This window comes from Schistocerca cancellata, chromosome 4, assembly GCF_023864275.1.
Source record: "Schistocerca cancellata isolate TAMUIC-IGC-003103 chromosome 4, iqSchCanc2.1, whole genome shotgun sequence".
In the NCBI taxonomy this organism is placed as follows: domain Eukaryota; kingdom Metazoa; phylum Arthropoda; class Insecta; order Orthoptera; family Acrididae; genus Schistocerca; species Schistocerca cancellata.
Genome location: NC_064629.1, coordinates 863,048,467 through 863,336,824, shown reverse-complemented (window position 1 = coordinate 863,336,824; position 288,358 = coordinate 863,048,467). Strand labels below are relative to the sequence as shown.

The 288,358-nt window shown below is 40.2% G+C and overlaps 1 protein-coding gene across 1 annotated transcript; it reads left to right on the top strand.

Annotated features, from left to right (window-relative positions):
- Positions 1-156,797: 156,797 nt before the first annotated feature.
- On the top strand, positions 156,798-270,877 carry LOC126184995 (protein-serine O-palmitoleoyltransferase porcupine). Its single transcript, XM_049927707.1, has 7 exons — positions 156,798-157,428; positions 167,885-168,140; positions 168,221-168,422; positions 216,795-217,020; positions 233,441-233,547; positions 260,273-260,490; positions 269,995-270,877. The coding sequence occupies exons 2-7, from the start codon at positions 167,909-167,911 to the stop codon at positions 270,426-270,428; spliced, it is 1,419 nt and encodes a 472-aa protein (XP_049783664.1). The 5' UTR covers positions 156,798-157,428; positions 167,885-167,908; the 3' UTR covers positions 270,429-270,877.
- The last annotated feature ends 17,481 nt before the right edge of the window (positions 270,878-288,358 follow it).

The window sequence follows — 288,358 nt, the reverse complement described above, 5'->3', positions numbered from 1 at the left end:
TTGACAGCTTTACCTCAGAACAAGTTTTCTACATGGATGTAATCAATAAACTGCATGTGCATTGTCAGACTGTTATAAATAACATGAGAGAATTCGTATATATCGTTGATGATTAATTTCTCTCTCATGTTTAGTATTAGTTTAACAACACCAAAAGAAACCTTACGAAAATTGTGCACTGTATTATAAGAAATGAAATAAAACTACCCATGATAACCTTACGACGAAAGTCTGTTTTAATAAAACTATCTGTACACAAGCGTGCCTCTATCGGCACGAATTAGTAAAATACTACTCACTTAGATTTCGATTGGATCTGTGTTTAATTGGTATGCTGTGTCATACTCAACAAGTATGCAAATGTAACATTTCATAAATAAAGTTATGTATTCCTAGAAACTAAAAATTTGCTAGTCAGCAGCGGAATGAGGAGTCACCTGTTGTGCAGCATTGTAAGTTTTTCACCATTGCACTATGAGCTGAAAGCATTTTCTTGCGATTTCCTTATCGATGTTTGATCTGACTGCTTGTAGCTCTTTCACAAAAGGGATAAAAACGCTACAGTCTGCGAGACTGGAACCTCAAACCATAACAGACACTTCGTCACAGCTCAACACGTCAAGACACAGCTAGCGAAGAGGTACGTGTTGTGCCTTCCACTTACGAGAGCGATAGCGGCTAGAGCTCGTACACCGCTATTTAAAGGACGAGATTAGTTGCGATTTCCACGTGCAACGGCTTTCCTGGGCTGAAAACAGTAAATTTACAATCTTTTGTTACACCTCAAGCGATAATAAGTCAGATTATTCAATGGAAATGACACCAAATATCAAGTGAACTTTCAGGCTTAATTCCGTGCACACCAGGAAGTAACTCGTCGTTCACAGAGTTGCCAAACATACCTTGCCTTGTTGCCAAATCTCAGTTACAGTACCAGCAGGAAGAAGACGAACCGAGGTGATCCTACAGTGTTCTGGGAAGTGACCATAGCTGGCGTCTCAAAGACGCGGCTGCTACAGCGTGGAATACGTAATGCGTCTGATTCGCATTTCTGTAACTAGGTTTAGGGACTGGAGCGTAATTACTAATAATATTCAGAACTGTCTTCAAACTAAGCATCTTAAATCAGTAACTCTCATATTTTGTTTTCATATGTCTTTCGTAACTGTACTCGAAACTAAGAAATTCATTCACGGACGTTTTCGTGCCTCGCTGATAGTCGAGCACACCAAACAAATAAAAATAAAAAAAGGTTGTGTGCGTGTGTGTGTGTGTGTGTGAGAGAGAGAGAGAGAAAGAGAGGAGAGAGAGAGAGAGAGAGAGAGGGAGAGAGAGAGAGAGAGAGGGAGAGATAAAAGTAAAAAAGAATGAGAGGGTAAAAAATTGTTGTAAAGAAATTGAATACCGCTATGTATAGAAATCTTTCGTTAAAATGCCATGGTCCACATCATTAACAAATGTCGTATTCATGATCTATGGAACAAGTATTTATATAACCTAATGTAATCATATCATATTGCTGTCTAGCCGTGAACAGTCATGGATTACCAAAATTTTCGAAAGTATCAGTAACCAAATCTAAACTTGAAAATAAAAGATGACAGTTTTTGTAATAAACCGGGATTCCTATCAAGACCCTTTCAACCCTGTTAACTAACCACGCAAGATGTCTGATATGCCTTCATTCAGTAGTAACAAAGTGTGTATGCATTTAAAGATGAGTCACATTATGTGAAGTTCTGTGACGGAGATACGAACCCAACACGTAATCGGATTGTTAACTAAGTAAAATCAAATGTTACGTATCGGTTTTTCTTACCAGCTGCTAGGTGTTTGAATCTAAAATAAGGATACAAATTGTTGTGCCTGAGCGACAATCGAACCGCACTCCTATCCTTCTTCTTTATCGTCCACAAATAGAGGTTAAGTATCAATTACTTACTCACCAACAGTAAGATATGTGCGTGTTTGACAAGAAATTGTTGGCAGCAGATGAACAGACATTAAAAATGTACGTTTATTTTTAATAGCAGGCCGGCGTGCACGTGACAGGGCTTGAAATGAAATTATGAATATTTTTGTACTGCATCAGGAATCAGTCAGACCCACATACTTTCCTTTGGAGCACACCTAGAGAAGATCGCAGTCTTGGAAAAAGGAACGAAATGATTGAACTATACTCTTCCGAGAGATTCAGATCCTCGAAAGATGAGATACGAATTCAAATTATAGTCCAGCACCAAGTTTTTCAACGTCTCTAGTTTAATCGAGTACAAGTAAAATAACAGTCCTGTTTCTTTAAATGGCTATCGGTTCATCAAAAAAAAAAAAAAAATTCTAGTGTAAGTAAGTTTACTGGTTTCAGTATTTCTGTTTACCATGACCTCCACCTATGTCATTTCCCAACGTAAAGCTGCTCTGTCCAGTTGGGAATGAAGAAACGTGATGTTTAATGCGGATTCTGGATTATAACGTCTTTCTCTTGAGGTTATCAGAGGTAAAGTAAATCTGTTTGTGCCTCTTAAAAGTAAATGCCTGAACCCACGAATTGCACTTGTGATAGTTCGTCCCACCAGACCATTGTGGCCACATTTTCCAGAAGCATACTTCTGACTCGGAGATTATGCTATTCTCACGTCATCAGGATGTAAAGACTCTTCTAGGCACCATAGCCTCGATGAGAAGCCATTTTGAAATTTTCACTAATTAAGGGACTTTCTTAGTTCGAGAAAATCCACTATGAAGTGTGAAGTTACCGGATAACTCGATTGTTACTGCCATTATTACTATCATTTTCTTCATACCGCTGCTGGAATACAAGCGCTTGTAGATCATTTAAGGCCTTTTCGTCATTATAAAAGTAGTTGCCCAAGAACAGGTTCTTTCCCTGTCTACGGAATTCTTTTCGTGATAATATCAAACATGAGTAATTACTCGTAGATGACATTAAAGCAAAAGTAATTGATGAAGACGTTACTTGATAACAAAAACGCGTTGCCTTTTTTCATTTACTTGCGTCTAGAAATGGCTGTCGAATACTGCCAAACCAAAAGCCAAGGGATCTTACTGCCAGTTTTGCAACTGTGAACTACTTTCCTACATTATAGAAGCGAATATTAAATTTGAACTAATATTGCGAAAATTTTCAACTTGGCTAGCTTAGAATGAAAATCTTTCTGCTTATTGCAAAGGAAACAATAGATTTTCTAAAACATTCTCTGTCATACACAACTTGAAACAGGTCACGTCTACCAAATCGTATGGAAGAACTGACAGTGACGTATATCAGCAGGCAGAATGAGCCCTTGGCCTTTGGTTTGGCAGTATTCGACGGCCATTTCTAGGCGCAAGTAAATGAAGGAACGCAGCGCGTTTTTGTTATTAAGTAACGACTTCATCAATTACTTTAGTTTTTTGTAATATACAAGTAAATGCCGATGTTTGATATTAACACGAAAAGGATTCCGTAGACAGGGAAAGGACCTGTTCTTGGGTAACTACTTCTATAATGACGAAAAGGCCGTAAATGATCTTCAGGCACGTGTCTTATAGCAGCGGTATGAAGAAAATGATAGCAATAATGACATTAATAATCGAATTATCCAGTAACTTCACACTTCATAGTGGATTTTCTCGGACTAAAAAGTTTCCTTAATTAGTGAAACTTTCAAAATGGCTTCACATCGAGGCTATGATGCCTAGAAGAGTCTTTACATCCTGATGACGTGAGAATAGCATAATCTCCGAGTCAGAAGCGTGCTTCTACTTAACCATTTCATAGTCTCGCATTTTTTCACACCATGACTAATTTTGTATGCTAAGCACATCATCCGTTACAGCACACTCCTGGGGCTGGAAAATGTGGCCACAATGGTCTGGTGGGACGAACTATCACAAGTGCAATTCGTGGGTTCAGGCATTTACTTTTAAGAGGCACAAACAGATTTACTTTACCTCTGATAACCTCAAGAGAAAGACGTTATAATCCAGAATCCGCATTAAACATCACGTTTCTTCATTCCCAACTGGACAGAGCAGCTTTACGTTGGGAAATGACATAGGTGGAGGTCATGGTAAACAGAAATACTGTCACCAGTAAACTTACTTACACTAGAATTTTTTTTTTGATGAACCGATAGCCATTTAAAGAAACAGGACTGTTATTTTACTTGTACTCGATTAAACTAGAGACGTTGAAAAATTTGGTGCTGGACTATAATTCGAATTCGTATCTCATCTTTCGAGGATCTGAATCTCTCGGAAGAGTATAGTTCAATCATTTCGTTCCTTTTTCCAAGACTGCGATCTTCTCTAGGTGTGCTCCAAAGGAAAGTATGTGGGTCTGACTGATTCCTGATGCAGTACAAAAATATTCATAATTTCATTTCAACCCCTGTCACGTGCACACCGGCCTGCTAGTAAAAATAAACGTGCATTTTTAATGTCTGTTCATCTGTTGCCAACAATTTCTTGTCAAACACGCACATATCTTACTGTTGGTGAGTAAGTAATTGATACTTAAGCTATATTTGTGGACGATAAAGAAGAACGATAGGAGTGCGGTTCGATTGTCGCTCAGGCACAACAATTTGTATCCTTATTTTAGATTCAAACACCTAGCAGCTGGTAAGAAAAACCGATACGTAACATTTGATTTTACTTAGTTAACAATCCGGTTACGTGTTGGGTTCATATCTCCATCACAGAACTTCACATAATGTGACTCATCTTTAAATGCATACACACTTTGTTACTACTGAATGAAGGCATATCAGACATCTTGCGTGGTTAGTTAACAGGGTTGAAAGGGTCTTGATAGGAGTCCCGGTTTATTACAAAAACTGTCATCTTTTATTTTCAAGTTTAGATTTGGTTACTGATACTTTCGAAAATTTTGGTAATCCATGACTGTTCACGGCTAGACAGCAATATGATATGATTACATTAGGTTATATAAATACTTGTTCCATAGATCATGAATACGACATTTGTTAATGATGTGGACCATGGCATTTTAACGAAAGATTTCTATACATAGCGGTATTCAATTTCTTTACAACAATTTTTTACCCTCTCTCTCATTCATTTTTACTTTTATCTCTCTCTCCCTCTCTCTCTCTCTCTCTCTCTCTCTCTCCTTCTCTCGTTCTCTCTCTATCTTTCTCTCTCTCTCTCCTCTCTCTCTCTCTCTCTCTCTCACACACACACACACACACATTCCTTTTTTATTTTTATTTGTTTGGTGTGCTCGACTATCAGCGAGGCACGAAAACGTCCGTGAATGAATTTCTTAGTTTCGAGTACAGTTACGAAAGGCATATGAAAAGAAAATATGAGAGTTACTGATTTAAGATGCTTAGTTTGAAGACAGTTCTGAATATTATTAGTAATTATGCACCAGTCCTTAAACCTAGTTACAGAAATGCGAATCAGACGCATTACGTATTCCACGCTGTAGCAGCCGCGTCTTTGAGACGCCAGCTATGGTCACTTCCCAGACCACTGTAGGATCACCTCGGATCGTCTCCTTCCTGCTGGTACTGTAACTGAGATTTGGCAACAAGGCAAGGTATGTTTGGCAACTCTGTGAACGGCGAGTTACTTCCTGGTGTGCACGGAATTAAGCCTGAAAGTTCACTTGATATTTGGTGTCATTTCCATTGAATAATCTGACTTATTATCGCTTGAGGTGTAACAAAAGATTGTAAATTTACTGTTTTCAGCCCAGGAAAGCCGTTGCACGTGGAAATCGCAACTAATCTCGTCCTTTAAATAGCGGTGTACGAGCTAGCCGCTATCGCTCTCGTAAGTGGAAGGCACAACACATACCTCTTCGCTAGCTGTGTCTTGACGTGTTGAGCTGTGAAGAAGTGTCCGTTATGGTTTGAGGTTCCAGTCTCGCAGACTGTAGCGTTTTTATTCCTTTTGTGAAAGAGCTACAATTAGTCAGATCAAACATCGATAAGGAAATCGCAAGAAAATGCTTTCAGCTCATAGTGCAATGGTGAAAAACGTACAATGCTGCACAACAAGTGACTCCTCATTCCGCTGCTGACTAGCAAATTTTTAGTTTCTAGGAATACATAACTTTATTAATGAAATGTCACATTTGCATACCTGTTGAGTATGACACAGCATACCAATTAAACACAGACTCAATCGAAATCTAAGTGAGTAGTATTTTACTAATTCGTGCCGATAGAGGCACGCTTGTGTACAGATAGTTTTATTAAAACAGACTTTCGTCGTAAGGTTGTCGTGGGTAGTTTTATTTCATTTCTTATAATACAGTGCACAATTTTCGTAAGGTTTCTTTTGGTGTTGTTAAACCAATACTGAACATGAGAGAGAAATTAATCATCAACGATATATACGAATTCTCTCATGTTATTTATAACAGTCTGACAATGCACATGCAGTTTATTGATTACATCCATGTAGAAAACTTGTTCTGAGGTAAAGCTGTCAACCAAGGTTCAAAATGGCTCTGAGCACTATGGGACTTAACATCTATGGTCATCAGTCCCCTAGAACTTAGAACTACTTAAACCTAACTAACCTAAGGACAGCACACAACACCCAGCCATCACGAGGCAGAGAAAATCCCTGACCCTGCCGGGAATCGAACCCGGGAACCCGGGCGTGGGAAGCGAGTGTCAAACAAGGTTTGAAGAAGAATACCACTACCAGACGACAGCTAATGTAGAAAATACTTTTCTATTCTGGCACGATGCGCTCACCCCATAGATAATACAAAAGTTTCGAGATGCACCTGCTGCCTGACCGTCTATTGAACCTGAAAAGAACAAAATGTAGCAGAAGTTAGCCCTTTTTCCACATGGAGCTATTTTGGATTGAGAAGTGAAGGGAATTATGTTCGAAGTTCCATTAAATTGGTAACTTCAGCAGACAGCAGAATTGCGTTTTAAAAAATGTAGCAGCGAATTTAATAGAACTCGAGACGCCTTATCTACAGTGCGCGACGCTTACCATTACGCTACCACCTATCACATGGGTACAGCAGCTACAGAAGTCAACAACAGTTCCTCCAGAACTTAGGCATTCCACAGTGTTGTGAGATAATGCGTATGGCCGGATCTAGACTTCTGAGAGACAGACAGTTACAGCTTTTCTTTTGCATTGCACGATGTTTTCAACAAACAGATAGCGCAATAGAGTAGCTCAAATGGAAAGGAACAGATCCTATTTAAATTTCTGCATCCTGCACTGTTGGCAGTTCTGTGTAGGTGGCAGTTACGTGATTTTATTTCGGTGATTACAAAATAGAGTCGAATGTATGCACTGGGTAGCCGAGACAGCTAGTTCATGGTGATTCGGTCAACCAAGTAAATGAATGTACTGAACATGCTGCGAACCACTACAGGTCGCATGTATGTCAGGATTTCTCATCTGATGTGCCGCAACGGTGTTATCACAGAAAAATGTGTCACACTGAATAGGATGTGGTGGTCTGTTGGATTAATGATAGGTTGCTATGCTAGTGGTCTGGGTTAGATTCCAACTTCTGACGATGATTTTTAATAGGGAGAGACAGATTCTATACTCTTCTGGCTACGCCAAGTGAAGAAGGAATAATGGCATTGAGGTCTGAAATTCACATTAAACATGATATTCCTTCTCTAACAAGTAGACATTAGGTTGAACCACAATAAAGTCAGGAGTGGCGAAATGTGGGAACCCTATCACCAGTAACTTTTCTTATACTAGTTATTTATTTCTAGCGACGAAACAAACGCTATGTAGGGTCACAGGACACTTATTCCATCTTTTATTTGAGCTTCTGTATGTTGATTAAATTGGTTCTGAACTTGGAATGCAACTCTGACCGCCCTTAACCCGGAATTTGATCCCTTCATGACAATACAGCTCGATTACTATTTGTTGTTTGTTCAAAACTGCAGATTCCTCAACATCTCCACATATTGCGCGTGAATGGGTTCGAATCCTGGCCCGGCACTAAAGTTTTCATTATGTATTATCAAGCTCTGGCATGAGAACACTTATCTGCTGGTGGGTAATAATTTTGATTTTTAATGCATTTTCATTCGCTGTCAACACTAACGAAATCTGAGACACAAAACTATTTGAGAGATGGCTGTAAGTTTAAGGATGTTATTCCGAGCTTCTGGCGGAGAAAAATTCGGTAGCTGAGGTCTCTTTCTGTGTAGTCAACAACGATATGTGTGGGTTCGATTCCCAGTCAGCACTGAACCCTTCGTCATATTATTTCTAGTTCAAACATGCTCACATGTCGCTGCTCGTGTAACAAACCCATATTTAACGTTCGTTTTCTCTAGAATATAACAGTGATAGGTGCCGGGTTGGAGTCCTGGGAAGGAAAACATTAATGTTTCGTCTCGTTATTTCAGGTAAAACAATTAGCTACTGCCGAGAAATTGGAATATGTCACAGTTGATTGTGCTCCGATAACAATCCGATTAGGTTCTGGGTTCGAATCCCTATCCAACACAAAGCTTTACCTCACGGCTTTTCAAGTAAGTAACTTGTGAATAAGCAACATTTAACATCTCTCGTAGTTCGTTAACAGGGACTATAGATGCTCGGTAGGAATTCGCGTCCGTTAAAAATGTTTACGTTATGTAATTTAAAGTTGATATTTGCTAACTGATACTCTCAAAAATCGAGGTATATCACTCTCTGTATGTCTAGTCAGGAATGACTGTTAGTTTCCGTGAGTCACGAAATCTTTGCTTAGTCTGCATGACCTGGGTATGAATCCATAATTATGCAGAACGAGACGGTTCGTCGTGTCATTTGAAGTTCATACATATTCTCACCTACCTGCTCGTGAATAACTTAAACTTTTAATGTAATTTTGTGTTAAATAACAAGTACGATATGTTACTTTGAAGAGGAAATCATGAATACGACGAACTTAACTACGTGCGCTACCTATCTGACGTAATAATGAGACTGGTAACATTTCATGTATGTCATTTATTGCATAAATGTGAGCTCACAAGCCTTAAGGACAGTCTTATCTGTGATAAGCTGTTCCCTGATTTTTCTAGTGTCGTGGTATAACTTTACATCTTGAGTTATTGCGATACAGAGCAGTGTTTTCTAGTGGTGACTTGTTGGAACCATTTTCAATAGTCAAACGACTATACCAAGGAGCTATTAGAGGACCTGCTAGACAGCTGTGTTATGTGGGTTGTATGCGAATCAGGCGAAATACAATTCAGGTCGTTCGGATACTTTTGAGCAGGACTGTACATTTCTGGCTGTCTTGCATGTGTATTAGATGGTATGAGCTGTGAGATGAGGACGGAGATATTAGCTGTTAGTTTTAAATGCGAGCTGATGGCACCTATTTGATTTAGCACTACAGCAAATAAAGAACTATTTGCCGAATTTTGACATTTTTGTAAAAGATGAAACAATCGCCCTCCATCCGAAAATTGTTATAAGATATTTACACGGCATTTAGCTACAGAGTTTTGGTGAAGTGTTTCACACGCGAGTGAAAAAGGAACTAGCCGGCCGGAGTGGCCTGCGGTTCTAGGCGCTACAGTCTGGAGCCGAGCGACCGCTACGGTCGCAGGTTCGACTCCTGCCTCGGGCATGGCTGTGTGTGATGTCCTTAGGTTAGTTAGATTCAATTAGTTCTAAGTTCTAGGCGACTGATGACCTCAGAAGTTAAGTCGCATAGTGCTCAGAGCCATTTGAACCATTTTTTTGAAAAAGGAGCTATATTAGGACAATAGACATGTGTGATAATGAACATGCATCAAGAATCGGCAGTCAGTGAAACAAGGTGGCAGAGTTTGTCGGCGACCGCTCGGCAACGAGAGGCGGCATTTCTACTAGAGTTCCGAATGACCGAGTAAACGAGCACAAAATACAAGATGGGGCGAGCATACCCTAACTGGATAGGCTGCCCGCACTAGTTCTAGTGACTGAGCATAGACGCCGTGACCGAATACGTAGCACGCAACTTCAGACACATTACACGTGTCATTATCCGTGTGAGACTGCAGTCAGTACGGGCTTCTTATTTGTGGTGAGTCTCTCTCTGTAATCATGCAGCGCGAGGAAACCAGCGCAGTAAGACTGAAACCAATGTTTACACATTGAAGAAACGGGTAGATCTAAAGAGCGAAGTATGGAGTACATTTCTGTTCGTTGTAGACGAAAACATTGCATCTACTGGGTACGTATCGTGCATAATCTGCTCCACATTATTTTGTTTCCAGTCGTGAACCACTAATTTATAGAAACACAGTTGCAAGAAACCTCACAAAGATACAGCTCCTTCGGGGATACCGGCATGAATAAAAAAAATAGTATTCCAGCAAAGTGTGTTGCAATGTGTGCTAAAGACATGAGATCTTTTAATGCTGTTTCCGGTGAAGGTTTCAGAGAACTAGGCCAAGAAGCAATACATCCAGGTGAGCATTATGGAGAAGTTAATGTGGCAGATGTCATGCCACATCCCTTTATTATAAGCAGACATGTCAAAAAACAAGCTGATGCAATACGAAACAGCATAATGCCTTCTGTTATTGCGGAAGTTATTAATAAAACATGTGCTGCGACAGTTGATATGTGGACTGATTCGCATAATCAGGTGCACTATTTGTCTCTTATAACATTAGATTAACACAGATTGGTCTCTTGTGAACAACAAAATTCCCGGACGTTAAGAAGACGGGAGTAAATATTAAGAAAGAAATTGAAGAGAGGGTGGCTGATTGGGACATTTCGCCGGACATGTTGCATAGTTTTGTTTTTTTCTCTGACCAGGGTGCCAATGTAATGAAGGCTTTGGAAAAAGTCACGAAAGGATTTCTTGTGCTGCTCATTGTATAAAGACAGCACTTAGCCATACTTTCGATGAAGATAACTATTTGTTAAATCATGCCCCGAACATCGCATCAACAATAAATACTGCAAAATGCATTGGAAAGTACATTAAGAAAAGTGGCCTCGGCTCATCTTTGAAATCATCGTTGAAACAAGAGGTCTGCACAGGCTGGGACAGCTTGTACACTATGCTGGAATCCTTACACCCTCAGTATAACGAAGCCATCTGGAAGTCCTTCAACAGACTACGGACCAAAGTCGCAAGATCGAGGGACAAACTCCTTAAATGGAGCTTCCAACTGCCAAATGCCAACACAACCCTGTGTGAATGCGGTGAATTGCAGACAACGCAGCATCTCTTCAAATGTAACTCATGCCCAACCAGCTGTAGCATGAAGGTCTTAACGTCTGCAGCACCCAATGCTATCAAAGTTGCGGAATTCTGGGTGAACATTGTATAGTTTTCTTTGTATGTATTGTATATATGTTCATTTTAGTGTAACTCTAACACGAATAAAGAAAGAAGTATAACGAAGTTTGCTGACGGAAAAGGACTCCGCTTACAGATTGCAAGGATATGATAATGAGCTTGCAGGAAATATTGCACATTTTCTGAGATCATTTAAAGAGGACACAGATGAATTAAAGGCGAAAAACAACCGACAATCCAGTTAGTTCTTCGTTGGTTTCACAAACTGCAACAAATTTGCAGTGCCAGTGACACTGACTGTCAGGTGAGTAATTACTGCAGATAAAAGCACTGTTTGGCCGGCCGCTGTGACCGAGCAGTTCTAGGCGGTTCAGTCCGGAACCACGCTGCTGCTACAGTCGCAGGTTCGAATCCTGCCTCGGGCATGGATGTATGTGATGTCCTTAGGTTAGCTAGGTTTAAGTTGTTCTAACAAGGGAATGGTCAGACTTGTCGTGTCTAAACCTGTGTTGGTTTTTTTACCACTGTGAGTTAACATTGCAAGAAGTCTGTATGCAGAATTTTAGCTGCTGACATGACCTGGAAGTATGTAAACAATTTTATGAAGTAAGACATTATTGTCGCATGTTTTCCGCGCTTATAACTGCCTCTTGTACAACCCTGACCTCTCTCGCTACGTTATATCAACGCCATCTAGGGACAAGGTGGTGTTAGCTAGTCGCAGCTTTCTTGCCACAGCAGTGAGAGAGCTGATTCCCCCAGTGAAAGCGATCATATGATAACTAAACATTCGTTGACAAATATGGCTGATATGCTATCTACAACATTTTCTCCAAATAGCTATGAAATAGACACAAATAAATATACGGTTTAGAACACGTCCAAATTTTATTTCTTGTAATTACCGAAAAATGCGAAATATTGATACAATGTTCAAAACATAGGTTTTTTGTGCACCAAGAACATTCAAGCAAAGACGACATATGACAGCCCTGCGAATCACAGACGTTGTTAGATATCCGTAGACGAAACTGGGCTGGTGTTAGGAATGAATCAGGCCTAGTATCAGAATATTTCGAGGAGTGCCACGCATATTTAATCAAATTCTGAAAGCGTGGGGAGAAAAATTGATAATGTACTACTGATTGCAGCTTGAGAATATTGTCACTGTGATAGACAGAAAATTGCAGTGATCTGCACACAATAATTTTCTCTGTTAGTTTTCTGTAAAATGCCTTCCACTGACGGAAAAATTCTCTGTCTAAAGGTTGAATTACGTTCGTCGTGCCGGGTGGAATCTGAAGTATCTCTACTTCTTTGTCAGGGTGGGCTCGAAATACAGCTTTTAATGAATCAGACCTTTTATGACCTGACCACGAATCTAGGAGGAGAAGAGATTTGTTCCCGCAGATCGGAAGAAAAGCATGACACAAGAAAAGTGTAACGTTTTCATTTCCCATTTTTCCAGACTTCGATGCGTCTACCACAAGAGTGTTTGCGTAGAACATTGTTCTTTTGACACGTGGTCCAAAACGTCCAGTTTGTTCTTGAAGACACACATATAGTTTAGGAAGCAATGGACCATCCAGACTAATTATGGGCATTATAGTGTATGAATGGGTGAGTGCAGTCGTGGACTGCGCCATCGTCTCAATATGTTTTTCCCCTTTGAATGACAGTGTTCTTTTCGCACACATTTCTTTTTTAAAACCTGACAGATCGGCGTTGTACACGTACGATTCACTAAAAATAGCGATCTTACTTTTTGCATTCGTAAGAAAAGCTTCTATCATTTCGATTTGTGTCACTTCATTTTCCGACCTGTTTCTCTATACAAATTTTGTTATTTTTCTTGCCATAATTTTATGTGATCTTTTGAAGCGACTAATCCAACTTTGAGAAACTTTAAATTCTTTAGCTCCTATCGCGTTGGCAATCTCTAACGCCCAATCACGCAAAGTTGTATCGCTGACACTAAATGACTGTTGTCTGGCATCGGTAAATAGCTCAAAAAGTCGCGCACTTATCTCCGTCGCAATTTCCAGTCGACTCTTACGTCGTCGAGCGACTTGCTTTTTCCATCTATACAATTCAAGTTCAGAACGGACAAAGCGATACTTATTTTGAACAGTACTGACACGTAGGGGTTTCTTACCACTTTCGTTCAACTAATACGTCACCGCTTTTTCTTTGTCTGATAAGGTAATCGTAGTTGCTGGTGTTACTTTCAGAGATAATTGATGATGGTACGTGGCACTATCACTCGAAGATTCTTTATGAGTGCAACTGTCATCGGTGGCTTCGTCGTCTGTAGATTTACAGTCTGCAATATCGAGTGTTTCAGTTGTTTCTAGCCACATGTCTGAGCCATTTACGTGCTCGTCTAGAAGTTTAACAGCCATGTCGCACAACACATAGTCTTCACGCGTGTTTTCTGTTGATTGCTTCATTTGGCGTCTGTGGTATATCTCCATGGAAAGCAGCAAAACATTTACAGGGTTCGCCATCACCTGTGAGGGGAGATTGAATGTTCACCGTAAAGTGGCTTGCGGAGTATAGATGAACATGTACAGAACATCTTTCACATCTCTAACCAGTTTCAGGACGGTATGTTTCGAAATACGAACCAGAAATTAAAAGGACGTGCATGCCACAGAAACGAATATTCGTTTCCCCTTTCCACCAAAACCGTGCAGCGATATTCCTCTTTAGTGAACGCCGCGGTAAGACGGCCGCACTTGCCGCCCATGCGCACAACGCTCGCGACTCGCCATTTCCAGGGGTGGCCAGCCGTCACTGCAAGCGGCAAGCATGAAACACAGCCGTGTTCGTGATTTTTTTTAGGTGACTTCCAGTTCATGTCAGCAGCTACAATTTTGCATACGGACCTTTTGCACAGTTAAATAACAGTGCTAAAAAAAGCAATACATGTTTCGGCATGACAAGTCTGACCATTCCCTTGTAAGTCTAGGGGACCGATGACCGCAAATGTTAAGTCCCATAGTGCTTAGAGCCATTTGAACCATTTTTTTGAAAGCACTGTTTCATTATGATACGTGATAGATTTATAATTAACTAGCGTAATTGATGTGTACTAACAGATATGTATTTTTTAACAGGCGGTGCAAAAGATTAAAAATCGAGCCTTGACTTTCGTTTGTGAGAAGATTGTGATCACTTCCAGACATAAAATAGCTACGTTTATTTGGCCGTCTTTCCGTGATCTTAATATGCTTGTAATAAATGAAAAGCAGGAAATTCTTAGCAATGTGCGACAAATTTGTGCTACTTACGTAGGTATAATCATTAACATAATCGTTTTTGCATAGTTAGTGCATAGTGTATTATAGAGAAACTGGAATGTTATAATTCGTATAATATTTCATTAACGTAAAACACCTAGTTTTTACGGGAACGTTTCGATGATTGCCAGATCAATTCTGTATTACTTGTGTCTTTTGTTTATTATCATAGATCCTTCAAGTACGGTGTCATCACCACCCTGAAAGAGAGATCGTTTCAAGGAATGGAGGAACAACAGATCATCTGCAACAGATGAAGTAGATCTCTACATTTTAATGAACCCCGGAGATGATGATGACATCTTAAAGTGGTGGAGCAGACATGAAAGAGATCTGCCAAGCCTGGCTGCAGTTGCAAGACGTATTTTATGTATCTCAGCAACAAGCGCACCTAGTGAAAGATGGTTTAGTAAAGCCGGAATGTTATTACCAAATCTACACACCCAATTAAATCCGGAACGCGTTAGTGATTTACTGCTGATCAACAATAACTATAACTTTGTTTCTGTTGCAAACAAATGAAAAGTATGAAAGTTACGTCTGTAAATATTTAATGTTCTTTGCATGCTTTCTTTATGAAGATTGTTATCTTCTAGATTACAGGGACAACACTTATTTAATGTTTCTTATTAATGAAAGGAAAAATATATCTTCTGTTTGGAAATGAGACTCGTCTTCTATCCGTGGCTGCAATGAAATATCATTTTACTTTCCAAGTGGTTTATGAATTTGGCAACGGCCTTGCCGCAGTGGATACACTGGTTCCCGTGAGATCACCAAAGTTAAGCACTGTTGGAAGTGGCCGGCACTTGGATGGGTGACCACCATGTGCTGTTGCCATTTTTCGGGGTGCACTCAGCCTCGTGATGCCAATTGAGGAGCTACTCGACCGAACATTAGAGGCTTCAGTCAAGGATACCATCATAACGACTGGGAGAGTGGTGTGCTGACCCCATGCCCCTCCTATCCGCATCCTCCTCTGAGGATGACACGGCGGTCGGATGGTCCTGGTAGGCCACTCGTGGCCTGACGACGGAGCGCTTTGAGAATTTAGCTGTGTCACGTACCTGTTCTTGGAAACGTTAGTTTTGTATTTAAAAGAGAGAGAGGCAGAGATAAATACATTGTGTGTGTGTGAGAGAGAGAGAGAGGCATTGGATTTGTACAGTACAGTGCAGCGAGCCGAGCCGGGGCGAGGCGAGGTGAGACATCAGCGGTGACCGATCATGCTCGGTTATCCGCGTGTCCGGAATCTGGACAAACCGACATGGTGTGAGTACGTGACCGAGCAAAGTCGTGTGGGGCCGGACACGAGCGGCTCGGTCCCTCCGTCGACAGGCGAGCCGTGACCAGTCAAACATTGAGCGTTGCAGCACTCCAATTTCTACAACAGCGAGAACAACTGACGGTATGCGGTAGTAGACGACGTGCTGACAGCTGAAGGTCGCCAGGCGCAGATCTACCACAGTCTAACATAACAGTCGCGACACTCACTGCTGGAAAAGTTTTTACCGTTTGACAGATGGAGCGACACTAGCGCTCCAAGTGGCGAGTAAGATGAACCTCAGACGTGTCGTAAGCCTTTTTTTGTTTTGCATCCATTTCCTACGTAATTTACGAAATATTTGAGTTATTTTCTTTCCTCTAAGGGCTTGCGTAGCATCAGAAGGCATATATGTTTCTAAAAATGATTATAAAATAAGTGCAAGCATGGACAAAAACGGTGAATCGAGTGGCAAGCTACAACACATTCGTGAAGAAACACTTGTGATATTGGATAGAACTGCAGTTTACCACGTTGATAGCAAAAGAATATGAACACACAAATTCACACGTAAGAAACACAGACATGTACCTCTACATGCAAAAGCGATCTACAGCTCATTTATCGTTCTGTAGGCCTACTATGTTTGTCATTGTTGTCGCCTGTTGCCACAAGTACGACCTTCATCTTTACATTGTTCTAAGTGAGACAAGCAACTGCCAAATAGTAGTAGAAATACCAGAATGAGATTTTCACTCTGCAGCAGAGTGTGCGCTGATTTGAAACTTCCTGGCAGATTAAAACTGTGTGCCCGACCGAGTTCGAGTCTCGGTCGGGCACACAGTTTTAATCTGCCAGGAAGTTTCAGTAGTAGAAATATGTTGAAAACATTATAATGAGCTGATTACATTATTAACAACAGAAGTGAATGAAATACGTACCAAACGCTTTTGTAAGACACGAATAATTGCACTTAATCTAACCACTTCATCGTCAAAGCATGTCTGTGTTGACGATTCACACAAATTTGGCACTGATACATGGAGAGTTGAACTGGCTGCTTCTGTGTCATAGGACTGTTTTACAGCTTTAGATGGATTGTCGAGTCTTTGTGGCAGTTTCCTCTTCATCTTCAGTTGAGGTGGCTTATTTGGGATGTCAAACAGTGCGGGTACTGCATTCTACACGAGTTTATTATTGTCTGCGTTCATGAACTGGTTTTGTTCGAAATGCAGCGAACAAAACCTAATATTATTATACAGGTAAACTGGGTCTTTTTTCATAAGGTCTTCTCGTCTGCTACTATCTAACTATTTTCTGCTCCTAAAACGAAACATTAATCATTAATACACATGTAGTTTGCAAGTGAATCCTGATGACACAGTTTAGTAACATGATGGTATATACCTCTCAGGATCCTTAGGAAACGTAAAAAGACAGCTGTGGTGTCTTCTTCCTGTTGTTGCTGCAATTTATTGCGTTACAAACGTTCCAGCTTGTAAAAACCATTGTAGAAATCAAAATAAACAACCACTATTCGCTTTCCCTATCGCGCCGAACTCACAGTTTAAGTTACTGGCCACTTGGGGTGCTGTTGGTGCGGTAGGCAACAAAATCGAGGCGAAGTGTCGTGACTGTTATGTTTGACTGTGGTTCTACTGCAGGGATCAGCATCCGGGGCAGTTGGCGGCCGTGTATGCAGCGGGGGCCCGGAAACTGTACTTGGTTGGAGCAGAGCTTGGCGGACGGATACGCAGTTTCATCTCGGCGTGCAGTCAATCGGACGACACGGAAGATAAGTAGTGTTCTACTTTATTGTCTGTGTGCATGTGCTAAGAAACTGTGCAGAATGGCTGAAAACAATCAGGAAATTGTAGATGATCAACTGTAGGTAGATTTGGGGAGAGTTAAAGCTGAAAATGATTCCATGAGTAGTGGTTTCAGTTTTGAAATGTCACAAGCTAATATGAGTAAGCAGAGATTCAATGTATGCTAATTATGGAACGGATAGTGTGCACAATATATCGGAACCTAGTGTCTCATTTACACCTGGTAATGTTAAAGAAATAAAGCCGGAGCCACTGTCAGCTGCTAGGGAGCAGAAGGACAATGAGTCAGTTATGTTGGTAAATATCTCGCAACATATGGCACAAATAGATGCTAAAGTGTGTAAAATGAGATCAGATATTGATAGTAAGATGAATGGTTTGGGGTCCGAAATTAAAACATCATTGAGTTCTGATATTGACGATAAAATGAATAAAATGGGTAATGACATTGATACAAAAATGTCAAAAATGGGGTCAGGTATAAAAACTTCACTAAGTTCTGAAATAAACGAATTACATACTGAAGTGGTCGAAATATAATCAAAAATGGAAAATAAAATTTCGAATTTGAGGGATTCGTGGAAAAATGACCTGACTTTGTTTGGTAATAATATTAAAAGTGACATTAGTCAGGTCAGGCAAGAATGTGATGCTACAATTGTAACAGTGGAAAGTGAACTAATGTCGCAGATAAGGCAAGTTGCTGAGGATAGTGTTCAGTTAGAGGAAAGAGTAAATTCTGAATTAGATAAAGTTCATGAACAGATTCAGAATGTAAAAAAATGCTGTGAAGACAGTCGCATTGTCTTAGAAAGTAAAATTAAGAAAGGAAATGATGTGTGTGTGAAGGTTGATGTGCAAACGTCTAATAAAATTACTGATTTTGAAACTAACATTAGTCAGTTTAGTACTGAGGTAAATGAGTAACTATGTAACCATGAAGGTAGACTAACAGTGGTTGAGCTAACAACAATAATGTGTGTAGTTCCTAATGGTGTTGTGGAATCTACTGAAATTGCCTGTGTGACACATCACCAATTTTTGAAATTTGACCCAAATAAGAATGTTTATCCAAAAGAGTTTTGGAGTGATTTCCAAGATATGTTGATTAGTGTGGAACGATAAGCAAAAGATTGGTTTCATTACGTCAAATTTAATGGGGGAAGCTAGAATATGGAGGAATTTAGCTTCTGGTAACTGCGATAGTTTAGGGGATTTCAAACAGGCTTTTTTCGAACAATACGGGGGAAAGAGAAAGCAGATGGAAGTTTTAAACAAGTTTTGGTAGGGGGAAAAGTATGACCCAAAGAAAAATAGCATCAAAAGGTTTGTACAAAAGTGAGTGACTACCTTGTTATATTTAAATGCGAAGGTAGAAACAGAGCAGATCATTATGGGCATAGAGAATAAGTTGCTGCTGTATTGGCGGAATATGATCATTTTGGCTCCTCGAGATGATATTGATAGGTTTATCCATCATTTGTAAAGAGTAGAAAACACTTTGAAAGACGAGGAAAATAATAGGAGAGAATATAGGCCTCCCTCGAGAAGCAATGACAATAGGACAGAAGTCAATGTTAATAGAATAGGCGTACAAAGAGGTAATGGTTACCGGGGTAGGTATAGAGGAAGAGGAGGTACTGCTGGAAGTAGGTTCGATAACAGAGGACAGTATTTTGAATGCAATCGGCTGCGAGTCGATGACATAATGGATGAACGTCACCTATCAGGTAATAGAAACGTCAGAGGCAACGATATCGCATGGCAGGGAAACGTGTAGCGGTCTGTGATGACACTAACGTTTGCAGACTGCAACTGTGTAGACTAAACACGCTGGCAACGCCCTTTGTAAAGAAGGCACCTACTAAACAATGTATTGAATGTAATGTCAATTAAATCAGAAGGGCAGAGGAGAGTGACACTGAGAAGCAATTTATTCCTTTAGAAAAGGAAGTAGTATTTCGTGGAAAGGAAAGTTCTCGTAAAGATCGCAGGAACCATGCTAAGAAGGAACTTAATACAGAAAGTAAAGACTCAGGTCAGGAGGTGGGAGTGAATCAGCACTGCGAAACCGATGTGAGACTACCTGTAGACAGTGGAAGTGACACTATTGGAATACAAGAGGGTGTTGTAAATAGACTGTAGCAAGTAATTTCGGAGAGTGAGGATGAAGAGACGGAAGAGGAAGAAGAAGTAAATAATTTAGATAGTTCTGGATAGGGTTGCAGAAACATAGATTACTCTGAAGGGTGAGAAGTTAGAAAAATATTTTGAATTGTCTATAGTGGAATGGATAGTGAAAGCCGCCACTAATAATGAAGTGAAAGGGGGGCCAATTAAGTTAAATGTACTTTCCACAGAAGGGGTAGGCTTTGACAGGCGCTAAGTAGTGCAAGATTTATTGGAAGAGCCTAAGTCTGTAACCAGAAGTTGTGGGGCGGCGGTTGGAATAATAGAATAAATGTTCCTATTATTTATGCTGTTTGCTGTTCTCAACACTGGCTCTATAACTACAATATTGGCAACCAGAAAGTGATTAGCAAAACGTAAAGCCTGTAATTAGAATTCCTAGTGCCCACTTCATCTGAGAAATACGTTTCTAGCTTCAGCTTATAGCTCTGAGGAAATAGGATATTGTCTGGGATTCATAATCAAACACCATTCTCTCAAAAATGTTCACTATATTCTATAAGTCACAGACCAAAAAGAATCCACACAATCCAACTACCAGAGCAGTTCAGAGTCTAATGCGCTGATGCCACTATAACTGTTCAAATTAAATGTTTAAGTGAATGCTCGCCATAATTTGATGATAATGTTCATCAAACGCCACGCTAAATAATGGTAGAATGTCTGTCCTGCGGCGGCACGTGAAAATACGACATACGCAAACTGAAGATAGATCATTAACGTCATCCCAAAATTAACACTTCACTCGAAAACGATTTCATGGTTACGCGTATCCCGAGTAACTTATTACTGCATCCGAGGCTGTTTATATCAACGATACCGACGCGACGCGACTCCCGGCACAGGTGGTGCGCTAATCAGCATCTGGAGAGAACTGGGGCCTTCCTCCTCTCGCGCAGCGTTCTTACACATAAAGCCGCGGTGCGGACGGCTAAGGGAACGCCTGATCAAATCTGCTCTCCCGACTAGCCGCTGGGCTAGTAATGCACCACTTTAAGTCGTCGAATAAATCATTGCTTCCTTTGCTGATGGCCGATGAAGCTTTCAATTTGATGGCGCAATCAGCACACAAGTAAGTAATCATAATAAAAGTCTGATGTGGCTAAGTCAAATATTTTGTGCGAGAGAATTAATTTAATTACACTACACGCATTAGACGAGCTCTGAACTTGCTCTTTGGAGATACGCTATAGCTATAGTTTTATAGTTATTCTGTTGAAACTTCTCACATTTTTATGATTATAGCGGATCTCCCTTCGACTTAAATTTAAACATCCTAGCTTTATTTATTCGCCTACTTAATCTATCTTGCTTCCTTAATTTCTAAGGCAAAAACCAGAAAATCATGAATTTCAACTAAAATTTTAATTTGTGAGATCCAGAATACTGTTTCTTCTAAATTATTATGCAAAAGGAATCTAAATATAAATTTTTAAGTTTCTAGCTCTTTTCTGTTGCGCCAATGATTTTTACAGAAAAACATCAAAATTTGGAAAACGGTTCAAGTTATTGAACTGATATCCAACACATATTGATTTTGTATTACTCCTGACATGCTAGAAACGTTTCAGGTTATTTACTTCATTTTAAAGTATTGCGCAATATTTATGACGTCAGAGCTAGTTACAGCGGACTGGCTGGCACACAATGGAAAGACTGATGTGAATTTTATAAGGCGTGAGTAGGCTGCTTCCCTACATCACCCTCTACTTGACTTGTTTTGAATGTAAATGAAAAAAAATTAATTACAAAAAGGGAAGCAAGATTACAGATTAACCCCCTATGAAAATTAAAATTGAAATGTAGACATATAGAAATATTAAAAGAAAACTTATTACCTACTTCAATTGTTTAAATTGCTGGCATTTTCACTGCCTCTTAAGCAACATTATAACTCAAAATTTAAGCAAAATCAATGAAACACTTTTGCACACATATTGCCTTAGACAGACAAACACATAAAAATATGTAAAATTATGAAAATCTTAAATCCATTAAATTGTCTGTAAATATTTTTACATACACAAATTCAAATAAAATAACACAGTTATTCATGATACATAAACAGATAATTATATCTTAGCAGTCTTTTCTAAACCTGAAACAAAATTTCACAAATCATGACAATTTCATTTTTACACATGTGGTTGTAGCCGCTTTGGCTGGCGTTCTACACTTCCATTCACAAGGGTAGAGGAGGGGAAGTTGCTATGGTGTTCATCCTTCACGTTCACTCTAAATTACATGGGGAAAGGGGAGGGGTCACTGTGAGTTGTGTCCAAGTCACTCCACGCTTTCACGCAGCTACCAGGCTGCCATTATCTGGTGTGTCCTGTTGAACAAACAAAAAGAGTGCCTCAGACTCTGTTCACTTAATATCTAAGGGTGGGTCACAATGAAATGGGGATATATACATTTTATCTTTCAATTTGTTACTGGAACAAAGTTAACAGAACTTTTTCAATTTTACTCTCGCGATTACTTAACTGTCATAAAATCGGTAAACAAATGGCTCAAAACGCCGTTAGTCACATACTAGAGAAAATTTATGCTCATGGCATACAATCATAAATCCTATTTAATCTCAATTTATTATTTCTGGGCAGGAACACTGAACCAATGCTCGGTACATTCCTGACAAATCTGTATTTTATTTACTTAACTGACTCATCTTCGATTACCTTATTCATAGAGATAGTATATCTGATTAGCACTTGTCTTCTCAGCCTCTTTGTACACGTGAGTAACTTGTGGTAATAGTACAGTTCTGAGTGTTCAAAACACACTACGTTTAGTTGACTACTAAATCCACTTATTGGTCCTCTGCTGCTGTGTCAGTTCCACATCTGCAATTATGTACTTACTTCGTCGAAGTGTATTTATGCTGAGCTATAAATAAAGTTTCACGTCTGCCGTTATGTTACTCAATTATGTTGCTAGTGTATGTACTTATTTAACACTCACTCTATTAACATTTAGCGCATAGTATAGCACATTTATTTCATATCTATAGCGTATTGCAGCTGATCAGTTTGCTCACATTGCAATCCATTTCCACTTGATTGGATGCTGAAACCACAGGTAGTCTCTCTCGACCTACCACTAAAGTGCATTAAGTAATTATGGCCGAGCGTAATGCTAAATTCCTTAAACCTATAGGAAACCATGAGCTGCTCTGTCTCATCTAACATAAGTGTACCTATGGTCGCATTCACGCCTCCAACTCATAACCTCAATACATGTAGGTGTGTCACCGCACACCCAACACCAAAATAATGGCCAGCTCCAACCTTATAAATACCTCAGCGACGTGTCTTTCACGTCTCAACCACAAACACTACTCAATTCTATTACACTGCCATTCCTTGCTACACAAGGTGAGTTCATTCTTACAACTTATCTGCTTATTTTTCATAACACTAAGCAATCTCTTTTACTATTAATTAGTTAGCTCTACAGCATACAATAGGTTTCACTGCCATTTCAGATCCTGCTCGTCCACGAATTTGTATATCTTTTTAAATTACTGTTGCTGGACCATTTCCAATAAAACAACAACTTTTTACTTATAATACTACCAGGGTTCTATACATACTTGTTACTCAAAAACCTTTGTATATTAATTACATCATACTTCTCTGTTGTGTACGTCACTGTTAGGTTTGTCACATTAGGTATTTTCTTCACTATTCGGTGGATAGAATGGTTACAGAACTCATGGCTTGATAGCCATGATGGAAAATTTTTGTATTGCACAGAACGAGTCGAAACTTTGGTGGATAGGAAAGATGAAGATAGAGTGAGACCTGAAAAGGAAAGAAGATTTCACCCAGCTGGGACTGCACAGCTGCCACACTGTGTAAAGGCTAAAGAACAACCTTCTCCCTACTGAATTCATTAGTTTGTTATTGGCTTGATAACCATAACGGAAAATTTAATGTGTTGGAAAGAAGAGGTCGAAATTTTAGGTGGATAGAAAAGATGAAGAGGGAGTGAAATCTGAAGTGGGAAAGAAGATCTCACACAGCTGCGACTGCACAGCTGCCACACTGTGTAGAGGGTACAGAACAACCTCATCCCTAGGGAATTCATTGGTTTCAGAAAATTTTCGCATTGGAAAGAAAGGATCGAAATTTTTGTAGATAGGAAAGATGAAGAATGAGTGAGACCTGAAATGGAAAGATGGTCTCACCCAGCTGGGACTGCACAGCTGCCACACTGTGTAGAGGTTACAGAACAACCTCCTCCCTACAGAATTCATTAGCTTAATGCTGGCTTGATAGTCATATGGGAAGATTTTAGTATCTGAGAGTAAGAGCCGAAATTTTGGTGGATAGGAAAGATGAAGAATGAGTGAGACCTGAAAAGGAAAGAAGATCTCACCCAGCTGGGACTGCACAGCTGCCACACGGTGTAGAGGTTACAGAACAACCTCCTTCCTAGAGAATTAATTGGTTTCAGAAAATTTTCGTATTGGAAAGAAGGGGTCAAAATTTTAGGTGGATAGGAAAGCTGAAGAGAGAGTGAGATCTCAAATATGAAAGAAGATCTCACACAGCTGTGACTGCACAGCTGCCACGCTGTGTAGAGGGTTCAGAACAACCTCCTCCCTATAGAATTCATTGGTTTCAGAAAATTTTCGTATTGGAAAGAAGGGTTCAAAATTTTAGGTGGATAGGAAAGCTGAGGAGAGAGTGAGATCTGAAATGTGAAAGAAGATCTCACACAGCTGGGACTGCACAGCTGCCACACTGTGTAGAGGTTACAGAACAACCTCCTCCCTACAGAATTCATTAGCTCAATGCTGGCTTGATAGTCATACCGGAGGATTTTAGTATTTGAGAGTAAGAGCCGAAATTTTGGTGGATAGGAAAGATGAAGGATGAGTGAGACCTGAAAAGGAAAGAAGATCTCACACAGCTGGGACTGCACAGCTTCCCCACTGTGTAGAGGTTACAGAACAACCTCCTCCCTACAGAATTCATTAGCTTAATGCTGGCTTGATATTCATACCGGAAGATTTTAGTATTTGAGAGGAAGAGCCGAAATTTTGGTGGATAGGAAAGATAAAGAATGAGTGAGACCTGAAAAGGAAAGAAGATCTCACACAGCTGGGACTGCACAGCTGCGACACTGTGTAGAGGTTACAGAACAACTCCTCCCTACAGAATTCATTAGCTTAATGCTGGCTTGATAGTCATACCGGAGGATTTTAGTATTTGAGAGTAAGAGCAGAAATTTTGGTGGATAGGAAAGATGAAGAATGAGTGAGACCTGAAAAGGAAAGAAGATCTCACACAGCTGCACTGCACAGCTGCCACACTGTGTGCAGGTTACAGAACAACCTCCTCCCTACAGAATGCATTGGTTTCAGAAAAGTTTCGTATTCGAAAGAAGGGGTCAAAATTTTAGGTGGATAGGAAAGCTGAAGAGAGAGTGAGATCTGAGATCTCACACAGCTGGGACTGCACAGCTGCCGTACTGTGTAGAGGTTACAGAACAACCTCCTCCCTAGAGAATTCATTGGTTTCAGAAAATTTTCGTATTGGAAAGAAAAGGTTGAAATTTTTGTAGATAGGAAAGATGAAGAATGAGTGAGACCTGAAATGGAAAGAAGATCTCATTAGTTTGTTATTGGCTTGATAACCATAACGGAAAATTTAATGTGTTGGAAAGAAGAGGTCGAAATTTTAGGTGGATAGAAAAGATGAAGAGAGAGTGAAATATGAAATGGAAAAGAAGATCTCACACAGCTGGGACTGCACAGCTGCCACACTGTGTAGAGGGTACAGAACAACCTCCTCCATAGGGAATTCATTGGTTTCAGAAAATTTTCGTATTGGAAAGAAAGGGTCGAAATTTTTGTAGATAGGAAAGATGAAGAATGAGTGAGACCTGAAGTGGAAAGAAGATCTCACACAGCTGGGACTGCACAGCTGCCACAATGTGTAGAGGTTACAGAACAACCTCCTCCCTACAGAATTCATTAGCTTAATGCTGGCTTGATAGTCATACCGGAAGATTTTAGAACTTGAGAGTAAGAGCCGAAATTTTGGTGGATAGGAAAGATGAAGAATGAGTGAGACCTGAAAAGGAAAGAAGATCTCACCCAGCTGGGACTGCACAGCTGCCACAGCTGCCACCTCCTCCCTATAGAATTCATTGGTTTCAGAAAATTTTTGTATTGGAAAGAAGGGTTCAAAATTTTAGGTGGATAGGAAAGCTGAAGAGAGAGTGAGATCTGAAATGTGAAAGAAGATCTCACACAGCTGGGACTGCAGAGCTGCCACACTGTGTAGAGGTTACAGAACAACCTCCTCCCTAGGGAGTTCATTGGTTTCAGAAAATTTTCGTATTTGAAAGAAAGGGTCGAAATTTTTGTAGATAGGAAAGATGAAGAATGAGTGAGACCTGAAATGGAAAGAAGATCTCACACAGCTGGGACTGCACAGCTGCCACAATGTGTAGAGGTTACAGAACAACCTTCTCCCTACAGAATTCATTAGCTTAATGCTGGCTTGATAGTCATACTGGAAGATTTTAGTACTTGAGAGTAAGAGCCGAAATTTTGGTGGATAGGAAAGATGAAGAATGAGTGAGACCTGAAAAGGAAAGAAGATCTCACACAGCTGGGACTGCACAGCTGCCACCTCCTCCCTATAGAATTCATTGGTTTCAGAAAATTTTTGTATTGGAAAGAAGGGTTCAAAATTTTAGGTGGATAGGAAAGCTGAAGAGAGAGTGAGATCTGAAATGTGAAAGAAGATCTCACACAGCTGGGACTGCAGAGCTGCCACACTGTGTAGAGGTTACAGAACAACCTCCTCCCTAGGGAGTTCATTGGTTTCAGAAAATTTTCGTATTTGAAAGAAAGGGTCGAAATTTTTGTAGATAGGAAAGATGAAGAATGAGTGGGACCTGAAATGGAAAGAAGATCTCACACAGCTGGGACTGCACAGCTGCCACAATGTGTAGAGGTTACAGAACAACCTCCTGCCTACAGAATTCATTAGCTTAATGCTGGCTTGATAGTCATACCGGAAGTTTTTAGTATTTGAGAGTAAGAGCTGAAATTTTGGTGGATAGGAAAGATGAAGAATGAGTAAGACCTGATAAGGAAGGAAGATCTCACACAGCTGGGACTGCACAGCTGCCACACTGTGCAGAGGTTACAGAACAACCTCCTCCCTACAGAATTCATTCACTACCTATGAACTTCTTTAGGTCGATCACGTTCCTGAGACCTAATAGCTTTTTACTCTTAGGGTACTCTAGCCTATATGCATTGGCATGTGGTTTTCCTACGATCCTGAAAGGTCCTTGGTATACGAACATGAATTTCTTTGTTTCTGCATTTATTTTCTTTGATTTTTCCTCGGTTTTGACAAGGACTAACTGACCTATTTCAAAACTGGTGGTTACAGCTTTTGCATCATGACGCTTCTTCCTTTCCAATGCTCTTTTTCTTTTATTTGCCCTAGCCTTTAACTTCTTCTCGTCTGTGGATAGCTTACTTTTACTAAGATTAACACCTTCGTCCCAATATCTCCTATTTTTCAGAACTCGTATAGGCAGCTCCCAAGTTCTGTCATTAGTTACTACATGTTTATCAATAAAAGGTACCGTAATTACTCCGGTTATCGGCAAGACCAATTTTAACTGGCTTCTTTCAAAGTCAACAACACTCTGATATTTTGACAAGAAATCTATGCCAATTAAAACCTCAATACTGAGATTGTTTATAATTAAGCATCAATGATCAATTAAATTACCATTAATATCAAAGTGCAGTAAAGCTTCTTGCTTTACCGTTTTTGACACCTTGCCAGTGGCACCAATTATTCTTAGTCCTGATACCCTCATTACTGTAAGCTTGTCTTTACCAGGTAATGCATCAAAGAAGGACTGAGATATCGCACTCGCCTCACTTCCACTGTCTAAGAGACAACGTACATTGATACCCAACATATTCACTATTATTAAAGGATGGCTTATTCTAGGTTGTACAGATGGTTCCTCAAACTCATCCAATAGTTCCTTTTGGATTTGTCTCCAACTAAAGTGATCGACATCTGTCTTCATTACATTTAGGTCAAAGTGTGTAGGGGTTTCCTGAACTACATTTTCAGGTGCCTTTTCCAGTCGGTCTATTAATTTCAAATCGAAACACCGCACGACTTCATTACATTTAGTTTGCTGAACATGGCCCAAATTACTGTAGTCTGAGCGATTCTGCTCCTCCAGACCGGGCATAACACTAGTCACAGCTAAACCACTTTCACTATTATCGTCGGGTTCCTTCTCAAGTGACAACTGGTCGCAGCTACTGGGTTCATCGACCCCCAACAGGCTGTCCTCTACATTCTCACTTACCTCCTGTCCTAAATCTATTAGTACGGAATCTTGCACAGGCACTTTAGATAATAGCACATCATCCTCATCGTAAATATAAGCATGAATTTCTTCTGCTTCTTCACCTGACAATTCAGTATTTTGTAGCTCTCCCCTACCGTTACACTGCTGCGCTTTCTCTTTCTCTTCCCACTTAGAAAGCGTCTCCAACTCGGTATCTATCAAATACTGTGAGTGGTTTAATATTTCTGCAGTATCACTGGATGCCACCGACCCATCATCCGAATCCTCAGTTTGAGTATTCTTATCTGTCATACTAATTACAGTAATTACTGGCTTAGGAAAAGCAACCGCCTGGTGAGCGCCAGTATCCTCATAGACGGGAACTAGTTTTCCAGCCTCTGCCTACTACTGTTACCTTTATTTGCATTATAGTTAACTGGCACAGCATTGCTTTCAACACTGTTGTTTACTTGCACATTTTTTTTAGGAACAAAATTACTATCATTTGGATGCCATTGTTGGTTCTGGTAATTATTTCTCCAATTCCTACCTTTCTTAGGATGGCGAACACCTACTGTTCTGATGTTTACATTGCCATTCTGCTCGTTCTTAAAATTACTACTAGTGTTATTAGCATTTCTGTTATTACGTGCTTGCTCCTCATTGGCAGCCACACGCTCTACACGTTCCAAATATTCAATGAAACGATCCAGATTGTCTCTGGGGCAGATATAATTCTAGTTTGACAATACCATGGCAGTTTGGCTTCAAGACCTAGTATTATCATTTCAGGTTTCAGCTTTTCCGCCAAATGTGACAAACGTGAAATCCATGACCTAGCAAACTCTTTAATAGATTCCTTGCCTGCATTGAAGCGTTTTCTACTCCAAAATTCTCTCAACACTTCATTTTGCTTATTGCTAGGCCAATACTCATTAATGAAAGCTGTTTTAAATTCCGCTAATGTTTTACACTTCAACATAACATCAGCTGACCAACGCATGGCGTCACCTGCTAAATGGCTTCTAATAAATGAGATTTTCTCTCGTTCAGACCAAGTTGGTGGAATCACATCTTCAAAATCGTTTCAGAAATCTAGCGGGTGGATATTTTTATCTGGATCGAACTGCAAGAACTGCCGATATCCGATAAATGTTGCGTTTGCAGCTACAACTTGTTGTATACTACCATTACCAGAAGTTACTGAAGCTACTTTACTCTCAATGTTAGCAATGTTAGTACTAATATTTTCTACTCTCATTTCAACATTATCTACTCTTTGCACAATATGAGTAGTATCAGTTTTGATTGCATCTACTTCTGCTTGACATATGTTTACTTTTATATTAACATCTTTAAACCTATCTGAGCACAGGTCAGATTCCGCCTCGATCTTTTCTGTTAACTTGTGCTCCAGCTTCGCATCTTCCATTTGGAAGTCTTTACGAACCTCAGCAACTTCGGATTTTACTGTTTTATACATTTCAGAAAATTGTTAAGTAACCTTTTTCTTAATATCCTCATGATTGTAATCAATTTTGTAATTCAAACTGTCCAGATCCTCTTTCAACTTATTGCAACCAGCCTCGAAGATATTATCCATTACCTCCAATCGTTTATTAAAATTAATTTGGCTGGCCACAATCTCATACTTTAATTCAGCATTACTGCTTTTGACCTCGGTTATTTCAGACTTTAATTCAGCTGTCATTTTAGCATTAGTGGTAGCTATTGCTTGTAATATAACATTTAAATCAATGGCCCCAGTAGCTTTGGGTTGCTCACTAGCTGGTTTTTTATCACACTCAGGTGACGAAAAAATAGCTCCAATACTAGAATCATCAAAACGAAATGAAACATCTGATTGATCAGTCATATCTAACTTATCCTTTTTTAGCTCTACCATCTCTGATGACTGTTTCGTTTTTAACTCATCAGATAAACTGTCATCCAATAAATTAACAATTTCTGATTTCTGCTTTACTACACGAGTCTCTATTATTGAATCATTGCCCCTTTTCACACTACTGTCAGGAGACAATACTTCATATTTCACTTTAACATTACTATTTTCATGCATATTTACACTTGAACCGTTGTCTGGATTTACAGTTCCCTCAACAGACATAGGTTCTGATTTAAGTTTAACCTCAGTTTCTTCTGGCAGTTCCATCGCCGACAGCCTTAGTGCAGGTTAGTAAAAATTTTAACAGCTTTTCACTTAACTTAGTTCCTTCTGCACGACGTATGGCGTTGCCGGCGCGGCGTACCAGGATTCCTGATGCGACGCGGCGCATTGAACTGCAGACGGCACTTCGACGGCTGCTGTGTGTTTACGTAGCCCGCAACTGCAGGCGCGGCTCCGGTTGCTCCAGCTGACGACTGCGGTGAGGCAAAACTGGCTTCTCGCGATGCTGGCAGTGCCGCTAGATTCAGCGCCAGCTCCGTCAATCCAGATGCATTGTTAATCCAATTGCGTCGTCCGCATGCACACATATCACTATCACTGTCCTATTACTCAGCTGTGTGTCGCATTTCACTCCCGAATCCGAATATTTAAAAATCACTTTCACTTTTACTCAGTTTCTTTCCCGGCCGATGCACCATTTGTGGGGCGGCGGGTGGAATAATAGAATAAATGTTCCTATTATTTATGCTGTTTGCCGTTCTCAACACTGGCTCTCTAACTACAATATTAGCAACCAGAAAATGATTAGCAAAACGTAAAGCCTGTAATTAGAATTCCTAGTGCCCACTTCATCTGAGAAATACGTTTCTAGCTTCAGCTTATAGCTCTGAGGAAATAGGATATTGTCTGGGATTCATAATCAAACACCATTCTCTCAAAAATGTTCACTATATTCTATAAGTCACAGACCAAAAAGAATCCACACAATCCAACTACCAGAGCAGTTCAGAGTCTAATGCGCTGATGCCACTATAACTGTTCAAATTAAATGTTTAAGTGAATGCTCGCCATAATTTGATGATAATGTTCATCAAACGCCACGCTAAATAATGGTAGAATGTCTGTCCTGCGGCGGCACGTGAAAATACGACATACGCAAACTGAAGATAGATCATTAACGTCATCCCAAAATTAACACTTCACTCGAAAACGATTTCATGGTTACGCGTATCCCGAGTAACTTATTACTGCATCCGAGGCTGTTTATATCAACGATACCGACGCGACGCGACTCCCGGCACAGGTGGTGCGCTAATCAGCATCTGGAGAGAACTGGGGCCTTCCTCCTCTCGCGCAGCGTTCTTACACATAAAGCCGCGGTGCGGACGGCTAAGGGAACGCCTGATCAAATCTGCTCTCCCGACTAGCCGCTGGGCTAGTAATGCACCACTTTAAGTCGTCGAATAAATCATTGCTTCCTTTGCTGATGGCCGATGAAGCTTTCAATTTGATGGCGCAATCAGCACACAAGTAAGTAATCATAATAAAAGTCTGATGTGGCTAAGTCAAATATTTTGTGCGAGAGAATTAATTTAATTACACTACACGCATTAGACGAGCTCTGAACTTGCTCTTTGGAGATACGCTATAGCTATAGTTTTATAGTTATTCTGTTGAAACTTCTCACATTTTTATGATTATAGCGGATCTCCCTTCGACTTAAATTTAAACATCCTAGCTTTATTTATTCGCCTACTTAATCTATCTTGCTTCCTTAATTTCTAAGGCAAAAACCAGAAAATCATGAATTTCAACTAAAATTTTAATTTGTGAGATCCAGAATACTGTTTCTTCTAAATTATTATGCAAAAGGAATCTAAATATAAATTTTTAAGTTTCTAGCTCTTTTCTGTTGCGCCAATGATTTTTACAGAAAAACATCAAAATTTGGAAAACGGTTCAAGTTATTGAACTGATATCCAACACATATTGATTTTGTATTACTCCTGACATGCTAGAAACGTTTCAGGTTATTTACTTCATTTTAAAGTATTGCGCAATATTTATGACGTCAGAGCTAGTTACAGCGGACTGGCTGGCACACAATGGAAAGACTGATGTGAATTTTATAAGGCGTGAGTAGGCTGCTTCCCTACAAAGTGAATACGTGGGACAACCTATAGTACAAGTACCTGTATTTCAGGAAAAGGTTTCTTGCTTGATAGATACCAGATCAGAAGTTTGCGCAGTGTCACAGAATTTTGTGAATGCTCTTCCAAAAAGTAAACAAATAGTGAGAATGCCTGTGAGTGGTTTAAAAATTGTGCTGGCCACGGGTAAAAGCAAGAAAGTAGTAAAGCAAGAAATATTGTTACCAATAACTATAGGTGGGATACAGATAGAATTGATTTTTTTGATTATCAATGGACTCAGTGTGGAAATGCTAGTAGGTGCCAATTTCTTGAATAAATACCAAGGGTGAGTTAATTTTGGAACCAATGATGCAATGATTAGGGCAACTGGAATACTGGTAACTGTACCGTTCATAGGTAAAACACATAGTGTGAATAATGAAGTAAGTGATACTCCGATCCGATACTGTATGACCACTGAGGTGACTGGAGGTTATAATGAATATGGCGAAAGGAAGGAAATAGATCCTTCTGAGCTAGAGAATGTCAGAATCAGGATCAATAAAAAATTTAAGGAACTAACTGATCTGACGAATGGACAAGGACAAGATCTGAGGCAAATTTTTAATAGGCATTGTAAAGTATTTTCGGACCATCCCGGATTAGTTCGAAACTATGAGTGCTATTTAACTGTGAAAAAGTTTTGCTTTTACCTTTGAATCTGAGAGTCAAGCTTTGAGAAATTTGTAATTAGGATAAATGTGTGTGTTAGGTTAGTATGTAGATACTAAGAATGGACACTAAGACATACTGTATATTGCAGGTACGAATAATGTGACCGAACCAGAAATGGTACTGAGAAAGAACCTGATTGCTGAGACAGAGCTGGATGCTGTATTCCAGTGACAAGCCATGATGTGACCCATATGTAACGGTTAGTGATCCGCACCCATTTGTTTAGTCAGTGAAAGTAGTCAAAACCCCAATTTTGTTTTGGAAAAGATAGACGACCCCTGTACCACCGTAAAAGTTTATGTTTCAGTGAATTTTTAGAATGCTCCATAAGCGATGAAATGGAATATTTGTTTTTGGGTTAAAAATTAGGTACAAAATGAAAAAGTTTCCTCACGAGTGTTTTCTAAATTTAAATTGAAAGAAAATGTTGTAGTATTGGATTGTGGGAGAGAAAAGAATTGAAAATTTTTTTGTATGAGAATTTTCTGTGTGCCATCAAGCCCTAGCCAATGATTATTTGATGTAATTATATATAATGTTATAACATAGTCTGAAATATTTTGTTAATTTGTGAAAGACTTTAGTTCAACATAGAGTTTCGTTAGAACCATTTCAGATTTGACAGTGTCGATATGGATACCGAAATTCTTCCTATTCGCTCTGTACTTTGTAAGAACCATAAATATTCTTAAATTTTAGGTTCTTAGGGGGTGTGTAATGTCGCGAGTCAAACTGCAATAGCATTTTATTGGAGTAAGCTACCTTGCAGTACAGGGTCGTAGCTTTGGAGTCGGTGGCGGTGACAGCTGCTTGTATCTCGGCGTGATTCACTCGCACCTGTCACTAGCACGACCGTGGTAAGAGCTACTCGTGTCAGTACCATCGACAGAATATTCAAACCCTTAAGACTCTAAATAAACTGTACAAAATCTTATTCAATTTCGAAAAAACTTTAATTTAGCCTTTTATTATTAAAAAGAAACAGGTTGCAAGGTCTCAGCTTTCCGGCTGGGATACTTTCAGAGTTAGAGAAAACTAATAAAAATAGCAAAACCCAACACTAATAAGATTGAAGTCAGTTCGGATGCATAACAGTTTGTCCTCTGCTATCAGTTTGAATCATTACTGAAGTTTACAAAATGTTAGGTCAGTATGTTTTAATTTTTATATTTAAATAACATTCACTCTTTTTCGTTTTCATAATAGAGTATTCAGTAAGAATTAATATTCATTTAATAGCTATTTGGTTTGTTGTGTAAATAAATGAGAGTAAATGAGAATGTGTATGTGGGACATATGTAAAGATTCAATATTATCTCCTGTTAAACATTATGTAACTTGGTTATGGGAAGGTGTGCAACAAGCTGTTGCTACGAAAGCTGTAATTCCCCTTACTTGCTGATGACGTGTGTCTAAGTGTGCTTGTTTTCATAAGAAGGCAGCCAGAATAGTTATTTGTAGAGTAATGTTTTTCTAAAGTAATTTCAAGATTAGTTTTCGTTTGGTTTGGTTTGGTTGAACATTTTATTAAGGGGCTCCGGAAAGGCTCAAAATCATGAAAAGTTCAATTTTTACTTTTTTGCGTTTTCTGAATCTGCAGACTACCATTTAATAGATATATAATTTATTCAATTCCGAGGACTACAACTATTTTAAAATTTTTTTTTGAAATGTGTTCTACATGGGCATGACCCACTGTGGCGCTGTTAAACTGCTGTCAAATGGTGTTATTATTAACGTCCGTGTTCATCAGGTACATTTTAGTGACGTGAGATAAAGTATGTGTTGTGGCTAACCTATTTTCAGAGACTTAGCAGCACCTGAACTGTTGAAAAAGTGTATTCACGGAAAAACTCAAAACCCCAATGAAAGTTTAATTAGTGTTATATGGCCGAGAATCCCCAAAACTGTATTTGTTGGAATAGAAACACTTCACTTTGGTGTGTATGATGCTGTTGCGACTTTCAATGATGGCAGCATTGTAAGGTGCAAGGTATTTAGAAATATGGGAATGAAGATAGGTTCTAACATGGTACGAGCAATGCTTGCTTTAGACAAGGAATGCCTTCGGGCTGCAGACAGGGCTGTAAAGAGTCTAGAAATACAAGCAAGTGTAAACAGGAGGAGGAACAAGAGGAAGCTGGAGGAGGAGTTTGCAGAGGATGAAGATAATCCATCCTACGGACCAGGAATGCACTAAAAAGTTAATCCAATCTTTGTCGCTCGATTCCCAAAACTTTTATTTTCTCATACTAATTACATGTTTTCTAAGGATCTTCCAAACATATTTGTTTCAAACTTTCAGTAAATGTTACACAGTACCTTCTGCATAATTTAACACAGCCTTTTTCCAAAAACCTGTATATTTTTGACTATATAAATAAAAAATTGCAAAAACATGTTGTGAATTTTCATTACAATTGAAAAAAAATCATCTTTAATAACTGAACTAAAATTTTATAAAATCCCTGTGTTAAGTTGTAGCCCATATTCCAATAAATACTCTGTAAAAAGTTCAACTTCCTACCTCAAATACTTTGTGAGGAAAGATGTAATTTATAAGCGTTATTTTAACTTTGCAAGTATAGGGCGTTCCAGAGCCCCTTAATATTTGCAGCATAAAATGACGTAAATGCATCTGTAAATGTTGATTGGAGTAAAACAGTTTAGGCGTGAATACGATCTTGAAAGATTGATCTGACTGGCTGTTCATCTGATCAACCAATCAGAGTGAAGACGAGAGTAGTTCAGAGATAAGTCCACTACGTCATGTAACAGGCAAGGGTATTGTCGTTAACGCAATAGTAGATAGTGGGAGTGAGTTGATGGCAATATCAGAGCTGTTACTCAATCGTTGCAATGGTAACAGTGACTTATTCGAACAGAACAAAGATTCAGAAGTGTTAAGGGTCAAACATAAGTGGAAAGACAAAAACTTGGTTGACACTCATCAGCATTATTTGCTGATGAATAACATCCAGTTCTACAGACGCATTGTATGGGAATTCTTGCGGTGGTCATACGGCAATTAGCCATGAAAACAAAAATGTAAATGGATCACAGATGATACAGCAAAAGAATGTAGATATGTTTCAGGTAGTAGCAGATCTCAAGAGGCAGACAGGACGAGCTACAAACATGTAAATGGTCAAATATAGGTACAATAGCACTAATCATTTAAATAATCAAAGTAGATGTAAAAAATAAAAGTATTTGCATATGTACTAATTAGCTAACCCACATATTATCAATCCATGCTCATTCAAGAAGTAAAGGAACCAATAAAAAATAAATTAACTTAAAGTATAAATGATAATTCTTCTGTAAAATACTGGGAAAAAAACATTTAAATATTCATTGTATTATTCGTGTCAATATTCAACTGAAAAACTCATTGTAAATTTAGATAAAGAAACTTGTAAGTAGTAGCATTAAGCAAAAGTCATTGTAAACAAATGAAACCATGTCACTACAAGCATCTAGGGAAGGAAGCCAAGCTGACAACAGAAGCAGAAGGTCGACAGGAGGCTATAGTCTGAGACAATATGACACTGGCGACAAACTGGACACCTAAGTAAAAAATTTACTGACTCACGTTTTACATTAGTGTGGAGACTGAGCCAGGTGTATTTTGAAGAATATTGTCCCACACCTCACCCCAATAGAGAGAGGACAGGAGAAAACCCAGCGATAGTGAGGGACAAAGGACACACACCTCTGAGGAAAGTTATGTGACCCCATTAGCATGGCACAGTAGCGACGACTAACAATAGCAAACCATCAGTAACAGCTCTTTAGAACAACTGCCTGGAAAAATAAACTCATAATATTTCTCTCAATACCAGATGGAGAAGCTAATAACTAAAAACAGATATATAACTTCCGAAATTATCTATTCAGACTTGACCATATCTCATAACAACATTACCTGTAATCCTTCCAAATAATGTTTACTGAATAACATATCCTATCCCTATGCCCAAGAAGTTGCAAGTTCCAAGAAAGAAGACATGAAGACTCAGTAAGTAATGAAGACAAGAAAGAGTCCCAAGATGAGGGCAGAAGACAGCAAGATTCCTTTCTAAATCGTATACCTTAAACCAGTATGAGATTTGGCAGAATCAACAGAGACCAATATTCAACAAAACTGCGGCAGTTATTTCATCCTATCAAACCAAATGCAGTCAAACATCAAACAGAGATTGCATAATGGGGACATCAAAATGCAGCAACTGTTGAGGGGCTACACTCAGCAGTCTCTATGGCAACTACACCAATAAAGGACTATGCCACCTATGTTGTCACATCATGGAATTGCCTTGGATGATCAGCTTGTCATCAGAGCAATGAAACATGGAAATGACCATGTAACGGCATTCGTGATCGAACACTCAGAACTGTAAATGTCGATAATCTTCATCAACATCATGCAGAGTTTACAACTGACTAGCAGCATCAACCACCATTGATCGACAGCAGCATCAGGAAGCAACCCCAGCACAAGGTTTAAAGTGTAGAGTGTATGAAGAAAGAAAGTGATGCATGTGACGAATTCACTGTAAAATTTTAAAGAGTGCATAAGATAATCACTTCAGCAAGGAGTTTAGATGCCTGTAAATATTCAGTCACACCTGTAACACTGAGAATTTGTACCTTATGTGTTTCATTTGTACTCTATAATTCGATTTTAAATAAGAAAGTATATTCATAAATGTACCATGTTTTATATTTTGTATTTCATGTGTAATTTGTAAATGTCCATTCAGTCTAAAGTTGTTGGGTAAGTTGTATATTGTAGATATCTTGGAAACATAGGTTTCAAATGATAAATAATGTCAATGAATAAAGTTTGTGTTAATGTGTATAAAAATCAGCAAAAATATTAACGATTTTACATACATAACGTCACTTAAGTAAATACATGTCTGTTTATGAGGATAAATTGTAATATTGATGTAGCATTTACGTGTTGAGAATAGATAAGAGAACCAAATTCTTCCTTAACTTCACTCATCTTTCACAAGTATCAGTATCATGAATGTTTGAGAATTGAGGAATGCCCGAAGTTATTGTGAAGAGAAAATCTAAAGGGTGGATGAATCATTTTAATAAAACTTAACCACAAGTACTAGAGAGAAAAACGTTGTAAGATTAGTCAAATAACTGCAATAAACAACTGTAAAGGCACATAATAAATATCTAAATATATAATGCCATGTAAAGCAATATGTCTGAAATCAAAAAAATAATCTTGAAACGACATTATCTAGCATAAGACATAAGAGTAGCTGGACAATGATTAAATTAATTGAATTTATAATTTTGTACTGCAATGAGCAATGCCTCAACCATTGATCACAGTAGCACAAAATTAATTCAGAAGAGACAGCATGTGTAATACATCCAGATTTTATGGACCTTACATTAGCTTGATCCATAACGACAGTGCAGTAGATTATGAGATCCTCAGAAAAAATAATTCTAATATATCAACAAATGGCAATTGCAGTAATCTCATGTTCCCAAAACTAACAAAACAATATCTACCAATATATGGACAGGGGCATGCATTAACAAGTTAAAGTGAAACGAAATTTGGAGATGAACTGAGCAGGTGGTTAATGGCATTGGAAAAACCCCACTTAACAAGACAACAGCGAGCTTCGCTGCAGAAAGGGATAAGGCCAGAGCAATACATTATTCCTTTTAATGTAAATACGACTGGGACCGAGAGTAAGTGGCTGCATGGCATTAACAGGGCTAGGCTGCAACCCAGCAAGAAACATAAAGTTTACCTCTAGCAAGACAGTGATTGGCTGAAGCCATACAGGACGACACAGATGCGACACAGTTGTGAGATCCCCATTATATAAAAGCATTTTGAGAACTAAAATTGCTAGATATCTCTCTCACCTTGCAGCAGACCGCACAAGTCTGTGGAAAATAGTGAGGGCGTTGAGAGCTTTGCTTTCTGCAAAGTGTGGACGATACGCTTCACGTATGGTGGCGACAGATATCAGAGAGGTAGTCAATTATTACTGCGGGAATTTTTGCAGGCAAAGAAATTAGAACGCAGGAAAGTTGAGACTGAGTGAATTCAGTCAAGGAATTAGGGAATTAGCATTTCAGATCCAGCACGGAGACAACGCCGTTGCAGATGCCACTTGGTAAAGTACCATCATGCATTAGGCCACAGTAAATGTTGAGTCAAGAGTTTGCTCACTCCATCTTGCGTATGCTATGACCACTGAATATCAAAAGCTTGGATACTAACCCATCCTCACTTGCGTACATGAGAGTTTTTCATTGGTTCAAAAACTAAATATATGCTTCACCAACTCAATACATTGACAAGCTACGATAGCGTAGATGTAAATGAGCTGATGAAGATTTTTAATGATTCTTTACTGTGATAAATATTTTTCATATGTAGAGATAACGATTTTAATAATCGTCAGTTCATTATGTCCAAGAGTTAAATATTTTTTTATTGAGTGTCAAAAGTAATTGCACATGGGTATAACATCAGCCCTGAAGGCACACTTGATAAATTATATGTATAATAAAAATGGGAACAGCTGTTTTGTCTTTCTAGAATAGATCCCAAACTTTCACTTTTATTAATTCATGCAGTCTAGTTAAGTGACAGCAACATTTAAATGATTTTTGGTACAATCCGCACCTAATATTACTTCCCTTACAGGGTCAGGTTCATATTTATTTAAAATATCTGTTTAGCACTCTGGGTTTGAGAAGACAGTTCAGATGTTTTTCCACTTGCACGCTAAGTGGTAAGCTAAGTTTGCACATATTAGTACACTCACTGCATAGACACATAAAGTGTGGACACTTGTAATGCCGGAAATGCATATCCTCCTATTTCCATTTATTGTACTATAATTGTTTTTCCTTATTTTGTTACCTGAAGATATGACATTTCTGTGTCTTTATATATTGTAATTGTTTTACTATTTGTATATATATATATATATATATATATATATATATGCATTTATGTCGATGTATAATTGGTTGGTTTTGCAAATACTATTTGTATTTTTACGCTGGGTCTTGCCTAGGGAAAAATATGCTATCGTACGATTACATCGATAGGTCGTGTGGAGAATCAAAGTGTGTAGGATCTTTGGTAGTGTTAACTCTGCCACTTGGAGCACGGGCAGAGCAGAGTCTGATGTCGCGGACGGGAAGCATTAGCTGGTGCACATCAAGAGCCCATTTCGCCTGGTGACCGTGTCGGGAAGAAGGCGCGCCAACATCCGGCTTCTGCAACAGCGACGGCAGACAATGAGTGACTGTCGCCACCTCCTCGATCGACGACTTCAAACCTTCAGTCAACCAACAAGGAAGACTGGTAGCACTATTCCATTAGCAAAATACAGCAACTTAGCATGAACCTTTGTTGCTCATTGACCCAATTGCATTACCAAGCAGGGTCCCCTCCTTTTCCAAAATGAACTCGAGTGTCGTTGAAATTCAAACGCCAGCATTAAAGTAATATCATTCCATTTCACCACTTTAATTTCAAAGTTCAGTTAAGGTATTCATAGCTGGCTACAATATTTAGATTACACAAGCACAAATTAAGAGTGCGAGTTTTGTTACCATATTTTAGCTTACCTGTGACTGCAGCTCAGCTTGGTATGTACTAAATTTTACTATTGTTAATTGTTCAGAATCATTTAATTCTAGTTCAAAGTTAAATCTCTTATTTCTAAATTGCGTAGATTCAAGTAGCTTTTGAAAGAATTGTTGAGGTAGCCCAAGACTAACCTTACTTTACTGAATTTCGTAGTGCTTCAGAAACAAAGCTCACTATTAATTTCAGTCACTAAATTAACTTTCAATTTTCCGGTTTTATTAATTCTTTTGCTAAATTAAGTCAAAGTGTAGCGAAATTTATTACTTCTGACAAACATTCAGTTTTCATACAGCACGTGTCAACCTTCAGTTGCCACGCTTTTAGTGCTAATTATATGTGCAATAACCTTTCTTTTTCAGTTATTATAGTAGTTGTCAATAGGACTGGCGACCGTAATTTTCTCCAAATCTCAAATATCTGATTAACGCCAGTTAATTGTTAACGTAACGACCGCACATTTACTTTCTTTATTAACTTTACCCCTTTTAAAAATTAATTTCCACCAGTTTCATTTGCATTTTTCCTTTCATTTAGATGTAACCCTTTCCTCCCTCTTTACCGACAGATTAACTTCGATGACGATTGCTTTTCCCAAATTTCCATTAGGTACACGCGGTTTAATTTTTACTGTCATTAAGGTCGATAAGTGAGGGGGAGGTTACACACTGACAAGTGTTAAAGCTGGTTTTTAAAGATGTGGTATGTCTTTTTCATCTGAATACATGTAACATGCATTTGTAATGCATTATGTACTAAATGCAAAGAAAATAAACATTATGTAAAAATGTGTAACATAGCTTCTCTGTAGCATTGTTTTCAAGAAAATCATGTTATGGCCCAGTTGTATTGCATATACATTCGCATTTTGCACGTCAATTTTGCAGAATTAAAGTTCCTTTCAATACCGATACCTCCCTAACTAAGCATTTGCGGACCTATGTTCAGAATTACTTATACTATCACTGTGTAAAATATTGATCTTTCTTCCCAAAACACCATATATACAGGTTGTCTCATTTATCTTGACCACCCTAAATAACTGTTTGTCCAGATGCAAATTACAAAATGTTTCAAGCAAATGTTCTTTAGCCATCAGGGGGACATCAAGCAGCATGACTGCCTTCGTTATAGCTTTGTTTCTTGATATGAACTGTGGTATGACTTTTTTAAATGGCACCCTGTATTTTTTATTTGGTTTTTCATTTCCTCTCCTAAAAACCTATTCAAAAATTTATCACAGTGTACCATTCACCGAAACAAATCGTTATTAATTACATAACACAACACTGACGTTTATGCTCCCAGTGCTTAATGCAGGTGCTCGGGGTAATAGAACACATCCACGTGCTGACGTTGACAGAGGACAAATGTAAACATATGTAGAATGCACACCCATCATTTCGCCACCCATCCTCAGTTGAAGAGTTGTGTGAGTAGAATGTACACCAACGAAGAGAAGGTGCAAATGCTACTCATCTATGTGGAATGTAAGTTAGCAGAACAGTAATTGCAATAGTGTTTTCTTATGTATAGGTACATTTAGTACCGTAGTTTACTCCTTTTAAATACTGTTGTGTAGTGTAGGCGTACAGCAAAGGCTGTCCTTCCGGCATACTGCAACGACATAACTTACCTTTTATTGTTGCTGCTGGAGGTAGGCAAAATGCTACGCAGGCAGCGGAACTGTACAGAGAGAGACATCCTGCAAGAACCCACCTTCGCGACGGATGTTTTCTCGTCTTGTTGCGACGCTTCAGGAAACGGGAAGTTTAAACCCACGGCAACGCAATCGTCGTAGCACTCGCACAGACGAAGCTGCCGAAGTTACTGTTCTCACTTCCGTTGCTATGAATCCAGATGTGAGCACACGACAGCTTGAACACGAGATTGGCATTCCTAAAACCTGTGTTCATCGTACTGTTACACGTCACCGGTTCCAGCCTTGACATGTACAAGAATTGCATGGGAATGATTTCCAGAATCATGTACAGTTGTGTCAGTGGGCACAGTAGCAAATCCTCGCCAACCTGAACTTCTTCTCCAATGTTCTATTTACCGATGAATGTTCCTTCTCAAACAAAGGACAGGTAAATACAAGGAACATGCGTTATTAGTCCAGCGACAACCCACGATGGCTTAGACAGATGGAACATCAGCATCAATTGAGAGTTAATGTCTGGTGTGGGATGCTTGGTACTACAATTATTGGACCTTATTACATCAATGGCAGTCTAAATGGCACAGCGTATGCCAACTTCCTCAGATGAATTCTTCCTCCTCTTCTGGATGAAGTGTCTTAAGAGGCAGAATGCTTATGTGGTATCAACACGATGGATGTCCAGCACATAATGCCTTGCGTGCACGTCGTGTTCTGAACCAAAGGTATCCTGCCAGATGGATTGGTCGAGGAGGAACAGTTACTTGGCATGCCAGGTCTCCTGATTTAAATCCTGTGGACTTTTTTCTTTAGGGGTGCATTAAACACGTTGTCTATCGCAATATTCAAACAACTCAGAGAGCCTGCAGGAATGTATCGTGCTTGCTTGTAATTCTCTTCAACAGGCGACGCTGGAAGCAGTAAATAATTCTTTCATTCAACGAGTGCACCAGTGTATCTGTGTCCACAGTCACCACTTTGAGCAACTTTGAATGTTCTACTCCTGGGCAATGGTACAGGAAAGTCAAAGTCAATTTTGTGTTATGTTTTTACTTGGTTTTCATTTGTTTTCTGACAGCTCCAGCAAGTGGACGAGTTTGTGAGACCGGGCTCAAATTCGATGTTGTGTTTCAGTGAATGGTACACTGTGATAAATTTTTGAATGGGTCTATAGGAGAGGATATGAATTACCGAATAAAAAATACAGGGTGCCATTTAAAAAGGTCATACCGCAGTTCATATCTTTGAAAAAAAAAGCTACAATGAAGGCAATCATGTTGGTTGATGTCCCCCTGATGGCTAAAGGATATTTGTTTGAAACATTTTGTAATTTGCATCTGGACAAACAATTATTTAGGGTGGTCAAGATAAATGTGACACCAATAAGAAATTCTGAGTCAAATGAAAAAAGAAGGAACGTTTATCGATTTTGATCCTCGAGATCATCTACAACAACAACAGTGACAACATGTTACATAAAGGTAGAAATTTTTTAGAAAGAAACTACGTGAAGTTTGGAAGGTAGGAGGTGAGGTAGTGGTGGAACTGAAGCTGTGAGGACGGGTCCTGAGTCGTGGTTGGGTAGTTCAGAAGGTAGAGCACTTGCCTGCGAAGGGCAAAGGTCCCGATTTCGAGTCTCGGTCCGGCACACAGTTTTAATCTGACAGGAAGTTTCAAGAAACTACATGTACACGACACATACTGCAACAATACGAAATCTTTAGTGAAAAAGTAACATTCATCGATTTTGGTCCCTCGAAATCATCAACAATAACCTCAGACTCGTTGGTCGCAACATATTCCATATTCGATGAAAAATATATGTACTACTTACGATGATATTGCTGATGCTGCCACTGCTGTTGCTGCTGCCTCTCAGCCTCTTCAATTACCCGATGGATATATGCTGAAACAATAAGACATGTATTCAATACCAAATTCTTATTGAAAGAAAAGTTACTGTTATTGAATTTGATCCTTCGAAAGCATCAACAAATTCGCTGGTCACACCAGATGGAATATAAAGAGTGGTCCATTGATCGTGACCGGGCCAAATATCTCACGAAATAAGCATCAAACGGAAAAACTACAAAGAACGAAACTTGTCTAGCTTGAAGGGGAAAACCAGATGGCGCTAGGTTGGCCCGCTATATGGCGTTGCCATAGGTCAAACGTATATCAACTGCGTTATTTTAATAGGAACTCCCTTTTTTTATTACATATTCGTGTAGTACGTAAAGAAATACGAATGTTTTAGTTGGACCACTTTTTTCACTTTGTGATAGATGGCGCTGTAATAGTCACAAACATATGGCTCACAATTTTATACGAACAGTTGGTAACAGGTAGGTTTTCTAAATTAAAATACAGAACGTAGGTACGTTTGAACATTTTATTTCGTTTGTTCCAATGTGATGCATGTACCTTTGTGAACTTATCATTTCTGAGAACACATGCTGTTACAGCATGGTTACCTGTAAATACCACATTAATGCAATAAATGCTCAAAATGATGTCCGTCAACCTCAATGCATTTGGCAATACGTGTAACGACATTCCTCCCGACAGCGAGTAGTTCGCCTTCCGTAATGTTCGTACATGCACTGATAATGCGCTGACGCATGTTGTCAGGCGTTGTCGGTGGAACACGATAGCAAATATCCTTCAACTTTCCCCACAGAAAGAAATCAGGGGACATCAGATCCGGTGAACGTGAGGGCCATGGTATGGTGCTTCGACGACCAATCCACCTGTCATGAAATATGCTATTCAATACCGCTTCAACCGCATGCGAGCTATATGCCGGATATCCATCATGTTGGAAGTACATCGCGATTCTGTCACGCGGTGAAACATCTTGTAGTAACGTCGGTAGAACATTACGTAGGAAATCAGCATACATTGCACCATTTTGATTGCCATCGATAAAATGGGGGCTAATTATCCTTCCTCACATAATGCCGCACCATACATTAACCAGACAAGGTCGCTGATGTTCCACTTGTCGCAGCCATCGTGGATTTTCCGTTGCCCAATAGTGCATATTATGCCGGTTCACATTACCTCTGTTGGTGAATGACGCTTCGTCGCTAAATAGAACGCGTGCAAAAAATCTGTCATCGTCCCGTAATTTTTCTTGTGCCCAGTGGCAGAACTGTACACCACGTTCAAAGTCGTCGCCATGTAATTCCTGGTGCATGAAATATGGTACGGGTGCAGTCGATGTTGATGTAGCATTCCCAACACCGACGTTTTTGAGATTCCCGATTCTCGCGCAATTTGTCTGCTACTGATGTGCGGATTAGCCGCGACAGCAGCTAAAACACCTACTTGGGCATCATCGTTTGTTGCAGGTCGTGGTTGACGTTTCACATGTGGCTGAACACTTCCTGTTTCCTTAAATAACGTAACTTTCCGGCGAACGGTCCGGACACTTGGATGATGTCGTCCAGGATACCGAGCAGCATACATAGCACACGCCAGTTGGGCATTTTGTTCACAATAGCCATACATCAACACGATATCGACCTTTTCCGCAATTGGTAAACGGTCCATTTTAAGACGGGTAATGTATCACGAAGCAAATACCGTCCGCACTGGCGTAATGTTACGTGATACCATCTACTTATAAGTTTGTGACTATTACAGCGCCATCTACCACAAAGCGAAAAAAGTGGTCCAACTAAAACATTCATATTTCTTTACGTACTACACGAATATGTAATAAAAATGGGGGTTCCTATTTAAAAAACGCAGTTGATATCCGTTTGACCTATGGCAGCACCATCTAGCGGCCAACCATAGCACCATCTGGTTTCCCCCTTCAAGCTAGACGGGTTTCATTCTGTGTAGTTTTTTCGTTTGATGCTTATTTCTTGAGATATTTGGCCTGGTCACTATCAATGGACCACCCTGTATACTTACAATGCTGCTGGTGCAGCAACTGCTGCCACTATCTCTGCGGCTGCACCACAGGATTCATTTCATCCATACTTTGATGTTGGTTGATATGTGCTGAAACAATAAAAAGAAATGTATTCAGTTCTACGAAATTCTTTAAAAAGTTAGTTACCGATTTGAATCTGCACTTACCAGGTAATTTCCCGTCCTGCTCTAACGGTCTCTACCGTTTGCTGCCGATGGTGCTTGATGCAGCTGAACGTTTCATTTCTTTCACCTAATCTGGTAACACGCACGCGAAAAGGAGCAAACTGACGCACACGAGCGACACCAAGACGACCGACCTCACACTTCGGTGGTTGATGACAGAATGAGGGCGACTGACCCCACAAACAAAGGTTGGGGCCCCTCCACGCCCACACCAACGTGGTGACCAAACCAAAAGTTCTACTGTCACCTCCGTATAACATGTTAGTTTTTGAATCAGGAGTCACAGGATGCGGGCTGTGATGTTATCCATGCGTCTGGGTAAGATTACTCATTAACATGGTCCATCAGGAGATAGAAAGTGGACGAAAGCGATCGAAGAGTAGCGGTTGTAAGGGCAGAGGGAAAAAAGTGGCAAGGCAAGCGCCAAGGGAAAAAAACCTCTGCGACAGTAGGACGGGTAGTAAGGGCAGTAGCGGCTTGCTGTCTGCGACAGTGCATGCAAGGTGTGGTTATGTTAGTGCGAGGTATCGTGCATCGTTACCTTCGTCGTTGCTGGAGCTCGTTGCGGGGCTTGCTGCAGTTGCTGCGTCCCTGCAACAGTACAAGGTCGTTGTACATTAGTGGGCGATCGGTCATAGATCGGCTCACAGACAGTGTAGGGGGTGTGTGTGGTTGGTTTGCGTGTTGTCTACAGTACGGTTTCCCTGCGGTTGCCTGTTTTTCGGTTGGTCGAACATCTGGGGTTACCAGTAATAGCTGTGCTGCTGTGCTGCAGGGGCTCGCCAGTACTGTCGTGTTAGTGTGCTATGGACCATAGATGTTTAGTTCCTAGCCAATAGTGTCTTTGGTCTGTTATGCTTCCATCTATGGTTGTGGTCGTAGTTACCCAGAGAAAGGATAAACGGGTTGCGCGAGTGTCTCGTCTTATTGTACAGTCGTGTGGAGAGTTTTTGGAATACCTGCAAGATGGTATCTATTTTGGGGCCCTTACTTTTTCTTGTGTATATCAATGACCTTTCATCAGTAACATTACCAGATGCCAAGTTTGTTTTGTTTGCCGATGATACAAACATTGCAATAAATAGCAAATCAAGTGTAGTCTTAGAAAGATCAGCCAATAAAATATTTGTGGACATTAATCACTGGTTCCTAGCCAATTCTTTGTCACTAAACTTTGAAAAAACACACTACATGCAGTTCAGAACTTGTAAGGGGTGTCCCAAGAGTATATGTCTAACGTATGATGACAAGAAGATAGAAGAAGTGGACAGTGTTAAATTCTTGGGATTACAGCTTGATAATAAATTCAACTGGGAGGAGCACACCACAGAACTGCTGAAGCGTCTTAACAAATCTCTGTTTGCAATGCGAATTTTGTCAGACATAGGGGATATAAAAATGAAAAAGTTGGCATACTATGCTTACTTTCATTCCATAATGTCATATGGGATTATTTTTTGGGGTAATTCATCAAGCCAAGCTAAAGTTTTCCGGGCACAAAAACGTGCAGTAAGAGTTATATGTGGTGTGAACTCAAGAACATCCTGCAGAAGCCTGTTTAGGGAACTAGGGATACTAACTACTGCTTCCCAATATATTTATTCCTTAATGAAATTTGTCATTAAAAATATATCACTTTTTCAAACCAACAGCTCAATTCATGGAATCAATACTAGAAATAAGAATAATCTTCACAAGGATTTAAAGTCACTTAGTCTTGTACAAAAAGGTGTGCATTATTCAGGAACACACATTTTCAATAACTTGCCAGCAGCCATAAAAAGCTTAACAACCAATGAAATTCAGTTTAAGAGAAGCCTAAAGGATTTATTGGTGGCCAACTCCTTCTACTCCATTGATGAATTTCTTAGTAAAACCAACTGATTTGTATATAAGTACAACATAACTTCTGCACAATTTCAGTGCAGTAATGTGTTTATTGAAAATTTGTGTGTGTGTGTAAGTACATCTACATCTACATCTACATCTATACTCCGCGAGCCACCTTACGGTGTGTGGCGGAGGGTACTTATTGTACCACTATCTGATCCCCCCTTCCCTGTTCCATTCACGAATTGTGCGTGGGAAGAACGACTGCTTGTAAGTCTCCGTATTTGCTCTAATTTCTCGGATCTTTTCGTTGTGATCATTACGCGAGATATATGTGGGTGGTAGTAATATGTTGCCCATCTCTTCCCGGAATGTGCTCTCTCGTAATTTCGATAATAAACCTCTCCGTATTGCGTAACGCCTTTCTTGAAGTGTCCGCCACTGGAGCTTGTTCAGCATCTCCGTAACGCTCTCGCGCTGACTAAATGTCCCCATGACGAATCGCGCTGCTTTTCGCTGGATCATGTCTATCTCTTCTATTAATCCAACCTGGTAAGGGTCCCATACTGATGAGCAATACTCAAGAATCGGACGAACAAGCGTTTTGTAAGCTACTTCTTCCGTCGATGAGTCACATTTCCTTAGAATCTTCCTATGAATCTCAACCTGGCGCCTGCTTTTCCCACTATTTGTTTTATGTGATCATTCCACTTCAGATCGCTCCGGATAGTAACTCCTAAGTATTTTACGGTCGTTACCGCTTCTAATGATTTACCACCTATGGCATAATCGTACTGGAATGGATTTCTGCCCCTATGTATGCGCATTATATTACATTTATCTACGTTTAGGGAAAGCTGCCAGCTGTCGCACCATGCATTAATCCTCTGCAGGTCTTCCTGGAGTACGTACGAGTCTTCTGATGTTGCTACTTTCTTGTAGACAACCGTGTCATCTGCAAATAGCCTCACGGAGCTACCGATGTTGTCAACTAAGTCATTTATGTATATTGTAAACAATAAAGGTCCTATCACGCTTCCTTGCGGTACTCCCGAAATTACCTCTACATCTGCAGATTTTGAACCGTTAAGAATGACATGTTGTGTTCTTTCTTCTAGGAAATCCTGAATCCAATCACAAACCTGGTCCGATATTCCGTAAGCTCGTATTTTTTTCACTAAACGTAAGTGCGGAACCGTATCAAATGCCTTCCTGAAGTCCAGGAATACGGCATCAATCTGCTCGCCAGTGTCTACGGCACTGTGAATTTCTTGGGCAAATAGGGCGAGCTGAGTTTCACATGATCTCTGTTTGCGGAATCCATGTTGGTTATGATGAAGGAGATTTGTATTATCTAAGAACGTCATAATACGAGAACACAAAACATGTTCCATAAGTATAATCTAACTTCTGCACCATTTCAGTGCAGTAATGTGTTCATTGTAAATAAGTATTACAGTAGTTGTATTACATGTTTATTACCTTATAAATAAATAAAAAACTTTTTTATTTTAAATTCAGTGCATTAGTATTTGTAAAATGACTCTTAGTGTCCATTAAAAAATGACGATCATTCCACTTGAGACCTGTGGAATGGTACATTAGCTTACTTGTTTAGTTGTAAATATTTGTCGTGTATTGTTGTTTTTCTGACATGTTCCACATCCTGGAGGACCTCCTCACTATGGGTCAATTGGAATAAAAGTAAATCTAATGTAATCTAATCTATTCCCGGTGAAGGTCCGCGATGCGTGTGTAGCGCGGAGCGTTGCTTATGATTTTGAGTACTTTGTTCTGTATGAGCTGCAGACGGCGTAGGCGAGTGGGCACAGCATATCCCCAGACAGCGGCTGCGTTCGTCATCAGGGGTCGAATAAGTGACACCCAGTCATCTGACCAAGTTCGAAGTCCTTGAGTTCCGCGGAGAGTCCTATTCTGCTCTCACGATGTCTAAGGACTACTGAGACAGCTGGTATGGAGTACCTGGCAGTAGGTGGCAGCACAATGCACCTAATATGAAAAACGTATGTTTTTGGGGGTGTCTGGATTCTTTTGATCACATAGTGTAGAGACGGATCACAAGCTCAGTCGGGGAGAATGGAGAAGGAAAGCGGCCGTGACCTTTCGATGGAACCGTCCCGGCATTTATTTTAAGCTGTTTTAGGGAAATTATGGAAGACCTTAATCAGCATGGTCGGACACGGGTTTGAACCGTCGTCCTCCCGACTGCGAGTCCATTTTACTGACCACTGCGCTACCTCGCTCGGTACTGATTTCAAAGACATGATTATGTTTAATGGTATGAAAACACATTGCTAATTTCGCTGCTGTTACTAATTGTCCTGTTTGAATGAATTTGAAACAAAGTAATTGCCCATTTCTTTATGTGCTTCCAGAGTGCATGTTTGATTTCCACTTTACGTCAGCTAAATGATCCTTAATATCTACTCTTCACCCAATCAGCAAAAAATATCATAACACTTAATATTCGCGAAAACGAAGTTGATACTAGGCGCGGTGGCTGATGGGAGAGAATGTAAACGGGAAATTCCTTTACGGTCGCTCCCATCAGCCACCGCAAGGAATGTCAACTTTGTTTGCGCTTATAGTACAAATTACACATTGTACTTCATAGTCATACCTTCCTCGTTTTATGAAGAACCATTCATCTGAATATTTTTCTTCGAATGATAACTTCCTCTTCGGCATTTTGAGTACAATTGAAGCAATCAAACACCTAATTAACATTTTAACCGTGATATGACTCAGAGAAACAGAGAATCACGCTGCTGTAAAGCTTAAACTTAAAGCGACTTAACGGACACTCATCTTGGAGCATCAATCTGGCATCGCTCGCCGCGCCGGGTAGCCGTGCGTTCTGGGGCGTCTTTCTCCACGGTTCCCCCTAGGGACCGATGACCTCAGAACTTTGGTCCCACAGGAACTTACCACAAAATTGGCATCGCGCATATGAGTCACAGTGCTTAAAGCAGGGCTCATCCCTTTTAAATACGCCAGGTAGAAAATAAAATATATATATCACATAGTAATGGTTCAAGTTGTGCAGTAACCAAAAGCGTTCACATGGTTTTATATAAATATTCGAGAGCACATTACATACATTTCTTGATTTCACCCGCTCAAACACATTGTAAGCAGTAACATTCTCTTTTCTCAGCGAATTCGTAGTGCTCAATGCTAACTGTCCATGATGATACTCCAGGCGGGTGTAAAATAAATGTGCGCAACGGAAAATAATAAACGCTAAAATGAAGATTTGGCCCTGTCTGACTACCCCCTGAAGCAAATCTTAGGATCTCTTAATTCTATAAATTACAATCTAAACATAAATGAATGATGAAAGCAACTAATCCTACTAAATGATAAACGTTGTTCCTGCTTATATATTTATTGTAGATTAAAAAAAATTATATTACAAAGTTTACATTTCCTAAGTAAAATTACTGATCAATTGTTCAACTCTGCCCCTTATTATGACTGCGTAGTCTAATATCAATAACGCAGAATGACTGACATCATCTACGTACCAAACACTAGAAGACACTACTTTCAAAGATGATCTACGGTGGTGTGGAACCTCAGTGGAAATAAACTAACGTGATCACAGCTGTTTAGCTTTTATAGCCCTAACAAGCCGAAGCAATTTGGGATATCACCCTATATACTGAGTCCGGTGCGTCGAAGTGATGGTTCTCGTACTCGTCTGCAGTGATGGAAGAACTCCAGTCACAACTAAATTCTTTCAAACGCTAGGACGGCAGAAGGCGGTCCTCTGACTAATATACTCTAATATTGTCTTCTCCTCTCTGTGTTCTACAGATGAGAAACGCGAACTCCCAGCCACAAGCAAAGAGTTCAGATAAAGTCTCAACGTAAGTATAGGCAGAGGAAGTGCTCTCAATTACTGAATGCTGCGTACTCAACGACGACTTCCAATCCGGAGGTGAAGTCATGAATCGTATAGTTTCGCAACAGTACAGTGCCTAACTGTTCTAACTATAAACTATCCTGAGAGCAAAAACAGCAAGTCTGTCTGTACCAACAAAGCTAATATCGAGCGACCATCACGCACGTGCGCTCACAACGGAAGACCTCTCGTCTCCACCACTGACTTCCCAGCAAGCCTCGGCTCCCCACCATCGTAATTCCGAAAACGAATCGTATTCCCGAAACCACGGAATATTCTCCCTCTCTAAAGATTCTTCCGAACGCCGACCAACCATATTTTAGTCTTTTGTCGTCCAGCGCGGCAAGTTTGCGAGGAAAAACCTATGCTCATACAATGGTACGCTTCTGAGTAAAAATCCGTGGGAATAACCCAGCCTGTGTAGTTTCCGAGATGCCGCTTCTTCGTTCCTCTCACCTGCGTCCAAGATTTTCAGCGTTCGGAAGTATTATCCGGTTATCCTTCCGGAACTACTACAATAGCGGCCGATAGCGGCCGGTCGCCCCTGTGTTGTGTCTTCGCGCTCAGGTGTCATGACGTCCGTCTAGCTATGTTTAAGCAGGACCAACACCTGTGCAGGCCTTCCACCCAGAGCTTGAGTTCTGCCTGCTGTTTCATTTCCACTGGCGTTCCAACCTCTACTAGCATAGGGAATCATTCATTACGCCATTCTGATAATAAAGACACTCCGTCACCTTTCATGCAATAAGCGTTAACAATTATTTACAAGGCGTACATGATAAGGTCAATCTCCTTTAAATATTCATATATACGATGTACAGCCTATCACATGATACCTAATTGTGTTTGTAGAGCACGGCAAAGTATGTGGATGAGTGCTTGTAAGGTGCGAAATTATAATCACCTTACACCTGTTGTAACAGATTGAGGAAATAAGAGCTGTAGAATATTTTTTCTAATGTGTGGCTACAGGTCTGTTCTTGAATAAGTTGAGTTGTGCAGTCAGTCTCCTCCTTTAATAGCGATAACTAAAGCATGACCACACTTTGCGCAATACACTCACTACCACTCCTCAAATTCACTATCAGAATTATTACCTTATTCACAAACATCTTGCACGCACTTGAAGCTGAATAACTGAATTAGAATGGATTCATAGTGATTATTCTGTTACAGACAGCTGCTGCGAGGAAAGAGACAAATAGAAGTCTGCTGTACGCTTGTAATAAAGCATTCTTTACATTCAAGCCTATAGTAGGTTTCTACATAACATGGTATCCCTTTTTGAAAGTTCAGCTTCCACACACACGTTATAGGATCTTACCAGGTCTGTATCATTCAGTCGCCGTTACTCGCACATGTAGCAAACAAAATTTTTGTATGACACTTTAACAGGCTCTTTTATTTTTTTGTAATTAACTCAATTTTGCCAGCTGCAACAACAGATCCGTTTCGCCGTGATACTTCTCCTGCTCCAAAGTGTTAAGCAGGTGCGGTGCTTAGCAATTGGAACTTAAAAATGTGCTCCGCCACAACCACAACAGTTTTGAAGTTTCTCCACCCACCTGCTCAGCCCCTGAAAATTAACTCCGAATAGATGTATTCTAGTATATATTGCATTCGCAATGATTTCTTAGTCAGGCGAAATTTATGTGATCTGGATGGTGGTAGGAAGGTCTACGGTAGCTATACATGGAATGCACTGACGCAAACCCTGACTTGGCAGTCTGAATCTGTAAAGAAGACGCCACTGTGTGTTGGCTGGATTTGCAAGTATCGAAAACACTAAAACGTGTCGTGGAAGTGGTGAAATCGATAAAATAAACAAAGATGCTAGGGCTTTCTTAAATAGTAATTTCATCCTTTATTCATCTACAAATATGCGATGACGGGAGGATTTTTGCTACTGGCAATGTGAAAACGACATCCAGCTGATGCCAGTATGGACGTATCATAATTTTTTATTCACCTATAATTGACAGTGAGAAATGTTATGCTGCTGCTTGAACGTAAAGGTACTGTGGCTTATGTACCAAAATATCACCAGACGTTTGTGGGAAGTAATCAAGCTACTATTCACGTAAAAAGAAATTACGTAGTCGTCTAGTCGTAAGGGAAGGATAGATTTGTCGTGGCGAATTGTGATTTCAACGCATTGAAGAGTGCATCCGAGCATAACGGGTGATAGATTCATTTCGTAAACAGTTTCACAATATAGCAGTGCAAGGGTTCAACTGGACCTGCTATAGTTTACAAACGGGTCGGACGATACACGGAACGTCCCCTCATCGGCACCCCTAAGCATATCCTCGCGCTTTCCTTGTTGCCCTATCAACAGTGATGTTGATTACAGTATACCAACCTGTATTGGTGATGTCTTTCCAACCCTTTCGTCCGCGGACGCCTGTGCTTTATATCACTTGTTTGAGAGAGTCTTGGCAGGATACTGCATCTTCCGGAAGCACAGACTGGAAAACTTTTACTTTAAATAATTTCCTACAAGTGAAGAGAATCGAGACATGTAGCTGGTGTGAGTGTGGGCATACCATAATTTTTTGGTGTGCTGTACACTTATTAACGATAATTGCACTGCTTGTCGGAAATGTGTATATCCTGCAGTGTAAAGTTGCTGTGGTTTATGTTCCGGCATGTCCAGAGAAAATGACTGTATGTTCTATCGTGAAGGAGGTAGAGATTCAGCACATCGATAACCGTAAGGGTATGAGCGAGATTTTATGGCCGGCCTCCGTGACCGAGCAGTTCTAGGCGCTTCAGTCCGGAACCGTGCGACTGCTACGGTCGCAGGTTCGAATCCTGCCTCGGGCATGGATGTGTGTGATGTCCTTAGGTTGGTTAGGTTTAATTACACTACTGGCCATCAAAATTGCTACACCACGTTGACTTGCTACAGACGCGAAATTTAACCGACAGGAAGAAAATGCTGTGATATGCAAATGATTAGCTTTTCAGAGCATTCACACAATGCTGGTGCCGGTGGCGACACCTACAACGTGCTGATATGAGGAAAGTTTCCAACCGATTTCTCATACACGAACAACAGTTGACCGGCGTTGCCTGGTGAAACGTTGTTGTGCTGCCGCGTGTAAGGAGGAGAAATGCGTACCATCACGTTTCCGACTTTGATAAACATCGGGTTGTAGCCTATCGCGATTGCGGTTTATCATATCGCGACATTGCTGCTCGCGATGGTCGAGATCCAATGGCTGTTAGCATAATATGGACTCGGTGGGTTCAGGAGGGTAATACGGAACGCCGTGCTGGATCCCAATGGCCTCGTATCACTAGCAGTCGAGATCACAGGCATCTTATCCGCTTGGCTGTAACGGATCGTACAGCCACGTCTCGATCCCTGAGTCAACAGATGGGGCGTTTGCAAGACAACAACCGTCTGCAGGAACAGCTCGACGACGTTTGCAGCAGCATGGACTATCAGCTTGGAGACCATGGCTGCGGCTACCCTTGACGCTGCATCACAGACAGGAGCGCCTGCTATAGTGTACTCAACGACGAACCTGGGTGCACGAATGGCAGAACGTCATTTTTGGGATGAATCCAGGTTCTGTTTACAGCTTCATGATGGTCGCATCCGTGTTTGACGACATCGCGGTGAACGCACATTGGAAGCGAGTATTCGTCGTCGCCATACTGGCGTATCACCTGGCGTGATGGCATGGGGTGCCATTGGTTACAGGTCTCGGTCACATCTTGTTCGCATTGACGGCACTTTTAACAGTGGGCGTTACATTTCAGATGTATTACGACCCTTGGCCCCACCCTTTATTCGATCCCTGCGAAACCCTACATTTCAGCAGGATAATGCACGACCATATTTTACAGGTTCTGTACGGGCCTTTCTGGATACAGTAAATATTCGACTGCTGCCCTGGCCAGCATATTCTGCAGATCTATCACCAATTGAAAACGTCTGGTCAATGGTGGCTGAGCAACTTGCTCATCACAATACGCCAGTCACTACTCTTGATGAACTGTGGTATTATGTTGAAGCTGCATGGGCAGCTGTACCTGTAAACGCCATCGAAGCTCTGTTTGACTCAATGCCCAGGCGTATCAAGGCCGTTATTACTGCCAGTGGTGGTTGTTCTTGCGTGAAAATGTAATCACATGTCAGTTCTAGTATAATATATGTGTCCAATGAATACCCGTTTATCATCTACATTTCTTCTTGGTGTAGCAATTTTAATGGCCAGTAGTGTAGATCTAAGTCTAGAGTACTGATGACCTCAGATGTCAAATCCCATTGTGCTCAGAGCCATTTGAACCTTTTTTTTTTTGGAGATTTTATGTGGAATATTATGTGTGCTATAGATATTGATATTCGTTCCAGAAACACAGCTGTAAAGAGGAGACATTTCCAGTACATCGGTCGGCGTGAGACTGCTGCGCCAGTCGTAACATTTAATTGTATTTACACCGATAAATATAGGGTGAGTCACCCAACATTACCGCTGGATATATTTCGTAAACCACATCAAATACTGACGAATCGATTCCACAGACCGAACGTGAGGAGAGGGGCTAGTGTAGTTGGTTATACAAACCATAAAAAACTGCACGGAAGTATGTTTTTTAACACAAACCTTCGATTTTTTAAATGGAACACCGTTAGTTTTGTTAACACATCTGAACATATAAACAAATACGTAATCAGTGCCGTTTGTTGCATTGTAAAATGTTAATTACATCCGGAGATATTGTAACCTAAAGTTGACGCTTGAGTACCACTCCTCCGCTGTTCGGTCGTGTGTATCGGAGAGCACCGAATTCCGTAGGGATCCAAAGGGAACGGTGATGGGCCTTAGGTACAGAAGAGACTGGAACAGCACATTACGTCCACATGCTAACACCTTTTTATTGGTCTTTTTCTCTGACCTCTACGGTCGCAGGTTCGAATCCTGCCTCAGACATGGATGTGTGTGATGTCCTTATGTTAGTTAGGTTTAAGTAGTTCTAAGTTCTAGGGGACTGATGACCTCAAAACTTAAGTCATATAGTGCTCAGAGCCATTTCAACCATTTGAACCTAACCTCCACAGGCTTAGAATTCTGTTCATAATTTCTCATGAACAATCTAAAAATAGCGATGCAGAGAAAGTCAACTACATAAGGTTAAAATTAAATACAGGGTGGAAATCAGATTGATCAAATGGAAAGGAATGATGAATACATCAACAGCTCTCAAAACGAAGTAAAGATGTCTGATATGTTGTCAATATGGAACTGAGTGGAAGTAAGACTACAAACAATACTTTATCTTAAGTTTTTTACATTCCATATGATTTCAATAGTTTTTTGGTCAATGCTTGTGAGTTCATTAATAATGTTGCAAAACTAAAGTTGATAATATTCAGAACTGAAATAGTGTTGACAACTTTTTGAAACATTTTGAACTCATTGTACTTGTCTTTAAATGCAAAGTAAATGGCCACAAAAGTACCAAAGTTAAGAAACTCAAAAATCAGAGGGCACTTATGGTCTCTTCAAATTTGAAAAAAAGCTATATTATAGCACACCATTTATGTTGAATGATTCACTGGATATTTAGAGGTGTCCATTACCTTCCATCCTTAAACATTATAGTTTTTAAACTCTAATAAAGAATCACGACAACTCACATCCAAATAATTGTCTTCAAATCTCTGTTGTATCCATCGTTTCAAAAGTACTAGAGTACTGCACGCAGCTCCAAGTCTGTGAGCATCTATCAACAAATACCATCCTCAGGGGCTCGCAGGATGATTTCAGGGTTGGTGTGTCAGTGGAGAAAGCAGTTGAAGATATTGTTTTATTTGTGCTACACTCATTTAAATCATAGTTATCTGTTAATGTTGTGCTAGTGGATGTCGTGTTGGCGCACTCATATATACCGCTATCAGAATTCATGTTCAGCACTGCCAGAGAGAACGCAAAATAAAGAGTGTCTGCTTCGCTCGCTGGCAGCACCACTCTCAGACGAATGGTCCAGGCAGCAAGCGGCCACCATGGTGGAGAAGGTTCCACTTACAGACTAGGACAGTTCTGTGATTTTGTATGAGGAACGTAGCATGTTATCAGGTTCTACCTGGATTAATATCCTTCTGCTAATGTTCTCAATGGTTTGTTTAATTGTGGTGCTCTCCTCATTGTTGTTGTATTTCTTGTGTACTGTTGGTGTGAACGAAGAACTGTAGATACTACATATCTCAGGAACGCATCTGAATGGGTCAGCCACATGATTCTGATTAAAATAGGCAAAAAAAATTCTCTTTGCTCAGCTCATAACTGAGTGAGAGAAAATAAATACTACAGTTTAGTGATAGAACTAATGTTCTGCATATCAAGTGGGGCATGCCATGAAGTTCTGTGTTTGGATTTTTACTATTCGTAATCTATGTACATGACATGTCAAGTATTATGTTGCATAAGTCCACACTGCATGCCGATATCACCACATTTGTACACCTGAAGAAGAATTAGCAGCATTAAAGCATCAAAATAAAAATCAGGCAAGAGCAATCACTACATGGTTTGGAATCAATCAACTATATGTTAATCATGAAAAACTGTAAATATTCTCTTCAATTTATATAGAAAGTATGACAATGATTGTGCTTCTGCTGAGTTTCTCATGGTTCATCTTGACTTAAAGTGAACTTCAAAAAGTCTTATGGAATATCAGTGTAAAAAGTTGGTATGGATTACGTATTTCTTAACCCTTTGGCTAGTGTAGCCTTGTATACACGTCCTGCTACACCACTGCCCAGATGTGTGTATATGTGCGCCGCTTGCAATTTCCTACATTGCTATGGAAGTCTGAATGCGTCCTGAGCCGCCGACTTCTCACTGTTGCGGTAGAGTTACTTCTGTATCTCAGTGAATAAAGAAGTTTCGACTATTTATCATACAACATACATGCCTCATTGTGTACTATCACTTGCATGAAACCTCGTTTCAGTATCTTGACTCGTTTATGAGATATGACTATTTTAGTGACCATGTGTTTGCGATGTGCAAGGACGTGAGTGGTCGGGTCGTGCGTGACTGTCCTTCAGATATGAGACCCAACAATTCGAGAACGGCAATGTTTTACTTCATTTTATGCAGTACACTAACTATATGGCAGTCCTTTAGCAAGTAAATATATTAGGCTGTAAGATGTGCATAAATCAATTTTTTTCACTTGATAAATTTCTTAAAAATGGATGATAAGTATTTCAAAGCAGCTGACAAGTACTAACGGGCGGAACTGGGAGCATCACGCCCAACCATTTGTCGGACATAAAATCCAGTAACTCTCAATTTTAAATAAAATTTCGGTATCTTATCTATATTTAATTCACTTCAGTGTATGAGCTAACATCAACCATACGCAAAATTCACGCATTAGGTTTTTACCTCTGTGAACTCTTTAAATTTCCTGGATTGTTTTACTTAATTTGAGGCAGCGCATTAAGTATGATGGATAACGAAAATAATTGAGTTCTTTATCGAATTAGATATCAGACTGTAAAATGTGCAAAAAAATCAAAGTTTTTCACATGACAGTTTTCGAAAAATTGGATGATAAGTATTTCATATTGAGCAGGGCACCGTCTTGCAGCGCAGACAAAAGCTTTCGGCGAGCAGTACAGCTATAACAGAAGCCGTCTCTGCACGGAACGCAAAGAGCACGTTTGCAGCAGCGAGAGGGTTAAGTAAACCCCCATCCTGTGTTAGTGATAACGTTAGTGGCAATGTTTAATGTCCACTATGCCTTTTTCTACAACCAGTTCACATATGGAGTTCTATTATAGGGCAATTCCTCTTGGTAAGGAAAAAACTAAGTGGTAGAGAAAGGCATTCAGATTAATTTGTGGTGCCAAAAGTAAAGTGTCTTGTAGACTATCTAAATCATTCAACACACAAATGGAAACCAGAAGAACCATAAATTGTGACAGTCTGTTAATCGAAATGCTGCACCTAAAACAGCAGACTGACATCCCAGCTGCCAGACTTTAAAAAAATCCAAGCCAGTTACAAACACTTGAGTTTACAGTTACAGGTATTTAATAAATTGTGAGCACAGGCACTGGGTGAGATACTAAGTGTGTTCAGAAACACCACTAGAAACAGGCTTATACAAAGGAGATTTTAATCAATAAAAGAATTTAAAATGTGTCTCCAAAATGATATTGAATATATATAATATTGTTTCATTTTATTGTGTATGTACGTTTGTCGTGTATTGTTTCACAAACATGTTATATTGTGGTGGTAATTTGTTTATTTCTTCAGACAGGCATCATCTCATAATGATATAGGAGTTTTCATTATAATGCAAAGAAGACGAGTAGTTCCAGTATACGTATGAAGACAGGACAGGTGGTTGGCCGTGGCCTTGCTGAAGCAACCATTCTGTCTCAAATCATTTAGGAAAAAAACCAGGATGGCTGCTCTGAGTGAACGCCATCCTCCAAAATATGAAGTCAGTGCCTTAGCAACAGCACAGGTTCTTTCGGTTGGTACCCTGTTATACAATGTTCTTTTTATCAAACACAATTTACACCAAATATGTTATAATATAAAATGTAGTTTTGCAATGCACCACTATGGATGTCTGCTGGTGATTTCTAGGCTATGAACTATATCTTCTTCATAATACATGCATTGTGTTCATTTTAATCGAAGACACTGAAATATCTCGAAAATTAAACATCGGATCAAAAAATGTTATAATTCCAATTTATTTATCTCAGAGAGGGACATCAGTGATATCACACTCGACCCGCCCCCCTCCATGCGTCGGTGACGGGGGATAACTTTGAAATCTTCAAAAGGAACCCTCGTTTTTTATTGGAGACTACGATTCTACAGCAAAATCTACGTATATTTTAACTGAAGCATTTGCTTCGTTTCGCCACAGATGGTGCTGTAACCGGAGGAATAGACATGGGTACACAATCATAGTTTGTGACTGCTGCTCAATGGCCCTTGAATATGCAACAGGATGTGTGACCCCATCTCCATGGTGTGAAAGTAGGAGAGACCAGTATTTGATAACTTCTGATTGTAAATCCCATTTGCAAAATATCGAACAGGGGACTACTAAGAATGCTCTGCGGTTGAGGCTTGATGCCATCTCGAAATATCTTCACAGAAAGAAATCCGGAGAGTCAAATCTGGCGACCTAATGGGTCAGTTAGTAGGCTCACCACTGCCGATTCACCTACCAATATAAACATGGTCTAATCCCTCCATGCTTCAATTGCTAATCCATTGGGCAAAATGTCATGCTGAAACCACATATGTTGTTAAATGTCCAGGCCAAAATCCTGCAGTAGTACCAGTAGTTCCTGTTCCAAAAACGTTAGATATTTGCGTACCTTCAACATGCCATCGATAAGATGTGGACCAATGAGTTTGTTCCCCATGATGCCACACCATATGTTCACCAGCCAAGGAAGTTGATGGTCAACTTTCAATAATCAGTGAGGATTGTCTAGAGTCCAGTAATGCATCTTATGCCAGTTAACATTACAACAGATTGTGAATGTAGACTCATCAGTAAATAGTACCTCTGCTAAGAATGTGGTGGCCTTTTGCATTTGTTGACATGCCCATTCACAAAACACTACTCAGTTATGGAAATTGGCACCATGAAGTTCTTGCTGCAGTGACACATGGTGTGGATGATACTTATAACGATGCAGTATTGTGACGGACATACCTGTATCACAGTGTAATTGATTAACGCTTATCTGTGGGTTGTGTTGCACTGCCGCTAGTACAGCTGTTTCATAACTTTTCATGCTACATGTTTGCTTTGTTTCTGTTTGGCAGTCTGTATGCTGCCATCAGACACAAAGACGTTCAAAACCTGGTAAAAGAGTGAACAAGAGCGAGCTTTCTCTGGAAAATGCTCGGCATACAAGACAACAGCAGCCTAATCCATTCTGCTCCATTCTCTGTGAATCAGGATCATTTCAGTTTTTCTTCTGTGGCTGCAACATTTATTGTCCACTTGCACGTCTGTTCTACAACTTATAGGTAAGTGTGAAGGCCATAAACACTGCGCAAGTATTGTAATGTTTAAAGCCACTACCTGCTCTACGTTTGCAGGATCGTGAGCCTGGTCACAATGTACACTGATTGATCTGCCTGTTATGACATGTCGTAGTTCACTACATGGCCATGATGGAGTGTCAAGTTGTCCTCTGTTTAAAATGTTGGAGGAATACAATTTTACAAATGGGGTTTCCAATTAGAAGTTATGAAATACTGATCTGTCCTATCCTAGCAGAATGGAGGTGGAATCCAAGTGCCATTGGATATTCAAGGGTCATGGAGTCCCTTGTCATAAATTACGATTGTGTACCCATTTCTATTCCTCTGATTACAGCACCATCTATGGCGAAACGAAGAAAGTGCTTCATACAAAACGTATGTAGATTTCGCTGTAGAAAATTAATCTGTAATAAAAAACAGGTTCTTTCAAAGTTGCAAGTCGTGGGGTGCCGCGTCGAGTTTGCTATAGCTGAATGTTCCCCTCTGAGGCAAACAAATTCGAACTATAACTTTTTTTGATCGGATTTGTAGTTTTAGAAATATTTCATCATTTTCAGTTAAAATGAACACCTGTATTTTTTTTCATGTATGGGTGTGAGGACACGAAGTAACGCTCAACTGAATCTATCAATATCAAATTTTGGCTTTGATCCATGACATAATGCTGTGGCATGAATTGTACTTCATGTGGAAACAGGAAAAGAACAAAATACTAACAATTTTTTCTTACTTCTAAAATGTAGTCTGTGATGACAGACTAATTTCTAACACAGCCCAAGGTATACATTAGGTCTCATGCTGACAATTTGTTTGAGTCAGTCAAGCCAGCGAATGTGAATACTATATCTTAATCGTGGTGGCATTCTGATCTGCAGCATACCCCAATGCCTATGTTAGCCTGAAAGGTGAGAGTTTAGTTGCGAGTTGGGGAAGCACTATTGACCAGTATTTATATTTGATAAAAATGATGACCGTATATTATTAAAGCATGTTAACAGAGAGGTAATTTTTATGGTTATGTGACCGCATATTGACCATTGATCAGAATTATGATACACATTTTCCGAAAATGAACTATCCCTAAGTGTCTCTGAGCTGCGAGGAAATGAACGCAATGACAGCATACCTATCAGTTTTCAGATTAAGCTGATAACCTGCATAATACATGCTACAAATCAGCCTGTCATTCAGCTAATAATTCGTAGCCACATTCAGTGTCTTCAGACCACTACCTTTCAGTCCAGCCTGTAACGGCATTACAGATCAGTCTGTCACTACATTCAAGATTTATCAAATTCGAGTGTTGTATCTCAACACATTTCAGTTATACATAGCTGAAGTTCCATGCAGCACTCTATAGAGTATTTACGAAGCCAAGATTACAATATGGATTACAAAGCTTTGGCCAACAGGTAGGTGACAACGCTTTTGTCTGAATTGCGAATGTCTTCCTTAAGATGTCTTGACCGATAGCCAGTCAGCATCCTTTCAGACACAGATATTGATGTGTAGCCTTCCAGGATTTATCTTCATCACTCAGTACAGAATCTATGCTGATGATTTCAATTTGTGATTTTTACAGCACTTCATACATTTAGTGTCTGGAAAAGGACATTCAGTATTTCTATTACAATGAAAAATACACAATTTGTAAAAGTATTTGTATATATTTACTTATTTTGTACAATAACTTATGACATAATCTTGAAGAATGATCTGAGGGATCTGTGAAAATACTCATTGATCATTAATAAATTTCGATTGCTACTTATACTGGCAGTTAAGAAATGCTTACCATTAATATAATTTTAACCATGTAAACTTCACATTAGTAGATGAAAATGACAATAACAAATAATGCACCAGTCAGTGCAGATATTGTTTCAACCATGTGTACCAACGAACCAATCAACTCACGTGGAATTAGATGGCCTCCACAGCAGTGGCTGTGGGCAGAAATGAACAACGAAATAATTAAAGTAATTGATTATAGAAGTAAAAGGAAAGATGAAACAATTAAAGTAAAAGATGAAAGAATTTACGTAAAAGATGTAATAATTAAATCAATAGATGTTGGAATTCAAAATTGGATGGCAATATTTGATACTTATTTAAAAACTAATTGATTGTTAAACTAAACAGTAAACTAGTTCTTTATAAAATTACTATATCTATGTTTATCCAACTGTTGTATGAATTATCAAAACCTAACCATTACAACATAAACTTGATTACCTTTCTTTCTCAAAACTTTTTCTAGTATGTATACATCTGGATTTTCGTTTTTTGTACTTGTTCAAAAAAAATTCCTTTTATATCCTTTAATTTATATGTAATTGGATTAGAATAAACAACATCTTCAATTTCAAATATTTATGTTCACCAATTAGCTGTATATCCCTTTTCAAAAAGACCTTTAACTTTACTAATGCTAACTTTGTCACCTTTTCTAAATTTAGAATTTTCATTAGATATAATGTTAATTATTTGTAAATTTTTTTCACTAACATCTATTGGTTTCATTTTTTTGTAGAATGTTTTGTGTAATTGCATTCATCAACTAGATTTTAATTAAATTGTAACCATTTGTAATTTCCTTGTAAAGCAAATTTCTTCCACATTTTTTCTTTAAGTGTTCTGTTAAATCGTTCTATTATTAAATCTATGTTAAATCGTTGACTAATTATTAATTATTTATTTCTTCTTTAATTCTTGAAAATCTTTGTTATAAAATTCTTAGCCATTATCTTATTTGTAAATTATCTGGCTTTCGAAATATTAAAATTTTTTGAATAGCATAAACTATCTTTTAGCTGTTTTATCTTAAATAGGAACAGCAAAACCATATAAGAAAAACATCAATTAGTGTTAATAAATATTTATAAACTTTGCTTATTTTTGAAATTCCTCTTAAATTACTTGAATCCATTTCAACTTGATCAGCTTGCCATAAATCATGTGTACCAGAAGAAACAGTATTTCTTCTTTTAAAATTATTTCTAATAGGCTTCTGTAATCCATTAATTATATTTCCATTAATATTACTTAAACCTTGCTTTCTTTAGGTATACAAATTCTACAAATTTTTTCATGCTATGTCTTCTATTTGTAGTTGTTATTCTATGTGGATTATGTGTTTCTGTAAATTTTTTACGTTTCAAACAGTAAATGTCATCGTCATTAAGAACTAAATGTGAATTATGATTATTCATTTATATAGATAAAAATTTATTAAATTTTTAGTTATTTCACCACATACAATTATATTTACATCTACAGAATCAGTTGTAATGGAATCTTTAATGTTACAGTTATAAAATTTGATATGTGTAACATTAGTGATTGATTATTATTATTTATCGGTAACACTTACTGTTATATCAAAATCAACAAAGTTTAAATCTCTATTTATGTTATTACCAACAACAATAATCCTCTTAAGTATGAGATCTTATTCAAAATTCTACATTGTTCACCTCCAATTATAAAAGGAAATTCAATTATTTGTTTATCATATACATTATCTTTAAGATCACTTAACTTATTTAACTATAGAGTTATATCTGTTTTTGAGAAATAATCAGAAAAAGCTTTTTCTGGTTCCTTTTTGGTAAAATAATTATTGAACTGTGTTAAAATGCTTGTGTATTCAGGTTTTGTAACATATTTCTTTTCTAAGTAATGTTTAGTAACTACATCTTTTGCATTAATTAGATCATTTAAATTAGCTAAAAATGTATAAAGATTTTTATATAGTTTAGAAATTTATTATGGTTTTTTATATACTTATTAATGCATAAAATAATTTATAGAGTAAAAAATTTATATAGTTATAAATGATTAAACATTTTTATATGGTTAAAAATGTATGAATATGTTTATATAGTTAAAAATTTTATAAAGATTTTTTTATATAGTCAAAATGGAAAAAGTTTTTTGTATAGTCTAAAAATGTATAAGGATTTTTATATAGTTTAAAAATTTATAAAGATTTTTATAATTCCTAACCATTTTCATCAACATTAATTCCCATACGTAATTTTTTTTTGCCATACATTATTCCTCTGGCAGCTGTTCCTGCACCTTTTTCACTAAATGAAGCATCATTAACATACATTCTTTCTTTTGCAGCTAACTGAATTTCATTATCAGCTATATGTATTTTTCCTAAATCTTTAGCATCTCTGTAAGCAATATCATGTTCGGGACCTTTGCCTTTCGCGGGCAAGTGCTCTACCATCTGAGCTACCGAAGCACGACTCACGCCCGGTACTCACAGCTTTACTTCTGCCAGTACCTCGTCTCCTACCTTCCAAACTTTACAGAAGCTCTCCTGCGAACCTTGCAGAACTAGCACTCCTGAAAGAAAGGATATTGCGGAGACATGGCTTAGCCACAGCCTGGGGGATGTTTCCAGAATGAGATTTTCACTCTGCAGCGGAGTGTGCGCTGATATGAAACTTCCTGGCAGATTAAAACTGTGTGCCCGACCGAGACTCGAACTCGGGACCTTTGCCTTTCGCGGGCAAATGCTCTACCATCCCCCAGGCTGTGGCTAAGCCATGTCTCCGCAATATCCTTTCTTTCAGGAGTGCTAGTTCTGCAAGGTTCACAGGAGAGCTTCTGTAAAGTTTGGAAGGTAGGAGACAAGGTACTGGCAGAAGTAAAGCTGTGAGTACCGGGCGTGAGTCGTCCTTCTTTAGCTCAGATGGTAGAGCACTTGCCCGCGAGAGGCAAAGGTCCCGAGTTCGAGTCTCGGTCGGGCACACAGTTTTAATCTGCCAGGAAGTTTCATATCAGCGCACACTCCGCTGCAGAGTGAAAATCTCATTCTGGAAACATCCCCCAGGCTGTGGCTAAGCCATGTCTCCGCAATATCCTTTCTTTCAGGAGTGCTAGTTCTGCAAGGTTCGCAGGAGAGCTTCTGTAAAGTTTGGAAGGTAGGAGACGAGGTACTGGCAGAAGTAAAGCTGTGAGTACCGGGCGTGAGTCGTGCTTCGGTAGCTGAGATGGTAGAGCACTTGCCAGCGAAAGGCAAAGGTCCCGAGTTCGAGTCTCGGTCGGGCACACAGTTTTAATCTGCCAGGAAGTTTCATATCAGCACACACTCCGCTGCAGAGTGAAAATCTCATTCTGGAATATCATGTTGTTTACAAGCTTCATCTAATGGATTTATACCTTTATCACCTTTAGCTAATCTTTCTCCTAATTTTGTACCTGGTCCACAACAAATTTTTAACCTGGAAATGCATTTCAAATGTTAAATTGTTAAATAAAGTATCTACTAATCCTTTTCCAAATGTATCACTTTACAAAATGAATGACGAAGATTATTCATAAACCTAATTAAATATGCAATTATTTTTGGATTATCAATTATAAAGTCAGTAAATTTATTTGTTATCATTTGTGCAATACTAACTTTTTCACTAAGGTAATTCTTATTTCAAGCTAGTTCTTCACCATAAATTCCTGTAATCTATCAGTTAATTGTCTAACATAATTCAACCAAATATATCTAATTTATTTATCTGTATATTTTTAAACTAAACCATCACCTATTTTTTGTTTTTCAGCTGATCTAGAATCTGAAAAATCATCTATAGTTTGTCTTCTTAAATTTGGAAAATTATCATCAACAATTGGTTTTATTAAATATTTATACTTAGTACCTCTACTTGATATTATTTTATTTGGATTCTTATAAGAATATAATGCTCCCGAATTTAATAGTATATCTGCATAATTTGATAAATCTTCACAAATAAACTTTTCATTTAAATCGTCTATAGTAATTTGTTTTTCACTTAAAATTCGTATTAATCGATCTATACCTTGATATGTTTTTTTACCAATTGTTAATTTATCGCCATTGAATTCTACATATAAATTACCAACATATTTAAACATAAAACTGGCTTTAAACCAAATACTTTATCTACACAATGATTAATACTCTTTAACATTCTTTCACTAACATTTATCTCTTTAGTTTCATTTATGTTTTTAGATTCTTCTTCTAGTTGGTATTTATTTAATAAATCTTTAATTTGTGTTTGACTTGATATATAATCATATTTTCTAGTAATATCATCAGACCAATCTTTTAATGGTTTAATTGGTGTTATATTTCCAAAATCTACTTTAAGATGATTATATGGAATCATTTGTTTTTGAAGTTCCCTATTTTCTTCAATTGATTTTAAATCATTATCACCTAAACCTTCAATACTTTGTTTTACTTTTTCAATAGCATCAATAACAGGCTGATCTTCCTTTTTATATTCCTCACTTTCTGTTCTTGGTTGCTTTTTCCATAGCTTAAATTGTTCTTTTAGTTCTTCAAATTGAACTTTTTTGGATACTTTGCAAATATTTATTAATGAAGAAAAAACATTAATTACGTTTATCTTTACATTTAATATTTAACGTTTATGTTTATATTTATATTTATGTTTAATTGTTATATTTATATTAATGTTTAATCGTTATGACAATTTTTATGTTTAATGTTAAAGATAATGTTAACTTTAAAGTTAATGTTGATGTTAAAGTTAATGTTAAAGTTAATGTTTTTGCTTAGTGTTAAAGTCAAAGTTAATGTTAAAGTTAATGTATTTGTTTAATGTTAAATTTAATATTAATGTTTAATGTTTTGGTTTAATGTTAAAGTTAATGTAGTTGTTAATGTTAATGTTAAAGTTAATGTTTAATGGTTTTGTTTAATGTTTATGTTGTTAAGAAATGTTGTATTTTATTTGTAAACTTACCTTCATTTGGTTTTCTAGACATATCTATTGTTAAAAAACTTAATTCGTCATTCCACCATTTAATACACTGTTCTTTAAAGTTACCAAACCTTAAATCTCCACCAAGAAACTCATGGTAAATATGATTTAAATTTCTATCATCTTATCTAATATATTTAAAAAATTTAAATTGCCTCTAAGTGTTTTGGTATTTTTCAAGAAGATTGATCTAAGTAAAAGCAATCAATACCTTTGTGTCTACCTCTAATAAAATAATTTCTAACGATATCTTGATTTTCTAGAAAAAAGCCATCAAATACAACTAAATTATCTTCACATTCATCTAATGGAATAATTTCTTCATAATTTTCAATAATACTATCTATTTGTTTATTAATTTTATCTTCTATTTTTTTGCATTGTTTTATAAATTCTTGAAAGTTTTTTGTCATAAACTGTTTGAATAAATATACAAATGTTTAATTTTATTCCAGTTTAACCATCTTGTAGCTAAAATATAATTATCATCCACTAATATTGTTTTACCACAACCACTTGTTCCAATTATTGCCCATCTTGTAGAATTTGGTAGAAGTTTACCATGTATGTTTTTTATCTTATTTTCTGGAATTCTTATTTTGGGTGCCCAATCTGTTTTGTTCATTTATTAATAGTTTTTTCATTTATTAATAATATTTCAGTAGTAAATGAGTAGATTACTTTAACTTAGTGATAAATCTTCTATTGTTAGAAATCGATTAACTGTTCCAATACGTGATAATTATAGTAATGTTTCATTAGTTGGTTTTTATTCAACATTTTAACACCAAATATCGCAACAAAAATTAGTAAACATTATTGTTAGAGAGAAACATTAGAAATTCCTGTACGTCAATATAGTTTGAAAAATTTTAAAAAGTTATACATTTGAAAAAACCCAATATACACATTAAAACAGATGAAATTTTAAACAGAATTCTTATTGAAAGTGATGTAAAATTGTATAGGGATATAGCAGATAGTATTGGAAGTTTACTTGGTTTTTGTAATCAAGCTGTTGAAGCTAATGAACAAGTTATAGCTACAGATGTTACTAAAATAATTCCTTTTGAATTAATCAATATAAATTTAAATCTTGCTGATGAATGTATGTAAAACATAATGATCATTTTCACAAAGAAACTAATGTTATTGCCTCATTTAAATTATAATTCAGACTTTGGTGGACCAATAATTCATGAACCAAATTATCCTATTAATGTTCCTATTTTTAATACAATTCAAGATTTAGAAGTTACTATAACTGATTAAAATGGTAAGACACAAGGAAACTGTTGACAAGGAAGTGTTGCAAGGGAAAGTAGATCATTTGAGGGGCAGTAATCGAATGGCTATGGAGAATTTGTCGTTGAGGTTCAGTGATTTATTTTGTGCGAATGGAAGGTTACCAGCAATCCTGCTGATGCAACATCACATACCGACAGGAAATAGTGCTCCAATTTATAGGAAGCCATATCATATAGCAAAGCCGCTGCAACCATTGGTAGAAGATTTTATTAAACAACAACTACAGGGTGGGATCACAGAACCGAGTGATACTCCCTGGAGTGCAAATATTGCCATAGTGCCAAAAAAGTAGGAGGACAGGACACGGAAACACAGATCATGGTAATCTTGGATAATTTGGGTCAGTGTCCATTCTTTACAACTATGGAACTCAGGAGTGGATATCATCAATTGGAAGTGGCGCCTGAAGATAGGCCGAAAACAGCATTTACCGTCCCACCAGGACATTTCCATTACAGATGCATGCCATTTTGACTACAGAACACACCAGGAACTTTTCGGTGGTTGTTAGATGGAGTACTGAGAAGGTTAATGCCAAAAACTTGTTTAGTCTATCTCAATGACATACGAGGGTAATCCCAAAAGTAAGGTCTCCTATTTTTTTATAAGTACATAGGCCTGTTTCGTTCTACAATGCTTTACATCAGTTTACAGCTTGAACATTTAGCTATTTTTCGACATAATCACCATTTCTGTCGATGCATTTTTATAGATGCTGTGGCAGTTTTTGTATGCCCATGTCATACTGAAACATCCCCTTAGAAAAATTTATAAATGACAGTGCTGGAAAACCTCTACGTTATTTGATTTTCAAACAGCTGAGTAAAACTGAACATACTCCGACATTTCTCTCTTTACTTATTCTGATCAACACTAAACTGACACACAATGCTTTTTAGGGCAATGCAATCTGACTTTCAAAAATCCCTACGAAAGAATGGCCCTGACTAACAATACCCTATTCGTTTCATGAATCACTTACCTCACAAAAATCTTCATTACTCAAACTACTGCAATACAGTGAGCGCCAATACTGCCAGCTAAATAAAAGATTCTAACTACTGATGGCACTAACTACTGATAGGCATAGTTAGCAAACAGAAGAGTTTGATGGAGAACAAACAATGTATTTACCTTAATGGTGTTCAAAAGTCATCATATATATATATATATATATATATATATATATATATATATATATATATATATCAATTCATGACATCCATCTTACAAATTTCCTTTTTCTGAAGGACGCACGTCCATATCGTCCGCTCTCAAAATTCTGCCATCTCTCTCCCCACATCCACCACTCCTGACGGCTCACCTCCAACTACCCAACGCTATGTGCTGTTCACATCCAGCTGCCCAACACTACACAAGCGAATATTCCAACAATGAATCCAACCAGCCACAGACTGCCCACAGTGCAGTCAGTGATTTTCATACAGAGCACTACGTGGCGTTACCAACATAAAAACCTAAATAGCCTACTTACAATACCAGTTCGCAGCCATGCTGTTCAGAAAGATATGAAATTCGTCTTTCACCTCGTCGTCGGAGCTGAATCACTGGGACCACAATTGACGCCAACAGGTACTGTGAGACTCTGAAAAAACTCAAACGACCATGTCAGAACCGGAGAAGAGAAATGTTGAGCAAGGGCATACACATTCTCCACGACAACGCTCGCCTACACAGCGCTTGGCAAACCGTTGCTCTCCTGCAACAGTTTCGTGGAACATAATCACCCACCCAATAGTCCTGACTTGGCGCCCAGTGACTATCACCTGTTTCCTAGGTTAAAAGAACATTTGGCCGGAAAGTGATTCAGCTCTGACGACGAGGTGAAAGAAGAGGTTCATAGCTTTCTGAACAGCATGGCAGCGAGCTGGAGTGACATGGCCATACAATAACTGCCACAGCGTCTACAAAAATGCATAGACAGAAATGGTGATTTCGACGAGAAATAGCTAAATGTTCAAGCTGCAAATTGATGTAAACCATTGTAGAAATAAACATGTCTATGTACTTATAAAAAATAGGAGACCTTACTTTTGGGATTACCTTCGTAAATGTCTATTCAGAGGATTTACCAGAACATTTGAGACGTCTGGAGAATGTCTTAAGTAGACTCAGATCGGCACGTTTGACGTTAAGTGTGAGCGAGTGCCATTTTGTACATCTCAAGTAAATTACCTGGGGCACGTGGTTAGCGAGCGTGGCGAACAGAGCGATCCTCATCTTATAGACGTAGTTCAAAATTACCCGATACCACAAACAACTAAGCAGGTACAGTCGTTCTTTGTGCTTACTCTGGTTGCTCATAAAAAAAAGAGGTAGCGTAATAAAAAGGCAGTATTTGGTGCATCCTATACTAAGTGATCGGCTCGTACATGGCCAATTCGTAACGTTGTATCCTGCATTAAGAATCTATGGAGAAAAATTCTTTGACTATTTGAGAATGTCAATAAATTATTTTGACGAGCTACATCAATTAGTCAGGGAAGATATTTCAAGTTCTGAAACACACGTGAGATGAAGCATGTCATCGAAAGAAAAACCTCGTAATAACTTTGAGGTCAGATATGTATTTACTGCTGTTCATCAATACCAGCATATACATTGTTAACAAAAGTAGAAGAATGGGAGCTAGAGCTATATTGGGATGCAGGAGATGGTGATAATGGTACTATGACTGTAGAAGCTGATTCACATGTAGTAAAATATCCCTGTCTGTTTCAATATTGTTGATTATGCCAGTATGCTGTGGTAGGGATAATCTGCTGAGAATTCTTGAGAAGAGAGGGTGGTGAAACTTGCCCTCTTTGTATCACCTGGAGCAATTCAATTTTGTTTGCTAAGTGCCTATTTTCTGTTATCTTCTTAAGTTCATTGCATAATGACAATCAAAGAAGTTCATTATCATCTTGTTTCAAAAACTGTTTTCTTGTAGTCCTTTCTCCAAATTTTTTCTTGGCTGGATATTTTTTGTATTAATTCACTGATTCGGTCTTCTGTCGTAATCTGCGTATTCTTTCACTTCGTGTCACGCAGCTGACAGCAGCGTTGCCACTTCGCGGGGCCCGCCGATGCACTCGGACACTTGCGCTGGGCATTGGGTGGCTGGATATGTTTTTTATTTGCGTCTTTCGTTTAAACTCTATTCCATCGATATCACTAACAAACAGGATGCTTCGAATTAAGAAAAATAACAGAATACATGTGAAGAATCTTGATTTAATTAATTTGCAGAAATTTTTTTATATCAATGTCATGTTAGCAGAACAATAGTTAAGGGGGGGGGGGGGGACTGCGCGAGTGGGTGACATGGAGCAGAATAGCAGGATTAGTGCAGAACAATAGGTTAATTTGCATAATTTTTATGTAACACGCTTTAGAATAGTTTAAGGTGATGGGTGGCAAAGGAGAATGCGCCAGAAATGGTGTTCAAAAGCATGTGAAATTCGAAAAGTGTACCAGAAAATGGTGGGAGGACATAACAAATTACTTAATTTGGTATCAAAGGTGGTAAAATAATTTAAGGAAATGGGGTTGACATGGAAAACCACTTAACAGAACAATAAGTTAAGTGACGACAAACGGCCAAATATTAGGTTATGACAGCCAGAGTGCAGTGTCGAACATTAGGTTATGTAACATGCTTGCTCCATGTAATTACTTCTAACAAGATCTACATGTTTCCAAACAGCAGAGAATTATGAGCAAGAGAAATCCAATCCCCACAAACTGATGTTTTTTTTATAAATAAACAATACACCCTTGACTTTCCTGTTAAGAGATCCTTCCTCTCCACCACCAGACTGCCAACTTGGATTACATCACATAAGGGATGACAGCACCTTCTGGTGGCGGTACTGTGTACTAGGCCGGGACCTTGTGGTGAACACACTGTTTCCTGCCATTTTCCTTCACCCCAGAACGCCATCTTGGATTACATCATGGAACCAACGACAGTGCTCTCTGGTGGCAGTACTGCGTACCAGGTCAGTTGGTCTGCAGACCTAATGACAAACACTCTAGATCAGACTGTTCCGGCTCCTTGGCTCCATTGTGAGCCGCGGAGCACTCCCTGCTCCAGGGAGCCATGTCGATCACTGAGACCATTCAAATGGGCCAGCACGCCGGCACGTGGCATTGCTGTCTGAGGCAGGTGGCAAGGCAAGCGCTTTGACGTGCCAGCTGCATCTTACAACATCGACAACCTCATACTCTTAGCTGCTAAGACGTGGTGACATGCTACAGCAGTAAATACGATGTTCACGAAATAAATAAGAAACAACTGTTTTACAAGAAATTGCGTACTAACGTTATTGGGCCTCTATAGTTTGACATTTTCTTTTCATTACAAGATCGGAAATACCAGGCGTCAAAGCGTTCACAGCGTTAATGCGGAGGATGGCTTCCATTGTTGCATCCTGAAGAAACGATCGTTCCTTACTTTTTACTCTTTTCAATTCTGAGAAAAGCTGCTCTCAACAATACGTAGATCCAAAGATGCACATGATCTGAGCTGCATTGTTGTGAAGCTTGGGAAATGTTTTTTGCTGTAATGAACGATACTATCGTGACAAATCCAACGTGTTGTAGTACCTCTCTTTCAACAAAGTTGAATTTTGCAAATTAATAAACTCCAATTGAAGTGACTATGACAAGTCATCAGGAGAAACTGAAAAAGGAGTGCTTAACAACTTAAGTTCCATTTCCAAACTTGTAAGGTCTTGGAATCGTGTTTCGAACGACGTGATGAGCTGCTTTAACTCTTCTTGGTAATCGCCGAAAGTAGTACCTTCAGTTAGTTTTAAAGAAGCAAGACGATTGAAGAACGTCAAATGTCCATTACTCATCTGCCTCTCAAATAAATGTAACTTTTCCATGAACGCTTTGATCTGGTCGTGCATGTCAACGATTAGCTGCCCTTTGGCCTGCAATGACAGATATAAATTATTCAGATGAATAGTTATGTCAGCTAGGAACGCCAGGTCTGATATCCATTTTATATCTTTCAGACAACACATTTCTTCCCCTTTCATTTCGAGAAAAGGGGATATTTCCTCACGAATGGCAAAGAAAACACCAAGAACTTTTCCCCAACTCAGCCAATGAACTGTACTGTGGTAAGGTATATCCCCATACTCCGCTTCCATATCTTTCAGGAATCCTTTCAATTGGCGATGATTCATACCGTGATGCCGCACAAAATTCACACACTTCACGACATCTTTCATTACGCCATTTAGCTCTACTGTTTCAACACACAGTGTCTCTTGGTGAATAAAACCATGAAGAGTCAAAATGTCTTTCCCGAATTCGTCCCTGAGTTTATTTTTCAAACGAGAAGCAAAACCTTGGTGACGCCCGATAAATTGTGGTGCACCGTCTGTCGCTACAGAATGGAGCGTATCCCACGGCAAATTCATATTGTCCATTGATTCACAAACAGCTTCAAAAATGTCACGTCCTGTTGCGGTGTAATCGAGTGGTACCACATCCAAGAGTTCTTCAGTTACTGCAGCTCAATGTCGACACCACGCACAAAGACTGCAAGCAGAGCACAGTCCTATACGTCGGTGCTTTCGTCAAGTGCTAGGGAAAATGCAACAAAGCTCTCCGCCTTTTTCCTGAGCTGTGTCTCTAAATCCGCTGCCATGTCCGGGATTCGACGAGACATTGTTTGCTTCGACAGGCAAACCCCTTCAATTGCCTGCACCTCCCTTGGAAACAAACATTCTGCAACTGCTACCATGCGCGATTTTGCGAGCGGTCCCACCGAAAACGGCTTGCCACTCGTCGCAGTGATATTAGCGACCCTGTAGCTTGTTCGAATTGCAGATTCAGTAGTGTTTTCTCCGCTCTCATTCACCTGAAAATTATAAACGCATTACAGAACACGAACTGTGTTTTGATACCATCTGTATTACGAAACCGTTTTTAAACTTACGTCCCCTGGAATGTCGTTCTTAAGCCTGGCTACCAGTTTTCTGCGTACAACGCCTTCTACATAATCGTAGTACGTTGCGTGAAGAAGTGTATAATGTCGTTGTATATTGTACCTTTTCGCAGAATTAAATACTTTATGACGTACAAGACACTGCAGACGACCATCCCTCTCAATGAATAAAAAGGTATCCTCCAATAGAGGTGGGCTCCCGCGGCTGGTCATAGCTGTCATTGAACACGAACTATTGCCTCAGTTGCGGCTGCATGCGACCAGGGGACAGTGAGTTCGCTTTCCCCCTCCACGCGGGCTCCGAGCTGCCGCAGTGAGCGCTTCGGTTCCCTGGAGCTCGGTTGTAACAACCTGCTCTAGGTGATGGTACTGCCTCCAATTGTTTAAGTAAAGACTGCATGCAAAATAGACTTACGTCCAGCACAGGCCGAGTCCCTTCCCCACCAATCCATAGGAAGACGTGGCGGTCGGATGACCTAGGTTAGTGGAGGTAGCCAAAGTGCCCTTTATTCCCAACTATTTTCTTAGATTAGTAGAGGTCGCCGTGGTGTATTGCGTTGTCCTGATGAAATTTGAACTTCCAGCCATTTTCTGAGGGAGGGGAGTGGAGGGGGTTGGGTTAGTGGAGGTAGCCCAATTGACCTATTATCCCGCCAAAATTCAAACTTCCCGCCAAAAGCCGCCATCTTGGATGATGTCATCACCGCCGTCTTGGATAACGGTACTTCAGGGCGACGCCGGTCTATTTTCCCCTACTAATAAAAGCCTGTTGCGTACTGCACAACTTCGTGAGGACTAGAGATGGTAAAAAGTATGTAGATACTTTATATACTGCACCAATGGGTAATCTAAATACGTAGCATGCAGGAAGAGTGACACATCAGCTTTGAATGTTAGAGATAAATTCACTGATTCCTTTGCAAATGACGGGCTTGTTGTGTGGCTAGATACAAAATTATGATTCTATGTACGTTCTTTGTAAGTTCATTTTTGTTCAATAAACACCTGTTTACCAAATATATTTTTCCCAATGTATCTTCATAATTTCCAAATATATCCACCAACTCTTCCCAAGCTTGGTTTTTGGCAGTTTTATTAGAATATTCATCTCTCTGAAGATCCCAGGTCGTGTCTCAACTTCATCGCCGGCCGCGGTTGTCTAGCGGTTCTAGGCGCTCACTCCGGAACCGCGCGACTGCTATGGTCGCAGGTTCGAATCCTGCCTTGGGCATGGATGTGTGTGATGTCCTTAGGTTAGTTAGGTTTAAGTAGTTCTAAGTTCTAGGGGACTGATGATCACAGATGTTAAGTCCCATAGTGCTCAGAGCCATTTGGACCATTTTTGGATCAACTTCATCAATAAATAATTTAGTGTCGAAGCGATCCATTTCAAGCTTGTGGCACTGAGACTTCTGAACCGCATGGTGCCCGCAACAAAACTAAACGCTCTCATAGGTTTCTATTTTCCAGCGGTTGAAATGCGGCTACCACGCGATTGGACTTGCCGCGCGGTTACGTGTGAACCGTTACGACGATACTCAAGTGAATAAAAATTATTCAACACTGCAGTATACCACTACCAGTTATCTACGATTTTAAAGTAAGTTTAGGCACAGCTAACATCACATTCTCTAACAGCGCGATTGTCGCCGTGTCTGAACACGGCCTTAAAGCTCACTACAACGACGGCTTTCGCCTGCTTCCTTTCGGCGCTCTACGTGGGGTCCACGACTCACACTTACGGTAGTAGTCATCCATGATCCGGGCTATCGGACGCAACTAACGTAGGAGGCGGCCACATAGCCGTGGCGTGAATAGGAAGGAACGCTACGTCCGTAGGGCTGGGCGGCCGGACGCCAACGCGCAGTTTTCGAGATTGGCACAGTGTGCGCCGCCATCTCCCGAGTTCAGCAGAAGGTCCGCTGTGTAACTTCGATGTAACAAAGTCAGTGATACACTCACCTGTGTTTCTCTGGAAGCTTCGGCTTCAGTCATCCCTTTCTTCCAAACCAAACCTCTCGGTCGTTCTGACATACCACACCCCTGAGCTAGGGAGGGAGGGGGTTCTAACAATACTTAATTTGACGTAATTAAGCAGTGGCATGTGTCATATCTGTGCAAACAGAACACGAACACTAGTTTTGGGTCAGTATTAGTTTTTGATATAGGTTTTGGCAGATTCGTAAATAGTCTGAAGTCTAGCCTAGGCTTAAAGGTGATAGTCTGATGCTAAGTTCGCAAAGTCAATGAACGTGTTGTCACGAGAATAACGGTAATTACTGTTGTGGTTACACACATTGCATTCGAAGAACCATTTATGTCTGCTGCTTTCATGATGGTAGTAACAAATGCTTCAATTAGTCTCGCAAAACGATGAGCATTTAATCTGTGAAAATTACAGTCTCGTAATTATTCAAACTGCATGCGCAAGGCATCAATACAGAATACAACACAGCAATCGAAAAAAATTTCTCGGGAGAAAGAATATTCAACACTGCAGTATACCACTACCAGTTATCTATGATTTTAGAGTTAGTGTAGGCATAGATAACATCACAGAGGCGTTAGAACTATCTGAATTACTTTCAGGCAGAAATTCATTTACAGATCCTCACACACAGATCTTGAAACAAATACAAGATACCTTCCCAAAACATGCCCCTATTAAAAACTGCAAAATACATGAATATTTCCATCTTCATTATATTCTTACACTTTATAATTTGCTTTTAAGGTAAAAGTCACGTTGTAGAGCCCTCCACGCTCTTTCATTTTTCATAGGCCATGTGATATGCATCAAACTACTCGTCGGATGCATGCCCATGATCTAATATAGATTCTCTGAATTTACCTTCCAAGTTTAGTTTTTATGAGGAAAGGTTCCTCAAGTATGACAAAATGCGGTATGTATAGCGCTAACATAAACATTAGGTAACGCAACAGGTCAATCTTTTACCATAACCATTATTAAGCATTCACATTGCTGGCTTCGGCAACTCACAACCAACTTATCACCTCCCAACCTACCATGTAATTGGATTGATCGTTCCAAAAAAGTCATGAACGACAAAAGTAAAATTTTAAAAGGGAGGGCAAAACTTCCAACAGCATAAACCATTTATACATTTATTGGTATTTAAATGTCTTGAAGGATTGTGTAGCACTGTGTATTTTTATTTTGTAGTTTACAGTTCAGCATGAAAGTAAATTTAAAATTTGCTGACTCATGACATTTCTCCAATGAACAATTATTAGTTATGAAAAATGACTGCTACATTTGGAAAACATGTAGATTTTATTACAAAATCAGTAAATATGGTGAACTGCAAACTCAAAGGTGACTCCTCTTGTTTTATTCACATTTTGAGCTCAAGCTGCACTTCCTATAACAATGCTGCAGCAAAACACAAAAACCAGTTAATCTTCTTAATCATCATCATCATTGTGTGTTCCCCTGCTATTGACCACTCTTGCTGTTGCTCATCAAATTCCATATACTGAGGTGGAATATACCTTTTTACTTTCAACACATCTTGTATATTTTTCGCAATTACGGGCACCCATTTTTAAGGATGTGGTAACTCACTGGGAAGAACAGGATCCTTAGTGAAACTGTAAAGGAGATGAAATATCTCTGGGACAGCACCATCAGTGAACTGCTCTGTTTTCACTTGCCAACGATGACATCCATAATACTCAAAACTCATCCATTTAGAAGGGGAAATTTTCCCATGCTTGATTCAGAGAGGTAAGAGTATTTAAAATAGACAGGCCACCAATTTTTAAGTGCTAATATAGTAATATGGTCAGCAGTTCCTACAGACAATTTTCTTGATGCCTTTTGGTTCATTATTGCATAATCTTCAAGTATATAGGTGTTGTCACGATGGCTCACCAACTTCTTTATAGTTCCATCTTTATCGTTTGGTAGAAAGTTATGCCAATTTATAGAGAAGTAATGTTTCATCTTCTTCTATGTCCCTGTTGATGCAAGTGTTAAACAAAATAAAAAATTGTGTCTTAGTCAAGGCAGATCCTCTCCAAAAACAAATCTATTTGTAAGTAAACATGGACAGAAGAGCTTCAACCTCAAGAAGATTATCTCATCACGTGAGCTGGTTACATACTTGACCATTTCACAGTTTAATATTTCCTAAAAAGTGCAAGCTTTTGGTTATACTTCACTTCTCAGTTATTTGCACCTCATTGCCGACATAGTGGTGTACACTACATACAAAATTCATGTTATTAATCAATGCCTATTTAAATCTTTTCTAATCGGATGTACAATAACATTATTCTGCTTATCTCTGCTCTTTCCATTATTCCCAGGTCTGATGAGAAAATATTCAGTAATTCATTCAGTATAACTTCGCTTTATCTTCATAAAGACATCACGAATCCAGGTCCATACCATAAACTCTAGAAGACTGCACAATCAAACTGTCTGCACCAGCTCCTTGTACCATGTTGGGGTGACTACTGAGGATAGGCCATGAACGATACCCAAGAGTATTATTTTTTAATTTTGTCTTCTTCTGCAAATTAATGAGTCTGGTAACTATCAATAGTAGTACCTTAAGTAGTACACTTTCAAATAATGATACGATTTACATTCCACTGAGTATACTCATTGTCATATATTATATATTTATGTGGATTTCGCTTGTACCCTCATGTGTTCGAGTTAATTTTGTGAGAACTTATCAGTTGTTGTTGTGGGGACTTATCAGTATGTAGACAGTCCAGTAACATTAATGTGATCACTTATGTTCGATGCCAGGGTGCAATAGCCACTCTCAGACGGTAGGTAGCAGCATTAGCAGTGCAGGATATATAACGGGTGTCAATGGGTCATGGAAATCTGTGCAGTTGTTGACGCAATGGAGCAATTTATATGACGTCCAAACGGACATAATCATTGGCTTTTGGGCCAGGAGTGAAACATGAATAATATCTGCTGGGTACCGCCTTTATATCCTTCATCTGGCCACATCTGGGTGTGGGCCTGGTGCGGTGGTGGGGGAAGTGCGGCATTGGGCATCAATCCAGGGTCCTCAGTAGCGCCACAGGCAGCGCCAGATGTGGATCTCTGCTAGCGTGGCGACAATGCTTATGTGTCCTCTTCAGTTGTCATGACAGGAACGGACATCCCAGTAGACTGCCACTGTGCTTTGGTCATGCTTGTGCTTGGTCAGGCCTTCCTTAATTGAAAACGACTGTCCTTATTTATTAGTCCATCATGGGACTTCCACAGGATGCAGCAGAAGAAATACAGTGTAGAACATGCCATACACTTACCAAAGCCGTTGCACCAAACCAAACATCTACAAGGAAGAGAGAAAAGCACTTAAGTGGCTCTAAGAAGATGCTGAGACAGTTATCCTCCTAGCAGACAGAGGGAATTGCATGGTCCTGCTACCACATCATGTTTACAGAAAAAATTGTATGACCTATTAGGGATCAACACATACGAAGAATATCTTACCAACACAGTGAAGAGAAAACCATCAACCTTGTCCAACACATATTCCGAGACAAGATTACAGTGAAGATACTTCGTCCATGAGCAGCTACACCGCCTAGACTTTATGGACTATCTAAATACAACAAGCGAGAAATACCTCTTCATCAAGTTGTTAGTAACAAGGATTCACCAAAATATGAATTAGCGAAACACTTGATGGCAGTCCGATTGGGCCAATAAGATCTCATGGCGAGCTTTGATGCTGTATCTCCCTTTACAACGATACCTCTGAAAGATTCCATAAGCCTCATAGGAGATAAGCTTGGGCCACAACTAATGAAACAGTTTGGATCCATGCGTTCATCAACCTACTATGTATTTGATGGAAATTATTACAAACAAACAGATAGAGTAGCGATTGGCTGCCCATTATCACCAGTGATGGCCAATACTTGAAGGCTTCTCAAGAAGAAGCCCTGAAGTCAACAGTCTACAAGCCCTCGTGCTTTTTTCGATGTGTAAACGATACATACGTAGTCTGGCCATGTGGTCGACGTCATCTACAAGACTTCCTGGAGCAGATGAATTCGATGGACCAGAACATCAAATTCACGATAGAGATAGCAGAAAACGACCAACTCCAATTTATGGATGTGTTCGTTAAGCGAAGACCAGATGGCACACTAGGACACAATGGCTACCATAAATCGACACATAAAGATTTGTATTTGATCCCTCCAGCTTTAATACTGCTTCACAACGAGAAGGTGTCCTAAGCACACTACAACGACAGTCTAGCAGATGAACTGCATCACTTACAGGCAGTGTTCTGTACAAACAGTTCAGCAGCCACCAGATACAGTGAGCCTTATGAATGAAGCCGAGATCACAGCCTGCTGAAGATCAAAATAGAGCAGTTGCAGGAAGGATTATTCCAAATGTCACCCTTGGAGATATTAATGCACAGATTAGCAAAGAGAAAAGTATAATTAAATTGTTGGAAACCATCCCACCCACTGTAAAACAAAAAGAAATGGCATCAGGCTAATAGAACTATGACAACCACATAACCTAATTCTTAAATCTACAGAACAAAAAACATGTGCATCCGCAAATCCCAATTTAGGAGACTTCCCACTTAACTGTGTAGCAATTAGTGATAAGTTGAGATTATGCAAACAAATTTTGAATATTAGAGTGCTTAGGGGTGGATACTTGGACCATTATCTGTCGAAAAACAAGTTTAAACTCACCCTTAACAGAAAATACAAAATAAAACAAATTAAAGCCCAGAAAAACAGCACGAAAAACATATTATGTTCAGTTGACTTTGCATAGGCGACAGAAAACATCCAGACTCAAAACTGGGAAAATGTCAAGGAAATCTCAGTTAACAAACCTGAACAAATAGCACCCCAAAATAAAATCAGAACACATACATAGTGGTCAATGCAGTGTGATACATACATTGCAACAAAAACCAGGCTTGGCAACAATGTAAATCACAAAAAACAGAGGAACACAGATTAAACTGCACTACAGTTACAAAAAGGCAGCTAATAGTATAAAAAAGGTTAATAAGGCATGTGGAAACAAAACTCTCTACCAAACTGATGTAGACTTTACCAAAACCAACACATAAAGCTTCCACAGAATTTTCAAGCAAAAACTATCAAAACATAAAGCACCAAGTCTTCACTTTTGAGATACTAATGAGAACATTGCCACCAACAATAGAGAAAATTGCAAAATATTACCAGAATACTTTGAGAAACTCTTGCATTGTGAACCTATTTTCGAAAAATTTGTATTCACTCCAAATAATTCTGATAAACCAGTTTCAGAACCACTAACATTTGAATAATTACAACAAAGTTTCAAAATGAAACAATAATTAAGCACCAAGTCAAAATCAAATAGTGGCTACCTATCTGAAAAATAATAAAAAAGCCATTAAACCCCTTCAGTGTCTTCAATTACATTTGAGAAGAAGAAGAAGAAATCCCAGTAGAGTGGAAAAAAGGTCTCAGCCACTCTCTTCACAACAAAGGCTTCAAAACAGACTTAAACACTTGCTGAGAAATAAAATTGCTGGATATATCTCATAAGATTCTTTGAAAAGTCCTTTTAAACAGAACAGAGCCACAATTAGACCACAACAGGAAGGGTCCAGAAAGGGTAGATCATATTCTGAACAAATACTGCACCTCAAAACATTATGGTGTATCAGAACTGAAGAACAAAGAGTCATATTATTTCCTTCACTGATTTTAAGTAGGAATATAATTCAATTGATAGAGAATGTCTAACATCAGTATTAGGAGAACTGAGTTTGGGTAAGAAAACAACAAATGTAATAAAAGCAGTATTATGAATAGGTTTTCAAAAGTTAAATTCATGGGTGAGACATCAAATCCATCTGAATAATTTAGTGTAAACTACCCATTTTATAACATCTGAATCTTAGGCATCGTCTATGACAAACAATATACAACTCACATTAATGTGGAATCTGTCATGTAAAAATCAACAGATTCAGCAGCCACTCAATACTTGCAAAGTGATCCTTTTTTACTCATACACAAACATCTGGAGCCAACAGTGGAACCATATTGGCCTCAACAGTTTCCTAGACATGATATCCACCAATGATGACTTCTTAAATTCATTTCATTGCAACTGAATAACTGAAAGGATAAGATACGAATTTTAAAGCGAATGTACAGCCTTATTCTTTACACGCTTTTGCAAACGCAGGACAGACTGAATTACATGGATGCAGCCATCAGATTTACCTGAAATATATCGTAATGAGAATAAAGCTGACAGGTCTACTGTTCACAAAAGTTAGTATACTCCATTCAGTCCTAACTTTGCTTTTAACTATTTCAATTCAAGTCAATATTTGAAATAACATTAGGATACAAAAAGGTTCATAGTAAAATTTCCAAATAATGGAATAAATCTTTATTCCACTGCATACTTTTTCATTAAAAATTCTACATTTTTCCATACAAATATGGGATCATTTTCTACAGATATACACTGACAACAAAAGGACATAAAATAAAAGCAGAAGCCCTTAATTACAGTGTGGCAAATTTCTCCAGTGTGCTAGTAACAGTTTCCTTGAGGAAAGTACATTACTTATTTGTAAGTGGCAGCATTAGTAGTCATACATGAACTTTTACTGCAACAGATTATTGACTGATAATAGAAACGAATTGGTAGATGATATATTGGACATGACATCTTGGTAGATGATTGTTGCAGTGTCCATGTGTTTATGGGTTGCATTTTTTCATATAACTTGTCAAGCCAATGGCAGCATGGCATCTCTTGCCGCATTTGTCACAAGTGTATCTGGCTGCTGAGGCAGGAGCAGTGGTAGCATTGCGAAACTTTTTCTGCCTTAATCTGTCTAACAAGCCTTCATCATGCTTCGACATTTCAGATGATATATCATCATGCCACGAATTAAAGAAACGAATATTTAAGCCCTTAGCAAAAATGTGCAGCCTCAGAGGAACTAAGCCCTCAAAAATGTTCCACAGTCATATGATCAGAACAGAAAGGTATCTTATGCAATAAGCCCCACTAATGCAGAAAGCTGTAAAGTGGAAGTCACAGTATTACTCTACAAGTCTTAAGCAAGTGAAAACCGATTTTTTTTTCAGACAGACTTGGGTTAACTTATCTTGCTGACAAACTGGGAACCAGAACAGCTCCAATCTCCCTTGACGTCTTGCTAAACATTCAATGTACATAAAAAACTTTGCCATGACTCAAAGCATTTTATTTCACTGTGGAGTCAGAGCATATTATGTTTTGTGACAACAAAAAATGTATTATATTCCTTAAAGTGTGAACACATCTACAACAAAATTTAACTTCTTTCTAGACCAAATTTTACAATTCATCTAACTAAATAGAATACGTTCCAAGAATTCCCAACATTCCAACACTGCTAGCACTCACATCACTTAAAAAACACCTAATTATAGTCATAAGGGGAGCCGGAACGATCCATCTCCTCAATGTTAATTTTAGCAAATAGAAGGAACATTTTTTCTAAAACCATTAAACATATTGCTCTGAAATTTGGAGTACATGTTCAGTGAATATTTCTCTACAAAATTAAAATGCCATGTTAAGAAATATTTATTGGTTTTGGTTTTACAATTTTTTTAAACAGGTGCTTATTTTTTCTTTACAATTTTGTACTTTTTCTTCTACAACTCTTGAATTATACAATTTTTTTTACAATTTATTACAAAAATGAAGGAAAAGAAGTAAACAACATTGTGTATAAATTTCATTGATATACTGTTAGCAGTTTTTGAGAAAATTTTAAGGTTACGGGAAATGGCTTTCAAAGATTTTTAATACAATCCTGTCCTATGTGATGGATTATCAGCATCCTCTTCTTTTTCCAATGTTAGTTTCCTTTTCACTGGTCTTTTCTTCACTTTTGCTGCATGTTGTAGGCTTTTGTCTCTTCTTCCTGCAACACTTAGTCTTTCTTCATCAATTAGGAGCATTGTGGAAATGGTGTTGTGTCCTGGTTGGAAACCTAAACGTTTCACCACATCGCATTTGATAATGTTTCCTTCTTTGTATGTTGCCACTGCATCATACTAAGGTCCAAAGCGAGGGGAAAGATCCACCGTGGTATAACAATCATGTACGAAAGGTACTACGGAAACAAAGAAAGCTTCATCATAGGTTTAAGAGTAGTCGAATCATAGCTGATAAGGAAAAGCTGAACGAAGCGAAAAAGAGCGTAAAGAGAGCAATGAGAGAAGCATTCAACGAATTCGAACATAAAACATTGGCAAACAATCTAAACAAGAACCCTAAAAAGTTTTGGTCATATGTAAAATCGGTAAGCGGATCTAAATCCCCTATTCAGTCACTCGTTGACCACGATGGCACCGAAACAGAGGACGACCGAAGAAAGGCAGAAATACTGAATTCAGTGTTCCGAAACTGTTTCACTGCGGAAAATCGTAACACGGTCCCTGACTTCAGCCGTCGCACGGACGCCAAAATGGAAAATATTGAAATAAACGATATCGGAATTGAAAAACAACTGCTATCACTTAGTAGCGGAAAAGCATCCGGACCAGACGAGATACCCTTAAGATTCTACAGTGATTATGCTAAAGAACTTGCCCCCTTTCTATCAGCAATTTATCGTAGATCGCTGGAAGAACGTAAAGTACCTAGCGACTGGAAGAAAGCGCAGGTCGTTCCCATTTTCAAGAAGGGTCATAAATCAGATGCGAATAATTATAGGCCTATTTCGCTTACGTCAATCTGTTGTAGAATAATGGAACATGTTTTGTGTTCTCGTATTATGACGTTCTTAGATAATACAAATCTCCTTCATCATAACCAACATGGATTCCGCAAACAGAGATCATGTGAAACTCAGCTCGCCCTATTTGTCCAAGAAATTCACAGTGCCGTAGACACTGGCGAGCAGATTGATGCCGTATTCCTGGACTTCAGGAAGGCATTTGATACGGTTCCGCACTTACGTTTAATGAAAAAAATACGAGCTTACGGAATATCGGACCAGGTTTGTGATTGGATTCAGGATTTCCTAGAAGAAAGAACTCAACATGTCATTCTTAACGGTTCAAAATCTGCAGATGTAGAGGTAATTTCGGGAGTACCGCAAGGAAGCGTGATAGGACCTTTATTGTTTACAATATACATAAATGACTTAGTTGACAACATCGGTAGCTCCGTGAGGCTATTTGCAGATGACACGGTTGTCTACAAGAAAGTAGCAACATCAGAAGACTCGTACGTACTCCAGGAAGACCTGCAGAGGATTAATGCATGGTGCGACAGCTGGCAGCTTTCCCTAAACGTAGATAAATGTAATATAATGCGCATACATAGGGGCAGAAATCCATTCCAGTACGATTATGCCATAGGTGGTAAATCATTGGAAGCGGTAACGACCGTAAAATACTTAGGAGTTACTATCCGGAGCGATCTGAAGTGGAATGATCACATAAAACAAATAGTGGGAAAAGCAGGCGCCAGGTTGAGATTCATAGGAAGAATTCTAAGAAAATGTGACTCATCGACGAAAGAAGTAGCTTACAAAACGCTTGTTCGTCCGATTCTTGAGTATTGCTCATCAGTATGGGACCCTTACCAGGTTGGATTAATAGAAGAGATAGACATGATCCAGCGAAAAGCAGCGCGATTCGTCATGGGGACATTTAGTCAGCGCGAGAGCGTTACGGAGATGCTGAACAAGCTCCAGTGGCGGACACTTCAAGAAAGGCGTTACGCAATACGGAGCGGTTTATTATCGAAATTACGAGAGAGCACATTCCGGGAAGAGATGGGCAACATATTACTACCGCCCACATATATCTCGCGTAATGATCACAACGAAAAGATCCGAGAAATTAGAGCAAATACGGAGACTTACAAGCAGTCGTTCTTCCCACGCACAATTCGTGAATGGAACAGGGAAGGGGGGATCAGATAGTGGTACAATAAGTACCCTCCGCCACACACCGTAAGGTGGCTCGCGGAGTATAGATGTAGATGTAGATACACTCCAAAATGCAATGTTTTTATCTGTACAAACAATCTTTTTGGAATCCTAATCGAAATTAAATTATTTACACTTTCAGTTGGATTTTGTGTTTTCTCACATAAACACTTTTCCAATAAATTTGGCTGTGATAGATCTCTGAATATGGACTTATTACATCAATTACAGCATTTGACAAACTGTTTTCATGGACATATTCCTTTCCTGATTGGTACTTACACCATGAGTACTTACACCTGTGGGGCACAGTGCCTGTTGTGGGTGCTCATTTATTGATGCAGTATGAAAAAATAATTCCCATACTGCTCTCCTCATGTGCTCAATGCTTCTTGAATTCTGCCACACCCATTATATCTCTGCAATCTATCAATTGCTTCATGTGTCAATCTTCCTCTTCCTCCAAGGGTCTTACCATCACTAAGCTTCTGGAATCCTAATGTCTGCTTTAGTTTGCGCAAGAGAGCCCCCATGTGCTTCTGCACATGTCCATTGCACTCCTGTTGTATAATGTGAATTTAATTGCCATAAGGTTTGAGTTCCTCTACAGCTTTATATCCCTTAGAATCACTATCTCTTAGTATTGTACATTATACCACTCCTGTGATCTGGAAAAAATTGCTTTCACTCCCTCTACTTCCATTGCTCCACTCGTGCAGTGAAAACTTGCTTCACAACTTTCACTTTGTTCATCCTTGGTACTGCCCCTACATCTACAATGTTTTGAGAGAAAAGCAACATCAATTACTTTGCAACTGTCTCCACTGGTAGCTGTCACAACTCCATTTAGAGATTTATGACCTCTATGTGTCCATTATCCATCTAAAGCAACAGTTAAATTTCTACAATTCCCATTACCTGTCTCAGTTTCTTCAAGTGCTGTCTTCATTGTTGCTTGAGCAATATTTCCGGCAGAAGATCACACCAATTCATTCTAAAATCCAAACTTGGTTGGTGGTTTTGGCAAGTTCATAATTCCACATAACATTGTCCCTGCAGCACTGCCCTTGCCGATGCAGTGCAAGCCATACACTAGCCTAACATTTATATCATACTCCTTCTTTCTACTATTGCCACTACCAGGAATACTGTTAGAATTAGAAAACGAAACTTCTGCAGCACATTTGTTACACTTCAATAACATTTTACATGCCAAACCAATGTGTGAAGTTATTTTAAATTCCAGTCCTCTTTCTTTGCAAACTTGGCATAATATGTTATGTTCAAAATATTAGAGGGCAAGGAAATATTAATTATTTCATTCACATCATTACTGTCACTAAGATAGTTTTCAACTTTTTCTTTGCCACAAACTTTCTTGCAGGAAGAAGTTCTATCACATTCATTTGGAGTAGTCAGTGAAACAGTCTGAGTAGCATCTCCCTTCAAAACAACAAAAGATTTCTTCTTCCACTCATTGTGCCTTTTCTTAAACACTTGATTGCTGAAACGGGGCATATTGATATCCACAAACCAAATATGTAAAACAGTTACGAGCAAAATTCGTCAAATACGCAAAATTGAACAGCCAAACAACACAGAGCAAACTCCACAAGTCAGCACACACGGTATAGCGTTTATGCTTAGCGATATGAACAGTCACTTGTCACAGAGATAAAGCCATACAACGTTGGAAAACAAAATACTGTCTAAATCCGCAACGATACCCTGCTTGCAGCCAGCGAGCGGTGCCATCAGAGGTGGCAGCAAGTCGCTACAACCCTTTACGCGGCACGTCAACTTTGCAGCGATAAAAAACACACTTAGAATTCACTTCGAAGGGTGAAACTTGATTTATGTTATTCAGAAAACTCCAAATAATTTTACAATGAAAAAAACCGAAAAAAGTTAATTTTGTCATTTTTATCTTTCTAGTTCCCCTTAACTAAATGAACATAGTATTACATTGTTGAGGGATTGACACATTTTATTAGGCTCTGTAGTGTTCCTCAGTAAAAATATGCCACGATCTGTTTTCAATGTTCTGTCAAACGTTACATTACAAAAACTACAGAACAGCTAGCAAGCTCCAGAACTAATGAAATCTTCATTTACAAAACCTATGCGTCTCTTAAAAACGTTTATCTGATCTGGATGCTGAAACATGTTCAGAGTCCTCTCCACAGAAGCTATCTTATCTGTCACAGTCTTTATCTGTGAAGAGAGAAGAATATTTTATACACCATCCAATCATACTTAGAATATGAAATATTATGAAGAAGACATATTTGAACTATGAATTTTCTTAATATCAACATTTAAATTCATATAAACCCTGACCTTCTCTTTCAGCCATTGAAGAACAGTTGAAGAACTCTGTACTTAGCAGCTCAAAATGTTTAAAAAAGAGTTACACTTGAAGAAACCTTTCAATAGTAATTTTAGTATTATTATGTTACTATAGCACAGCTGTGTACTGTGAAGGCATTGCTAATTACGCATATAAAATTTTTTTCGTGATTTTCTTTAGATTTATATTCTTTTCCTTTTCTTCATATGGGCATTTCTAATTGTGATTATGTAACATTCTACTGTGGTTTTTGAATGTAAAGATGTAATTGTGATTATTTCGTTTGCCAATGGATAAGTATGTTTCTTGCTTTGTACCTGTGGTAAAGTTTAAAGTTCTCTTTTGGAATATTATTAAATGTGAAAAATTGAATCACTAACATTTATAAAGATTTATGTAATTTACGATAACGATATAACATCTATAGACAGGGGACAGCAATAGTGATATCGATAGTCGAAAGGTTGTTGTGTAGTAGAGGGCATGGTGAATGGTGTGTCTGTGAAGCGTGCGCAGGGAAATAGCACTGTGTTTTATGAAAAGCATACGTAATTGTATGGACAGTGATACCGAACTATCAGATTGTTAATTCTCTTTACCACTGCGGTATGTAATGCCATCGCCAGCGAACTTTAAGAGGAAATAAACCGGACTGTGAAAGTGCCGCTAACAATACTTTGTTGTGGCTGACACGAACAGTGCTTTTATGCGAATGAACTTTTCTGGTATTGGTTTTAGGTGGTGGAACTGTTGTCTATCACATTCTATCAAGCCGTGAAGCAAAGACTTTAATTAACTGTGCAATATAAGGGACTTTCAGTGACGTTGTCGAAGTTTGAAATGCATGACAGAGTGGACCTTGTTTACAGTGTGCTTCACACACAAGAACAATTCTATGAACTGTGTATTTGTGGCTAAGACTATATGAATGTGACGAACTGTGTAATTATGGACGATAGAGTCACGGACAGTGCATAAAGCGTAAAAATGGGCGATGTCTACGTAATGTACTTTGAAAGAGAGGACATGTCAACAACGGTCGTATACTGGCGTCTTGTGGTTTGTTAATCACCACAGGGTTAATAATACAGCTGTGCCGGAACTTTATTTGCGTTTCGCCAGAGAAGATTAACCAGCGGAAATGCCTGTATCCTGCTCTCATCATCCTAACCCGCCGACATCGTGCTGCCCAACGCAACGCTTCGTATCCAACAAAAAGTTAAGCGAATTCGCCGAGCGCTATCCCCTGACCTAGAAACTTTATTTCTCTATTAACAGTATAATAATTACAAACTCTATTTAAATAAATTCTTTGTTTAGTTCATGTTTGCTTTCTGCTAACGAAAATAAAATTACAGCCAGTGAATTAAAAGTTGCCTGGTAGTCATTGTTGAAACACCAGTAAATATAAACTTCTTCCTCTCATTAGAACTAATTCTCCTTGCATGTCAAAATTATTGTAGTTATTTTATGTAGTTTTATGTGTTGTTATGAGATTAGATACATGACAGTGACTAATAAGAGTATTTTGTCGCGAAATATGGCTTCGCGCGTAAATTACGGCGACCGCCATAATTCCTTGCATTCTGACCAATAACGTAAAAGCTGCTATTCCCGTATTGGTGCATTTCCTGACGTGAATTATAAATGTCAGCTGTCAAATCACGTAGGGACTGTTTACCCAGTAATAAAAGTTTTTGATATTGTATTGCTACAAGTCATAGCATTAAGAGACACTGCGGTACTTAAAAGTGGGTAGATGTATGGCGAAACCCCCAGTGTTCATGTGATTATTAACAGTATTGTATGTGATTCACGAAATTTTGTCACTTTTTCTAATTCCTTTCAGATATTGTCTTAGATGTCTTTGAAGTTTCAGAGAATATATACACAATTTTGCTGGTTGAGGTTAATTTCAGAGCAAATTCTTGTGAATAATAGAGTTTTCAGTCCATAAACAAAGTGGGATCGTGACCAATTGAGAAGTATAACAAAGAGTGTGGTTTTTAAACTAGAATTTTGGATGACTTCACAGTTCAGATTTTGATAATTATTTTTCCTGTGGGTTGAGGTCATCACAGTACCCTTCATGTCACAATTACATGACAGTGTTACCACTGACTTGAGAATATTTATGAAACTAAGTCTGCAATTTATAACATTCCTCAGTAAAACATTGCACATCCATCTCGACTAAAAATGTCGCAATATTGGTCAAAGTTATTTCGTATCACAAGCGATCAGTTATTGGTGAAGTATTATACATAGTAGTAGGGGGTGCGAGATAGGTTCACCTTGAGCATCAGGCTTATGAAGCATGTGTTTGTGTTCAGACATGTGCAAAGGAGGGTATGGCTTTGACATCGAGTACCGTGATAGCAAAAGGAAGAGTATGTCAATTCATAAGAATGATGCAGATATTTCTATTTCCAGAGCCACAGCCATCAACAGAGTGTATTTCCAATACTTCGATCACTGTCAAATGTCGTTCAACTGAGACTGCGATCGTAACATTTACTTGTAAGTACGGGGATAAAATATATATGTGACCGATTTCTTAGGATAAACATTCTGCCTGTGTGTGCTCGGCCTGTAGTGCTGGTGACCTGTGCGGGGGTGATTCACGTTTCCCATTAACAGTAGGAGCTGTCAGACTGGAGAGGCCTGTTGGAGTGTAGGACTGTAGATGAATTAACCCTGTTGTCCTCTAGGTGACCGAATACCGAATTAATACTTAGCATGTGTTGGATAGCTTTCGAGATTGCATGGAAATTTGAGAAGATTCAATATGGACATGTGTTTGCTCTGGACTTTTATTCCCCCCAATGTAAATTGTTTGGTTGACTGCTTCTGCACATTTCACACCTTTATTTAGTTGAGAGAGGATCGATTGTGGTGGGTGCATCTAGCATGTGGAAGACACGTTTGCCAGTTCTCTAGACATGAGAAACACTTTAGTTGACTTTGTAAACTATAGGGATGATTTGGAATCTACTACATCACCGACATCGGTATTCACGAATCGAATGGGAATATCAGTTTTCTCTATTTTTTTTTAGTTGCCGAGTAAATGTCTTTGCAGACGTGACAAGTTTCTAGTTAGTCAGTGGCTCACAGCATGCCCCACCTAGCTAAATTTTCGGGTTTCTAGAGAAATAATTTCCAGTCTATATCATGGGAATTATGTTGCACGAGCGATCGGTAGGGTGCCGATATAGAGAAGAACCGCGAAAATGGTATAATATTATGGCGAACTATGCAAAAATATATGTGTTCTTGTTATCCCTTAGTCTGGAGATGGGTGTAGAAAAGTGAGCAAGCAAGGAAGCAGGTTTGGACCAGAAACAGTAAAGCGTTTGTGCCAAGGGGAAATGAGCCCGAATTTATAGAACAGTTCTGAGAGCGACTTCCATCTGCTTAGGGAGCTATGGCCGCACGTTGGGGGTGGATGACTTGTGATCGTCAGCTGCGGTAAAATATCTAGAGCTGCGAGGAGTATATACGGTGCTGTCTGTCTTTGCGGTGTAGGTACTAATGATTTAAAAGGGATGATTGTGTATGGTGGATGATAGGAAATGTATGTTTGCTACATAGTCATGGTATGCGGTGATGTATTGCTGGGCTGGAGATCGGTTTCAGGCGCTAATATTCAAGCTCCTGTCATCTGTGGGAGAGCAGTGTAATTGAGTAGAAGTGTTTCTGTATTTGACGATATGTAGGGGCACTTTGCAATGTTAATTGTCGATGCAGTATGCCTATCTGTATAAAATAGTTTTTTCCTGCTGAAAGTCTTGTCTGCAAAAAGATAAAAAATGGTGGACGGTGCTTCAATACCGGCGGCATCAGTAATTTGGCGGGTAAGTTCGATAAGAGCCAGTCATAATGCTCAATCGATTCACAAGACATCCTTTTGTGCTGCGATATAGGAGTCTCTACATAGAGGTTGGAACGTTTGTGTGTTTCAACGCAGGAAGGATAACACGTGATGGACGTGGTACCACATTAGGAACGCGAGGAAGACTGCATTCAACATTATTTTGCGCTATTGTCGTAAACAGGTTTATATAGGGCAAGAATTTCCGTGCATACAAGCTGAGACATCAAGAAAGCCATCGTTAACTATTTCTGGGACACTATACAATTTCCGAGAGTTCGACTTGGCTCTTATTTTACATAATCATGTGATTTCAGAATGACATTGAGAATATTTTAGATGGTGAGTCACCACGTGGACGTTTCGCGGCGAGGTGTCAATCACGCTGGGGCAGGTATGCACGACTGGATGCAGCTCACACGTTTCATTAGGATCGCTAGGGAGAAAGCAGCCTGCGCTATTCTGGAACAGATTTCTATAGCGCGGTCTGTGACGTCAGTATCCATAGGTATAGCGGCAGCAACGGTAAACAGAGGTGCCACCCGGAGGCGTTTCTTGTATGGGATCGGTGTGAGCGCGGCTTGGAGCTCTGTGGCGAGGTGGATAGGAGTGTGTGCTGTAACTCAAGTGATCGGTGAGGACGTGACGGCGGAGGAGGAGACGCTGCGGAAACAGGCCGCTGCGAGCAGCCTGGTTGCTGCAACCCTAACCCGCTAGCCTGAGGGAGGGCGAACCATGGACGCCAGAGCGATGCTGTGGCGACCGCGGCTGGGGTGCGGTGGGGGCCGGCGGCAGAGGCGGCGGCGGTGGCGGGGGCGGAAGAATATAGTTACAAACAGAGAGCGATAGAGGCATCACACAGGCCATACTTTAACTAAGCGCCTTGTTAGTTGCTGCCTATCATCTGAAAGCTATACTACTTTCCTACTTGACGTCCCGAGCAAAAGAGGGCGAGCGCACGCTAGAGACTTACTGCAAGTCGCGGAGTGGCGCTAGTCTCGACTCGCGGGTCCAGCAATACTAGAACGGACTGCCGTCGATAACTGCAGCCTCTAACAACTGTGGTATCGGAAGTTGATACCACAGGTTTCATAGGGGACTTGCAAACTATTGTCATGTAAGGGGGTGAATTTCTAGATGATGAAGAAAAGCTAAAGTGACATTAATATTGCTTCTTTATTAACAAAAGACGAGAAAGTGAATCATTTACAGGCACAAAAAGTGAAACTCGTTATTCTTACTCGCTCTGATAGCATTAAACATGACCTTATTGGGGGAGGGGCGGTGTGAAATGAAGGAAATGGTCCTGAAGCCTGCCTTTCCCAAAATGATGAAGAAACGAAGGGATTGTGGGCAAGGAAATGAGGAATCTGATCGTCGTGACTAAAAGTTAAGTTACTTTTACACGAGAGAATTACGTTATCAGCGTGCAACCGCCATTACTGTAAACTAAAAAGAACAAGTGCTGAGTATTAGGATAATAAGACACCAAAGTGGCCGGCCGCCCAGGAATCAAGTAACATTCATCAAGGTCCATGATAATTACTTTCGTCTGAGCAAAGGGGATCACATTACCATGAACATGATCCATTGCTATGGAATCCTTGTAACGTAAGGCCAGCCCCTCACGTTGTGGTCGCGTGGTCTGAGACAAAGTACCAAGCCCATTTCCCAAAGGCTGCAATTTAAAGACTCTTAATTCCACACACATATTGCAAAAATAAATAAATAAATAAACTGAGTAAGAATAGAGGAGGTGCAGCTGTAACCTTCAGAGTAAGAATCTTTACCCTAATATAAACTTCAACATACTTCTCGCGTCTAACTGACAGAGGTAGGATACTAAACACAGCATGACAAACAAATTCTTAGATTTATGGGATAAACATCGCAAAACGAAGACTACAAATGCGCTCTAATCGAAGGATTTCCTATCTCATAATGTTGTAACCAACGAAGCTGGAGTTCACAAAGGACACTCATGCTTACCGATACGGGACCTCGACGTCTCACCTCCAGCCATGAGCAGCAACAGACTAGCACCTTGTCTCCAGAAGGGAGTTGGGGGCGGTAGGTAGCGAACATTGGAGCGCAGAGGGCCAGTTCCCAGGGAGGCTACTTTGCGGCTTTAAAAAGGAGTTAGAAGTGAAATTTCGGAGTTGGTACGACAGTTTGAGGGTCTAAGAAGAGGGTCAACTTTGGCCATCACATAGCATTCAGACTGGTCCCACGTGCTCCCCCTAAAACAACGATCAAGGCGGGAAAGGTGGAGCCATCATGGCTAGAGGGAAGCTGCTGAACTGATTGCACAAGTAAAGAAAAAATCTTGCTCCCATCTTCTCTCGATAATCAGCGTGATATTAACATAAAAACTTATCTAGCCATGCAGGCATTCAACTGGAATTATAAGACACTGATGCAAAATACCTTCACTACAAAAAAAATAAAATATGAAAGGCGTGCATAGTGACTGGGAATGAAGTGCATGTCTTTCATCATGCTAGCCTATGACAAATTTTCTCTAGGACTCCTATAGAAACAGAGGATCTAGAAAATCTTCACATCCTTTGGGGGCAGGGGGTTTACATGTACACAGCCATGTGGGAACTATCATGGGTTCTGTGGGATAGTTTTACCCGTTATGTTCCTTTTATATTCCTAAACAGTGGACAAACACAATGAAACGAATTCCAGAAGTATCATCAAAATACTAATACATAAGTATTATACTCAGTAGGTGCTAAAAAATACATCATTGCAAAACAATATACAATAATCTCACAGCAAGAATAAAAAGGGCCTCACTTGACAAGCATAGCATTCTACCTATAAAAGATTTACATTAGTCCCAAAACATATAGCAGAACGACTTCATCAAAGTTAGCATGACATTTTAAGATAAGTGGTGTATTTACCATGCACATCACTGTTCAAGTTGTATATGTATATAATAAAATATTATTTAAAACAGGCAAGTAGAATCAGACCAGGGGTAGTATCTAAGAGAAATATAAAAACTGTGGAACAATTTGCGGATAGGATAAGGAAAATACTAACACGAATTCTTTATAGACGAATGGAAAAACTGGTAGAAGCCAAACTCGGAGAAGATCACTTTGGATTCTGTAGAAATGTTGGAACACGTGAGGCAATACTGACCCTACGACTTATCTTAGAAGATAGATTAAGGAAAGGCAAACCTACGTTTCTAGCATTTGTAGACTTAGAGAAAGCTTTTGACAATGTTGTCTGGAATACTCTCTTTCAAGTTTTGAAGGTGGCAGGAGTAAAATACAGGGAGCGAAATGCTACTTACAATTTGTATAGAAACCAGATGGCGGTTATAAGAGTCGAGGGGCATGAAAGGGAAGCAGTGATTGGGAAGGGAGTCAAGACAGGGTTGTAGCCTATCCCCGATGTTATTCAATCTGTATATTGAGCAAGCAGTAAAGGAAACAAAAGAAAAATTCGGAGTAGGAATTAAAATCCATGGAGAAGAAATAAAAACTTTGAGGTTCGCCGATGACATTGTAATTCTGTCAGAGACAGCGAAGGACTTGGAAGAGCAGTTGAATGGAATGGATAGTGTCTTGAAGGGAGGATATAAGATGAACATCAACAAAAACAAAACGAGGATAATAGAATGTAGTCGAATTAAATCAGGTGCTGCTGAGATTAGGAAATGAGACACTTAAGGTAGTAAATGAGTTTTGCTATTTGGGGAGCAAAATAACTGATGATGGTCGAAGTAGAGAGGATATAAAATGTAGACTGGCAATGGCAAGGAAAGCGTTTCTGAAGAAGAGAAATTTGTTAACATCGAGTATAGATTTAAGTGTCAGGAAGTCGTTTCTGAAAGTATTTGTATGGAGTGTAGCCATGTATGGAAGTGAAACATGGACGATAACTAGTTTGGACAAGAAGAGAATAGAAGCTTTCGAAATGTGGTGCTACAGAAGAATGCTGAAGATTAGGTGGGTAGATCATATAACTAATGAGGAGGTATTGAATAGGATTGGGGAGAAGAGACGTTTGTGGCACAACTTGACTAGAAGAAGGGATCGGTTGGTAGGAGATGTTCTGAGGCATCAAGGGATCACCAATTTGGTATTGGAGGGCAGCGTGGAGGGTAAAAATCGTAGAGGGAGACCAAGAGATGAGTACAGTAAGCACATTCAAAAGGATGTATGTTGCAGTAGGCACTGGGAGATGAAGAAGCTTGCACAAGATAGTATAGCATGGAGAGCGTCATCAAACCAATCTCAGGACTGAAGACCACAACAACAACAACAGTTCGTTAATTTTCACACCTGTCAGCACCTGCTTTCTTTGGAATTGGAATTATTATATTCTTCTTGAAGACTGGGAGTATTTCGCTTGTCTCACACACCTCGCTCACCAGATGGAAGAGTTTTGTTGTGGATGTCTCTCCCAAGGCTATCAGTAACTCTAACGGAATGTTGTCTACTCCCAGGGCCTTGTTTTGACTTAAGTCTTTCAGTGCTTTGTCAAACTCTTCACGTAGTATCAAATCTCCCTTCTCATCTTCATCTGTGTTCTCCTCCATTTCCATAATATTACCCTTAAGTGCATCTCCCTTGTATAGACACCCTGTATACTCTTTCCACCTTTCTGCTTTCTCTTCTGTGCTTAGAATTGGGTTCCATCTGAGCTCTTGATATTCATACTAGTGGTTCTCTTTTCTTCAAAGGTCTCTTTCATTTTCCTGTAGGCAGTATATATCTTACTACTAGTGAGATATGCCTGTACATCCTTACATTTGTCCTCTAGCCATCCCTGATTAGCCATCTTCCACCTCCTGTCGATCTCATTTTTGAGACGTTTGTATTCCTTTTTGCCTGCTTCATTTACTGCATTTTTATGTTTTCTCCTTTCATCAATTAAATTCAATATTTCTTCTGTTACCCAAGGATTTCTACTAGCCACGAACGATCACGCTAGGACTTGATTCACACGATTGTGTACCCAAGGGTACTGGGAAATCACTTTGGGTCAGTGTTGAGTCTAGCTTGTCGGTAGGACTTTTGTGTGTGATGGAACCGATAGAAGAAACTGGAGTATTAGATCAGGTGCATTGCTTAGTTAAAGGGATTTGTATATGTACGACAAATAAATGATGAAAAGAAGGTACCTGTTTTTATAGATAATTTTAACGCAGAGGACATAGGATTAACAAAGGGGTTGTTAATCGCTAATATGGATATCTTGGAGGAAGAAGAATGGGACGCAAGGCGTTTCATCCGCTAACTGTCGCCAGACGCCATTGAAACTTCATTAGGAGGAAAAGTATAGCACCTAGAGGGACACAATAGGGAACAGATGGAAAAATTACTTTTCGAATTTAAAGATTTATTTTTTCCAAAATGGCGATTACGAAATACACATATTATACAGCACCAGGTACCTACAGGAAATGAATCACCAGCCTACCGCAAACCTTACGGAATACCTAGGTACAGTTCTTGCAGCCAATTTTGGAGGAATTTATCGATCAACAGCTGAAGGATGAAATAATTGAAGAAAGTAATAGTTCATGGAGGGCAGGAATAATAGTTGTACCAAAAAAATCAATGGATGGAACACAAAAATATGGGTTTTCTTGTGATTACAGACGCCTCAGTGCGGAAACTATAACAGGCACCTACTTTTTGCCAAATATCACTGAAACCCTGGATCATTTAGGGCAATGTAAATATTTTGCAACAATGGATTTAAGGACTGGTTATCACCATATAGAGGTTTCTCCACAGGCTCGACACAGAACAACGTTTTCCTCACCTTGGGGACACTACCAATTCAGAAGACTGCTATTCGGATTAAAAAATGCACATGCAATGTTTGAGAGATTGTTGGACAGAGTACTCGAAGGGTTAAAACCACAGTAACATTCAGCTTATATAGATGACATAATCGTCTGTGGGAGTGACATGCAGAGATTCAGGGAAGTATTCCTAAAGTTTAGAATTCCTAGTTCATATTACAAGAAAGATGGGGTTAATGCAGACCCAAGATTAATTACAGCTGTACATTAATTTCTTGTAGCAGACTGTGTAAAGGAGTTGCAATCATTCTTGGGACTTGGGAACTATTAGCGCCCATTAGTAAAAGGATTTGCGGATATTGCCAGACCATTGACACAATTGTTTAAAAAAAGGCTATTAAATTTGTATGGTCAGAAGAGTGCCAGCCAGCTTTTGAGGAACTAAAACACGCTTTAACATTGAGTCCAATATCGGTATTTCCGGATTTTAACAGGGAATTTTTTTTATCATGTGGTGCTCAAACCACGCGCTTGGCTGTGTGTTGTCGCAAGAGGTGGAAGGTATAGAATATCCAGCAGCTTGTGCATCAAGACAAAAAAGTTCTGTGGAAAGAAATTATGTCACAACGGAGAAAGAGATGTCAAGCCTTATTTATGGAATCGCATATTTCAAACGTTATCTGTAAGACAAAAAGTTTAAAATAATAACAGATTATGTGGCATTAAAATGGTTGTTGAGGTTAAAGGATTCTTCTAGTAGGTATACATGATGAGTTGTAAGACCAAGTGAATTTGATTTCGAAGTCACGCACAAATCTGGGAAGAAGCACGGACATGCGGATGGCTGAAGCATAAAAGTAGCAGTATTACATATTGAGGGCAATGAGCATAATAAGCGTTAAGACGACCCATGGATTGTCACCTGTGGAGATTGAAATGAGAGGACAGGATGTCAGTTGTGCATGTAGGCCAGTTAAAACCTTTCCAAGGGAGTCAGGAAGTTATTCCAGGGATAGGATATGCGGACCAGAAAGTGAGGAGGAAGTTATCAGGAAGATAATCAAGAGTTTGTGAATGAAACGGGAACGAGGAAACTGCACGGATTCAGGCCTAGGAGATAGTCATTTAATATTATTTTTAGGTTAGGTATAGATTTAGTGTAATCAGTATAAGCAACTGCAGAGCAGCAATGAATTTAAGGGGGAGGAAAGTAATAGGTATTCCTGCCCGTATGTGAGGTGCAGAGAAGGTGGGATTATGCTGTTCATAGTGGGGCTACTGACCTTCGTCGGGGTGGAAGCATTGCGGAACCAGCACGTGGAAGGGGGAGTGCTGTTCGCCAAGCAGTAAGATGTAGTGATCACCTGTCATCGATAAGTGATACAGGTGGTACTTAGCGCATGGGAGATGGGTAACGAGGTGAGAGGATTGGAAGACAAATTCCGTCAGGGAACGGAACGGCACGGGTTACTCAAAGAAAGTGCTGGGGTATGTCAGAGAGTACATGGGTTGTGCAAGGAATTGAGGAGTGAGATGATCCAGGTACTGGGAGTTATTCCACATACGCAAAGGAAGCGTCGTTGGATCGAAGCTGGAGGTCGGCTTATGATTTGGCACTGCTGATGAGGAAGACATTGGAAGGGTGAACGACACCTTAGCAGAGATTAAGCAGTTCGCAAAAGAGAACAAAGCTGTGAGTGAGTGCCACACTATGCAGACTGCAAGTATAGAGAAGGACGTATTGAATAACAGGCGTCTACTACGACAACTGACTGGAGAAGTAATGCAGTCAGTGGCGGTTACATATGGGAGGCGCGCGGAGCTCCTCCCCCCCCCCCCCCCCTGTGTGGCCAACCGGATTGCCTCCTGCGCCGCCCACGCCAGTCAGCCCGCACGCTATTCGCTCGCTTCTTTCGTCAGTCGACTCGACTGAATCGAATAATCGAGTAGTTGTAGTTTTCTATGTAGCACGAGTGTACTCGTCATCGTATTTAATTCGTTCCTGTCTGGCACATAGATAGTTAATACACACCTACGAGAAAAGTCGCTGCCATTCGAATGATCTCAATACGTTATTCTGTCTGGCATTTGTTTGAGAAAAGTCCCGAATATTATACTTTTTTTCTTGTACAGAGAACCTTCGACACGTAGCTTTATAAATACGGACTATTCGCCGATAAGGAAGCGAGATTACATTCAGAAGCAGAAATATTAAGCCTGAAGAATGAATAAGTAAAAAGTCCTAGTTGTTGCAAGTGCAAGTGTGAAGATTAGTCAAGAGTGAGGGTGATCAGTTCATTGTGAAGTATTAATAATAGTAATTTCTCGGTAAAAATATTGTTACGAGACACGTAACAATATTTTTACAAATAACGTAATAATAGTTTCCCATACCTAACTCTTAATACGAGTTAGGTATGCGAAACTATTGATGTGTATATCTCCGGTAATAGTGACTTTCGAGAAGATTCCTAAAAAGACATTTTACTATATAGGCTCCCTATCGAACTCACTAGAAAGGAACGGAATCGACAATAAAAGTTCCAAACACATAAATTGCCGGATTTCGCCATCATTGGAAACTCGTCCTTATATTATATGTCTTAAGGTACATAGTGGCTTTTCGGTTTCACAGTAGGTATTTGTTCACACTCCATAAAAGCCTTCAAGCGAACATTCTGGCAGCGAATGTTCTGGAAACAACCGAGCCACATATATAAGGGAAGCAGAGTCGCTGTCAGAAAGTCAGTTTTGAAAACTATAATTGTCACGATAACTTGCAAGTGATAAAAAGTGAACAACTACGATTATTGGTTATTACCACGGACTTCAGTCAGTGTTGTGCTTAGTGATATTAGAAATATGCGGAATGTGACAGTGTGCGTTTTAGTGCTATGTGTACTAGTGTTGCATTTTTCAGTGCGAATAAAGTGTTTATTCGAGAATTAAACTTTACATGTGACTTGATTATTGTTATTACAGTAAAAGTAAAGGTAGCTCATGATATCTTTAGCGCCCCCACCTTGAGGTTTTTATGTATCCGTCACTGAATGCGGTATGCCACAGATGCAGAAGAGGTAGTTAATCAGAACTAGAAACCGAAGCAGAAGTTTTAGATAGGTAAGTAGTAACGTTGCAGTCAATAGAAGATAGTGTTTGGGAAGCACGATGGAAAGTAACAGAAAAAGAGGAGGTTACGCATGCAGGCTGAAGAGGTCAGCTAGGGGAAAACTTGTCGGCAGAGCAGTATTTAGACGGTCTAAGGAAAGTACAGAAGGAACTGCCGCCGGAGTTGGGGTTGGTTTTAGAACCCGAGCACAAAAACTTATCTTTTTATTTCAAGGTAGCAACAGCATCAGTGAGAAGAGATGGATTAATTGCAAAAAAAGGGAAGATATGTAGAAATGAAGGAAGGAAAGTTACAAAATTGCTACCGAGGGGAAATCACAGTCTGTCCGAATATCGTAATAAGAGAGGGGCAGTATTCCCGCTCAATTAAGTTGCTAATGACACAAAAGGAGGTAAGAGAATGCAATAACGAAGTGTTCGAGCCGGAATTGCACTTTCAGCAGCTCGAGGCGCATTGGTTGTTCTCTACCTTTACAGGATGGTAGTAGTGGGTAGTTGTTTCGAGCACGGCAAGCTTACTTCAGCAAAGATTGTAGAATTAAACGGGAGTGGTCAGTTATTAAATGGAACAGCGAGTGGGATAATAGGACCTACTTTCCATCTGCCCGCCGCGATTTCAGGGACAACTCACTTGAATATTTCGCAGCCTCATTTGTATTGGCCAGAGGATTCAAAATGGCTCTGAGCACTATGGGACTTAACATCTCAGGTCATCAGTCCCCTAGAACTTAGAACTACTTAAACCTAACCAACCTAAGGACACCACACACACCCATGCCTGAGGCAGGATTCGAACCTGCGACCGTAGCAGCAGCGCGGCTCCGGACTGGAGCGCCTAGAACCGCACGGCCACCGCGGACGGCTGGCCAGAGGAGCCCATAGAAGTGCTACCTGCCGCAAATCTAATCAGACTACATCAAACTATAGGGCTGTAATTGATGCAGCTTTTAAACGCGCTTCTGAATGAGCAGGAGGGACAGAGTTCCCTGGAAAACTTATTGCAGCATATACATTTATATCGGGAAAATCTGTACCATAAAGAGAGAACATTGACTATTGTCACACCAATCAGCGCAGCAGAACTTGTTCTACTGAGCGTAATCCTTTTTTTGATACGTAGAAGACGAAGCACAAGACTGAGTTCGAACCCAGCCGTCATTCAGTTTCCAATGGATGTAATACGCCGAGCATAAAGGTAATAGAAGGAACATGAATGCACAGGTGATTAGTATTAAGAATAAATGATTTATTTCAGCTTGTAAGTTAGGAATAGGGAGGGAACCTGTAGAAATGTGTAAGATTAAGTGATAGGGTTAAGGAAGCCAAATGTTACAATTGCTCGTAAGAAATTAAATTGGGCCAGAAGACCAGTCGTCGGGAACTCTAGCGTAAAGTATAATCTGGTTTGGTCACTAACAGGGCCCAGGTTTTGATAAAAATGAGGGTAACATAGTGTGTCGACCGCATTCAGTCAAAAAATACGCCAAAGCGGAAGTGAGCTGCAGTGGATTCAGCTGCGGGCAGGCAAGAGTGTTATGCATTGGGAAGCAAAACACTGCGAAGAGATGTTGCGAAGCAGGGCCAGCTGGGCGCAATATACCAACAATCAGTGCTGCAATACGCTAGTGGAAAGACGGAAGCCTTTCCTCACATGCCACAACAGAAGTGTTTGGAGTACATGCTTTAAGCTCTAAACGAACATAGTCTGGAGCATATAAGTTCTCAGCAATTCGTGTACTAAATTATTTTCGTCTCACTACCGTAGCCTACACCACGAGCCTGTGACAAAAAGAGCTACATCCAGGAATGTAGTATGGGGTCCGCTGTTCAACCACAGGATGAGGCAGTCACGCGAGAACCGCCGCCAGAGCAGGGAGCTGCCCATTCACTGGATGGAGGTGACGGCCATCATCAGTTGCTGTCATCACGGTCGCAGGTGGAGACGTCACTGAAAGCAGCATTCGAGTGACGCCACGCTCGGCCCCGTTCTTGGCCCTGTCAGCAATGTGGACATTTGTTCTTTCGCATGAGAGGCAACTGGACACCTCCACGAAGCTGTTCCTGATGTACCGGGTGATCAAAAAGTCAGTGTAAATTTGAAAACAATAAATCACGGAATAATGTAGATAGAGAGGTACAAATTGACACAAATGCTTGGAATGACATTGGGTTTTATTAGAACCAACAAAAAAAAAGACAAAGTTCACAAAACGTCCGACAGATGGCGCTGGACAGCAAAACGTCAGTGACTGCGCATGACAATCGTGTATAAAAGGAGCTGTAATGAGAGAGAGAATCAGATGCACCAGCAGTCGCAGCATGTTGACGTTACCTGAAAAGGCTCTTTTAGTGAAGCTGTATTATCAGAATGGGGAATGTGCTAGTTCAGCGTTACGATCCTATCGCCATAGGAAGGGGATTCGAACGGGTAAAGGTCCGTTGACAAATGCAGCTGTGGCGAGAATGATTTCGAAGTTCGAAGCCACGGGTTGTTTAGACGATAGACCCCGTAGTGGCCGACCGAGCACAAGGCGTAATGTTGCTGAGACAGTTCAAGAAGAAATGGAGACTGTAGCGGGTTCGTCTATGCACGGGGAAGTCAGCGCTCGTGGAGTTGCACGTCACACCGGCATCCCATACACTACTGTTTGGTTGGCACTTAGGCGTATCCTCCGATGCTATCCGTACAAAATCCGTCGGCATCATGAACTGTTACCTGGCGATTTAGTGAAGAGGAGGGCATTTGCGGTGTGGGCGTTTCAAAAGATTGCGGAAGATGGCGATTGGTTGAGTAATGTGTTGTGGACCGACGAAGCTCATTTCACGCTCCGAGGGTTTGTCAACGCCCACAAGTGCCGAATTTGGGCTACCGAAAATCCTAGAACTGTCGTGGAAACTTCATTGCACGAGAAGAAAGTCACCGTATGGATTGGATTTACCACATCTACCGTTACCGGGCCTTTTTTCTTCGATGAAATGCGTGATTCTGGTTTTGTAACTGCTACCGTGACGGGTGAGAGGTACGCCGATATGTTACAGAATCGCATCATCCCCAACCTGGCTGATGAACACCTGCTGGAACGTACGATGTTTATGCAGGATGACGCTCCACCCCATATTGCTAGACGCGTGAAAGATCTCTTGGGCGCGTCGTTTGGTGATGATGGTTTGCTCAGCCGCCACTTTCGTCATGCGTGGCCTCCCAGGTCCTCAGGCCTCAGTCCGTGCGATTATTGGCTTTGGGATTACCTGAAGTCATAAGTGTATCGTGGTCGACCGACATCTCGAGGGATGCTGAAAGACAACATCCGATGCCAATGCCTCACCATAACTCCAGACATTCTTTACAGTGCTGTTCACAACATTATTCCTCGACTACAGTTATTGTTGAGGAATGATGGTGGACATATTGAGCATTTCCTGTAAAGGACATTATCTTTGCTTTGTCTTACTTTGTTATGCTAATTATTGCTATTCTGATCAGATGAAGCGCCATCCATCGGACATTTTTTGAACTTTTGTATTTTTTTGGTTCTAATAAAACCCAATGTCATTCCAAGCGCCATCTGTCGGACATTTTTTGTACTTTTGTATTTTTTCGGTTCTAATAAAATCCCATGTCATTCCAAGCATGTGTGTCAATTTGAACCTCTCTATCTACATTATTCCGTGATTTATTCAGTTTTCAAATTGTACTGACTTTTTGATCATCGGGTACTACGGTCGAGGGCTGGAATAAAGAAGTTAACTGACTAAATCTACTGTCGTCCTGTCGTCTCATTTCACTCTCCACAAGTGACAATCCATGGGTAATCTAACAATTACGTTACAAAGGCGTGTACAGAGGTGTCGCGCTCTACATTCATGGATTTTGCTTGCAATCTCTATCTAGCATTGCTTGCAACGCCATCCATTGATCCGGCAGTGAACTGCAGGAAGAACTCCTCTGTGTTCGTTCCTTTTAAAGTGCATGCTTCCGTGCACTGCAAAATGCATAGCTGGTATCTCTACAGAAGTTGTTTTCGCAAAGTCTGATTTTAGCAGCATCTCTGATCTCAGAGTCCCATTAGTGAGAAGTGTGAGCCAGTATTCTCGTTTCTTCAAATAAGATCATGTGCTTATTTAATCAGTTGTTCTCTGGCACCGCTGATCTCCCTCTGCAGGCTGTCCTCCTCCCCCGCAAATCCCGCTACCTCTATCGCCCCTTCCTGTGCACTCGTGACAGGGATACACTCCATCGCCACCGGCAAATACAGCGACACGTACAGAACCTTATTACAGCTGGGACTGGTGCCAGACCTGCACACGACTCAACGCCACCCTCCCTATCAACTCCTCCAAGTACTGGTCCACCTTCCATCGCCTTACTGGTTCCCAACCCGCACCCCATTACCCTCTTCTCCATAACGACCGCCCCTTTCCTGACAACCTCAGTAAGGCCAACCACTTCGCTTCCCACCTTTCCCAGGTCTTCTTCATCCCTGATGATCCCCACTTTGATTATTCTCTTTTTCTCACCATCATGGAACGTGCCGATACCTCGGTCGCTCCACTTGCTCCTAGTCTCCAGTAGTTGGGTCGGTTGGCTCCCTGCGAAATCAAAACTCCAATCACAGCACAAGACATTAAACTTATCCTCCAGTCCTAACGCAACACGGACCCTGGTCACGACTGTGTCACCTACCACCACCTTAGAGAAAGCCCTTTCTCTTTCCTGACTGCCCTTGCCCATCTCTATAAGTCATACTCTCTACCAGCTTCTACCCTGACCTGTGGAAGACTTCCCACATCCTGTTATTCCTCAAACCCAACAAACCCCCTTCCGCCGCCTCTTCCTATCGTCCATCTGCCTCACCCCTGTCTTCAGTAAGGTCTTCGAATCCATCCTCTCCCGTCGTATCCATCAGTACCTTAATCAACACCAGCTCCTCCTCCCCCTTACCCAGTGTGGCTTCCGACCCTCCTTCTATGCCAAAGACCAACTCCTTAACCTCATTCACCTTCTCTCACTCCAGCTTAGCTCCCATCGCTCTGCCATTTTTGTTTCCCTCGATCTCCAAAATGTCTATGACCGTGTATGGCATTCTGGTCTCCTCTTTAAACTCCAAACATACGCCCTGGCTATCAATTTTGTCCATCTCGTCGCTTCCTTCCTCTCGTGCCGTCCTTCCTATGTCAGCCTCCACAACATCAACTCCCATAACTTTTATCCCACTCCTGGCGTCCCCCAGGGCTCCGTCCTCTCCCCTCTCCTTTATCTCTTGTACACGGCTGATATGCCCAAGCCACACCCACCTGTCCATCTTCTCCAATATGCTGATGACATCACCTTCCTGGCTCTCTATCCTACCCTTTAACTGTCCCAATGCACCCTACAAACCCACCTTGACCAGTTCACTACTTGGTGCAAGCAGTGGTTCCTTCGTCTCAACCCCTCCAAAACCCAGGCAATCATAGTAGACCGCACGACCCACTCCTTCTGTCTCCATAATTTCTACCTCATCCTTTATGGTTGTCCCATCCAGTTCACCCCCACCCTGAGATACCTTGGCCTCACCCTCGACCATCACCTCACTTGGAGCCTTCATGTCCTGGCCATCCAGCACAATGCCCATTCCCACCTCTGCCTCCTGAAACTCCCTTCTGGCTGGACATGAGGATTGGATCCCTCCACCATCCTCCACACCTACAAATCCCTCATCTGTCCTATCCTCTGTTATGCCAGCGTTGCCTGGATCTCTGCACCCACCCCCTTTTACAAAGCCCTCCAAATCCTCGAACGCCGTGCGCTCTGCCTTACCTTCTGTATCCACCTTCCTTCCCCCACATGGCTCGTGAACGACCTTATCCCTTTCCCCCACCTCCTCCTTTTCCTCTATCATCTCTGCATCCTTTACACTGTCTTCAGGCTTGATCCCCCCACCCCCTGATTTCCTCCTTCCTCTCCACCCCCCGCCCATTGCCGCACCTCTATCGCTGTATCCCTCCCTCTCTCCATCTCCACACCCTCCATCTCCTTCATCAGGACAATTTCCAGCACCTCCCCTCCTGGATGTTGAACTTCACCGTGACATGTACCGTTCTTTCCAACTGTAACCTGGCCTTGTTCCCCCCTCTCCAGGGCCCCCCTTTTCCTCTCCCCTCCTTCTCCCAGAGTGGATTTTCGTCCTCCCCCCCTGAATCCCTGCACCCCCTCCTCAACGGTGTCCCTCCCACGTCCTTCCCTCCCCAGCTCTCTTTGCCACGCCCCCTCCCTCCCTCCCTTCTTCCCTTCTCCCTCATCCCCAAGCTCCTTGCAGAGCCTGTGTTTTTCTCATTGTCATCAGTGTGCTATGTCAGTGTTGTGTTTGGTGCTGTTCTCCCGTGCATCAAGAGATGTGAGTTTAGTTGGGTGACGTTGGTGATTGTACACGGATTGGCAACTGTGCATATAGACTGGTGCAAGTAACTTTTGCCACACTCAGAAGTTATACATTCGCAGCACTCTCAGGCCGAGATTATCCTAAACGGGACGCAACAATTCTTTAATTTTTCTGAGTGAGAGGAAGAGTGGTCTGACTCATTGCCTGTTTAGGACTATACCTACCTTGCTAGTTGTTGCACTGCAGAATGGAATCTGCTCTATGTGTTGTTTCTTTTGGCTTGTTTGAATGGAGTCGCATCTTGGTTTTGTCAACGGCTTTGATCTAATGTCACGGACAGAATACCTGTTCGTTCTGAACACTGTCTTCAGATGCTTAATCTCTGAACCGACGTGATCTATGTCCGAAATAATTCTGGCTCTGTGCAATGAAGTGTTCAGCATACCTCTTTTCTGAGCTGGGTAGTGAAAGCTACACCTATTGAGATACAGATATGTATGTGTGAGTTATCAGTACATAGAATGGCTGCTCTGTGGGTATAAAAGAGGGAAACTTGCCAGCTTATAACAGTTTTAGTTCCCGACGGAGATGACAGCGGATATCATTGACAGGTTAGAATTTTATCCGAATTTGACTTGGCAAGTGAACTCAGAAATTTTCATGCAAGGACTCCTCAGCAAAAAGCTTCGTAACCACAGATAACCTTGCTTAAAGGAAATCCCCATTAGTGTTAAACTCAAGAAAGAGCACATAAAATAGTCTCTACAACACCAATAAGCGTGATTACTAAATACTAGAAGGAAATGAAGAACATTTAAGCAAACAATGTTGAAAATTATACAGATCTCACAATCACTCATCAGATCATGTAGTCATTAAAAAATAAAGTGTAGTAAATATAAGTATATTTAAACAGCACAGTGGTATGTATCACTAAACGCTGGTGTAAACAGACAGAAATCTAACATGTTGCACTACCCTCTTATGAAAGAACAAACTGTTCTTTCAATACTACCCTAAGTGGTGTAGGATCAAGAAGCGCAGAGTTATTGTTAGGTGTGATCTTACAACAGCTGGTGTTAGTAAAAACTTTGAAATATCAGGTGAGAAACTAACAGAGGTTGACAACTGTGAAAAATTAGTTATGCTTTGTGAGTGCCCATCACCTGCTTGTAGTAACAGTATGAAGGCTTTTTTCAATAAATTAACTGGAGTTTTGCATAAAATCTCAAACCCGAAAAATAAAACACTGTTGTATGTATACACATATGTATAAACACAAGTACCAAGTGAAATGGCACAGTGGTTTGCATGCTGGACTCACATTCGGGGGAAGACGGTTCAAACTCACATCCAACCATTCAGATTTAGGTTTTTTGTGATTTCCCTCAATCGCTCTAGGCAAATGCCGGGATGGTTCCTTTGAAATGGCATGGCCGATTGTTCCTCATTCCTGAAACATTCCGACCTTGTGCTCTGTGCCTAATGACCTCGATGTCAACGGTAACTTAAACACAATCTTCCTTCCTTACTTACATCAAATGAAACTCGTAGCAGCCTCTCATGGATGAGAGGCTGCTTGACAGCTTTGGCAGATCACAGTTAGTAATCAAAACTTCTCCATTACTAATTTACCATGTAGCCACAAATATAAACAGAGAAGACTGTGGGATATTGTTATACTGAACCCACCTTTACTCCTAATACAACTAAAAAACATTTCCAAATGGGCCTGAAAAAAGTTTGTACATCACTAGAAACATCGAGTCCTCCATTTTTATCAAAGAATTATAGTTATAGTAATAGTTTCATTTGTTCATGGACCATTCTTACAATAGTATTGAATACATCATGTTCACAGGGAATTTGAAAATTACACAATTACAAGATCCAAAGTTATAAGATGACATGAATATATCAACAAGATTGAACATTATCTTAATGTGCATATCTACAAATCCTAATACAAACACAGATTTTTTAGTTTGTTTCATGGGGTTACACAGATAAGTAATTATCTATATTTTCTGTTGCAGTTATTCATATTACTGAATATCTGTTCAAATTAATTACATTGTGATGACATTTTATAGGGTGCAAAAAGTCATGGAAAAGCATTGCATGTGGCGATATGAAATTGTTACAGTAAATAAGCTATCTACACCACCTGTTTGTCGATTATTATTTTCAGTTTTGTTTTTTTATTCTTCTATACATACAAGCACACAATTACCTGTAACATTTCTTACTGTCTCATCAGAAAAATAAAACCATACACTATGTACACAAGAAGATACAAGATCAAAGCTCAAATTTTGGAGCATTGTTTAACATGAAATGAATTCACTTGGTAATGGGAAGGACAAGGATAAATAGAGACAATAGGTAACCTTGCTTGAACAGGACCCCATTAGTGTAGAAATTGACATCTTGGGTTGTTGGATGTTCTGCCAGATATCAGCGTCGTACTTGCACAATATTTCGGTCACGTAGCTCGTGACGTTCATCAAGTGCAACCTGAGACTGCTCCTTGAGTGGACCTGGTCCAGTATTTATGCCTATGGCCTTCCCCCTCCACCAAAGGCTGCAGGCGCTTCCTCTGTGGTCTTTCTTGAACATCTTAACTCATGCCACCCTAATATCAAGTTCACCATGGAACTGGAGAAGGATGGCCAGCTGCCATTTCTGGATGTACTAGTCGAGAGGAAAGCAGATGGATCAATTGGCCACAGTGTGTACCGAAAACCAACACACACTGATTTATATCTGCAGGCCAGCAGCTGTCACCACCCTGCACAGAAGAATGGGGTTCTGAAGACTTTGGTCCACAGAGCACGTGCTCTGTCAGACCAAGAGAATCTACCTATAGAGATAGAACGTCTCAAAACAGTTTTCTCCAAGAATGGATACACGGACAGACAAATTGAGAGGGCACTCCAACCAGCCACTATACCACAGGTTCCTGAAGAAGACCAAGATGAAGCAAAGAAGGTGGCATATCTGCCCTATGCTGGCTCTATTTCTGCCAGAATCAGTAGGATCCTCCGTAAACACAATATCAAGTGTGTTTTCAGTCCATCCAACAAGATCGGGGGACTGCTGGGGAGTGTCAAAGACGACCTGGGGTTACGAAAACCAGGGATTTACAATATACCTTGTCAATGTGGCATGTCCTACATTGGCCAGACGACAAGAACTGTGGAGATCAGGTGCAAAGAACATCAGAGGCACACTAGATTGGGACAGGTGACTAAGTCAGCCATTGCTGAACACTGTCTAGAACTAGACCATGCCATGAAGTATGAGGATACCAAGATTCTAGCACAAACACCCAGATTTTGGGACAGTGTTATAAGAGAATCGATAGAAATTAAAATGGCTGACGATCTTATGAACCGTGACACAGGGTACCAGCTAAGCAGTGCCAGGGATCCGGCTCTGGAATTGTTAAAGGAGCAACGGGGCCAGCTGCAACACTACACAAACAGAAGAACCAGAGACATGGAGATGGAAAAGGAGCCCCTGACGGACTGCCAGGCGCACCAGACCGAAGATGGAACACCCAGAAGTGGGACTGGTGGGCGCGGACCGCAGAGGGAACACCCAAAGCCGCAGCGGACGAGAAACGGAGCGGCAACGCTCTAGCAGGTCGCAGGGAATGGGCGCGGACCACAGAGGAAGCGCCTGCAGCCGTTGGTGGAGGGGAAAGGCCATAGGCTTAAATACTGGACCAGGTCCACTCGAGGAGCAGTCTCAGGTCGCACCTGATGAACGTCACGAGCTACGTGACCGAAATATCGTGCAAGTACGACGCTGATATCCAGCAGAACACCCGACAACCCAAGATGTCATTAGATCGCCGGGAAATCCTGAAGAGTTACAGTGTAGAAATTATTAATTTAAAATGTTCTTAAATTATTCTACTTTCTACAGAAAAGTACACATCACATGGACGAAATACTTATTTATCTTTAATAACTAATTGTAAACAGTGAATACATCTCAGTATAATTATCATAGATTAAAGTCACTTTAAACTATCTGAAAAAAATTGCGTATTTGCATAGTTATATGTGAACACATTACTTTGATATTTAACTTGAAGTTATTTTAAACAAGCAAAATTTTAATTTACACTCCTGGAAATGGAAAAAAGAACACATTGACACCGGTGTGTCAGACCCACCATACTTGCTCCAGACACTGCGAGAGGGCTGTACAAGCAATGATCACACGCACGGCACAGCGGACACACCAGGAACCGCGGTGTTGGCCGTCGAATGGCGCTAGCTGCGCAGCACTTGTGCACCGCCGCCGTCAGTGTCAGCCAGTTTGCCGTGGCATACGGAGCTCCATCGCAGTCTTTAACACTGGTAGCATGCCGCGACAGCGTGGACGTGAACCGTATGTGCAGTTGACGGACTTTGAGCGAGGGCGTATAGTGGGCATGCGGGAGGCCGGGTGGACGTACCGCCAAATTGCTCAACACGTGGGGCGTGAGGTCTCCACAGTACATCGATGTTGTCGCCAGTGGTCGGCGGAAGGTGCACATGCCCGTCGACCTGGGACCGGACCGCAGCGACGCACGGATGCACGCCAAGACCGTAGGATCCTACGCAGTGCCGTAGGGGACCGCACCGCCACTTCCCAGCAAATTAGGGACACTGTTGCTCCTGGGGTATCGGCGAGGACCATTCGCAACCGTCTCCATGAAGCTGGGCTACGGTCCCGCACACCGTTAGGCCGTCTTCCGCTCACGCCCCAACATCGTGCAGCCCGCCTCCAGTGGTGTCGCGACAGGCGTGAATGGAGGGACGAATGGAGACGTGTCGTCTTCAGCGATGAGAGTCGCTTCTGCCTTGGTGCCAATGATGGTCGTATGCGTGTTTGGCGCCGTGCAGGTGAGCGCCACAATCAGGACTGCATACGACCAAGGCACACAGGGCCAACATCCGGCATCATGGTGTGGGGAGCGATCTCCTACACTGGTCATACACCACTGGTGATCGTCGAGGGGACACTGAATAGTGCACGGTACATCCAAACCGTCATCGAACCCATCGTTCTACCATTCCTAGACCGGCAAGGGAACTTGCTGTTCCAACAGGACAATGCACGTCCGCATGTATCCCATGCCACCCAACGTGCTCTAGAAGGTGTAAGTCAACTACCCTGGCCAGCAAGATCTCCGGATCTGTCCCCCATTGAGCATTGAGCGTCGTCTCACGCGGTCTGCACATCCAGCACGAACGCTGGTCCAACTGAGGCGCCAGGTGGAAATGGCATGGCAAGCCGTTCCACAGGACTACATCCAGCATCTCTACGATCGTCTCCATGGGAGAATAGCAGCCTGCATTGCTGCGAAAGGTGAATATACACTGTACTAGTGCCGACATTGTGCATGCTCTGTTGCCTGTGTCTATGTGCCTGTGGTTCTGTCAGTGTGATCATGTGATGTATCTGACCCCAGGAATGTGTCAATAAAGTTTCCCCTTCCTGGGACAATGAATTCACGGTGTTCTTATTTCAATTTCCAGGAGTGTATTTATACACTGGTCAGCCAAAACGTTATGACCACTGCTCACTGTAGGCTGGATGCCCCCTGCTGGCGCTGCAGGTTGTAACGAAACATATTAAAGGCTTTACTGTACCGAAGTATGCGATACCCTCCAAATTCAACCAGTTTAACGAGTATTTATGATTATAGAAAAGTTATTGTGTATGTTAACAATGATTGCATAACATGTCTCCATAAACAGTCAACCCATTAAATTATACTGAATAACCAACCCACACAAATGTTAATATCACTTGATCACTGATACAGCAAATGTCATCATGTAAAAACACTGAGTTCATCTTAAATAATTAATATGAAGTACGAAAAATAGTGTACAACTTAGGTATTTTGGATCTCCTTAAATAAAAATCACCCAGTGAAACCTATTTGTTCACTAGGAGCGGTTTCACTTAGTATTCACGAAATCAATACTGTTTTAGACGAAAACCAACGTAGTTCTTAATAATTCATGTTAATTACTTATTTATGCAAATTAGAGAAGTCAATTGACAAACTTCTAGAAAACGGACTTTTTGTAACAAAGAATTATTCTGTCAAGTCAACAAATCTGTCTGTCATTTTAATAACATGTTAAATTATGTCACTCGATGCAAATTAATAACTTTTCTGCACAAATTATGATAACAGATGTACATGTGACTTGTAAACTATATCTCTTTTTAGTAGTTCTTTGACAAGGTTATAAATACGAGCAGCAAGAAGGGTCGTGAGGCAGTCGGAATGTCACTTTGGTACAGTGCGTTTGTGTGTTGTTGTTTGAGGTGGAAAAACAATGCAAAGAACATGTAAAGGAAGTTGTGTTGTGTCATAGTCTTTGGTGGACAGTGGAATTAAGATGGCCACCAGAGAAATAAATATTTGAAGTTTACATATTTGTTGGTTTCGTTCATTCTTTATCATCAAAAGCACATAAAAAACACGGGACCTCATGTTTTTAACCCTAGACAACCAGATTTAGAGCCAGCACCAACATCGAGACACAGCAGCGATCCAGCAAGCAGCAGTGATTACTACAATGCATTTTAATGGCGCCAACCTAACATCAAGTGCTAACAAGCTCCGTAAATGGGAGTGAAATAGTGCGATTATAGCAATTAGCAATATCTACGACCAGGCGACCATTACAAAAGTGGGGGCTCGTCCGGGATCTTTAAGTGCATCGATGATAATAGTGCAGCGATAAATTTCGTAAGTGCTTAGCATTCCAAAAAAAAGTTTATTTGTGCAGTGTGGCAACAGTGAAAATATGTCAAAAAATAAATAAATAAATAAAGTGTGTTTGTGCGACTACCTAAAACCATCATCACACCGCTCGGAAGATTAACGTCTGGATTATGTCAACAGAAGTCATCAATCAAGACCTCAGCTTCAATAAAACCGAATAGAAGTGAAGAAACCAACAGGAACACCGATCACGACATCATAGCATAAAGCAAGGTATTTTGTTGTTGTTGTCATTTAAAATAATTAATAGTTAACATGTCTCTACCTGAGAGTGATGAGATCGTAGGAAATATAAAAATTGAACCAGGGGATGGTGAACAATTAAACTTAACAGAGTGGCTAGCAGGGTTTGCAACTCAAATAAGCTCGCAACTTAAACAATCCAGTGAAGAAATAAGTGTGAAACTGAAAGAAGTTCTCAATGAGAAGTGTGAGGAAATTAAAACTACCCTCAGTAAGGACACTAGAGAACAGTTGATACACTTCAGAAAAGAATTTCAAGTTAAAGTTGAAAGTTTAAATGAAAACATACAAGCTAACACAGACAGCATTGCTGTCATCTACAACAGAGTAGATACTGAAGTTGAAAGATTAGATCAGAGAATAGACAAAACTTCAGAAAACCTTAAACAAGAATACAACCTGTATACCACTAATGTAGATACAAAAGTAGAAAATATACACACTAAATGTACACAATTGGAGGACGCATTGATGTCCAAACAAACGATTTACAATCAAAATACAATGTATGGGCACATCCAAGTGAAATGCTTTCCTGGTGAAAATCTGCACCCTATTGACTTTATTCACCAATGTAAGGATATGTTTGTGGTAGGAATGTCAGATAACATAAAAATCAAGTTAGTAAAACGTTTTCTAGAAGGGGAGGCCCTATCCTGGGCAAATGAGAATAATGATTCTTGGAATACTTTTGAAGAGTTTGAAGCTAAATTTATTTGCAAATTTTGGTCACAATCCATACAAGCCAGATTAAAGTCAGAATTTCTAAATGGACCAGTGTATAGAGGGAAAGTAGGGGGAATGCAAAAATTTTGCAGAGATCAATTGAAAAAGCTTGCTCACTTGAATAACTCTTTTGATATTATGACACAAATTGATGTTTTAAAAAGAAGGTTACCAGAGAGACTGCAGTGGGAATTGGTCCATGGACCAGACGACTCAATGGAAGAGTTCCTGAAATTTGTAGATAAATTAGATAGGGCCTTGGAAAGAGAAAATAACCAAAGTTTTGGCTCTGGCAACAACCAGTATGGGGGGTGGAACAGGAATGTAAATAGAGATTATTATGGGAGGAGAGACTTTGAAAATTCTGGAAATAATGCTCCAAATAGGGGAGATAGGAGATATGAAAATGATTTCAGAAACAATACACGGGAGGGAGGATGGAGGAGAGATAACAGGAATGATAGAAGTAGGTATTGGGGAAGAGAACAAGATAGAAGGGGGTTTGTTGAAACTAGTGAACAAAACGACAACTACAAACGGACAGACCGAGAGAACCAGCCGGGAAACGGTGGACAGTCCCACTAGATGTCCGTAGTTTTGGGGCTAGACAATATTATGATAGGACAACACATAACCGAAACTGGAAAAGGAGAGGATACAATGTAAAGAGTAAGTACCATGAAAACACTGATGCTGTTAGAATGAATAAATTAGAATTTAATAAAAGGTTTTGGGATACTATGAGTAAAAGTGATACAGTTAATAAAAACAGTGTTCAAGCACAGGTAGTTAGTGAAAGTGCAGAAGTTGAAGGTATTGCAGAGTTCCATAGTTGGGCTGAAAAAGATACTGGTGTTAATATCAAGTCAGACACACCACAAATAAAATCTATTTTGGGGGGTTTATTTGATAAGAAGGGGGATGACGAAGTGTTTAATGGAGCCAAAGACTCAATTGCTGAGATTCAGATACATAGGGGGGAAACTGAAGATGGGGTTGTTGCGGAGGAGGAGGAAGAAGTAATAGAGGGACATTTAAATAATGATCCTAAATCAAGTGAGGTTGTTGATGAGAGTGTGGAGGAAGAAATAAAAGTATTTGTAGAATTGAAAAGTGATGATGAGGTAAAGGTAAGTGGTGTGACAAACATGGGTCATAATGAGGTTAATGTAAGTGAAATGCAGACTAGGGAATGTGTATCTGAGGACAAGGTATTGCCTATTGGGAACTATGAAACACTAATCTATGAGAGTGGTAATAATAATAATATTAAAGAAAATATAAAGGGATGGAATGTAAATGGGTGTTTTCAAGAGAAAGGGGAAAAGGTTTTAGAAGTTTTGTGGAACAACTATGGAAACTGTATAAACAAAGATGCCTTTTGGAAAGAATTAGCAAAGGTAAGTGCAACCTTGTATCCTACATGGTGGACAAGAATCCGTAGTGGACTTTATAAAAAAGGGGGTGAAAACAGTAGTTTAAGTGACAACACAGTGTTAAAGGGAATAGATGAAAATAAAGGTTTATGTTTAGATGTCAATGCTTTGCAAACAGAGAGGGATGTGTCTAAGTGTAGGAAAGAGACATTAGACTTAGGAACTAAAGAAATTGAAAATGATCTATTGTTTGAAAATACTGAAATAGACAAAGATGTTGAGCTAGGTTGTCCATATGTTAAAGTAAACATTGACATTTGTCCATTTGAAATAAAAGAAAGCCCACATCCTAATTCGTATAGACTTATCTTTCCCAGATCAAGAAGGTTATTTGGATTAAGAAACATCACTGAATTGAAACCATATAAACATGGTTAAGCACATTTCCCTGTTTGAATACAGTTACTTACCCATTTTCCATAAAGCATGATATCAGCAAAGTTTTTTACTGGGTGTGTCTAATAGCAACTACCACTCATCCTACAGACCCTGGAGAAGTTCGAGATCTCTGAGAGAATGTTTTTATATTTATATTGTCACTATTGAATATTAAATTTTGAGACATCTTCTTTACTTGCAACGGGCAAGAAGGTGACAAACATTTATTACTTTCCTTTTGTATTGTTGAATATGGGACATACTTGCACCAAATAAAAGACAATGAAAAAATTTGTTGTGCAAGACCCATCATTTTGTGACTATTGTGTTCATAGGCATAAGATTTGTGTACAATTTTCTACAGTTAATCAGATGTTCACCAAGTTTGATGTTTGTGTTATGTTGGGACCAATTTAAGTGTCCAATTTTAGTATTAATATGTTCTTGTACTGTCTTGACTATGCATCTCAATGGGAGACAAGTTTTTTAAATATTTCCTTTTTTTGCAAGTGCATATTATATTCATACATGTAACTTCTCTAGTGTTTGTGTTTATATATCATGTCCATACTTATATTTATGTTCTTTATTTTCATTTCTTTTATGTGGCTCAAAAAGAGCAGACAGTTGCAATATTTTCCTATGGACATATGACCTGTCCATCTATGTAATATATTTATGTTCCTTCTATTATCTTGATTAATCTGTGACTCAGTGAGAACTGACTTTGAAATAATTTACATACACTCCTGGAAATTGAAAAAAGAACACATTGACACCGGTGTGTCAGACCCACCATACTTGCTCCGGACACTGCGAGAGGGCTGTACAAGCAATGATCACACGCACGGCACAGCGGACACACCAGGAACCGCGGTGTTGGCCGTCGAATGGCGCTAGCTGCGCAGCATTTGTGCACCGCCGCCGTCAGTGTCAGCCAGTTTGCCGTGGCATACGGAGCTCCATCGCAGTCTTTAACACTGGTAGCATGCCACGACAGTGTGGACGTGAACAGTATGTGCAGTTGACGGACTTTGAGCGAGGGCGTATAGTGGGCATGCGGGAGGCCGGGTGGACGTACCGCCGAATTGCTCAACACGTGGGGCGTGAGGACTCCACAGTACATCGATGTTGTCGCCAGTGGTTGGCGGAAGGTGCACGTGCCCGTCGACCTGGGACCGGACCGCAGCGACGCACGGATGCACGCCAAGACCGTAGGATCCTACGCAGTGCCGTAGGGGACCGCACCGCCACTTCCCAGCAAGTTAGGGACACTGTTGCTCCTGGGGTATCGGCGAGGACCATTCGCAACCGTCTCCATGAAGCTGGGCTACGGTCCCGCACACCGTTAGGCCGTCTTCCGCTCACGCCCCAACATCGTGCGGCCCGCCTCCAGTGGTGTCGCGACAGGCGTGAATGGAGGGACGAATGGAGACGTGTCGTCTTCAGCGATGAGAGTCGCTTCTGCCTTGGTGCCAATGATGGTCGTATGCGTGTTTGGCGCTGTGCAGGTGAGCGCCACAATCAGGACTGCATACGACCGAGGCACACAGGGCCAACACCCGGCGTCATGGTGTGGGGAGCGATCTCCTACACTGGCCGTACACCACTGGTGATCGTCGAGGGGACACTGAATAGTGCACGGTACATCCAAACCGTCATCGAACCCATCGTTCTACCATTCCTAGACCGGCAAGGGAACTTGCTGTTCCAACAGGACAATGCACGTCCGCATGTATCCCGTGCCACCCAACGTGCTCTAGAAGGTGTAAGTCAACTACCCTGGCCAGCAAGATCTCCAGATCTGTCCCCCATTGAGCATGTTTGGGACTGGATGAAGCGTCGTCTCACGCGGTCTGCACGTCCAGCACGAACGCTGGTCCAACTGAGGCGCCAGGTGGAAATGGCATGACAAGCCGTTCCACAGGACTACATCCAGTATCTCTATGATCGTCTCCATGGGAGAATAGCAGCCTGCATTGCTGCGAAAGGTGTACTAGTGCCGACATTGTGCATGCTCTGTTGCCTGTGTCTATGTGCCTGTGGTTCTGTCAGTGTGATCATGTGATGTATCTGACCCCAGGAATGTGTCAATAAAGTTTCCCCTTCCTGGGACAATGAATTCACGGTGTTCTTATTTCAATTTCCAGGAGTGTATATTTTTGATATATCTTAAAATCGCATGTGATATATTTGTGTCTGTTTTTAATCATTTTCCATGTGGCTCACTGGGAGCAAAGATTACTCTCATATATTACTAATTATTTTTATTATGCTGTCATACTGAATGACATAACACAAAGTGCATTTGAAACAACACAACTAAAATATTTGCAGGAAAAAATCATTTTGAAACGGTGTAACGGTCATTGCATACATACACATTATGCATAGTAAAACAAAAAAAATTATTAAAGTAGTACTTTTCTAAATTTTAACAATTTGACACATTTGTCCTAGTCGGCTAATATCATTAACATTCTGTAAATGATATTACCCGACGGGGTGTTGTAACGAAATATATTAAAGGCTTTACTGTACCGAAGTATGCGATACCCTCCAAATTCAACCAGTTTAACGAGTATTTATGATTATAGAAAAGTTATTGTGTATGTTAACAATGATTGCGTAACATGTCTCCATAAACAGTCAACCCATTAAATTATACTGAATAACCAACCCACACAAAAGTTAATATCACTTGATCACTGATACAGCAAATGTCATCATGTAAAAACACTGAGTTCATCTTAAATAATTAATATGAAGTACAAAAAATAGTGTACAACTTAGGTATTTTGGATCTCCTTAAATAAAAATCACCCAGTGAAACCTATTTGTTCACTAGGAGCGGTTTCACTTAGTATTCACGAAATCAATACTGTTTTAGACGAAAACCAATGTAGTTCTTAATAATTCATGTTAATTACTTATTTATGCAAATTAGAGAAGTCAATTGACAAACTTCTAGAAAACGGACTTTTTGTAACAAAGAATTATTCTGTCAAGTCAACAAATCTGTCTGTCATTTTAATAACATGTTAAATTATGTCACTCGATGCAAATTAATAACTTTTCTGCACAAATTATGATAACAGATGTACATGTGACTTGTAAACTATATCTCTTTTTAGTAGTTCTTTGACAAGGTTATAAATACGAGCAGCAAGAAGGGTCGTGAGGCAGTCGGAATGTCACTTTGGTACAGTGCGTTTGTGTGTTGTTGTTTGAGGTGGAAAAACAATGCAAAGAACATGTAAAGGAAGTTGTGTTGTGTCATAGTCTTTGGTGGACAGTGGAATTAAGATGGCCACCAGAGAAATAAATATTTGAAGTTTACATATTTGTTGGTTTCGTTCATTCTTTATCATCAAAAGCACATAAAAAACACGGGACCTCATGTTTTTAACCCTAGACAACCAGATTTAGAGCCAGCACCAACATCGAGACACAGCAGCGATCCAGCAAGCAGCAGTGATTACTACAATGCATTTTAATGGCGCCAACCTAACATCAAGTGCTAACAAGCTCTGTAAATGGGAGTGAAATAGTGCGATTATAGCAATTAGCAATATCTACGACCAGGCGACCATTACAAGGTACATGACACAGTAAGAAAAATATGTAAACTGAGCAGAGACGGATGGCGGATTACACTACTGAAGATATGTGCTGCAAATGGAGAAATCTTTGAGATGAGCGACTTTGCCAAAAGGTAGATTATTATTGTGCAGATTCTGTGAGCGAGTATCTCGAAAACGCCGAATCTGGTCGAATGTTCATATGCTACTGTCGTGAGCATCTACAGAAAGTGGTAGAAGGGCTGTGAAACTACCACTAGACGCTAAGTTGTTGGATGTGCACGACTCATTACAGAACCAGGGGTTTGGTGGCCTATCAGCTCAGTAAAGTAGGATAGATGGGGATCAGTGACACTCATGGCGAAAGAGCACAATGCCGGTGGATGCACATGTGTTTCAGAGCACACATTGTTGAACAATTTTACACAGCAGACGACCCCTGCATGTTCACATGTTGGCCCAACGACATCGTCAGTTACGCTTTTAGTGGACTCAGAATCATCGAGACTGGACCGTGTATCACTGGAAATGAGTTAGCTCTTCGAGTGAATCAAGTTCTTGTTACCCCAAGTCGATGGTCGTATCCACAAACACCGTCATCCAAACAAATGTGTGCTCGAAATGTGCACCGCACCAAAGATGCACATTGGTGGGAGCAGTATTATGCTATGACAGACATTCTCCTGTGCTTGCATGGGACCTGTGATAGTAATCGAGGACACTGTGTCAGCTGCGGACTACCTACATGCATTCATGCTTGATGTCTTCCCTCATGACGATGTCATCTTTCATCAGTATAATTCTCCATGTCTTGGAGCCAGAATCGTGCTACAGTAGCAAGAAGCAGGAGAGTGACATTACGTTATCGTCTTGGCCACCGAATTCGTCTGACGTGAATCCGATGTTTTGCATCTGGGTCACTATCGAACGCCATCACCACATACACAAATCAGTAGCCAGTTATTTACAGTAATTACATGACTTGAATGAAGACATCTGGTGCCACATAGTCCCACAAATCTACCAATGAAATGTAGAATCGAAACTATGCAGAATTGGTGACATACTGCGTTACAAAGATGGCCCAACATGTTATTAAGCAGGTGGTCATAATGTTTTGGCTTGTCACTGTAGGAGTCTCCCTGTCAAGTACCTATCCACAATGAGGAATTTGTAACTTTCTCTCTCTTTTACATCCAAGTCTCGATGTTTGACAGTAATATTGTTCAAATAATGTCCTTTGTTTGTATGCATTTGTACATATGTGGTTTTGTTGACATTTCTAAAAAGATTATTTTCACTGAAATAATTGTTTCCATTTTCATATTCAGAGCAACTCTACTTTGTAAGACATCTGTTTAAACACTACTTATAACAAATGAAGTGTCACTTGCATACATGACAGCATTTCCATCTATTCCTTCGATCATATCATTTATGTATAAAATGAAAAGTAGTGTGCCAAGCACTGATGCTTGAGACACACCATATTTAAAAAATAAAATATATGTTTTTACTAGTATTGTTTACTGTATGTTTTATCTCTACACACTGTTCTCTATTTTGCATGAATGATTTTCAGATATTAGCTGCTTTCCCCCTAATACCATAACATTGAAGCATTTCTAATAATACGTTGGAGCATGTACAATCAATGGCTTCTGAAAGGTCAAAAAACATACAACAGACTTTCTTATGTTCATCTAGTGCCTTAGTTACAAATGCTAAAAACTTAGCTATTGCTGTTTTGGTAGATCTACCCTCCCTAAACCCATGCTGTGCACCATTCAAACAATTGCATTTTTCTATGAAATTTACTATTCTGTCTTTAATTACACTTTCTATTACTTTAGAAAGGCAGGTCTAATAGTTACTGATCTGTATTTTTCCTGAATCTTCTTTGCTGCCTACTTTGTGAACAGGGATCACTTTACTCTTTTTTTAAAACATTTTGGAAATATTTTTTCTTCCATGACTAAGTTTACAAGAAACATCAGAGGCTTTACCAATCACTGAAGGCAGCATTTAATTAGTCCAGTAGATATACCATCTAGGCGCTCAGTATTTTTTGTTTATAATATACACTCCTGGAAATGGAAAAAAGAACACATTGACACCGGTGTGTCAGACCCACCATACTTGCTCCAGACACTGCGAGAGGGCTGTACAAGCAATGATCACACGCACGGCACAGCGGACACACCAGGAACCGCGGTGTTGGCCGTCGAATGGCGCTAGCTGCGCAGCATTTGTGCACCGCCGCCGTCAGTGTCAGCCAGTTTGCCGTGGCATACGGAGCTCCATCGCAGTCTTTAACACTGGTAGCATGCCACGACAGTGTGGACGTGAACAGTATGTGCAGTTGACGGACTTTGAGCGAGGGCGTATAGTGGGCATGCGGGAGGCCGGGTGGACGTACCGCCGAATTGCTCAACACGTGGGGCGTGAGGACTCCACAGTACATCGATGTTGTCGCCAGTGGTTGGCGGAAGGTGCACGTGCCCGTCGACCTGGGACCGGACCGCAGCGACGCACGGATGCACGCCAAGACCGTAGGATCCTACGCAGTGCCGTAGGGGACCGCACCGCCACTTCCCAGCAAGTTAGGGACACTGTTGCTCCTGGGGTATCGGCGAGGACCATTCGCAACCGTCTCCATGAAGCTGGGCTACGGTCCCGCACACCGTTAGGCCGTCTTCCGCTCACGCCCCAACATCGTGCGGCCCGCCTCCAGTGGTGTCGCGACAGGCGTGAATGGAGGGACGAATGGAGACGTGTCGTCTTCAGCGATGAGAGTCGCTTCTGCCTTGGTGCCAATGATGGTCGTATGCGTGTTTGGCGCTGTGCAGGTGAGCGCCACAATCAGGACTGCATACGACCGAGGCACACAGGGCCAACACCCGGCGTCATGGTGTGGGGAGCGATCTCCTACACTGGCCGTACACCACTGGTGATCGTCGAGGGGACACTGAATAGTGCACGGTACATCCAAACCGTCATCGAACCCATCGTTCTACCATTCCTAGACCGGCAAGGGAACTTGCTGTTCCAACAGGACAATGCACGTCCGCATGTATCCCGTGCCACCCAACGTGCTCTAGAAGGTGTAAGTCAACTACCCTGGCCAGCAAGATCTCCAGATCTGTCCCCCATTGAGCATGTTTGGGACTGGATGAAGCGTCGTCTCACGCGGTCTGCACGTCCAGCACGAACGCTGGTCCAACTGAGGCGCCAGGTGGAAATGGCATGACAAGCCGTTCCACAGGACTACATCCAGTATCTCTATGATCGTCTCCATGGGAGAATAGCAGCCTGCATTGCTGCGAAAGGTGTACTAGTGCCGACATTGTGCATGCTCTGTTGCCTGTGTCTATGTGCCTGTGGTTCTGTCAGTGTGATCATGTGATGTATCTGACCCCAGGAATGTGTCAATAAAGTTTCCCCTTCCTGGGACAATGAATTCACGGTGTTCTTATTTCAATTTCCAGGAGTGTATATTTTTGATATATCTTAAAATCGCATGTGATATATTTGTGTCTGTTTTTAATCATTTTCCATGTGGCTCACTGGGAGCAAAGATTACTCTCATATATTACTAATTATTTTTATTATGCTGTCATACTGAATGACATAACACAAAGTGCATTTGAAACAACACAACTAAAATATTTGCAGGAAAAAATCATTTTGAAACGGTGTAACGGTCATTGCATACATACACATTATGCATAGTAAAACAAAAAAAATTATTAAAGTAGTACTTTTCTAAATTTTAACAATTTGACACATTTGTCCTAGTCGGCTAATATCATTAACATTCTGTAAATGATATTACCCGACGGGGTGTTGTAACGAAATATATTAAAGGCTTTACTGTACCGAAGTATGCGATACCCTCCAAATTCAACCAGTTTAACGAGTATTTATGATTATAGAAAAGTTATTGTGTATGTTAACAATGATTGCGTAACATGTCTCCATAAACAGTCAACCCATTAAATTATACTGAATAACCAACCCACACAAAAGTTAATATCACTTGATCACTGATACAGCAAATGTCATCATGTAAAAACACTGAGTTCATCTTAAATAATTAATATGAAGTACAAAAAATAGTGTACAACTTAGGTATTTTGGATCTCCTTAAATAAAAATCACCCAGTGAAACCTATTTGTTCACTAGGAGCGGTTTCACTTAGTATTCACGAAATCAATACTGTTTTAGACGAAAACCAATGTAGTTCTTAATAATTCATGTTAATTACTTATTTATGCAAATTAGAGAAGTCAATTGACAAACTTCTAGAAAACGGACTTTTTGTAACAAAGAATTATTCTGTCAAGTCAACAAATCTGTCTGTCATTTTAATAACATGTTAAATTATGTCACTCGATGCAAATTAATAACTTTTCTGCACAAATTATGATAACAGATGTACATGTGACTTGTAAACTATATCTCTTTTTAGTAGTTCTTTGACAAGGTTATAAATACGAGCAGCAAGAAGGGTCGTGAGGCAGTCGGAATGTCACTTTGGTACAGTGCGTTTGTGTGTTGTTGTTTGAGGTGGAAAAACAATGCAAAGAACATGTAAAGGAAGTTGTGTTGTGTCATAGTCTTTGGTGGACAGTGGAATTAAGATGGCCACCAGAGAAATAAATATTTGAAGTTTACATATTTGTTGGTTTCGTTCATTCTTTATCATCAAAAGCACATAAAAAACACGGGACCTCATGTTTTTAACCCTAGACAACCAGATTTAGAGCCAGCACCAACATCGAGACACAGCAGCGATCCAGCAAGCAGCAGTGATTACTACAATGCATTTTAATGGCGCCAACCTAACATCAAGTGCTAACAAGCTCTGTAAATGGGAGTGAAATAGTGCGATTATAGCAATTAGCAATATCTACGACCAGGCGACCATTACAAGGTACATGACACAGTAAGAAAAATATGTAAACTGAGCAGAGACGGATGGCGGATTACACTACTGAAGATATGTGCTGCAAATGGAGAAATCTTTGAGATGAGCGACTTTGCCAAAAGGTAGATTATTATTGTGCAGATTCTGTGAGCGAGTATCTCGAAAACGCCGAATCTGGTCGAATGTTCATATGCTACTGTCGTGAGCATCTACAGAAAGTGGTAGAAGGGCTGTGAAACTACCACTAGACGCTAAGTTGTTGGATGTGCACGACTCATTACAGAACCAGGGGTTTGGTGGCCTATCAGCTCAGTAAAGTAGGATAGATGGGGATCAGTGACACTCATGGCGAAAGAGCACAATGCCGGTGGATGCACATGTGTTTCAGAGCACACATTGTTGAACAATTTTACACAGCAGACGACCCCTGCATGTTCACATGTTGGCCCAACGACATCGTCAGTTACGCTTTTAGTGGACTCAGAATCATCGAGACTGGACCGTGTATCACTGGAAATGAGTTAGCTCTTCGAGTGAATCAAGTTCTTGTTACCCCAAGTCGATGGTCGTATCCACAAACACCGTCATCCAAACAAATGTGTGCTCGAAATGTGCACCGCACCAAAGATGCACATTGGTGGGAGCAGTATTATGCTATGACAGACATTCTCCTGTGCTTGCATGGGACCTGTGATAGTAATCGAGGACACTGTGTCAGCTGCGGACTACCTACATGCATTCATGCTTGATGTCTTCCCTCATGACGATGTCATCTTTCATCAGTATAATTCTCCATGTCTTGGAGCCAGAATCGTGCTACAGTAGCAAGAAGCAGGAGAGTGACATTACGTTATCGTCTTGGCCACCGAATTCGTCTGACGTGAATCCGATGTTTTGCATCTGGGTCACTATCGAACGCCATCACCACATACACAAATCAGTAGCCAGTTATTTACAGTAATTACATGACTTGAATGAAGACATCTGGTGCCACATAGTCCCACAAATCTACCAATGAAATGTAGAATCGAAACTATGCAGAATTGGTGACATACTGCGTTACAAAGATGGCCCAACATGTTATTAAGCAGGTGGTCATAATGTTTTGGCTTGTCACTGTAGGAGTCTCCCTGTCAAGTACCTATCCACAATGAGGAATTTGTAACTTTCTCTCTCTTTTACATCCAAGTCTCGATGTTTGACAGTAATATTGTTCAAATAATGTCCTTTGTTTGTATGCATTTGTACATATGTGGTTTTGTTGACATTTCTAAAAAGATTATTTTCACTGAAATAATTGTTTCCATTTTCATATTCAGAGCAACTCTACTTTGTAAGACATCTGTTTAAACACTACTTATAACAAATGAAGTGTCACTTGCATACATGACAGCATTTCCATCTATTCCTTCGATCATATCATTTATGTATAAAATGAAAAGTAGTGTGCCAAGCACTGATGCTTGAGACACACCATATTTAAAAAATAAAATATATGTTTTTACTAGTATTGTTTACTGTATGTTTTATCTCTACACACTGTTCTCTATTTTGCATGAATGATTTTCAGATATTAGCTGCTTTCCCCCTAATACCATAACATTGAAGCATTTCTAATAATACGTTGGAGCATGTACAATCAATGGCTTCTGAAAGGTCAAAAAACATACAACAGACTTTCTTATGTTCATCTAGTGCCTTAGTTACAAATGCTAAAAACTTAGCTATTGCTGTTTTGGTAGATCTACCCTCCCTAAACCCATGCTGTGCACCATTCAAACAATTGCATTTTTCTATGAAATTTACTATTCTGTCTTTAATTACACTTTCTATTACTTTAGAAAGGCAGGTCTAATAGTTACTGATCTGTATTTTTCCTGAATCTTCTTTGCTGCCTACTTTGTGAACAGGGATCACTTTACTCTTTTTTTAAAACATTTTGGAAATATTTTTTCTTCCATGACTAAGTTTACAAGAAACATCAGAGGCTTTACCAATCACTGAAGGCAGCATTTAATTAGTCCAGTAGATATACCATCTAGGCGCTCAGTATTTTTTGTTTATAATATACACTCCTGGAAATGGAAAAAAGAACACATTGACACCGGTGTGTCAGACCCACCATACTTGCTCCAGACACTGCGAGAGGGCTGTACAAGCAATGATCACACGCACGGCACAGCGGACACACCAGGAACCGCGGTGTTGGCCGTCGAATGGCGCTAGCTGCGCAGCATTTGTGCACTGCCGCCGTCAGTGTCAGCCAGTTTGCCGTGGCATACGGAGCTCCATCGCAGTCTTTAACACTGGTAGCATGCCGCGACAGCGTGGACGTGAACCATATGTGCAGTTGACGGACTTTGAGCGAGGGCGTATAGTGGGCATGCGGGAGGCCGGGTGGACGTACCGCCGAATTGCTCAACACGTGGGGCGTGAGGTCTCCACAGTACATCGATGTTGTCGTCAGTGGTCGGCGGAAGGTGCACGTGCCCGTCGACCTGGGACCGGACCGCAGCGACGCACGGATGCACGCCAAGACCGTAGGATCCTACGCAGTGCCGTAGGGGACCGCACCGCCACTTCCCAGCAAATTAGGGACACTGTTGCTCCTGGGGTATCGGCGAGGACCATTCGCAACCGTCTCCATGAAGCTGGGCTACGGTCCCGCACACTGTTAGGACGTCTTCCGCTCACGCCCCAACATCGTGCAGCCCGCCTCCAGTGGTGTCGCGACAGGCGTGAATGGAGGGACGAATGGAGACGTGTCGTCTTCAGCGATGAGAGTCGCTTCTGCCTTGGTGCCAATGATGGTCGTATGCGTGTTTGGCGCCGTGCAGGTGAGCGCCACAATCAGGACTGCATACGACCGAGGCACACAGGGCCAACACCCGGCATCATGGTGTGGGGAGCGATCTCCTACACTGGCCGCACACCACTGGTGATCGTCGAGGGGACACTGAATAGTGCACGGTACATCCAAACCGTCATCGAACCCATCGTTCTACCATTCCTAGACCGGCAAGGGAACTTGCTGTTCCAACAGGACAATGCACGTCCGCATGTATCCCGTGCCACCCAACGTGCTCTAGAAGGTGTAAGTCAACTACCCTGGCCAGCAAGATCTCCGGATCTGTCCCCCATTGAGCATGTTTGGGACTGGATGAAGTGGCGTCTCACGCGGTCTGCACGTCCAGCACGAACGCTGGTCCAACTGAGACGCCAGGTGGAAATGGCATGGCAAGCCGTTCCACAGGACTACATCCAGCATCTCTACGATCGTCTCCATGGGAGAATAGCAGCCTGCATTGCTGCGAAAGGTGGATATACACTGTACTACTGCCGACATTGTGCATGCTCTGTTGCCTGTGTCTATGTGCCTGTGGTTCTGTCAGTGTGATCATGTGATGTATCTGACCCCAGGAATGTGTCAATAAAGTTTCCCCTTCCTGGGACAATGAATTCACGGTGTTCTTATTTCAATTTCCAGGAGTGTATATAAAATTTTTAATAATCCAGATTCATTTGCTGGGAAAAGGAAAAACCATTTTGTCTCATGAGGCGCTCTTCATATGTATTTTGTGGTAGGTGAGTTTTACTTTATTAAAAACATAAACGTTGGTTGCTAATATTACTGACTTTTTGAGTGTCTATGATTTTTCTCACATTCTTCATGACAGTTATGTTTCCACTGTTTTCATGTCTACAGTACCCTCTCTTTCTTTATGTGGGATGTTGTGGTCTTCAAGATATGAGTAAAAGCTGTAATTTTGTTTTTCTAATAACTGGGTTTGGTTTCATTTATTAGTTTGTTATATGATCTCTTCTTGTCCCCATAAGTATCACAGTTTGCTTGTGCTAGTTTATCCCAAAATCTTCATACATAATTTTTAGCCCTTCATTATTACATCTATTCTGACACTGTATTTATTACACTTATCATTTGTATTCCTACATACTACTGGACATGAAAGATTTATGTAATAGGATAATGTTTTGCAAAATGATTCCCACATCTTATTTACGTTTCCTGTTAAGTAAATCTCACTCCAGTCTTCAGTCTGCAGTAATCTTCGTTGCCAGCATAGTTTTGCTGGCTTTGTTTGTAACAACTATTTAAAGATTTTTCTCACACTGATCTCTGTATCTTTACTGCACCTTGTGAGACTAGATTGCTATCAAAAGTGTTGATTAGATCAGTGAATCTCCTTGTATAAAAGTTGTCCTTTAGTGTCTTAATATTTACATCACCTGCTATTATTATGTAGGGGTATTCCCTGATAGCCTGGTCTAATAGTACTTCTAGCTACTTTAGAAAACCATTTACCTAACTCTTTGGTAATATGTATAGTCCAAATATCAAACATCTTTCCATTTGAATATTATTTTGTTGCTGCTGATTCAAATAGCATTTCTGTATAGTTGTCCACTATCTATTGAATGTGACCCTTCATTTCATTGTGTACCTATACTGCAGCTCTTACACCTTTATATTCACATCTGCAGAAGTAAGTCACTTTTTATATAGTAGACCTGTACCTTTCAAACACCAGTTTCATTTTCTTTAAATCAATGTTATGTCATAACGAAAATATGTGGTAATTCTTCTACCAGTAGTACTTCTGTCTCATTTATTTATTTGATACATACTGTACATTCTGGTGTAAAATTCATACAGCAGAAACATGTATTTTTATATCTAAATTTTTTATGTCACTTCTTTCCTCAACTGATGGTACAAAAAATCATGAGCCTTCAGGTGTTTGTGTTTCTTGATTCTTTCTCCTCTCTCCAATTTTGCTGGTGGCTTCTCTGCTGCTGGTAATGCTTTTTCTTCTGGCAGGATCAGTAATGCATCTTCTTCTGCAGGGCACAGCAATATTTCTTCATTATGAGACTGTCATGGTCCTTCTTTTTCAAGCGAAACACATTAGGCTCCTTCCCTTTGAGAAGACACTGATGTTCATTCCTTGTCTCCATGGGACAGCGATGTTTCTTCTTCCTGTTATTCATTCCGATGGTCCTTCATTTCCTGAAGATAGCCATTCCACTTCATTTTCTTTAATTTTTAACATTGGTTGTGGCCAGTGTGTTTCTTGCCTTGGCTATTGTGGTGTCACCGCCAGACGCCACACTTGCTAGGTGGTAGCCTTTAAATCAGCCGCGGTCCGTTAGTATATGTCGGACCCGTGTGTCGCCACTGTCAGTGATTGGAGACCGAGCGCCGCCACACAGCAGGTCTAGAGAGAGGAGCAGTGCTGGAATGGGAGTGGTGTAACAAAGGACAATCAAGTTGAATTTTTTCTGGCACGGCAAAACTTGCGTCTCCTAAGCTGCGCCACAGAAAGCTGTGAGTTCACACATACAACTGCAGAATGACACTAGCTGTGATGACACTTACGTTGTGTATGTGACCCTGGCTTAAGGGCCCAAAGCACAGACACAAAGAGAGAAACAAATGTTTGTGAAAATCAAATTCGTAGGCAAACCAACAGTCTCACAGGCTTGAATTTTTTTAAGCAAATGTCTGCATCCTATATTTCTAAGAAAAATTTATCTATCCACTTTACATTACAAAATTTTAACTAACATTTAGGATTATTATTATTACTAATGTTAATTCACAAAATTTTCATATATACCCTAGTGACAACAGTGTCTTCTTGATAGTCATGAAGTTTGTAATTAAGCTGAAACTAGAATCACAACATAAAGAATAGATACTAAATACACACACTTATGACATATTCCAGCAATTCCTTGTTATCATCATTTTCATTAAGCACGTTCTGTGGCTTGAGTTCCAAATGAAACTGTCAGTCTGCCTCCAATTATGAAGTATTACTACTATGACATTTGGGATGTTGACTCTAAATTGTACTAGTAACCCTATACAACAACTGGGCAGGGAATAGCAATAAAATTATGCTTTGTGCTTTTTGGACCTTCTGGAAATAAGTATCAGAGAAATCGGTGAGACAGCTTTTTGTGAACCTTCATACATACAATGTGGGCATACAATGTAAATAAATCTGCTTATCCATAAGATCAACAGATGTCAGGAGCATGCCAAATGCTACAGTCTCAAAATTGATGATGGTGTGCTTTAGGCCCTTATAGTTCTCAGCACCTCAAATCAGTCACACTTCTTACTGTTACAATAAACCCTAGGACACCAGATTTCCTGTTTGAGTCCAGTAATGTAACTCCATTAGGCTGCTATAAATATTTAATATAAACTTCAGCCTCTCTAAAAAGTTTAGAGCTTTCAGGAAAATTTTCTGGTGTGAGTGATGATTTAAGGCATTTGCTCAAAAGATTGTGAGTGTTCAGAATATCGAATGAGCCACCAAATACTCTTGATAACTTCACTGTGGCTTCTGCTTCAGAAAATTTAGGATCACATCTGTCCTCCTCCAAGTACTCAGGAGCTGTAGCCACACTATTACTAAAGGGCCACACCCATGTAACAATTTATAAGCTGTCCAATAAATTAGACAAGTGTAGGCACTTCCTTAACAATTGTTGTAGCTGGGCCGTGTGTTGGGTGTGACCATTTTACAATTATCTGCTACCTCTGCACATGAAAACACACTGTTTAAAATGGCTAATGTGCCAGATGGCGAGAGAGATAGAGGTGTGATGACAGAGTCTCTGATTTTTCAACAGTGAGGGATACTCTAATTCGTTCATTACTATTATTTATCACGACCATCAATGCTACATACATATGGTAACTAGGTTTACTTGAATATCATTTGTTTAGTTTTTATTTGTATTGTATTACTTTGACATATATCCTCAGGCAACTATAAATCATGTTTCAGGTTTCAGTCTTCATTTTCGATAATAACTGTGCAGATACAATAGTATTGAAATTGAGATAATTGTAAGTTCTTCCAGAAACTGTAATGTAGCTAACAGCATTTCCTCACAGCTTCCAGCTCCTTTCGTGGCTGTATTCCTTTCCGTTAAGAATGGTTTCATCTTTTTCAGAAGCTTTAAAAAGCATACGTCATCCATTCTTAGACAATTACGAAAATCATGGGCTCCCAGCCCCATAAATAACAGAGCATGGGTGAATTTCTTTCTTTGCATAAGCCACTTCTTTGCCCACACATTTCTCTCAGCTTTTCTTGGCCTTGTTACCTCTAAAACAGCTAACGAAAATCCAAGTTTTTCTTTCTGTGTCAAAAAAAAATCTGCATTTCGTGGAACAGAATCTCAGTGAACACACAATAATCAGTTCGCATCTAGAGATAGGAAAAGGGCAGTGCTGCAATCGCTGAGTGCAGTTTGTCACAACGTGTTTAGGCTTCCACAAAATTGGTTGGTTGTTTGGTTGGTCAGGTGATAATCTGGTACATGTGTATGGTCATTAAGTGTTTGTGTATCAAGCCTCACTTTCATTTTTCTCTGTTCCGCTGGAGGTGTCTTGCCTTAAACTGAGTTGCTGAAAAAAGAATTTCATCCTCTTAGGTCTCTTTTAAGTGCATACTGTAGTTCCAACTGATTATATTGCACTCAGAATCTAAAACAACCTGCCTAGAACCTAAAATATTTCTAACTGATTTTAGCATGTCACACATATCTAATACAGTTTATGTTTTATTCCCAGTTCTTTTGTGAATAAAATAATTCTGAAATAATTCACTATTTACATCAAGTACCCAGCACATGAGCCATTCCTAAATTACATAAAACACTCTCAAATAACAGAGAGATAACTTCTAAATCAATTTCAGCAACAGAATCCAGTGCTAGGGTAATGGAGTTGGACCGATCTGAAGGTCTCAAACTATTAATTAGAAAATAAGCAATAGGAAATTTCCAGTACCCATTAACAGAAGATAGCACAAAAACCCATACTTCTTTTGCTACTGGAAGTTGATAACTGTCTAGACCATTCTGTAATCAACATACCCAATTAATTTCTGTCCGTCCCATTCAACATTTTGTCTAATGGCTATTTCCTCCACTACAATTGCACAATACACTTTCTTATCCTTCTTCGATGCTTCAGTAACTTTTGCTTTCTAAGCAGCTACAGCTCTAGAGCTCTGACCCATCAACAGCATTGCACCACTTCCTCAGTGTCACCTCAAAAGGTGAAATAAAGTCAAAAGTTTCTCTTTCATTGTTATATGCTTTGTCTGAGTAGATTTCAAGTGTTAGTGCAAACGATCTATGTTCAGGTGAATATTTTCCCTTCTCTTTGATTGATAAAGCTGTCTTCACTGAGTTTTGAAAGTCCTTCAAGTGATACCTGAAACACACACGTGAACATTTTCTGCTTTATTTATTAGAAAATGAAAGAATACAGTGTAACGGTACTCTTTGATTGTTGCCTCTACAACCTGACACATTTCATGTGATAGATTTGCCTTTCTGAGATTACTTTATTCCTAGAAATAAAAAGAGCTTTTTTATTTTTGTAGGAAAGTTCCTGTCCTGTGTTGTGAAATCTCCCAGGTATATATAACAACAAAAATGACTGTAAAGAAAAATCGAAAACTTACTGATCTGCAAACATTTTGGAAAGTATACTTACATCACCATACCTGTAAAACCTCTTCTTGCTCTGATGTTGAGGGCACCAAAGGAGCCAATAGCATTTTCACCAAAACGTCCAAAAAGATGATCAAAATTTAGTGAACTTCCTTCAACACAATCTGGTAACATTTGTGGATGTCCTGATGACAGATGAAATTCATTTCATTTAATTTATATCGGTCCTTTTCATCATTTGTTGTACAAGGTATGTAATATGACATTGGAGAAGCCATTGTGATTTAAAATACACATTTTTAAATCATTCAAGAATATTTACATTGATTTTAGGCTTAATATTATCACAACTGAAAATTAAGCTTTCTTACAAGATATTTAACACATGTAATTCAATAATTTTTCAAAATAAAACTTTTGATGAACATTTCATTCATTCTTTTCTTAATATATATCAATAAATCTTCATGTTTCAAGATATTTCATCTATAGTATAGAAACACTTCTGCAATTAATATTTATGGACAGCTGTTTTAAATTTTGAAGTGTCTTTTACTGTATAGTTTTTTTCCTTTTTCCAGTGGGCCATTCTGCTTTAGTGTTGTGTATGCTTTTGAACATGTATATCCCGAATGAGATTTTCACTCTGCATCAGAGTGTGCACTGATATGAAATTTCCTGGCAGATTAAAACTGTGTGCTGGACCGAGACTGGAACTCGAAACCTTTGCCTTTCGTGGGCAAGTGCTCTACCAACTGAGCTACCCGAGCATGACTCACGCCCCGTCCTCACAGCTTTACTTCTGCCAGTACCTCGCCTCCTACTTTCCAAACTCTACAGAAGCTCTCCTGCGAAACTTGCAGAACTAGCATTCCTGAAAGAAAGGATATTGCGGAGACATGGCTTACCCACAGCCTGGGGGATGTTTCCAGAATGAGATTTTCACTCTGCAGCGGAGTGTGCGCTGATATGAAACTTCCTGGCAGATTAAAACTGTGTGCCGGACCGAGACCCGAACTCGCAAATTTCTCAGGAGAGCTTCTGTAAAGTTTGGAAGGTAGGAGGCGAGGTACTGGCAGAAGTAAAGCTGTGAGGACGGGGCGTGAGTCGTGCTTGGGTAGCTCAGTTGGTAGACCACTTGCCTGCGAAAGGCAAAGGTCTCGAGTTCGAGTCTTGGTCCGGCACACAGTTTTAATCTGCCAGGAAGTTTCATGTATATTCTGTTTTCTCCTTGTGTTATGCAGCTGGATACTCTGATTAGTTGATACAAGATTGTTGCTATTTTCTAAGATTTTCCTATCAAATATGATTAGTTGTAAAATATATAGACATGGGAGCAGAAGGAGGCGAAATTTCTTAAATAACGGCTTGCATGACGTTCTTGAGGCAGCATTTTCTATGGCTCATACAATTCTCTTTTGGCATATGAAAAAACTTTTGGTTGCAGTTGCGTTTCCCCAAAAGATTATGCCATATTGCACTAAGGATTCTGCCTGGGCAAACTAGAGATATTTAGTGTATATTTTGATGTGCAACCAGAAGGAATTTTGACAGTGTAACAAATGGTATTCACTTTGCTTGTAATGTATTTTGCATGTTCAACCATCTTAGACCTTCATGGATCCATATTCCAAGAAATTTTGTATAGCTTACATTTTCAATGGTTCTCGTAAACAATTTTATGTCTGGTGTTAGTGGACATTTATTTTGCGCTGTGTGTAAGTGCTTTGTGACTGTTTTTCTGTGTTTACTACTAAACTGTTTCCAGAAAACCACTCTGTAATATGGGTGGCACACTTTTTTATCTCATGCAGTAGTTCTTCTCTGGTCCTTCCTTTTATTATCAAATTTGTGTCATCTGCGAATTTTATGTAAATATGGCGTGGGCTAGTCAGTTCCAAGTCATTTACAAACAGCAGAAAAAGATTTGGTCCTAGAATGGAGGCTTCTAGTACACCAAATTTAACCCTCTGCTTTTCTGAGCAGTATGACTTTTATCTCAACTCTTCTTGGAGAGCAATCTCAAATAATTGCTCTCTGTTCTAGAGATATAATTTTATCCATTCATAGGCTGGACCTCTAATACCTATAGATTCAAGTTCCTTAAGCAAGATGTTGTAACTGATTACATGAAATTCTTTAGAGAGGTCTAGAAATATGGCTGAGATATGGTCTTTGTTGTTTATTGCATTTCCTTTAGGAATGTTAAACTAGCAGTCTCAGTAGATTTAGATTTTCAGAATCTGTGTTGTGTATTTGATAAGTAATGATTTTTTCCTTGATATTGATTAGCCTTTTATAATAGATTTTTTCAGTTATTTTGGTTAAAACCAGATAGTAATGAAATAGGCCTGTAATTTGATACTGCTGTTTTTATACCTTTCATGAACAGGGGTTTTACTTTTGCTATCTTCAGTTTTTCTGAGAACACTCCTTCTGAGAGAGAACAGTTACAGATGTCGGTAATGATGATGATGTTTGGTTTGTGGGGCGCTCAACTGCGTGGTTATCAGCGCCCGTACAATTTCCCAACCTTTGCTCAGTCCAATTTCGCCACTTTCCTAGATGATGATGAAATGATGAGGACAACACAAACACCCAGTCATCTCGAGGCAGGTGAAAATCCCTGACCCCGCCGGGAATCGAACCCGGGACCCCGTGCTCGGGAAGCGAGAACGCTACCGCAAGACCACGAGCGGCGGACAGATGTCGGTAAGTGGCCTAGCTATGAGAAGAGTACGTTTCTTCAAGGTGTAGTCAGAGATATTGTCAGTACCAACAGAGTATTTGGGCTTCAGTTCTTTCATTATAGTAGGTATTTCCTTTTCATTGGTGGTGGTATACAAAAGTAGATTTATTATTTATAGTGTATGTAGATTTATTTCTGGGAGTACATTGCAAATTTTGGTTTATAAGATGTTCAGCTATCTGTGTAAAGTAGGAACGGAAATTATTTGGAATTTTTGTAGATTCAGTTTTCACAGTTGACTTCTCCATGATGCAGTTATTGTTATGGAAATCTGTCTACTCTCTTGCCGCTTCCTTCCTCACAAAATTCCATATGGCTTTTATCTTATTGGTGGAATTTGTTATGCATGTGTCATTTGCCATAAGCTCTGCTTGTTTGACAACACTTTTGAAGATCTTTTTGTAGGTTTTGTAATAAGTATCAAATTCTGGTGATGTGAGTTGTTTGGACAATCTGTATAATTATCTTTTATATTTGAGCATACCAGAATCCCAGCAGTGATCCATTTATTTTTTTGTTCTCCTCTTGTGTTGGAGGAAACCACAATACAAAATAGTAGGAAAAATTGCTAGTAAAGTTATTAAATTTTCCATATCTGTGTTTGCACTTATAGATCTCTTACCAGTTTTCTTTGCTCAAGTAATGGATAAAGTGGTTTATATTTTCATTACTGTAGTTTCTACTGGTGGGTGTTAGACAGCATTTAAACTGCAACTCAGTTTCCATACTCAGAGAGAGTTTTTGAGTTGTGTGATCCCCAAAGCCCATGTTTAGCATTCCTATTTTATAGTTCATTTCCACACTTAGAAATATCTGATCATCAGTGGTAGATGAAGTCTTTGTGATATGCGTTGCTGTTTCTGTGATATATTTCATGCTAAAAGTTTGCAAGGTATTCAGTAATTCATTCTTTTCTTTGGTGCCCTTTGCAAAGTCAATATTAAAATCACCCCACAGAATAACTCTTCTCTTTCATTGTGTTAGTCTGTTTAGTGAATACTCTAGACTTTTTAGGAAAGTATTTATGTCAACAGTTAGAGCTCTGTATAAACAAATAATGGCTAGATAGTGTCCACTACCTCAACTGCTGAAAGCTACACATTTACAACATGTGTACTCAGAAACAATCGAAAATAATATCGTAAGTATGATAATATAACACATATCTCAATAATTTCTTTATATTTGCGATTGTCGTGTGTCATTTTCAGTAATAACTGCTGTGGGAAATCGAAAATTGATGGCACAGCATCAGCCTTCAACCACACATTTAAAAATTTCACCTTAACAAAATACTGTTCTTCGAAATGTTTAGGGCACAATTTTCAATATTTTGTGGGAATGAAATTCTTCATTTTTATTTTGTGGGGCCATATTTTGAGTGTTTCTTCATCTTTTTGGAAAGAAAAATACCAAAATTACATAATGTAGGACATTATCTGCTGCAGAAGTACAGAGATACAGACAAGGATATTAGAATATACATAAAATGTACTAGCAGTAACTTTATGCATCCTTAGATGTCTTTGTACAATGATATAGGACATGTCAAACTATTTACAAGTTAAGACCAATTTAAAATAAGGTAATTAGTATGCACATACAGTTACAGACTTCTTGTTAGAGACAATCATTAGTTTACTCCTGGTATACAATACATAAAAAAACTCATTAAATATTGCAATGCATATTGTTCACTCATATCTCACTATCAATCACTACACACGCACTATACACACATTGTTTCATAACACTTCGCTCACTACACACACAAACACACACACAATGGTGATCTCAGGGCCTTTTTCTGTACCGCAACTTCCCATTTGCAGTCCTGAAAAACTGAGTCACCATCCCTCTATAATGAGTGAAATGTTGAGCTCAGAAAGAGGAGCAGGTGTTAGTACTGTGCTCTGCGTAGCTTTGGGGTAAGTATTTCTAGAAAAAGGAAAAAAGAAGAAAAACACATTGTGTGAAGGTGTTATATGGAATGTTGGATGTTTTGTAACAATTATTGTCATTTATTTGAATAACTTTTTTTTACCAAACCCCAACTTCGTTTTATCTAAGTAATCCTTCAATGTATAAAATGTATTGCATAACAGGTACTTTTTAGCTGCCTTCTTAATTAATTTTATTTTTGCAACTTACACTCCTGGAAATGGAAAAAAGAACACATTGACACCGGTGTGTCAGACCCACCATACTTGCTCCGGACACTGCGAGAGGGCTGTACAAGCAATGATCACACGCACGGCACAGCAGACACACCAGGAACCGCGGTGTTGGCCGTCGAATGGCGCTAGCTGCGCAGCATTTGTGCACCGCCGCCGTCAGTGTCAGCCAGTTTGCCGTGGCATACGGAGCTCCATCGCAGTCTTTAACACTGGTAGCATGCCGCGACAGTGTGGACGTGAACCGTATGTGCAGTTGACGGACTTTGAGCGAGGGCGTATAGTGGGCATGCGGGAGGCCGGGTGGACGTACCGCCGAATTGCTCAACACGTGGGGCGTGAGGTCTCCACAGTACATCGATGTTGTCGCCAGTGGTCGGCAGAAGGTGCACGTGCCCGTCGACCTGGGACCGGACCGCAGCGACGCACGGATGCACGCCAAGACCGTAGGATCCTACGCAGTGCCGTAGGGGACCGCACCGCCACTTCCCAGCAAATTAGGGACACTGTTGCTCCTGGGGTATCGGCGAGGACCATTCTCAACCGTCTCCATGAAGCTGGGCTACGGTCCCGCACACCGTTAGGCCGTCTTCCGCTCACGCCCCAACATCGTGCAGCCCGCCTCCAGTGGTGTCGCGACAGGCGTGAATGGAGGGACGAATGGAGACGTGTCGTCTTCAGCGATGAGAGTCGCTTCTGCCTTGGTGCCAATGATGGTCGTATGCGTGTTTGGCGCCGTGCAGGTGAGCGCCACAATCAGGACTGCATACGACCGAGGCACACAGGGCCAACACCCGGCATCATGGTGTGGGGAGCGATCTCCTACACTGGCCGTACACCACTGGTGATCGTCGAGGGGACACTGAATAGTGCACGGTACATCCAAACCGTCATCGAACCCATCGTTCTATCATTCCTAGACCGGCAAGGGAACTTGCTGTTCCAACAGGACAATGCACGTCCGCATGTATCCCGTGCCACCCAACGTGCTCTAGAAGGTGTAAGTCAACTACCCTGGCCAGCAAGATCTCCGGATCTGTCCCCCATTGAGCATGTTTGGTACTGGATGAAGCGTCGTCTCACGCGGTCTGCACGTCCAGCACGAACGCTGGTCCAACTGAGGTGCCAGGTGGAAATGGCATGGCAAGCCGTTCCACAGGACTACATCCAGCATCTCTACGATCGTCTCCATGGGAAAATAGCAGCCTGCATTGCTGCGAAAGGTGGATATACACTGTACTAGTGCCGACATTGTGCATGCTCTGTTGCCTGTGTCTATGTGCCTGTGGTTCTGTCAGTGTGATCATGTGATGTATCTGACTCCAGGAATGTGTCAATAAAGTTTCCCCTTCCTGGGACAATGAACTCACAGTATTCTTATTTCAATTTCCAGGAGTGTAGTTTTATTCCTTTGTGTGTTCACACCACTTCAACTGAGATTCAATATTCATTCCTAGAAATTTTGCATTTGTTACACAGTCTATAGAGTTGGCATCTACATTTAATTTAATATTGTTATTTTCCCTCTTTAAACTGAAATTCATAGCATTAGTTTTATTTATGTTCAATGTCACTTTATTGCTTATTGACTTATCATAAACTTCCTTGAGAGTTTCATTTGCTTTCTCTGCAAGGAGATCTCGTTTTCTCAGTGACTATAATATTGCTGTCATCAGCTGTAAGGTGTCAGGCAAATCCAACATCTTCTATGAAAACCCTGACATGATAGCAAATCCATCAGTATGTCAAATAGCTCCGAATAAATCCTGACATTAAATTAACCAAAGTAATACGATCAACGAGCGAGCAGATGGAATACCACAGACTAAAACAAGAACACCTAAATGCATATCATACCTTCCCACCGTGAAACAGACGCAGTTCTGAGGGGAGAAACGAGAACAGAAGCCGAGAGCAGAATCGTGTAGACTAGGAGGCCCTACGATAAGGGACAGACACCCATGTTAAAAGATAGAGCCCTCCAGAAGAACAGTATAGATCTTACGATAACACTAAAAGGGCCACACCAGCTGCAAGATTTAGCGTGAGACTTTTTCACGTCTCTGTGACGTAGCAAGCATTAAAAATATTGCCCCACCACGAAAAGCATAACATTTCTCATTGGATAGACAGAAGTTTTGTAGGCGGAGCTTAAGGTTAGCATTGAGACCCTGATTGGTCAGTTGAAAACACAGCCAGATAGCATTTCTAAAACCAACTTCGGTAAATTTTAGTAAGGAGAAGTTAGGAAAGAGTTGCTTCTGAGACGGCGAGGTGCATGGAGCTGTGCCACCCGCCGCCCCCTGACGCTGCCTTAACATCGACAAGGTAATGAACGCAAACGATGTCGCATTTTTAAGCGCATAAGCCTTCACTCAGAAGTCTCTTCTGTTACATCTCCTTTTTACGTAATACTAGTGTCGATCGTCAATTAAATCTTATGGTGTTCACATTTGCTACTTGAAGTAAAAATCTGAAACGCGATGATTTTTCTGTTATATAATTATTGAGAAGCCACATCAGCCACTGTAATTCACGACAAGTTAGATAAGTAATTAAAGATAATTGAGGGTCACTGTAGACCATTTTGATAGTTTTCGCTTTTATGAAATTTAACTTAAATCTAGATTATAGATGTGATATGGCATAGGTCATCCTTCGATCCATTGTAGAACTTGGAAACCCATTCAGGGAATATTCGTTCACATTTTTGTTGAATGCAGTTGGTTTTTTATCATCCTGTATTAAAATATTTCCTTTTATCAATAGTGCAATTTATAAACAATGTTTTGTGAATAGGATAAAATTTTAAATGGTAAACTTAACTGCTTTTTCGACATTATTTTACCAGCTAACTAAAAATAGGAAAGCCTTGAACCCCTTCCACTAAATTTAGTTAGCATTAAGATTCTTTTACAGGGAGTACAGTGGAGCTGACACTGAAATCGTTAAGTGTTTGATTATATCATCGCTAGTCTCACTGAACTCTTCTGAACTCTACATGTCATGTGTGGTCTGGCGTCTCCTTACCAGCAACAGGTCCCAGGTTCAAACTAGTCAATTCCCTAAAAAACACGCTCAGAGCGTCGTTGCGCGAAGGTGGTAGGGCGACACGACTTACAACAAACAGACACCACGCAGAATGTTAGACAGTGAAGAGAATTTTTTCGCCATGAGTAATACTACTGGGAAAGTCATTGATGTATATCAGGAATAGTATTGGTCTTAATATGCTAAATTGCAGAACCCCTTGTAATCTCCCCCTCACTTATCGACATTAATGACAGTGAAAAATTAAACCGTGTGTACCTAATGAAAATTTGAGAAAAGCAATCGTCACCGAAGTTAATCTGTCGGTAAGGAGGGAGGAAAGGGTTACATCTAAATGAAAGGAAAAATGCAAATTAAACTGGTGGAAATTAATTGTTAAAAGGGGTAAAGCTAATAAATAAAGTAAATGTGTGGTCGTTACATTAACAATTAATTGGTGTTAATTAGATATTTGAGATTTGGGGAAAATTACAGTCACCAGTCCTATGGACAACTACTATAATAATTGAAAAAGAAAGGTTATTGCACATATAATTAGCACTAAAAGTGAGGCAACTGAAGGTTGACACGTGTTGTGTGAAAACTGAAAGTTTGTCAGAAGTAATAAATTTCGCTACACTCTGACTTAATTTAGCAAAATAATTAATAAAACTGGAAAATTAAAAGTTAATTTAGTGACTGAAATTAATAGTGAGATTTGTTTCTGAAGCACTACGAAATTCAGTAAAATAAGGTTAGTCTTGGGCTACCTCAACAATCATTTCAAAAGCTACTTGAATCTACGCAATTTAGAAATAAGAGATTTAACTTTGAATCTGAATTAAATGATTCTGAACAATTAGCAATAGTAAAATTTAGTACGTACCAAGCTGAGCTGCAGTCACAGGTAAGCTAAAATATGGTAACAAAACTCGCACTCTTAATTTGTGCTTGTGTAATCTAAATATTGTAGCCAGCTATGAATACTTTAACTGAACTTTGAAATTAAAGCAATGAAATGGAATGATATTACTTTAATGCTGGCGTTTGAATTTCAATGACACTCGAGTTCATTCCGGAAAAGGAACAGACCCTGCTTAGTAATGCAATTGGGACAATGAGCAACAAAGGTTCATGCTATGTTGCTGTAATTTAGTGAGGAAAATTTAACAGTTTGAAAAGCTGAGGTCTGATATACAGTTCTAAGACATTACGTGCTTTTAGTCTTCCTTGTTGGTTGATTGAAGGTCTGCAGTCGTCGATCGAGGAGGTGGCGACAGTCACTGATTGTTGCCGTCGCTGTTGCAGAAGCTGTATGTTGGCGCGCCTTCTTCTCGACACGGTAACCAGGCGAAACAGGCTCTTGATGTGCGCCAGCTAATGCTTCCTGTCTGCGACACCTTGTCAGAAACTAACATAGCAATTTGAGGGCAATTACATGCTGCCAAACCCCGAAAGCGCCGCAACTCGCGGGAGCGTCACACAACACACTTACTCCACTGCCCTACCCCAGCCAGACTCTCTCTGCTCTGCCCGCACTCCACGTGGCAGAGTTAACACTACCAAAGATCCTAAACACTTTGGTTCTCCACACGACCTATCGATCTATTAGCTCGATAGCATAGTTTTCCCTAGGCAAGACCCAGCATAAAAATACAAATAATATTTACAAAACAAACCAATTATATATCGACATAAATGCATAAATATATGTATACAAATAGTAATACAATAACAATATATGAAGACACAGAAATGTCATATCTTCAGATAACAAAGTACGAGGTGCATTCAAGTTCTAAGGCCTCCGATTTTTTTTCTCCGGACTGGAAAGAGATAGAAACATGCGCATTGTTTTAAAATGTTCATTGTCAATATGTCCCAGAGATGGCAGCACCGTACGGCAGATGGAATTTTACTGCCAGCGGCGAGAATGAGAATTGTTTTAAATACTTAAAATGGCGACGTTTTCCTTACTTGAACAGCATAAATCATACGTTTTCTGAATTTGCGTGGTGTGAAACCAATTGAAATTCATCGACAGTTGAAGGGAGACATTTGGTGATGAAGTTATGGATGTGTCGAAAGTGCGTTCATGGGTGCGACAGTTTAATGAATGCAGAACATCGTGTGACAACAAACCGAAACAACCTCGGGCTCACAAAAGCCGGTCTGACGACATGATCGAGAAAGTGGAGAGAATTGTTTTGGGGGATCGGCGAATGACTGTTGAGCAGATCGCCTCCAGAGTTGGCATTTCTGTGGGTTCTGTGCACACAATCCTGCATGACGACCTGAAAATGCGAAAAGTGTCATCCAGGTGGGTGCCACGAATGCTGACAGACGACCACATGGCTGCCCATGTGGCATGTTGCCAAGCAATGTTGATGCGCAATGGCAGCATGAATGGGACTTTCTTTTCGTCGTTTGTGACAATGGATGAGATGTGGATGCCATTTTTCAATCCAGAAACAAAGCGCCACTCAGCTCAATGGAAGCACACTGATTCACCGCCACCAAAAAAATTTCGGGTAACTGCCAGTGCTGAGAAAATGATGGTGTCCATGTTCTGGGACAGCGAGGGCGTAATCTTTACCCATTGCGTTCCAAAGGGCACTACGGTAACAGGTGCATCCTACGAAAATGTTTTGAAGAACAAATTCCTTCCTGCACTGCAACAAAAACGTCCGGGAAGGGCTGCGCGTGTGCTGTTTCACCAAGACAATGCACCCGCACATCGAGCTAACGTTACGCAACAGTTTCTTCGTGATAACAACTTTGAAGTGATTCCTCATGCTCTCTACTCACCTGACCTGGCTCCTAGTGACTTTTGGCTTTTTCCAATAATGAAAGACACTCTCCGTGGCCGCACATTCACCAGCCATGCTGCTGTTGCCTCAGCGATTTTCCAGTGGTCAAAACAGACTCCTAGAGAAGCCTTCGCCGCTGCCATGGAATCATGGCGTCAGCGTTGTGAAAAATGTGTACGTCTGCAGGGCGATTACGTCGAGAAGTAACGCCAGTTTCATCGATTTCGGGTGAGTAGTTAATTAGAAAAAAATCGGAGGCCTTAGAACTTGAATGCACCTCATAAGGGAAAAAATTATAGTACAATAGATGGAAATAGGAGGATATGCATTTCCGGCGTTACACCCTATATTAATGTATTTTTGTTCTGATAGGCGTTTTAGTAAATGTTTAGGTTTATTTGAAGTATGTGTTATCTCTACTCTTTGTACCCTATCTGCTAGTTATGATCGAAACCAGTCATTAGCTACCCCTCTTATTCCTAATGCTTCTAGTTTATTTAATAGAATTTTGTGTATCTTATGTATCAAAGGCCTCAGAAAGATCCAAAAATATGCCTGTGACACACTCATCTTTATCAAGAGCATCAAGTACAACTTTTGGGAATTCTACTATGGCTGACTCCATATTTTTGCCACTTTGAAAACCAAACTGTGATTCGCTTAAAAGATTATATTTATTCAGGTAATTTATTACTCTGTCTTTCATAATTGCTTCTATTATTTTTTAGAATGGTGACAGCAGGGTAATGGACCAGTAATGTTCTGTGCCTTCTGCATTACGTTTCTTAAGCAAAGGTACAACTCTTGCCTGTTTTAACTGCTATGGAAATGTCCCTGATGTGAAGGATTCATTTACTATATGTGTTAAGGAGCCTTGTATAATCCCCGTGCATTGCTTCGGTACACGTATTGGTACTTCATCTAAACCTACTGACATTTTATTTTTTAGTTTTTGAACAGTTTTGTGACTTCATTCTCTATGGTTGGAAGTAACATCATTGTATTTAGAGTAACATTATTTACAGGAGTTATATTTGTTTTGGGAAATTTTTGCTGCAACTTCTCTGCAATACTCGAGAAATGCTCGTTTACATAGTTTGCTAACTGTTCTGGATCATTTATTACCTTATCCCCCTCCTTTAGAAGTTCGTTATTCTGCATTTGTTTGCCTCTCCCTGTTTCCTTTCTTATAACATCCCAGTCTGCTTTGCTTTTATTCTCTGCATTATATATTATTTTGTCATTAAATGACATTTTTGCAGCAATCAGCACCTTCCTATAGATCTTTTTGTATCTATGATAGAAATTTAAGAATTCTGGATCATTGCGACACTTTCTCATGGAACTGAAGTATTGAAGTGTTTGGGAGGACTTCTTAATACCTGCTGTTATACATCTGTTTCTGTGAGATTTTGATATAGACATTCATATTTTTGGAAATGCATTTTCAAAGTTCAATGTAAATATTGTGGAGAATTTATAGCATTTCATATTCATGTTGGTTTCCTTATACACTTCATCCCAGCTTTGTTTTGCTAGTTCTTCTGAAAAATCTTTTATTCTGATTTCTGATAAATGTCGTTTGTAGGGTTGTAGTTTAGAGAATGATTCGATGCCTGATTTTACTATTGTTATTTGGCAGAGATGGTCTCATAGTCTGAGACCTTTTACAGCTACATCACATTTTTCCTTGTCCATGTTTGTGGCCATATGGTCAATTACTGATGCAGTCATTGTAGTAACCCTTGTTGCACTATTGACCAATAGGGACATGCCAAGACTTTGAAGCATATTTTTGAGGGTGCTGCTGGATTCATTTATGATATTAGTGTTGCTGTTAGTGTCCCCACACAGAATTATGTTGACCTTTGTACTTGCGATTTTATCTAGAACTTCTGTTAATTTATTGAAAAAATGTCCACACTACCACTTGGAGATCCATACACACACACAAAATGATTCTTTTCTTGGTAATACCAAGCCCTGTTAATCCAATGGCTGATATTTCAAAGTTTTTGTCTTCACTTACTGAACTGAGGTCACGTCTTGATTTGAACTGTGTTCCTTTTCTGATATAAATGCGTGATCCTCCATTCCTTGAAGCAGTTCTGCAGTAAGAATTTTCCCTTTCATACAATGATAATACTACATGTTGGAATTCCGTGTCTCTACACCAGTGCTCAGTAACACAAACTACTGTGCAGTTCAAAGATTGAAGCTCAACTTCTAATATTGTATTTTTTTTATTGATTGCATGTTTTGATGGAGGATTGTTAAGTCTGTGAAATGCCCCATGTTACTCTTTCCAATAGTTTGTTTTTCTTTGTGACATCTGGTATATGTCATATTAGAAGTGTTAAAATCTGTCTTGTGAGTGATTGTTTCAGTAGTTTTAAACTGCTGCAGATACTCTTTAGGCAGGGGAACCTGTTGTCTGGATTTATCCTAAAAGATATCTACTTTTCCTACCTATGGCAAGAGGTTTTTGACAATGTGTGGTCCAATATCCACTCTCTATACTTTCATGAATCAACTGTACCAATCTTCCCTTCCCAGCCCTGTTTAGGTGTAGGCCGTGCCTAGTGAAACCCCATCTGTTGATAGTCCCGATGGGCACCAGAGAAACATGAGCAAAGTTCGCTGTCCTCAGAGCCATCCCTAACCCCACATTGAGTCACCTTAGTGCTCCATCAAGATGTGGTCGATCATGACACCGAAACAGCTCAACAAAGTATGCATTGATGCCATGAGTCAGGGAAGCTATCTTGTCCAGGTCACCACATAAGTCATATGCCCTTACCCTGTCCAAACTGTTTCCCGGCCCACCCACTATCACTACATAAAGACCGTAAGTCCTCTATTACATGACTTAATCCTGAATCTGGCTTGAAGATACTGGTGGCCTGGTACGCTGCCCCTAAACTTTCCTGTAACTGAGGGCCTACACCTCGCCCATGGTTAGTACCTAGCAGCAGCACTTTCTTTTTCCTAAAACTTTGTCCATTCCTAGGCTTCTTGGCCTCAGTTGAAGTGTGCTTTACATTTCCTGCTCCTCGTTCTACCTGAGGCTCTTCTCCTGTTAACTCTGGCACAGTTAGATACTAGTTTTTCGTGTTGATGATAAAACTGTCAAATCGCGTTGTCTTCCTTCCTATCCTCCTACCAGTTGCCAGTTACCAACCACCCTTCTCACCCCTATCTCCCTGGATCCGTATCAGCTCCTTCCTTGCTTCCTCCAACTGTGCCTGAAGGGCACAGATTTTCCTTTCCCGTTCCCCAATCAAAATGTTCCTACTGCATACTCTGCAGTTCCAGGAGAGAGCCTCTTCTGTTCTTCCAACATTCTCCTCACTGCATCCCTCACCCCCACCCCAGTGAAAATAATTCCTACAAGATTGGCAACAAATCCCACTACTCACTACCCTATAACAGCTCCCACATTTCTCACACATGGTTAGTGTTGAAAGAATAATTAAGTTTATAGAATGTTTTAAATTTGTCAAGGACGAGAGATTAGCTGTGTGTCAACAAAACACGACACAAAGGTCTTATGTGCGTTTTTTTTTACTGAAAAGAGAGATATGATGACAGAAAAATGAATTAGTAATTACTTTTCTTTTAGAGAATTTACGTCATCAGTCGTGTTTGGTCAAGGTTTTAAATGTTTATAACTCGGAAAATTTAGGCCTAGATCGCGTCTATCTAACTAGAAAACGATACGAAATGTGTTAGTTAATACGACTTAGAAAAGTTTAATTACACTTTCGTAACGACGATAGACACTGATGAAACTATTATCTGTCTTTTTTAAGCGAATTTTGCTGTATCAAGAAAACTTGAGAAGAATTTTTTGTGTTTATGTCACGCAAAATTTCCAGTTACGTCGCGATTATCGGAACTTCAGATAACACGAATTTTTGTCACGAGCAAGCTCTGATGGGACGCTAATATTCAGTTGTGTGACAAGAATGGACAGCACAGTATTTATACGAAACAAAGAAACTTTAGATTTGACATTATTTCCTCTTAAATAAGTTCTCTTAGCGAACGAAAAAAATACCTGTGATCTCACTCGGTGGCCATCTTGGAATACTAACTGGAGTAATTTAATCAGATTTTCATGTTTAAATGTTATATGCTGATGAATATAGCACGACTGTGTGTACACTGACAGGCAGCTTACTCAAACACACTTCCAAATAAGTTTTTAAACAATTGATGTCTGGGGAAATATGGTACTCACTTAAACAGGTTAGGCTCCGAGACCTTCACTGAGATGGTTACCGATATTTGCAACATTATAAATAATAAGAGAAACTAAAAAGCAGAAGAGGGGATGATTGTGCACAAAATGTGCCTGAAGAAAGCAATATTTCTTTCCTTCATTATAATGTAGAGGGATTGGGTAATAAGATTGATGTTTTCGACCACTATCTGTCAGATATTACACCCCACATACTAGTTGTCAGTGAACACCAAAAATCTGCAGATAACATACACCTGTTTAAAATCCAAAATTATTCATTAACTGAATTTTACTGTCGTTCTAACCATAAAGGTGGAGGAGTGGCAGTCTACCTGAGAACAACTAACTTAGTGGAATCTTACGAAAATATCGTTTGGGTAAACGAGTAATCCACTGATTTGCACAGTGAAATTGTAGCAATTAAGTTAAAATGCTTGACTGTTGTATACTTCATCTTAGCATTGTATAGATAACCAAATGGAAATTTTTAATTATTTCTTAATTCACTTGATACAGTATTATGTAAATTAATGTCCAAGCAAGAGCATATAAATGTTATATTATTAGGGGATATTAATGTCAACACGTTACAAGGTTCCCAAGAAAGCAAACTCTTCAAAGACTGTATCTATTCTTATGGCGCAAAAGATCTGTTGGGAGACATACCCACTAGAGTCGCTCCAACTAGTATAAGCTCTATAGACCATGTTATTAATAATTGTGAAAATACTGCCACAGCTGCTGTTGTAAATGGTCACATCTCTGACCATCCAGGCCAATTATTAGTGCTAAAGGGAGATCCTTGTATAAAACCAAAGAAAATTTATGAATATAAAATAGATATCTGTGTTATCAATATTGCCAAACTGAGAGAGAGCCTTGGTCATGAATCTTGGCATCTAGTATTTCAAGCCGAAGGAGTGAATAATAAATGAGATGCCTTTCTAGGTACATTATCTTATCATCTATATAACACTATTCCCATCAGAAAGATAAATATTAATAAGAATAAGGCAAGACAGTCAAGGCTTGTGGAATTTGAAATTCTATCAAAGAACTGAAAGAAAAAATGGAAGAAATGTATATGATACAAAGAGAGACCAAAAACAATGAGCACAGGAATAAATACAAACAATACAAGTACCAGTTTCGCAAGCAAGTCAAAAGATTGAAGGCTGAAAAATTAACTCGAAAATACAAAATTCAGATTGTATCTCCAAGACCTGCTGGTCAATAGCAAATGAAATAATAAACAGTAAAACAAAACTAAAAAGTAATATCAACATACAGATATCTAATAACAATATTGATGTCACCAATCCTCAAGAGATCAGTAACGTTTTAATGACTGTAGATATCATAGAATCTGACTTCTGTACCACAGATAAAGTACTTGTTGGAAGTCTTGCTGAGGACAATTCTGATGCTAATCAACTCCATGAACTTGAAATCAAGGATATTTTGCAGCTCATCAGAGAATGTAAAAAACAAAAAAATCCGCTGGCTGGGATGAAGTTTCTCCATTTTTACTTAAACAGTGCGAAAACAATCTAGCGTATCCTTTGGTGCATCTAATAAATAGTGTCTTAAAAGAAGGAGTGTTCCCTGACATACTAAAATTAGCCATTGTTAAACTGTTCCACAAAAAAGGTGACAAACAACTAGTAGAAAATTACAGACCACTCGCCTTAACTTCCGTTTTTAGCAAGTTAATTGAAAAAATAATTCTGAGATATATGTTAGAGCATTATAATAAGCACAACATCCTGGGAGATTTTCAGCATGGTTTCAGAAGTGGTTGTAGCACCATGACTGCAACACTTCAATTTATGCTGAAAGCTCTTGACAAAATTGATAAAAGCATGCAAGTAGCTGGAGTTTTCCTAGACCTATCAAAGGCTTTTGATCGGGTTGATCATAAGGTACTTCTGTCAAAACAGGCCAGAACTGAATATGAAACTACAAATACGCGGAGTGATACATCCAAAAGAATGCCCAACAACTCAATTACTGTTGTGAAAGGAAGTGAAACTGAAAGACCTGAAGACTTGTGTGACCTAAATATCAAGTGTTTGGCCAGCGCTGATACTAAATTGTTTGGCTATAAGGCTGGTGGGCCTTCTAAACACGCAGAGAAACCTAAACGAAGAAAAATAGTTGTGATGGCAGACAGTCATGGTTGTGGATTTGCTCGCCTTCGGAACGGCCAGTCCAGTGTACAAACAATCGCTTACATAAAGCCTGATGCTTCTATGTCAGAAGTTTGCAAGCATGTACGATCCACAGACGTTGCTGACTTATCCTCTGAAGACATTGTTGTGCTATTTGGTGGGTCAAATGACGTGTATAAAAACGAAACTCACAAAGCAAAACAAGAACTAAAAAGGTGCTTAAGACAGTTGACCCACATAAAAGTTTTAGTGCTGAACATCCCACATCAGCATGACTTACCATCTTGGTCATGCGTAAATAAAGAAATAATCAATGCCAACCAACAAATTTCATTACTTTGCAAACATTTCAGAAATGTGGAACTCGTAAATGTTAACAATATTGGGCGCAGATTCCACACATTACATGGATTGCACGTTAACAACATGGGGAAAAAACTGCTCGTCGGAAAAATTGAAGAAATTATCTTGAAGAGGCATCAAACACTCAAAAGCAAAATCATCCTGGATTGGCCCCCCAAATATTCGAAGGAAACAACGCCAGCAAGACCTCACTCACCAACATCAACAACAAAAGAAGGAGCTAGGTGTCTCCAATATTCAGACACAGCAACAACAATGAATGCAGTAACAGCTCCACCAATTGCAGACCCAGCTCTAACACCAGCAGTAATATTATCAACAGTACGATCAGCAGCTGAACAACTACCAGGGGAGCCATTCACACAAGAAAATTCTGCTGCAGATGATAACAAAAGAATAGGTGCAGTCAGGAAAAGAAAAGCAGTACTTCCAGCACACCTGAATGATTTTTTATTGACAAGGTAAAGGTAAGTGATCAATTAAATATGCCAAAGTCTAACAATATGCCAAAGCCTAACAAATCCTTTAATTTCATGCTGATTCATCAAAATGTCCAATCATTGCTAAACAAATTAAGTGAAGTTGAAATTTTATGTACTGATGAACTAAAAAACGCTTCTGTAATGTGTATAACTGAACACTGGCTGCCTAAAGATGCAATGTCAGTCACAAAACTTGCAGACTTCAGTCTTTCATCATCATTCTCTAGAATTACATCCAGTCATGGAGGGTCATGTATATTTGTTAAAAGTGGCATTGATTATTGTAACATAAAACCCATTGAACTGTTAGCTGAAGAGAAAGTTTTTGAAGTATCCACAGTTGAACTCTCTGCATTAAAATTAATAATCGTCTGTGTGTATAGGAGCCCTGATGGGAACTTAAATGATTTCTGTCATCAATTACAAGCAGCTTTAAATGCTATAAAAAACTTCAACAAAACAGTGATCATATGTGGAGATTTTAATATTGATTTTCAAGAAATCTCAAAAGACCAGCAAAGCTTAATGGCCCTGATGGAAACATTCCTACTCTGTAGGAATCAGCATGGGTTTCGAAAAAGACGGTCGTGTGAAACCCAGCTCGTGCTATTCGTCCACGAGACTCAGAGGGCCATAGACACGGGTTCACAGGTAGATGCCGTGTTTCTTGACTTCCGAAAGGTGTTCGATACAGTTCCCCACAGTCGTTTAATGGACAAAGCAAGGGCATGTGGACTATCAGACCAATTGTGGGATTGAATTGAAGAGTTCATAGATAACAGAACGCAGCATGTCATTCTCAATGGAGAGAAGTCTTCCGAAGTAAGAGTGATTTCAGGTGTGCCGCAGGGGAGTGTCATAGGACCGTTGCTATTCACAATACACATAAATGACCTTGTGGATGACATCGGAAGTTCACTGAGGCATTTTGCAGATGATGCTGTGGTGTATCGAGAGGTTGTAACAATGGAAAATTGTACTGAAATGCAGGAGGATCTGCAGCAAATTGACGCATGGTGCAGGGAATGGCAATTGAATCTCAATGTAGACAAGTGTAATGTGCTGCCAATACATAGAAAGAAAGATCCCTTATCATTTAGCTACAAAATAGCAGGTCAGCAACTGGAAGCAGTTAATTCCATAAATTATCTGGGAGTACACATTATGAGTGATTTAAAATGGAATGATCATATAAAGTTGATCGTCGGTAAAGCAGATGCCAGACTGAGATTCATTGGAAGAATCCTAAGGAAATGCAATCCGAAAACAAAGGACGTAGTTTACAGTACGCTTGTTTGCCCACTGCTTGAATACTGCTCAGCAGTGTGGGATCCGCACCAGATAGGGTTGATAGAAGAGATAGAGAAGATCCAACGGAGAGCAGCGCGCTTCGTTACAGGATCATTTAGTAATCGCGAAAGCGTTATGGAGATGATAGATAAACTCCAGTGGAAGACTCTGCAGGAGAGACGCTCAGTAGCTCGGTACGGGCTTTTGTTAAAGTTTCGAGAACATACCTTCACCGAAGAGTCAAGCAGTATATTACTCCCTCCTACGTATATCTCGCGAAGAGACCATGAGGATAAAATCAGAGAGATTAGAGCCCACACAGAAGCATACTGACAATCCTTCTTGCCACGAACAATACGAGACTGGAATAGAAGGGAGAACCGATAGAGGTACTCAAGGTACCCTCCGCCACACACCGTCAGGAGTATGGATGTAGATATAATGTAAAATTGGATTGTATACTGTTGTTTTGTACTACCAATTGCTATGCATGTAATTACATGTTTCGCACAAATAAATTACAAATTACAAATCTACCACTTGTCTCATAAACATGTAGCTAAAAAAAGAAAAGAAATTAGCTCTACAATGCTGTTGATAACTTTATAACACTGTGTCTTGATGTTTTCCAATATATGAAGTGACTCATATCAATACGACAATTGTAATTAGACTTTGCTTACATAGCCATGAAAATTGACAGGTCCTAGTTTGCATCTGTAACAACAATACTGCGCCATAGTTGTTGCTGGTACTCAAATGTATGTAAACGTAAGTAAAGTTTCACTTTTATCACAAAATGTAAACAAGCAGCATCATCCCAAAAATCACATGGCCAGCCTGGTTTGATACTGACTCAGACCCAACTTACACGCCAGATTTGCGGCGATTTTCACTCCTACAGTTAATCTGCGGAACTGTGATTTGGACCCACAGATTTGCGAAATGTCGATCAAATTTACGGCTGCAATTTACAATCCACACGCTACGATTTGTCTGTGCAGAAATGATGTGCCTTATCCCCGCAGACCTATAGGAGACTGTGGAGAAGTTTTCTTTACGCTCATGTACCAGCGGTGTTTGGTATGTCAAAATATAATATCTTTGATAGCAGGGATGTTTATGATTTTCAAACAAACAACATTTAAATTCCAAATGGAAAGTACATGAATGTATAAGACATAATGTGGCTGTAAAGCGAAACAGTATTTGCATTTTACAGTGAATTATGTAGCGAAATCACAGTGAGATGCACTACACTTACAAGTGTTATAGTGTACGCAGTAATCCCGCCAGAAATAAAATAAACATTAGCGTAGATGTATGAACAAAGGAGTTATAAAGGATCCTAGCATTTAGCTTTCGTGTAAACTGTATAGCAGTTATTATATTTTAATTCGTGGTTAACAGTATAATGGTTGCTCGAATCTCTTAGTGCCTTGCCATGAATTAAAGTGAAATTTGCAGTGCTTTCCACATGCGTGTTTGTGAACCGTAGCCACAAGTTGTAAGGCTGGAGCTATGGATGTTACCAGCAGAAGAAACGTTACATGCACTACGATATTACAGAACCTACGGCAATGAATAGCAACGAAACTCACGGAAGTTGTTCGAAAATTTACGAATGAGTACTGCTGTAAAATTCTATTTTATTACAAAGCAGCTGCGAAACAATTGTTGGAGATGAAGTTTCAGAAATGAAAACTTTCTGTCTGCGGTAAGTTCAATTACAGACCAGTTGCTTTTCTAGAATTGTGGTGGTTCACCATAAGATTTTTAATAATGGTTAATTTCTAGATCTTTCTCAAGTATGATCAAGGGGTAAGGAGCAGTTTCTCATAAATTAAGTGCATACTAAGTGTAACACTTAAATGTTTTGTATTTATAACTTTCGTTAGTTTGTGGACATGTTTATATTTCAAATCTTCTAAGTAGTGGAATAATATAGAACGTAGATCAGATCAGAGACAGTGTTTACATACACCCATAAACTGAGATTATGCACGTTTCATCAATATTTAAATTTACAAATGTCTGTAGGACAGAGAACTTACCGTTACAAGTGACATTTATGGTTCTGAAAACTGTAGATCAGGTCAGCATAGTGTGGCAGACTGTACATTTTCTGTGGGGGCACTAACTGAGAGTGTTATAGTACTGTTGCACTTCAAGAAAATAGGAGCATAACAGTTGGCAGCAGTTTTCCTTGTGTTTTTTTGTGTTCCCCATAATTCTTTCTTTTATTTACGACTTGAGCTAGTTTACCCACACAGTGTGCAGTGCAGTGGAGTCATGAGTAATTCCATATCTAAAATGACATGTCTATGGAAAGGGGTAATAAGTGACCAGGAGCTCATGCCAAAACTTCTCACACAACAATATTACAAAAGTTTTAAAACGGAAATATCTCCTATGGATAATCTGCTACAGTGTTGGTAGAATCAAAACATGTGGATGCTAATTGTGTATCAGCAGTGACACCATGCTGCTGCATTGTTTCAGAGGTTGTCTGGTTTGCTGTAATTCAAAATAAATCAATATCTGTAGCATATAGATATAACATTTAATGTAACACACAAAGAAGGAGCTGCCAACTAAGGCCTTACCCATTAGTCATCAGTTTTGATTTTAAGAAGCTGACCAGGCCATTGTATTCATTTTAAACAATTACGCCATTGTATTTTAATGTGTTGTATGCTGGCACAGTCACAAAACCTGTGTAAGGGTAGCATTTTTTTCTTTTTATGTATGGATTTCACGTCTGAAATGGTTGACCATGTAACTGCAATGTTTGTGGGGAAACCATGATTAGTGATGCTATTGCAGCTTGCTTCCTCCACACAAATGTGTGGAATTTATCGTGCTGTATGCATTACAATTTTCAGTTGTGATGTAGCTCAGTAATGTCCAAGGGGGCAAACTTAGCTAATCACTAAATAATGAAATAGTGATTGTCTCAGAATGAAACAGCATACCCAGTGAAAAGACTTCCCTCAAGAAATTCACTGTGGCTGTGGACCTGTACATACAAAAGGCTGTTGAGGTGGAAATATCTGGTACAGATTAGTCAATCACTGTGACCTCACTCCTGTCTGACAAATCATCTGACACCAATTCTTATAGAGGTATTGATATCAATGTCTGCCTGAGGAACGGACAAGTATCCTTAAAGTAACCCGCCCTCCCTAATCCCATCTCTGCTTCCATCATGGAGGAATGGCAGACGAAGGAAAGAGAAAAATTTCATAGCTAAGATGGCTTCCATGCTGCAGTGGAACAGGAATGGCTTCAGGACACATGAGGAGAAACTAAAACTACTGGATTCATGGCTACAGCCTGCATCTCGTGGTCGTGCGGTAGCGTTCTCGCTACCCACGCCCGGGTTCCCGGGTTCGATTCCTGGCGGGGTCAGGGATTTTCTCTGCCTCGTGATGGCTGGGTGTTGTGTGCTGTCCTTAGGTTAGTTAGGTTTAAGTAGTTCTAAGTTCTAGGGGACTGAGGACCATCGATGTTAAGTCCCATACTGCTCAGAGCCATTTTTTTTTCACGGCTACATTCTCTACAAAAAGCAAAACCATAGTGGAGAAAGTGCTAAAGGAGTGGCTGTTTATGTAAAGAATGCATACCACTTGTCACATCTTTCCCTCACCATCAGTTTCCAAGCAGTTGCTTTATCAGTGAATGTGTGTAATTTGTTCCCCCTACCTGCTTCCAAATGAAGTTGTAGATGGAAAGCTCTTAGAGAGGTTCTTATTGAAGTCACTATGCAGCTTCCTGAACCCGTCATCCTATGTGGCAATTTTAACATCCACAATTTGGTATGGGACTCTGCAACTACCCGCTTGAGGGGTAGACCTGGCGAGAGCCTCATAATCCCATTGCACATATCTTTTTAGACATCTATGACTTCTTTCCACATCCCAGACATCACTCTCCATCGGTTCCATGGAATTTCACTAATGTGTAACGGGAGCTAGAGCACACAATTTAAGCACTTCAACAGGATTCCTTGTGGTATCAGCCTCAATATGCTCACCATCCCTTGCACCCTTTGCTCAATGGCAAGTGATTGACAGCTTGCACTTGATCTGGATTCACTGGACAGGGAAAGCAGTGAACAAAAGGAAGCTACTATAGTAAGTGCTCAGAAAGGTGAAATGGGCACTGTACAGCTAATTTGCTGTGTTCAATCACTGTGACTGCTCAGGAATAGGCAGGAATGGCAACATGTCACCCGGTAGTCACAATTTCCATTCTGCAATCTGTGGCATGCAGACAGTTCTGCATTGGTTTGAGTGCTGGTCAGTTGCAGAGCACCTCGTAGCCTTTTGGGTAACAAGGGCAGAAGTCATGGAATTATTAAAGGGAGCAAGAAGATATTGTAGCAACAGTATCTAAACACCATAAAACATTCCACTAAAAATAGTTAGTGGGGAGATCAGTAGGACAATTTCTGGGAGAGGTGGGAGGTGCCCAATGGTTGCTGTAATGTAGATTATAAGTTTGGAGAACAATCTGTGAGACATTGCCCAAACAATGGCAAAACTCTCTACTAGTTATCACCACCCCTACTCAAGATCTAGCTTTTTGATGCCACAAAGTGGCCACCGAGATTGGCAATTGGGTATTCAGTTCATTAAGAATGCAACTGTCCTTTTCTATGTGGGAACTGAATTTTGCATTATTCATGGCCCATGGTACATCACTTGGCTATGATATAGTCAATTACAGCAGGCTGCAGCATCTCATAGTGCATAGCAAAGGAATCCTCCTCACCCTTTTTTAACTTTATATGGATGTCAGAACTATTTCTCAACTCACAGAGAGAAAGTATTGTAATTAAGTGTTACTGTGTTTCATATAGATATTAACAGTGTAATGTCAACAACAAGAAGTCCTATTTAGTGTTCATTGTGTGTGGATGATTTCCCTGTCTTTTACCTTCTGCACACCACCCACCACAGTAGTGAAAGTGCATATACCACTTAGGTCTGCTGATAATGAAGAGATTGAGAGCATGTATGTTGAGATAAAGGAAATTATTCAGGTAGTGAAAGGAGATTGTTACAGTTGACTGGAATTTAGTAAAAAAAGATAATAAATAGTTCACGAATATGGTATGGGGGAAAGGAATGAAAGAGGAACCAGTGTGGTAGAATTTTGTACAGAGCACAATTTAATCATTGCTAACACTTGGCTTAAGAATCACGAAAGATCGTTGATACTGAATTTAATTTGTGAAAGGAGAAAATATAAATATGCAGCAAATGAAGTGGGCAAAAGAGAGTACAGGTGTCTAAAAATAAGATTGACAGTAAGTGCAAAATGGCTAAGCAGGAATGACTAAAGGAAAAAAAATAAGGTTATAGAAACACATGTAACTTCGCAAAAAGGGGATACTGCCTACAGAAAAATTAGAGCAATTTTTGGAGAAAAGAGAAGCAACTGTATGATTATCAAGAATTCAGATGGCAAGCCAGTATGAAGCAAAGAAGGGAAACTTGAAAGTTGGAAGGAATGTATAGGGGTTGTAAACAATGGAAATGAATGTGAAGGCAATATTATAGTAATGGAAGAGGGAGTAATGATACTGTGAGAAGAATTTGATAGAACAGTGAAAGACCTAAGTCAAAACGAGGCCACTGGAGTAGACAACATTCCTTAAGAATTTTTGATATTCTTGGAAGAGCCAGCAATGAGAAAACTGTTTCACATGGTGTGGAAGAATTATGGGACAGTTGGAAAGAAGAATGTAATAATTCCAATTTCAAAGAAAGCAGGTGCTTGCATCTGTGAATATTACTAAACTATCAGATCAGTAAATTATGATGGCAGAATACTGACATGAATCATTTACAGAAGAATGGAAAAACTGGTAGAAGCTGATCTCAGGGACAGTCAGTCTAGGTTGTGGAGGAATGTGAGGCAATTCTAATCTTAGAAGATAGGTTAAGGAAAGGTAAACCTACATTTATAGCATTTCTAGGTTTGGAGAAAGCTTTTGGCAATGTTGGTTGGAATACAATCTTTTAAATTGTGAAGGTAGCAGGTGTGAAGTACAAGTTAGTGAATGGTTATTATTTATCTCTAGTACAGAAACCAGACTGCAGTTATGAGAGTCAGTGGGCATGAATGGGAAGCATCAGTTGACAAGGAAGTAAGGCAGGGGGTTGTAGCCTACCCTCAATACATTAGTCAGTCTTTATATTGAGTAAGCAATAAAGAAAACCAAAGAAAAATATGGAGAAGGAATAAGTTGAGAGAGAAGTAGTAAAAACTTCGAAGTTTGCCTATTACATTGTAATTCTGTCAGAAACACCAAGGGACTTTGACAAATGGCAGCTAATTCTTAATGTGGAAAAATGTAAGTTAATGCAGATGAATAGGAAGAACAAACCTGTAATGTTCGAATATAGTGTTACTAACGTGCCGCTTGACACAGTCAAGTCATTTAAATATCTGGGCATAACATTGGAAAGAGATAAGAGATGGAATTAGCACGTGAGAATTGTGGTAGGGAAGGCAGATGGTCGACTTCGGTTTATTGGGTGAATTTGATGAACGAGTGGTTCACCTTTAGAGGTGACCACATATAGAACACTGTGTGACTTATTCTTGAGTACTGCTCGAGTGTTTGGGATTCATACCAGGTCAGATTGAAGGAAGACATTGAAACAATTCAGAGGCAGGTTGCTAGATTTGTTACCAGTAGGTTTGAACAACATATAAGTGTTAGACAGATGCTGTGCAAACTCAAATGGGCATCTCTAGAGGGAATGCAATGTTCTTTTCAAGAAATACTATTGAGAACATTTAGAGAACTGGCATTTGAAGCTGACTGCCAAACTATTCTACTGCTGCCAACATACACTGCATGTGAGGATCATTAAACTAAGATACGAGAAATTAAGGGCTCATACAGAGCTACACTCCTGGAAATTGAAATAAGAACACCGTGAATTCATTGTCCCAGGAAGGGGAAACTTTATTGACACATTCCTGGGGTCAGATACATCACATGATCACACTGACAGAACCACAGGCACATAGACACAGGCAACAGAGCATGCACAATGTCGGCACTAGTACAGTGTATATCCACCTTTCGCAGCAATGCAGGCTGCTATTCTCCCATGGAGACGATCGTAGAGATGCTGGATGTAGTCCTGTGGAACGGCTTGCCATGCCATTTCCACCTGGCGCCTCAGTTGGACCAGCGTTCATGCTGGACGTGCAGACCGCGTGAGACGACGCTTCATCCAGTCCCAAACATGCTCAATGGGGGACAGATCCGGAGATCTTGCTGGCCAGGGTAGTTGACTTACACCTTCTAGAGCACGTTGGGTGGCACAGGATACATGCGGACGTGCATTGTCCTGTTGGAACAGCAAGTTCCCTTGCCGGTCTAGGAATGGTAGAACGATGGGTTCGATGACGGTTTGGATGTACCGTGCACTATTCAGTGTCCCCTCGACGATCACCAGTGGTGTACGGCCAGTGTAGGAGATCGCTCCCCACACCATGATGCCGGGTGTTGGCCCTGTGTGCCTCAGTCGTATGCAGTCCTGATTGTGGCGCTCACCTGCACGGCGCCAAACACGCATACGACCATCATTGGCACCAAGGCAGAAGCGACTCTCATCGCTGAAGACGACACGTCTCCATTCGTCCCTCCATTCACACCTGCCGCGACACCACTGGAGGCGGGATGCACGATGTTGGGGCGTGAGCGGAAGACGGCCTAACGGTGTGCGGGACCGTAGCCCAGCTTCATGGAGACGGTTGCGAATGGTCCTTGCCGATACCCCAGGAGCAACAGTGTCCCTAATTTGCTGGGAAGTGGCGGTGCGGTCCCCTACGGCACTGCGTAGGATCCTACGGTCTTGGCGTGCATCCGTGCGTTGCTGCGGTCCGGTCCCAGGTCGACAGGCACGTGCACCTTCTGCCGACCACTGGCGACAACATCGATGTACTGTGGAGACCTCACGCTCCACGTGTTGAGCAATTCGGCGGTACGTCCACCCGGCCTCCCGCATGCCCACTATACGCCCTCGCTCAAAGTCCGTCAACTGCACATACGGTTCACGTCCACGCTGTCGCGGCATGCTACCAGTGTTCAAGACTGCGATGGAGCTCCGTATGCCACGGAAAACTGGCTGACACTGACGGCGGCGGTGCACAAATGCTGCGCAGCTAGCGCCATTCGACGGCCAACACCGCGGTTCCTGGTGTGTCCGCTGTGCCGTGCGTGTGATCATTACTTGTACAGCCCTCTCGCAGTGTTCGGAGCAAGTATGGTGGGTCTGACACACCGGTGTCAATGTGTTCTTTTTTCCATTTCCAGGAGTGTATATAGACAGTTGTTTCTCCCATGCTCTATTTATGAGTGGAACAGGGAAGGCAATGACTAAACCCTCCGCCACACCCTGTATGGTGACATGGGGAGTAGCTATGCAGATCTAGATTTAGGGCAGTTGAACAGAATGGACAGTATCTTGAAAGGAGGGAATGTAAGATGAAAATGACTTCTATTGCTGCTACATTCCTTGTTGTATACTTATCCTTGCAGCTTCTCTTCGCTGCATTTGGTTCTACCTTGATTATGATATTATCAACATTGTCTCTAATTTTCAAAATTTTATTTTAAAATGATGCTTTGCTTGCTTTATTGGGACAGACTGCAGTGCAGATACATCGTAAAGAACAGGCAGGTCAGATTGCATGCAAATGAGGTTTGGGGGGGGGGGGGGGGTTGTACACACTGACTATTTATCACATGACCTAAGTATTGTAGTTCTGTCTGAAAAAGGCCACACTTTTTGAGACAACACTTGACTCCTGCATCTGACAGCACTCGAAAAAAGAGTACGCAAATTGGCAGTGTGTTCCTCTGTCGTACAACCTGAGATGACAGTATCATCAAGGTAGTTCGAACAGAACAGCACTTGCCCCCAGGGGGCTCACAGTCCTTTCGTGAGTATGTGCGTGGCGAGCACAGGGCCCTGAGCTATTGCAGCCTTTCTTCTTTCCCAGGCTGCATTTCCTTTCCCTTCCCCTCCTTTCTTGCCTTTGCTCCTTCCCCTCCGCCCTCTCCTCTACCTCTCCTGGTGTCCTTGTTTATGTTGGCCCCACTATCCTCCTGGTTATGTTAGCTTTGCGATTTGGTTTTGTTGAGTAATTATCTCATCCTTTTGGCATTCTCTGGTCCCCCTCTGGGGTTTGACATCTACTACTAAATTTCTATTCCATAGCGTGAGCCATTTGGGGAAGAGCACCTTACCTAGTGTCTCCGGCGTGTGCCCTCCTAGTTCCTTCCATCTTTTCCTTCACATTGTTGTCTGATGCTAGGGTACAGAGCCAGCACGGTAACTAGCCCATGTGGTGGGTTCGCTATGTACCCTTTTGGTTGAGCCCCCTGAAAACATAGGACTCACACTTCTGATACCTGAGCTGTGACCTTTTCATGTAAGCCTAGGAGTGGTTGCTTGTCATCCTGGAGCATTGGAATGCCCGGCAATGGCTGTCGTGCCAGACGGGGGGGGGGGGGGGGGGGGGGGGGGGCCTCGGATGTAGTTACTGATAATTTATATTGGGAAAAATGATCTCTTTAAGAGTGGGCTCAGCAACTTTCGCTGTAACAATTACTAATGTACATGTCATCAGTAAGTTATTATACTCTAAAATGTGACCATTAACTAACATGTAAATTTTTTGCACATTAAGTTTGTTTTGCAATGAAATTTCTACAGAATTTTAATGGTAGCTATTCCATGGTACGTGTGACATTATGGGAAATGTGTCCTCCTCTCTCATTTTTGTCAGAAGAAATGTTACAGACACCCTGCAGATGTATGGAGTTACAGTCCTGAGAAATAAACTCTTTCGTATCTCCGCAGTCTCTTTATGAGAGGCAGAAATACAGTCAGTTAATACACAGTGAGGTGTTTAGTTAGCCAACAGTTTGAGAATACTTTAGCTCAGTGAGGAAATGCAGGGACAAGATGCCGAGTTTTTGGCCTGGCAGTCAAGGACTCTGGTTTTTACATTAAAAAACTCCAAGTTTTCAATGTAGTGCTGTTATGGATCAACAAATGTAGTCCATCATTTTTCTGAAGAGTAGGTTCTGTCTTCAAAGTGTGATTATGGAAATTCTGGAAAATGCACTACAGCTGCCATAGCATCTGCATTTGGCTAGAAAAATTTTCAGGCCACAGATTACTTCCGATGTGTGAATAGATGGAGTTAAGAGGGTGGTGTATATTCCAACAATTTGTATTTCAAAACCCTCAGTTTTTTAAGCGTGGTCTCACCTTCCATATCTTTTCATTCAGTTTGTCTAGAAGACTGTCGTAGTATTTGCCAGTTGTTGTTTTTGTGTCCCAAGAACGCTGGCCTTCAGCTTTCAGCCAGTGCTTTAATTACAGTTTCATTTTTTTATGTGAGCTGATATATCCACATCTCATACATACATACATACATACATACAAATCGACACACAAGATCAGTTATATTGTGTTTAACGTGTCCTAAACACTGCTGGGAATTTTTTTTAAAGTTTATTTTTGGTAAGTGTTCAGAAAATGTGACATCCATGTTGTAAAAAGGTTTCTCATTATTATAGTAATGGATGTCCATGGAATATAAATAATGGAAGCAGTGAAACTTCGTGGCAGATTAAAATTGTGTGCTGGACTGGGGATCGAACCTGGGAATTTGCCTTTTGTGGGCAAGTGCTGTACCAACTGAGCAATCCCAACACAGGTCAGGATCCACCCTCACAGCTTTATTTCCACCAGTACTTCATCTTTTCATGTCCAGCACACAGTTTTAATAAGGCATGGAGTTTCAAATCAGCACACTCTCCCCTGCAGAGTGAAAATTCACGCTGAAAATGGGAGGAGTACATGTAGCAACTTGCCATATTGTTGATGTGATGTGTTGAGTGATCGATAGGTGCATAATGAGACTCTTGAGTTTATTTGTACAACATGCATGCACATACATATAAATGTCTACGGCTGTGTTGCCCAGCTGGTTAAATTTTACTGACACTGAAGCACAACTAGGATGAGGGGTTATACCAGGTGGAGTGAATGATGGGAGATTGGTGCTGGGTGGGGGTAGGGGGGTTAGAGGGGAGGATGGTTGGTAGCTGAGAGGAATCAGTAAGTGCACGGGATAGTAATGTGGTATCAGTGAACTCAGTCTAGTGTAGGTAGGGTGATTTGTTTGTGGCACACAATTATATTCTCAGCTTCAATCCTCACTAGGCCCTGTCCCCCAGCCATCTCAAACCATGTCCCCAGCTCCCCACAATTCTGTACCACCACTCTCCTTTCCAGTCTCTCTCGTCCTTTGTTCTATTTCCCTCTCCCTGTCCACTCCTCCACGTCTGTGCACCACACACAACACACCTCACCCTGCATCAGACAAAGCTCGTCAGTGTCACATTCCCATTCAGTAACCATCCTGACTCCCTGTCTCAGCAATCAGTTATCTTTCTGTCTCCCCATTTCTCCCCTCAGTACCCACCTCACATTGTCTCCCTTCACCCACTTTATCTGATATAGCCTCTCACCCAATCCAGTTGCAGTACTGGTGCAACTAGTCCACTGTGACAGTGTAGCTGTGCAGAGAGAGAGAGAGAGAGAGAGAGAGAGAGAGAGAGAGAGAGAGAGAGAGTCTTTGTATGTCTATGTTGTTTCAGTCTTGTTTAGTTTTGTTCCAATCGATCATTCAATGCCTCAACTATATGGTGATGCATTTCCATTATTTATATTTCCCAAAGCTAATTCTTTATGTAAAATGTTTCTTATGCAATTCTCATGCCATCATATGTTACATGCACCTGTAACTTATGATTGTGTATGTTACACTGATGGTGCTCTTATTCCAGCTTTTCCTATAGTAGTTTACGCAGCAGGTATATTTAGCAGTACTTTCTTATTGTGGCAAGGGATGAAGTGGTAGAATTTTCTGTCTGGACCTAATGACCTTGTTGGGAAGTTAAATCATAATACGTAGTGTAGTCTATCTTGAGCGATGACACTAATGAAATAACGTTACCTCCAAGCTAATGAAAATATTCAAATAAAATTTCTTCAAGTAATTAGGTTGCTTTAACTTTTCCTTGCTGTTTTCTGCAGTGATTTTCTTTTCTTTTGTTTTAATAGGTTAATTGAAGTGGACAGTAAACCATGAATGATTTTGACTATGATTTTGTTGACGAAATGGATGATATGTCACCAGTTTACGAGGATTTGTATGTACCATCCACACATCTTTGGTATGAGGAGGATGATGGAACAGACAGTGTCAGAGTTACAGAACTTTTAGAACTCTGTATCGAACCTACATTAAGAGATGGCCTGAACCACATAGGCAAATTATTACTTTGGTGTTTTCTCTTCCGTGCCTCGACCCAGTGGGGTATGTTAATAAGAAAATGTTTTACTTGACAATCCTCACTATGTACATTTATTTGATTCTAATATATATCACATTTTCAGTGAAGGTTCCAGCACTGGTATGCCATTCTGTTTCTGCTGGAACTGGTCTGGTGATATTACATCACTTTTTCCACAGTACCATGTATTACATAATAGGATTTGCTACCGGTGCCTATTTCCTGCTGTTTCTTGTCTCATGTTTTTTGAAAAGGCATAGAGGTCCAATCATGGGAGTTGTTTCAGTCGGTTTTCTCATTATCTGGTAAGTAGAAGTTTCTGAAACATATCAGTAAAAGAAAGATTTTAAAAAATAATTGTTTCAAATGCTCGCTTATTCATTTATCTGTGTTTGCCCTGCTTGTGCTTGTGCTCGGGCTCTCTCTCTCTCTCTCTCTCTCTCTCTCTCTCTCTCTCTCTCTCTCTCTCTCTGATACACTATTTCACTCTCACATAGTGCACCCAAATCAGTGCAGTCAAATGATGATTGAAATCCAAAGTTTCATAATTATATTAAGATTTATTTACAGTACAGTACTTCCCAGCACAGTTCCTTACAGGTATAATACAAGTCAGGTGATCAGTCTACACTACCAGCTTTTTTTGTCGTTCGACACTTCTCTTTTAGGAAGCTACTAACTCTGCAGACTCTGATAAATGAAGAGTGTATTTTGTAAGTTATCTCCTAATATCCATGATGAAATACTGTAATGGATGTGAAGTAGGCAGCAGAGGGTTGTCAGTATGCCCCACTAAGCAACATATCAGGTAGACACTATGAGTCTGTACATCAGTGGTTCCTGGGCATAGGCAGACAGTGCAAAGCCATGAGCAGCTGTGACATCAGTGTGTATGGCGATGTTATTTGCAGCTTCAGATCAGCTGATCCAGGTATAAGGTTCAAGAACTGGCTTGTGTAAATAACCCAAAACTGTGGCAACTAAAATGCATTTTTATGGGAGTCCTTCAAGAACAGTTCAGATCCATGTCGAATTCTAGTCACAAAGATGTTCAGATGGTTCAGTACTTCAAGCTGACATCACACCATCAGATACGTGCCAACATCGTCATCTTCTTTTGGGCAACTCAACAACCATATTTATGGGTCACGAGCAGGCCCAGTCTGCAGTATTCGGCAACTTACATCAGCTGCTGCTAACAGGCTAAGTAGAGTTCACCCACAAATGGAGCACCCTCTCCTTCAGCATGACAATGCCAGACCACACACAAGCACTGCAACATATGCAACAATCCAGTGCCTTGGGTTCACTGTCACTAATCATTCTCCATACAGTCCTGACTGGGCCCCATCCAATTTTCATCTGTTTCCAGAATTTTAAAGGACACCTTCAATTTGATAGTGATGATGTGGTGCAAGCAGAGGTGAGGTTGTGATCCCGTCAACAGAGTCAGAGGTTCTACAGTGATGGTATCAACATCCTGGTCTTTTGTTGGAAGGAATGTTGTCATTGCCAGGGTGACTGTGTTGAGAAATAAATCATGTAGACACATAAAATAAAGATGTAGAATGTTAATAACATTTGTTTTTTCTGAAATGCTTTAGAAGTTTTCACATGGAAAAATTCATAGTCACTACTTTTCAACAAGCCCTCATAATACTGGCCTGGTACCAATCTAAACCATGCAGTGGTACTCTACTGTATCACCAAAAGTTTGATCTGAGTAACACTGTACACAAAATTTTTAACACAGTGGATCTGCCTTCAGATGATTTTTAAGTTTTAACCAATCTATCAAACTGATTATAAAATTTAAAATTTCCTAAATTTAAATATCAAAAACACTGAAAAAGTTTAAAAATCTAATATTCTGGCTGTAATTTCTTATTTACTAATAATGGTGCATAAGCCAAAATTAACCTATATTAACACAATCAACTTTATGCTCCCAATTCTCATTCAATTTAATTGCAAAAAGTAAGAAAAGAGTGAATAATCCAACATTTCAGTATTTAAAACTTTCTCGTAAAAGTAATTTTATTTTTACTTGATGCCTTTTTTTGTTTGACTACACTGACTTTATCATATTCTTCTGAAGTTTTGCTAGAGGATGCTGAAGAGTGCAGTTTTGACTGCTACTGTTGTGCCACTATCAGACTCATTCATTGCTCTCTCTGTTATAATTTATCACAAAAGTCTTCATAAGATCAATGAGTAAATAATTAATAGTCAGTGTGTTCATTTAGAATGAATTGTGAAATGAATGAGCTATAAACTGGAAAACAAGCTACTACCCTCCCGAAGAAAAACTGCACAACAAATAGATAAAGTGGAAAAAAAAAAATTGTACCTAAGTCCACTTATCAGACTCAAACTACAGGTACAGAATTCGCTTCAAAGCTGTCATAGAAAAAAACCACTGCTGAACATACAAAACAAAACATCCTATTAACTACTATTTCATCTCATTACACAAGATTATCTTACTGCTAATACTGTGTTCCTACAGTGGTAACAGCACTGTACCCCCACCCCCCTCCCCCGACCCCCTCCCATCAACTTAAGAAGCAATGTTCCACTGTAGTTGTACTACTCTTTGCATTTACACTGATGGGAAAAGAAGTCCCAACACCAAGAAATGATTAATTTTGAGTAATGTAATGTCGGGAATACATTGGTCTAGATACAATATTTAAATGATTAATGTGAAAGTGTACAGGTTTACGTAAGCTCAAGAAATTAACAAGTTAATGTGGGCATGAGAAAGCTATTGCAAATGAGGAATGCTGGTACTAATAACCAGTATAACCACAGATTGTTGAATGCAAGCATGCAAATGTGCATGCATTGTGTCATACAGGTGCCAATGTCAGTTTGTGGGATGAAGTTCCGTACCTTTTGTGCTTGGTCAGTCAGTACAGTGACAGTTAATGCTGGTTGTGGATGACACTGAAGCTGTCGTCCAATGATGTCCCATACATGCTCAAATGGAGACAGGTCTGATGGTCAAGCAGGCCAAGGAAACATGTCAAAACTTTGTAGAGCATGTTGTGTTACATCAGCAGTATGTGTGTGAGAGTTATCGTGTTGGAAAACTCCCCTGCAATACTGTTCATGAATGGCAGCACAATAGGTCAAATCACCAGACTAACGTACAGATTTGCAGTCAGGATGTGTGGGATAACCACATCCTGCTGCTGCTGTCATACGAAACTGCACCCCAGACCATAACTTCAGATGTATGTCCAGTGTGTCTAGGCCACAGACAGGTTTTTTGCAGGCACTCGTCGGCCTCCTTTGAAGCTACTTGTGGCAGTCACTGGCACCAGGACAGAACCGGTTTTCATTAGAAAACACAAAAGTCCTCCACTCCGCGCCTCCCCCCCCCCTCCCCAATGAGCTCTTGCGTGGCACTATTGAAGTCGCAAATGCTGGTGACTTGGGGTCAATGGAATGCACACTACAAGAGCTGTTCTTGAAGTAACCAATATATAACAGTTCACTGAGTCACTGTGGTGCCAACTACTGCTTGACTTGCTGCTGTTGCAGATGGAGTACAACGTGCCACTGCCATATGTCGAACACGATGGCCTTCCCTCTTGGTAGTGCCACGTGCCATCTGGAGCCCAGTCCTCTTGCAACCACACTTTCCTGTGACCATTGCTGGCAGCAGTCATGTACAGTGGCTACATTCCTGCCAAATCTTTCTGCAGTATCACGGAAGGAATATCCAGCTTCTCATAGCTCTATTACATGGCCTCGTTCAAAGTGAGTGAGTTGTTGATAATGGTGTCTTCGTTATCTTAAAGCCATTCTTGACTAACATCAGTTTACTATGTCCAATCTCAAAGGTAACTAACATTAATGACCGTTACAGTGCATATTTAAAGCAAACTTGATTTGCATCATCAGAGTGCTGCTACTCTTACCACTCTTATGTGACTGGCACGTTATTTGAATAGGTGTCGTCTTTCAGATGTAGACACATACCTACCAACTTCTGTTTGTGTCGCCCAACTCTTTCTTGGTGTTGGGATTTTCTTTCTGTCATTGTATGTAATGGATAAACTTAACGAGTGCCGTCCCCCACATCTTAAATGAGTGATACAAAGTATACAACTAAATGAAGGATTAACAGAAACGTTTTCTGGTTATGTACCTCATCATATTGTAAAATGATTGTCCCTCAATCAGACCGGAATTTTGGCCACAGTTACAGTGTCTCCTTCTGGCACTACTGATGCATTTTGTTGTCCCTGGTCGATTTTATTTCATCTTAATATTCTACTGAGCATTCACATATGTTACAATTTTAAAATAGTTTATAGTACACAACACAATTAAACATAATCCATTCCTTATAGTAATTCATATATGCTGAATACAGAGCTGCAGCCGGATTTTCTCTGGTGCGTCAGGAAAAAAAGTTATGTACGTGTGATGGTTATCAAGGAAAATGCTATTAACTGTGTTGAATTGCGAATGTGAGAAATTTTAGGGAAATTAATGTGCATACTTTGGGATGAAAACACTAAATATTATAATTAAGAATTGAATTATAAATTTTTAATTCCCTCTGAAATGAGTCAGGGACCCTTAGTTGCACTAAGATTGACAATGGCTTGGTTTGAAAGTGTGTAGAGCTTTTTGCTTTCCAACTGTGAACGTCTTCCGTTGCTCTGTGCAAAAACCACAGTAACCCCTTGTCATGTTCAGATTGAAGCAGGCTTGATATTTGCTTCCATGGTGGACATGTTCTGGTGGAATCTTTCACTGTGCTTGTCACTCACAGCTCCAACATTTGACAAAAAGAGGAGATATGCAAATGCAAGAAATGAATCTTTAGTGACATTCAGTAACCGAGGTGCTGGAAGGCTGTTAGCAAGTTGTCCACAATTTCTGCATAGTTGTCTGCTCTGTGGTTCCCAAGAAAGTTGTGCACTAAAATCACAAATACATCCCAAGCTGCTGGTTCTCATTCCATGAGCTCTAACCTGGATTGTGGACCTCGAGGTACATGTTGAATGTTGTGCTGTCTGACTACAGGTAAATTTCTGGGTGGCCAGCTTTTCACTATGTAGTGATTCTCGTCATCACGACTACTCCACAGGCAAAGAAAGCACGTGTGCATTTTATACCCAGTCTACAATCCTAATTGGACGACTCCAACCTTCAAATCAACTCAGATATTTCAATTATGCTCAGAGTACTTATTCAGCATCAAGAGAGTGTTCATTGTTTCAAAAGTTTCCTTCATTCCCACTGCATAAGCAATAGGAAGTGATGGTTTCTGGTTGCCATTGTGTAGTAGTGCAGCTTTGAGACTGCTTGAGCTAGAATCATTAAAAAGTCTCCGCTCTTCTGCAATGTATTTGTTATGTAGTTCCTTTATGAGTCCTGTCACATCATTATAGAAGCAAACACCACGTTCAATAGCATAGTATGCTACAAACTTCATGTGGCGATGCAAAAAATGCATAACTGTAGCACGTCCCTCAAGTAAGTTCCACTCCTTCAGTCTGGAAACCAATAGTTCAGATTTTTCTTTCGACAGGTGAAAAAACACGAACCACGTCATCCAGTTCAGCTTGGCTGATTAAATGTGGCTTTTTAATGTCATTGTTGAGATCATTCATGTATTCCATAGCTCCAGCATCACTGTCATTACCTTCAGTATCACTTTAATCATTGCTCATTGCATCGGATGGAGGAGCAATTGGTACTGGGTAATCTGTGCCATGTGCCACAGGCCTTAGAGCATAGAGCAGACTGACTATCTGGATACACAATTTTTGACTTCTTGTTCTTGCTGTACTTGGAAATGTTGGCCAAGCAGAAATAAGAATTTGAGTGGTGATCATTCTGCTCCCATCAGATCATGGGAACAGCTAAAGTCATTAGATTTCACTTACTGTTTAATGACTGGGTTAGGATGGAGTAGCAGACGGTGCAAAAGAGATGAGGAGCCCAGGATTTTGTTTGATCTCCGATTTCACAATCGAAGTAATGTTTGTGAGCTATATGTCACTTTCTGGTCATGTTCTTGCACTGGTCGGATGTCATATACTTGCCACAAATGTAGCAAAAGTAGTCTGTACAAATCGCACATTTGGCCTATTCTTCTTTCGTTTATTGAATCACCATATACCGAATTGCTGAATCGTCTTATACAGAATCACTTAATTGCATGTTACTGTGATTGTTGATTAATAAAACACAGAACCATACGAGCATGAACTATTCTCTAGTCACCTTCGAATCAGAGATATGGACAAACAGGGGAAATTGCATGGGAACTAATTTTAAAGAACATATTGAAACCTGCCTGCATGCTGTAGCTTGCGGACAAGCTAGAACTTGTCCAAGTCTGCCTGTTTCTTTTTACTACTGTACACTTATCATTCCACAGAAGCATGAAGCAGGGTAACCTTGAGAATACACACACAATCATACATCAAACATGGCTTGTTGATCCAGCTAGATATTAACCCATGCACACAGGCTTTTAATATCATAGGACCTCCAGCTATAACTTTAAATCTAGACATCCTACAACGTTTCTGATTGTGAAATCAGAATCAGTGCACCCTATTACGTAACTTGTGTTGTTTTCACCCGTTAGCAAATTCACTGTTGCACACTGTTGTTGGTCTCCTGTGGGAAAATTTATTGTGATTGGTTTCCTCTGGTAGGAGGAGTGAGGAACTGCTGTTGTCTGCTGCTCCTTACAGTATGTGCCATGATTGGTAGCCATCAGCAAATGGGATCTGGACTCTTGTTTCCTCAAACGGTACATGCATCACACAGTGGCAGTTACTTGTCAGTTGCACTCAGATTTCAAGTTGTTTCTATCGTCTGTTGGGTTCTGAAGGTTCCCAGCAAGGATCTTTAAAGACTAAGGCCATCCTCTCTATTTGTGTTGTTATAATGTTTTAGTATTTCAGTAGCATCTCTGATCTTGCATTCCACTATCCCTACCGACTTCAAGTGCACAAGTTTTGTTCAAATTAATTTTTTTTTTTTTTTTTTTTTTTTTTTTTTTCTGCTGCAGCCTTTCTGATATTTGACCACTAAAATTTGTTGTACTGCCCAGGTCAAATGTAGCTCTCATGCTCCAGGATAAGTGTTGCTACTTTGCTACTTGCCTGCTGGTTTTGCTGCTGTAGACTTGTCCACACTCACAATCTACCGTGTACATAATATCAGAAATTTTAATTGTGTCTTAATATCATGGTCAGGAGAGGAACCACATCAAAATATGATGGACTGTGGACCATAAAATACACAAGTGGACTCGGAAGGAGGCCACTGTAACTGTGGCCAAAACATTGGTTTTATATGATGATAGGTGTTTTGCAGTATGACATGGAACTATTCCTAGAAAACTTCTATGTTAACAGACTCTTTCTGTGGAAGCCTGCACAATTACAAAGTGGGCAATTATTTCCTTCCTAACAACATTAACATGTAGTCATTAAAATTACATATCACATCTATACTGTAGTGGCACAGGGGTTCACTGGTGGAGGGAGAGAGAACGGGGGGGAGAGGGAGAGAGAACGGGGGATTCCTGGAGAGAAGACAATGTTCTTTTCAAGGAAACCTATTGAAAATAGACATTTTAAGCTGACCACAGGAGGATCTATCGCTGGCAAGATACATTACACGTAAGGACCGCACTATTAAAAACACGATCACAATGACTATGTTATCATCACAGTGCATAAAAAGTGGTCCTGGTTCTACTGGCACACACAGAAGTCGCTAATAGTGTACTGCGTTCTGGTAGAAACACTGTATGCGATTTGGAATCAAGTCTTTCCAGTTAACCACATACTTGTGTTGGATCCTATGGTGATATCTTTTAATAACAGTCACTGGTGAATAATATTTATGCCACTGCCACTCTCGTTTCTTGAAATGAGTCTCCATTTTCGAATCTATCTACAGTAAAACTCCAACGTTGTTTTAGACAGTCCCTATGCAAATTGTAACTGCTTCTCAGTGGATGGAGTGATTGGTTGAGATGAAGTTGTAGCAAGGTATGATTTAATGGTAGACTGATTATGCATCCTAGAGAGAGAGAGGGAGAAGTTGCTGCATGTCATTTGAGCATTTTTTTCCGTTGGTCTGTCAGGATGTATCAGCTGCGTGACATAACCTGCATTTTACTTGCATTCAACTGCGTGTTGTGTGTGTGACTTAGAGCATTGTCTAATTGTGATCGTTAACAGTAAAACTCTGTCATCAAAGGATTTCCATCACATGTGTGATGAAACATTTACATCCTGTTTCGACATATTCCTATAGGTGAACGAAGATTTATGCAATGTACTCCATTCCTCTGCCACAACTTGGGCAGAAAATAGAGTCTTTAGTTTCATAACTATGGTGATACTATGCTAGCAACCGGTGTTTGTGAGGTACTGCAATACCCATGTATACCTCTGCTTGACAGATGTCCTGTTTACAGAGTTAGTGGCGGCATGAGCTGTAATTTCACATGTCAAAAATGTGCTATGCTTTTGTCTCTTTCTTTGTAAGAGGCATTTGCTGTTACTAACAATTATTTTATATAGGACTGATGCGGGCATAGTACAATTTCTGAACCATGATCGGATGTGAACTGTAGGTGCTATACACCTCTGGAAAGCTATATTGTGCATGTATCGCAAAGAATCGATGTTTTAAGGCAGTAGATTTTTCATTTTGCAGTTTGTCATCATAGTTTATCGTAAAGAAACCTGCAAGTAGAATGTATATCATACGCTGGAAATATAATTCTTACATTGGGATGATAACAGCATTGCGTTCCACATGAATAATAGGTCGGAAACCACAACAATCTAACATTGTAGTGTGTTTTAGGTGCAGAACCATGTAGCCTTATGACTGCATGTGCTTATGTTCTCTTCTACCAATACCTTCTTGGTACTGATCCCAGACACTAGAACAATACTTCAGAATTGATTGTGCAGTTGATTTACATAAAATGCTTCAAACTCCATCTGTCTGGAGCTCCATCATGCGTAAAAATCACCCATTTCTTGTTCTTAACCATCTATTATATCATCCCAACACTTTCATCTCTACTATACACCAACAAGGAGTGCTAACCTCCTCAACATTCGCATATCTGGAAAATCTTGTGCTCTTGGACGGGTGCAGGACAGCAGTTACGGTCTCTTGTTTGTACTGTTCCTTCATGAAATGCGGAATGTAGCAGTCTACTTCTGGTCAGCTGCAGATTCAGTCAGTGACAGTGTTGCATGGAGTGTTGGTCAAAGACAGTGCAAGGAGATCTTTGAGTATCTAACATTATCCTAAGAATTCGAGAATGCTCTGTGACTCTCATCTGCATAGGGAAAGATTGTAGATTATGCACTATGATCAAAGTGCAACAAATATGTAGATTGCTGTCTGGTATACTTTGGTGTATATGTTTGAGGATTAACAATCAATGGACATATTGCACAGTCATCTATTTACATTCACAATGGCACTCACAAAGTAGCGGAGGGGCGGTTTAGCGATGATACTGAAATTGGGTAGCATGCTGCTGTATCAGTGATAGGCGTTGTAAAGAAACTCGTGAAACTGCTAGAATTGATCACACTGTCATCTGTGATGCTAATTACACTACATCGGTGGTGTCTTTTCCATCCCATCCATCCACTTGGATGCTGTTGATTAGCACATAATGATTGACTGACATCACTTGTGTGAGATGGAGAACGAGTCTTGGCGTTGGTGCAGCACCTTCCGGGGATGGCCAGCACCGAAACCGTGATCATGTACACAAGTGCAGTATGAGGAATCAAACTGAAATGGAACACTGAGCCATCAGCTATCCTGTCAGTGTGAAAGATGAGTTTAAATTTAGAGGTCGTCAATCGCCTTCAGACAGTAGTTTGGAAACGCTCCACAATGCCACAAATCTCTACTAGTTTTCTTGTGTTGTGACTGTCTTTTATTTCAATCACCCAGTGTGTGTGTTGTGGGAGAAGCAGCAAAATTATTTACACCATGTTATGTCCAGGTTTCTGTGACAGCCAATGGATTGAAAGGTGTTAATGTCAGTTTAGAATCTGACACAGACCTCGAAGTCATGCCAGAAAAAACAGAATGTATGATGTTGTACAAGGTGTGTTACAGCAGAGAAAAACAATTTATCAAACAACAAAACAGGGTCCCTCTCTTGTGACTGACAGTTTGTGGGGTACGGTCCTCCTACAGTACATGCTATGAAACTTTATACTGGTCTGTGTAAGCACCTCTGATCGCTGGTGACCTGCTACAATGGATCAATACACGTGTATTTAGTAGTATCACCACTTATGCTTGATGCCAACATGCAGATGGTATTTGTTTTTGATATATTGAGAGAGTTGTGGTAAAAATCGTATCGAGTTCTCTGTCTGATGAAGTTAGCAGAGCTCTTATAGTTCATTGTTTTTCTTTGCTGGATGATACAAAATAACAATGACAGAATATTTGGCAGACAGACTAGAATGCACCCTGAGGGACACAGATCTCCTACGGACTCTAGTACCTATATATAGTTTGGAAATGGGTCACACTGCAGTAGCAAAATCCTAGTCCTCCTTCCAGTTGCTGTATGATGTGGAGTCTTCCTAATTTTCCCAATGAGAAACACCAACGTAACTGTTTGTACTGTCGTTTATACTACCTCATGTTGCAGGAGAAAGCTTCATTTTGGCGCTGACCTTAACATTGTACACCGTTGGCAGAGCTACGACATCATGTTCCCCTTTTCCCTGAATGGTCAGAACATGATCCTGTCGTATTAACTCAGCTTACCCTGTTTCTACATGGGTTGCAGAAAGTGGTTGATATAGCACTCATCAACTTCTGCTCACTTCAGACTTGAATTGGAATGATCACATGCGCAAAGCTGCAGGGGTAGTGGGGAGAGATAGAGGGGGAGTTACAAGAGGCATAGGGACTGTCTAAAGACACAGTGGAGTTTTACTGTAACAGATAGGTTCGAAAAAGGTGACTCGTTTCAAGATATGAGTGTGGCACAAATAATATTCACCATTGGCTGCAATTATTAAAAGACATCACCATAGGATCCAATGTAAGTCTGTGATTAAACAGAAGTACGCAGGGTGTGCGAGTTTATGGTCCCGTATCCCGCTAACTGATTAAATAAAGAATGTATATCAATATATTATTGATTTTGATTTGAAGTTCGTTTTGTGAGATCCTCCCACTGCTCTTCGATGTCTAGGTGTATGACAACTACAACTACGTACTGGATCGTGGTTTAAGTTTGTCGTGTTTGGCACTTCTCAATACATTACAGTGAGCTCTGTCTTGCAGTGGTATATGCTGTTGTCTCTATTGTATGAAGCATCTTCCTCCCTCCTCCTGAATGTAGCGAAGAGAATAAATTTAGAAAATCTGTAGTACTTTTAAAAACCCAGTCGCGATGTCAAATTCCAGATTGAGCAATTTATTGTTTCCGACAGTTGTACTGTGTGCACGCATGTGTTGGGGGTGTGGATCCTTCTCTGCCAGCTGCTGTGGACGCAGTGTGCGCTTCGTGACCTCGAGTTTGTGTGATTGTCAGAATTTTTTTTCACCAGATACATTTAGTGCAAATGTTTTGGTGGAGGAGGGTGCGTACAAGACCACGGATATATTTAGCGTTAAGACATATTTGTGTCAGAAATTTCATTAATTGACATAATGGTTTGCGTGTGGTACTGAAAAGTTGAAAATGTTATATTATGAAGAAGGATCATTGTAAGGTTGAAGTTAGTGTTTTAAGCGATCTATTTGATTTCTGTAAATTGCTAGACAATTAATTTGACAGGGTTGTGCAAATGGATTATTTCATTCTATTTTTGATAAAGAAATTGCGCCAGCTTTCACTTTCTCCAGCATTAGCCTATAGGAATCAAGTATTCTGATGAGAGATGAAAACCTCCATCTTCATGTTTGGAGGCAGTTCACACAGACAGCAGGCAGTGGCTGCTTGAGAGTGACAGAGACAGGAAGCAAGTCTGGAATTTGCGAATCAACAGAATGCTGTCACTTGTGCTTTGTTTGGGGGCCATGAGATCAATGGAGGCTGATATCCGGTCTGTTGTTGGATGTATTTAGTCACCTGATCTGTAATTAGGACATAGGGTTGTTTTGACCTTCGTGGTGATGCCCTGATGATACACACATGCAGTAGACTACAAACGGTGGCTACTGAATCGCAATTCATTTCAATCCCTTGTGATTAGTTATTATGTCATGGGAGCAAGGGTGGGGGATGGGGGGGGGGGGTGCAGTCATGATGTCTACCTAAGCGGGCAAATCCCATTGCCTGCAAACTGATTAAATAAAGAATACCTATCAGTATATTATTGAACTTGATTTGAAGTTCGTGTTGTGTGGTCCTCCCTCTCCAGCACATAGTGTTTTTTTTTTTTCCTTACAATTTTTTCTGAGAGGTATGGGGTGGGCTGGGGGGAGGGGCGAGGGGTAGGAGGTGAGACATCCTCTGGTGGTGGCACTGTGCACTTGCTCAGTCGATCCCTGCATGTTAAGGTGAGTGCACACAGGAAAATTTTCCAATAACATTACAGATCTATTCCATATTCCTATATTTCCAAAAGGCTTTTGATACCAGTCCTCACAAGCGACTATTAATCAAATTGCGCGCATATGGCGTATCGTCTCAGTTGTCTGAATTTGTGATTTCCTCTCAGAGGGGTCACAGTTTGTAGTAATAGACGGTAAATCATCGAGTAGAACAGAAGTAATATCTGGCATTCCGCCTGGTAGTGTCATAGGCCATCTGCTGTTCCTGATTTACATAAATGATCTAGGTGATAATCGGAGCAGCCCCCTTAGATTGTTTGCAGATGACACTGTAATTTAGCATCTAGTAAAATCATCAGACGATCAATTCCAATTACAAAATAATCTAGAGAGTATTTCTGTATGATGCAAAAAGTAGCAATTGGCACTAAACAAAGAAACGTGTGAGGTCATTCACATGGGCACTAAAAAAAATGCGATAAATTTTGGATATACGATAAATCGCGCAAATCTAACAGCTGTCAATTCAACTAAATACCTAGGAATTACAATAACGAGCAACTTAAATTGGAAAGACCACATAGCTAATATTGTGGGGAAGGTGAAAGAAAGACAGCGCTTTGTTGGCAGAACACTTAGAACATGCGACAAACCCACTAAAGAGACAGCCTACATTACACTTGTCCGTCCTCTGCTGGAATATTGCTGCGCGGTGTGGGATCCTTACCTGGTAGGATTGACGGAGAACACCGAAAAAGTGCAAAGAAGGGCAGCCCGTTTCGCGTTATCGCGCAATAGGGGTGAGAGTGTCACTGATACAATACGCTAGTTGGGGTGGCAGTCACTGAAACAAAGGCGGTTTTCTTTGCGGAGAGATCTAGTTACGAAATTTCAGTCACCAGCTTTCTCTTCCGAATGCGAAAATATTTTGTTGACACCCACCTAGGAAGGGAGAAATGATCATCATAATAAAATAAGAGAAATCAGAGCTCGAACGGAAAGATTTAGGTGTTCCTTTTCCCATGTGCCATTCTAGAGTGGAATGGTAGAGTAGTAGTATGAAAATGGTTCGATGAACCCTCTGCCAGGCACTTAAGTGTGAATTGCAGAGTAACCATGTAGATGTAGAGGTAGACCTTCAATGTGTCGCAATTAATTACATATTTAGGACATGTAGTTGCTGGATGTGAGCTTTTCCCACAAAATAAAAGTGAGATCGAACCCCTACAAATTGAAATTTATAAATAAACGTTATATCCTGAGATACTTTCTCTCCACAGAGACGGCAGCTTAGAGCCCAGGCATTTGCCTTGGGAAGAATTCACCTCGCATGCGTCGGTATTCCGCAGGCGTTTTACCGGGTAAACGGTATTTTGTTTGCGGTTCGGCCCGACGGCGCGTGCAGGCCTGGCAGGATGTGATGATAAGCACAAAAAGAGCACGTGTTTCTACGAGAGTTTCTCGGATGCTTTTGGTTGGGGATTAGCGTGACATTCCGTCAGTGACGGGGCCCTGGCGGACACCTGCGCGTGGCGCGACCGCTTCTCAGGCTCTCGCTGGCACAACCGACTCGAGGCAACGGACGCGGGCAGTTGCGGTACGCGGCGTGGCCAGCCTGCATGACTACTGAGACGCGAGAAAGTTTTTCAGATATGTTTAAGCAATCTGTAAAGGTGTAATTACGTGTTTCCTTACGTGATCGTAATGCAAAAATCGCGCAATTGTTTAAATATTCCATGTATTGTCTTCCATCCCATAAATTGTTTAAACAATATTCCATACACGGACTCATAACCCATAAATTATTTAAATAATAATATTCCACATGTTGTCTAAATAGTTTAAAAAGTAATCCATACACTGAAATCGATTTCCCTCCAAATGCCTTATCAACTGAGTCTTTTCCTCGCCAATTTTTGGGTGTGGGTGCGAGGGGAGGGTGAGTGATTTACCAGAGGGGGAGGAGTTAATTAATTGATCGATTTAATTAATTAGTCAATTAAATTGATATCAAAAGTGTGCTTGTATCGGCGAGGCTAGTTCTGTGATATAGTGTAGTAGGAGATGGAGGGAGAGGTGGAGGAGGAAGAGCAGGAGTGGGGAACAGTAGGTTAAGGACTTGTCATTCAAAAGGAAGGATTATCCCCAGAGGATCATAACCTGTCAGTCAAAAGAATGGACTATCGCCAAGGGGTCTTAATCCTTTTTTAGCAGAACAGTAGGTTAAGAGCCTGTCAATCAAAAGAGAGCAATAGGTTTGCCAATGAATGTATACTTGCCCCCTGATGTAGATAACCCGCAATGTGCATTGTACCTTCTTTGTCCCCCTACTAGCAGCAACCGGACGCCCTATCCCCCACGTACACTGTCGAGTCCCTAAGCTGAAAAACGAAATATTATCCTGATGCTTTACACCTTGCAGACTGCTCTTCTCTGGAGTGTTAGTGTCCATCGCACCAATGTTGTTGTTGTTGCTGGAATGAAAATGAAGCCCCATGCTTCTTGACAGAGTGTAGACCCGCACCGTCGGATTAGGCAAGGTCCTAATGGAGGTGGTTTGCCGTTGCCTTCTTCCGACCGTAATGGGGATGAATGACGATGATGAAGACGACACAGACGACACAACAACACCCAGTAATCTCGGGGCAGGTGAAAATCCCGGACGCCGCCGGGAATCGAATCCGGGACTCCGTGCTCGTGAAGCGAAAACGCTACCGCGAGACCACGAGCTGCGGACATGTTGTTGCTGATATGTGAAATTCCAAGGGGAAATAAATTTGCGTGCTATTGCTCCGAATTCTCGTGAAACTAACATATATCCTTCGGCGATGAACCGCAGTTACCCGATGTGTTGATATGCTTTCCATGCAAGGCCAAGAACGTTGGGTCAACAGTCTTCAGTCGAGAGGATTCAGCTGCTTCCGTTAAAGCTTGATCGGCATTCTATATCGTCACCGTGGATCCCATGGTTCTCACACTGCCAGCTCGGTGTGAGTTCGTAAGTGTTCGTACTTCTCCGAAACTACTACTCCTGCTGTGGCAGCGTAGCTCCCTGTGTAGTATTAGTAATATTTCCCCGTTACGAACCCACTTCCTTGTGTAATTGCGATACTGGATGCAGTTTGTTAGCAAAGTGTAATCTGATATCTGTAGTCTCATGAACACTTGAAATAACCATAGCTTGCAGTAACGGTGGAAGCTTCAGCAGCCATATTCTCCATAAAGTGCCTTCTAAAAGTATATGGATTGCACTGTGTGCCTCACGTGCTGCCACAGTTGCGAAGGTGTTCTGCTTTCGGGGTCCTCTTCATACAAGGTGTTGCATATTTGTTGTTGTGTCAGCGGAACTCGAGGCAATAATGTCTTTTTTATCGTCTCAGACTTGTTTGATGTAGGTGGAGAATGTTTGGCTAAATTGTTTAGCAATGCTACAAATTTGTGTGTATCACCCACCACACCATAACTTTGTAAAATGAATTCAGTTATTTGAAACGATGTCTTTGGGTGGGTAGATTTGAATGCTGGTGACTTTGGAGTGATTCCCACTCGCCATTACCCAGCACTAATCACACACGGGAGAAGTATTGCATTGTCAGATTCGTGCGACGAAAATTCCTGACACGCTCCCGGCGAGGTTGGACACCCGATGCACATTTCGCTCTACTGTGCAGTTAATACCGGCGCGGTTGAGTCATTGGAGCATACATCACGACACGTCAGGTTATGAACTGGCGCGGTTGTCTCTTGCAATAACACTGGCCGGTTGTAAAATTGCCCCACCTGTGCATATCTGCAGTGTTCACTATACATGGCACTCTGATACATGGTTGCATCCACACTATAACACAGGTACTGTGTTTTGATTTGTTCACAGACTGGTCTGCCATTAGCACTACGGTCCATGAAATTGTCACCACTTCATTTCCTCTCTGATTTTGAGTCTTCTTGTGTTGTTGAAATAATGATGGTGTGAAGTTGGCCGTTTGATTCTTCCTTCTGAGGAAGAAACTCATGTTGTTGCTGTTGATATAGATGTGCCATTGTGAGTAAATATCCCATGTTCGCATCGAAAAACTCAGTTATGAAGAATCGAGGAAGGCGGGGTCACCGCTGTAATTAACGCATAGGTGGCTGGAACAAGTACCATCAACACCATTCAAACACATAGTATCTACTTTATTACTCATAAACCCGAACAAGCACAGTTGCACAAGTAGCATCATTAACGCTAAGAGAGCGTCAGAGAAAACAACTTACAAACAAGTTCGACACCTCAGTCCATTTCCGCATGAAAGTCTTGCATGTCCAAAAATGGATCCGGCTCGACTTCGTTATTTTCAAAATTCAATGTTATTTCCATTGTAGTTGCCATAAGTCTGTTGTTTTACAGACTTCCAGGCAGCAACAAACAGACGCATAGCCAGTACAAGACTAAGAGTCATCATTTCCCGGTCGCAGGTTCGAATCCTGCCTCGGGCATGGATGTGTGTGATGTCCTTAGGTTAGTTAGGTTTAAGTAGTTCTAAGTTCCAGGGGACTAATGACCTCAGATGTTAAGTCCCATAGTGCTCAGAGCCATTTGAACCATTTTTTCATCATTTCCTTCGTCCCAGTGAATGAAATTGATCTCTTTGCAACCGCTACTCTATATTTTGCCCAGGTCCAAAGGCTGCAAATAACTTGTACAGTTCGGAGGACGAAACGCAACATTTACATTCCTTAGAAATGGTTTCCATGTGCTGTACAGTACGTAGGTCAATAATAAGTAAGAGTTCCTTCTGGCTGCCCCCATCATGACATCTAAGGGCCTGAAGTAGTAGATTTGTGACCTGTCCGGGTCCACTGTTGTACTTATAAGTACAAAGTAGCGTTTCTATGGTTTGTAAACACTTGGGAATTAATAGTGGAGGCAACTGTTCGCTTCATCACTATTTGTACAGAATAGCATCGTCGCGCTTTCTTACATTTTTTGCCTCCGTGGCATTTTTCTCCCTTAAAAGGAATATGATTTTGCAGAAAGTGAATTATAAAAGACAACTGCTTCATCAGTGTCGAAAATGTGTATCTGATGTCATAGCCCTGTATCAGTCGTGGCAATATAACGTTCTTCTAGTAGTTTTCACTTCCTATGAGCAGTCTCGCAATCCACTTACATTTTGAAAGGACAGATTATGATGTTTTTAAAACAATTCAACCAGCCTTTAGATGTACCGAAATGTTCAATGTTGATCTTCAGAGCGATTTCATAAACCTTCTCTTGCAGTGTTTCCGCTTACAGGAATGCTTCCACTTCTCAGTCCTTGAAACTACATTAGAGGAATATTTTCCAAATCATTGTCATGCGAATGTTCCTCCGTTTTGGATCCATGGGAATCGCTAGCGTCGGCATTTAAGAACATTTCCTTATTTTGCAATATGCCGCACGTATAGACGGGCTAAATCGTATTTCTTCGCCGTGTCGGAAATATTTATGCGAAGATTGTCATTGACGCACGAATGATCGTCAGCTTTTGCTAAACTGTAAGCTTTCAGTGTTCGCAGGTCATAATTCTGCAAAAGTTTAATTGATATATTCGACACCATAACAAACTGCTGCACATTGCGTGCATTGTAGGCTCTGTGACTTTGATGGCGTGACCTAAGATGTGTGGAAATAGATTTCCAATTCTTTCAACTCATCTGACGGTATCGCTACAAAGATACGTCCAATCGATGCCTTTCTTCTGTTCAACTTTGCCCATATATTTCCAACACCCCAGCTACGCGTGCAAGCGTAATTTCCCGGAAATGCAGGCCGTGCGTTGAAGTTCTGTGCTTCCCGCCTTCAGTGAGAATATTTTCACTTTTTAGAAGACGACAGGCAGCTGGGCCCATGAGTGTGTTTCATTGTATAGTGTGTTGAGTGATCGATTTAAGTGCGATAATGTCCGTCGACTCCAAAGGAAGCACCCGTAATTTTATAGATGACAAGAAAGAAAAGTCATCTGGAACACCGCTTCTAAAGATTATTTGAATGCCATTTGATATGTGGTGCCGTGAGCGTCAAGTAGTCTCCGATCATATTACTGTAAAGATATCGTAAGTTTCGAAGTAGGAAAACAGAAGACTAAGCCAATAATTTAGGAAATGTGTATGAAAACTGTAAACGAATATTTACTATAGTGACTCTTCAAAACAGCTGAGGAGTGTGATCAGAACAAAAAAATGATGAGGTATATGTAGTTCCTCAACAAACTACAAGAAATAGAAATGAAGGACATTGATGCAAAAAATACAAAATTGGAAGACACAACCTCCGTTCTAATGGATTGTGGCGTCTATGAAATTCCCAAATTAGCCAAGTCCGAGGATGTTAATCTATATACGAGGGCAGTTCAATAAGTAATGCAACACATTTTTTTTCTCGGCCAATTTTGGTTGAAAAAACCGGAAATTTCTTGTGGAATATTTTCAAACATTCCCGCTTCGTCTCGTATAGTTTCATTGACTTCCGACAGGTGGCAGCGCTGTACGGAGCTGTTAAAATGGCATCTGTAACAGATGTGCATTGCAAACAACGGGCAGTGATCGAGTTTCTTTTTGCGGAAAACCAGGGCATCTCAGATATTCATAGGCGCTTGCAGAATGTCTACGGTGATCTGGCAGTGGACAAAAGCACGGTGAGTCGTTGGGCAAAGCGTGTGTCATCATCGCCTCAAGGTCAAGCAAGACTCTGATCTCCCGCATGCGGGCCGGCCGTGCACAGCTGTGACTCCTGCAATGGCGGAGCTTGCGAACACACTCGTTCGAGATGATCGACGGATCACCATCAAACAACTCAGTGCTCAACTTGACATCTCTGTTGGTAGTGCTGTCACAATTGTTCACCAGTTGGGATATTCAAAGGTCTGTTCCCGCTGGGTCCCTCATTGTCTAACCGAACACCATAAAGAGCAAAGGAGAACCATCTGTGCGGAATTGCTTGCTCGTTACGTGGCTGAGGGTGACAATTTCTTGTCAAAGATTGTTACGGGCGATGGAACATGGGTTCATCACTTCTAACCTGAAACAAAACGGCAATCAATGGAGTGGCGCCACACCCACTCCCCTACCAAGAAAACGTTTAAAGCCATACCCTCAGCCGGTAAAGTCATGGTTACAGTCTTCTGGGACGCTGAAGGGGTTATTCTGTTCGATGTCCTTCCCCATGGTCAAACGATCAACTCTGAAGTGTATTGTGCTACTCTTCAGAAATTGAAGAAACGACTTCAGCGTGTTCGTGGGCACAAAAATCTGAACGAACTTCTCCTTCTTCATGACAACGCAAGACCTCACACAAGTCTTCGCACCCGAGAGGAGCTCACAAAACTTCAGTGGACTGTTCTCCCTCATGCACCCTACAGCCCCGATCTCGCACCGTCGGATTTCCATATGTTTGGCCCAATGAAGGACGCAATCCGTGGGAGGCACTACGTGGATGATGAAGAAGTTATTGATGCAGTACGACGTTGGCTCCGACATCGACCAGTGGAATGGTACCGTACAGGCATACAGGCCCTCATTTCAAGGTGGCGTAAGGCCGTAGCATTGAATGGAGATTACGTTGAAAAATAGTGTTGTGTAGCTAAAAGATTGGGGAATAACCTGGTGTATTTCAATGCTGAATAAAACAACCCCTGTTTCAGAAAAAAAATGTGTTGCATTACTTATTGAACTGCCCTCGTAACTTGTAATCTTTCATGAATAAAGATGTGTGGACAACTTTTTTATAAAATAAAATGCAAATGACACATTGGAAATTAATTAACCTTCACATAACTACTAAGAACATCCATTCAGTATTTTCCAATTCCGGGTATAAGCACCGCGCAGACTGCTTGCACAGTGCGGCAACGCGTGGTTCAGTGCACGCCCATGCGTACATGTGTTCTTTCTGCAAATTTTAGTGTATGCCCTGTTATTCCTGTGCATCTGTGATTGTGCACGAGGAAAGAGGTATCATGTGGACATCAGTGCTGCCAACTCATTTTCGACCATGTCCCTACACGATATGTGAAAAGTCCCTTCGTTCGCTTTGGAAGTCCATACGGACCCAAATGATTCTAGGCCGCCGAGTGTTTTGGACAATTTTAGAATCAACGAAAATGTCTTATGAACACACCTATATGAACTATTGATGATGAGGATAGTGAACACTCAGCAAATGCTGTCACCAATCCAATTTCAGCAGCTTTGGTGTCTTCGAGCATGACTTCCGGTGCTTGTAGTAGGTTGATGCACCCACGATGAAAGCACTGATTGTTTATTAAATTGTGACACTCGATTTTTGAGCAAATCGCGATTTGCGTGTTTCATAAGTTCGCTTATTCCAGCACACAAACTAATACACACGCCCTGCAACGAGCACAACTGTCCTTGGGATCTGCACTTAACCACCATTTAAACCGTTCCTTCTCTTGCCACACTTCCCTAACTTTGTGTTTTCGGCTTTGACTGTCACTGTTTTGTAACACTCTTTTCCTTTTCAGTGCTGTAGCCATAACAAACAAAATAGTAATACTAGTTACACCCAAAAAAAGAAACTTATGTTAAGGCTAAAGGAACAAAACTGATATACTTGAGCTGTTTATCCTTGATTTTCAACATGTAAACGCACAACAAAGAAACCCAGTCTCCGCCGCGGAAGAATGTAAGTGTGGAAGTAACAGTGGTCCGGAAGTTATAGTAGCGCGCTAAAAGTTGCGTGTAGAACCTGATTTCGGTCGTCGCATGCCGGACACATTCTGAGCACTTGGCATTGATTTTCTTCTATTCACATTTGTTTCTAGCATCTGGTTTTCCTCAACGGCGGCTATTTTTCTTCCAATCATTGCGTTGTTTTCCAACAACTTTTATTTATGTTCTTTGCTGCATTTGAAAACGATTGTCTCGGAATGCGCATTCTCGAATCTGTTACTTCTGTGCGGAATTTGTATCCTAAGAGGACGCAGCTCATCGGCACGAGGGGCGCTAAGCGACAATCACGTCCATCCTCCCCAGACTGTGACTGAACTACTTTCCTTCTGACTCTTGTTTTGTCCCAGAGGTGGGCCGTTATAGGCCAACTTGCCGTACGCAATGGTGACAGATGTACACAATGTTTAAAATTTATACAGTTTGGCAACTTTTTCTTTCTTCATTTCTTATTTTGTAATTTTTCTTTTGGACAAAAAAATCCCGGCGTTTTACAGAGGGATTGGAAATCCGTCCCTATATTTTGGTAAAAAGAGCCAAAGTCCCTACTTCTGCGGCATGCCCTTACAATTGGCAATTATGGTGGACATACCGTAAGGGAAGTCGAGTTATTGACTATGATCCGCGTACGTGTCGACTGTTTCAGTTGATTGTTTATTAAATTGTGACGCTCAACACGTGTGAAATGAAATTTAAAGCAATCAGAAACTCACTTGAGTATATCACGAATTACGTAAAAACTGGATTTCAATTTGCGAAATGTTTCATGTTTGTTCCGTAAAAGCGGACTTTTGCTTAGTGAGGGTTCGTTAAAATCTGGGACAAATAAGATTGTTCATCTGGGAGTTTCACCGGAACTAACGGAAATATTCATTAAAAGTGGAATTTCCTTAAAAGCGAGTTCTTTAATTCATGGTTTTACTGTATATGCCACAGTAACTGTAAATCACAGATTCTGATTTATTGCAAAATGTTATAAACACATTCATAACTTTCAAAATTGACAAAAATATACATTTATTCACATAATAATATAGAAATTTGTGGTGAACAATTTTTTTTACCTGCTACGAGAATTATATAAGGGACAGAGACTCGTATAGTCAAAATCTAGATCTACAATAAATTACGGGTTCTGTGACTGGTTTCTGCCCTACTTTCCATCTGAATATTCAACGCTTGTTGTGCTCCACTGGTATCCAATAGATTCCAGTTTAGTTAGAGAATAATTGATTTTGAATTACGATAATGTTGCCAAACGTTTATAAAAATTAAGTTACAAATGAAAATATAGTATGAATTTTGCATGACATACATGTTTGAAAAGTCACAATACCATGTTGCATGTAAGTCTTCACACAGTCAATAACAACCAAAACAGTAAAATATTCGAATACAGAACTTTGAATTAAAAATATCTGAAATGTGCAGGCTGGCACAAAGGAAAATTCTTGGTATATACTGTAAACGTGTGAAATGCTCGGATGTTTTACTTTGCTGAATTTGTGACACCTTCTACACTATTTTAACATGCCAAAGGTGAACACTGGCATCAGTTTGTTACAGTCAAATTCATGAAAATTGTGGGGCACCAACAAAGCAAGTCTTTTACTGATAGCAATTAACAATGCAATTATACAGGGTGATTTTGCTAAATGTATCAAACTGCAGGATGAAAGGATAAGGAACAAAAAAGCTTTGACGGATATATGGCTGGAAAATTTGTTCCAGAGCAGATACACACACTTGAAGGTGGAGATAGAAGTTTTGTGACAGTGATCCTTGTATCAAGCCAGGCAAGTGGCCTGCTGACGTGGGGTAAGCTAGACAACGATATGGAACATTTTCCATGACAAGTACCACTATCTGTTATCATTTACAACATGTGCAGACTTTATTACTGATGGACTTGCCTCCATGGCAATGGTTTAGTTGCTTGTTTGTTACACATAGTGCTGGGATGTGTGTCATCCATCATATTAACAGGTGAGGCTATCTTCACAAGGGGTGGTATTGTCAACCTTCACAACCACTTGTGGGCTACGAGGAATTCCGTGGTCTCGTGGCTGGAAACCATCGGCATCAATGTTTGGGCAGGGATTATTGGCGACTGCCGTGTGGGACCAGTCATCCTTCCACAGTGCCTTGCATGCAAGGCATATGACAGTGCCTTGCATGCAAGGCATATGTGCGCTTCCTGTGAGTGACCGTGCCTCCCCTGCTTGAAAGATACACCTTTGGTGGTACAAAGGGTAATGTGGCTACTACATGGTGGTACTCCAACTCACTGCCCTCTTGAGTATGGAGATAAAACACTACAATGAGGTGACAGAAGTCATGGGATAGTGATAAACACATATACAGATAGTGGTAGTATCGTGTACGCAAGGTATAAAAGGGCAGTGCATTGGCGGAGCTGTCATTTTTACTTAGGTGATTCATGTGAAAAGATTTCTGGCGTGATTATGGCTGCATGACGGGAATTAACAGACTTTGGTCACAGAATGGTAATTGGAGCTAGACGCATGGGACATTTCATTTCAGAAATCATTAGGGAGTTCAGTATTTTGAGATCCACAGTGTCAAGAGTGTGCTGAGAATACCAAATTTAAGGCATTACCTCTCACCACAGACAACGCAGTGGCTGATGGCTTTAACGTAAAAACAGAGAGCAGTGGTGTTTCCGTAGAGTTGTCAGTGCTATCAGACAAGCAACACTGTGTGAAATAACCACAGAAATCAATGTGGGATGTATGACGAATCTATCTGTTAGGACATAGGGGCAGGATTTAGCATTAATGGGCTATGGCGGCAGACGACTGACGAGTGCTTTCGCTAACAGCACATCACCTGCAGTCCCTCTCCTGGGTTCGTAACCATGTCAGTTGGACCTGTAAGACTGGAAAACCATTGCCAGATCAGAGGAGTCCCGATTTCAGTTGGTGGTAGGGTTAGATTGTGGTACAGACCCCATGGAGCCGTGGACACAAGTCATCGACAAGGCACTGTGCAACTGGTAGTGTGCTCCATAATGATATGGAGTGTATTTAGATGGCATGGACTTGGTCCTCTGGTCCAAATGAACAAATCATTGAGTGGAAATGGTTGTATTCAGGTACTTGGAGACCACTCATAGCCATTCATGAACTTCATGTTCCCAAACATGTCACCGGGCCACAGTTGTTCATAATTAGTTTGAAGAACATTCTGGACACTTCAAGTGAATTGTTTGGCCACCCAGATTGCCAGATATGAATCCCATCAAACATTTATGGGACATAATTGAAAGGTCAGTTCATACACAAAATTCTGCTCTGGCAACACTTTTGCAATTATGACGACTGTAGAGGCAGCATGGCTCAATATTTCTGCAGGGGCTTCCAACAACTTGTTGAGTCCATGCCATGTCAAGCTGCTGCACTATACCAGGCAAAAAGAGGTCCAACATGATATTTGGAGGTATCCCATGACGTTTGTCACCTCAGTGTAATACAGATAGAACATTCCCACTTGTTGAGTATGTTACCATGTGTGCTTTCAATCATTGAATCCTACACTGTCAAAGATATTTCATCTCTACCTTCAAGTTGATGTACCTCCTTTTGAATGCACTTCCGGCCGTATCTCCATATGACATTTATTGCTTCTTATCTCTCGGAGCACATTTCCTGCAGTTTTTCACCATTTAGCAAAAAAACCCTGTACATACTGTTAGGTTTAAGCAGGGGAATACCTGCAGCTACTCAGTTGTTTTACTGTTGATAATGTCTTCCACTTTCATTAGGTTGAACAGCTAAAAATTTGTTAGAAGAAGTATGTTCGGTGTGCAAAATATTGTTGTGTGTGAAAATCCATCATAGCAGAACATGTCTGATGAGCTCTTGACTGTCAGCCACAGTGATGTAATTAACACTTACCAAGCAAAGTACAGAACATTACCCATTGACTTACAGCTTCCATCTCTGGTTAGATCAATTTCAGTATAACAGTCAGTGTGACCCAAAAGGCCATCAACATTTGAAAAATGCACCATTTTGTGGAATAATGGAGGCAAAGAGTAAAACCTCACACACATCCCTGAAATGACATGAGGTTTTATTGAAATAAAGAAAAAGAGAGCAAAAACTGGCCAACAATGGCACTGGACAGCAACACATCAGTGACGCTGCAGGAGAATTGTATAAAATGAGCTGTAGTGAGAGAGGGACTCGGATCATCCCTAGCCTGGCTGATAAACATCTACTGGAAGGTACAACTTTTATGTGGGATGGTGCTGTACCCTGTAGTGCTACACATGTGAAAGATCTTTTGCACACATAGTTTGGTGAGAATAGCATTTTGAGCCGCCACTTCAATCATGCTTGGCCTCCCAGGTCCCTAGACCTCAGGCCTTGTGATTATTGGTTGCGGGTTATGTGACGTCATGTCTACTGTGATCATCCAACTTCATTGAGGATGCTGAAAAACAACATTTGATGGTAATTTCTCACCATACCTATTACCATGCAGAGATTATCTCTGGTTCCGAGCGGCTAACAGAAGTGGTAAAGGCTGCCAGTCTTGCTTGCAAGATGAAAGCAGAGCTGACCATTTGCAGCATAGTTGACAGGACCGATTGCGGTCCTCTGGTACAGAGCCGAGTGGAGGGTCTCAATCAGAGGCTCAGATAGTTCTGCGACCGTGTAGACTACAAGATTCCTCGACTTGCACCAAAGGGTGGTTGGGTTTCGGGTTCCGCTGAATAGGTCAGGTGTCCACTATACACAGAAGGCAGTTACATGGGTAGCAGGGGCTGTGTGGCGTGGACTGGGCGGTATATTAGGTTAGAGGGTCTCGGGAAAACACAAGAAGGGCTACAGTCACAAAGGATGCAGGCTGAGCACTGGAACCATTGGTATAACCGTTGTAAATTGTCTTAGCTGTGTTGGGAAAATACCAGAGCTTCAAGCACTAATAGAAAGCACTGATGCTCAAATCGTTATAGGCACTGAAAGCTGGCTAAAGCCGGATATAAGCTCAGCCAAAATTTTTGTGAAGAACGTAAAGGTGTCCCGAAAAGATAGGCTAAACACGGTTGGCGGTGGCGTGTTTGTTGCTGTCAGAAGTAGTTTAACTTGTCGCAAAATTGAAGTAGATACTTCCTGTGAGTTAGTATGGGCAGAGGTCATTGTTGGCAACCGGAATAAAATAATAATTGGATCCTTTTATCGACCTTCCAGTTCAGATGATACAGTTGCTGAAAGGAAAGGTTCAAAGAAAACTTGAGTTTGATTTCAAACACGTACCCGACTCATATGATAATAGTTGGTGGTGACTTTAATTTACCCTTGATATGTTGGCGAAAATACATGTTTAATTGTGGAGGTATGCATAAAATATCATTCGAAATTGTGCTTAATGCATCCTCTGAAAATTATTTTGAGCAGTTAGTTCATGAGCCCACACGAATAGTAAACAGTTGTGAAAACACACTTGACCTCTTAGCGACAAATAATCCTGACTTAATAACGAGCATCAAAACAGATATAGGGATTAGTGAACACAGGGTTGTCATAGAGAGATTGAATATTGTAATCCCCAAATCTTCGAAAAATAAGCGAAAAATATACCTATTCAAAAAAGCAGATAAAAATTCACTTGACAGCTTCCTGAGAGACAATCTCCACTCATTCCAAATTAATAATATAAGTGTAGACCAGATGTGGCTTAAATTCAAAGAAATAGTATTGGTAGTAATTGAGAGATTTATACCAAATAAACTAACAAACGACAGAGCTGATCCTCCTTGGTACACAAAGCGGGTTAGAACACTGTTGCAGAAACAACAAAACAAACATGCCAAATTTAAACAGACGCAAAATCCCCAAGATTGGCGATCATTTACAGAAGCTCAAAATGTGGCGCAGAGTTCAATGCGAGACGCCTATAACAGTTTCCACAACAAAACTTTGTTTCGAAACCTGCCATAAAATCCAAAGAGATTCTGTACCACATAAGCGACTCTTAGTGAAATTGCATGCTTATGGAATATTGTCTCAGTTATGTGACTGGATTTGCAATTTCCTGTCAGAGAGGTCACAGAATTCACAGTTCGTAGTAATTGACTGAAAGTCATAGAGTAAAACAGAAGTGATTTCAGGCGTTCCCCAAGGTAGTGTTATAGGCCCTTTGCTGTTCCTTATCTATATAAACAATTTGGGAGACAATCTGAGCAGCAGTCTTAGGTTGTTTGCAGATGACGCTATCGTTTATCGACTAATAAAGTCATCAGATGATCAAAACAAACTGCAAAACGATTTAGAAAAAATATCTGAATGGTGCGAAAAGTGGCAGTTGACCCTAAATAACGAAAAGTGTGATGTCATCCACATGAGTGCTAAAAGGAACTCATTAAATTTCGATTACAAGATAAATCAGTCTAATCCAAAAGCCGTAAATTCAACTAAATACTTGGGTATTACCATTACAAACAACTTAAATTGGAAAGAACACATAGAAAATGTTGTGGGGATGGCTGACCAAAGGCTGCGTTTTATTGGCAGGACACTTAGAAAATGTAAGACACCTACTAAGGAGACTGCCAACACTACGCTTGTCGGTCTTCTTTTAGAATACTGCTGCACGGTGTGGGATCCTTACCAGATAGGACTGAAAGGGTACATCGAAAAAGTTCAAAGAAAGGCAGCACGTTTTGTATTATCATGAAATATGGGAGAGAGAGTCACAGAAATGATGCGGGATTTGGGCTGGAAATCATTAAAAGAAAGGAGTTTTTCGTTGCGACAGAATCTTCTCACGAAATTCCAATCACCAACTTTCTCCTCTGAATGCGAAAATATTTTTGACACCGACCTACGTAGAGAGGAATGATCACCACAATAAAATAAGGGAAATCAGAGCTCGTATGGAAAGATATAGGTGTTCATTCTTTCCGCGCGCTATACAAGATTGGAATAATAGAGAATTGTGAAGGTGGTTTGATGAACGCTCTGCCAGGCACTTAAATGTGGTTTGCAGAGTATCGATGTAGATGTAGATTGTGCTGTTCACAACATTGTCTCTCAGCTACAGGTATTGTTGACGAGTGATGGCCAACATATTAAGCATTTGTTACAAAGAACATAATCTTTGCTAAAAATAAATTGTCATGCTAATTATTGCTTTTGTATCATGTAAAGTACCATAAATTGGTCATTGTGTACACATTTTTTTTTGTTTCAGTAAAACTTCATGTCATTTCAAGAGAGTGTGTCAGTTTTTACCTCTCTTCTTACATTATTCCACAAAGTATTGAATTTTCAAATGTTAACAGACCTTTAGGTCACCCTGTATTTTAACCAGGCGTATGAGGGTTGCTCAGAATGTAATGCACAGCATTTTTTTCTTCAACAATTCTTTATTGAACATAATGAGAATTAAACACACGAGAGAATGTTGTTTTATCTACACACCCTATTTTTCCACGTAATCTCCATTCCGTTCTATGGCCTTCGTCAAGTGTGAAACAAGGGCATGTCTGCCCTGTTGGTACCAATCCTTTTCCTGGTGGTGGAGCCAGTGCTTCACTGTGTGAATCACCTCCTCATCATCCTCAAAATGTCTTCCATGTAATGCATCTGTTCTCATGAATGACATCAGCTCACTGCAACATGTCAGGTGTGACAGCTGTGGATGGTCTCCCCGACTGCTGCAAATCGTGGAGCTCCGCTGAACTGCCTTCTGATGACCTTGTGCCCTCCATGCGTAGCGACTAACTGCACTAATGCTGACAGCAGATGCTCCATAGACTTTACACAAGCATTTGTGAATATTCCCCACAGTTTCTTTCTCTGCAGTAAGAAATTCAGTGACGGCACATTGCTTGTAACGAACATCACCTGCAGACACTTTTTTTAAACTGTCATGCAATAGTCGTCTGTGTCGATCAACTTCATGTGTCAGAAGTGATGGGAACTTGACGCACTCTCTCAGGAGACAAGAAATAATACATAGGTAACATTTTCCATTCGTAGCATTGTTTTCGACTGAGAAAAAAATGTAGTGCAGTACTTTCTGGGCAACGCTCGTAATTTGTTTCATGACACAAGGGCAACCGTAAGATATATAGGAATTTTCCTTCTATTTTATCCAGTTGTCAGACAATTTTAGGATGTGCTGTAAATTTTCGTGTTTTTTTAGGCACATCCATTTATTGGGGGAGGAGGTAGAGGTTAAAGTCCTATGAGTTCCTAGCTCATTCCCTATTCTATTTTATATTAGTTATCAGCGAATTGCACCTATATCTGGAAAAAGGTTTTAATACTTTTTTCAGCCATTCCTCGTTTTATTAAGTAGTGTCTTATGTGAAATCTTTGTAGTGTACTTTTGGCATGCCATTTGTGTATGTGGTGATGGGATTTGTTATGCTTTCCAGGTTGGGGAGATAATTTACATTTATTACATTTGTTAATTACAAGTATTGCACTTAAGTGTGGAAAATTGCAATCAGACTAATTAAAGGCACTCAAATGTGCCATTTGCAATCGATAAAATTAAAGGATTTGGTGCTCCAGCTGCAGGAATGTAACGAAGGTACATTATAATTCCTCTTATTTCCATAAAAATTATTTATTTCAGGTCACAGCTATAGTGGTGATGGTTGCCCTTTACAAAATTAATAAATTATATCTGTGAAATGTTTAAAGCTAAAGAACTAACAGATTTCATTATAAACCAATATTTAAAAATGGACAACTTCTCAGGTGTTATTTATTAATGACATTGACTTACTAGACAGACTCTTACTGGGGCGCATTTGTGCATAACTGGGCGGTAGTAGTCTGTGTTGATCGACTTCCTGTTTTCACCTGACAGCAACTATGGGTGGCAAATGTTGCAGCACATATGCTGCAGTTGGGCTGGTCTAGGTTGGGCATTAAAGAGCAATTACTGTGGTTATGGAAGTAAGCACTGATGGTTGGTCAAAGTCTTGATCGTATTTCCGGCCAAACTCAGAATGTCTCATACTGAACTTTGAAGCAAAATATCTCACATTAGAAGTTCATCAAACTCTTTCCTCTCTTCAGGCTTCCTGTAAAACTTCATTCTGAGTCTGTTCTAGTTTTACTGAAGTGTGAGTGTGCTGGCCTATGGACACATGCATTATTTCTCTACTTTAGTAAATTGGTAAGTAACCTACTGTGCTGTTTAGGCTCTTTTTAGCAAGTTACTTTTTTACAACTTCTAATAACACAGTGAATAGTGCATTAATCATAAAACTAACAGTTGCCCATTTCAACACTGCAAGACAAATATTGCCACTAGCTGTGCTACATGCAGTGTGGTGTAGCATTTAGCACCACTGGCTGGCGTGTTGTGGGTCGTCAGTTCAAGTCTGATAACTGCTTGGATAGTAGGATTGTTATGCTCTGGTTTCTCCAAATAAACTGCAAACCAAAAAGGAGATCATGACCATGTGGCCATCTTTCCTTCGTGCTTCTCACACAGAATCTATGGTTCTGTGTCGCCTTCGCATTGGCCACACTTAGCTGAACCATGGCCTCATCTTCCTCCATGAGGGTCCACCCCACTGTTGGTGTGCTACTTACCTTACCATGGCACACATCCTACTGCACTGCCCTAATTTGGCCACCTTACTGTGATACGTTAAACTTGCTGACAAGTTACCTCTGCTGCTAATGGACGACACCAAAGTGACTAATCTGGTTTTATGTTTTACCTGTGAAAGTGGTTTCTACTTCTCTCTTTGACATACCAAGTGAGGTGGCACAGTGGGTAGCACACTGGACTCACATTCAGGATGATGATGGTTGAAACCTGTGTCCGGCCATTCTGATTTAGGTTTCCCATAATTTCCCTAAATCCCTTCAGGCAAATGCCAGATGGTTCCTTTGAAAGGGCACACCCGACTTTCTTCCCCATCCTTCCCTAATCCGATGGGATCGATGACCTTGCTGTTTGGTCTTCTCGCCCAAATCAACTGATCTCTTTGATGTATGGCACATTAGCCTCTTCACCCACATGAGGGATTGGAGGGGTGCCTTGTCACCTGATCCGACCTAGGGGCCCATGGCTCCCCAGGTGTCGTGGCCTGGCTTGGCTCCTGCCCTTCCTACGTTTTAATTCTTCTTATTCTTTCACATCTGTCATTGGTTTACTGGCTCATCATCATTATTTCTTCTCTCAGATTTTATCAACTTGTTTGTGTTGTTAGTTTTCTTGCAAGTGGAAGCACCGATTGGATGCAGAGGGTGCATCTGCGATTGCATAACATGTCCCCTGGGCCTCTAGCTGCTCTCTGAGTGGGGCACCTATCCAACCTTCACTATTTTACCCATTTCTTACTTCAGCTTGCTTCTGTCTCCTCGTTTTCTTGATTCTCAGATACAACCGAGTCTATCAGAATGTGTCTTTTGTGTCCTTCCTTTCACTCTACTATTCCTGGCTTGATGCAAAAAGGATTAAGGGACCAATGACTTCGTAGTTTGGTCTCTCTAACCCCATCAATACATCTACCCATGCTGAGGTGCAGATCATAGGTGAGGCCATTTTGTTCAAGGAAACTGAAGACCCATTTGATGATCACAAAGCTTTGATTGGAGGGTCTACCTTCAATGCTAGTCATAGTGAAGAGAATGTGCCAACACAATGAGAACAGGAGGATCTCCCAGTTCTGCCATACAGAGGACCCTTTACAAGATCTAGATTTATAGTACTGTGGTCGGCTCCCATGAGAACTATTGAAACAGTGGCTCACTTTTTCTCCAGGGAGAGAGTAATGCCAGAAGCTGTAGTGCAAGCAGTGCAGCATAGCAATTTGGGTCACAGGCTGGCATGCTGCTAGTTGCTAGTTCGAACCTGACCACCTGCAATTACTTGTCATTAAATATTTATCAGTTAGGTTCTCAAAATTACAAAAATAAGAAATATTTGTACATTCTGGAATATTTAATGTTTGTATAAATAGTTACACTGTGTACCCAGGATTTGTTTTTTGTCTGTTCATTGGTGACTGTAATCATCATGTTTTTGGTACTAAGTATTGTACTTCACTGACGACCCTGCTTTCGGATTTGGACTAGATTGTGGTTACTGTGTGGCAGTGTTTTAACTACTGAACAGTTTACTATACCTTGTTGATCCATCACCTAAAGCATGGGTAATTGTAAAGCATTACATATTTGTTGGTCAATCTTGATTTTTGACAGTAAAGCATCGGACATCTAAGGACAAAATGTTTATTCATCCATCCCAGAGTCACATAGTTTTTGTTATTTTTCATTTTTCTGGAAACATGTTCTATTTAATTGTTGAGTATCACTCTGCCCACCTTTAACATAGTGATAGTGAGGAGTGTTGTGGGATGGCCACCCTATGGCAGCAAAAGGAAAGGTAGGGTCAGAATTCGTGGCGATCAGGAGGCTCAACTGTCGCTGCAGAATAGACCCTGTGGAATAATTTAGTTGTAGATGTTCTTAAATATATTTTGTAGTACATGTTAACAACAGAGATTAGAAATCAGATATGTTCTCTAAATCTCTAATTGCCACTAATGCTGTAGCAAAGTATTCTTTTAACACTGTTGGTGTTTGTCGTCATATTCTACATGATACTCAGATTTCATAATACAATATTGAGTCAAACTTTAATACCATGATGATTTAATAGTTACTGTTAAGTTTTACCTATGGAGTGATTAAGAAAATTTCTTTAAATTATTAGTGCCAGTTTCTTAACATTGCCCTCTTTTGCCCCCACTTTACATGTTTCATTATTATTATCATGTGTAAGCCTTGTAAAACTTACAATTTCTTGAATTTTATTGTAATAGAAGTTTTATTTTGCCATAGTCTCTCCAGTCAATGTGAACGTCCTCCCATCAAACTGTTGGTTCAAGTTTGCAAACATAAATTATTTGAAGGAAGAATAGGGTAGTCATTGTAGCATTTTGTAGTTCAATTGAATAGAAACCCTTGACCTCACTGCAGGTGGGGTTTCTCTCTTCCTGGAAAGTGAGTGTCTTGCTGTTCCTTTTTAACCTTACCCAGAATCTCCCTCTCTTCTTCCTGACACAGGAATGAGTAGTTTTGAAAACTAGGTAAGGGGTTCCCTTTATATGTAATAAATAAACAAACAAACACTATCTGGTTAACAACTTTTTATCTGCCAACAACTGGCTTCGTTCTGCACTGCAGATAATCTTCAGGTCTATGATGGAACAAAAAGACAAAAACTATAATGATTTTACAGAAATGTGCTAATGCAAACAGTTGTCTCGTGGATAATAGAAATGAAAACAAAACTATTTCTCCATGTATAATTAAATAAAAAATTAATAAATTGCAAACTTAAAGGACACATTAATGTAGTACATTTCAGCATGAACAATGCGTTACACAGTAGTAGATAAAAACAAATGTTATGAACATACTGACAGGACACTGTTCATCGTAATTTTCATTCTTACTTACATGTTTTATGAAAAATTTAAAAAGTCAGTACAGAATAGCTGAACATATGTGAGACTTTGAGAAAGTTGTGTACATTTTGTGTGTATTTGTTTATTGGCAGTACTACAGAGTATTGACACTAACAAATAAAATTTTAAATATGTATAGCATAACTGTTTTCAGTTCATACAAAGAGAACACACCAGTAGCACTTTTATACACTTTGACCGAAAACATTTTGCTGTAGTACATTTGTGTTAATCTTTTGGTGATGAACTCTCAACACTTTGTTGACTATATTTACAAAAAAAATCAATTGGCATTGATATATGATTTGCTCGTTAATTTGGTTGATGAGAGAGAGCTTCTTGTCATGTGAACTCTACATAAAAACCCCTCGTGGGCTCATGACTCTTTCATGAGTACATGTGTGACGAGCATGGGACCCAAAGCTATTGCAGTGCATACTTCCTTTCTTGTGTTGCAGTCTCTCATCTCAGACTGTCCTTCCTTCTCTTGCTTTCTTACGATGGCAGCCTTTGCTGTTGACCTAGCTACTCCGTAGGTTCTGCCTTCTTTTCTCAACACATTCATTCATTTACTTTACATCACCATTTTGGTTGCGCCTTCTGGATTTGATCTTCAGTCACAAAATTCTATTTCTATAGTGTGGCCTGACTGGGGAAGAAAGCCTTAAATAGCACCTACAGCATGCAGTGTTGAACATCACGTGCATACAATACCTGCTTAGTCACGTATATGCATTTGAAAGCAAGCGCAGTAGTCAATCTTAGGTTATGGAGGTGTTACCTATATTTTCGGTACAGCCCCCCTGAGACCACAGGCATCACACCACTAATGCCTGAGCGCCTAGCTCCCCATGCATGCTGAGGAGTAGATGCTCGTCTTCCAGGGGCATCAGGACCCATGACAATAGCCATCATGCCAAATGACCTTTGATGTGGCTGGGTGGCACCTGTGGGAAGATCCCTTGATTGGAGTGGGTGGCATCAGGTCGTACATTTTGCATATCAGCATATCTAATTAAACCAAAACAATGGCCATTCTGATCAACCATCTTGTGACACAGGTATAGAAATTTCAATGTGGACAGGAGGAAGGAGGAGGAGGGAAAAGGGGGGGGGGGAGGAGGAGGAGGAGGAGGAGGAGAAGAAGAAGAAGAAGAAGAAGAATCTGGACAAGGCTGTTTCAGCTACCCTGGAGGTACCAGATACCCCCACGCAGCCGGATTGTAAACCAGTGTTCGCTGATGTGGTTCCATCCATGCCAGTGACAGGCAATGATTATGAGGTGTGACCAGTCCTCCTGGCCCCTTCTATTCATAACCTAGAAACACACAATGCAATCATTCACTGGAACTGTAATTGATATTACTGTCACCTGCCTGAACTACATCATCTTATTTCCTCCTCATCTCCTATTTGCATTTCTCTCAAGAAACCATATATACTGATGTCAATGCCCTAATGCCCTGTGGTTATTGCTCATCCTGCAGAACCGTAATGGCCCCAAGAGGGCACATCTGGAGGGGTCCGTACATTGATTCACACAAATGTCATCAGTGAGTGGATTTCCCTTCATACCATATTGGAAGCAATAGTGGTGCAGGTCCACATGAACTTAGCGATCACTGTTTGTAATGTTTAATTTATGTCCTGTTAGGCCTCTTATTTATATTGAGTTGACCACCTTAATTTAAAAACTCACCTTCCCACTTCCCATTTTTTCCTACTAGGGCATCTCCATGTGCACCATCCCCAGTGCGTACCACTTCATCTGGTAGGGGCTTTCTGATTGACCTGCTTCTTACCGACCACGATTTGTCTCTCCACAGTGAATGGTACTCCTCCCCACTTCAGTCTCCCCCATGGCACCTATTCAGCTATTGACATAACTCTCTCTTCCACCCCAGTCTCGTAGCTTCACTTCATTGGTCACTACATGGTGATCTTCTGCATCTCCATCTACATACATGTGTTGCAAATCACTGTATGGTGCAGGGTGGAAAGTATCCTCTATCACTACTAGTCATTTCTTTTCCTGTTCCACTGGCAAATATAGCGAGGGAAAAAGACTGTCTGTATGCCTCCATATGAGTACTAATTTATCATATCTTACCTTTGTGGTCTTTACGTGAAATGTATGTTGGTAGCAGGAGAATCATTTTGCAGTCAGATTCAAATGTTGGTTCCCTAAATTTCCTCAATAGTGTTCCACAAAAAGAATGTCACCTTCCCTCCAGGGATTCCCGTTTGATTTCTCAAAGCATCTCCACAACACTTGCATGGTGTTTGAACCTACCAGTAACAAATCTAGCAGCCTGCGAGGCAGCATGAATTCAAAGAAATAGTATCGATAGCAGTTGAGAGATGCCTATAATAGTTTCCACAGTGAAACATTGTCTCAAAACCTGGCAGAAAACCCAAAGAGATTCTGGTCATATGTAAATTTTGCTAGGGCAAGACATAATCAATGCCTTCTCTGCTTGATAGCAATGGCAATACTATCGATGACAGTGCTGCTAAAGCAGACTTACTAAACATAGCCTTCTGAATTTCCCTCACCAAAGAAGATGAAATAAATATTCCATAATTTGATTCAAGAATAGGTGTTAACATAAGTAACTTAGAAGTAGATATCCTTGAAGTGGTGAAGCAACTTAAATCACTTAATAAAAGTAAGTCTTCTGGTCCAGACTGTATACCAATTACGTAGCTTTCAGAGTATGCTGATGCAATATCTCCATACTTAAAAATCATATACAACTGCTCACTCAATGAAAAATACGCACCCAAAGACTTAAAAGTTGTGCAGGTCACACCACTATTCAAGGAAGGCAATAGGAGTAATCCACTAAATACAGGTCCATATTATTGACATTGATATGCAGCAGGATTTTGGAACATATTATTGTGTTCAAATATTATAAATTACCTCAAAGAGAATGGTCTAGTGACACACAATCCACACAGATCTAGAAAACATCATTCCTGTGAAACACAACTAGCTCCTTACTCACATGAAGTGTGGAGTACTGTTGACAAGGGATTTCAAAGTGATTCCATGTTTCTAGATTTCGAGAAGGCTTTTGACACTGTACCTCACAGGTGGCTTGTATTCAAATTGTGTGCTTATGGAATATCATCCTAGTTGTGTGACTGGATTCATGATTTCCTGTCAGAGAGGTCACAGCTTGTAGTAGTTTACATAAAGTGATTGAGTAAAACAGAAGTGATTTCTGACATTCCCCAAAGTAATATTATAGGCCCCCTGCTATCTGTATAAGTGATTTAGAAGACAATCCAAGCAGCTGCCGTAGGTTGTTTGCAGAGAATGCTGTCATGTATCATCTAGTAGTCACCAGAAGATCAAAACAAATTGCAAAATGATTTAGAAAAGATATCTGTTTGGTGTGAAAATTGGCAATTGAGCCTAAATGATGAAAAGTGTGAAGTCATCCACATGAGTGCTAAATGGAATCTATTAAACTTCAGTTAAAGGATAAATCAATCAAATCTAAAGGCCATAAATTCAACTAAATACCTAGGAGTTACAATTACGAACAACTTAAATTGGAAAGAACACACAGAAAATGTAGTGGTGGTGGTGAACGAAAGACTGCATTTAATTGGCAGAACACTTAACAGATCTACTAAAGGGACATCCTACACTATGCTTGCCCATCCTCTTTCAGAGTACTGTTGCATGGTGTGGGTTCCTTACTAATAGGATTAATGTAGTGCATAGAGAAAGTTCAAAGAATAGCAGCATGTTTTATGTTATCAAGAAATAGGGGAGAGTGTGTCATGGACATGATATGAGATTTGGGGTGGACATAATTAAAATAAAGGCATTTCTTGTTGCAGTGGTATCTTCTCACGAAATTTCAGTCACCAATTTTGTCCTCCAAAAGCAAGAATTTTTGTTGATGCTGACCTACATACTGAGAAACTATCATCATAATAAAATAAGGAAAATTGGAGCTCACGGGGAAAAATATAAGTGTTCGTTTATTCCATGCACTGTTAGAGAGTGGTTTAATAGAGAATTATTGTGCAGGTGATTTAATGAAACCTCTGCCAGGCAGTTAAGTGTGATTTGCAGAGTATCGATGTAGATGTTGTTGTAGACGTTGATAATAATAGTTGTCCTATCACAGTTCCCGGGGCACTCCCAACGGTCTCTGATGAACACTCGCTGTCGAGGATAACATACTGTGTTCCATAACTTAAGAAGTCTTCGAGCCACTCTCATATCTGTGAACCTTCATTAACAGCCTGCAATGGAGCACACAGTCAAATGCATTATGGAAATCTATAAATATGGAATTACCTGGTTCCCTCCATTCATAGTTTACACTATGTCATGTGATAAAAGGGCAAGTTGAGTTTCACATGAGCAATGCTTTCCGAAACTGTGCTGACTCATGGACATAAGTTTCTCTGTCTCAAGAAAATTTACTACGTTTGAACTGAGAATATGTTCAAGGATTCCGCAGCAAACTGGTGTTACGGATATTGGTCTGTAATTCTGCGGCTCCGTTCTTTTACCCTTCTTGTACACACGAGTCGCCTGCACTTTTTTCCACTTGCTTCAGTCTTTGTGCTGGATGAGAGATTCACAATAAATGCAAGCTAAGTAATGGGCCAATGCCATAGAGTAGTCTTTGTAAAACCAAATTGTGCTTCCATCTGGATCTGGAGGCTTATTTGTTTCCACTCTTTCAGTTGTTTCTCTACACCATGTCTTCCATACAGGAGTTTGTTCAGTGATCAAATGATGATGTGTTTTCATGTTTCTCCTGCATGAAAGATTCCTTAAATGTGGAATTTAAAACTTTGGCTTTCATTCTGCTATCTTTAACTGCCACGCCAGACTGGTCATCAAGTGACTGGACTAGCACATTGAGCTCGAGACTACAATTTTCAGTTTCTGAGTGAGATGCTATCAACTGCTTGTCTGCTTTTTCTACCAGAAACACTCTCCTAGCCATTGTGACTGATTTATTAACTAAGATCTGGCCTGTTTGTAGTTACAAGGTCTAAGCTGTGTGGGGAGCCAAACTAGCTGCTCAAGACAGTTTTCAGGAAATGTATTCAAAGTACTTTGCAAGACTGTGTTGTAGTGTATACTTGTGGGTTAAAGTCACCTCCGAGTAGTGTTGCATGATCTGAGTAGAATCAGGTGACTGGTAAAAACTTCCAACAGTTAACTTGGTTTCTTCTAGGCGTTGTATACAAGACCAAATAACTTCACTGTTACACTCAACTACGACCTCAGTAGAGACAGTGCTTGTGTCAACAGTCCATCTCCTATGAGGCTGAATCTGCCTGAATCTGCCTTTGTTCCAAGACTCGCTAAATATTGCGAGAACTTTCTTGGAGGGCAGTAAATTTAGGAACTTCGTTATGAATACTTTGACAACTTACTGATAAAATTTTGACAATCAAAGTGTCTTTACTCTTAATACAGTCTGACTTCCCTTACTGCTTAAGGACTGGGAAGTGTTCATCAGAGTACCTCAAGCTACTGCATAGCCTAAAAAAATCCATGTGTACTCTACAAGTACTCTGGTCTCAAAGTATCTACTTCCTTTGTGTAGTGCACACCTGACCTATCAAGTGGAGCTCTACAAATCCCCACCCAATAACACAGATCTACAAATCTGCAGCCAGGACTGTCAGATAGTTGCCAAAGGCTTTTTGGTTTATACCCTCCACTCGACTCCCAACCAAAGGAACTCGGTGAATTTCGGGAACACTTTTGCAAATTGCGAACTCAGATTGCACCCCGTGCATGAGGCCGGCCAGCAGCCTTCATCACCTCCACCAGCTGCATGTACGAACTAAGGATGGCCTCAGAATCCATGGGATGCGCGCTGTTGGTGCAAACGTGCCACAACTTTCAGATGACTGCACCCTGCATACTCAATAGCCACAGGTAAGGCCACCTCCACATCTCGGATGAGGTCCCCCAACAGACATAGGAAGTGCACAATGGCTTTCTTTCCAGCCCTGAATGCTAATTTCCTAAGGGACTCCATAACATGCCTAATGTTGGAGCTCCTGATAACTAGCAACTAGCATGTTGTGACAGTGACAACTTTCCGCTGATCCTGTCACTGTTTTGCCACCACCAGATTACCAATTTCCATGTAGCATGCTTCAAAGATTCAAGTGGCAGATGTATGCCTCTGCTGTTACCTTCGCCCCCTCTCTGTCAAATTGCATCAACAGTGTAATCCAAAACACCTGAGTGTGATTACCTGCGCCACTAGAACTGCTTTCCCCCTTTCTACAGGTCACATCCATTGCCGGCCAGTGTCATGGTGAACCCAAGACATCACAACAGCTATTCAGGATCATCATCATGCCCTGAAACATCTCAAGCAGCACCTGTCATAAGGCTGCCCTCCTCACTTTCAAGCAACTCCGTGCTAAGGCTCACTATCTAATTAAGTGCAGTAAGAAGGAATACACAGAGTACTATGTCTCCACCTCAGGACTGTAAGCCTCTTCCTCCCAGGTGTGGGCCAAGCTTGTCTGCTGGGTCACCAGAGGTCAACAACTGTTCCGGATCTTGTCCTTCATGGTGGTCCTTGCACCGACATGTCAATTTTTGCTGAGTACCATGTGACCCACATAGTGACAGTATCGGCATCCTCTTCTTATCCGACTACCTTTTTAATCTGGTTAGGCTGGAACCAGCAATCTGACATGCTTTTTCTAACAGGACCTCATCAGACATTTTTTGACCTACATAAGGCATATGACACAGAGTGGTGTCATTACATTTTACTTACCATCCAGGGTTGGAGCTTTCAAGGCTTCTCACAGATTATTATTACTCAATTTTTATCCCATTGGCTCTTCTGGGTTAGAGTTGGCACATAACTCGGCTCTCCATGGATCAAAGAGAATGACATCCCATAGGGCTTTGTACTGAGTGTCACGCTCTTCCTCATCGCCATCAATGGGCTTTTGACCTCTATTGTGCTGCTGGCCATCTCTGCACTGTATGTCTACAGCTTTTGCATTTGGTATGGCTCCCAATCAGTAGCCTTGACCTGAATGCCAGCTCCAGGGCGCCAACCAAAGGGTCTCTGCCTTGACACTTCCCAACTGTCTCCTGCAAAAATGCAGGTCATGCATTTTTGTCATCACACTGTGGTCACTCCTGACCCAGAACTCTTCTAGGGTACACGGCACTTGGATGTTGTTGCACAGCCCCTTTGGTTTGGACCTATGTTTCAATAAAAAGCTGACGTGACTGACTCATATTCGGCAACTAAAGACTAGCTGCATGTGGAAAGTAAATGCTCGCTGCTTCCTTGCCTGCACCTCTTGGGATACAGATGATGCTACTCTTCTCCGTATTTACTGGACCCTTTTCTCGTGTTGACTGGACTATGGTGGCAGGTTTATACTCAGTGGAACCTCCAGCTTTGCAGGTATTCGACCACTCCATCATTGTGGTGCACAACTGGCCACAAGTGCCTTCTGGACTAGTCCCATAGCCATCCTCATTGCCCAAGTGGGGATCTACCATCTTCAATTCTGACAGTGCTGATTCTTGGTTCCTGTGCATTCAATATTCCGTGAACATACACGCAGCCCTCTGCCAGGTCCTCTTCCTCTCCTCCCTAGCATATGCTCCCCATATTTTCTCATTGAGTGAGGTGGTGCTGTGGTTAGCACACTGGACTCACATTCAGGAGGACAACAGTTCAAACCCATGTCCAGCCATCCTGATTATATTGCCTGCTGGTCAGGAAGACCACTAGTTGCCAGGAACATGTAGTGTTTTTACAGCAGAGCTGATAGCCATTAACAGAGCCATCTGTTTTATTAAATGAGCATCCCTTGGCCACTTTTAATCTGTAGTGACGCGTTGAGCTGTCTCCAGGCCATTGAACCGATGTTACTGTTATCATCCTGTGGACTCTGCTATTCATGCTCTTCTCACTGTAGTTAGTTGTATTGCCTGCTCAGTTGTTTTTCTCTGGGCCCCAAGTCATGTGGGTGTCCCAGGGAATGAACTGGTCAGCCATTTGGTTAGAGTAGTGATCACTCGTCCGCAGTGACTTTGATGATTCCAGCTGCGGATTTGCGGGTGCAAATAAGAACTCTGCTCACTCGGAGATGGAACATTGTCCGGTGGACTACTACCCTTCTAATAAAGTCCGCAGTACCAAGGACACTACTGCTGCATGGCACTCTTCCTTCTGTTCCTCCCAAAAAGAATCTACCATCCTGTGTCACCTCCACATTGGTCATATCAGGCTAACCCATAGTGTCATTTTGTGTAATGAGCCACCCCTAAATTGTGATTGTGTAACCTTACAGACAGTAGATCTATTCTGGTGGAATGTCCCCCCCCCCCTCCTCCTCCTCCTCCTCCCCCTCCCCCCCTCCCCTCCCCTCCCCTCCTAATCTTGCTCTTCCAAATTCTTTGCCTCTAATATTGGTGGATGATTCAAGGATAGTTGAACTGGTTCTCTGTTTCCTGTATGAAAGTGCTTTTTTATTCTCAGATATTAGGTTTTAAGCTATGTGCACAGTGGGGCCAAGGTGGCTGCTATTGGGCTCTCTCTCACTGTGTGCTGAGTCTATGGACATCCTTGACCAACTTATTCTTTCATTCTTCTTGAAGTCTGTTTTAATGACTTTTAGACATGGTTTACCTCATTTTATGCTATGCCCTATTTAGGGGTAGCACTCTGTTGAGTAGTGGGTGCTCTTTAATTCCTTGACTATAATTGTTCAGGAATGGGATAGCTGTGGGTGGGACTCCTCATCTCGCATGAAGAGCCCCAGGGACGCCTACCTGCTGCCTTAACTATGCCTCTTATCTTGTATTCATTATTGACAGCCCAACTGACGTCCATTACATTTTTAGGCCTCTCACTTTTACTGTTCTGAATTTGCCAACTAGAAGGCATTCTTTGCTCTGTAACTGTCTTTGTCCCTCATTGGGTTGTTGGCGGTTGGGTGTGGGGCGGGGTTTCTCTTGCCGTGAGTCAGTTCTGGGAGACGCCTTGTCTGCTCTTACCTACTCTGTACAGAGTGAGATGGTGCAGTGGTTAGCACACTGGACTCACATTCAGGAGGGTGACACTTCAAACCTGCATCTGGGCATTCAGATTTAGGTTTTCCAAGATTCCCCTAAATCTCTCCAGGCAAATGCCAGGATGGTTCCTTTGAAAGGGCACATCCAATTTCCTTCCCCATCCTTGATACAATGTGAGCTTGTGCTCTGTCGTTATCAACCTTTATGTCGGCGGGACATTAAGCTCAGTCTTCCTTCCTTCCTTGCATATCCATAAATTACTTCTCAGCTCTGGCATCATTATTGCCTTTTATGTCTCGATTTTACCACTCCATACTTTCATCATCCTAACAAGTTCCTGGCAGATGTCACTGGCTTCAGTTGAACTAAGCTTGATCAATGGACTGATGACCTTTCTGTCTAGTACCTTAACACTAGCTGTGCAATAAGGAGTCGTCCAATTTTTATAAAGAAGTGTGTAGGATACTGGCTGTATAAAATTTTGTCAACAACAGAGTGATCATGTTGTACTGGACTATGTGCACGTCCCTAGCTTTGCCTTCTATCTCCAGTAGTGCTAAGTTTTGCTCATACTTTAGATCTCCTAAACAGTTTGTCAGCTGCAGTGTCTGTTGGAGAGGGGAGGTAGACTATTCAGTTATATTTCTTTTTGTTCGGCATTACCCATTTTGTATATTGTCCATTTAGTATCTAAATTTTGTTTAGTTCTACATGAGAGGTGTTTTTTTATTATCTCATATTTCCTTCATCATGTTAATTTTATTGTAAACGTCCTCTGTATTTAGTGGGAACTAGTGCATTTTATAAATCTAAATGCTGTGAAGGTCTGGTTGTGCGGATTAAATGAACTACTGTTAATATTGCTGTCTGTGGTTTTGGGTTTTCCTCGTAGTTTGAGTGAATATTCATGATATTTATTGGAAAAAAATATTTAAGGAAAGTTGAAGTAATTAACTCTCAAGCTTAGCACAGAAAACTTATGAGGTATTTTAATGTATTCTGCAGAACCATTGTAGAGTAGAGAGCATTGAATCGTATCTGTGGTAATGGCCCAACTTCTTAATAATGCTCTCATTATAGTTTGTAGATTGATTTTATACAAAGTTGATGCAAAAGTCAGCAAGCGATCCACTAAGACGGCTGCCCATGCCAGAGCCTTGTTCTTGTTGATAGAATTTGTTGTGAAGTGAAATTTAGTTATACTTAGGACAAGCTGGAGGAAATTTATTAGTACATCTATTTTGCCACATTTATGGACTTTTTTTCGTGAGATGTTTGTAATTGTTTTGTTGGTTATGACAGTACAGCAAATATGCTGCCAGAAAAAAAAAATAGTACACCATTTTAGTGGTTTCCAGTTCACTCAAGATTTATTGTTGCTGCAGTGCATATGGAGTACATGAGCTGATTACAGTAATAGAGCAGTAGCACAAATGTTTCTGAGGTGCCTGGTATTGACCCATGCTGAAACACTTGATTACTATGTGGTGTATCCTCCATGGGCAGCAGTGCAGGTGCTGACTCTGGCAGCCAGTCAATCATACAGATGGCAAATATTGTCCCGGGAAACATTACACCACACCTGCTCGACCTGTTCACGTGTTTTTGTAAGAGTTGTTGGTTGATGAGTTGCTCGATTTGCTTCTCATCTCATCATATCCCACACGTGCTCGATTGGAGACAAGGTTAGAGATCGTGGTGGCTAGGGAAGTTGCTGCATGTCTTTCAGAGCCTATTGAGTTTCACAGACTGTGTGGGGGCGAGCATTATCTTGTTGGAACAACACATCACCTTCCAATTGCAAGAACAGCAAAAGAATGGGTCTAACAACATTCTGCATGTACCAAGCACGTGTTAGTGTCCCCTCCATAAACATCAAAGGTGAACGAAAATTGTAGCTTATCACACCCCAGACCATAAGGCCTGGGATGAGGCCAGTGTCTCGTGGACGAATGCACTCCATGAGACAGTGGTCACCAGGTCTACCTCGTACATGTAAATTACCATCACATGCATGCAGGTAGAACCTGCTTTCATTGCTGAAGGCCACAGCATGTCATTCCATCTTCCAAGTGATCCTCTGACAGTACCAGATGAGCCATGCATATCAATGCTGTGGTGTAAGTTGAAGATGGGCTAGAGGTGTGCGTGCCCATATTTTCACAGCTAATAGCTGCTTCACAACAACTTGTGTTATTGTGTTAACACTGTAACGTTGTTACTTTATTTGCGGTGTAAGCGGTGGTGATAGACAATAAAAGCGGGTTAAAAGCTGTGAGCTGTCTGGGGAAGTTAATCTTGCATTACTGAGCAACTGTTTCACCAGGTATCCTGTCTAGCTTACCAAATTCCCAACCAGACTAACATTAATTATAATCTTTTAATAGTCATACGACAACCGGTTATATATATATATATATATATATATATTTGGAAATTTATTTTAACATTGATCATTGAAATTTCAGCATATTAAACATGAGTCATAACTAAGCTGGTGCCTTATTTAGGACTGTGAAAATGTGAGTTTGTAATCTTACGGAACACATCAAATATGGAGCCAAGACTGGGAGACTGCATACAACACTGCATTCATAAAACAACACACAAAGAACGTTGAAACATATGCAAGAGAAAATTAACCACTACCAACCGATTCAATTTTCACCCAAAGAAGTTACGTTCGTAGCACAATCCTGTAATTACCACACACTGGTATACTAAATTCATATTAACTCTTTGTGAAATCTTCCCGAAAAGAATAGCTGAGGGCTACTTTGATGATTACACCACATGCTTCACGTGGTCAACTTGGTTTACACAAAGAGTGTAACTCCACAATAATTTTGATAATTAAAATAAATTAGATCGAAAAGCAATTTACAAAAGAAAAACCTCGAACTGGTTACTATCGTCTTACTATTAACCTGATGGGTCAAACAATTGTATAAGCACATGGTACTGGTTTCACAAAGTACACCCCATGTGGGTTGAACATAAAGAAAAGTTGCTATATTGAAAATTATTGTCAAGACGAGATGTTATAATCTCACGCACATTCGCATTTAAGATTGATGAACTTAGTTAGAGTTACTGATCAACACGTGGTTCCACTTTACTCACAAAGTAGTGACAAAGCAACTACCGGAATATATTCTGAACTTCACACGAGAATTACACTGCGCTGCAATTTAAGATAACATTAGATATTTTAGAGCTAAACCTGAAATAAAGGTGATTAAATTTTCAGTTAGGCTGAACTTAAGAAATCCATTGTCCTACAGACTTAGCAGACACGCGCTTAGCCGGAGATCTTACCACTTCAGACGCTCGCCACGGACAGACTGACAGGTCCCTTCCTGAGGGTGGCTCACAAATACAAACGGAAGTGGCCAGAGGGGCAGCTTCCTATACCAACATGACAAAGGACGGACAGGACCATACTACTGGATAGAAACCTCTTTGCTTTTAGAAAGCGCAGCTACCTGTTCCGACGTTGGTCCTACTGTTCTCTAGCAGACAGGCTTGTCTGCTACCCTCAAACATGCCACTAGAAATACATTTGCTCATTCATCCTCTCACACAGAAGGGAAGGGGGATGACAGTATCTTATCATATACATTATATAAAAGAAAGCGGATGTAGGTTCCGTATGAGACTGTGTGACATGAATTACATATAAACTGTGTTTTAAAGTGTAGTAGTGTGACAGATCATTCTTGTTTATGTGTAAAAGTAACAAGTTTCACTACTTAGTCTCCTCCCAAATAGTCAGAAACGCCACAGTAAATTTAGAAGAGGAATTTATGCCGTAAATGACAACAGATTTAAGAAATCAAACATGAAAGGAATCCAACAGAGACCTTTCAACACATCTGGGCTCACAAGCCCTCTTATCTGCGCTGTGGCAGCTGTACAATCTGCCACTGCTGCCCTTACAATACGACAGTCTTGGTGGGAGTCTGTGCTGCGTGGATGTGCAGAATCTCATCTATGGGTGTGGGAATGTTCACAGGACCACGGATACCAGCATCATTGTGCAACTGACACAGTATGTCCGTCTTGTGACAGTTCTCCAAAAGGACCATCCCACCACTCAGAAGGCCACAGTTTGACCCATTTAAAACTCAATCAGTTGAGTGAAGAAAGCATGTGTACATTTCTGTGGCATGGTTTCCCAGTTGCTTCACACGTTTGCATCACACTGAGCCTTCTGGCTGTGAGCATTCCCCATTAAAGGCTAGACACAGATGGCCCTCTAGTAGTTATGCCACTTTACTATCTGTTGGCGGACGACATTGAAATCATTATCAGTAAATCTGTTATCCCCCCCAGGTGGCATATACTACCATCAGATCAAAATCTACGTTGTCTTCTCAGGTGTATTAACCCCATCAGTGGAAATGAACTAGGTCATTGTTAGAAAACGAATATGTTTGATACTTTCAGTGAAGTTACAACTAGTTTTTGGTAAGTGAGACCTTTCAAATGTTTAATTCTTGGAAGCTGTATAATATACATCTTTATTATCTCAAGGAGAGATTTCACTATTGGGCTATTAAAGAATACTTCTCACTTATTTATGACCGGGATCAGTTATGAGAGGTAAAGGGCTTTTTTTTCTGAACAGAACAGTAACCTTTTTGTAACAGATAGGAATTTATTACTATTACTAATTTCACTAATTTGACAAAAAAAGTTTGAAATTTAGCTGTAGAATTTTCCTCCTCAGTGTAGTTTTCGTGAAAGAACTGGAACATATTTTCAGTATGGTGTTCCTTGTCGATTACTACCATCACGTTTCATATTTTGGCCTTGGTGGTGTTGTTAGACCACAGTTGAAGTTCTTCAGTTGCTTACGCAAGGCTTTACCAGTAACCAGGTTTTGTTTGTGGAGTATAATTATTTGATGAACTTTGAGAAATTAGCTGGGGTTTTTCCGGAGCAAATGAGATCTTTTTACTATTTACTTGTGGGAAGTATGTTGCAAATTATATTTTAGTTGTTCTTTAGTAGGTCCTTTTCTCTATCACTAAATTCATTGAAAGTCATATTTGTCACTTCTTTAGATGAATATTTAATTTTATTTCATTACTTTAATAGAAGGGACTAAAGTTTCGTAGTATGTTTCATGCTACTAATTCCAATTTAAATTTGATTAATTACCTTGTTAATTCTGTTTTGGAAGAATGGTAATTGTGCAGGACAGTGTAACATCTCTAAATTCGGTATATGAAAATGAGACAAATTGAAGAAAGTTAGTAAACTTTTAATATTTCAAAAGTAATCACCATACTGGTAATAAAAAATAAAATTGCTTTTGTCAGGGCTTTTTTCCGCTTTTTGTATGTTGTACAGCTGCTGTTGATGATGGTTCAAAATCAAAACCAGTAGCAAAATAAAAAACAACATTATTACAGACAGTACAGTGTTATGCATTTTTTAAAATTTGTAGTTGCTGTTGACTATTGCCTAAACAAAATGTTCAGTAAATGTATTAATAGTTATGATGATTAATTCTGGAATAATAAACAGTTTACTTACTTTGTCACATCTGTCTCATTTTCATTTGACATCCCATTATACTAATGTGTATTAAACTTATCTTTTTTCCTTATGAGGAAATATTATTTTTGAGTAGAGCCACCTCATATAGACTGCAGATGAGGTTTTTAATTCAAAAATAATCTCTGGGAATAAATAATTTTGTAATTAGTGTCCGGAGGTGATACTTCATTGTACTGAACTGCTCTATTCAGTAATTGGTTTGTGGCATTCTTTAGCTAAATTAGCATTTAATAATTTATAATTGTGTAAATGTTATGTAGAAAATTGTTATAAGGATGCATTCTGTCTTGATTTCAGTGAACTGCTTTTTGTTAGTAGAACTGAATGGCATAAAATTCGGGGAGCTCAGATGCTCGTGGCGATGAAGGTGATATCGGTTGCATTCGATGCAGATTTTGGAGCTTTGCAATCTCTTCCATCACCTGCTGAGTATATAGGTTATGTACTTTGTGTAGGCACATGTGTCTTTGGACCATGGGTGCCGTACAGGGATTACTTAGCAATTTATAACAAGCCCTTATGGGTAAGTAATATTGTTATGTTTGTTTTCACGTTGCATTAGTAAAATATTATGATGAAACAGGTTTTATGTCACTTTTATGCATGTTATCCAGATCTGAATTCTTTGTTAGAAGGTTTTAAATGTGTGTTACGCATGGAAGAAAAATAGTTCAGCTCCCACCTTATTGTCATGGAAGATAATATAAGCCACATGTACTCTAAAAAAATAGTGTTAGGCTCCTGGTGGAATGCTTTATCCTGGGATATTAAGGTAATTTGATGCATCAGTGGATTCTCAATATATGTTAATATTCCAGGAACTTCAGCAGTGATGAGGGCCCTTATAGCTACTCATTCACACAAATATGTGTTTCATATTACAGACATTTTGTGCGGATAATTTCATGCACATAATTTTCCCATCATTCTAAATTTCCTTTCTTTATCAGGGTAAAAGTATGTTCTTCCAACTGTGTTCACTCCACCGTACTGTGCTGCATACACTTGTCAGTTTAGGCTTTACTTGGGTTTATCTTTCGTAATTCCTCTGTCCTTATTCTCTGATTGTGACTGTACTGCAGTATGGGTTCAGTCTCGAGAGAGTGTAGGGTGGTCTAGAAAAAAAAAAAACCACAAGTTTTAAAGCTGAGTTACAACGCTGAAGTTCTTATTTATGTGCCTATCCACTAGTGCAGCCACTTTGCAATATGTGTTAGGTGACAACTTCTTGCTGCTACAGCAACAACAGAGGGACAGTTGATTATGCTAAAACTATCTCCCAGATTTAAACTGTGCCAGGCCGGGAACCATGCCTTTTGGGACTCCCCGATTGAGCTACTTGGGCGCAACTTAAGATTCGTCCTCACAGCTTCAATTTTCCCAGTAAATACTTTCTGAATTCCTGGACTGGCACACAGTCTTAATCTCTCATCAAAAGCAACACGCACACTGTTGCAGGGTGAAAGATTCATTGTGGTACTTCATTGTGCTGTTTCTGAGTGATTCACTCTTCTTAACATTGAGTGATGAATTCTGACTATTCCACCAGTATGTGTTATGAATTAACCGCTTTCATCCAGTTTCCTTCTTTACAACAAAATGAGTCTCCTCATCCACCACCAACTTGTATTTTGTTTCCTTTCACATCATTCTCACTCTTTGTGGGGGTCCTTCCATGGAGTCATTTCTTTTAATTGTGTTTCTAAGTGATCATTCTATCACTATATTGTACTAACCTATGGTGGTGATAGTAAGCAAATCAGAGTGGAAGGGATTTCCTCGTTTAATATGCATGTGAATCATTTTAATTATATAAATTTTTTTTCCCTCGTATTTTGTTTGCAAATTGGGTATATGAAGTAGAAATAAAGACTGGTTAATGTACCAATTCAGGCTATAGTTAATGTGACATGTAAATGTGATCTGAAGTTTGGCTCATCTCCCTGTCTTGAAAGATAAATCTCTATACTTAGCAGTAGACCAGTGGCCCTATGTACTTAGCTTAATTGGTTCAAAAAATAGAGCAACTTAAACCATTCAGTCTTTACTCATGTATGTATGCAGTGATATATTACGAATGACAAAACCGTTGTATTAGTAGTGTCCTCATGAATATTTATTCAGTTATGAAATAACCAGGATAACTACACAGGACCACTGTAAATGATTCATTGGTTTCCAAATTTCTGTATTTTCCAAGTATTACATGTACAGATATTATTAATGTATGAATAGAACCATAAACTCATAGTTTTGCATTGTACCCTTGGAATATGCAGAGAGACACTCATAGAACATCTGTACTGTGCAAAACGAAAACTTGCCGAGTTTGATGCCTGACATTTTTACTTGGTAGTGTACAAGGCTATTATTAATGAATGATTCATTCATTCGGCTATTCCTTGATGTGTCAGGATGTGTCCTCTCAGTTGATTCTTCCTTTTAGTCAAGTTCTACCAAAAAGGTTTTTTCTCCAAATCAGATCAGTACCTCGTCATTAGTTACCTGATCTACCCATCTAATCTTCAGCATTCTTATTCTCTTTCGTCTGATATGTGTATCATCCATGTTTTACTTTCATACAAAGCAGCACTCCAGTCAAATACCTCCATAAAAGATTATGCATAGTCATATTAAAGGTGGTATGCCCTTGCCTCCCTTCAACCTATGAAATGACTTAACCAGTCAGTTGTAAGATGATCTACAATCAATAAATAATCCAAACTGTGGGGTAGCTTGACATTTTCACATAACCTGTTACCCGAGGTGAAAGCAAGTAAACTTGGGATCAAACTTCAAACCTTTGAATTTGTAATCTGACATTTATCAGCTTAGCCACCAAACGATGCAATCATATTTGTAGATAAGAAAAACTGTGTGTGTTTGTGGCAAAATTGCTTGATTATGTCCAAATGAAATATATGAGGACTTGAAAAATATCTCATAATGGGCCTTACTTTTCGCGGGCTCTAATCATGTGTGATATCTGTTTAGTCAGAAATCCTTCAGATATTAATTTTTACTTTAAGAAAGTAAATTGGTTTTAATTTCATTAAATTGTTAGTGGTATTTTATTGCCTTAAATAAAACAGCTGATCACTGATTATGTAGCCTGAATCACATTCTGTGGATCCCACAGAGAGAAATCTCTAGGACATAGGTGTAAAATTTATTTTAAGTGTCGTACAAAAGAGTGATTTAAATTTATGAAATATGTTAGTGTTACAATGCTAGTGTTAACTGTATAGTAAACTAGTGCATTAATTTTAAGAGGTTATGTAAAGATATCCTTTAATGGTACCCAATGGTAAGTTATTAAATGTTGTCTTCAACTCTACCATTTTATGTCCAAAACAGTTAATATGCTGTAGCAGGGTGTTGGATAAAAGTCTACCCATGTATTCAACAACTTTCTATAATGTTGTTAAAATCTTTGTTGTGGTAGAGATGGTTTGTGTTCCTGGTATTATAATTAGATCTTATGTTTCTTTTATGAGAGAAGGGAAATATTGGTTATTATATTAGATTAAATGTACTTATGTTTCCAATAGATCCATAATGAGGAGATCCTCCAGGATGTAGAGCATGTCTGAAAACAAGAATACTCAATAATTATTTCCAATGAACAACGGATATGCTAATGCATGTTCCACAGATCCAAAGCGAAATGGTCCTCACGGATGTGGAATAAGTAAAATTGTAACTATACCCTGACGGGAAAAAAGCTACACCAAAGTAGTAATTAATGTAATGAAATTTCAGGAATGCATTTGTCTAGGAAACATTTTTAAGTGAATAACACTGCAAGATTACAGGTTAATATAAGTTCAAGATAAGCCACTGCAAATGTAAAATTCTGGTTCATTAATAACCAGTAAAAATGCCAGAATGTCCAACAGAAGCATGCAAATGTGCATGTATTGTGCTGTACAAGTACTAGGTGTCAGTTTGTGGGATGGTGTTCTATGCCCGTGACATGTTGTTGGTCAATACAGGGACAGTTAATGCTGGTTGTGAATTACACTCCAGTTGTTGTCCAATGATATATGCTCAATTACAGACAGATATGGTAATCGAGCAAGCCAAGGCAACATGTCAACTCCCTGTAGAGCATGTTGGGTTATAACAGTGGTATGTGGGCGAGCGCTATCCTCTTGGAAAAACACACTCTGGAATACTGTTCATGAATGGCAGCACAGCAGTTTGAATCACTAGATTAACGTAAAAATTTGGAGTCAGGCGGTGTGGGATAGCAATGAGTTGCATACGAAATAGCTCTCCAGACCGTAACTCTAGGTGTAAGTCCAGTGTGTGTAGCATGCAGACAGGTTGATTGCCGGCCCTCAACTGGCCTCTTTATAATAAACACACAGCCATCACTGGCACTGAGGCAGAACCAGCTTTCATCATAAAACACAACAGTCCTCCACCCTGCCATCCAATGAGCTCACATTTGAAATCACTGAAGTCACAATTGGCAATGGTGTGGGGTCAGTGGAGTGCACACTACAAGGCATCTGACTTGGAGTTATTTTTGAAGTAACGGATTTGTAAGAGTTTGACATGTTACTGTGGTGCTCATACCGCTACTACCGATGCAGTGCAATGCACCAGAGCTATACACCATCATTTTACTACACTTATTTACAATGTTCACCTTATTGCCTCAAATATGTATGGAAGTAAGATTGTATGTAATAGTCACATTATTCTTTTGTATTATTAGTAACATACACACATCAGTCAGTTCTGCTTTAAAAAAAAAATTGAGTAGAAACAATTGGCCAAAAATAAATCCTTCAGGCTCTTCTTAATCTGTTTTTTGTTAGTAATACACCGTTCTGGACCTAAGTAAGTAACTTTAAACGTTTGTGAAGAATATTCTTATTTCTGGTTCTGATTTCATGAACTGAGCTATTGGTTTGAAAAAGTGATACATTTTAATGACAAATTTTGTTAGGGAATAAATATTTTGAGAAACAGCAGCAGTTAGTATCCTTACTTACTAAAACAGACCTCTGTAGGACATTCTTGAGTTCACCCCACAAATAATTCTTATTACACGTTTTTGGACTTGGAAAACTGTAGCTTAGCATGATGAGTTAACTCCAAAAAATAACCCAGTATGATATTATGGAATGAAAGTGAGCAAAATATGCTAGCTTTTTTATTTTTGCATCACCTGTGTCTTACAACATTCACATTGCAAACATAGATTTATTTAGACACTTAGCAGTTCTGTGAAATGCCATTCCCAGCTGAATTTATTATCAAGCTGTAATCCACATATACTGGCAAAAAACCTCTTACAATTTCTGAACTGCATATAATGTGTTGTCTCAAAGTTTAGCAATGAAGAATTGGCTAGGAACCATTTATTATTGTTAATGAAAATTTCAATAGCTGATCTTTCTAAGACTGTGTTTGATTTGCTATTTACTGCTGTTTTTGCATCACCTGCAAACAAAAGAAATTTGGTATCCAGTAATGTTATTGATGGAAGATCATTCATAGGCACAACAGAAAGTGGGGGACCTAAGATGGAACCTTGTTGGAAACCACATGTTGTATGATGGCCTGGTAGCTTAATGTGTGTCTCTTTCCTGTTGACACCCTTTGTTTTGTGTCAAACACACACTATTTTAACCATTCTCCAACAAGTCTTGTTACACTCCAAGATTCTGATTTATGTAAAAGGATATTGTGATTTACACTGTCAGACAGCTTTGGTGGCTCACAGGATATACCAGAAGCTTGAAATTTATTGTCTAATGAATTAACTAGATGCTTGCTGTATGTGTAGATAGTCTTCTCAATATCGGCACTCTTTAGAAATCCAAACTGTGACTTTGTCAATATATTATTTGTTGTCACATCGTTAAGAAGTCAGCTGTATATTACTACTTCCAAAATTTTAGAGAATACTGGGAGAGAGAAACTTTACAGAAATATGACAGTACTTATCTCTTAACAAAAGCTGAACTTCAGTATAATTTCAAGCATTCAGGAAGATAAATGACTGGTCACTCAGGGAACTTAATCTGTAATTGTATTTAAAGAGAAGTTGTTACCAATCATCTCAAAAAGTGCTTAACCACTTTATTTAAAACTTTTAAACAGTACTCTAAAAAACATGTGGACAGACATAGGCTACCAAGCGGCAGGCGCGCGCGCGCGCGCGCACACACACACACACACACACACACACACACACACACACGTTTAAATTGTATACTATTGTATAAAGACATTAACATTGTTACCAAAAATTTTGGAAAGTTCTTAACTAATTTACCATTAATTTTTACATTATACTCTAGTAAAAGTTTGGACAGGCATAGGCTATATATATTTTTTAATCAAAATCTACAGACTTTCTGTTAAAACCAACTTTGAGAAACAAAATGCTGTGCTGTGAAAATGTGTGGTTTTTTTTTCGCTTCTCATAGTCAGGTTTAACTATGATAGCATATCATTTAAATCATTAGAGTTTAGACAAATTGTTTCTTCCACATGCACCGAACAAGGAAAAAAAATCTAACACCAAGAAGGAGTTGTGCAACATAAATGGAAGTTGGTAGGCATGTTTCTACAGTACATCTGAAGGATGACGTCTATTCAGATTTCACTCCAGTCACATAAGAGTGGTACAAGTTGTTCCTCTACGAGGATGCAAATCAAATTTGCTTTAAATACACACACTAATGGTCATGAGTGTTAGTTACCTTTGAGACTGCATGTGGCGAGTTGATGTTAGTCAAGGAGGTCTTTAAGGCAACAAAGATGCCATTATCAGCACCTCACTAAGTTTGAAAGAGAAAGAGGTCTTGTAATAGGTCTACAAGATGACAAACATTCCTTCTGCGATATTGCAGAAAGACTTGGCAGGAATGTAGCCACTGTACATGATTACTGGTGGTGATGGTCATCAGGATGTACGGTTGCAAGATGTCCGGACTCCGGGTGGCCACATAACACTACGAAGAGGGAAAACCATCATGTTCAGCATATGGCTCCGACACATTGTACTGCATCTGCAGCAGCAATTTGAGCAGCAGTTGGCACCACACTGACACACAAACTGTTACAAACTGGTTACTTTGAGACAGCTCTGAGCCAGACACCACACATTCCACTGACCCCAAACGACTGCCATTTGTGACTCAGTTGTGTCAAGCGTGAGCTCATTGAAGGACAGGGTGGAGATCTGTTGTGTTTTTTGATGCAAGTTAGGAGTGATGTCCACAAACAACATTAACCATCCCTGTATTGACCAACCAATTGCAACAGGTGTTGAATGCAGCCCACAAACTGACATCGGGCACCTGTACAACACAATGCATGCACATTTGCATGCTTGCATCCAACATTGTGGTGGTTACTCCAGTTATTAATGTACCTGCATTGGCTTACCTAACTTATATTACTGTGTGATCTTGCAATGTTCATCACTCAAATTTGTTACTCAGACAAATGTATTCCGAGAATTTCATTACTCTACATTAATCATTATTTGGTGTCAATGCTATAGCTCATTACAAGGTACACTGCAAAACATCAAAAATAGTGTTACACACATCAAATCAAATGTATTATAAGAATAAAATAACCTTCAGATGACAAAATAAAGACAGTAGGGATATAGTGAAAGAGGGACTGGTAGAATCAGGCATGAAGAGGAGCAGATAACATTAATAATAAACGATACATTGATAACTGATGTTTGTAGTGTTGCAAAACACTTTAACAACTGCTCCATAACTTTGAAAATATGGGATCTTCAGAGTCAGTAGATGCTGCCATGGAACATCTGAGACCAGTCATTACAAATAACTCAGTAATACACTGAAGAGCCAAGGAAACTGGTACCTCTGCCTAATATCATGTAGGACTCCTGCGAGCATGCAGAATGCTGCAACACGACGTGGTGTGGACTCGACTAATATCTGAAGTAGTGCTGGAGGGAATCAACACCATGAATCCTGCAGGGCTGTCCATAAATCTGTAAGAGTATGAGGGGGTAGAGGTCTCTTCTGAACTGCACATTGCAAGGCATCCCAGATATGGTAAATCACAGTATGACTAAGTTTTCACAGTTTCTAACACACAATTCAACAAAACCTGACATTTTAATTTCACAGAGTGGGATTATAATTAGTGAAACTGAGCAGTTCAAATTTCTTGATGTTTAGATAGATAGTAAACTGTCGTGGAAAGCCCACGTTCAGGATCTTGTTCAAAAACTTTATGCTGTCTTTTTTACTATTCAAATGGTACCTGAAGTAAGTGATTCCCATTCTAAAAGGATACTTTTGGCTCAGAAATGAGTGGTTTGGACAATAAGTGGTCTAAGTTCGCGGACCTCTCGTCGACCCCTGTTCCCTAATGTGGGTATTTTGACATTGGCCTCTCAATATATATATTCTTTACTGTTGTTTCTTGTTAACAATATCAGCTTATTTCCAAGAATAAGCACCTTTCACTCATTTAATACTCGGCAGTATTAACTGCTGCATCCATTTTCAATAAGCTAGCACAAGAATTTAAAAATCTTATCAGAAATCCATGGGCCTTCAAATCGAAACTGTAGAATTTCCTCATGGGTCACTCCTATTCTGTCAAGGAAATCCTTGAAAAATTAAGCTGATTATTGTTGCATTGTTGACTGTGTTTGCTTAAACTTATGGCTTGACTTTTTCGGGTTTATAAACATTTTATTTTTATTTGTTATTACTTTTGCATTATAATTTCATCTACTGACATGTTCCATGACCTTGGAGATTTGCTCCTCAGTTTGGTCCTATGGAACTTGATGTGTAAATAAAATACGCTCAATAATTTTCATGTCTGGGGACTTTGGTGGCCAGCGGAAGTGTTTAAATCAGGAGAGTGTTCATGGAGCCACTCTGTAGCAATTCTGGACATGTGGGGTGTCACATTGTCCTCCTGGAATTGCCCAAGTTCGTCGGAATGCACAAAGGACATGAATGGATGCAGGTGATCAGACAGGATGCTTACATACGTTTCACCTGTCAGAATCATATCTAGATGTATCAGGGGTCCCATATCACTCCAACTGCTCACACCTCACACCATTACAGAGCCTCCACCAGCTTGAACAGTCCCCTGCTGACATGCAGGGTCCATGGGTTCATGAGGTTGTCTCCATACCCATACACATCCATCTGCTTGATACAATTTGAAATGGGACTCATCCAACCAGGCAACGTATTTCCAGTCATCAACAGTCCAATGGCGGTGTTGACACCCAGGCAAGGCATAAAGCTTTCTATCATGCAATCATCAAGGGTACACAAGTGGACCTTCAGCTTCGAGAGCCCATATCAATGACGTTTCGTTGAATGGTTCGCATTCTGACATTTTTTGATGGCCCAGCATTGAAATTTTCTGCAATTTGCAGGAGGATTGCACTTGTGTTGTGTTGAATGATTCTCTTCAGTTGTCGTTGGTCACATTCTTGCAAGATCTTTTTCCGGCTGCAGGGATGTTGGAGATTTGATGTTTCATTGGATTTGGATTTCAGATATTCCTGATACACTCGTGAAATGGCCGTATGGGAAAATCCCCACTTCATCACCACCTCAGAGATTGTGTGTCCCATTGCTCGTGCGCCAACTATAACACCTTGTTAAAACTCGCTCAAATTTTGGTAACCTACCATTGTAGCAGCAGTAACTGATCTGACAACTTTGCCAGACGCTTCTTGTCCGATATAGGTTTTGTCGACCGCAGTGCTGTATTCTGCCTGTTTACATCTCTCTGTATTTGAATATGCATGTCTATACCAGTTTCTTTGGTGCTTCAGTGTATGTGACCCTCGTTACACTTGCAGAAGTGATGTACACCATAAAATCTTAACAAATTAAAGAATCCAATGGTAATAATATAATATCAACAGAGTTAAAGACTGTATTTCTAAGTTTAAAACACTCTAGTGAACCCGGCAGTGCTGCGCAATTGCTAAATATATATGGGAATTGGATATATATTCTGATCTCCTTCTGTCCCCCCCCCCCCCCCTCCTTTCTGTCCATCTCCTCCTCTTTCCCCCTCTTTGCTTATTTCCTCCTCCCCCCCCCCCCCCCCCTCTCTCTCTCTCTCTCTCTCTCTCTCTCTCTCTCTCTCTCTCTCTCTCTCTCTCTCTCTCTCTCTCTCTCTCTCTCTCTCCCCCCCCCCCCACCCCCTACCTGGCTCTCTGTCCATCTCCTCCTTGCTCCTATTGTGAAGCCATTGTTGAAAAACTCATATTGTTAAGTCTCTGCAAGATGAAGTACAGTATATATATAGTGGTTGACTACATCATATTTATCTGTCCAGGAAAATACCACTATTAAATGATTCATTACATAAGTACTTTAGTGTATTACAAACCTCAGCTCAAGAATGTTGTATTATTTTAGTACAAAACCCATCATTATCACTAAGACATTTAACAAAGAGAGAGAATAATACTGAAGACTTATTTTGAAAGTACAGGATGTAGTTCAATTTTATCAGCCTTGTTTCGGAATTCTTTCCTCCACTAAGCAACTGTTCAAATGTAAATTATTAACTACTGACTCAAAATTTTTAATAAACTGTTTTCAGTTTATGAGCAACTATTCATATGGTTATTATTTGCCTTCTGAGAAATTTCCTCATTTTCTAATTTTTACTATATTCTACATATTTCTTAACATTTTGCCAAAGAAACATAGATTTTCTTGAAAGATATATGTCTTTTTGTTGTAATGACTCTGCATAAAAGTTCCTTGTACAATTTGAAATGTAATTTACCTTTATCACAAGTATTCCTTGATGTTAAATAGTCTTCTTCTTAATTTTGAACAATTTTCTCATGTCATTTGTAACCCAGAGTTTAGGAGAATTTGATCTACCAACACAAGTTATTTTGTTTAGGGCAACAGTTTTCAAAGTAAATTCGTTACTATGTTACAGACAATATATTTTTCTTTTATACCATGCACATACAACATATGTGTTTTTCCAGTCTGTAAATCAGAAATACTTCTTCATTTCCTCAGTTTCTTTTTGTTTTGTTACTGTAATCATTTTCAATTTTTTAGTTTTCATATCAAGTATAATTATGACAAACATCAGCTGCTAAGAACAATGATTTGTAAAAGAATTGACCATAGGTTTACAAGATTACTTAGTAATGTGGACTATTCTTCAAACATTTAACAAATAGCAGTGTTATTAGTTGCCATAATCCTGCTTGCCAAAGCCATTACTGGTGTTAGATTATTCCTGTATGTAGTGTCAGAGGGCACTAATATGGTGCTAGAAGAGGTATAAAATTCGATTATCCACTTGTAGTACCTTGTTTGTTTAAAAGCTAAAAAAACATAATAACAAATCAGTTTGTCTCGTGAACAGTTGAAAATTACCATCCAGAGGTCGATATATTATGTCTATCACAGTAATTTGAGTGGCAAAATTATCAGAACTATGTTTTATATGATTTGTAAGTTGTGTTTCATCTAAACATACCAGCCATACATTTTTTAAACCTCTAATGTTTTGGTGCAATATTAACCTCCACTTCTATCTTCACAAGTTAGTCTCAAAATTTCTTCTATTACTGCTAACTAGCCTCTTCATTGTGGCCTTGCCTGATTATGCATTCAACACATATAGTGAACACATTTCTTCCTCCCTCTCTTTCTATCCACCTCTTCCACTCTCTGTCCGTCCACCTCATCCTCCCACATCTATCTATCTATCTATCTCCTCCTCCCTCTCTCTTTGTCCATTTCTTCCACCTTCTCTCTCTCTCTCTCTCTCTCTCTCTCTCTCTCTCTCTCTCTCTCTCTCTCTCTCTCTCTCTCTGACCATTTCCTCCTTCACCCCTCTCTTTCCACTCTGCCTCCCCCCTTTTTCCTTTTCAACCAGCAACCCCTGTACACCTTCCACATTCCTTGTGCATCTTCCCTTTCTCTGCCCGTTTCTTCCTCCCCCTCACTCTGTCCATCATCTCCTCTATCCATCTCGACCCGTCCTCAGCAATGCTCCTTAGCATGTGTAGTCCTTCAGTACAGTTCAGATAAACAGACTAATACATGTTGGGGCATGGAAAATCATTCCTTGCCGGTGACATGTAGGCTTTCTTGCAAAGCAGGTTAATTTGGCAGGCCACACAACATGCCTGTCGTGCAGGGCAACCAGTACACCAGGGACTGGAAAAAAAATTGCCCACATATCCGCTCCTGTTGAGGCTAGGAGGTTATAAACCCCACAGTGCTGATACTTGTGAAGCCTGCTGTTTCTGTGTCAGGTTTGGTTGAAATTGATCCAGGGATTTGGGAGGAGATCACACGCATACACAGTACTTTATAATGTAACAGATTACCTGACTCTTGAATCTACACTAACAAAGGCGCTGCCCTCACTGTGAGGGTACTCCCATGAGACCCCCCACCCCCACGTCCGTTTCAGATTTTGCTATCAACCGAGCCAATTTTCCTGTTTCCCTGTCCATTTCCATTTCTAGTCAAGATGTGGGCCACAATGTGTAAATCCCATCTTTCCAAGGTGGCGCAGTGGTAAGAGACAGGACTCAAATTCATATTGAGGAGGATGATGTTTCAAATCCCTGGCTGGCTGATGTTCAGAGACTAATACTCGGTACCAAAATTTGGTCTTAAAGAGGTATGGGTGTCTTTGGATAAGCACTGCAGATACCGACGACACACACCTGCTTTCACTGAGTAATATACTGTGAAATATCATGAGATAAATAATTCTCACTCTTATATGTATATATGGGCACAGCAGTTCATGTGCAAAAGATCACTCTGAGTATTTATAAAATGTCCCACCATTTATATTTACAGTAAAATTAGTTTACAACTAACATGTAGTGAGCAGCAGCTCTCATCACTGGTCATTTTTCCATCTCACACTAGTCCTGTTGCTGATGGTTAATTAATAAATACATATTTTGCATTCACATGCTCAGCAATTCAACCTGTAAAAAATCTTTAACTCTTTACATATAAATAAATACATCCTAATTAAATTGAGTGTTATTTTGAGTTCTTTACTGTAGTGTTTTCAGAATTTACTTGTGCTGCAACAAATTCGAGTGATATGTATATTTATCAAAAGCTGAAATTAATAAATGCTTGATTCATTGTCGGACCCATCATATATCTAAATATATGACATACTGGGAGAAAGCAATTTGATAGGGCTACATAATGCTGCATTCATACACTGTGTGTGTGTGTGTGTGTGTGTGTGTGTGTGTGTGTGTGTGAGAAAGAGAGAGAGAGAGAGAGAGAGAGAGAGAGAGAGAGAGAGAGGAGGAGAAGAAGAAGAAGAAGAATTGATTATTCATTCTGGCACATTTGTGTAATCCATTGTAATTAAAATCTGCTGCAGCTTTTATTTATTTATTGCTGTGATTCTCCACATCTGTAGGCTATTAATTTTAAGTTTCATAAGCATTTTGTGTAAAACGTTAAAATTTGATTGATTTTTACCATACAGTCAGCTTCTAAGCTGCAATAAGTTCATCTTAACAAGTGCTCTGGAAATAGGAAATAGCATGACTGCATATCTTTTCATGTGGCAGGCAGAAACATCCTGGCTCCTTGTGGTTGCCTGCCATTCAGCTCACAGATTTAGCTACCAACTTTATGCCTGTCACTGGTCTGTCACACTCTCTCTTCCAGGCCACCTCTGCTTGTTAGCTGAGTAGCCTGCCTACTTTTTTGTCTTAGGTTCAGAACTTTTTTCATTTGTGTTCTGTTGTCAGTTATAATGTTCCTGGTGCACTACGTTGTTGTTGTTGTTGTTGCATTCAGTCCAAGACTGGTTTGATGTAGGTCTCTACACTACTCTATCATGTGTGAGCCTCTTCATCTCCAGATAACTACTGCAAACTACATCTATTTGAACCTGTTTACCATATTCAAGCCATGGTCTCCCTCTGCAATCCCCCCCCTCCCCCCAACACACTTCCCCCAATACTAAATTCCTTAGTGTCTCAGAATGTATTCTATCAGCTGATCCCTTCTTTTAGTCAAGTTGTGCCACAAATTTCTTTTCTGCCCAATTCTATTCAGTACTCATTAATCATCTTCAGTATTCTTCTATTGCACCACATTTCAAAATCTTCTGTTCCCGTGCCTGAGCTGTTTATCATCCACGTTTCACTTCAATACGAGGCTACATTCCAGACAGATACATTCAGAAAAAACTTCCTCACACATAAATCTGCTTCAGCTACCATAAGTTATTTTAGAGTCCAAATACCAAAATTCATCTACTACTTTTAGTGTGTCACCTCTTTATTTAATTTCTTCATTAGTGCATGATCTAATTCAACTACATTCCATTACCCTTGTCTTGCTTTTGTTGCTGTTCATATTATATCCTGCTTTAAAGACGCTGCCCATTCCATTCAGCTGCTGTTCCCATGCCCGTTGACTCATAACTTCCATCTGGTTTCTGTACAAGATGTAAATAAGCATCCACTAACTTGTATGTTACTCTTGCTGCCTTCAGAATTTCAAAGAATGTATTCCACCCAACAGTGTCAAAAGCTTTCTCAAAGCCTACAAATGCTATAAATATAGGTTTGCCTTTCCTTAACCTATCTTTTAAGATATGCCATAGGGTTATAATTGCCTTGCATGTTCCTACAGTTTCCAGAAATGAAAATCACCGTCTCCTAGAAGAGCTTTTATCAGTTTTTCTGTTCGTCTGTCAATAATTCCTGTCAGCATTTTGCAACCATGACTTATTAATCTGACAGTTCAGTAATATTCCCATCTGTCAGCACCTGCTTTCTGTGGAACTGGAATTATTATATTCTTCTTGAGGTCTGGGGGTATTTCCCCTATTTCATACATCTTGCACACCAGGTGAAACAGTTTTGTCATGGTTGGCTCTCCATAGGCTGTCAGTAGTATTTAGGGTATATCACCTACTTCAGGGGCCTTATCAGCTTAGGTCATTCCGTGCTTTGTCAGATTCTTCTTGCAGTATCATACCTCCCTTCCCATCAGCGTCATCCTCTTTCCTTTCTATAATGTTGCCTTAAAGTTTGTGTCCCTTTTGTAGACCCCTGTATATTTCTTCCACCTTTTAACTTTCCTTTCTCTGTTTAACATGGGCTTGCCATCTGAACTCTTGATATTCATCTAGATGCTTCTCTTTTCTCCATAGATATTTTTAATTTTCCTGTAATCAGTATTTATCATCCCCTAGTTACGCATTCTTCTACAGCCTAGCTTGTGTCCTCTAGCCTTTCCTGCTTAGCCATTTTGCAGTTCCTGTCAGTCTCATTTTTTAGACATTTGTTTTTCCTTTTGTCTGTTTCATTTGCCGCATTTTTATATTTTCTTCTTTTGTCAATTCAGTATTTCTTGTGATATCCAAGGACTTCTTCTTTGCCTTGTCTTTTTACCTATTTGAGTCTCTGCTGTGTTCACTAGTCCGTTTGTGAAAGATATGCATTGGTCTTCTACTTTATTCTTTTCCCTTATTTCAATCAGCTGTTACCTAATGCTCACATTGAAACTCCCAGGAACCTCTGGTTGTATTATCTTACCCAAGTCCCATTCCTTTAACTCTGTACCTTTTTGCAAATTCTTTGGTTTCAATCTATAGTTCATAACCAATAAATTGTGGTCAGAGTCCACATCTGCCCCTGGTAATGTCTTACAGTGTAAAATCTGCTCCCAAAATTTCTGTCTTACTATTATATAATCTGTTTGAAACCTTCCACTGTCTCCAGGTCTCTTCCACGCATACAACATACTTTCATGATTCTTAAACCAATTAAATTATGCTGTGTGGAAAATACTCCCAAGCAGCTTCCTCTTTATTCCTTTCCCTCAGTCTATATTCTATACTATTTTTCCTTCTCATCCTTTTCCTACTATGGAATTCGCACCTCCCATCACAATTAAATATTTTCCTCTCTTAACTATCTGAATAATTTCTTTTTCCTCATCATACATTCCATCAATCGCTTCCTCTGCAGACCTAGTTGGCATATAACTTACTGTGGTGGTTGTAGTCGCCTGCTGGAGACCCAAATGGAAGACTTTCATCTCTGAAAGATTTTATCCAAGAGGATGCCATCATCATATAAACATACAGTAAAGCTGCTTATCCTTGGGAAAAGTAACAGCTTTAGTTTCACCTTGCTTTCACCCATTTGCAGAACCAGCGTAGCAAGGCCGTGATGGTTGATGTTACAAGACCAAATCAGACCCTCATTCTGACTGTTGCTGCTGCAAGTACTGACAAGGCTACTGCCCCTCTTTGGGGACCACATGTGTGTCTAACATCTCCTACCTCTCGGTTGTGGCTGTATCTACAGTATGGCTGTCTGCATTATTGAGCCATGCAAGTCACCCCATCCCACCTCAGGAAGGTCCATGGTTCATGGGGGTCAGAGAGGCGGATGCAATATAATAATTGAAATAAAAATCAATGCAAAGACTCGCTATGTACCAGGTGAGGGCAGTCGTAGGCATTAATAAAAGGTGAGGCATGTATTACCTTTTACAAGCATACCTTCCTCATCTGACATACAAGGAAAGCTTTGCAAATAAAGTGAGTATTCAAGGAATAAAAAGTTACCTCTGGAGACACGAGAAGATAAAAATCACTCAAGAAGAAAATAAAATTTTAACATATTATTTATTTTTATTGTATCCCGTTTATCCTCTTAATAGTTCCATTCCCTCCAACTGACCCCCACCTCTCTCTCTCTCTCTCTCTCTCTCTCTCTCTCTCTTTCTTGTGTTTGTCTGCCTCTTCCTGGTAGGTACAAGATACTTTTTCCAGTCCATGCTAGATTTTAGTTTCGCTACAGAGGTCTTTATCTTCCCACACCTAATAATTTGTGTATTAAATGTATTAAAGATTATTTGCAATGTGTATTTCATTTTTCTTTGCAGAATGCTAAGTGGGTGTGGAAAATTGCTGTGAGTGTCCTAATGGCATTGTTCTTTCTTACTGTCTCCACGTGTTGGACACATTGGTTCATTCCAGATGATGCGTGGAGGTATTGCAAATAGTCTCTGTTTTTTAAATAATGATATATGTAAAATCCTCATGGTGTATTATGTGCTTTAGTAATTTTGCACCTGAAAGAAAGAAAGTAGCTGAAAGTGTTATTTCATACTGTAAAGATATTTTTTGTAGCCCTGTAGTTAAATAGTAATTATAGATATGTGCACAACATTTGTGACCACTAGAAAAAGAACCAGACTTGGTTTATTGTACAGGTGGATGAACAAACTGATATGTCAAAAAGACTAATTAAACTGTATACACCCACTTGATGAGCAGCGGTGTACTTAGGATTTAAAAGTGATGTGGGCTTGTAAATATATTACTCTTATTCAGAAAAAAGAAAATGTATCAGTTTATTTTCTTATGGGCATTATATGGTGAGGATTGCCAGGGTGGGGGTGAGAGAAGGTAATCCCAGACCCATCTCGGAGAAGAACGTAAGTGAAAAGGTAAAGAAGACTAAGCTGTTTCAGTGTGTGCTCTGGCTGCATCTCAGAACAGAAGAGAGCTCTGTTTTTGTGTCCGTGTCTTAGAGAGCCGTCCGTCTCACAAGTCAGGTGATCCTGTGTAGTGATTCAGTTGGCAGGGTGTGTTGCAGGTGACGATTCAGGCTTTGCCAGTGTGAAGTGGATAGTAGTTCACACAGCAGAAAGGCATTGGCTGATAAAGGTGGCCCTTTGTAAAATTTAAATAATAAAATTTTCTCAAGTTTGGGACTTTGAGGCACCTTGTCCAACTGGTTCAATATGTGTTTACAAAAGTGACTGTTGGAATTGCTTTCAGGTAGTACCTTATTGGACTGTTGATTTAGATGGAAATTCATGTCAAACTATGTGAAACTTGGTAGATTAAAACTGTGTGCCAGACCAATGCTTGAACCTGGGACCTATACCTTTCACTGGCAAGTGCTCTATTGACTGAGCTATCTAAGCAGTAGAGCACTTACCTGCAAAAGGCAAAGGTCCCAGGTTTGAGTCTTGATCTGACCCAGAGTTTTAATCTGATAGGAAGTTTCAAATTGGCACACTCTCCTTTGACAAAAAATAAATAAAATAAAAAAATAAATTCATTCCCTAGAACTGTGTATCTGTAAATTGTAAATAATGGAATGAGTAAAGGGAAGTTTCATAATTCTACACACTATTCTGCAGAATGAAAGATTTATTTTCAAATTATTGTATTATCTTCCCAAAAATTGACAATTTTTAGAATGGGCAGTGATTTAGGTGCTCTTGAATAGTGAGTAGCTGGCTGCCGTGGTCAAACGGCTCTAGGCACTTCAGTCTGGAACTGCACGACTGCTACGGTCACAGGTTCGAATCCTGCCTCGGGCATGGATGTGCGATGTCCTTAGGTTAGTTAGGTTTAACTAGTTCCAAGTTCTAGGAGACTGATGACCTCAGATGTTAAGTCCCATAGTGCTCAGAGCCATTTGAACTAGTGAGTACTGGCTTGCGTCATCATTGAAGAGGCATTAAATGCTGTAAATTGTATGTGAGGAGTATGGTGAATTTCCTTTATTGCCAGCATCTCACAGTTCATTATTGAGGATGAATATAATGGAACTGTAGCCTCAGCTTACCCACATTCCATCTGTAGAACACTCACAAGTAGGGCCGACTTCACAACCACGAAAAGAGACATCATCCACTACCTCTAAACATGTGGCATAATCACCGTCTCTGAAGGAACAAGTTTCATCACACTCATTACTCAATGAAAGTCCTTCAGGAGCTTCCAGACACACCTACTTATGGGCTTCACTGCAGTGAGCCAGCAGCTAAACCTCACTGCTTAGTGTCTCACCTTATTCCAACCACACTTGGGCTCCCTTTGGACGTAGAACCTACAACATAATACACAACACTGCTACGGGCACACACACTAGAGCTGTGCTGTTTCAACTTCTTCTGGGGCTGTGTACTACAGTAGTCCATAGTAGCTCCTACACAGCTCCATGAACTACCTTCCTCGATATTGACCTCTGTCTTGCTGTTGAGTCCATAAGATACTCTTTGTCTTTAAACCCACCAATTGCACTTTGACAGGTAGTACCCATCCTACCCTGCCGTATAACGTGTCACTGCAGAGGAAGCATTTACATGGAGCCAAGTGGTTCCCTCCCTCCACCCCCACCCCCTGCCCTCCCAATTGAAAAATTAATAACCTTACTTGTCTCGGTTGTCATTTCTAGTATATGGACTGCTCAGTGCTTAAACAATTTTAAATAATCAAGTCGACACCATTACAATAAATTTTCCATTGAAGCACATATATTGTCACAGTAGTAGTTCTTTATCGTCTTGCAAATAAAAAGTTACATTATTATGACAAAACAAGTCTGTAATGTTAAAAAACTTAAAGAATAACAGCTTAAATATACAAATGGTGTCCAATTGTAGGGACCTTAGCCAATGCATTTTCAACCTGAACTTTATACAAGTGACAGTATTCAACTGGTTTAGTGCCGACTTTTCTCATCAACTGCTTAACCAGAACTTTGACTGTAGCTTGCTATAGCTTGGCAGTGACTGACTCGCTGTTTTTAAAAGAGTTTGATGTTGACTCTCACAGCACCTATTTCAAACCTTGTGTAGGAAGTTTAAAATGCAGAACCGTTACATTTACAATAATCACACGTTAACTAAATAAATCTTTGGCCAGATATGTATAAATATTGACCATATTTTCATTAAATGGCTTTAATATAAAGTTCTGTTGATGCTGATGTAACTGAATGACTGAATAAATGATTTCAATCTCCTTAGTGACTTCACACAGTACAAAAATGTCCCAGGGATTTTAGTTTGATTGTCAAAATTTAACATTAAATATCTTTGAATGCTTCTCACATTTCTCTCTTGCACTCATTATGGCATCATATGAGTTTTGTCTGTCTGCCAGGCTTTGACTTCACCTAAATCAAAGATGAAACTCTCTTTGCATTTGCAGCAGGTTCCTAACACATCAGTTGAACTACAGAGCATCTTTCCCATAGCTCACAACCTTGCTCAGCATGTACATGTCTAAAACATATTGTGCAGTGCTTTGCAGTTTAATCCATTTGAGCTCAACATCATCATCCTCAGAGCTGCATATTTGATGTTGATTACTCATATACTCTGTAGTTTCTATCAAGTCACTTTTGCAAAGAAAGGATATTATTTGTGCCTCTTTTAGATTCCTTGTAACATCTGTAGTCACGGATACTATCACAGCCTTATGACACCGATGCCTTCGGAAAATTTGGGTCTGTTAGTTACTAAGAGGGCTAGGATGTTGCACTCACGAGTCAGCTCGCTGTGCTTTCATAGCAACTGTGTGCATGCTCAAAGTAATATTTGGACAATGCATTCAGAACAGCCTCTCACAATTCCCTTTCTTTGGCACCCATTTTAATAGACTGACTCCCCAATTCTATAACTGGCAGATTGAAGTCTCCTCCTATTACAGTACCAGGATCGGGAAATTTACTCGAGATATTGTTCAACTTTTCTGTGAACTGCTGTGCCACTACAGATCCTGAGGCACAGGGTCTATAAAAGCATCTGATTACTATGTTTCACTGATCTTCAGTGATCACCTTCAACTAGTTTATTTCACATTTGGATTTTGTAATAACTTGACTAATTGTTATCGAGTTCTGTACTGGCATCTAGCCTAGGCTTGCAATATATATTCCAGTCTGAATTCAGGATTTCAGTGCTGTTCCCTTTCAGTTTCAGCCAACTTCCTGCTTCTAATACTGCATGGGCATTATTATCTTTCATAAGTGATACTAATTTTGCACCTTTACCAAGAATGCTCCAGCAGTTTATTAAAAACACATTAACATTTTTTTCTTCTGTTCTGCAAGGATGAAAGTCCTCCTCTGAGCATGATGTGTCTACAGTTCTGCACCCATTAGCGGAGACCAGGAAATTGCTTCAGAGATTATCACAGAACTGTCTGAGCCTATGGTTTAGACTTTCCACTCAGCTCCAACCCAGGGGAAAAATGGTTCAAATGGCTCTAAGCACTATGGGACTTAACACCTGAGGTCATCAGTCCCCTAGAACTTCGAACTACTTAAACCTAATTAACCTAATGACACCACACACATCCATGCCCAAGGCAGGATTCGAACCTGCGACCCGTAGCTGGTCATGCGGTTCCAGACTGAAACGCCTAGAACTGTTCTGCCACAGCAGCTGGCAACCCAGAGGAACTCCATCAATTCTAGATACAGTGCTGCAAATAGTGAACTGCATTTGTACTGTGTGTACAGTGCTAGATATGTTCACCAATCCCACCAGCCGCCTAAAGCAGTCTATTCCATTGCTGCCCCATGGGTCACAGGCAGGCCTATTGGACATGTTCTGTGCATGTAAGAACCTTCTGGCTACTCTTGCCTGCGAGTGCTCATTCAATAGTAGTTTGTAGAGCCGCCTCCATATCTTGCACAAGACCTCCCAATAAATGTCCCAACTACACGTTATCCTATCCTGACATGCATGCTGTTTCCCTGAGGGGCTCCTTATTTGCCTAATTTTGGGGGCCCAATAACCAACATACCAACCTTCTGTGCTTGCTCGGACTTCTCTGCAAAAAAATTGGTCACTAGCCCAAGAGACAATGCATGCTGTGCCAACTCACATTTTGCGTTTTAACGCAAGCCAACACTTCATATGTATTGCTAAGGCAGAAGTGGGCAGCCAAGTGGATAGGACCCACACTCGCCTTCTGCCCAGATACATGTCACCACTCAACCTCAAATGAGGATAAATTTTTCAAATTATGCATATTGTAAGATAAAGTGGCATTTGTGTTTCCAGAGGATTACAGTGACATTAGAGGTGTTACAGCTTTTGTCACTGTTGCCTCAGCATTGTTGTAGATTAGGGCAGCAGCCTGAAGTGTGTCAGCCATGGCCAGTGCAGCTTCTAATTAACCTTGTCTCGGCACATGACACACAGTTCCTACAATGTGAAAATCATGAAATATTTACTTACCAGATAAGGCAGTGGCAATTAAGAAAGAATAAGAATACTGCAACAAGAGATAAAAGTACCTGATTGTGGTGCTGCAGGTGAAACAAATTGACACTACTAAAATTGTGATGCACACAAAATTAATAAAAACTAGCACAAATCTGTACTGAAAAGTTAGTACTATGTACACTAATGACTGCAAAATATGCAGACTTTTAAATCAACATAAATAGCAAATACATAAACAAATACTGTTCAATTCTACATGAACCATGTAAGGAAACTACTCATCAAATCGTGTATACGGGCTGTAAACTAATGCTGTTGCTGAGCTCCTCCCTGCTCTTCAACTGGAACTCTACAGGCTGTTTACTTTTTGCAGTGGTTACATCATGGAAGTTAATAAAGCAGCTCTAATGCTTATGGTGGTGTGAAGCTACACTACAAAGTTAACTCACCCTACACTAAGGATCACAAAATACAAGGTGTACAACTTTGCTTCCGCCGTTTGCCGATAGGTGGTGAAAACTGTAAGTAGCAGTCGAAAGAAACAGATTGCAGATGTCAGGCAGCTAGCTTGGACCTTGGTCAACATAACCTCATTCAAACATTAGTCGATTTGTTTCTGCATTATAAAGTAATTGTTGACTGAAAATGTCAGTTTACGAACCTAATTCTCATCATTTACAGGAGGTGTTACTGTTTTGTTTGAATATGAAGAAAACAGCAGCTGAGTCTCATCAAATGCTCTCAAGTATGTATGGTAAGGATACTATTAGTGAAAGAACGTGTCGTGAGTGGTTTCAGTGCTTCAAGAATGGTGATTTTAACATCGTAGACCAGCATAGTGGTGGAAAGGAGAATGTTTTCGAAGATGCAGAATTGGAGACATTGCTGAGTGAAGACTCGCATCAGACTCGAGAAGAATTGGTATGATCAGTGGGAGTGACACAGCAAGCCATTTCAAAACATGAGCGTGCTATGAGCATGATTCAGAAAGAAGGAACTTGGGTTCCGTGTGAGCTGAAACCAAGAGACATTGAACTGTGTTTTTGTGTTTGTGAACAGTTGCTTCAGAGGCAAAAACGAAAGGGATTTCTGCATCGCAGTGTGACAAGGGACAAAAGATGGGTTCATTATGATAACCCTAAATGCAAAAAATCATGGGGATATCCCAGCCATGCTTCCACGTCAATAGCCAAACCGTATAGCCATGGCTCCAAGATCATGCTCTGCATTTGGTGGTACCAGCGTAGTGTTATGTACTATGAGGTGTTAAAACCAAGTGAAACAATCACAGGTGCTCGTTATTGAATGCAATTAATGCGTTTGAGCAGAGCATTAAAAGGCAAATGGCTACAATACAGCGAGAGGCACGATAAAGTGATTTTGCAGCACGTCAACACTCGGCCCGACGTAGCAAAAGAGGTCAAAACTTACTTGGAAACATTAAAATGGCAAGTCCTACCCCACCCACCGTGTTCTCCAGACATTGCTCCCTCTGACTATCACCTGTTTAGATCAATGGCTCATGGCCTGGCTGGCCAACACTTCCGATCTCATGAAGAAGTTACAAATTGGATCGATTCATGGATCGCTTTAAAAGATGAACAATTTTTTCAATGTGGGATTTGTACACTGCCCGAAAGATGGGAAAAGGTAGTCGCCAGCAATGGAAAATACTGTGAATGATACATGTGTAACCAATTTGTTTCACTAAAGCCTCAAATGTTGGGGAAAAAACAGCGGAAGCAAAGTTGTACACCTTGGACATAAACATGACTTATAATTGGAACAGTGGAGGAACTTACTTCTTTGCGACTTATTCTCATATTGTGAAATAATGAGGGTAGTATCACCACAAGCAGTTCCTTTCCTTACAAAGTGATGTCTGGCTACTCGGCAAGCTTGTGTTGGATGCGTTTTTGTCTCCCACTCGCCCAACTGATTGTATCCACACAGAAACTCACGTGTGAGCCTTGCCCAATAAATCCACCCATTGACACAATCTATTCTAGTAATGTTACTGGCATTTCCTGTCCCATCAGAGGCAGGGCTACTTGTGAAAGTAGCCACACTATATACCAACTTTGCCACAACCATTCCACTACCTTGTATGTGAGTATAGCTGTAGATTAACTATCATCTCACTCATGGTCTCATCCTAAATGTGGTTGAGGGCTGACTGGATTGCCTCGTTGTGGAACATCCTGCTAGATACAATGTGGTTGACTTCAGTGGCTACTTCAAAACTTGTACCATCTGGCTTGTGCTACTGAACACTAATTTTTCTAAATTTTTTAACCGCCACAATCACAACTATCCACACCCACAGGCACTATCTCATCTGTATGAAATCACCTGCTTACCCTGATATTTTTGTACTCCACTTTACCTCAACTATATCTTGTCTGCCTCTTCGTCTGACTTCACATCCAGCACAATCCTGATGTATTATTTTCTCAGTATACCTCTTTCTGATACCCAGTCTTGCTACATGCCTTTCTGTGTTCAGACAAACTGCTCCCTTTGCTTGTACCTATATGCTCCAGATTTCAACTGTTGTCTAGTTGTTCTACCATCTCACTGCATCACACCTTGCCCATGTCCCCACCACTAACCTACTCAAGCTAACCAAGATAACCATTATCTGCAGGCGGGCCCAGTGCCAAAGAGAATGAGTATTTGTCTTTCAGCTTATAAAATTGGATAATGGAAACTTCATATCAGTTGCTACCAACCAAAACATTGGTGTCGCAAAATGGCAAGATAAAAGAAATAAAAAGTGACAGACTGCAGTGGAATGAGCTGATGCTTCAGTCAGTCCCTACTTAACGCACATTGTCATTCGGAAACAAATTTCAGGGTACCATTTAAAAAAGTCATACCACTGTTCTTATCTTTGTATTAAAAAAAAAAGCTACAACGAAGGCAATCATGCTAATTGATGCCCCTAATGGCTAAACAACATTTGCTTGAAACATTTTGTAATTTGCATCTGGACAAGAGTTATTTAGGGTGGTGGGTGAAGATAAATGGGACACTCTGTGCGTGTGCGCGTGCGACATGGTGCATGTGAATAGTATAGCAGCTGATGTTGTTACAGCATTCAACAAATGCCACATTCAGCTTATACACAGGATACTGGTACTGTAGCGAAATGGGACCAACAGCCACTAGGTTTTGACACGTTGCTTGAGGCGAAGACACACTAGATTGTGTTAGCAGCTGGCTGCATAACTTAATTAAAATCTACATGATCTAATAGCAGTGTAAGGAACAAGATGTAAATGTATTTACAACTAACGAACCCTGCAATGCTTCACAATTGTTGAATATGTTTGGGAATTGTATACACATCCTACTCTCCTCCTCCCTGTTCATCTCCCCTGTTCTCCCTGTTCATCTCCCCTGTTCTCCCTGTTCATCTCCCCTGTTCTCCCTGTTCATCTCCCCTGTTCTCCCTGTTCATCTCCCCTGTTCTCCCTGTTCATCTCCTCTGTTCTCCCTGTTCATCTCCCCTGTTCTCCCTGTTCATCTCCCCTGTTCTCCCTGTTCATCTCCCCTGTTCTCCCTGTTCATCTCCCCTGTTCATCTCCCCTGTTCTCCCTGTTCATCTCGCCTGTTCTTATACCCTGTTCATCTCCCCCCCTTCTTCACCCTGTTCATCTCCAGCCCCTTCTTATCCCCGTTCATCTCCTCCCCCCTCCTCTTCTCCCTGTTCATCTCCTCCCCCCTCCTCTTCTCCCTGTTCATCTCCTCCCCCCTCCTCTTCTCCCTGTTCATCTCCTCCCCCCTCCTCTTCTCCCTGTTCATCTCCTCCCCCCTCCTCTTCTCCCTGTTCATCTCCTCCCCCCTCCTCTTCTCCCTGTTCATCTCCTCCCCCCTCCTCTTCTCCCTGTTCATCTCCTCCCACCTCCTCTTCTCCCTGTTCATCTCCTCCCACCTCCTCTTCTCCCTGTTCATCTCCTCCCACCTCCTCTTCTCCCTGTTCATCTCCTCCCACCTCCTCTTCTCCCTGTACATCTCCTCCCCCCTCCTCTTCGCCCTGTACATCTCCTCCCCCCTCCTCTTCGCCCTGTACATCTCCTCCCCCCTCCTCTTCGCCCTGTACATCTCCTCCCCCCTCCTCTTCGCCCTGTACATCTCCCTCCCCCCTCCTCTTCGCCCTGTACATCTCCCTCCCCCCTCCTCTTCGCCCTGTACATCTCCCTCCCCCCTCCTCTTCGCCCTGTACATCTCCCTCCCCCGTCCTCTTCGCCCTGTACATCTCCCTCCCCCCTCCTCTTCGCCCTGTACATCTCCCTCCCCCCTCCTCTTCGCCCTGTACATCTCCCTCCCCCCTCCTCTTCGCCCTGTACATCTCCCTCCCCCCTCCTCTTCGCCCTGTTCATCTCCCTCCCCCCTCCTCTTCGCCCTGTTCATCTCCCTCCCCCCTCCTCTTCGCCCTGTTCATCTCCCTCCCCCCTCCTCTTCGCCCTGTTCATCTCCCTCCCCCCTCCTCTTCGCCCTGTTCATCTCCCTCCCCCCTCCTCTTCGCCCTGTTCATCTCCCTCCCCCCTCCTCTTCGCCCTGTTCATCTCCCTCCCCCCTCCTCTTCGCCCTGTTCATCTCCCTCCCCCCTCCTCTTCGCCCTGTTCATCTCCCTCCCCCCTCCTCTTCGCCCTGTTCATCTCCCTCCCCCCTCCTCTTCGCCCTGTTCATCTCCCTCCCCCCTCCTCTTCGCCCTGTTCATCTCCCTCCCCCCTCCTCTTCGCCCTGTTCATCTCCCTCCCCCCTCCTCTTCGCCCTGTTCATCTCCCTCCCCCCTCCTCTTCGCCCTGTTCATCTCCCTCCCCCCCTCCTCTTCGCCCTGTTCATCTCCCTCCCCCCCTCCTCTTCGCCCTGTTCATCTCCCTCCCCCCCTCCTCTTCGCGCTGTTCATCTCCCTCCCCCCCTCCTCTTCGCCCTGTTCATCTCCCTCCCCCCTCCTCTTCGCCCTGTTCATCTCCCTCCCCCCTCCTCTTCGCCCTGTTCATCTCCCTCCCCCCTCCTCTTCGCCCTGTTCATCTCCCTCCCCCCTCCTCTTCGCCCTGTTCATCTCCCTCCCCCCTCCTCTTCGCCCTGTTCATCTCCCTCCCCCCTCCTCTTCGCCCTGTTCTTCTCCCTCTCCCCTCCTCTTCGCCCTGTTCATCTCCCTCCCCCCTCCTCTTCGCCCTGTTCATCTCCCTCCCCCCCTCCTCTTCGCCCTGTTCATCTCCCTCCCCCCCTCCTCTTCGCCCTGTTCATCTCCCTCCCTCCCTCCTCTTCGCCCTGTTCAACTCCCTCCCCCCCCTTCTCTTCGCCCTGTTGATCTCTTGCCCCCTTCTTCTCCCTGTTGATCTCTCCCCCTTCCACCTCCTCTTCTCCCTGTTGATCTCTCCCTGTTGATCTCTCCCCCTTCCACCTCCTCTTCTCCCTGTTGATCTCTCCCCCTTCCACCTCCTCTTCTCCCTGTTGATCTCTCCCCCTTCCACCTCCTCTTCTCGCTGTTGATCTCTCCCCCTTCCACCTCCTCTTCTCGCTGTTGATCTCTCCCCCTTCCACCTCCTCTTCTCCCTGTTGATCTCTCCCCGTTCCACCTCCTCTTCTCCCTGTTGATCTCTCCCCGTTCCACCTCCTCTTCTCCCTGTTGATCTCTCCCCCTTCCACCTCCTCTTCTCCCTGTTGATCTCTCCCCCTTCCACCTCCTCTTCTCCCTGTTGATCTCTCCCCCTTCCACCTCCTCTTCTCCCTGTTGATCTCTCCCCCTTCCACCTCCTCTTCTCCCTGTTGATCTCTCCCCCTTCCACCTCCTCTTCTCCCTGTTGATCTCTCCCCCTTCCACCTCCTCTTCTCCCTGTTGATCTCTCCCCCTTCCACCTCCTCTTCTCCCTGTTGATCTCTCCCCCTTCCACCTCCTCTTCTCCCTGTTGATCTCTCCCCCTTCCACCTCCTCTTCTCGCTGTTGATCTCTCCCCCTTCCACCTCCTCTTCGCCCTGTTGATCTCTCCCCCTTCCACCTCCTCTTCGCCCTGTTGATCTCTCCCCCTTCCACCTCCTCTTCGCCCTGTTGATCTCTCCCCCTTCCACCTCCTCTTCGCCCTGTTGATCTCTCCCCCTTCCACCTCCTCTTCGCCCTGTTGATCTCTCCCCCTTCCACCTCCTCTTCGCCCTGTTCACCTCCCTCCCCCCCTCCTCTTCGCCCTGTTCACCTCCCTCCCCCCCTCCTCTTCGCCCTGTTCACCTCCCTCCCCCCTCCTCTTCGCCCTGTTCATCTCCCTCCCCCCTCCTCTTCGCCCTGTTCATCTCCCTCCCCCCCTCTTCGCCCTGTTGATCTCCCCCCCCCTCTTCGCCCTGTTGTTCTCCCCCCCTCCTCTTCTCCCTGTTGATCTCTCCCCCTTCCACCTCCTCTTCTCCCTGTTGATCTCTCCCCCTTCCACCTCCTCTTCTCCCTGTTGATCTCTCCCCCTTCCACCTCCTCTTCTCCCTGTTGATCTCTCCCCCTTCCACCTCCTCTTCTCTCTGTTGATCTCTCCCCCTTCCACCTCCTCTTCTCTCTGTTGATCTCTCCCCCTTCCACCTCCTCTTCTCCCTGTTGATCTCTCCCCCTTCCACCTCCTCTTCTCCCTGTTGATCTCCGCCCCATTCCCCCTCTCACTGTCCATCTCTTGCTCCACCCCAGATCTCTCTCCCTTCCACCTCCTCTTCGCCCTGTTCATCTCCCTCCCCCCTCCTCTTCGCCCTGTTCATCTCCCTCCCCCCTCCTCTTCGCCCTGTTCATCTCCCTCCCCCCTCCTCTTCGCCCTGTTCATCTCCCTCCCCCCTCCTCTTCGCCCTGTTCATCTCCCTCCCCCCTCCTCTTCGCCCTGTTCATCTCCCTCCCCCCTCCTCTTCGCCCTGTTCATCTCCCTCCCCCCTCCTCTTCGCCCTGTTGATCTCCCCCCCCCCTCCTCTTCGCCCTGTTGATCTCCCCCCCCTCCTCTTCTCCCTGTTGATCTCCCCCCCCCTCCTCTTCTCCCTGTTGATCTCTCCCCCTTCCACCTCCTCTTCTCCCTGTTGATCTCTCCCCCTTCCACCTCCTCTTCTCCCTGTTGATCTCTCCCCCTTCCACCTCCTCTTCTCCCTGTTGATCTCTCCCCCTTCCACCTCCTCTTCTCCCTGTTGATCTCTCCCCCTTCCACCTCCTCTTCTCCCTGTTGATCTCTCCCCCTTCCACCTCCTCTTCTCTCTGTTGATCTCTCCCCCTTCCACCTCCTCTTCTCTCTGTTGATCTCTCCCCCTTCCACCTCCTCTTCTCCCTGTTGATCTCTCCCCCTTCCACCTCCTCTTCTCCCTGTTGATCTCCGCCCCATTCCCCCTCTCACTGTCCATCTCTTGCTCCACCCCAGATCTCTCTCCATCTCCTCTGCCTCCTAACCCCTCTCTTTGCCAATCACTTCCTTGTCGCTCTCTCTGACCTTGAGCCTTGTTTATTGTTACAGCAAATGGAATCTCAATTGAGAAATGAAATCACTTAAACCGAATGGGAATTGTAATTGGCTTGCTAAAATGATTGGTGCAGGAGACACATCTCCAGCTGCTGCATCTGTGAGGGTAGTAGCTACAGTGACAGTGTTTCTCATAGTTTTAATCTTTTAATGGGTAGGAATGCAAAGCTTCAGTTTATTTAGATTCCATTGTACTATTCCAATCATAAGTCAACAAGCTATAAACACAACATTCCTCTTTCTTCATAAAACTGACTGTGATGAACAGCACATTGTTGTGTATACAATTTTTGTTTAAAATTATGTATAAGGAGAACGAATATAAATGGTAGAAGAAATTTGTCTAATGGTTTGAAGGTCCTGATACTTAAGTTAAAACTTTGACTGCAAGAAAGAAAATCAAAGCGCACATTTTCACAGCACAGCATTTTCTTTCTCACAGTCAGATTTAACAGAAAATCTGTACAATGTCGTTCAAAAAAATATATAGCCCATGACAGTCTGTATATTAGTAGAGTATCATGAAACAGTTTGAAGTAAAATGGTAAAGACATTTTTGAGATATTTGCTAGCAAAATTTCCCATATATATACACTGCCAGTGTCTGTCTGAACGTTTATTAGAGCATCATTTAAAAATTTGAAATAAATTGGGCAAGAATGTTTTGAGCTTTTTGCTAACAATGTCTCCACTGTGTGTTATCTATACATTTATGTACCACATAAAGAGTGTACCGCATGTATTAATGAAATATGTAGCACAAGTCCATTGGAAAGTATGTTAGAGTATCATGGAAAAAGTTTAACTTAATTGATCCAGCACTTTTGAGATTTTTGCTAACAATGTGTCTTCTTTTTTTTCTGTCTGTATTTATTTTTAAATAAGAGTATACACGCACATGCACATGCAGAATTGGGTGGGGAGTAGGGGGACAGTGAGTTACCTTAGGTTTAGGCCACAGAGGTTATGGGAGTGAAGGGTGTGCTGTAATGATAGCTCCCATCTGCACAGCTCAGAAAAGCTGGTGGTGGTGGGGAGGATCCAGATGGCATGGGTTGTGAAACAGCCATTGAAATCTCACATGTTGTTCTCTACTGCATGTTGTGCCATTGGTTAGTCCACCTTGTTTGTGGCTGTGGCCATCATTCTGGTTGACAGCTGGTTGGTTGCCATACCAAAGTAAAATGCTGTGGGCCCACCCTCTGAAGGGGTAGGGTAAGCCTGTGACAGAACTGGAGTAGGAGGTGCTGAGTGGGAGGATTGGGCAGGTCTTGCATCTGGGTCTTCCGCAAGTGCATGATCCCTGTGCCAGGGGTTGGGAGTACGAGTGGCATAGGGATGGACTGGGTTGTATTTTTTTAAATACGTACCATGTGTCCATCTGAGTGTTTATTAGGGTGTCTTATAAAAACTTGAAGAACTTTTTGAGATTTTTGGTAACAGTGTTAAACTAAAACTTTTCTTTATATACAGGGTGCTCCATTGATTGTGACCAGGCCAAATATCTCAAAAAATATGTGTCAAACGAAAAAACTACAAAGAACAAAACTTGTCTAGCTTGAAGGGGGAAACCAGATGGCGCTATGGTTGGCCCACAAGATGGCGCTGCCGTAGCTCAAACTTTTTTAAATAGGAACCCCTATTTTTTATTACATATTAGTTTAGTATGTAAAGAAATATGAATGTTTTAGTTGGACCACTTTTTTCACTTTGTGATAGATGGCGCTGTAATAGTCATAAACATATGGCTCACAATTTTAGACAAACAGTTGGTAACAGGTAGGTTTTTTAAATTAAAATACAGAACGTAGGTACGTTTGAACATTTTATTTCGGTTGTTCCAATGTGATACATGTACCTTTGTGAACTTATCATTTCTGAGAATGCATGCTGTTACAGTGTGATTACCTGTAAATACCACATTAATGCAATAAATGCTCAAAATGATGTCCTTCAACCTCAGTGCATTTGGCAATACGTGTATCGACATTCCTCTTAACAGCGAGTAGTTTGCCTTCCGTAATGTTCGCATATGCATTGACTATGCGCTTACGCATGTTGTCAGGCATTGTCGGTGGATCACGATAGCAAATATCCTTCAACTTTCCCCACAGAAAGAAATCCAGTGAACGTGCAGGCCATGGTATGGTGCTTCGACGACCAATCCACCTGTCATGAAATATGCTATTCAGTACCACCTCAGCTGCACGCGAGCATTGTGCCAGACATCCATCATGTTGGAAGTACATCGCCATTCTGTCATGCAGTGAAACATCTTGTAGTAACATCGGTAGAACATTATGTAGGAAATCGGCATACATTGCACCATTTAGATTGCCATCAATAAAATGGAGGCCAATTATCCTTCCTCCCATAATGTCGCACCATACATTAACCCGCCAAGGTCGTTGATGTTCCACTTGTCCTAGCCATCGTGGATTTTCCGTTGCCCAATAGTGCATATTATGCAGGTTTACGTTACCCGCTGTTGGTGAATGACGTTTCATTGCTAAATAGAACGCGTGCAAAAAATCTGTCGTCGTCCCGTAATTTCCCTTGTACCCAGTGGCAGAACTGTACACGACCTTCAAAGTCGTCGCCATGCAATTCCTGCTGCATAGAAATATGGTATGGGTGCAGTCGATGTTGATGTAGCATTGTCAACACCGACATATTTGAGATTTCCAATTCTCGCGCAATTTGTCTGCTACTGATGTGCGGATTAGCCACGACAGCAGCTAAAACACCTACTTGGGCATCATCATTTGTTGCGGGTCGTGGTTGACGTTTCACATGTGGCTGAACACTTCCTGTTTTCTTAAATAATGTAACTATCTGGCGAACGGTTGTGACACTTGGATGATGTCATCCAGGATACCGAGCAGCATACATAGCACTCGCCCGTTGGGCATTTTGATCACAATAGCCATACATCAACACGATATCGACCTTTTCTGCTATTGGTAAACGGTATCACGAAGCAAATACCGTCTGCACTGGCGGGAATGTTACGCGATACCACACACTTGTATGTTTGTGACTATTACCTTGCCACCTATCACAAAGTGAAAACAGTGGTCCTACTAAAACATTCATATTTCTTTACATACTACATGAATATGTAATAAAAAATGGGGGTTCCTATTTTTAAAAAAACACAGTTGATATCCGTTTGACCTACGGCAGCGACATCTAGCGGGCCAACCATGGTGCCATCTGGTTTCCCCCTTCAAGCTAGACGAGTTTCATTCTTCGTAGTTTTTTCGTTTGCTGCTTATTTCGTGAGATATTTGCCCTGGTCACTGTCAATGGACCACCCTGTATAGTGGTATAGATTAAACAGTTGACATCAGTACAGCCTCGTCTTGCACTGAAACCAACAGGACTTTAATGATAATAACTAGCATGACAGGAATCTTCTTATGTTATATAAACCAAGGCTATGTAGTTGTATGTAATACTTTATCATACTGATATTTTACAATGGATTGTCAGCTTTGGCCAGTATCTCAAAATATTTTTAATTTTATTACATGTGTACTCAATGAAAGAAATTATAAGAAAAGTTTCTAATGCAAATGACAAAATCGCACAAATGTGAGCTGGAAATTGTATAAAGTGTGATTATGTAGGGTTTTTCTCACAAGAGTGGGGATGCCAAACATGTGATAGAGTATGACACAAACTTAGTTACTGATACATATATTTCTGTTAGTGGATGTTGAGCAATGTTACATAAAATGGGTAAGATTACAATAAATCCCACGATCCTAAGGGTTGTAGTTTTATGTATGCAGTTGGTAAGCATCCAGCCACAGAGCTAAATGCAGTTTTTGTTATTTTTTCTTTTACAATCTCTCTTTATATTACCTATATTGTGATACATTTTGTACTTCTTCATTTTAATAAATCCAATAATTTATTGTTATTACCTAGAACCATCACTAAAACATAAAAAATTGCCTGACATTGTTTCAACGTCCATTATAATTCATAATGTTGTTTGTGAGTGAGGTTTCTTAAACCATGGTTTATTATGAAAACATGAAGCATACTGTGTTCAAAATGCTGTTCTTTCATCACACACACGTCACACATCTTACGTGCTTTTCAGTGTAATAATTGTATAATCTGTTGTTATAACCTGTTACCATCACAATCAATCCATTGTGAAGTATCAATACGATAAAGAATTAAATAAAACTACATCGCTTGGTTTATATAGCATCAGCAGATTCTTATTATGCTAGTTGTTGTCCTCATGAAAGTCCTGTTGGTTTAACTATAAGACAAGCTGTATTGATGTCAACTGTTATTTATTTTTATGTAAGTTATATAACCAGATGCTAAAGTCGTCTAGATGTCTTCAACTAAAGCATTGTGTCAAAATCTAGTGGCCATTGGTCCCATTTTGCTACAGTACTGGTCGTACATGTGTATACTATGTATATTCCGAAGGTTGCTTTTCTTTATGTATATAATGATCTCTGTTATGTGATGAAGTAAATACTAAGTGTGTCAGCTACTAAGTTTTAACAGTATAACATCTTTGGTAAGACAATACCTTTTATATTTCGTCGTTATAGTGAATAGTTCCTTATGCAAATATTGTTCTTTTATTTTCATTGCCTCTTCTCTATGTTAATGTATATTTTCAGTTTTATGACCATCATTCAATTACACTGGTCACAAACGATGTAAAGCTGTTTTTAACTATTTCATGTGTGGATATATTGTCATTTTAACTATTTCATGTATGGAAATTGTCATTTTAAGAAAAATTTCAATGATGTATGAAGCCATAATGATGCCAACACAAATAAAGAATGTTTTATGGTATATATTCTGTAATTAATTTGTGTATATATTCTTGAATCCTGGTACAATATTATGTGCAGTTGTGCAAGCTCTTGTGTGTTGCTAACATGAGGAAAATTTTGTTTTATATCTGAGATCTGAAGATGGCTATGTTCGTTGCTGAAATTAGTAATCAACCAAATAAAGAATATTTCATGTGCAATCTTGACTTCGAGGGTTTTCAATCCCTAACTTTTTTTTTATTATTAGATTATCATGGAATCACTTGCTAAACTCTGAAGGTGGTGATAGAACTGTGGACATGACTGCAGCAGAAAATTCTCTTTGAGATTTGGCAACTTGAGGATGTTACTCAGATAGACTCCCATGTTTGAATTCAGTAAGGAACTGTATAATTTGTGCAAAAGAACAAGAAGACGTTACAGAAAATCTAAAACAGCATAGGTTGAAGAAGAGTCTGGTAATGACAAAAATGCTGCAGAGGAGTTTGTTTCACCAATAAAGTATTTTAAAACAGCTTAAAAAAGGCTTGACATGCTTTGGGCAGCAACCTTCAGGTTTCTTAGGTGATACTTGTGTGCTAAAGAAATGGAGGGGATGTGCTTTCTTTCTAGAATGTTTCTGTCTCCACACAGTAAATATCACTAAGTTTGTTTTAACTCTTGCTTAAAACATTGTATGTACACCAATTGCTCATTATAATGTAACAGTTTTTCATTATTGCTATTACATAGATGTATATCAGTTATTTCACATAACTGAGGCTTTTTGGTCATCATTGGGGCTTTAGCTTGATGGGAAGAAATTCAGATCTGTAAAGGGCTTTACCTTGCAACCATGGTTGCAAGATACTAACACAAATTCTTTACAGAAGAATGGGAAAACTGGTAGAAACAGACCTCAGGGAAGATCAGTGTAGATTCCGGAGAAATGTTGGAACGTGTGAGACAATACTGACCCTACAACATATCTCAGAAGATAGGTTAAGGAAAGACAAACCTACATTTGTAGCCTTTGAGAAAGCCTTTGACAGTGTTGAATAGAATAAATTCTTTAAAATTATGAAGGCAGCAGAAGTAAAATACAAATTAGTAAATGGTTATTTACATCTTATACAGAAACCAGATGGCAGTTAAGAGTCAAGGGGCACAAAAGAGAAGCAGTGGCTTAGCAGGGTATGAGAAAGGATTGTAACTTTTTCTCATGTTATTTAATCTGTACATTGAACAAGCAGTAACGGAAATCAAAGAAAAATTCGGAGTAGGAAATAAAATTCAGGGAGAAGAAATAAAAACTTTTAAGTTTGCTGATGACATGGTAATTCTGTCACAGACAGTAAAAGACTTCGAAGAGCAGTTGAACAGAATGGAAAATGTTTTGAAAGAGGATATAAGATGTACATCCATCAACAAAAGCAAAACAAGGATAATGGAATGTAGTCAAGTTAAATCAGGTGATGCTGAGGCAATCAGATTAGGAAAGGAGACACTTAAATACCCCCCCAAGGGGCTCGGCACTCTGGTGAGTTCTTGCTTGACTACAATGGGACCCAGCCTTTGCATCATCTTTCTCCTTCCATGCTACATGTATATCCTTCTGCTATTCTTTTTCCCCTCCCTTGTGGAACATGGATATTTTTGGAAATGTGTCCTGCATTTTCAGTAGCCTGAAATCAGAACAGACCCCACACTGTTTCTTTCTTTCTTTCTTCATTCTTCATCTCCTATCCTTCCTCTGCTTAGATGTTGGAGGTTCCTCTTTGTTTCTTCTTCCTCCCTGTGTGCACCTGAAGGCCAGCCCATGTGCCTGCTATGTACAAGGTCCCTGGGTAATATGTAATTCCCAGACCCGGGTCAACAGGTAGGGTTCACCTGTACTCCCTGGTCCAGGGAGGGGTGATTGCCTGAGCTGTTACCTACTCAAATTGCCAGTTGGTCCCTCTTGCAGGAATTCAGGTGATGTCACCTGAGGTGTGAATAATCACCTAAAGCGGGTGAGCCCTGCCCTGAGGGGGCCCCCAACTGGAAGGAGCATGCCATTGGAGACACTGGCAATCATGGGAGTTTTTCTCACATTAAGCCAATCACTATCTCAGTCTACGTCTACGTAAAGGGAATGAGGCTAAAGATTCCAAGACTCTCCCAGCTGCACCCCAGTACCTCGTGGTATCACGTACTGAGGGAGGTCAGTCCTTTGCTACAGTTAATCTGTCTGTAATTCAGAAAAGTGTTGATGCAGTTGCCAGCCTTGTGAAATCCTGATCTCGTTTACGTAACAGCACCTTGCTTTAGGAGATGAATTGTGATTCTCAACCCCAACAACTGCTTGCAGCTTCACTGCTGTTCATGTTGAGGCACATTGAATGCTGAATTATTTATGTGGTGTTATTTACACTAGGCTGCTCGATGGTCTGGCCAAGGAAGAAATCCAAACTTACCTCTGATCAAGGCGTCACTGCAGTCCATCAGGTAATAAAAAAGGTTGATGTAACCTTAGTGCCTACATACACACACTTTTCCTCATGTTTGGTAGGATAGTGCTTCCATCAAAGATCAAAGCAGTCTATGAAATCGTTATGATGAGACAATGCATTCCAAACCCGATGCCCTGCTACCTATGTCAGTGTTACAACCCTACTCGAATGTTCTGTCAAAACATGAGCAAATGTGTCACTTGTGGTAGGGATGCTCACGAAGGCTATTGTCCCCTCCTCCTCCTTGCTGTAACAATTGCAATGGTGACCATGCAGCCTTATCCCGAGACCGTCCTGTGTATCTTGATGAGCAGGCCATCCAGGAGTTCCGGGTGAAGGAAAGAGTGCCTTACCCTGTTGCTCACAAATTATTGGCTAGTTGAAAGCCCTCCATTTTAGCATCTGGCACTTCTACACCTTGCTCCATGAAGGACACAACAACACAGACTTGCGACCTCAAATTCAGCACCGCAGTTGTAAAATCACCCAGTGTCACAGTAGCATCCCCGCATAATACCCTTACCTGTGCTTTTTAGCAGTGAGTCTTCAAACGCTAGCACTCGGCAGCTGCTGAGGTGACAAGCCTTCATTTTTTCCCTCCTCCCCTTTCACTGTCATGACTCTCCTCCAATGGAAATTCGTGGCATTAGATCCAACAAGGAGGAATTAAGGCTCCTCTCGGAATCGCAGTGTTCACTTGTTTTCTGCCTCCAGGAAACCAAATTGCATCTTCGCGACTGCTTAAACCTCTCACATTTCTTTCCAGTCCACTTTGACCTTCCACCCCCACCCCACCTGCAAGCTGTTTCAGGTGTCCTCTTGGCTGACCTTCTCAATCAACACAATCTCATCTGCCGTAACACTGGAGCACCCGCATTCCTTTCATAGTCCATGCACATCTGTTGTCATTTTGACCTCTCATTCTGCACTGCCCAGCTTGCCCATCATCTCAAGTGGTCCATTCTCTCCAACAGATACTCAAGTGACCATTTCCCGTACACTATCTGTTTGCTGATTCCTACCCCACCTACGTGTAAACCCACCTGGAAGCTTTCTAAGGCTGACTTGTGGCTTTACTCCTCCCTGACGATCTTCACTGAACAACATTTCCCCAGTTGTGATGACCAGGTAGAACACCTTATGAACGTTATCCTTACTGCCACAAAACATTTCATTCCTCACACTTCGCCATTACCACGACATGTCCCTCTCCCTTGGTGGACTGAGGCATGCAGCAATGCCATTCGCATGCAGACACATGCTCTCTGCATTTTTAACCATCATTCTGTGAGGACGAACTGTATTCATTATAAAACGTTGTGTGCACAGTGGCATCGCATTGTTTGGGACAGCAAAAACGCTAGCTGGATTTCATTTACTAGTTCTTTTAGCAGTTCCACTCCTCCTTCCATTGTGTGGGCCAATTTCTGATCTAACTGTAGCAAATGACGTCATTGTGGGACCCATTGCTATCTCCAACACCTTAGGGTGCTATTTTTTTGGAGATTTTGATCTCTACCCACTATCACACTTCTTTCTTCCATCGGAAATGTGTGGAGGAGGCTCGTATGATACCTTTCTCCTCTCAGAATCATGAATGCTACAATGTCACCTGTACTGGAGGGAGCTAGACCATACTCTCACTTCATCCCCATCTTCCGACCAAGGGCTGGATGATGATCACATTCAGATGTTGCAGCACCTTTCTCTTGTGGGCAAGCACTTTCTCCTTCATACAATTGCATGTGGACAGAAGGCACGTTTTCCAGATGCTGACATGAAGCCACTGTCAGACCCATACCTGAGACCGATAAGGACAAACACCTTCGTTATCGCTACCACCCCATCTCTCTTACCAGCTGTGTTTGCAGGGTGATGGAACATATGATTCATGCCCAGATGGTATGGTGGTTCAAGTCTCACAATTTACTAACCACTGCACAGTGCGGACCCCGAGCACACTGTTCTGCAGGTGACCATCTCATCACTGTGTCAATCCATGTCATGAATGGTTTTCTGTGGAAATACCAGACTGTGGCTGTGTCTTTTGGCTTGCAGAAAGCCATCAACACCTTCTGGAGGAATGATATCCTCCGTACTTATACATGTAGGGCTTCCGAGGTCGCCTGATCCATTTGCTTCAGGAATTTTTAAATCTGTGGGTTTTGCCTTGTCGGACAGCTTTATATAGGAAAATTGTTTACCTTAGGGTTCTGTCCTAGGCATTGTCCTCTTTGCTATAGCCATTAACCCTATTGAGGCCTGTCTCCCACCAGGCATCTCTAGCTCCCTTTCTGTTGACGATTGTGTAGTCTATTGCAGTTCTCCACAGACTTGCCTCCTCGAGCGGCATCTTAAGCGATGTCTCTGTTATCTTTACTTGTGGAGCATCAACAACAGTTTTCGCTTTTCACTGAAAAAACTGTTTGTATGAATTTCAGGTGGCGCAATTGGTTTCTCCCACCGTCTTTACATCTTGGGTCTGTTGCTCTTCCGCTCCCTGAAGCTATGAAATTCCTGGGGCTCATGCATGACAGAAAACTTTCTTGGTCCTCCCATGTGTCTTAACTGGCCGCTCGCTACACCTGGTCCCTCATTGTCCTACACGTCCTAACCATTGCTTCCTGGGGAGTGGATCGGACCACCCTCCTTCTGTTTGTCCATTGGAAACTAGACTATAGGTGTTTAATTTATGCATCAGTGTGTCCGTCCATCATACACTGTACAAATACAATCCACCATCATAGAATCCGTGTGGCCACTGGCAACTTTTACACTAGCCCAGTTGAGAGTCTATGCAGAAGCTGCCAAATTATCACTGTCATACCAGCGGATGTACATGCTGGTTGTCTGCCATACACAGCCACCCATCCTATGCATCCTTCTTCGATGACTCATTTGACCGCCAGAATGGGGCGCGTCCCTCTACTCTGGCAGCTTAACTTCGCGCTACCTGTCACTTTCCCAATAGGTGTGAACCCCTCACCACCTTGGCTTTGTGTGGCAGCCCGTGTTCACCTTGGACTTCATTTGCTTCCTAAGGAAACTACTGCAGATTCGATCTGTTGCTTTAAGTTTCTCAACCTGCGCACAGAACTAGGTGATAGAACCTTTGTGCTCACTGAAGGCTCTCGGACTGACCGTGGTGTTGGGTGCACCTTCGTAATTGGCAACAACGATTGTCAGTATCAGCTTCCAGAACACTGCTCAGTATTTACAGCAGAGCTCTTTGCCCTGTGTCAGGCCATGCAGTACATCCTGCTTTTCAATTATGTCATCTGCTCCAACTCTGGGCCCTTCAGTGTGTCTGTGTGCTGTACGCAGTCCATTCCAGTCCATTCCTTAGTGCAACAGGTTCAGGAAAACTGCCACTCATGATGGAGCCTCTGTGATGTTTATGTGAGTTCCTGGTCACGGTCTGGCGGGAAATGAGGCTGCTGCCAAGGCTGCACCACACCTACGTTGGCCTGCTAGTTCTTCCATTCCTTCTGCTAATCTCCATATTGCCATCTGTCAGCAGATGGTGTCACTTCAGCATCTCCACTGGTCTTCCCTTCATGGGAACAAGCTCTCCCAGCAACTTGGCTGACCTCCTCTCGGCCTCTTGTTGCCAGGAGACCATTTTAGCTTGTTGAGTATTGGTCACTTTAATTTAGCCATTGCCATTTGTTAAGTGGTGATCCTCCATCACTTTGTGCTCATTGTCATCAACCTTTGACAGTTCGCCATTTCCTGACGGAATGCTCTTTTTCTTTAACCACTTACATTCTGGTGTCTGCATGTTGTTTGAGTTATCAGCCGTTACTCTTTATCCGTCGTAGCAATATTGTGAAGGATGTTTAATCTTTCGTCCAGAACCTCCATTGTCTGTGACATATTTTATTGACCTTTCTCCAAGATGAAGCCCTTTTTCTTAGCTCTCTTTCCTCCCATCGATTGAGCTTAATATGTAGTCATTTTTATCTCCCTTTTTGTATTAGTGTTCTAAGGGTCTGACATGGGTATGTATTACCTCCGCTGTTTTTGGCTCCCAAAACAAAAACAGAAAAAAAAGAAAATACACTTTAAGTAGTAAATGAGTTTTGTTATTTGCACAGCAAAATAACTGATGATGGCCTAAGTAGAAAGGAAGTAAAATGTAGACGCAATGGCAGGAAAAGCATTCCTGAAGAAGAGAAAATTATTAACATCAAATACAGATACAAGTATTAGGAAGTTTTTTCTGAAGGTATTTGTGTGGAGTGTAACCATGTATTGAAGTGAAACATGGACAGTAAACAGATTAGATAAAAAGAGAATAGAAGTTTTTGAAATGTGGTGCTACAGAAGACTGCTGAAGATCAGATGGGTAAGTCATGTAACTAATGAGGAAGTACTGAATATAATTGGGGAGAAGAGAGATTTGTGGCACAACTTTACCAAAAGATGGGATCTATTGATGAGATCTATTGATGAGACACATTCTGAGACATCAAGGTATGACCAGTTTAGTATTTAAGGGAGTGTTGGGGGTTAAATATCATAGAGGGAGACCAAGATACGAATACAGTAAGCAGATTCAGAAAGATGTAGGTTGCAGCAGTTATTCGGAGATGATGAGGCTCACACAGGATAGAATAGCATGGAAAGCTGCATCAAACCAGTCTTCAGACTGAAGACCACACCTACTGATCATGGCTAGACCCTCACTGATTTTTCATGTTACCGGCTCTCCAAGGTATTTGGAAGAATTAGTCTCCTGAAATTACATTAATTCTCTCATTGCTGGTTTTACTTTCTCCATCAGCATGTCTGAGTAGTAGGTACTGTATATCGTATGCTGGTCTCCCAAATAATCACAAAAGACAACACCTTTGTGCATCCCAAAATATGGTCAACATTACTTTCCTGCTGATGCCTGCATTCTGAATTTCTTTTGGCAGGGTGACCTTGTATGCTTCCATTCCATGCTTTGTCTTTTGGCATCTGGTTCCAAAATGGTAAATCCAAGTTTCATGACACATTCAAATTCTGTTTAGAAAATGATCAACTTAAGTTTCATGGCATTCTTTCAAGTCTGTACACTCTTTGAGTCTTGTTTCCTTGTGTTGTTGTGTTAACTCTTTTGGCACCTACATTGCACTTGTTTTGCTGTTATTGAGCTTGTTACTGATAACATTATAAACTGTGCCAACACTTACTGCAATTGTTTTTGCTATATGTTCAACTGTAACACATCAGTCTTTATGAATAATGTCATCAGTGTGGATTTCAAACGAAGGAGTTGACACTTCAACTGGCCAGCCAGGACACTGTTCATCAGTCACTGAGGTTGAACCGTTTTTCAACTGTTCCACTCACTTATAAAATTTTCCACAGTTCATGCAACTTTCGCCATACTCTAAAATCATTTGAGAAAATATTTTAGCCAGTTTTTTACCTGCGGGAAGCAAAAAACCAGATCACTGAATGTTTCTCAACTAATGTGGAGACTGCAAGTGAACATGCCATTATTAAAATATTGAGGTCATAAATAAAACAATTTTTATCTGTCAGCTGTTCTCAACTGATACCAGTGATGCTAACCTAAAGTTATGAAAGTAGCTACTCCTACAAACTATTTCATTTCTATATCAACTTTTCTCTTTAATTACTGAATGTCCTTCGTATATATTGTGAATAGGATTGTGTTGAATGTCTCTCTGATGTTCATGATGAATTCTGTCTTGTTGATGAGAATTTCATCCTAACTTTAGTTGCTAGTTTCTTGATGGAGGAGTGTTGGGAGGTAGCTTCTTGTACACTGGATGCTCAGATTGTGATACCATACACAAAGGCTGAGGAACTGACAACTAACTTGGCCTTTCGGTCACCTGTAATTCACAAATAATTTCCTTCAGCAGGCTTTTGAAGAAAACTGGGAATAGGCTATATTGTTGTCTAACATATCCTCTGATTTTGAAGTTCTGTGTCAGTTCTCATCCGAATTTTACTTTGGGCATCATTTTGGTAAGTTTTCCTTCACAAGATTCAAGGTCTCATTTTCTAGGCTCAGTTCAGTTAGTTTCTTGGAGAGGAAATAACTGTCTGCCAAATCATAGCAGTTCTGGGACTCTACAAAGGTTGCTATATGAGGTGCAGTTCTTAAATTTTTATTTGTGAGAGTATTTTTGACATTCAGTATTTGTTTGTGTCTTCCAGAATCCATCTCAATACTCTCCTATGCAGGATTTTAGTTGATCCTCCACTCTTGTTAGTAATACCTCAAAGAACATTTTTAGGTCACTGAAATGAGGGGATTGATCTAATGTTGTTAAGGTCTAATCTTTCTCCATTTTTGTGTAGCAGGTGGACAACAGTAGTGATAGTCATTTAGAATACTTCAAGAATCGCTGTGTGTTTATTTACTTCTGAAGTAAGTGATCACCAGTGGTAACATCTGTATTAATATTATTAAGACGGACAAAGACGTACATGGTCCACTTTTCAATAGATATCATGTTAATAATTGTGTATGTTGGTCAATAGATTATCACCATCAAACTGATAAGAATACACAGAAGTAGGAACTACCAAATTCCTGCATTTACCATGAACAGTGAATGAATGTAGTGTTTAGTTGTTTTTGCTGCATAAGCAACTTGACAGAACCCAAGAGTGAGCATGAAAGTGAATAATGTTCATAAAATTAAAGTCAGAGTTCAAAACTTGCTCAGCAGCTAATGGGATTGCTCATAGCACGGTATATGGATGTGCTGCCTTCTAGAATGTTGTGTGTCTGCATAGGTTCCCACAGCAAGTTCAGATTTATGTTGGGTGCATTAAATGTCAGAAATAACTGTATTTGTCAGGTGTGTAAATGTAAACACAAAAGTTTCTGAATAGTCACTGCTCTGGAAACCATGACATTTTTCTCAAAGTAGTAAACACATTTAGAGTAATATAAAAGACATTCCAAATACTGATTAAATTTTGTGTCTGTTGCAGGTGGTGGACAGCTTATCGTGATGCTCTCTCATTCAGGTCGAGTCATTACTTTGTTTCTTTCTTGTCAGAAGCATCAGCTATTCTATGTGGATTTGGCCAACGAACTGATCCACTGTTTAGCCTCCCAGTAGCTAGACCGCAATTTATCGAAGTACCTCGGTCATTAGTTCAAGTCGTCGTGTACTGGAACATTCCTATGCACAATTGGCTGAAAAATTGTGAGTATTTTATTCTTCTGTACATTTATATAGCTGTGTAATACAAAAAAAAATTACAAAATTACCAATCTCCATTCTGTAAGATTGATGTTATTTTGTAGTTTTCCTGTTCAAAATAACTGGGCCCTACATTATAACAGTATGTTTCACGTATTGTAAATAATAAAAGAATTCATACACATTATATCAAACATTGTTTTCTATCTTCCTTTAATTTTAAGGTTATATTTCCTTCACATTATATCTTACACTTTGAAGTTGTGAAAAAAAATAAAACTTTTTTTTCAGGTATTGCAGCTTCTCCTCTTGTAAGAACAGTACATTTCCTGTATCATTTCTTTGTTTGCTGAAGGCACAAACAGCAGATTTTTTATAGTGGTAGCAACAAAAAAAGTTAGTGGCTTTTCACATATCCACATTTTTGAGAGAAATCTGTTGATCGTGAAAGACATACCCCACTCGAGTGTGTACATCCTGTTGGAAAATAAATCTCCTATTTTGCAATATTTAACATGGTATATATACAGCATCAGTAACCACTTTTAGGATTAATATATCTTGGTATGTAATGTCTAAATGACATCAGTTTCATCACTTAGGCTGCTTTCCCTCTGTAACAGTGGTTGACTCCTGCACTGTAGGTTACAGTGAAATTTCCAGCATAGCTAGTTGTGGGCTGAGATTCTCTGCTGAAGGAATATGAGGTTTGCAGCCAAAAAAGGTCCGGTCAAAGTTACAAGAACTTCTTTATTGCAGCTTGTTTACAAACATTGGCTTGGAACTGTGAGTAAAGGTGGTGAGCAAGGTGAATGTCATGGCCTTTTCACAGCTGCTAATTGCACACGCTGCTGCTGCTTTGCCAAATTGTTGGATTCACCAGTCAGCAAAGGTGTGGCCAGCAGGGGTTGCTACGCGAACTTCTGGGCACGTCATGCCCAAGTATCAGAGTGTAGAGGTCTTCTGTTGATGTCCCATAAGGCCAGGGAGGAGTGGTGGATCCTCGTGTCGTACTCCTGCCACGGTGTCAAAAGTGCAGAGCTGCCATGGTGTCCAGATGTGTAGATGGTAGGCAGCTGTTCCTATCCCAGAGGCAGTAGATGTGGCTGCATCATCAGCATATTGTGAACAGCACAGGTTCAATGTGGCTTAACTGCCCAGATGTTAGAGTGCTGACAGGCTGGTTTGGAAAGGCTTAAATGCTGTTGCTCCCCACTGACTATGTGGTGATGGCAGGATTTGTGTTTCACAGTGAATTACCTGGAATAGAGGCAGTGACCAGCTGTTGTAACTGCCAGTGAGTCAAGCTGTAATACTTCCTGGTGACTTGCTGCCTCATTTCGTCATGCGGAAGGCTGTGATGCGTAAGAGCTGTTGGTCCACTTGGCACATGGGTCGCTGACTGTTGCTTCTGACTTCACTGTGTTCTGATCACAATTCTGCCCCCCCCCCCCCCCCCCCAACTCTGTTTCCAGGTCCCGTTATAACGCTTTCACTTGACACCTCCAACAAGCCATTTCCTAAATTTGTATGTAAGAAGACAGGTACTGTGAAGCTGCTGGTGCAGGCTTAAAAAAACTTACCCTAGAAAATAAATTATAATTTGCTTGTATGTTACAAACAAGGGGAGTTCTGTTACATCATCTGAGTAGTACTATAGCTAATCTTTGTAGGAGTGATATGAAAACAGGGGACATAGTGTAACAGAAATTACATGAACATCATAATATTAAAGTTATTTCATCTCAAATTTTAATATGTGATTGGATATATGAATGTTTTGTGAGCTGAATCTTTTAAGCTGTTCCTCCTTTTTAATTAAAATTCATAGGTGTCGGACTTGTTGGCTCTTTACAGCATAGGAAGGCAAACTTACACCCAAGGTACACATGCCAGATCATGAAAGTTCTTGACCATGAACCTGCTGACATGTGTTCTATCTATCTCTCTTATAACTCTGTTCATAATCCCCGCCAATAGACTAGCATTAAAATGATAGGATTAAATGATGTTAACACAGATTTAATACATACTCAATTTATTATACTTTAGTCACAATTAAGAGGTCCCTATGTGTCGGTTCTCACTTGTTCTACAACCACAGTCATTCACTAAACACCACTTGGTTTGAGTTGGCCATTGCTGGTAGGTACTTAACATTTGCAATTGAATTAAATGTCATTTCCTGGGTAATAAAATACAATCATTTCTGCAAATTATTTTCCCATGACATTAAATAGACTTCTTGTACATGATCCCTTCTGCATGGCTTCTCAAACCGGAGTGGCTCACTCTTCCGCCTACAGATCAGCCCGACCGCATGATGGGTCTTCGCCGTCAGCGACGCTACCTTGCTGGAGCAAAGGTGCATAAGGATAGATGCGGTTCGCCAGGGACAGGATTGATATCTGTATCCTTATGTCCCCCAACTAGATGTTTTCAAAATCCACAAGAAGCAAGAATTTTTGGAAATAGAGAAAAATCACCCTCCATTTCTGAAAAGACCCCCAAAATTTTGAAAAGAGAGAATGTAGAAAACCTATCCCTAAAGATCTAAATAACAATTACCATGAACTGAAAGACAGTAAATGGCAATAGCACCCTCATAACTCCAAAGAAAGAAATCTTGTTAACAGTTTTTTAATGCACGCACATTACATTCATCCATGCATATGTGAAATTTTACAAAAATATTATCTATAGCAAGATTTGTTAAGTATAATGATGCAATACTAAAAGTAGTAAAATTGTATCTTTTCTTGAGTTCATTCAAATAATTATAGAAGTATTAAATTTAAATCTGAAAGGAAAGTACATAGAAACAAACACATTTATCAATATTTTCACAAAATCTGCCATTATTAATTTTCCCTCAAGTTTTCGTACTAGACAAGCACTTAAATAAAAAGTGAAAGCAAAGGCTTCAGTCTTGTGCATTACAGGCAGTCATATCTAGTATTACAATGCTGGAAATGATTTTCATTCTGAGGGCAACAATGACTAGTACAATATACATTTAAAGTTATTCAGTTTGCTAGAAGAGAAAAATTTATTAAACTCTCAGTTACTTTCATGCTAATGGAAGGATGTGTATATATTTGGAAGCACAAGCCACAGGCTAAACTATTTCTTCTTCTTCTTCTTCTTCTTCTTCTTCTTCTTCTTCTTCTTCTTTTGTGGCTTTATAGCTCATTGTGAGCCTTGGTGTTTTCAATAATTTTCCACTATTTATCTCGGTCCATTGCTAGAGCTCTCAGTTCTATAACTCATTTTACAGAGATCATCAATGACTCCCAACTCCCATCTGACTTTTATTTGATCGTGCCCTCTTTGTCCTCCTATATTTCCTTGTAATACCATTTTGGCTACTTCTGCATCATACATATGTGCTACATGCCCAGGCCACTTGAATCTGGATGATTGCACTGCTCTTCTGATAGGTGGGTCTTTATAAATGTTGTACAACTAATGATTGTAGCTTTTCCTCCATATTCCTCTTTCAAAAATTCAACTGATAATTCTTCAAAGAAATTATTATTATTATTATTATTATTATTATTATTTTAATGCCCTCAGGTTTTCCATGTCTTTGCTATTATGTTCCAGCTTTCGGAGGCATATGTGAGTGCAGGTATTCAAAAGCGTCTAGTAGATGAGTAACTTGGTGGTGCAGATCAGGAGCATTGACGATGATGAGTGTTGTTAGAGTAAAATAAGTTCTATTGGCTACGAGCAGTCTCTGATTTCATGGGAAGTGCAATTTGAGGAAGTGAATGTTGAACCCAGCTCAGATCTCTCAAAGGTGTAGTTTCCCACTGTTATTTAGGCTGGCATGTTCTCTTTTCATGCCTTTCTGGCAGCCATTTATTTTGATTTCTGCTGGTTAACGTTTAATCCCATGTTACTGCTAGCCTGTTCAAATGTGGTGAATGTCTCTTCCATTGCCTTTTGGGTTCTTGCCACTATATCTATGTCATCCATATTAGCAAGTATATGCTCTGATTTGTGGAATTTTTTGCCTTTCTGAAAAGGGGTTTGCTTCCCTCACTACCTTCTCCAGGGCAGCATTGAAAAGGAGGCAGGCCAGTGCATCTCCTTGCTGTTCCCCATTTTTGATGTTTAATGTATCAGACAACATACTTCCCATTCTTATGCTACTTCATGTCTCACTCATTGTCGTTATCACTAACTTTACTAATTTTCTAGGGATTCTTAATTTCAGCCAGCGCATGGTGTAATTGCTCTCTACCTATACTGTCATACAAAGCTTTAAAGTCTATAAAGAAGTGAGGCATGCCAATTCCAAATTTGATAATTTTCTCTAGGATTCACCTTAGAGTATAGATGTGATCTGCAGTTGACTTTCCTGGAAGAAATTAATGTTGATTTAACCCCATGTCTCCCTGAATGAGTGGAAGGAGATGGTTGAATATTATGTTGGAGAATACTTTATACCCTGAGTTAAATACTGTGATTCACCTATAGTTATCACATTCAAACTGATCTCCCTTCTTTTATTGCTGGGGTATTTTCTCCTCTGACCATACTAAAGTAGTCATTTCCTTTCACACATGCTATTCTCCTCACTTAAAATTTTTCCTGCTTCATCTTTTATCAGACTTGTTGTACCATTTACTTCTCCATAGAATTTCCTCAGAAGCTCCATTTATTCAGTATTTGCTTTCATCCACTCTATCTTCTTTGGTGGGTTCTCTTTTCAATCCTCCATTTTTCTTTATAGTTACCCACCATCCTGCCTGTACACTATTATTGTAGTGTCCTCTTATTTGCCTTGGTCTTTTCTTCTGTAACCATTTTGCATTCAGCATCAAACCATGGAGATCTCACATGCCATACTTCATTTCCTAGCATTTAATTTACAGATGTCTCCACTGTGTCTTTCATTATTTCCTACTGGTATTCAATGTTATCGGATTCCCTAGCATTTTTGAGTGTCCACATTATCCTTTCCTGGTACTGTTCTCTAATTTCAGCTGATCCTAAAGCTATGGCTGTTGACTTTTGAGGCCTAATGGCAAACATGACAGTTCATCTGGCACCATCTGTTGCTCTTCTGTCATGTATTGTACATCAAAATGAAACTCTTGAAGAGCAAGCATCCACCTTGTCAATCTACAATGCCTTAACTTCCTCATTAGCATAAATACAGGCGCTTATGATCTGTCACCTCAATCAACTTTCACCCAGAAAGGTAATATCTAAACTTAGTGAAACCAAACACTACTACCAGTGTGTCCTTTTCAATTAAGGAGTATTTTTGCTTGTGGGCATGTAACACACAACTGCCAAAAGCCACTGTTTCTGTCTCCTCCTTTCCAGCTTCTTCTTCCATTTGGTACAGTTGGACTCTGACACACAATCTAGGTAGAACATTCTCATCATATGTGGATGAGACAGTGTTTGTTTGTCAACCAAATTCTTCCAAAATCTGTTGTACAGTTTGCCGCCAACACCACTCATTGTTTTTCTTTAACAGTCTATGTAGTGCCTCACTATTTAAAGTTTTTTCATCAGTGAAGTGATGACAGAAATCCCAGGGACCACTCCTTAATTGTTTCATGTTTTTTGGTATCAGGAAATCTCTTATTGCCATCACCTTGCCTGGGTCAGGTCTAATCCCTTATGGCCCCACAATATATCAAGTGCCCATCTTTTGAATCTCTCTTCCAATGTCTTCATGTGTTCCTCCCAAGTTTTGTTGGCTATCGAAACATTGTCCACTTACATCATAATTTTCTTTAACAATTCTTCCCCTAGTACTGAGTTGGCTTCATTCTGCACTGATAACATTGTCCTTCATTTAAAAATGCTGTATATTGTCAGAATTCCAGATCTGATTGGACTTATTGGTATCCTGACATTAAATCACAACTTTTAAAGATTTTTACTCCCTTAAATTTTTTTAAGTTCTTCTATATTCTCTGGGTAACCCCTTTTTGGTCCAAACACTTTGTTGGCTTAACAGGTACCAAAACAAGCCTCACATTGTCATTCTTTGCCACTATGACTAACAGGCTATTGTAGTGACTCAGAGCTCTTTTTATCACTCCTATTGCCAGCATTTTCTGTGAGTCCTTTTCTACAGCTTCTTTTATGACCTGTAGTATTAGATAAGGCTGCCTAAAATCTGGTTTATGAGGGTGTATTTTTATTCAATATGTTGGGCCCTGTGTTACTCAGTGTTTTTGCAAAAACCATCCTGTACCTTCCTATCAACTCAGTGGTCCATCTTCTATGCATTCTAGACTTGTGATTTCATATATTTTGCTTGTGATTTTTTCACAGGGAAGTTCACTTTCTTCATCCTCACTGGTCACATTTACACCACTTCAGTGGGCGACGAAAATTTCCTTTTCTGTGTCATCTTCACAGGCTGCTACTTGATATGAGCAGGAAAAACTGCGCATTCTGTCTGTCATTTTCTCAAAAAATTACACTCTTGTATTGTATTGTGGTACAAATCATTAACCACATCCTGTGATTGTGTGTAAAATAAAAAGAAGGGCATTAATCACTGTTCCTTATAGGAGAAAATAGTTTTCTCTGAATTTGTGTCACATTCCAACATCACCTTCTCCTTTGCCATGCACATTTATCTTCCACTCGATCTGGGCTTGTAAATAACCATTTGGCCATTTTTATTAAGAGGACAGATCACAAAGGTGAAGCAGCTGTTCAGTAATCCCTCAGACACCAACTCATCTTTTGAGCAGAAAGATTGTTGCAGTGTAACTGCAATTAGCAGGCTAAATTGTGCATGAAATGTCATGTGGTGAGGGCTTCCTGTATGGTAGACAGGTCACCTGGTACAAGTCTTTTCAGTTGACACCACTTTGCGTGTCAATGAAGATGATATGATGAAGACAACACAACAGCGAGTCCCCGAGCAGAGAAAATCTCCAACCCAGCCAGGAATCAAACCCGGTCTGCTCGCATGGCATTCTGCCACACTGACCACTCAGCTATGGAGGCGGAGAAAAGATGACAGGTGTAGGTGGAGAAGATGCTGGAATGTTGCATAGACCAACTAAGTGAAGGGAAAATCAGTTAAGTTGATGGAAATACAGCTCCCAGAAGCACGTGAGGCGCAGGTAGTCTGCACACAATAAATAGAACGAAGTTGGAGGAGGGGGAGGGGAGAGTATAGAAGGTGAGAGGAAGATGGCTGAAAAACTAGTGGGCATTTAAGGAAAAAGGGTGAAACATGATAAAAGCAAGAACTTGGATAAATCTGAAACTAGCAAAAGATAGGGATATAACAGGGACAGAAAACAGTAGCAAAAGATAGGGATATAACAGGGACAGAAAAAAGTAGCAAAAGTTAGGGATAGAATAGGTACAGAAAACAAATAGGCAGGGACAAAGACAGTAGGGAGAGAAAATAAGCAAGCTTGAGGGCTAAATTAGATGGGTTGTAGGAAGTGCTAGCTGGCGATTCATAGAAACTGGTGATTATCAGAAGCCCATGGACCAGAGATTAATTGTGTTGTGCTGAGCAACTACCAGTCACATTTACTGATTATTGTAAAGGCGAATGGTGATCTGTGTTAATCTTTGTTTCATTTTCATGCTGAGTGATTAAGAGACTGAACTTGTATTGGGAATGAGACAGGCTCAAATCCCCATTATACCAACCTGCTTCAGGTTTTCCACTTTTTATAAATTACTTAAATAAATGTTAGGATGGTTCCTCAAACAATGCCAGAACCAATTTTTCCCCCAACCTCATTCTACCTTGTCTCACACTGTTTCTTCTGATATTAATATTTATAAGCCATTACACCATAACAATCTTGTCTTTTTTGTTTGTTTCATTTCTACGTGTGATATTCCATTATTGTAAGAATGTCCTCCCCTGCACATATAGTTTTTCTCATCTACAAACTCTTCATTGTTTCAAACTTCAGAGGCCTTTCAAAGATGATCTAAATGGTCAGTATTTCATCTACTCATTCTGTAATGGTTTCACTAAAAGAAGCAACAGAAGTACAAAGAATCGTAAGTTACTTAGGGTAACATATGAGAAATGGACATTCTTAAGCAGTCTAGCACACCGCAGTAGGTGGTGGAAAGGAGGGGGGGGGGGGGGGGGGCGTGCATCATTCATTTCAGGCCTGGTCGCCATTTCAGTAGCAATTGAACAGTAGATGATAGGGAATCACATGTTCACATATGTTACCTTTGTCCTAAATGCAGGGACTGTTGATTCAACACAATTGCTATTTCATCACCATTTTATTCACACAGCTGAAAGATGTAATAAAATCCTACAGTCGCTTACAGCTTTCAGAAAAATGGGAAACATTCTTAAGAATAAGCTACCTGGTTCTGATAAAAAAAGTAAGGACACCTAAAAACATCGCAGGTGTGAGGGAGGCAATCATCAGGTGCCTGAGTGAATCTGCATGGCAACATCCACACTGTCTACAGATGAGCCATGAGTCTACAAGAAAAATGTTGTATTTGGGTTTAAAATTCCATTTATATAGAATGCTGGTCATTCAGCAGATCAAAGATGCAGACTTACAATAGGGAGTCTTCTTTGCTGTGTGTAAGTAAGTGATCTTTGAAGGCGACTCAAATGCAGTATTTTTTTATGAGCAGTGAGCCACATTTTCACTTAAAAGTTGTTTTTGGGCCCCTCAACAGCCTTACATAGTTCATGAAAGACCTCTCTACTCCCAACAACATGTGATTGTGTGTTGTGCCAGTGGCGTAAAAGTCACAGTGAGCTCTAAATGTTACTACATGTGTTAAAAATGTTCTTTCTATCATAATTGTGGATATGGCAGATAAACACAAGGAATGTTTGTTTTGAATAGAATGCTGCAACATTGCATACTGCAAATGCATCCATGTCAGTTGTGAGGAATACTTTCCTGGGACACCTCGTTTCTCACTTTGGAGACATGCCGTGGCCAGCAAGATGATCAGACTTTCTTCTATGGGGAGGGGGAGGGTGTTTAAAAGAGTGTGTCTGTGTTTTAAAAAAAATTAATTGGGTCAAATGCTGTCATTAAAGAGGATATGGGTTTGATTGACCAACACCTGTTGGCCCTAGTTAGGAGTAACTTCTGGCAAAGTGTTAAAAATAATATTAAAGAGAATGGCTGAAACTTGGATGATGTAATTGTTAGTAAGTGACCATGTGTAATTAAACAGATGTTAACCTTTGATTTTGTGTAAATAAAAGATTTTCCATATAAGTCAACATACTTCATTTGTAAATCATTTGTTCCCATAGGTAACTGTGTATAACTATATTTTAGATTGTCATAAAATAACTCATTAATTGCACCAGAATGTAACTGGAAATTGCAAACCCTGGTATTCAGTTTTACTTGTCAGTTTAATAGATGTATGTGAAAACATACAATATGGAAAAAACACTTGGAAATAATGTTGGATTCACAATATAAATTAGAAGTCATATATTTCTTGCTGTACATAAGGTTAAAATTTCATCTGACATTTTCTTTTTTGCAGATGTGTTCCGTACCACGAAACCTATGGGAAGCTTTGCTGCTATTCTGTCAACATATGCTGTAAGTTCCTTGCTACATGGCTTGAATTTTCAGTTGGCAGCTGTTCTACTGTCATTGGGAGCATATACATATGCTGAATACGTGTTGCGACAGAAATTGGCTACGGTGTTTGGTGCCTGTATTTTAGTGCGTCCTTGTAGGAAAGATTGTGCACATCGCTACAAAGAAAAGAGACTTTCAGTTATATTGATTAACATAGGCTTTGGTGCAATTGCTGCATTTCATTTATCATATTTGGGAGTAATGTTTGACATGTCAGATAAACTTCAAGATGAAGGTTATAATTACTCACACACATTGGCAAAATGGTCAGTGTTGAATTATGCCAGTCACTGGTTTGCACTGGGAACATACATTTTTTATCTTCTTATTTAAATATGAATACTTTCTTTTCCAAGCACCAACACTCGACACACATCCTTCCCTTAGTTTTTCGTGACATGCCAGATATTCTGCCTTTGCAGCAAACAGCAGAGTGAAATGCAAATCAAATATCAGTACAGGTAAGATTCCAGCCATCATGCTGCCCTTTACAATGTATAAATTAGTGTGTCTGTAAGAAATTGTAGACATGATTTGACAGTGTGTCCACAGCTACAAACTTATTTCTGGTGGAAACTTTTGCAATGTCTTAAAAAAAGTATTATTAAAAGAAAATAAGTTTTAGTTTAAAAATTGACATTGTGCATAGATGTTTAGTAATTGTTTAGTGTGAACAAAGCTGTTTGACAACAGCCAACTTCTTGAAAAACTTCTGGATTTATTTTGTTATCCTTTATTTATGTGCAAAATACAATAAAGTGATGTGGTAAACCATAGCAATTGGGCTGCTCTACTTGATTCCATCCATTTTATGTATATTTTAAATTGAATGGGTCAGTGTTACTTGCATCGGAAGTACACAAATATAAAAATAGGAGTAAACAATCACCCACCATGCATAAGCTGTGACTGTACAGAAGTAATCTATATCTGTATAATTAATTGTGTATTCCATTAGACACAACACTTCAACAGGAAATAGTGTAAAATGCTGTAAATGAATATACAATATGGTCCAAAATAATATCCCCAGTAAGCGCTTTGACTGTACTTTAGCTTGCATTAAATTAATCTATTATTCACCTTTCTTGCTTCAGCATTTGAATTTTTGATGCTAACTGTTTTACATTAGCATATTTATGAACTTTAGAAGTAGTCTCCATTCATGCCAGCTTTGTTTGAGTGATTACTTAAAATATGTTGTACAGTACATATCCATAAGAAAGTTGATTTTTTTATTTGGTATGAGAAAGTTTGAAATAAAATACCTATCAGTTAGGTACAATAATTGGCACTTGATGGCACTTACATACTTTGAAGTTTCATTACACTCCACCAGATCTCTAGTTTGTCTTCCCTCCACTTTTGTATTGTTTGCTACACAGAATCCTGTGCATTTATTAAGAATTGTTTCAAAAAATCATTCAGTAAGTACCAAGAAATTTTATATTTATCTGTTGCACTATAACAACATAAATAACCATAACTTTAGCATTTTCTAGTTAACTATACAAATATTTGATTTTACAGGTTATGGGAAAGAGAAAACACATTTCTCCAAGGAAGCAAGGGATTATTTTGGGGCTCAAAGCTGAAGAACTCTCGAATAGGGAAGTTGCTAGGAAATTATTAGTCGACCACAGAACTGTGACGGATGTATTGAAGAAACAAGCTGAAACTGGAAAGAGAAGTTTGAGGTACAAAAGTGATCCAAAGAAAATCTGCAGTCCCAGACTGTGCTGGACAATGAAAATGATAGCACACCAAGAAAGAAAACTGAGTTCAAGGCAGATTGCTATTATGATTGAGCATGACTTCTGGGTCTCAGCTTCCCATCAAGCGGTCTTAGGATGCCTTTCTGATCTCAGCCTTACGAAGAAAAAACCTGCAAAGGAAGCCCACCTAACAAAAAAGCATGTTGAAAAAAGAAAAAGGTTTCTCGATCTGTACCAACACAGCTCATCCAAGGACTGAGAAAGAGAAGAAATTTAGTGTGTATGGCAATGACAGTGGTTTGAAACTGCGAGTGGAGCCAGGAGAGTAATAATGAAGGAAGATTGTCTTGTAGAAATGAAGTAGTTCAGTGAAAGAGTAATGCTGTGGGGAGCAATGTGTCTAAAGGAGTGGGAAGATCTAAGATTCACCTAGGTTCAGTTACTGGGTTAAACTACTGTGATATCCTTCAAAATAAGTTACTAAATACCGCAGGAGATCATTTCAGTGGAGAAAACTGGGTCTTCATTTTTGAAAATGACAATCACTGTGCCAGGGTTGTCCAGGAGTGTCTTGCAGATCTGACTAATGAACAGTTATGGTGACCCCCAAATTCTTCAGACATGAAACCTACTGAGTATTGTGGGCAATGATGTCTAAAAAACTAAGTAAATATTGTTGTACCCATAGAATAGAGTTCGTTAAGAAAATTGCTCACATCTGGTAACATGAAATTGAACCTGATACATGTGGAAAATTTGTCAGGTCAATGATAGATAGAGTTAAAGCTCTTAAAAAGGCATGGGGTAGGCGCACAAAATTTTAATTTTATATAATTTGTTCTGTACAACTTAATTTCACCTTAAACAAAAAATTCAATAAACCATTGAAACAGCCTCTCTGTTGCTGTTTTGACTTACATTAAGTAAAATTTGTAGGTGGCAATATTATTTTGGACCATACTGTAACAGGTATAACCGTCACACTAATGCAAAATGTTGCGGTTTAAAGTTAGCATGTACTGAACTGCTGACTAATGTATTGCTTGTACCCTATCAGCATTTTGAATGCTGCCTATCCCTACAGAAGGAGAGTAGCTAGATATGCTCATGTTGCACCTCATCTTGATTAAATCAAATGTGGATCTGTGTTGTACTGGTAAGTGTCTTCATGTGGTTTCTCTTGGTCATGGTGCCTACCATTTTTAATAGATTCAAATCATTCTGTAGCACAAAAGTCTCAGGACCTATGGACGAAAGTTGTTGTTATATGAAATGCTGTAATATAAACAATACTAAACACCCTTCAGTGTACAGATCACTAATACATTTTGTACTCAAACCAGAGGTAGTCAGCTCAAATCCTGCTGGAAAAAAAGTTTTCATTGCCATTATGTGGCAAGCATTGGGAGAAGACATGATGGCATGCAGTTCATAATTACCGACTGTGCTGCTGTACGTCACAAATTCAATACCAAAACTTGATAGCATTTCAGGAGTAAATTCATGTGAAGTGTTGATGATAGCTCTGTCAGATAAGGGCATTTATCTCAGCAACCCCTTCAGTATTACCCAAAGAACAATCAGCAATTTGTCAGTACCAGGATTTGCAGTCTCCTTTCCTTTAATAAAGGCCATAACAGCACAAATACAATTCAGCAATACATGCATACTCGTCAGTTATACACTTGACATATATACACACATGGAACATCATCAGCAGCAATGGAATATTGATGAAGAAGGGTGCCTCCAGGCGTCACATGTTTGTTTCATGGTAACACACTGTATATAAAATTTTATTATTATATTACTATCCTTAACAAACTGGTGCATTGTTAGTAAAAATTGTTATTTACATTTTATAGAAAAAATATCAAATTCAGGATAAACTTTGCTTGTGACAAAATACAGTCTAATCAAGAACTGAGTGTGTGCCTGTCAGTGAAAGCAAGGCCTTCCAAGGGAAATGAATGGAACTTAGCTTACCAACCTGTTTTCTGTGTTCCTCAGTAATTTTCTATGTATCAGTGTTGAAAAAGATATTGAAGTATATTTGAAATGAAGTGCACACATTTTTTATTTTTTCCTTCATCTTAGATTTCACATTCTTATATGTTTATTAATATTATCACTCAATATGATGATCAGCTGTAGATTAGTTTTGACCTGAGTCATTTATCAGATCAGGAAGCCTACATACTAGTGGCAGTAGGACTCTGTTTCCACAAAATGATTGTTTCGTGCAAAGGTCTGTATTGACATAGTTTAATTATACACTGCTGATGTGGAGCTTTACAAAATGAATACTGGGTGCCAACTGACTAAATGAACAAACTGACTAACAAGTAACATAGTAATTGTGTCCGTCGAATGCCAGCTGCCAACCAATTGGGGCTCTGCGAGTGACACCTATTTAAAGATGCAGGTAGGACAGATATTACAAAATGTTAACATACTAAGCTATTAAATTTCAGATATTAACATAAAGGACAGGAAAAGTAAAGCGTATAAAGCCACAATAGACAAAGACATTATTTTGGTTGTCAGTTGACTGAATGTTCTAGAATTGGTGCCTATAATAATTCTGTTTTATGATATGAAAGTTTGAGCACACGTTGGGATTTAAAAAGCTCACCAAGGATTTCTCAAAACTCAGGTTTTCTGACTGAAATGTTACATGACTTTTATGTGTATGATTACAAGACTGTCAGGATTTTGAAAGGATTAAATTATAAGATCCAAAAATCGTAGAAACTGATACTTTTGAATGAAGGTAATTTTAAAACGCACATTTTCAGAAAATAATTCTTCAGAAAAATGAGACAGTGCTTTCCAATACAGAAACTTATTAGTGGGATCAAATTTTTAAGTGTGTGTATAGTTGTAGTGAATCATAAATTTTGATTATTTCTTTGCATAAAGTGTTTCTAATAAACTACAAGTGTTTTCACTGATATTAGCAGCCTGTAAACTATACACTGAATAATAAGGTTTTGAACATTGCAGCTTGTATAATATTTTAGAGATTTCATATATGTATTATGTATGGAATAGAAAGCAGAGAGGGAAAAAATAGTATAAATGTAACGAGTGTGATTATATGTAGCAAGTGGAGCTATTCCACCTTGCTACATTTCAGATTGTCCCTTTACTTGACACAAATAGCAACTGGTATACTAATAGAACTTTTTACAATCTGTATCATTCTCCTCTCTGAATAAGGAAAACAAAACAAGTAGCAAAGGCACCTTGAGTTCCAAAATATTCTTAGTATCACAGTTCCCTTAGTCATGCTGTAAGATTATACTAAATGTAGAGAAACAGAACTTCTGTGTGTAGAAACCTGTATCATTCTTTTCACTGAGAAAAAATAATGTATACCCAATTATGTGCAGTACACAGTGCTTTCAGATTCACTTCTTGCTGTCATGATAGTCTGTCCTAGCTTCAGCTTCGCACATAGTTTTCTTCTCCCTTTCATATGCACTTTTCTTGCAGTAAAGCCTATTGTTGTGGTTATTACTAAGATCATTTTGAACAACAGGAATGATAAGAGGTAGCTCTGTCCTCATTTCTTTAAAGTTACTGAATCATCAAGTGCATATGGTCTGCTGTTTTCAGCAGATATTTGCAATTTTGCGTTTTGTAGCTAGAGTCAGCCCAAACAATTACTGCTCATGACATCTTTCACGCGCCACCCAGTGCCAATAGAAAGCTTCAGTTTGTTTTCCAATATAAACATATCTATTTTTAAATCAGAGTTTTCATGCCCATTCAATAAAACACTCCCAAATTAGTCTAGTCCAATATTCACATTATCAATATGCATTAACAGGGAGAGTAAAACATGTAGAATTAACAGCAATTCAGCAGAAACTCACTAGTGCAGCATGTTTGGTGGCAGCAGTCAGCATGGACCAGGGCAGTGGTGTCACTGCTGGAGCACTGGGTATTCTTAGAGTTTTACTGATAAAATGAATATCAGGCTAGACTAATCTAGGACTGCTCTGTCAACTGGCCATGTAAAATTCTGCTGCAGAAATCATTTATAATAGGCAGACATTTTGTTGACACTGGCCATTGAATAGACATAATGAGCATTATTTGTTTTTCTGACTCCAACTACACAATGCTAAAACAAAATTGCAAATATCTGCAAAACACCAGAGAAAATGGGCCTGATGATCCTTAGGAGAAACACCCTGTATATATACACTGAAAAGGAAAAAGAATCTGAATGCCAAGAAGTAGTTGTGCGAGAGAAACAGAAGTTGTTAGGCATGTTTCTACATCTGGAAGATGACATGCATTCAAATTTTGTGCCACTCACATAAGAGAGGCACTAGTAGTACCACTATGAAGATGCAAATCCGGTTTTCTTTAAATATGTGCTGTAATGGTTGCAAGCATTACTTACCTTTCAGATTGGACATAGTGAGTTGATGTTAGTCAAGCATGCCTTGAAGATGAGGAAGACACCATTATCAGCAGTTCACGTAGTTTGAACTAGGTCGTGTAACAGGGCTATCAGAAGCTGGATATTCCTTCCATGGTATTGCAGAAAGACTTGGCAGGAATGTAGCCACTGTACACAATTACTTGCAGCAGTGGTCATGTGATGGTATGGTCGCAAGAAGACTGGGCTCCAGAAGCACTACCAAGGGGGGGGAAGACCATTGCGTTCCGCATATGGCTCTGGCATATCGTACTGCATCTGCAGTAACAATTCAAGAAGTAGTTAGCACCACAGTGACACAATGAACTGTTACAAATTGGTTACTTAAGGGACAGCTCTGAGACAGACACCCTGTAATTTGCATTCCACTGACTCCCAAACCACCATTTGCAACTTCTTTGGTACATGCAAGAGCTCATTGGAGGGTGGAGTGGAGGTTGGTTATGTTTTCTGATGAAAGCCAGTTCTGTCTCAGTGCCATTGGTAGCCTGTGTTGGTTAGGAAGAGCCAGGTGTGCCTCTGCAACCAATCTGTCTGTGGGCTACACACAATGGACCTACACCTAGAGCTATGATGGGATGCAATTTCATACGACAGTGGCAGCACTCTGTTGTTATCCCATGCACCCTGACAGCAAATCTGTACAGCAGCTTGCTGATTTTTCCTGTTGGCCTGCCATTCATGAACAGCATTCCAGGGGGTGTTTTCCAGCAGGATAACGCTCGCCCATATACTGCTGTTTAACCCAGCATGTTCTACAGTGTGTTGACATGCTTCTTTGGCCTGCTCAATCACTAGATCTGTCTCCAATCGAGCACATATGAGACATCAACAGATGACAATTCCATCATCATCCACAACCAGCATTAACCACCCCTGTATTGACCAGCCAAGTGCAACAGGCATGGAACTCCATCCCACGGACCGACATCCAGCACGTATATGAAATAATAAATGTTTGCATGCTTGCATTCAATATTCTGACAATTACACCTGTTATTAATATACTAGCTTATCATGTTTGCAGTGACTTTTCTCGAGCTTACATTCGCCTATCAACCTGCTTGAGAAATTTTTATGAAGCTTCAATCTCTATTTGATAATCGCTCTTCATACTGCATAGTGAAACATTATGAATGTCCCACTAACTCGTGGAAGATCTACTTTCTTAATACAAATCAAGAAATCAGCCTCATGTAAGAGATGATCACATTTGTTACACATTCCACTAACCTGCGCTCTGCATACAACAGCATCGTTAGTGACTTAAGGTGTCGGGTGATCACTATAAAAACAATTCTTTGGTTTACACAACTACTATTCTACACTATATATTTATTTCTACTGTTCAGTTTTGGATCTGCTGTCCTTGCCTAAAATGAATCATGAGTTATATAACATTCAATTGAAAATATTGTAAATGATGATGATTTAACTTCTTTTCTAGTTGCTGTAGGTAACTTATAAGTAAATGTATTGTATATTAAAAAGGTATTTAAGAATGTAATCATTACATACTATTGTAGAGTAGAAGAAATTATATATTGACTGTTATGAAACTGTGGGGAAAAATTATAACTGTATAAGAAATTTTACTCGCTTCCCTCCCCATCTGCCAGTAGGTTTCAGCCTTTGAACAGACATAGTCATTAACCTCCAAGTGATTTTCCTGTACTTCTAACCCATGTTTTGACTGGCAGGGTTAGTGGTGACCATGGCTGTAGTTGCCAGGATCAACCTTGCAAGCCCATTACTACAACCACTTACCCTAGTAGTAGTTTTATGTACATTTACTTTATGTACAATATAACTGACACATAGGCTAATAACATTAAATTTCAAAAAAATCGTTTCAAATTATTGTAGTGTATTTATGAACACTGTCTGATCAGATATTGTTCTTCATCATTTGTCATATAACGGCTAACTGTTTGCATCTTGATGGATTACTGTCCTCAATCTTGTCACTTAACACGTAGCCCAGCCCCCCCCCCCTCTCTCTCTCTCTCTGTGTGTGTGTGTGTGTGTGTGTGTGTGTGTGTGTGTGTGTGTGTGTGTGTGTGTGTGTGTGTCATCAAAAACATCATTTATATGTCATCTGCAATAAGTTTATCATTATTCCCTAAGGAACCTGTTGGAGATCCTTTTTACAGCATTATTAATTAATGCCAAAGTTACGGGATTGTTTAGAAAATTGGCCAGGTCATTACATTAAACTCCAATTTGTTGCTCCCAGTTGTATACGCCACAATTCAGCATTACGTGTTGAACGTCCCCTCTTTTTCAGAATGGTATATTCCTCTTCGACTGTCTCTCATACGCTCTGGGTTGTGACTCCTGAAGAAGTGCCCCGATATGTTTCCCATGTACCATTCTTAACCTCTCCTCCAGTGTTGGAGAATAATATTTTTCAGCCCTCATTGCTTTGCTGTGTATCAACTCACATGTTATTAAGGCTTATGATTTGTATATAATTCGGCTATACTCTGCAGTTACTGTGGGCTACACATTTTCAGCCAATATGCTCCAGGCCTGTTTCCAGTAGACAAAAACAGAACAGCTACTGAACTCATAATGTGGGTGTTGGGGAGATTCTGTGGCGCCATGACCAGCCCTGGGTTAACTGTACTGTAAAGTGAGCTGAGAGGGCTCCGGACGGGTGCAAAATCTTATATTGGTTCTGTTTCAGTAGTTGTGATACAAAGAGGGGATATACTTCTCATGTCTTACATCTAAGTAGAAGAGATTCAGACAAGTTAGCAAATATATTAACAGAAGACATAGGAGGCTCAAACATGTGAGACAAACTTTAGCTCAAATTCAGACACACTATTAAAGGAAATTAAATTGATACAGACTACCAGTTCATCTTATAAGAATAAAGGGAAAGGTGAAATGAATTTGTTGTATTGAAATATTGTGGGAGGAAGGGGGATGGGGGTAGAACATAAAATGAAACAGATGAACTGTTAATTTGTTTGGAAGATCTTCCTGTAGTAACCAAGTATTACATCAAACCAATCCAAGTAACACAAATACAGCTTTATTCATAACCCTCTGAACAAAGCCTCTCATGACTCTACACATAACAAGACAAAAGTCATACAGAAGATGCAGAATAAGCAATACACAGAATAAATTATGTGAGCATATGAGAATGCAAGCTTTCTTGGTGAATCTCAACGATAAAGTCTTCTCGGGTTGACAGCCGAGTCAATGCATCATTCTCCAGCAACATTTCAGCAAATTTCTTACTTACCATCTTTCTTGCCATCGTCAATTCACCTGAAGTTGGCAAGTAAGAAACTTGCTGAAACATTGCCAGACAACAACGCATTGACTCAGCTGTCAATCCAAGAAGGTTTTATCAATGATGTGAGCAGTACAAACTAAAAGAACAATAGAGGCGTGAGTCGTCGGTAGACAGCACGGCAGAGGCCATGCCGTGTGCACCCTTCCTACAGGTGGCCTCGAGTGGCTGGCCCGAACTGAAGCAGTTGGTGGTTGATTTAAGTACACATGCATGACAACACTACACTCAGCACACACACACTCGGGCACTAGTAGCAGGATACAGCATAACTACAAGTATACAAAATTTTAATGAAAATGATAGAAATTAGCTGCTTGTTCATGTATATAAAATATTGACGGGGAGGAGGGAGTCATCACACACATAAAAAAGGGAATATAAATACAAAGCTGTAGAAATATGTAAATTCTGTGTAAATCAGAATATAGAGGCATGTGATTGTAAGTTAATGTTTGCAAATACTTGTTATTGTAACAGTATACAGGTCCCCAATAGGTAAATGGGAAATTCTCTTGAAACATTTTGATGATTTGTTGTGCTGTAGGTCAGACAGAAAGAAAGGAGTATTAATTTGTGGTGCAAATTTATTGAAGGAATGTGACATGAAAAGTGATCTGGAGGTGCCGTTAGCCTCTTACAATTTAATATCAGTCATAAATTTTCCTACCCAAATTCCTCAAGATAGTAGTACCCTTATAAATAATTTATTCATACGACAAGCAGAAGTTAAAGAAACTTGAGGCTATCTTGTGGTAAACAGATTGTCAGATCACGAAGCATTGTCAGTCACATTACATAACTTAGGTCCAAGTACAGTTCAGAAACATGCAAAGAAAAGGGAGGCTGATGAATGACAAAACTACTAAAGATTTTACAGAAAGCTTTTAAAAATGTTGATTGGGGTAAAGTTTGCAAGAGATTAATGCTAATTAAATTCAACATATTTCTTAATGAGTTTGTATCCATTTTTGAAAGAAATTTACCTAAACAGACAATTAAATGCAATACTGAGAAGTCCTTAAAGAAATCCTGGACCACTACAGGTTGCAGAATATCTTCACAGTGAAGAAGAGGCATGAGCAAAATAGCCAGAACAAGTAATGATCTAGAAATACTTTCATATTATAAACAGTGATGTAAGAAAAGTTGTAAAAAAACCGGGTGCATGGAGATCTCGACTGTAATTTGACAGACATGAGAAAATGTAAAATCAGTATGGCATATTGTTAAAAGAGAAACAAGGAAATAAAGACACAGAAGATGATGACATTTCTCTTAAAGAGAATGGGAGCATTCTGAAAGATGATTCATGTGCAGAAGAAATTTTTAATAATTGCTTTTTAAAAATAATTAGAATGTTGGTGGAACAATTCAGAAGAGAGAGCAAAACATTAACTGAAGAAGTGATACAGGATGTTTAGTGAAATAAAAATTAATTTCACATCCCCCTCTGAAATAGGAAGATCATCATGACTCTAAAATTAGTAGTTCATATGGGGGTAGATATATGTCCAATAAGACATTAAAATGTTGTGGCCATATAATAGGTAATGTTCTTAATGGCTTATGTAATGGTTCATTATTTCAGAGTGTTTCCCAGACAGATTGAAATATACCCCCTCTCTATAAGAAGGGTGACACCTCAGGTATCAATAACTACAGCCCAGTATTAAATCATACATAATTTGTCCATCCCACAGAGCCCAAGAGTTGTGTTGTGGACCTGTGATGGTGGTAGTAAACTCCTGCATTTTGGCGGAATTGCCTCAAATTCTATTTTTAACTAGCCTTGTGAAGTAGCTCAAAATTTGTTACCGTATAAGGAAATAATGGGAGTGGTTTAGAATTCCTCAAGCATCGCTATAAGGGAAAGCAATGCTGACTTTTGACTAGCTGAAAGTTTGCCGACACAGCTTTGAATGAAAAGAAATTTTAGATGTTGTGAAAATGGATTGAGCTAAATAATAATATTGTGATTGAAGTAAATAGTTTTAAATTATAAAATTTATGTAAGAGTCAAGACTGATTAGAAGAGTTACGTTGTTTTTTAATGTAAAGCAAAGAGGGAGTCACACTATTCAGACAAAGGTGATGTGTCTTGTCACCACATCATTGCGTAACAGTTGGAGAATGCCACTTTGATGGGATTATTATGAGTGTCAAAAACAGCCCAATGACCATGTACTAGTTGTGGACAGGGTGTTTCAATGTAAATGGATTCTTAAGGCTGTGAGTTTCTTGTGCAAATATGAGATGTTTGCACAGGTTAATAGCACCTTTATTCAATTAACTAATATCTTTTTTCAGGAACTGGCTACAGTGGACTGTCTGTCATTGCCTAGGAGAATGATGTCACTGCCATATTGTACTCTGCCCATTATGTTTCAGCTCTTGCCAAAAGTACCAGAATTAAGCCAACTGTGTCCCATACATGTAAACTGCTGGTTCTTGTGCTTAAATGGTGTACCAAAGTCAATGGGAACATTTGTCAGTGTATTTTGGAAGTTTATGGGCCTCCAAGAAGCTTACTTACTTTGTGTCTTGGTTAAGATACCATTTTTGGTGATAAACTCCTACTTTGAGTTGTGATGATAACTGGCAACGAATTGTAGGTAAAGATATTGAACGTCATGGCAACACATTACAAAGTAAAATTGTAACACATATACAGCTCTCGCAAATTGATATAAATTACAGTGTATTATGTACAAAGTGTGTGCAAAATGGTTGTGATAAAGACAGTCTGTGCTACTCATGTGTTAAAAGAAATAATTGTAATGGTATGTCTACATGAGCTGTGTTTCAGTTCCACAAGGAGAACAATATCTCATAACAGACTTGCCATCAAAAGACTCTCTTCCTGCATGTCTGCACTGCAAAAGCTGGTTATTCAGGCTTTTGACCGGTGATCACATTAATGTGATTGGACCGTGTATGTCCCATAAAATATATAATTCAGTAATCTAACTGAATTTGACACCTTATCTAGAGAAAGAGGCATAGAACTCTCAATAGCAGAACTGTCAAATTAAAACACAGTGATCAACTTTGTATACAGATCAACAGATGGTGATAAGTGGCCTTTTTTTAACCACATGGAACAACTGTTAAAAAATATTATCATATGTGGAGAGTTAAATGTTAATTTCTCCAGACCCAATAAATTTAAAGATTAAATCAAAGATTTACTGAAGTCCTTTAACATAAAACCAACTGTAACTAACCCAACTCGTATAACTAGTACTTTTGCAACAACCATTGGCAATTTTTTTTATAAATACGGGCAAACATATGTACACAACCTAAGTTGTAAAACCCAGTTTTAGTGATCCCTATGCCCAAATCCTAACAACAGCTCCTATGGGAGACATGAAACCTCCAAAACCAGAGTTAATGTCAGGAAGTTCAGTGATGGAAAGATGTTTCAATACATATGCACTGCATGCTTTTTAAATACCAGATGATATCATCAGTACAAGTGCAACTGAATTGCTAACAGATATTCAGAATGCATCACTCCTGAGAGCTATATTCCCAGAAAATCTGAAAACTGCACAAAAACTGAGATAATGTGGAACTGCAGACTACAGATAGGACTGAATCACTTTTGTCAGGCTTTGAAAAAATTCTTGAGAAACTGTTTCTTAGGAGACCAACAGCATTACTAAATAAAGAAATGTTAATAAGTGATTTGTAACATGGATTCAGAGGTGACAGGTCAACCCAGCCATTTGTTTTTGCCTTCCTAAATGAAATACAAAGTGTATTAGTTAATAAACATGGTGTTTCTGGCGTATTGCCCAACCTTTCAAAGCTTTTGATGGAAATGACCGTGATATTTTGTTGCAGACAATAAATAAATATGAAATTTGAAGCCTACCAAACAGGGGCATCCATTCTTACCTCCACGATCTTCAACAAATTACTCAGATAAAATTCAAAGATGCAGACACACACAAAACTTCTAATTTTTAGAGTAATGAACAAAAACATCAGATATGTAGCCCCTGTAGGGTCTTCATTATTTACATTAACGACCTAGCAGAAAAGATAACTAAAGGTACCACAGTAATTTTTGCAAATGACACAAGTATCCTAATTAGATTGTCCAATTAACACAGTGTACAGGAAACAGCTGTTGTCATAATACAAAATTTGACACAACAGAACTAATAGGCTTACAATAAATTCTGAAAAAGGCAGTGACAATCAGTTTCCACACAGCACAGAAATTCGTCAGGAAATGAGAGAAAATTTCTAGATATTCATAGCCAGGAAAACTTGAAAGTTAAATGCATTCACATATGCTGCAAGAACCCTCATGCAAAATACAAGCCATGCACCAGTGGTCACAATGTACCCTGGTAGTATCCAATCGTTACTGATACATGGAATTATTTTTTGACAGTACCCCATAATTAGCAAAAAAACTATATAAGAAGAGAATCAGAATAACAAGACAAATATAGAGGCTCCTGTAGAACAATATTTAAAACGCACTAACCTTCACAAAAGGAAACACTTTAATACACTGACTGCTGTAAGACCACCGCAAGCCACAGTGGAGCCTTGTGCGTGATGCCATGTGCCAGGCAGCACTAACAGCACAGCCTCACACCCGATACTGTGGCCTGATCTGACAGTGAAACATCCATCATTATGCAGTCAGATTGTTAAAAGAAGAAAATATCTCCAAGCATAACTATGATTTTCACTCTTACGATTCTAGGCAAAGGCATATCCTACTTCTCAATACAGTAAATACTCACATTTATAGGCTAAAAGGAATATATTATACTGGCATTATGCTGTATCACCATGTATCACCCTATTTGAAACAGATACCAAATTTATAAGTTTAAAGTGAAAATGAAACAATATTTGCTGGACCACTGCTCCTAAGCTGTTTCTGAAGATATGAAAAATCATAAAAATTAGTGTAATTGGTCACAATTCATAACCATTTATTGTTTTCAATCATCGTATTTATCTCTATGATTATATTACCACTATGCAACATGTGTACAATTAGTATTTCAAATTTGTAATGTGTATGAGTTGTATTTACTATCTCAGATCTGATGGGTGCTATCTCATATATGTGAACTGTGTACCAAATCATGATTTATAAGACCAGTAAAGAGATTCAAATGTAGCAGACTATTGTAAGAAGTGTTGCATGTTTTTCAAAGTCAGTGAAAAATCATTCAAGTGAGAATATAATTTCATTGTTAAGAGTGATGCTACAAAAACTTCATATTTCTTTCCTGTTGGTACACATACTGAGAGGTTAACTACAATCTGATAACTTGTGTATTGCAAAATTTAATCATTTAGCTTCAGAAAACATAGTAATTGCCATTTGATACTTAGCTAAGACAGATGGTGATAAAAGCTACAGATAGGAGTCATGTACTTTGAGTCATACATCACTTGTGATACCCGAATCCTATTTTCATGTCTGTCCTGCTATTGCACACACTTCAGCATGTTTGAACAAACTGAGTTCAACAAATATTTTCAGTAGCAAAGTCACAGTTTTCTTAAGATGAGAGGGAGGCATTGAAAGGAGTAACATCATATTTATAATGGCCATGGTAGTATCCTGGAACAGTTTTGTAGGTTTGGAATGTTACTCAGCTCTAGTATTACTGCCTTAGAGGACAGATGATGGTGTAAGACTACCACAATTGGTGTAACCTAAGTTTCAGGAGATATCGGTTTAATGTGAGAGTGGCCAATGGATTTTGTGGAGGTGACACATAATAGGCCATTCATTTTAAGGAACAGATATTAAAGGCAGGTCAGCTTGGACAGCTAAATGTAAGCCACCTGCTGTGTAAAGGTGGAAGGCAGACTTGAAGTGGGTGAAGGACAAGCTGTAGCAGGAACAAGAAAATGCTCATGGCTGAATGTATGTGCAGAGTGCATTGCATCCTTAAAAGAGGCAAGTTGTACCTCTCACATGAAGTACATAATATCAGGACAGACTCGTGGAGTATTAGACCAAGTGGGGTAAGTTGACAATTTTATTTATTTATTTATGAGTTTGTTTCACCTGGCAAGATTATGGCCTTCAGACCCTCTCTTAAATAAAACCAGACATCCTTAGTGATAAATCAGTACATGATGTTAATAATAATTGATATAATAATTTCTAAAATTTTTGAAACATCTGTCTCACTAACATTGTCTTAATCAATTTCGTCATTTGCATTCTTGTTGAATGTGAGTAATGACATCTAACCGGAATTTATAGCAGCAGTTCAGAAGAAATCGGATGTGGTGAAGATAACTGGTCAGAGGAAAAGCAACAAATAATTGAGTAAGGTTCGCAAATGAAATAAAACAATGAAAACTGAAAGATACAGGGATGACAAAAGTGTGGGTAGTGTTGACTAGGACAGAGACATTGTTTCACTGTTGTACAGAAGGAAAATAGCTGGGATACGCTGAGAGGGAAGATGTGCCAGTGATAATACATAAAGCTTTCATTTCATTTTGAACGCAGACTAGTTTTGGGTAAGATGCAGGTTAGTAGTGTGGTGTCACCACCAGACACCACACTTGCTAGGTGGTAGCTTTTAAATCGGCCGCGGTCCGCTAGTATACGACGGACCCGCGTGTCGCCACTGTCAGTAATTGCAGACCGAGCGCCACCACATGGCAGGTCTAGAGAGACGTACTAGCACTCGCCCCAGTTGTACAGCCGACGTTGCTAGCCATGGTTCACTGAGAATTACGCTCTCATTTGCCGAGACGATAGTTAACATAGCCTTCAGCTACATTTGCTACGACCTAGCAAGGCGCCATTACCAGTATAGATATTGAGATTCTATTAATGTATCATCAAGAGCGATGTTCTACAAATGTTGATTAAAGTTAAGTATTCCAGAAGCTACGTACTTTTCTTTATAGCATTCATTACGTATCCTGTTTCAGACCTCACGCCAGCCTGCGTGAGCTTATAGCGTGCATTTCGGTCTCCTCAAACAAAACAGTGTTGGCACTTCTGCCGACACTTCAAGTAGGTTGTTTGTTCTAACATCATGACTGATATTTAAGGGGTGGAGAAAGATTTAGCGTTATGCATGGGTACAACCATGCTGGTGGAAGTATCAGAACTGGTATTGCGGCTATGGAATGATGATAGGTATCTGATAATTGAGGACAGGTATTTAGGACACCAGTGACTATTAAACTAATGAATAAATCAGTATGTGTGAAAAACAAGTTACTGGTCCATTTCATCCACTCAGTGAAATCAAACAATTGAATGTTACACACACATCGTACATGAGCATTCGTGGCTAGCTCGAGTCACCAGGAATGCTCAGTGTTTGTGCCATGTTGAAGTACATTAAAGTAGTAAAGATTTGGCAGGACTAAATACTGAACTAATTTTTGTTTTATTCGAGATAGAAGTTGTTTTATGGTAAGTTACGGTGTTATTTTATGATAGCTTAATTTTCCAGTTCCAGTTAATTTTCCAGTTCCAGTACGTTGTTTTACAGTGTTATGTAGGAAACCAAAACATACCTATCAATTACATTATATTTATTGACATCTCTCCTTACATTCATTTACATTACTGGTATAGGAAAATGGAACCATCTATTAAACATGATCAATAAAAAAAAGCTTGACAATGATACACTTGAAAATTGTGCAAAATAGAGCACTCATAGAATGAAATTTTTCACTCTACAGCGGAGTGTGCGCTGATATGAAACTTCATGGCAGATTAAAACTGTGTGCCGGGCCGAGACTCGAACTCGGAACCTTTTCCTTTCATGGGCAAGTGCTCTACCAACTGAAGTTTGGAAGGTAGAAGACGAGGTACTGGTGGAATTAAAGCTGTGAGGACGGGGCATGAGTCGTGCTTTGGTAGCTCAGTTGGTAGAGCACTTGCCCGCGAAAGGCAAAGGTCCCGAGTTCGAGTCTCAGTCCGGCACACAGTTTTAATCTGCCAGGAAGTTTCAGAGCACTCATAACTTCAATATAGTATGAAAACAGCTCCCAAGAGTCTACATTTGAACACAAAAAACGAACTGCCTCCAGCACACCAGCAGACACTTGGCAATGTCCATGTGTCCTACTGGCAAGGAAAGTTGCTTTTCCCCCAGTGCTGAAGGGATTTGTATCCTTTCAGAATATCTACACTGTTACGGTCTGCCATTCTGGATAAACGGAAGTATCTTTGCCGCTTCAGCATTAGTAGAGTTCGTCATTATTGTGCTACGGTTCAAACATGAACCTAGGACTCTGAGCACAGACTTGTATGGGCCTGTGCATAAGAGCTGTAATTTTAATTTGAAGGTGCAACCCAATGCATTCCATTGTTTCCATCACCTCTGCCTGAAGTATTTGTCACTTCAAGATTTACGAAAACTTTTTGGCCTTCTCCACAAAAATCCTTCTTTTCACAATAATGAAATCGTACTCAAACTCCTTTAACTTAAAATATAGGTAACAATTTTATCAGCAAATGCAACTAAATTGAATATTATTGTAGTAAGCAAATATAGATACAAAATTACCTAAATATCCAGCCAATCAAAGCACAGGACACACACACACACACACACACACACACACACACACACACACACACACACACACACACTGATATTACAACAGAACACTAAGAATATATATTTCTAAATTTATTCAGTATTATTTCTAAAATTTTTAGACTGCAATTTGGGATGACAGATTAGCTGTATCGCTTCCTGCTGTCTAGGTAAGGCTGAAAGGTGATAATTTGATAATAAGTTGG

What these genes read in the sequence shown, in the direction of transcription:
- LOC126184995 (XM_049927707.1), top strand. Translation starts at nt 167,909, where the DNA reads ATGAATGATTTTGACTATGATTTTGTTGACGAAATGGATGATATGTCA. An exon ending in CCGTGCCTCGACCCAGTGGG is followed by an intron (nt 168,141 to 168,220) that starts GTATGTTAATAA and finishes TCACATTTTCAG; the next exon opens with TGAAGGTTCCAGCACTGGTA. An exon ending in TTTATAACAAGCCCTTATGG is followed by an intron (nt 217,021 to 233,440) that starts GTAAGTAATATT and finishes TTTTCTTTGCAG; the next exon opens with AATGCTAAGTGGGTGTGGAA.